General features: G+C 46.0%; 6 protein-coding genes, 1 long non-coding RNA gene and 1 pseudogene across 14 annotated transcripts; 3 read left to right on the top strand and 5 right to left on the bottom strand.

Annotated features, from left to right (window-relative positions):
- Positions 1-736: 736 nt before the first annotated feature.
- On the bottom strand, positions 737-10551 carry ARHGEF19 (Rho guanine nucleotide exchange factor 19). Its single transcript, XM_068538983.1, has 15 exons — positions 10122-10551; positions 9419-9700; positions 9136-9244; positions 8984-9060; positions 8403-8665; positions 7419-7579; positions 7159-7311; positions 6784-6913; positions 6564-6638; positions 6300-6389; positions 5963-6123; positions 3865-4023; positions 3466-3545; positions 1767-1871; positions 737-1347 (listed from the first exon to the last, which is right to left on the bottom strand). Exons 1-15 carry the CDS (start codon positions 10534-10536, stop codon positions 1190-1192), a joined length of 2418 nt encoding a protein of 805 aa, XP_068395084.1. The 5' UTR covers positions 10537-10551; the 3' UTR covers positions 737-1189.
- Positions 10552-28354: 17803 nt separating this feature from the next.
- On the bottom strand, positions 28355-36241 carry CPLANE2 (ciliogenesis and planar polarity effector complex subunit 2). 2 transcript variants are annotated; one of them, XM_068538981.1, is made up of 6 exons: positions 35316-36240; positions 34817-34939; positions 33334-33486; positions 32605-32729; positions 32167-32303; positions 28355-31927 (listed from the first exon to the last, which is right to left on the bottom strand). In XM_068538981.1, the coding sequence occupies exons 2-6, from the start codon at positions 34926-34928 to the stop codon at positions 31678-31680; spliced, it is 777 nt and encodes a 258-aa protein (XP_068395082.1). In that variant the 5' UTR covers positions 34929-34939; positions 35316-36240; the 3' UTR covers positions 28355-31677. The 2 variants fall into 2 exon arrangements, with proteins under 2 accessions (XP_068395082.1, XP_068395083.1); XM_068538982.1 differs by having other exon boundaries at positions 34817-36241.
- An 11653-nt stretch (positions 36242-47894) lies between these two features.
- FBXO42 (F-box protein 42) lies at positions 47895-135920 on the bottom strand. Of its 2 annotated transcripts, XM_068538984.1 has the most exons (11): positions 135684-135920; positions 125486-125565; positions 93540-93806; positions 90289-90405; positions 79895-80029; positions 56992-57145; positions 56098-56208; positions 54656-54752; positions 54118-54174; positions 53325-53441; positions 47895-52808 (listed from the first exon to the last, which is right to left on the bottom strand). In XM_068538984.1, exons 2-11 carry the CDS (start codon positions 125520-125522, stop codon positions 51693-51695), a joined length of 2208 nt encoding a protein of 735 aa, XP_068395085.1. In that variant the 5' UTR covers positions 125523-125565; positions 135684-135920; the 3' UTR covers positions 47895-51692. The 2 variants fall into 2 exon arrangements, with proteins under 2 accessions (XP_068395085.1, XP_068395086.1); XM_068538985.1 differs by lacking the exon at positions 125486-125565.
- Positions 135921-137212: 1292 nt separating this feature from the next.
- LOC137760849 (small ribosomal subunit protein eS1-like) lies at positions 137213-138326 on the top strand (annotated as a pseudogene).
- A 5799-nt stretch (positions 138327-144125) lies between these two features.
- On the bottom strand, positions 144126-151716 carry LOC137761894 (uncharacterized). Of its 2 annotated transcripts, none has more exons than XR_011073463.1 (2): positions 148949-151716; positions 144126-146918 (listed from the first exon to the last, which is right to left on the bottom strand). It is a non-coding gene; the product is annotated as an uncharacterized lncRNA (long non-coding RNA). The 2 variants fall into 2 exon arrangements; XR_011073462.1 differs by having other exon boundaries at positions 144126-146934.
- Positions 151717-152270: 554 nt separating this feature from the next.
- SZRD1 (SUZ RNA binding domain containing 1) lies at positions 152271-184067 on the top strand. Of its 5 annotated transcripts, XM_068538988.1 has the most exons (5): positions 152300-152343; positions 160876-160933; positions 172724-172773; positions 174521-174775; positions 176411-184067. In XM_068538988.1, exons 2-5 carry the CDS (start codon positions 160931-160933, stop codon positions 176511-176513), a joined length of 411 nt encoding a protein of 136 aa, XP_068395089.1. In that variant the 5' UTR covers positions 152300-152343; positions 160876-160930; the 3' UTR covers positions 176514-184067. The 5 variants fall into 5 exon arrangements, with proteins under 5 accessions (XP_068395087.1, XP_068395088.1, XP_068395090.1 ...); XM_068538986.1 differs by lacking the exon at positions 160876-160933 and having other exon boundaries at positions 152271-152343; XM_068538987.1 differs by lacking the exon at positions 160876-160933 and having other exon boundaries at positions 152271-152343; positions 174524-174775.
- SPATA21 (spermatogenesis associated 21) lies at positions 180325-219544 on the bottom strand. The gene is made up of 14 exons (XM_068537503.1): positions 219480-219544; positions 213184-213355; positions 211367-211518; positions 209553-209772; positions 205270-205565; positions 204836-204884; positions 202192-202658; positions 201365-201453; positions 198198-198335; positions 195913-195984; positions 195677-195794; positions 181892-182067; positions 180898-181075; positions 180325-180382 (listed from the first exon to the last, which is right to left on the bottom strand). Exons 2-14 carry the CDS (start codon positions 213310-213312, stop codon positions 180325-180327), a joined length of 2142 nt encoding a protein of 713 aa, XP_068393604.1. The 5' UTR covers positions 213313-213355; positions 219480-219544.
- A 2444-nt stretch (positions 219545-221988) lies between these two features.
- NECAP2 (NECAP endocytosis associated 2) lies at positions 221989-236130 on the top strand. Its single transcript, XM_068538992.1, has 8 exons — positions 221989-222109; positions 224689-224789; positions 227063-227167; positions 227253-227334; positions 228290-228398; positions 230617-230794; positions 233975-234059; positions 234874-236130. The coding sequence occupies exons 1-8, from the start codon at positions 222018-222020 to the stop codon at positions 234920-234922; spliced, it is 801 nt and encodes a 266-aa protein (XP_068395093.1). The 5' UTR covers positions 221989-222017; the 3' UTR covers positions 234923-236130.
- The last annotated feature ends 7215 nt before the right edge of the window (positions 236131-243345 follow it).

Here is a 243345-nt window from a genome sequence, read left to right on the forward strand (position 1 = left end):
GGCTCACGGGCTTCAGTAGTTGTGGCTCGCGGGCTCTAGAGTGCAGGCTCAGTAGTTGGGGCGCACGGGCTTAGCTGCTCCACGGCACGTGGGATCTTCCCGGACCAGGGCTCGAACCCATGTCCCCTGAATTGGCAGGCGGATTCTTAACCACTGCGCCACCAGGGAAGCCCCAACCACATGTATTCTTATAGGCGGGAGGCAGAGGGAGATTAGACAGACACACAAAGAAGGCAATGTGACCACGGAGGCAGAGATTAGAGTGATGCGGCCACAAGCCACAGAATGCTGGCAGCCACCAGAAGCTGGAAGAGGCCAGGAACAATTCTCCCCTAGAGCACATCTCCTCTACAAGACAGAGCACAGCCCCGCCAACACCTGGATTTTGGCTCAATGATACTGATTTCAGACTTCTGGTCAGAATTGCGATAGAATAAATTTCTGTTGTTTTAAGTCATCTAGTTTGTGATAATTTGTTAAAGAAGCTGTAAGAAAAAAATCCAAGAACTAATATATTCTCTTTAATATTTAAGACTATTTGAATCTGATATTTTGTTAATTGTGGCCAAAAGCAGTCTAACTGATATACAGCCCTTCTCTCACCCTCCTCTGGTTAAGAGGTGAACTCTACAGAAGGGCCAATCCCCAGTGGGAGGTAGCCAGAGACCCTCCTGATCTTTAGCTGGGGAAATAGGGCTGGGGTGGAGGCAGCACCAAAAGGCTCACAGACTCCAAGCAAAGGCATTATGGGACTTTATTTACAGACAGGTCACAGCAACCAGGGCCCACACAGGCTCAGGCCAGAAGACTCCAGATACATATACATGTACAGGTCCCAGCACCCATCAGCACCAGAGCCATTGCCAGCCAGGTCCCTGCCAGAGGGACCAAGAGTCAGGCAGTGTCAAGGGCAGGAAAGGGAGAGGGCCCCAGTCCTTGCCAGATATCAGAGGTCACAAGTTGTGGCCCCCAAGCCAGAGGAAGAAACTACCCTCGTCCCTGAATTGTGGACACTGAGGAACATGAGGACAGGGGAGACCCCCTCCTGTGTCCAGCCTGTACTCTCAATGCCAGGCCTCGGAACAGAAGTCCCAGCGACAGCAGCTTGGGGCATGGAGACACTGCAGGCCCCCTTCAGACCTGTCCAGGAGCCGGGCGTGGAGCAGGTGTCCCAGGCCATGGCTGCCCATCACACGGGGGGCTCCCCCAGTTTGCTGGTGGCACTTGTGATCCGCTTATTTTCCCGGAGGTTTCGGAGGCGGGCACTGAGGCTGCTGATCTCTTCCACGTAGGCCTGGGGCACCCACCCTTTCTCACCATCTGCCAGGCGGACTCCCTCCAGCCAGCCTAAGGGCACATAGGCCAGGAGTTGCATCAGTGGCATCAAAGGAACACCTGGGCTAGGTCTGCGAGGAAACACCTAGGCCCTGATACAAGCCTCGTCTGCAGCCCTGGGGCCGAGGTTACATGATCTCAGCATCCCCCAGATCCAGGAAGGAGCATGCCTCTAGCAGACTTGTAGATGAACTTCTGACCTGTTTTTCCTGACATCCTCTGAGAAGGGATTTCCCACTCTCCCTCACCAGTTACTCTTCTCAATCCTAGTCTTTGCAAGCAGGAAGTTCCTCCTCTTGTCTAACTTGATTCTTGCATGCTGTGGTTGATCAACACTTGCATAACCTTTATCCTGTGCAGTCTTAGCTATCTAGCTACTTCCTGCCCACCGAAGCCCCATCAGGGCAACCTTCCCAGGAGGCCCTTCTCACCATCACTGGTCTGGGTCCTCACTGCCAGGATGTCAGTCTTCTCCAAGGTCAGCTCGTCTGGCTGCAGTGCCTTGTATGTCCTCACACACTGAACCTGGGGGCGGTCTGAGAGCCCAAGGGAGAGTGAGGGAGTCCCCAGGGTAGGATGGGGCAGGGGGAGGCAGGGAGAGGCAGCAGGAGCAAATAAGGGGTGGGAGGGTAGCCTCTGCTGCTGCTTTTCCTCTGTCCACCCTGGCCACTCTTTTCTCTGACCCTAAACACAAGTTCTAGGTGAATCCAGTCTCTCCCGGCTTCAATACTGCTTCTGTGCCTGGGCTCTTATCTCCCCAGCTCAATTCCATACTTTGTTCCTGACTTCCTGGTCTAACTGCCCCCAGAAAGCCCCCACAAAACAGTAATGGTCCCTTTGTATGCCCCCTCATGCTACTCTGGTGCCCTCTCCAGTCTCTCCTTCTCAACTGAGATTCAAGCCACATCACTCCCCCATTTATAATCCTCCAGGGCTTCCCGCTCCTCTTGGAATAAAATCCAAAGTCCTCCCCACAGCCTACAAAGCTCTACACAGTCTGGTGTTGCCCCCCTTGCTAACCTCCTCACCTCCCTCATCTTCCCCTCTCTCCTTCGCTCATGAAGCTCAGCCATACTTGTCACCCTGCTGTCCCTCAAACACTCTAGGCTCCCTCCTGCCTCAGGGCCTTTGCACTGGCTGTTCCCCCTTCCAGGAATGATTTTCCCCAGATCTTTTCATGGCTGCCCCTCCCCATCCTTCAGGGGCCTTCCCTGACCACCTTTTTGGAGTGGGAAGTTTACCTTCCAACCCAAACAGGACCTCTAGCTCAAGTCAGAGAATCAGCTCCAGTCCAGGCCCTCAGCCCCTTCTACCACACTAGGTGGGCTGGGAGTATCGGGAAAACCACAGGCCTTGGGGCCAGACCAGCTTATTGGCTGTATGACCTTGCAGGTTACCTAACATTACTGGGCCTCAGTTTTCTCACATAGGAAAAATGAATCTACCTAATAGGATCGTCATGAGGATTAAATAAAATAAAGGCATATACAAAGCCCTAGCTCCCTGGCACATGGAAGGTACTGGGTGGAAATGAGTTCTCTACCTTCCCCTTCATTAGCTTAGCCTCAACACCCTCTCTCAGAAACCTTCCAAAGCTACCTGGTACCCACTATACCAAGATGCTCTCTGATTGGGCTGCACCCTAGCTTACCAGCCTCATTTCATACCCAGAGAAGCCTCTGGATCAACAGAGCAGGTCCCTCATCCTACCACCCCCACCCCCGTGCCCCAGCCACTCTGGTTTCCGTCCTCTTTGCAACTGATGCAAAGCTAGAGACAGACCTGGGTTCCAGTCTCAGCTCTGCCACTTAATAGCTGAACTTGGACAAGTCACTTTACCTTTCTGAATCTGTTTTCTAACTTGTAAAATGGGGACGAAATGGGAGGATGTAAAAGGCTATGTCATCTCCAGGGTGCTACCTGTGCACGTGGAGGTTGGTCTGTCCTATGTCAAGCCTACCCATCCTTCAAGCTTTCACAGAGCTGCCCCTGCCTGCCCCAGGCCAGTTGATCTCTCTTCGCACTAGCCCCACTGGCAACAGGACACCCAGGATTGGAGGAAAGGGGAGAGCAATGAGGTACCCAGCCCAGGGAATGTGGCTCTAGTGGGGGTAGGGGGCAGGCTGTTACCTTCCCCCTCGCTGATGACCTCCTTGTCCTCCTGGGGGCTAGAGGGGCACATGGCTGAGATCCACCGCTGCTTCTCACTTCTAGGGAGAGGGGGGCTGAGTTGTCACAACATGCAAAATGCAGTCTCCCAGGGCCAGGGTGGTGAAACCGGAGCTGGGAGAACTGGGTACGATGTCCAGACCTGGGACCCAGGATCAGGTCTTCTCTACCCCAGAGCCCACCCACGGCCCTGTTCCCAAGCCGGTGCCCCACCCAGCTCTGAGCGTAAGAACAGAACAGGTGCAGGACACCCTGGATGCCAGCTCTGCCCATGTCCAGCCTTATGCCACCATCCTGAAGCCAGAGATAAAGGCCTTGTGCCTGCCAGGGGGTCCTCTCCCCATACCCAAGCCCACTCACTCTGTCCGGGCCCTCAGTAGGAACTGGTGCTTCGTGTGCTGCCCATGGAGGAGTTGAAGGAGGAACACATGGCCAGGGATGCCCTGGAGCTTCAGGCTCAGGTCCTTCACCTGCAGCTCAGCCATCTTGGCGTGGACAAAGACGGCGAACTTCCCCAGCCTGCAGGACCAGAGGAGGCGAGGTCAGCCTGGCCCCCACCCTCAGGACGAGGCAAGTTCTGATTGGAAGAGAGGAGAAGGGGGTCACCTGTCCCTCTAGGACCCTCCTCAAGGAAACTTGGCTGCACAGGGCACCGCTTCCCTGGGAGCCAGCAAAGTCCCTAAAAGGAACGGGGGCTCCATTCGTGCTGGCTCACTGACAGAGGTGGAAGGTGATGGAGACCAGTCCCCCGGCCGCCAGGCACACTTTCCACTTCTCTCTGAACCTCTTCCTGGAGGCTCTGTTCCAAAGAACCAACTGGGCAGCTCCCCTGATGAGATCTATGGACTGTTTCGTGTCTGACTCTCTAACCGGTAGAGAAGCTGAACTTTGTTTCATTTGCCGCTGTATCCCAGCGCCCAACACTGCCAGGCCCACTGTTTGGGTCTGATAAACCCTTGTGGGAAGGATGGGTGGGTGGGTGGGTCAAGGATGGTCCATAAATTCCTTCATCTCAACCCACCTAAACAAAACCAGTATCTCCTACCCCAAACCAGGTCCCTTCACTGTTCCCCATTCCAGTGAAAGATGCCACCAAGTTGCCCAAAAGGAGACTCAGTCCTCATTCTCACCTCTTTCCTCCCTCTCTCCCGACACCCAACCGGCAGCTGTGTTCTATCTGTCTATCTCCATATTGTCCCCAGAATCCAGTTATCCCCAAGCTCATTACCACTTCTGGAGCATCTACTCTCATTTGGGCAGTTACAAGAGCTTCTGGTCTCTGCCCTTCCAGCCCATTCTCCAAATTGGCCAGGAGTAAATATCACTCCTCTGCTTAACTCCCCATGTTCCCTACTGCCTTCAGAAAGTCTAGCCTCTCTGCCATGACTTTCAACATCCCAACTTCCTTCTCCTGCCCTTCCCCTCTACAAATCCAGCCATACTAGGCTTCATTGTCTCTAAACATACTCTGCTCTTATACCCTTCTGTGACTTGGCTATATCCCCCCAAATTCCTCTACCTGAAAAACTCCTACTTATCCTTCAAAATCCAACTCAGATGTTCCTTCCTCTGTGAAACTTTACTGATTCTCACCCCACACCAGGGGATACTACAGTATACTACTCCCTTCCATCAAAACCCTGAACAGGTGGTTATCAGGATGTATTTTCACTGGTCTGAGAACTCCTACACACTTTGGAGGGCCCAGTACAGAACAGGGATTCAGTGACGCTTCATTGAGTGAATAAGTAAATCAGCAATGAACTCTTTTCATGGCATAAGATGTCCATCCTTTTCATGGCATAAGATGTCCCATCCAGCCTTAAGGCTTACTTCATTCCAGAAGTCTCTCCCTCATCCCAAACTTATAATAATCAAGGCTAATACTGAGTGAATGTTCATTGTGTACCAGGCACTCTGCTAAACTCTTCACATATTATTATCACATTGAATCTCCCTTCTATCTTACATATGGAAGACAGGATAGTACAATAGTTAAGAGCCTGGGATCTGGCATCAGACAGACCTGGCCTCCTCCTGGCTCCTGCACTTACTAGCTCCATGATCTTGAGAAAAACAAGGGAGACTACTTCTCAGGAAGATGATTAGAGGATTAAAGGGAACAATCCACATAGCATGCCTGGAACAGAATACACTGTCAGTAAATGTTGATTATTATCATTATGACTTAGGGGAGATTGGGACTCTAGGGTTGTGCTTTTAATCTCTGCTCCAATTAGCTTAAGCTCAGAGCAGCTTCAAAGTTCTTGGCACACAGTTCAGCCCTTGATTCTCAGGTCCAGAAGATGGACTTGCCCTAGCTCTGCCTTTCCTAGGGGAACCTCCAAGGCTCAGGGTGCCCTGGCAGCACAGCCTGTCAGATGGACTGATTGTGAGCCCATTGGTGGGGAAGAAGAGAGCTCCACTCTCATCTACACCCACCCCCGCCCCGACTCACTCCTTCCTCCGGGAGAGCAGCAGGCAGTCATTGAAGAGGTGCAGGTAGACCGCCTTGCTGGACAGCTTCAGCTTGGCAGGGGGTGCTGCGGGCAGTGGTGCCAGCTCCACCAGCTCCCCGTGCCGAACCAGCCAGCGGGCCTGAGAGATCAGCGGGAAGATCTGGGAGGATAGAGGAGGCAAGGGGGAGCACAGGTCAGGCCGGGGGCAGCAGGGCAGAGAGCACAGGGCAGGGGATGGGAGGGCTGGACAGTGATGAACTGGCTTGCAGCCCCCAGGGAAGGAGGAGACAGGGCTGCCCCTTCGCGTGCCCCATCCTATCAGCTGAGGTCATGCACCTTGCCCTCAAAGTGGATCTTCTTGCTCAGGTGGATGAGCTCCTCTGTCCTCTTCATGGACTGCACACTGGCATTGCACTCTTGCACCAGCTGGGGAGACCAGAGGTGGGTCACCTGCAGCGCCCCCTACCCCGGCTCCCAGAGCCCAGCCTCAGGCTGCCACCTGGGGACCAGAGACTCTGAAGGCTGGGGCTCCTTTAGAGGCACACAGGGATTCCGGGGAGGCCCCTGGAAGCCAGACATCCCCTGCCCTGCCGAGCTCACCTCCTTGAGTGCATTGAAGGCCTTGGTGGCCATGTCTTCGTCTTCTGAACCCTGTGCTGTCCGCTTCAGGATGTTCTGGAGGGTGGAGTCAGCTCCATGAGGCAGGCTGTGACCTCTCCCAGTGACCCTGCCCAGCCGTGGGTGCCGGGAAGGGGCTGTGGAGGGCACAGCAGCATCTCCCCCACCCAGCCCTCCCCACAGCCCGGTGCCCTCTAGGTACCTCCACCAGCATCTTGAGGCGGGTGATCCTCTGAAACGGCAGGATGAGGAAGGAGGTGAGGGGCAGACGCTGGCACACGGGAGACTCCTCCAGGCGAGCCAGGATGCTGGGGAACTTGGGGTTCTCCAGGCTGGAAAATGGGGAGAGGGGAGGGTCTGCGATCACAGGTGACCCTGAACTCCTGGATCCACGACTCCAGCCACCCCATTTGTCCTTGAGGTGCCTTCTCAGGTCTAGTCTTCTCCTGGCCACAGAGCCCTTTTCAGGTACCCCTCCCCTCCCAGGTCACCCTTCCTCACCCAGTCCTCTGAACCTACTGCTGCCTGAGACTCCCCTATCCTCCCCCACCTCCCCTTTCAGAGCCCCCAGCCCTACAGCAGGCGCTGGTAGGTGCGCTCCTGATAGGCCTGGTTGGTGACATAGGGCAGGTAGACGCGGCGGAAGGCCGGACAGTGATGCAACACAACATCGCACACGCTGAAGCGCAGGACATCGGCCTCCAACCGCTGCTCCAGGTCCTGTAGGAACCTGAAAGGTCAGAGAGGGGTCAGGGCCAGCACCAGGATGAGACCCCAGATATGGGAGCCCAGGCTCGGTCCCTGACTCCCGGCGAGGCCAGACCACCACTCCCTCACCTCTCGCTGGTGCTCTTGACCTCGGGCAGTTTGGAGAACAGCCACTGCTTGTCCTGCACCCCCAGACACTCACTCAGCTCGGCCGAGCCTAAGAAGTGGCCCACGGCCACCGACAGGCTGTGGATGTATGAGGCCTCGGACGTAATCAGCTCAAATTTGGCCTGAGTGAGGGCGGACGCACGGTTGAAAAGGCGGAACCAGCCCACGCTGAATGCTCTCGCTTCGCCCACCACGCACACCCCAAGCCCTGGACACCACCTCCTTGGACGTAGCTGCACTCCCCTGTCTCCTCCCCTTCTCTAGCCTCACCCCGGATCTGGCGCCAGATGGGGTTCGGAGATACGCCTCCTGCTTCGTGCGATTGTCCAAACCCTACTGCAGCCCTGGTTTGTGCCCCTAGCTCCGCCCATCCAGCCGGGCCCTAGTCTTCTGGTGGCCCTGCCCCTCCCTGGTGCGCCCTCCCATTAGCTCCGCCCTCCCGCCGACCCCGCCCCTGCTCTTCTTCTCGCCTGGTCCTGCGCGCACCTTGCGTTTTGCTCTCTGCATGGCTCCCCGCTCCCAGTCCCCGCTTTCAGTGATCTCTGTCATAAGGCCCAGCCTGATTCCGCCCTTCCTCTGGCCCTGCCCTATCCTAGGCCTCGCCCCGTTGACACCGCCCCTCCATCGAGCTTCCACACTCGCCTTTGGCTCCAGGGGTCCTGCGTCCTCGCTTGCATTCAGCCTCACCTTGTTGTGTTCTAGACTCATCTTCTCCATTGACAGCCCCTCTTTTGTGGCCCCTCTTTCCCCGCTGGATCCCATGCCCACCTACTGCAGTTTATAGTCCCGCTGGCCGGGTACCCCTGCGGCCCGGGTCGCCGCAGAGTCCGCGGACCACCTACTCCTGACCCCGCCCCTTATGTTTCCCCGGCCTCTTTGGGCCCCAGGACCGCCTCCCACGGCTGGCAGTCCCGCCGGCCCCGCCCGCCGGGTCCCGGCGCCCACCTCCTGCAGTTTACAGTCGCGCAGGCTCAGCGTAGCCAGGACGCCGCTGCCGCGCACGTCGGGGATGTCTTGCCACAGCGAGAAGGTGGAGCCTCGCGCCGAGCGCTGCGCCCGGAAGGAGCTGCTCGGGGAGAGGTTGGCGCGCGGCGGCCCGGGCCCCTCCTCCGCGCCCTCGGCCTCGTCCCCCGGGCCCTCCTCCTCGCGCTGCTGCCGCCGCAGTTCGCGGGCGCTGGCCACGTCGCTATATTCCTGGTAGAGGACCGCTGGGCGGGGAGAGGGGCGGGGGAGGGCCGTGGGGCGCCCGCCAGCCCTGCCCGGCTCTTCCCAGGCTCCCCCGAGGGCCCGCCTCACTTAACCAGCCTTTCCGATGGTTCGGATAGCGGGACTCAGTGAATTCATTAATTCACTCACTCATTCCGCAGACACTACTTGAGCACCAACTCCGTGCTAGCCCCTGTGCTGGATACTGAGAGTTCAATTCTCTCCCTCTCACAAGAGCCCTACCTCTCAACTCTCCAAACCCCAGTTTCCCAGTACACCAAAGCCCCCAGACCCTTCCTCGGTGACCCTCTCCCACGTACAGTTAAGGAGGAACCGTGACCGGCGACGCTCGCTGGCGCTCCTGGAACCCGGAGCCGGCTCTTCCTGCGCATCTAGCCTAGGAAAGGGAGTGTCAGGGCCCTTCTTCACCTGTACCCCGCCTCGGACCCAAGGCCGCGGTGGGAAGTGGTACCTGGGCTCGGGCCAGCTGCCATGGCCCCCGCTCAGGTCAACAAGAGCCGGCATCGCCATGGCGTCCACCCGCATCTCTACACTGCGCGACTCTCTTCCAGACGCTTTCCCTGGAGGGGGCAAGAGCTGAGGGAGGGTGGCCCCAAGAGTGGCGCTGGGCACCGGGGCACCACCACACTCCAGCTGACCAGGCCCCAGTCTCAGGTATCCAGTGAGCATGAGCTGTGCCCCACCCCGCGTCTGGCTCTTGGGCTGTTCTTAGGGCCCACGGGAGGAGGCTGTACCTTCCCGGGCAGCTCCAGGGCCTGACCCTGGGGTCAGTGCCCTGGCTGCTGAATTCCGTCCCAGGCGCAGGGAAGAGTGCAACCGGGTCATCAGCTCAGAGGCTGAGAAGCGCCTCCGCTCAGGCCCCTCGAGGCCCACTCGGGTGGGCCCAGGCAGCTCCAGCGGCCTAGGCTCCCCTGTGCTCGGGGCCTGTTCTGTCGCCTGGCTTGGCTCCAGGAAGACAGCATGGGCCTCAGGGCTGCCAAGGGCCTCTTCTTGCTGGTACACCCGCATCTTGCGCCCTGCAGGGGGGGTGGGGTGAGAGAGCATAGGCTGGCATCCACTGGGGTCTCTCCTCTCCTCCCTGCCACTGCTCTGTGGCCATGAGTATCAGGGGGACGTGCCTATGAGAAAGGCCAATGTTTTTGCCAGGATCTTTCCCCAGAGTAATGGGATCAACAAGAGGGGCAGAGAGAAAGCAAAGTGCCTGACTGCAGTCGGCAAAGGGTGGGCAAAGGACCGGGGAGCCCAGGCCAGCCACTCACTGTGTAACCTCAGACAAGTCACTTGCCTCCCCTGAGCCCCAGTTCCCTTATCACTAAAATCTATCACTTGTCCCACCTATTTGGGGAATTTGGGGGCTTACGGGTCCTAAAAGAGCCACCCAACCTCTTCCCCGTCCTCCCCACCAGGCCACCACCCCCCTCACCCTGAGTGACTCACAGGCTGACTTCTTCTCCGAGCCGTGGCTGGCCCGGCGCTGTGGCTGTAGGTGCTGGGGACTCCAGGGTCCCTCCAGAGCTGGGGACTGGGCACTAGGACAGTGTGGCCAGCTGCCAGCCCTGCTGGGCCGCATTCCCCCACTGGTAGAGATCTCGGTGTCTGGGCCTCCTGGGGATGGTGGCCATAGCAGCCCTTGGAGAGGAGCAGGGGTCCCCAGAGACCAGCGGCTGCCAGGTGCCTGCAGCTCCTCTGGAGCGACGGGGAAGAGATCCAGACACACAGGGCTTGGGGGCTGCAGGGTGGGCAACTCCACAAAGGACAGACTCTCCTGCTGGCACACAGCTACTGGGCGGTGGGCAGTGCCAGGTGGCCCAGCCAGATGGGACTGGAGGGTGGGAGGTGGCCCACAGTCCATTCCTCCTTTGCTCTGCCACCCACCTGGGCCTGCAGGGGAGAAGGCACCAGAGCGAGACACAGGACAGCAGGGCTGGCCAGTAAGCACCATGTCCTGGAGACCGGGACAAAGCCTTGTGTACACGCATCTGTACAAGCACACACACACCTTATTATACAGAAATAGCTAATGCTTACTTGGCACTTACTGAATGACAGGCCAAGTACTTTACACATCTTATTTCATTTAATCCTCACAACAACCCCGAGTTGATGCTATTATTAGCCCCTTTTTATAGGTGACGAAAGTGAGGCACAGAAGTTGTTATTTGGTAAATAATGGAGCCAGGATTCAAACCCAGGCAGTCTAGCTTCTGAGTCTGCGCTTTTAAGCACCTTGCACATTTCCTAACTCTCACTGACATGCAATCAGACATACAGGCACACATTGTCACACAAACCCATGTCTGCTCCATGCATATCCACACACATTTTCTTCCAAGTGTACACATTGACATACATACTTTCACAGATATACTCAGACATTTCTAATTCGCAGGCTCACACATTCACACACACTTTTTTATACAAGTACATATATTCACTCAGACTTTCACAAACACATGATGACCCATCAGATATTTGCATATCCACTCAGGTTTTCTCACAGTCCTGTTCCATTCACAGTCACACACCATGATGCAGATACAAACACACAGGCCCAGAAATCCTTGCTTTGGTGTTACCCAACCTCCCCTCCCGTGTCCAGATTGTAGCCTTTAGCGCTGAGTGGTGCCCACACCCATGCCAAGCTGGCTGGGAGGGTCACACACTGGCAGGCGGCCCACCACACAGATCAGACTGGGCCCTCCCAAGAGACGGGCAGGGAAGTGCCCCAGCCCCTCAGCTTGGGGTGAGGGAGGGGCTCTTCCCTACCCCAGCTCCCAGCCCCAGGATCGGGCCAGGCTGAATGGGTCCTCTCTGGGCAGGACGTCGTCCCGAGGGAGGCTGCCGGAGCCTCAGGACAGGTCTTCTGATCAAGGGGTCTGAGCCCCCCAGCCCTTGCCCCGTGGCCCTTTGCTGGCTGCCCTCCTGCAGCCCCTCACCTCTCCAGCCAAGGCCCACTGCTGATGTTGTTCGGCTGCTCCGGCAGGGGAAGCCCTCTCTCTGCCCAGCTGGCTGGGGGAGATCCCACCCAGACAAAGAGTTTGATTCATCAAACCCTGTGGTAAGGCAAGCGGGGAGGGAGGGAGGGAACAGGCAGCGGGCTGGGCGGGGGCCTACCCTAGCCTGGCCTCGCTGTGGGCAGGCTGGGCAGCGAGGACCCCCCCAGAGGCCCCTTCAGGCCAAAGGGGCAGTGCCCAGCCTCGCAGGGCCAGGAGACTCAGGAGACAGAGACTGAGAGACCGAGGGACTGAGACCTGGAAAACTGAGACCCTTTAGACAGCAACCCAGAAACCAAGACCCCAAAGCACTCAAAACCAGAAAACCACAGACGCTGAGACATTCAGGGACCCAGAGATGGAGACACAGAGACAGAGACACTGAAAATTTCAGACAGACCAGATATTCAGAGACAGATGTGAAGCCCGGAAAAACTCGGGGAGACAGATGGGCAAAATGTTTCATGCCCCGCAGGATTGCCAGTCTCATGGGGAAGCCAAAAATGAAAACAGTTACAATCCAGGTTGGCAAGAGCCAACCCAGAGAAACCGTCAGATTAGGGTGCTGGGCTCCGCTCAACCCGGGCATTCCAGGAAGGCATCCTGGAGGAAGTAAGAGTGAACTGTTCTGGCTGAAATACCCAAGGACCCAGTCCACAGAGATAGGGAGAAAGCCTCGGCATGAGAGAAACAGTGACAGTGTCAGTGACCCTGGGAGCGAGGGAAAGAGGGGAGGACCCAGTGGAGGACAGCTGGATCTGTGACTGGCTCCCACTCTCCGCAGTCCCTCAACCTGCTTCCCCCTGCTTTCTCATCCCCTGCCTGGAGTGCAGGTAGGGTGGCCGCTCCTGAGGAACAGTTACTCCTCCAGACCCTCCCCACAGGGAGCAAGTCTCTCCTTATCTGGTAAATGGGACAGTCATGCTTCAAAACGCTAATAGGAGAATTAAGAATAATGCAGGGGGACTTCCCTGGCAGTCCAGTGGTTAAGACTCCTTGCTCCCAATGCAGGGGCCACAGGTTCAATCCCTGGTCGGGGAACTAAGATCCTGCATGCCTCACGGCGCAGCAAAAAAAAAAAGAATAATGCATATCAAGCACCTATCACATAGTGGGAGCTTTGCAGTTGATAGTCATTCTTCTGAGTGTTATTAGTCTTTCTCCAGTCAGAGGGATGGCTTTGGCCATCACAGAGTTAGGGAAACTGAGGCAGTGAGGGTGAGACACACCCTATTTTGTAGGAGCATGTGGCAGGAGACACAGGGGACCACGGCCCACCAGACAGGTCTCTTTCTCTGCTGGAATCAGAAGTCCTTAACACAGAAGTCCCACTTGCTTTTGTGGGTACACATGTGCAAGAATACACACATGCCTCTGCTCCTTTGTAATCTGGGAGATTCTCTCCACTTGGGTTCTGGAAGCCCCTAGAGGGCAGGGAGGAACCCCCTGCCCTTGTCAGTTGCAGGGATAAATGAACAAAACGTGGAACCCTTGGGGCAGGAGCACCCTCAATTTAAAAAAAAAATTTTTTTTTTTTTGGCCATGCTACGCGACATGCGAGATCTTAGTTCCCTGACCAGGGATCGAACCTGTGCCCTCTGCCATGGAAGCGCAGAGTCCTAACCACTGGACCACCAGGGAATTCCAAGGAGCACCCCCTATTAAAGCCTCCGAGGAGAAGGCTGGGTAAATGGAGGGGGCGTGTAAGGCTTCCTCAGGGGACACAAGGCTGGAGGCAGGTCCCTAGGGAGGAAGTCAGGAGTGGGTCAGCCTCCACCTCCGTCCGGGCCAAGGGACAATGAGAATGACCCATCTAGCCAGGATGCCAGCCCTGTGGCCTTCCATGGATGTGGTCCACTCAGCCTCAATGCTGGGGACCAAGGAGGGGCAGAACTATATTCACAGTGTTTATAGCTTATCTCTGCTAGAAAAAAAAGAAAAAAAAAAAACACCTCAGGAAGAGACTGGCCCCAGGTAACAGAGGGACATTACCTGCCCAAGACATTGTCACAGGATACTCTAGTGCCCACTAAGCAAGGGTCATTCTGGAACCCACAGGGGAAAACCCCTGCCAACATTCAAGGCCCTGCGTTGACACTGGCCTTAGGCAAATCATAGCCTGTGCCTGGGCCTGAGTGTGCCCATCTGTAGAGTAGCCCCCAGGGGCCCCTCTCAGCCACCCCATCTAGGAAACTTTGGTCATCATGAGTATCTCTGCAGGCTGAGAAGGATGGGCAGGGCCAGAAAGGGTCCCATCCAGTGGGCACTGCTAATCACATGGACAATGGGCCCACTTGGCAAGGCTGGCAGGGAAGGCCCCTGGACACTACTATGGTCCGGAGAAAGCACCTCTGACCTCCTGTGCCCAGCTTTTCCCTTCCCCCTCCCTGGTGCCCCCTGCCCTGCTGCCCGAGGAGTAGGGCCCTGCCAGGGCCCCTCTTCTCCTTAAGGGACAAGGCCAAGTGGGAGGTCATGACTGGAAAGGGAATCCAGGCCAAGCGGGCTGTGGAGCCCCAAGAGGCCATAAGTGTGTGGGAGCCAGGATCAGAGGCCAGGCAGGCTGCACAAAGGACTCACTTGGGAAGACTGGCGGGAGGAGGATGGGGTTGCTGGCAGCCAGGTGGGGCCCTACCTCAGCCAGGGAGCTCCGTCCAGCCTCCAGCACGGTCCAGGGCTCCAGGACACCCTGGGAGCTCTGGGGTTGCAGCCGCGTCCTCAGGGGGCGATGTCAGCATGGCCCCTGAGCCAGGCAATGCAAGCTCCTGGGTATTGTGTGGGGCAGGGAGAAGGGGAGGCAAGGGCGGAGGGAACCTCGCGGGCGGGCAGGCGGCTGTCTCAACGTGCCTGCTCCCCAACCCCCTTTCCCAGAACCGGTTTGGCCAGTCTGAGGTACAAGAGGGGGGCTGGAACAATGGGAGTCCTATGCCCAGGAGAGGCTCTGAAGGACCCCAGACTGACATCCTAAAGATGGGGGAGGCACTGCTTTTCCTCCCAGGGGACAGACAGGTCACCCCTCTTCTGGAGCTTCCCAAATGTGAGATGTGCTCAGGGGGCTTCTTGGGGGCTGGGGAGCATCCTGGGAGTTTTGCAGAGAAACTCCCAAGCCTTGGTCTCCTCAGGGATCCTGAGAACTCTGCAGTGTGCTGATCCTCTCTGAGCCTGCTACAGCATCTATAAAGGGATCACTCATCTCTATGGTTGGGAGACGGAAATCGTGAAAGCCAGGGATGTGACACACCTGGAACCATCCTGGCCATCCTCCCAGCATCACAGCTCCTCACGAATGATCTATCCTCCCCTGCTACCTGTAATGACCCACCCTCCCCATCTCCAACAGCCTCGTCCACCAGGCTTCCCGGACTCTAGTCCACACTGAATGAGCCCTCAAAAAACCAATTCAATGTTCCGAATGGATAAAGAAGATGTGGCACATATATACAATGGAATATTACTCAGCCATAAAAAGAAACGAAATTGAGTTATTTGTAGTGAGGTAGATGGACTTAGAGTCTGTCATACAGAGTGAAGTAAGTCAGAAAGAGAAAAATAAATACCGTATGCTAACGCATATATATGGAATCTAAAAATAAAAAAGAGGTTCTGAAAAACCTAGGGGCAGGTCAGGAATAAAGACGCAGATGTAGAGAACGGACTTGAGGACACGGGGAGGGGGAAGGGTAAGCTGGGACGAAGTGAGAGAGTGGCATGGACATATATACACTACCAAATGTAAAATAGCTAGTGGGGGGCTTCCCTGGTGGCGCAGTGGTTGAGAATCTGCCTGCTAATGCAGGGGACACGGGTTCGAGCCCTGGTCTGGGAAGATCCCACATGCCGCGGAGCAACTAGGCCCGTGAGCCACAACTACTGATCCTGCGCGTCTGGAGCCTGTGCTCCGCAACAAGAGAGGCCGCGATAGTGAGAGGCCCGCGCACCGCGAAGAAGAGTGGCCCCCGCTTGCCGCAACTAGAGAAAGCCCTCGCACAGAAACGAAGACCCAACACAGCCAAAAATAAATAAATAAATTAATTAAAAAAAAAAAAAAAGCTAGTGGGAAGCAGCCGCATAGCACAGGGAGATCAGCTCTGTGCTTTGTGACCACCTAGAGGGGTGGGATAGGGAGGGTGGGAGAGAGACGCAAGAGGGAGGGGATAGGGGAATATATACATATAGATGTATATGTATATATGTATATATATGTATATATGTATATGTATATATATGTATAGATGTATACATATAGATGATTCACTTTGTGATACAGCAGAAACTAACACACCATTGTAAAGCAATTATACTCCAATAAAGATGTTAAAAAAAAAAAAATTCAGATAGCCCAGTGTTATGCAATCTTCGCATGCCTTTTTTTTTTTTTTTTTGGCCACGCAGTGAGGCTTGTGGAATCTTAGTTCCCCGACCAGCGATTGAACCCCGGCCATGGCAGTGAAAGCACCCGAGTCCTAATGGACCACAGGGAATCCCCTTCGCATGCCATTTATTTGAGCAATTGGTAATTGTCAGACACTTAATATGAAGATGTATACAAATACTAATACTCACGTTGCTAATAATTCTTATTGTACACTCACTGTGTGCCAGGCACAGTTCTGAGCACTTCACATAAATAATCATTTAATATCCACCACAAGCCTACAAGATAGATACTGTTACTGCTCCTACTTACCAGATGAGGACATGAGACTTGTACATGTTAAGTACATTATCCCATTTAAATCTCTCATCAGCTCTATGAAGTCCCTATCTTACAAATGATGAAATTGAACTTGCCCAAGGTCACACAGCAAATAAGTCAGAACTAATATTCAGACCAAGGTCTGTGACTCCACCACCAATCATCTGTGCCCTTAACTACTGCCCAGTACTGCCTCCCCAGGCTTTGGGGAGGATCTGGTGAAAAGTGTGTGAAAGTCCATTGGGAGTTGTCTCAGCTGACCTAACTGTAAACACTTTTATTATTATTGACACACTACAGGCCTTGATGAGCTTAAAGGGCAGGAGGTCCACGCCCAGACCCTAATGAGCTCTCCCTTACCAACCGCTGACCATTCAGTTCAGGGAGGTTAGGTCCCTTCACTCCTTCATATCCACTTCGCCCCCCAGAGCACAGTCACATAATGAGGAGACACTGCACAGAGTGGTTGGGGACCAGGTGTCCGTGGAGAGGTGGCACGCTGGGGCGCAGAGAGGTTTATTGTCGGCGTTGCACATAGAGCGGGACACTGGAAACATGAAGAGGGTGGCAATGCAGGACTAGGGGTCTTCACAGAACCCTAGCCCACTCATCCCAACTCCAGGGCCGACCTTGAGGCCGCTGGCCAAGGTACTGCCCAGACCCCTAGCTGGAAGCCGAGGACCCCAAAGGAGGGAGGATCCTGGGGGAACTAGGGTCTTGGAAGGGCAGTCTCTCCTCACTCGACCCTGCGTCCTGGGCTCTGGGGACAGCGCCCTTGCTGCAGTGGACGGAAAGCAAGGCTAGGTCAGGCTGAGCAGGAGGGCCCTCCAGAGCAGAAGCGACAGTGGTGGAAACAGTGTAAAAGAAGGGGCGTGGCGTGCGCGAAGCTGGATGAAGAGGGAGCCAGGCGAAAATTTGAGGGCAAGCGGACAATCCTCCCCCTGGGCGAGGCCAAACAAGAGGGCGGGGCAAGAAAGCTGAGCATAGGCCTGGGGGCAGGCAGAGAGGCGTGGTCAGAGGGGTGGGGCCAGGGTCCGTGGGCAGCGCTAACCGAAAGTAGCGCCTCCCTGTTGTCCTCCAGCGCCTGCTTGGCCAGGTAGCGCTCGCGCTTTATCTTGGTAGCCAGGGCGGCTGGCACGTCGGGCACGAGCCAGGCGATGAGGCCCAGGAAGAACACCACGTGCTGGGGAGAAGGAGGGGCCAAAGAGAAGGACTGCTTTAGCAATCTTAATCTGCCGAGCGTTTACTAAGTGCAAGGCACTATTCTGAGGGTTTCTGGGTATTCATTCAGTTAATCCTCACAACAACTCTAGGAGGTGAGTAAATTACTTCTCCTGTTTTACCTGTAAAGAAACCGAAGGATAAAGAGGTTGTCATTTGCCCAAAGACACAGAGGTATAATTCGAACCCCTTAACACTAGGGACCCTGTTAGAATCAGAGCTAGAGAAAAAGGATCTTGAGCAAAGCTGGAAGGAGCTCCAGGGCTTTTGCCAAGAGATAATAATATTAGTAGTCGTGACATTAATTCACTGAGCACCCACTATGCTGTGCAAGTACTTGCCACTGAATCTTCATAGCGACCCTATGAAGTAGATCCTATTCTGTAATATACCCCATTACAGCCAGTCAGCCGCACAGCCTGTACTTGGACCCGGGTCTGTCCGACGCACAGATGGCTGAGCCTACCTCGAAGGCGATGATGAAGCCCAGACGCACAGCCAGCAGCTTCCAGTAGAAGAGGGTGAGATTCCTCTGAGCGTCGCGAAAGCCCTGTCCCTGGGTTGAGGAGGGCACGGAGTCCCGCGAGGTTCTCGACTCCGCGACCGGCACTCCCACCCCTCCCCACCCTAGAGCCTGGCCCTGACAGGTTAGCAGTACCCTCATCCAGCTCTGCCCTCTAGCCCGCCCCCTAGACTCAGCTTCCAGCCCTCCCAGTTAGGCCCCGCCCCACCCCTCCCACAAGCTCACTGCCCCGCCTCCAGATTCAGCACCCCGCCCCCAGCCAGGCCCAGAGGGTCCGCAGGCTCAAGGCCCCGCCCCTCCCAAGCAGGCCCCGCCCCTCCCAAGCAGGCCCCGCCCCACCGCGCTCAGCCCCGGCCGGTGGTTCTCCCACCTGCAGGGCGTGTGGTTGCCCTAGTCAAGGTAAGCAGGGGGTGCGGGCGCCAGCATGAAGTTGACATAGCCACGCAGCTGGCTGTGGTGTTCTTACTGGTACAGGAGACGTGGGAGGAAGTCCGAGGTGAAGGCGATGAGGAAAGCCTGCAAGGGGGCTTCACAGGAAGGCCGTCCCGCCTTTCAGGGCCCAGTCTCCTAACTCATGCCGCCCAGGTCCAGTCCCACTCCCGCAGGCAGGAGCCTGTGCCCGAGGATTCTAGCCTTCTGCCCCTATTTCCCAATCTCTCACCCTGATTTCCAGCCTCAGCCCCCATTTCCCTATTCCCGAGCCTCCTCCCAGTCTCTGATCTTCATTTCCCCCTCTGACCCTGTATTTCCCTCCTTACCCCCCTCTCCTCACATTCACGATGACAGAAAGGTAGGCAATGGCTTCAAGCAGGACCAGCCAGATCCCAATGCCCTGGGTCCGCTCAGCCACCAGCCGCCAGTACTCTCACAGAACTTCTGGGTGTCTGGTCGGATCTCCACCCAGTTGCTGAGCAGAGCAAACAGGGGTGCCGGTGGGAAGGCTGCCACGAAGATGGTGATGAACCTAGACCACAGCACTGGAGTTGGGGAGTGTCGGGCCTGGGGTCACCTCCCCTGCTGGGCCAGGCCCCCAGGAACCCTGCTGGGCCACTGCTCACCCATCTCCAGGAATTCATCAAACTGGCCCTTGAACTCAATGAGCTCATAGTCCTGCTCCCAGCGCCGCTGCTCCTGCCTGATCTGGGTGTCCTGCCGCCCGGCCAGGTGTCTCTTCTGCCGCCAGGTCTTCAGCTTCCTGGGACCAGACAACGCCATGTCTATCCTCCCACTCCCTTAAAGATAGACACCATGATTATTCACACTTTACAGATGAGGAAATGGAGACTCAGAGACCTGGCCCAAGGCTCCCCAAGTTGTAAATGGTGCAACCAGAGCTCAAGTCCTGTTTGTTAGACTCCAGAGTCCAGGGCTCTTAAACTCTGGGCTTCCTACATGGCCATTCTCAGTCTCTGAAAGCCCTTCCCTGATCTAAAATGCTAATAGAAAGCCCTCCTCTTTCCTGTTCAGTCAATTGGGTATTTCTGGCCCAGGAAGAGGGAGTCATGCTGCTGGTGGGGGGAGGGGTGCTTCTTTTGGTGATTCTCCCTCCCATTCCTGCCAAATGACAATGGCAATTACACATTAACACCACCTCCTGGGAGTCTAGCCCTTGAGGACTCCTGACCCATCCTTGTTAAAAACTGGAAGCTCCTAGAGGGAAGGCCCAGCTCTGGTTCATTTCTGTGTCCCTAGCATCCAGTCCAGACTGCTCAGTGGAAAGGCTACCACAAAGATGGTGTTGAAGCCAAATGTCAGCAATGGGAGGTTGAGTGAATGAATGAATGCAGGTGTTAGAGTTTCACATTTACCCAATGATGCATTGGTATATTACAGTTGAGAAAATTGAAGCCCAGGGATTTCCTTGGTGGGGCAGCAGTTAAGACTCCATGCTCCCAATGCAGAGGGCCCAGGTTCAATCCCTGGTCAGGGAACTAGATCCCACATGCATGCCGCAACTAAGAGTTCACATGCTACAGCTAAGGAGCCCGCGAGCCACAACTAGGGAGCCTGCTTGCCACAACTAAGACCCAGCACAACCTAAATAAATAAATAAATAAATAAATAAGTATTAAAAAATAAATTGAAGTCCAGGGAAATCAAGGACCAACTTCAAGGTCAAGACCTTGGTAGAGACAAATCTAGAGGCTCAAGGATGCTGCCACTCTGCTGGCAAATCATTTGAGAGTCGACAGCCTTGGTGGGGGTTGGGGGGGGGGGGAGTCCTCACCTGCCTTTGAAGAATGCCACAAAGAAGGGAGAGGAGTAGATGGACTTCCCTGGCGGTCCAGTGGTTAAGACTCTGCACTCCCAGTGCAGGGGGCATGGGTTCTATCCCTGGTTGGGGAAGATCCCGCATGCTGTGTGGCATGGCCAAAAACAACAAAAAAAGAAAGGAGAGGAGTAGAAATTGACAAACTGGAGGATGAAGACTTTAAAAGTGAAGGCATCTTCATGGAGGGTCTGGGCTCTGTGCATCTCTGGGCAAAAGGCAGAGCTGGTCAGAGTTTTATTGAGTGTAAGGGGGCAGGCCCAGCCCATTGGGTCAACTCATATGCTTCTGTCCCCAATCCACCTTCCCCTAAGGCCGACCATGCCCCACTGGCCACCTTCATCTGAGGATGGCTGAGCAGGCTGGGGACACCAAGGTGGGAGCTGCAGGCTCTGAGATGCAGGGAGCCCTGCCTCAGGGCTCACAGTTCCCAAGTGATGCCAGGACACCCCTGCGATCCCCTGCTCTTACTCATCCCACCTGGTGAGCTGCTCAGCCAGTGAAGTATAGACCTGGCCCAGGAGGAGGATCAGTACCAGGTAGAGCACAGTGCTGCTGATGTTGGCAATGTTACCAGCCTAGGCAGAGTGATGGCCATCACCTTGAGCCCAGCCACGTGGAGAGGCAGAAGGAACTTGACGATGCCCCCGTTGTGCCCAGAGTCTGGAACAGTGGTCCTACCCTCCATTGCTCCAAGGGGCACTCACTTGGGTCATGAGCACAGAGTTGGCCGTGTGGAACATTGCAATGCTGATGATGCCACGGTAAATGATGACAGACACCAGGAAAATCATCACCACACAGAGCTGGGGGCCAGCAGGGAGAGCTGTCAGAGCTGGAAGGCAGGTCCACCAGGGCACCAGCCCACCCTGCAGGGCACAGTCCTTCCAGAGCAAGGGCCCAACGCCCCCTCACCATGATGAGGATGGCTGCAGAGCTGGTGAGTAGGCAGGGAAGACGGGTGCGGGGTGGGAAGTAGGGCTCCTTCAGGCCTGTCACTGGGTTCTGGGCCATGTGTGGGGCCAGGGCAGCAAACTCTGGATGTGGGCACTCCTATCAGAGGGGGCAACAGAAATGTGCATCCCAGGTCCCAAGGGTCTGGGTGTCATGACCCTGGGGTGGGGGAAGCCTCCTGCCTTTTCCTGTTTGCACAGGGAGCTCTGGAAATGCAGGAATGAGGTCTGATTCATTTTTGTTTCTGCAGGGCCTTTTTTCCCTAGGGCCTGGCTAAGAGCCTGTGGATGGATGGATGGATTGGCGGGTGAGTAGACAGAGAAGTAAACAACAAATGGATGCACATGTGGGAGAGGGCTAGATAGTCTGAAGGACAGGTGGCAGTAGGTGGACAGGTGGGTGGGCAAACTAGACAGGCAAATCTCTGTAAGTGAGTGCACAGATGTGTGGGTAGATGGGCAGATGGATGTATGGATGGATGGATGGCTAGGTGGAGGAGGACATGAGGGTGTGGTTGGATGGATGATGGACATGAGGATGGATGGGTAGATGGATGGATGGGTGGATGAGTAGATAATGTATTAGTTATTCAATAACTACTAACTGACCACATACACTCTGCAGTAGATACTGGATATGACATGATGAACAAACTGGACAAAATCTAAGTCCTAACAGAGTTTACAGTCTAGTTGGGGAGATGGACATTAGATAAATGAACACAAATATGTACTGGTGAATAACTCCTATGAAGGAAAACTGGTCTTCAGGGATGGTCACTCAGAGGAAATGACATTTTAGCTGGGACCTAAAAGATAAACAGGTGCTAAGTAAGGGGAAAATGAAGGGGAAGCATTGCAGGGGTTGGGGAGGAGACTGTCTGCAGAGGCAGGGCCACTCTTTGAGTCACATGAGTTGTATAATTCACTGCTCTAAGAGATGCCATTCACAATGACGTTGTTACTTCAGTTTTTCCTTCCTGCTTTTTCAGTCCTCCAGAACCTGTTTAACCAATCAATACCTTATAATAAATCCTCTCTGTTGAAATAACTAGTCTGGTTTCTATCTTCTTGTCAACCCTAACTGTTGGATGGATTACATTATGGATATTTGGACAGATGGATAGGTGGAGAGATAGATTTGTGATTCATAGATTCACCCATCAAATGTTTAATGAGCACTTTCTATATGCTAGGGGCTGTTCTGGGCCCTAGGGAGACAGCAACATCACACACAAGGTCTCTGGAGCTCACGTTCTAGCGGCAGAGGACAGACAAAAAACAATAAACAAGAAAATGTAGTGATAAATGCTGTGATGAGATTAAAACAGTGATAGGGAGCTTCTTTAGATTGGGTGATCAAGGAAGGCCTCTTTATTTTTATTTATTTATTTATTTTGGCCACCCCCTCTCAGCTTGTAGGATTTTAGTTCCCCGACCAGGGATTGAACCCAGGCCCTTGGCAGTGAGAGAGCGGAGTCCTAACCACTGGCCATCAGGGAATTCCCAAGAAAGTCCTCTTTAAAAGGGTGACATTTAAGTCAAGATATCAATGACAAAAAGTAGGCCATATAAAGTCTGGAAGAAGAAGATTCTAGCAGAGAACAGCCAGTGCCAAGGCTCTGGGGTGGAAATAACCCTGTCCTATTCAAGGAACAGCAAGGAACCAGTGGAGCTAGTGGAGGAGAACTAGGCAGAAGCCAGATCACACAGGGTTGTGGGCTGCTGTGAGGGGCTTGGATAGTTTTCCAAGTGCATATGAGAACCCACTAGAACGCTTTGAGTAGGATAATTCAGGATGTGATTTGTATCTTCAAAAGATTGCCCTGGCAGCTGGGAATGGGTTGAATGGGGGCAAACATAAGAGCAGAGAGATATATTGGGAGGCTACTGTGGGGGTTCAGGTAAGAGAGAATTGTGGTTTGGACTGGGGCTAGGGGGTGGGGAAAGTGAGGGTGGCAGTGGAGATGGAGAAAAGCAAACAGATTCAGGATCAATGATTAGATGTTTGGATGGACAGGTGGATGGCTAGATGGGTAGATGAGTGGAACGCTTCTCTCCTTCTTCCCTGTTTCAGGAAGAGTTTCTCTTTGAGCCTCTAAATGCCTCTAGTATTTAACCTCACCAAACCTTATATCATCCTGATGTCAGGGGAGGGTGGAAAAGTGACCCAGGAAAATTGTAGGGAAGAGCCAGATATGGATCCTGGGATGCTGGACTCCAGAGTCTGAGCTGTTCCCAGCATGCCTTATGGCCTCTGAGAACTGCGGGAAGCAGAGTTCTGGGCCTGGAGGGCTGAGCTGGGCGTCAACTCCTCTTCCTGGAAGTCACTGCAGTCCCAGTGGTGGGCCAAGGTGGTACTCTTGTGCTCCCAGTGCTCCAGGAAGGCCATGGCCCAGAAGGACAAGAAGATGCTAAAGAACACAGTTCCCAGATGGTCAAAGAGATAGCCCAGCTGCAAAGGAGGGAGAGAGGACACACTGCAGAGGGCACACTGCCTTCCCAGCAGCTAGGCCCAAGGTGCTGGGTCCCAAACACCTACCCATTCCCTTGCTCTCTTCCCTGGCTCACTTTGGCCATGGGGCAGATCTCGGAAATATTCCATGTGGCACAAGTATCTATTCCATGTGGCACAAATATTCCATGTGGCACAGAGTGAGCACATGAGGAAGGAACTCCTGCTCGCACAGATCTCCTCCCTATGAGCAAAGAGTACCCCATCCTGGGAGGGTCTATCCTCAACCAGCCAGCTGACCCAGCCCATGCAGCTCATCCCCCCAGCACTCCCAGTCACTCACGCTGGTACATTTGTGCCCATGGTAACTAGGCCAGAGGTAAAGACCAGGGTACCCATAAGAGCAGCAGTCAGCAGCCAGGCTGTATAGGTGACAGAATGCGGGGGGACAGAATGCTCATGAGCCCCCATCTCCGTACTCAACCCCAGCTCCCAGCCCTCACCCCCAACACCAGATGCACCAACCAGGCAAAGTAGATAGCTACCTTGTCCCCAAAGTCCTCCTGTATGTGGTGCAGGGGCTGGTACTTGTGCCAGCACCCTCAGCAGGCCCAGTATGAATAGAGCAATTGTCGAGGGTTGAGGTCTGCACCAGGCACCTGGTACCCGGGCAGATCACAGGGGCCCCAGGGAGAGGAAAGGCGGGAGGGCTGCAGAGAAGTCCCAGAATTTTCTCCTAATGCCCCTGCAGTGGAAGAAAGCTGGGTTTGTGTCATCTCTACCTCACGCAGTGGGAAGGCTGCAGTGTAGACTCCCTCGGTCAGCAGACGGGCCATGCCCATCTCTGCACGTTTCTGTTTCCCATAGATTGTTCGGGCCAGGATCTCTGCCACCTGCCAGAAAGAATTCTGGCATCAACTCCGCCCCTGTAAGGTCCCAGCTGGACCCTCCCCAGGCAGTTGTCTCATCACTTGGTGCCTCTGGGTGCTGGAGAAGTAGGAGTCATGGGAAGCCCTGCCCAGGAATCTGTGAGCAGAGCAGGGGTCAGAAGCTGAACCCTCTGCCGAATGCGAGACCTAACACGATAAGAGCGCAGTCTCTAGGCTGGGGACACAATGATAAAACGTGCCTGCTGGACTTCCCAGTGGCACAGTGCTTAAGAATCCACCTGCCAAATGCACAGGACACGGGTTGGATCCCTGGCCGGGGAAGATCCCACACGCCACGGAGCAACTAAGCCCGTGCGCCACAACTACTGAGCCTGCGCTCTAGAGCCCACAAGCCACATCTACTGAGCCCACGAGCCACAACTACTGAAGCCCGCGTGCCTAGAGCCCCTGCTCGGCAACAAGAGAAGCCACCGCAATGAGAAGCCCGCGCACCGCAACGAAGAGTAGCCCCCGCTGGCGGCAGCTAGAGAAAGCCCGCCTGCAGCAACGAAGACCCAACGTAGTCAAAAATAAATAAGTAAAATAAATAAATTTATTTTTTTTAAAAAAAGTGCCAGCTGCTAAAACCGGAAGGCCCTTCTCCCCACAAAGCTCAGCCTGGGCTGGGTGTTTTGCAGCCAGGTGAGCATCTGAGGGGCATTGAACGGGTGAGAAGCCGGGGAGAGGAGCCAGGGACGGGGAGCCGCTCGGGCACGGCCTGAACCCCAGGCTGCGGAAAGGACAAGCCTGAGACCTAAAGTGAGTTAAGCAGGAGTTGTCTCCTTGGCAAACCAAGGAGGAGCAACGGAGCCTCGATTTGGCTAAGCCTGCGGCTGGCGCCCCTCCCCTCTGCGGGAGGCCCCGCCCACCCGAGACCACTCGCCCGCTCACAAGTCCAGCTTGGAGCGGCGGAAAGTCCAGCTGCTTATTGGGCACGTGTTGCTGCAGAGATTGCAGCAGGCGAAGGCGCCGCAGTAGCTCCCCCCTCCGTCCGAGTCCGGGTTACATCGGGCCTGCGGGACCAGGGCAGGGTCACCGGTACCTGGGAAGACTCCGCCCCCGGGCTGACCTCGCCCCTGCCCATCCCTCCCACCTACAGCGGCACGCGCAGGCTCAGTTCCTCCGCCAGCAGCTCCCAGGGCGCACAGCTTGGCGAAGTACACGGCGAGGGCGCGGCGCTTGGCGAGACTGCACTCCTTGGGGGGCCGGGGTCTCCGGATGGACCAGACCCCGGAGCCCCTCCTCTCATGATCCCGCCTGGGAGTGAAAGATCCCGTTCCGCGCGCGCGGGCCCTTGGCCGCCTTCAAAAGCTCTTTGATTTGCGTTTCCTCGTTTGAAATTCAAACGAGGGGGGAACTAGCACCCTCATTTTACAAACGTGGAGATAGACGCTGAGTAGGCCGGCGTCATACAGTAGTGGCTGCTGGTTCCCATTTATTGAGCACCTCCAATGTGCAGGCCCTGGGCTGAGCGCTTTGCACACTGGCCAGTTTAATCATCACAGCCCCTCTATGGGGCTGACGCTACGGTAAAGCCCATTTTACAGATGAGGTGCTGACGTCGCTTGCGCAGGTCACAGGGCTCGTTAGGGGAGCCCGCGCTCGGCCTCGGGGATTGAGCCCGCGCAGCCCGTCCCCGCCGCGCTCACCTCCTCCAGGAGCACCCCGGCCGCGCGCAGGTTCCTCTGGAACTTATCGCGCCAGCTCCGCTGCAGGAGTCGCTGCCACCACGCCCGCCGCGGGGGTCGCAGCTTCTCCTCCCTCACGAGCAGGAAGTCTGTCCCATCGCGGAGGCAGAAGGGCAGTTGGGAACGGTCTGCCCCACCCTACCCCACTTCCACCCTGGGTGGGGAGTTGGGGGCTGGGTTTATCAGTCCCACTAAAGCCCAAATTAAAGGAAATAGTTCGTGGGACTTCCCTAGCGGTCAGTGGTTAAGACTCCGCGCTCCCAATGCAGGGGACCCGGGTTCGATACCGCATGCCGCAAATAAAGATCCCGCAGGAGGCAACGAAGGTCCGCGTGTCACAACTAAGACCCGGCACAGCCAAATAAATAAAAATTAAAAATAAAGGAAATAGTTCGCGCCACAGCAAGAGCGACTGGGCTTAGCTCAAAGGAGGAACTGCCCATTGCAAAAAAAGGACCAGACATGCCACGGGATTCCTCGCGGAGGTAAGACCTCTCTTTCCTCCCTGTAAGAGAGGGACTGTGGGTTGGCTACTCTGGCTGCCTGAGTGAAGCGGTGAAGTGGGGTTAAAGAGTCCTGTCTGGCCCCAGTCTCACCGATTTCGGTTTTCCAGTCGCGGAAAAAGTTGCCTCCGGAGTCTGGGACACAAATGCTGCCGCGGGACGCGCAGAGACGGTCGTCCTCTGGTCCTTGTCCTCGGCGCCATCGCCGTCCTGGGCGCAACAGGACCGGAGTGCCGGTGAGAGGACCCCGGCGAAGGTACAGGTGCCAGGAACTTCTCCACCCGCCCAGCTGGGCCGCCCCCTCCTTCCGCCCACTCGCCCGCCCGCCCACCTCTGGCTAAGTATAAAGTGCAACAATGGAGGCGCTGTCGGCGCGATCTGCGACCCTTCTCCCTCTTCTCCACTCGCTCTCAGCCCCAGAAACACCACCACTACCATAAATAACAACAGCGACAAAGACAGTAGCCAACATTTGCTGGGCCCTTAATTCAATGCCTGGCCCAGTACTAAATATTTTACACGCATTTACTTGTTACAACTCAAAAGAAATGAGTGGGTGCTCTTGTTATCTCCATTTTACAGATGACACAAAGGAATTAAAGTGAACAATCCAAGGTCACAGTTCTTCACCTTCCTTCTGGGCCATGGTCCCAAGCCTCAGTCGGTCCCCTTTGCTCCCAGGAAACACCCCTTCTTTCTAGAATAGAATTGAATACCAACTCTCCCCACTTCACCTCGCCCCCACTGGCCCAGCCTCTAGGTCTGAGGTCACAGGGAGGGAGGGGCCCCCCACCCCCTTACGCCCAGCTTGGGCCTCTGGGGATTTGCCTCCACACAGCTCTGACTTGTCTTGGGCCCTGAGCCCCATGCCACCCTCTGGGCACTGCTCCCCCAAGTCTGTTTCATGGCACGGGGTGGAGGCTGGGGGTGGTGTCATGTCTGGCACCAGGCTGCCCTGGGAGTAAGGAGATCCAGGGCAGCACCAGGGAGTCCCACCCCCATTCTGGACTCACCCAGGGCTCTGGAGGCCTGCGCAGCAGCCTTTGCAGATCTGGCTCCTGCATCCCCTTCCTCATCCTGGGAGCAGGCAACTTGCCTGGGGTTCTCCTTGTTGTCCACGAGGCCAGGCTTGGCTGGTGGCTGGCAGCAGGCAGGAGCTTCACTTACCAGCTCACTGTGGCCTGGGAAGGATGGAGGAAGGAGAGGAAGAGGAGAGGGAGGAGGGAGCGAGGCACCAGTACCGTATTTCCCCTCCTACAGGCAGCCCCAGGCTTCTGGTTGGAAAAGCAAGACCAGGTGGGATCGTGTGAGGGGCTGGACCCAGAAGACACCATTGGGGGATGAGGGGAAGGGACAGTCCAGGGGAGAGGGGCACGGAAGGCTAAGAGCATCAGGGCTGCTCCATGGCTCTGCAACCTTGGAGAAATGCCTGACCCTCTCTGGCCTCAGCCTCCCTATCTTAGTCCATTGGACTGCTACAACAAAAATCCACAAACCGGGTAGCTTATGAACAACAGAAATTTATTTCGCATGGCTCTGGAGGCTGGGAGTCCAAGATCAAGTCGTCACCACTGTCCAGTTCTGGAGAGGGCCCTCTTCCTTGTTCACAGCCAGCACTTTTTCTCTGTATCCTCAGATGGTGGAAGGGGCTAGGGAGCTCTGTGGGGTCTCTCTTATTAGAGCACTAATCCCATTCATGAGGGCTCTGTCCCCATGACCGAATCCGCTCCCAAAGGCCCCTAATACCATCACACTGCAGGCTAGGATTTCAGTGTACCCATCTGGGGGGGACACAACCATTCGGTCCATTAGCACTCTCCCTCTGTAGGAAAGGGGCTTGGGGAGGGAAGAAGAGGGGTCTGGGATGTCCTGACAAACAGCACCAGGGCTGGGCTGCAGCACATACACACCCCCACCCCTGGAGAAGCTAGTCCCTCCTCCCACCAGCTTCCCTCTAGAGCCCTGAAGTCTGTGGGCTCCAGGGCCCGGAGGAGCAAACATGGCTACCCTCTTCCCAAGGATCCCCTCTAAGTCAGGGCTCACCCCTGAACCAGCCTGGGGGCATAGTCACTACCCCTTCCCTCCAGGTAGCCCCAGGGCCCACAGAGGGAGCAGCAGGGTATTTGCCTTTGAGCTGTTGTGAGGCTTAACCTAATGGTGGAATTTCTGGCACCAAAATGGGGAGAAGCCAACTCCCCGACTTCCAGTGGCCTCCGGACACGCCACAGAATGGCCTCTGTCTCCCAGGCCCTGAGAGAGGAACTTTATCTGGAGTCTGGACCCTCTCCTGTGCAGGACCTACCACGTGATTGGTGGTGTCCAGTGGAAAACTATTGAAAAATTATTAAGGATTTCAAGATGGCAACAGCAGAGCATTAAGCCAGGTGTGGGCCCCCCAGTGCAGAGCCCTGTGGACTGCTCAGGTGCCAGGCCGACAAAGCCGGCCTGAGTCCGTGTGTGTGTGTGTGTGTGTGCACACACATTCTCTTCTCATTCACGCTCCGCGACCCTGCCCAGAGTCCACTCTGAGGGGACAGCCACCAGCTATTAGGAGAATTATGGCTCTGCAGCTCCCTCCTCCCTCGGGCTTCCAGTTCTCTGCACTTCAGTGGAGGCCTCTAAGGGGGTAGCCTACGAAATACTAAAGTGGCACTGGGCCTGGGCTCTGAGGGGCTGAGAAAGCAGCGCTGGGATGGCAGGTGGCCGGCTCCAAGTCTTAGCACCGTTGTGGTCCCCACTTTGTTCTTAGGGAGAAGGGAATTGTTTACCTCTTGGTTTGGGGTGAAAGTGGGTGAGGGGTCGATTCTCTGACTGGAGCAGTGCTAACCAGTGCCAACCAGTGTCCTGCTCTGCTGTAGGGAAGATCTAGGTTATTTCTCCAGAGCAACCTCTGGCTCTTGGCTGAGCTGGTGCCCAAGAAGGATGCTGAAGCTTTAAGGCCTGAGATAACTGGCTGGGATGTGGGGTAGCTGGTGCCCACAACACACACAGGTATCCATAGCTGGAAGGTCACATTCCAGCCCAGAGGCCACCTTTGCTGGGTCCTGCCTTGCTCTGCCTGGTGGGTAAGGTCTACTGGAGCTAAGAACAGAGGGAAATGGGCCAAAGCAGAGCTGAAGGCAGCAGTGGGACACTCTGTGGCCCGGGAGCAGGAGTCGGCCAGTGGGCTGTGCAGGCTGAGAGGCTTGGGTCCTGCCCAGCAACATTCCTCCTCTGGGACATGGGCTAAGCTCAGGTCTCAGCTCTGAACCTGAGTTGGGGGTAAGAAGGTGCTAAAATCAATGCTTTAGGCCCTGGAAAGGTTGACAAACCTACAGGCAATGAGTGCACAGGGTGGACAGACTGACAAACAGTGCCATGCAGGCCATCAGTAAGCGAAGGAGCGTAAGCCAGGGAGAGCACGCAGGAGTCTCCTGTGTGTGCCAGGACGGAGAAGCGGGGCAGCATTTTAGGGCAAGTACTGGTGTGTGTGGGCACATGATCATGCGCGTGAGTGTGAAGTGTTCAGAGCTGCTTTCTCGAGAGGGGGCTCTAAGGGTCAGCTGGCTGACCTGGGCATCCAGGGCCCTTCCAGCTGGGTCAGACTCAGGCTGGCTCTCTGCCCAGGGGTCCATCTATGGGGCTGGAGAGGGTGTCACCGGGGAGGGAAAGAAAGTATAAAGGCCGGCTTTATAAATAAATGTATAATTTATTATACATTTATTATACAAAGTATAAATGTGTCCCGCATTCACTAGTGTCTGGCTGATGGGGCAAGGGCACAAGGTCACTAACCTTCCTGCTCCTGTCCTTGCTGGCCTCCTGCCAGCTCACGCCCTGACCCCCCACCTGGCCCAGTCCCTGCCCAGTGATACTTTCTGGTTCCCCCAGGCTGGCAGGGCCCCTGTCCTAAGCATAGCTTGACAGTTTCCTGGTCAAAAAAAGGAATTCCAGAGTGAGGTGCATGCCTCCTGGACACACAGGTGGACTACATTTCCCAACTTCCCCCGCTGCTCTGTGTGACCATGTGACCAAGTGCTGGCCAATGGAATGTGGGCAGAAATGAGGCACACCGTCCTAGGCCAGGTCCGTAGAAACCTGCTGGGGGACCTTCCACCCGCACTCATCCCGTCTGCTGACTGGATGTTGATGCCCCAGGACAAACTGGGAAGAAACTCATTGAAGATGTCAGAGCCTGGGTCTCTGAATCAGTGTATAGAGCAAAGCCTCCACACCCACCTTCACCTCCACCTGAGGTGAGACACAGAAAGAAAGAAACTTTTCTTAAGTTAAGCCACTGAGAGTTCAGGGTTTACCTGGTACAGCAGATGGTGTTACCTCAGCTAACACGTACAGGCTCTGACTGAAGTCACTTGAGGTCCAGGGCCCAGCTGAGGCACCCCCTCTCCCCAATCACACTCCACGGTTGCTGCAGAAGGGGGAAGGGCAGGGGGAGACTGGGGAGATGCTTGAGCCCTCAGGCCTTGCGCATACAGTTCCTCAGTTTCCAGAAACCCAGACTCCTAGGGCAGAGGGAGGAGGCCAGAGGACAGCCAGACGCCCTCAGACGGCTGCCCTACCGAGCCTTGTGCCCCACCTCACTGCCAAGAATTCCACAAGGAAAGTGCTCTGGGGGCGGGAGCCTTCTCAGGCCACCATTCTCCCTGACTAGGACCCTCTGGCCAGTCCTCGGGATGAGATCAATATTCCTGTCCCAGCCTTGGGCCCTGGGTCCTGCTCTGGGTCACCTGAGGGTCGGGAGTGCCCACTCATCATGCCACCACCCCTCAGCTGGGGGGGTCCTCTGGGGGGTTGGGGAGCAGGCCAGCTGCCACCTGGTCCTGGTGCCACAACTGCTCTGCCAGGCCGTTGAGCACGTGGGCAATGTCGGCCAGCCCAGCCCGCCCATCCAGCGTGCGTCCATCTGCCAGCCGTCGCCCTGGCACACTCTTCACCCGCAGGAGGGGCAGCTCCCAGGCCTGCCGGAAGGCTGTGAGGTCACGCTCAGGCACGTCCGTGTGCATATACTGGTCAAATCTGGAGGAGGGTCAAGGAGCCTGTCCGGTCGCCTCTGCTTACCACCCCATCAAACCCAGCCTTCTCCCTCCTCCCTTGCCCCCCACACCCAGGGTCTGGGGGAGGCCCTGTTGCAGCCTTTAAGATAAAGCCCATGGGGCTGGACCCCATAGCTGGGCAGAGGCAGGCTGCCTGACACCCTTGCTCCGTGCCTTGCCAAGTGTGGCCTCTGACAGTCCTAGGGGCCACCCAAAGGATACTTGGAGCCGATGACCAGCCTGACCACACCAGGGGCCTCGCCTGCTACTCGGGCCAGCTGTCCAGGGAGGTCTTCAAAGGAGGCACGGTCAGTGAAGGAGAAGAGGAAGAGGAAAGCATCTGTTTTCTCCTGGCAAGCCTGGGGATAGAGAGGCTGATGAGAGGCTGATGCGAGGCTTGTAACCAGAACCTGTCGGCTGCAGGGCCCTGAGAAGTCTCAGCACCATCCCTCCTTTCACAGACTGGGAAACTGCGGCCCAGGGCAGGGAGTGGCTGGTCCCAGGGCAGAGCTCTCCCAGCCCGGGCAGCATCCTCAGTCCATTCATGCCCACTTCTGGCTCATGCAGACCAGGCAGGCCAGGCTCAGACGCCTGTGCTCAGAAGCCCACCTCAGGCAACCAGCCCCTCCTGGACCCACCCAGGCCCACCTTCCTGCTCACCGGCAGCATGTGATCAAACTTTTTGAGCGCAGACTCCCCGCAGTCCCAGAACTCAAAGCGGAACATGACAACACGGTCGCTGGCCTGCAGCTTGGCCGGCCAAAATACCACGGTGGTCTGGATGCCTGGGGAGGCCGGGGTCAGTCACTCAGCATGGGAGAGGTGGAGGTGGAGAGGAGTAGGGGGCCCAGAAGGAACAGGAAGAAGAGATATGTCCCTACCTTAATGGGTCCTCAGTCTGATGGGGAAGGCATAGTCCCTGACATGGGAGAACTCTCAGTCCTATGGGGGAAACTGCCCTGCTCCAGAGGAGCCTCCAGTCTACCAGGGAGAGGCAGCCCTAGCCCTAGCCATGACAAAGTAGTTTCCTTCTTGTGCACTGGGGAAGCCAAAGGTCCCAGAATACTCTCAGATATTGCAACATGATGGTCAATCAGCATCCAGTGGAAGGAAACAAGAAAGGAAGATCAGTGTTTTCTGAGCACCTACCTTGTGCCAGCTCAATGCTAGGCATGTTACCACCACTATCGCTAGTACCAACCCCACCACGACCCCAAGGGGTTGGTACTATCATCCCTTTTGGACAAAGGAGCCAATGTAGGTTCAGAGAGGTGAAGTGACTTTCCAAGGTTGCAGAGTAAACGGTAAGGCTGGTTACAAATCCTAGCTTATGTGGTCCAGGGCAAGTCTTTTCTCCACCCCAGGGAAGGCCTCCTAGGAGGGACTCACCAGTGGTCTCGTGGTGCACGACGGGCACCTCCAGGCCAGCCAGCTTGGCCACCAGCGCTGTCTTGCCCACACCACTCTTCCCAGACACAAAGATCTTGTAGCTGGCGGTGTCAATGGCCACAGGCGGGGGCAGCACTGGTCGCTCGAGCAGCCCTGGGGCAAGGAGGGATCCAGATGGGGTCAGGGAGTCAACATGCACTTGCCCCATCATACCTTGGGTGTACAACCTCATCTCTCAGAGCTTTTTCAGTGCCAACCAACCATCCCCTATACAGCACTCATGACAGAGGCCTGGGATACAAGCAGCATCCCCGGAGGAGAAGCTCTGCTGGGAACACCTTTGCTCTGTGAACTGGGCCAGTGCCTACTCCAAATAACACCATTTTTCAAAAAAAGTTTGATGCATGAGATGATTTTTATTATTTTATTTTATTTTTTGCCGCACCACGCGGCTTGCGGGATCTTAGATCCACCCCCCCGACCACGGATCACACCCAGGACCTGGCGGTGAAAGCACTGAGTCCTAACCACTGGACCACCAGGGAATTCCCTGATATGGTTTTTATTAATACTATCACATATCCTAGATTTCCCACAGGTAAAAGAAAGGTTTTTCCTAATTCTCTCCTCAGTGGAGAAATATCAGCAGAAGTATTCTTAATTAATATAAACTCCTTAGAATAAATACAGTGAGATATTTATGAATGTTTACTTATTTATTTATTTATTCTTTTTTTTTTTTTTTCGGTCCCACCGTGCAGCGTGTGGGATCTTAGTTCCCTGACCAGAGACTGAACCCAGGCCCACAGAAGTGAAAGCGCCGAGTCCTAACCACTGGATCGCCCTGAATGTTTTTAATTTAAAACTTGCAAAAAATAAAGTCTAAACTATGATCCATCTATAGGCGTAGGACCTCAAAGTCCTAAATTGTGGGTTGCCTGTCACTCTCTGGTCTTAAGCTTTCTGGTGTTTTGTCTCTCCTGGCCAGAGCTGGACTCCTGCAGCCGATGCCAGGCCCCTCTGCTGGCCTGTCAGCTGACCTTGCCTGGGTGAGTTAGCTTCATCCTGGGGAACATGAGTGTCTTATCCTGGAGACAGCAGGATATGGAAGAGGCTTGTCTCTACTCACTATGGGATCTTGGACAAGTCTGCAACGTGCTGTTGAGAAGGTTAAATTGGAGTCCATTGTATAAAGTGCCCAGCAGAGGGCCTGCCACCAGGTGAGGCCTCAATCAACAGCCTCTCTGGTGATAGTGGTTCCTGGCAGGGTTCTGGCTGTTTCCATGGCTCTGATGACAGAATTAACTCTAAGGAGGTTTGGGGGTGGGGACCCCAGGATAGGGCTTCTGGGGTCCCCAAGGTTGAGGAGTGCAGTGGAGCAGGCCCTCACTGCCCTGCTTCTCTGCTCCAGGCCCCCCACCACAGGGGACACTATTCTCCCCAGGGAGTGGCAGGTGACAGGCTGGGGGAGGGGGGCACTTACCAAACACCCGCCGTCGGTTCTTGCGCAGGATGCAGGCCAGGTACTCCTTGCCCTCGGCGCTCTCGTGCCAGTCTGGGACAATCACTGAGCCTGGGGCGGGTAGTCTGGCCATGGCTGGGCCACCTGACGGGGAGGGGAGATGGTAGAATGCTGAGAGTAGGGGATGGGAGAGGGTAACTGTTCCAAGCTGTACCTGTGAGGCCTCTTAACCTGCCTTCGGACTCTCCCCTGGAGCCCCAGCTCCCTCCTTGGAGGATGGAGCAATTATGGAGCCCCACCCTTCTCATTATTACGACTAACATTTTTGGAATCCAAGCTCCCTTTCAACATCCTGAGGGGTTACACACCCCCGTCCCCCTCTTATCACCCAGAAGGTGCAATTCCATAGTCCTTTCTCCTCCGTATTGCTCCCTGGGGGACAGCCCATTATTGCCCCAGAGGGCATTTACACAGTCCCTAGCTCCCTTGTCTCCTCCGGGGGGCGGGGAGTCACACAGACCTGCTTCTCCTCTGCCTCCTGGATCCTGACTCCCAGGCCCACCCAGCCCTCACCATCAGCAGTCCCCGCGGGCGAATGGGCCCGGGTGGAGACCGCCCCTTTAAAAGCCCGCCCAGCGCTCCCGCCCCCCAGCACGCGGGGTCAGCTTCCGCCCTGCTTGCGTCCGGCTTCGGCTCAAGCCGCCAGCCCAGGCGCCGGTGCTTGAGGCGCATGTGCGGAGGCTGTTGTCATGGAGACGCGGGGGGCGGGGTTGGGCTGCCGGGTTCCACGTAGGTTTGGTCTCTCCTATGTGTGCAGCCAGTCCGGCTCAGAGACACCCTGGACAGGGACTTGCCCTCTGGGCCATGGATCCTCTTCACATTGCTCAGTCCCAGCCCCAGTCTTTCCTCCAAAACTTGATCAAATCCCCCTTCTCCAGGAGCCTTCCCTGCCTCTTTGCTCCTCAGTTTCCTCTTCCATAAAGTGGAGGTAAAATACTATTACCTCCTAGGGTTCTTTACGACACTGCCTGGTCCATAGCAGTGCTCAATAAGTTTTCTTATTATTGTTGTTACTTATTCCTGCTCGGCAGGAACTCGATATGAATTAAACACCACTGGCTTCACAGATGGGGAAAAAGCTGCTGAGAGATGTCAACGAACTTGCTCAAGGTCTTAAAAATGAGTCAGAGGCTCTCCAGTCACTCATTGATTGATTGATTGATTGATGTCACTCATTCAACAAATAATAACTGAGCGCCTACTGTATGCCTGGACTGTTCCAGCTGCTGGGAATACAATGGCAACAAGAAGTCCCTGCCCTCCTGGAGCTGACATTTCAGCACTGAGGCCATGAGCCCTTCTCCACCGTTCCAACACTGGGCACCAGGCCTGTTACCCTGAAGATTTCCAACACTGGGCATCAGGCCTGTTACCCAGAAGACGGGTGCTCAGTAAATGCCCATTAGTTGGATAGGACGCAAAGTGGGTCATTACTGACAGGTTGTCTATTACACTGTCTTTTTTTTTTTGGCTGTGTTGGGTCTTCGTTGCTGCACGCAGGGTTTCTCTAGTTGCGGCAAGCAAGAGCTACTCTTCGTTGCAGTGTGCAGGCTTCTCAGTGCGGTGGCTTCTCTTGTTGCGGCTCTAGGCACGCGCGCTCAGTAGTTGTGGCTCGTGGGCTCTAGAGCGCAGGCTCTGTAGTTGTGGTGCACGGTGTCAGTTGCTCTGCGGCATGTGGGATCTTCCTGGACCAGGGCTCAAACCCATGTCCCCTGCATTGGCAGGCGGATTCTTAACCACTCTGCCACCAGGGAAGTCCTCTGTAAGTTTTGTTTTGTTTTGTTTTGTTTTAATTAATTACTTTATTTATTAATTTATTTTTGGCTGTGTTGGGTTTTCGTTTCTGTGCGAGGGCTTTCTCTAGTTGCGGCGAGTGGGGGCCCCTCTTCATCGTGGTGCGCGGGCCTCCTACTGTCGCGGCCTCTCCCGTTGCGGAGCATAGGCTCCAGACATGCAGGCTCAGTAGTTGTGGCTCACGGGCCCAGTTGCTCCGCGGCATGTGGGATCCTCCCAGACCAGGGCTCGAACCCGTGTCCCCTGCATTAGCAGGCGGATTCTCAACCACTGCGCCACCAGGGAAGCCCTCTATAAGTTTTTTATTGAAGGCCAACTAAGTGCCAGACAGTGGGGGCTTTACAGAGGTTAGCTTGTTTACTTCTATAAACAAATTTGTGGAGTAAATATTATCATCCTTCTTTTCTTTTACAGATGAGGAAACTCAGAGACAACGGGATTGTCTGAAGTCACGCCATACAGGTGGTCAGTGGGAAAACTAGGCTCAGAACCTAGGGTTCCTGGACTCTGAAGGATGTCTCTGTTCTGCCAGATTGGGTCTTGTGTTTTTAAAACTTTGACCCCAGCCACTAGGAGGGCCATTCCTAGTAAAGCTGAAAGCAGCCAGAGGGCCATGAACCCACAAATCATTGAGGTCCATTATGAGGCCCCAAGGGGATAGAGGGGACAGGGCACTTGCCCGCAACTTGCTTGCACTGCAGCTAGGCAGAAATACAACAAATTAATAACCATTCCTACAGGATTCTGCAGCTTGAAACCATTGCCTGTACTCCCAGGTCACTCCGTTCCCCTTCCTGCAGTTCCTAGCGCATCTGCCAGAGTTGGGGTTAATCACAGCTGTGTGGAGTTCTCACCGTGGACCCCGAGTGCCTCAGTCACAGGCCTCAGATCTGATTTATCTCTGGGTTTCCAGACTTCACATCCAGCCCTGTCCGGGCTTGGCTTGTGGAGGGCTTAGGTAGAGTGTGAGGAAAGGGAGCAACTCGACAGAGTGAGCTTACTAGTTAACCCGGAGGCCAGGTAAGATGTGAAGTCCTCTTGGGCACAGAGAAGGAGGCTGGTGGTCTGAGGAGCTAGTGGCCAGAGGGTTGGGGGAATCAGTCTTCACTGCCCTCAGGAGCTCATGGAGAAGACACTTCAGTGAACATCAGGAGCCTGTTCAAAACATGGATTCTCGGGCCCCGACCCCCAGAGATTCTGCTTCAGGGGGTCGGATGGGTCTGTGAGTCTGAACATTTAACAAGAGCACTGGGCAGTTCAGAAGCTGGGCTCTGCAACAGTCAGCTTGGGCACCACAGACGGGGTGGTGTAAACAACAGAAAGTGTCTTCTCACAGTTCTGGCAGCTGGAAGTCCAAAATCAAGGTGTCAGCAGGGTTGGTTTCTGGTGAAGAATTTCTTCCTGGTTTGCAGGCAGCTGCGGCCTCACAAGGCCTTTTCTCTGTTCATACACACCCTTGGTGTCTCCTCCTCTTTTCATAAGGACACCAGTAATATTGGGTTAAGGCCCCACACTTACGACCTCATTTAACCTTAATTACCTCCTTAAAGGCCCCACTTCCAAATAAGTCGCCTTGGGGGTTAAGGCTTTAACACGCGGTGGGGGTGACGCAGTTCAGTCTGAAACAAGGCCCAAAGACCTCACTGAACACGGTCACCACTGCTCGGGACAGGAAGCCAGTCGGGGGTTGCAGCCTGGGAGTGGGGTGGTTGGAATTGTGTTTCAGAAGGATGCTGTGAACATGGTCTAGTGAGTTCCTGTCTCCTGTGCCTCTTTGACCACTAAGTTGTGTGTCCCCATAAGGATCTCCTCTTTGGGTCTCAAGTGAAACGGGTGGGCCATCTATCTAAAGGCCCTTCTAGTGTAGAACCTTCTGATTAATCCACTCTTTTTTGTTTTTTTTTTAATAAATATTTATTTTATTTATTTATTTTTGGCTGTGCTGGGTCTTTGTTGCTGCACGTGGGCTTTCTCTAGTTGCAGTGAGCGGGGGCTACTCTTCGTTGCGGTGCGCGGGCTTCTCATTGTGGTGGCTTCTCTTGTTGCTGAGCACAGGCTCTAGGTGCGCGGGCCTCAGTAGCTGTGGCTCGCGGGCTCTAGAGCACAGACTCAGTAGTTGTGGCGCACGGGCTTAGTTGCTCCGCGGCATGTGGGATCTTCCCGGACCAGGGTTGAACCCGTGTCCCTTGCATTGACAGGTGGATTCTTAACCACTGCGCCACCAAGGAAGTCCAATCCACTCGTTTTTTCATGGTTTGGCCTTCTCCCCAGATTGAGCACCTCCTGGACAAGGCTCCACAAGACCTCGAGAGGAAGATCTGTCAAGGCAGGGATGCAGGTGGCCCAGGCGGGCAAACACACACAGAAACCTGAGGACCTGGAGGGCAGGGGTGGGGGCGGGTGGGACGCCCAGGGAGTGTTAAGTGGAGAAGGGACACCATCGGCTTCATGTTTCCATCTCTTGCTCGGATGCTATAGCTGCTTCCTTCAGGGCTTCCCTGATTGCCCTCGGGGACACCACACAGGCAGCAGAGTGATCTTTTTGCAACATAAATCCACTACTATCACACCCATGAGTAAGTCTTCCAGTAGTTTTCACTGCGCTCAGAATAAAATCCAGACTCCATGCCTTCCAGGCCTTCCGTGACTGGCCCCTGACCACCTCTCGCTTTCATTTCAACTGCCAACCTCTTCCCCTGGCCTACTGCACTCCAGAGACTCTGGCCTTTTCCTGTTCCCACTTAGGGCCTCTGCGTTGCATCCCACCCCCGGGAGCCCTCTGCACCACCCCAGTGCCTCACATGGATGACTGCTCCCTCGCTCAGGTCTCCTGCACAGAAGCCTTCCTCCTCTACACTCAAGGATATGCCCCCAGACCCCTGGCTCACTTTCACATCGTCCTTTCTTGATCCTGAAATTTTAAAACGTATTGTCTGTCTCCCTCACCTAGGACATAAGCTAGGATAGGTGCCTTGTCTTTTTGTTCTGTTATATCCCTGTATTAATTTCCTAGAGCTGCAGTAACAAAGTACCACAGACTGGGTGGCTTAAATAAAAGAAATGTATTTTCTCAGTTCTGGAGGTTAAATATCTGTGATCAAGGTGTTGGCAGGGTCAGTTCCTTGGCGCAGTGGTCCCCAACCATTCTGGCACCAGGGACCAGTTTCATGGAAGACAATTTTTCCACGGACGGTGGGAGGAGGGGATGGTTTCAGGATGATTCAAGCGCATTACATTTATTGTGCACTTTATTTCTATTATGTTGTAATATATAATGAAGTAATTATACAACTCACCATAATGCTGACAGAAGGTGGAGCTCAGGCGGAAATGCGAGCGATGGGGAGCGGCTGTAAATACAGATGAAGCTTCGCTCGCTCGCCCGCCGCTCACCTCCTGCTGTGCAGCCCGGTTCCTAACAGGCCACGGACCGGTCCCGGTCCGTGGCCTGGGGGTTGGGGACCCCTGCCTTGGAGGGCTGAGAGGGAAGGATCCATTCCAGGCCTCTCTCTTTGGCTTGTCGGTGACCATCTTCTCCCAGTGTCTTCACATCGCCCTCCCTCGTGTTAAGTCCCTGTCCAATTTCCTCTTCTTATAATGACACCAGTCCTACTGGTTTAGGGCCCACCCTTAATGATCTCATTTTACTTTCATCACCTCAGTAAAGACCTTATCTCCAGGACTTCTCTGGCAGCCCAGTGGTTAAGACTCTGCCGTTTTACTGCAGGGGGTGGGGGTTTGATCCCTGGTTGGGGGACTAAGATCCTGCATGCCGTGTGGCCAAAAGAAAAAGAACTTATTTCTAAATATCACATTCTGAGGTACTGGTGGTTAGAATTTCAACATATGGACTTTTTCTAGGGTGGGGGAGACATAATTCAGCCCATAATAATCCCTATTACTTAGAATATGTCTGAAATATAGTAAAAACTTAATAAAAATGTGTTGACTGATTGCCTGGCTATGGCTACAACATGAAGAATGGCTTGAAGGACCAGTTAGGAAGCAGGGCAAACATTCCAGGCACGAGTGGAGGAGGACATGTATTTGTCAAATATTTATGAGCACTCTGGGTGCCAGGCCAGACACTGGGAAGACAACAGTGAAAGAGATACAAGCCTTGCCCTTGTGTATTCCACATTCTGGCGGAGACTGGTAAGCAGGGCAGTAGGGTAGAGAGGATTCTAGTCGGCAGATTGAAAATGTCCAGATTACCTTTAAATACAGGATTTGGGGCTGGAGCTGCCAAATCATCCCCAGGGAGTTCTTTTTAGGCTGGGATGTGACAGGCTTGTGCTTGGTGGCAAGGCTGGTGTCCTTGACCTGGACAGCCTTGGGTCAATCGCCTGCTTAAAACCCTCTAACAGCCTCCCACTGCACCTGCTGTCCACACCCCTCCCTCACCATGGCCTCCAAGGCCCACCTGTGCACTCTGCCCCTACTCGACACTCCAGCCACACTGGCCTTGCTTCTCCTCCTTGAACTTGTCAAGTTCACACCAGCCTCAGGGCCTTTCTTCCCGTTGTTCTCTCTGCATGGAATTCTCTTCCCCCCATCTTCACATGGCTGCTGTTTCTTACATTCCCGTCTCAGCTGAAATGTCACCTCAGAAAGGACGCTCTGATGAGCCCAACCCCATCACATTCTGTCACATCCCATTTTTATTTTCTTCATAGTATTCATCTGGAATAATCTTGCTTAGTTGTTTACACATTTGTCTGTCCCTTCTCCTGACCCGCCACTGAAATGTAAATTCCACAGGGCAGGGGCAGGGCCTGGAAGTGCCCCTTACAGTGGGTACCATATATCTGCTTAATGCAGGAATCCACACTGGCCAGACACCTCCTCCTCCACCTCCAGATCCTGCTGGCCACCAGAGGCTGATGTTTCTCCCTCTCTGTTTCTAATCTCTCATCGCTGCCACTGTCTGGGTTCGGGCACCCATTCCTGGGCTCTGCCTCTCGTCCCCCATCTCCAATTCATTCTCCGGTTCTCTCCACTCCAGTCACACTGACCTCGAGGCTCTGGAGGGGCCAGTCACACCCGGGTCTCTGTGCCTTCGCACAGGCTGTTCCCTCTACTGGAAGACCCTTTTCTTTCCTTCCTCCAGCACTTGCCAGAATCCCTCTCATCCTTAGCCCTTGTGGATCCCAAGCACTTCATCTGACTCCTCTCCTTCTATTTGGAGCAAGTACAAGTTTTTACCTCCACCGATTCAGACATTTGAGAAATAGAGCTTTGTTTCCTCGGACTCAATTTAATCTGTCTCTGCTATGTAGACATTTTAATCCAGCAATCTCCTGGCAAACTTAAGTTCAGTGATTCCTCATTCCTCATACAGCTTAAACACTCAGTCTTCACAAGGCTGTTCCTTTTCATGCCCCCCTCCTCTGGCCCTGGGGCTCGTGTTCAGTGGGGTGGCGGGGAGGCACTTATCCAAGTGCCAGGGAAGCATGGTGGAGTGCGGGTGGGGTACACAGCCCTCAGACGTCATCCCTCCTGGGCCTTTCTGGGCCTCCTGCTCCAGAGAGAACTCTCCTCTGTACATTTGCCATGGCCTCATCCATGCTGGCGTCTGTCAGAGGTGTTCTCTCCTCCCACCGTAGATCCTTCCTGGTCATGAGCTTCTGTCCCTGCTACATCTGAGGGGATGACCTCTGGTCACTCTGCATTGTCCTCAGCCCTGAATACTGGCTCCTCTGGACATGCCAGACTCCCCACAGCTTCTCTCACCCTTCCTGGAGCACAGGGAGTCTGTCTTCCCAGTCTGAGGCCTGTAGGCCTGCATATTCTGCATTACTGACTGCCAGAGGCCAGGCCTGGGCCCCCCCGACCTGGGATCTCCCAGAAAGGCTCGGTCCTCATCTGCCCTCTGCCTCAGTTTAGCAGGGTGAGGCCAGGACAAGGAGAACAATTTCCTAGTTCTCTGGCTTCTTCTCAACTGTCCTGCCCCCTGCTGGCTGTGTTGGTTGTTCTACTGACTTCACCTTCTCATCTTTTAGTATGACATAACTGGACTGTCTTTTGGCCTCGGAAGCTCAGGATTTGTAGTCTTTGTTCAGCCAAGGTGACACTCCCTGGCGTGTGATGAGGTTGTGAACTCCTCCGGGGGCAGGCCTCTTTTTGATTTATCTGTGCCCAGTGCCTCAGGGGTCAGTCGACGTTCAGGGAACGTGTGCTGAGAATGAGTGATCCCCAGGGCAGTCCTGGGCCCTCCCGGCCTTGCCGATGAGTGGGCAGCAGCCCAGGTCCCAGGGCCCCAGAGCAGGAGCTTTCTTCTTCCTCCCAGGCTTCTGTCTGACAAGGCCTGGCCCTCAGCCCTCCTTCTCTTCCCTGCAGTGGGCAGGCAGACAGGCTCCCTGGTGGGGGCATGGCACACTCCGCCAGGCCTCTTAGGCATTTAAAACTTCAGCTCAGCTTTGTGCATACTGACAGGGTCCAGGCCCAGAGCCCAACCCCATGGGGAAAACGCTGGCTTTCCCACAGCTGGGGGCTGGAGCAGAGAGGGCAGGCCGGCCAGCTTCGGGATGGTGCTCAGAAGCGTGGCAGAGGCCAGAGAAGGGGTCCTCCCCAGGTTTTACCAAGAGAGGTGGAGGAGAAATGGGCAATTTTCTCCTCTAGCCCATTTAGTTTCCTTCTCAAGACTGCTTCTGATAGTGTCAAGGAGGACTTGAAGCCTTTCACAGGGTGCCCCCAGGTGGCCTTTTGAGGAATCACACCCATGCCATAGACTAGCAATTATTGCTGGTTCCAGCTAAACTGCTAACCTGTGAAGCCAGCAGCATCATAACCGTTTTAGCTGAGGCTCAGAGAAGTGGGATGACTTGCCCCAGCTCAATGAGACAGCAACAGCTTTTGAACCAAGGTCTTTCCTGGTCCAAAGTCTGTGCCTATGTCCCTGTCCTGCAGCCTCTCTGGGAAGTTCTAAGTCCACAGAACCACGTCTCAAGAATTAAAAGGGCATATAGAGGTCCCTTGGTCTCATTCTTGATCTGATGCATAAATCATCTCTGTCATCTCCTCCCATGCAATTTACCCGTCTCTGCCTGAATACTTCCATCAATAGTGAAATCATTACCTCATAAAGAATCCACAAGAATGCTGGACTGCTTTTGTCAATGGTATATTGTGGGGAGAAGGGGATAGTTAACGGCCATTGAGAGCAAAAGGCAGACTTTAGCTGGAGAGGTGAGAAGAAGAGGAAGAGCTTAAACACTCAGTCTCTCTTGGAAGTCTCCCTCAGTCTCTCTTGGCTCTTTCTGGAAGAGGTGAGAAGGGTAAACCCCAGTCACCTGTGGTGACACTACAAGCAGACCAGCCTGCAGGGTTTCGAGCTGATGCCTCCTGTACTACCCGGACCTGAGGATGCTCACAGCCTGGTCTTTCCCAGGTTCCCCGGATGAGGGTGATGTGAGGCAAAGTCTTGGGCTGAGGAGCTAGCTCAGGGTAGTAATAGCACGGGCAAGGCCTTTGTCTCCTTGTTGGAGTCAGTGATTCCTGCACTGCTTCCCCACAGGGGCCAGCTGGAGAAGAGCTGTAGAGATGCGGGAAGCAGACAGGACAGTGTGGCATTGCCCTTTCGCTGGCTGGGTGCTGTGATTCAGACCCAAATGTACACAGGCCTCTGGCCCTTTAGTACCCAGGCAAGTGGCCAGGGAGTACTGTGCTGGGACTGCACGGGAGGGCAGTGGCTGCCAACTCCTGCGAGGCCTGGGGTTGAGTCACGGCTCTTCTCTGCGCTGTGTTCTCCTTGACATTAAGGTTTCTCCTCAGATTGGCAAGTTCCCTCCTCTCTGCTCCACACATCCTCTGACGTGGGGTCAATCACACTGCTGTCTTCATGCTCTGACCCTTCCAGAGCGGGAGGCTGCTCATCAGTAGTTAGGAGCATGGCCCCTGGCACAGACGGACTGAGTTAGGAAGCTGTCAGGGAGCCTTACGGGACTGACCCATCCCGAAGGCTGGGCATGTGGGGTCTTCCCAGACCACCGATCACCACTGGCACCCTACCCACCGAACATCACCTCCTCTACAACATCCCATAGTTTGACTATCCAGGCAATGCTTGAATTCCTCCAGTGATGCCACACTGGTTCCACTCATTTACATAGAGCTCTGATGGTACAAAGTTCTTCCCAATGAGCCTTCTCTAGAGCTTCTACCTACTGGACCTCGTTTAGCCCAATAGAGCCATAAGGAGCAAGCCCAACCCTTCTGCAAGGGCAACTGTGGAAGCATCCAAAACAATCCTTCTATCCCTACCACCACCAAATCAGTAGCTGCCAGCACATGGGCCCTCCGTACCCAAGACCCTTCCTCACACCATGGTCTAGTTTGCTATATGCCTCAAAGTACAGTAAACAGAACAGAAAGCATCAGACCACATGTTGTTAGAAATGGAAAAGTTTCATCTTGCAGCTTGGGAAACACAACTGTGCAGACAGGATGAGACCCGCAGGCTTACAGCACCTGAGCCTGGGATAAGGTTAACATTCAGTATGCACTGAATGAAAAGAACATAACAGTGCTTGGCACAAACACCCAGGGGTATAAGAAACTGGCACATACTCAGTAAGTGGCTTCAGGGCTGTAGCCCCCCCCACACTCCTCCTAGGCTCCCACACGGGTGGGCAGACTCATGTCATCAGCCCCCAAATGATACTAAGTGTGCCTTTTTTTTTTTTTTTACCTACATGAAAACCTGTGTCCTTCTCTTCCTTTATCCTTTAAATGTAGGAGACACAGGAAATTGACCTAAATCTGATGGAATCTGACTTCTTTTGAATGTTTTTTAAAAAATATTAATTAATTTAGATATCTATTGCACAAGAAACACCTGTGGTTACCACAGAATATACATAAGCAAAACAAATACTAAAATTAGCTATAATTCTACCACTTAGAAATAAGTCTGAAGTGGGTCTCTTGCAGACAGCATATATATGGGTCTTGTTTTTGTATCCATTCAGCAATCCTGTGTCTTTTGGTTGGAGCATTTAATCCATTCACGTTTAAGGTAATTATCGATATGTATGTTCCTATGACCATTTTCTTAATTGTTTTGGGTTTGTTTTTGTAGGTCCTTTTCTTCTCTTGTGTTTCCCACTTAGAGAAGTTCCTTTAGCATTTGTTGTAGAGCTGGTTTGGTGGTGCTGAATTCTCTTAGCCTTTGCTTGTCTGTAAAGCTTTTGATTTCTCCATCAAATCTGAATGAGATCCTTGCCGGGTAGAGTAATCTTGGTTGTAGGTTCTTCCCTTTCATCACTAGTATATCATGCCACTCCCTTCTGGCTTGTAGAGTTTCTGCTGAGAAATCAGCTGTTAACCTTATGGGAGTTCCCTTGTATGTTATTTTTTGTTTTTCCCTTGCTGCTTTCAATACTTTTTCTTTGTCTTTAATTTTTGTCAATTTGATTACTATGTGTCTTGGCATGTTTCTCCTTGGGTTTATCCTGTATGGGACTTGCTGCGTTTCCTGGACTTGGGTGGCTATTTCCTTTCCCATGTTAGGGAAGTTTTCGACTATATATAATCTCTTCAAATATTTTCTCTCTCTTCTCCTTCTGGGATCCCTATAATGTGAATGTCATTGCATTTGTTTGTTTGTTTATTTATTTATGGCTGCGTTGGGTCTTCATTGTTGTGCGCAGGTTCTCATTGTGGTGGCTTCTGTTGTTGCGGAGCACGGGCTCTAGGCACGCGGGCTTCAGTAGCTGTGGCCCGAAGGCTCTAGGGCACAGGCTCAGTAGTTGTGGCGCACGGGCTTAGTTGCTCCGCGGCATGTGGGATCTTCCCGGACCAGGGATCGAACCCGTGTCTCCTGCATTGGCAGGCGGATTCTTAACCACTGTGCCACCAGGGAAGCCGTCGTTGCGTTTAATGTTGTCCCAGAGGTCTCTTAGGCTGTCTTAATTTTTTTTCATTCGTTTTTCTTTATTCTGTTCCACAGCAGTGAATTCCACCATTCTGTCTTCCAGGTCACTTATCCTTTCTTCTGCCTCAGTTATTCTGCTATTGATTCCTTCCAGTGTAGTTTTCATTTCAGTTATTGTATTGTTCATCTCTGTTTGTTTGTTCTTTAATTCTTCTAGGTCTTTGTTAAACATTTCTTGCATCTTCTCGCTCTTTGCCTCCATTGTTTTTCCGAGGTCCTGGATCATCTTATCATTATTCTGAATTCTTTTTCTGGAAGGTTGCCTATCTCCACTTCATTTAGTTGTCTTTCTGGGGTTTTATCTTGTTCCTTCATCTGGTACATAGCCCTCTGCCTTCTCATCTTGTCTATCTTTCTGTGAATGTGGTTTTTGTTCCACAGGCTGCAGGACTGTAGTTCTTCTTGCTTCTGCTCTCTGCCCTCTGGTGGATGAGGCTATCTAAGAGGCTTGATGGGAGGGACTCCTAAGTGTGCCTTTGAATCCAGGCAGAATCCTTCACGAGCTAGAGGCTGAATTCAACTGGCAAACCGAAGAATAAAGTCCAAAGGGAGACGAAACTACTGAGACCATTCTGACCTGATTGATGGCAGCAGCTGCTATGTACTGTTCTCGAGGCAAAAGCCTCAGAGGTTCTCATGGTGACATGTAAAAGACGACTCAGACAACTGTAGACATGCATAATCTTTAGTATGGCCATGCTCCTAACAATATACACACATTGCCCAGCACTTCATTCAAGATCACGTATATTCTTCAAGGGCTAATTATAAATAACAGCCACTATTTATTAAGCATTTATTATGTGCCAGGCACTGTGCTGGTGCTCTTCATATACAACTTTAATTAATCCTCATGATCCTATAAAATAGAAACTATATTTATAGATAGGAAACTTGTATCCAAGATTAAGTAGTAAATAGCGGAAGGCAGAATTAGCCACAGGCCTATAGGGCTCAGGCCTGTGTTCTGAACCCCCATTTGCTATGCTGTTTCAAGACCCGGAGGCCCTGTGTCCTCATCTTTGCTTAGGAGCCCAGTGATGGCGTAGATGTCATCCTGGTCCCTGGGCCGCTGCTCCAAGCTCATCACCTCTCTTGGGTCTCCAATGCAGGGTGGTACTGAGGCTCTGAAACACTGAGTCCTTCAAGCATGATGGAGAGAGCTGCTTTATTAAATGACGTCCTCAGGGACGGTCAACCCTCCTAGAGGAGGAGTATCTTTCCAACTACCTTGCTTCCAACTTCAATCTCCAATTGCTTTTTGTCACAGCTTGCTTTCTTTCCTTCATACTAATAAAACAGTTAAGACAATTCTATCCATTTTGTTTTATTTGTTAAACTGCTAAAAAGTCATTGGGGAAAACATAAACAAAAAATGAAATCGACAGAGATTTAAATATCAATGAAATCAAATCCACTTTTCATTCCTACACTGTTATGTGCCTAAAATGATCATCTCAGGGTAAGCCACCCAGGACCCCCGAGCTGTATGGGAAACATCACTCACAGCACCAGCTTCATCAGGGCACAACAGGTGTGCACTGACATGAACCCTGGTTGGTGGGAAGGGAGCAGAGCGAGGAGAGAGAGTACAGTGGAGCCAATGCCTAAGGGTTGCTTTCATTTGACAGTGAACATGGTGGAGGGAGCCACTTACTGGTGACCATGCAGAACATGCCTTCTGCAGTTCATGGGGAGGCTGCATGGGGTACAGGCTTTGAAGTTCGGCTTCCTTGCCCCTGCGTGTGTTCAGATCCTCCCCACTGACTTGTGTGCTGTTAAGAGACCACAGATAATGCAAAGCAGAGCACATCACCATACCAGGATCACTACAAGGACAAGGACAGACAGACAAACCAACCAGGAATGTCACTCTGAAGAAGCAAAGCAGAAGGAAATCCAGAAAAATAAAGTGAAAGGAAAAGGAAGCATCCCTTTGTTCTCCATCAGCTGGTGGCTTTCTGTCCTCCAAAGTCAAGACTTCAGTTGCTTTTCTTTCTTCTTCCTCTTCTTCTGTTTTAAAGAGTTTGGACACAGTTCCTAGGATAGTTCGTGGTTTCAGCTCTTGATAGAAAACTCAAACGTTAAAATGAAATCAATCTCTAGAGGGCTGGGAAGAGAGTAAGCCCAGTATCGCCTTACAACTAAAATTTAAGCTTGTTTTGATACCAAACGTGTGCTTCCAAATGTACGGTGGGTGGGTGGTGGTTTGTGGAACCCACCACCGAAGTGTAGCAGCAGGGCAGAAACATGAGCAAAAATACAGAACCCTCTCTGCTGCAGAGCCTGCAAAATGAGAAAACAGGAAGCTCTGTTCAAGAGGACGGGAAGAGACTAAAATTCTCACGACGTCAATGAGGTGGCCAGTGGAGTCAATGTGACATGGGGGCTCTCAAAGGCACACTTGCAGGAACGGAAGGGGGTTAAAGCTTCAAGTAGAAACAAAAATGTATTTTAAATACTTAAATATTGATAAATATTTACTTTACGTGCTCCCGAGGGTTTAAAAAAATATTTTGTCTCATCTTCCTCAGTGAATTTTAAGACAAAATTGGCATCATGTCAAAACCAGAGTTGTGGTTAAATCTGATCTGACTGAAGCATCCATGGCGCTGTGCAAATGGTCACCTCAGCTGAGACGCCTGAAGTTCCACTGCATGGGGCGGCTTCACAAGGGCCCGAGGAGACAATCACCTTGACTATGTTGAGTCACTCTCCCAAGATACACGACCACAATGCCCAGGAGCCGCCAGGGCCAACACCACCAGGTGCGGAAGAGGCAGATTTTTCTTAAAGAGCTGTAAACAGACCGTCTGGTTCCAAGTGGCGCGGGTAATACTGGGATGCCACGGAGTCCCGAGGAGCCAGGTTACTTTCTAAGAGAATCATCATCTCTGTTGCCTGCCTACTTGGGGAAAGTAGAAGGAATCAACAAGTTAACAGCGGGCTTAGGAAGGCCACAGGACAAAAGGAAAGATTACAAAGTTGAGATTCTGAACTTTCAGGCTTCCAAATACTTTATACTTAAGTAGGAACTGAGTTTGGAGGCACTGTCCATGCACAAATGCAATGTCATAAACAAGGTTCAGCAATAGCAATAATGCCAAAATTGCTGATCTTCTAGGCTAGCTCTCTCTTGTGAATAAGGACCCCCACATGATCAAACAGTCTTTGCCAAAGAAGGACTGGCAACAGGCCCAGAGCAGAGAGTCTGGAAAGCTAAGTGCTGAGCTCCGAGCAGTTGGACACCACAGTAAGTAGGCACATGGTAGTTTCCTCATCTAAGGGAGCACATAGAGCAGTTTCTGGAACACATACCCCTCCCCATGAGCTGGCCCTTTCCTGGGCTTGGCACCAGGGGCGCTTTCCCACCAAGACCACATTGTAGAGCTAATGGCTAGGGGAAAGGATTTAACATGACGTTAACAGGAGAAAACAGACTTATCAGACTGCTAAGAGCTGGCTGAGAGCCAGGACCCAGGGCCAGCTGTAGCAGGCTTGCGCTTGGGAAATGCTAACAAGAAAAAGGGGAGTGTGGGGATGAGAAATGCAGTGTTTTGAAATTTAAACCCTAAAGGCAAAATAAAAATCCTCTTTCTACTGATGAGAAATCACCAGAAAAATCCACACTTAAGTGGTGCCAATGTCTCCTATGTCCAGGCCATGGTTTAGAGACTGGTAACTTGTAATTTCCTGTGTCAACCAAAAAAAATGCTCTGGCTGGTTATACCTTATCTCAGAAATGACATGAAAGTAAAAACCCAAGCCTTGTCTGGGTGACAGGTAAACAAGACAATGACAAAGAAGGAGCTGCTCCCCAGGTCAGCCACGCATCAAAGAGGCCAAGCACATGATATTCAACCCAATCACCAGTCAACAGCCAGGCAGAAAAATGCATGTCACGAACAAGGGCAAAAATCATTTCTAGAAGGAACTGCTATTGGGATTCTCTCCCAAGATCAATTTCCACATTCTATAAACATGGATGGGTGTGTCCAATGTGCTTTGGAAATGAAAAGAAGCCCATAAGGTAAAACAGTATCTTTTGATGCTTCAAGGATTTCTCATGATACTGGCATCTCAGAATTCCCTACTGGTCCCCTAGTGACACCAGAAAAAGGATTCCAGAAATATTTCTAAGAGATTTCTCTGGGCACCCAAGCTTAATAAAGGAAAGTGCGAAAGGTTTTAGGGCTTAAAAAAACCCACATATTAAAGAAAAAGAGGGAGGGAGGGGTGGGGAGGGAAGGAGGAAGGGAGGAAGGAGGGAAGAAAAGCAGCCTATAAATAGAAAAGGCAGCCTCTGAGGATCAGGTTTTAAGGGAAAGAAAAAGAGAACAAATGTGGTTTTTGGCAACTGCAACGAAATATGATTGTCAGAAAATTCCACAATCAGACACCAGAATGTTTTCTGAAACATGGAGAGAGCAAAGACCAATGGACACTAGGTGTTTCTGCATAAACTTTGTTTCACGATGATCCCGGCACACAAACGTGGGAAAAAATCCCTTGTTGGGTAACTTTCCTCAGTCACAAAGAGCAGAATAGGGCCAGGCATAGGGCATTACTGCAAAAAGAAGTTTTCACAGGTCCTCTGCGGGCGGGGCAGGGCGGGGAGAAGAACTGTTTTCTACAGGTTACTTTTACCCTGCCAGCCCCTGAGGCATGGGAATCTGAAACCTCTAGTCGTGCGTCTTACATATGCCCTTTCTTTTCCTAACTCTAAGAAGGCCAAATAAGATTTACAGGTGGCTCTTCAGTTTCTTTAGGAAGGTTCTGGTATTAATCTATTCCCTAAATTCTTGGTCTAGTTATCAGCAAAGTAGAAAAAGGCAGCACAGCCTCTGCTAAAACACAGCAACAATTTTATCGGAACCAGGACGGAGATCTCTCCCTCTTTGTAAACAGAGTTGGCTATATAATATATATTTATATAATTCTTTTCTTAATGGAGATTTGATCCCAGCCCGGAGTGAGTGAGGTTGGGAATTGGGGTTTGGTTTATGAGAGTAATTTTGTCCTTTGTTTTCTCAATTCTCAGTCCAAAGGCTTGCACGCTGGAAAATTCCACATTAAAAGCCACCGGCAGGGAAAGGGCTCCAGAACAGATTATCTCTTCGCCCGCACGAAGTACAAGGCGTTTGTTTTTGGATAGTACTTCACATTCTGCTTCTTGTCCATGAGTCCCCCAAAGATGATGAGCTCACCCCGGCCTTGCACCACTGTATGCAGGCTGGTTTCGGGAGGCCCAACCACAGAACTGCTGTTAAATACTTTCCACTTGACTCGCCCCTTCTCCTTGGTGTCTTTAATGTCCAGCACGTACATCTGCATGGGCTTGCAGTTCATACTCTGGTACAAGGGTTTGCCAACGTTTAGGGACTGTGGAGGGTGGTGGCCCAGGCGCCGGGCAATGGGAGGTAAGGAATGTCCATCTCCTTGGGCAGGCCCTGGGCGGAGAACGGGCACCGTTTCTCCACTGCTCAGGTTCTGGCTCCCAGGGGAGCCTGGAGAAGACCCCAGTGGAGGACTTAGTGCTGCGGAGGCTGGGGCGCCTTTGGACGACATTGCTTTGATGGCTTCTAGGCTCCGACGCAGGGCACCTGGGGAAACGGCTCCTGCAAGGGCACTGGCCACGTGCGGCGGGGTATGCACACCATTTGTCTGTTCAGGAGGGTGTCTCAAACTTCCCCCAACTGTTCTGTTGTCCACACCATCCATATGACTGCTACTGGAAGCAGGTTTTGGATCCCAGTTCAGATCCATTGATCCTAATCTTAGATCTTTCTGATCTGGTAGTGACCCTCGTCGGGGGGCCAAAGAAAGTCCCATTTTTAGGTCATATCCTTCAGTGGTAGATGGAGTGCTAGGAGATACAGCCTGTACAGGGCTGTCCAAGGAAGAGCCGCCTACAGCTGCTGGTCCTGGAGATAAATTCCCACCATTGAGGATGGGAGAGCCATCTCCTCTGGCTGGGGAAAGGCTTCCTTCTCGGGAACTTGAGGGGGTCTGTCTTTGCGCTCTGGGCCTCAGTGTTCCCCAGCGGCCGTTAACACAGGGAGCTTCATCCATACTCCTTACCGGAGACTGAGAGCGGTATTCTCGAGGTTCGGGAACTAGGGCTGGAGGAGTGGCACTGATAGGTGATGGGCGAGAGTTCAAACTGGGGCTGAGTGGGGCTCGCCCACTAGGAGCCTGGCTGAAGACCACCACGCACTGCCCTACCTGGAAGACAAAAAACCTGTGCTCAGTTCTGATCATTCATTTAACCACCAAACATTTTATCATGAGCATCTGGGATGTGCCACGTGTTTTGTAGGTACCTGAGATGTAGAGATGAAAAGAATGCAGTCTGCCCTCTAGGCTAGATGTGGGGATAGACAATGGGAACAATTTGTTGCTACAGGGAGACATGTGCTACCATTTGAATTATCTCTACAGAATAGGGGTAGAGTGGAGGAAGGAATCAAGTATTTGTTTGGGGGACCCTGGGGCAAGTTTTAGAGACAAAGAGATGCTTAAAGCTGGGGCTTAAAGGATAAGTGGGGCCCGTGTTAAGTTTTTCCATCTAGTGGCTCATGTATGTGAGAAATACCCAAAAAGCTATGGTCAATGTCCACCTCTTTTGTGACATCAAGGGGTTTTCAATTTCCATACAAAGTTGCTTGGAAATCTGATGAGTTAATCTGGCTTTAGAATTTAGGACCTCTCCTTCTGCTGGCCTGTCAGTTCCCTACTTACTCGGCAAGCTGGATGGCACCACAGTTCTGGGGCCCCATGGTCTTCATTTTCTACCTTGAGTGGTTGCCAGGCCCAGGGACCTGAGTGCATGTGCAACAACCAAGCATCCTTGAACAGCTGTAAGAGAAGCACCAACAACAGGACTCAGGTGTGGTACATGTTACAAAACACATACACACACAGAGCTGGAATCTCAAAGTTGTGCTGTCTGTCATAGAGTGCGTGAATTCTTCAGAAAGAATAGCAAAATCTCTAGCCATTCCTTCATTCATATATTACCACTGGCCTGGCACATGAAATTGTACTTGTGACCCCATGAATCAATTTTAAGTGGTTTTGAATTTTGCCTGTGGTTTTATGTGTGTGTGTGTATCTGTGTGTGTGTACACTGATGGAAAGGGTAGATAATACATATCCAGAATGTCTGAATCTGCATTCTTAAATAAATTCCATGTGAACTCTGGCCATTATCCACCTGCTTTTCTGTCCCACCCCTCCTTGAAAAAATGACAGCAGCAAACCTTATAGCCCAAAGACTAAGTGGGAGTTAGGAAGACTTTAGATATGAATATTCAATAGACGAATGTCTCTGATGAAAAGCTTCCCCCTGCAAAAAGAGAGTGAAGAAAAAGGCCAGAAAATACAAAGGCTACATATCCAAAGTGGAAAAGGTATTTTCTAAATAAAAATGCTACAGAAATGGCCTTGTACACTTTTACAAGACGAGACAGGGGAAGCAAGTTTTGAATACTTAGCAGCATGTGCATGGGAACGCCATACCAGCAATACTCACAGCATTGGGACCGCCACACCCTCCAAGGATTAAAATAGTTGCATCATCTATGACAATCTGGGGAGAGGAAGAAATTTAAAATAAACCTACAAAGACACAGGCATCTGACCTCCTATACTTCAGTGGTAAATGAAAATAGTCTACTCAGCTCCCAAATGAGAGTATTCTATTTACCATAAGATCTCCATTACCCAAACCATGTCAATTCTGATCCTTGTAAACAAATTACTGATGATTCACCTGAATGGATTCTTTGTTGATCAAATATTATTAACACGAGAGTGCCAACCACATAAAGTGCAGCGTTCTCTTGAAAAATATAAAAGCAAAGTAAACGCTTTCAGGAGAGGCATAATATAAAGCCAACAAAAATAATTATAACCCATTAGAAGTTGAAAAATAAATACCAGCAAAAAAGAATGATAAATTCTCTTTGGCTTATGTATGTTGGCATCTTACCTGACTCCCTCCTCCCTCTCCTGTTCTAACTGAAAGATGCTACAGTGTTTGCTGAATAGTTATTTTAATTTCTGAGCACCTGAGATTGGCCACCTCGAGGATGAGGACTAGGGCCGGAGATGTTCGGCTTGGACCACGCCCACTGCTCGAGGTCAAGGACCCAGACATCGTTGCTCCTATAAGACAAGGACAAAAGAATGAAGCAGTTGGGAGCTCTCAGGGACCACAAGAACTGATATAAATGAAGTTACATTCATAAGGATGCCCCCCAAAAGTGCCATGCTCATAGTTAGCACTCAACTATATTTTTCTTCCCCTCCTTTCCCTGGAAAGGAGACCTTCAAACCTTTGCTCTTTCCATTGACCCATAAGGCCTCATTTGAGTCATGTCTGTAGCCAAACAATAATACCTAAAGTAAGAGTTAATTAATTGGTGATAGCAGGAAATAGATACTAGTCATGATATAGTCTTTCAAAGGCAAAACCCACAAGGAAGAGAAAAAAAGTATTCAAAAGGCAGTTCCATCATTGTCCAGGAGATAAAGATTTATTGACTTTGGCTACAAAAGGTAATTTCACCATGGCTAATGAAAGCTGCAGTTTTATCAAGGACAAATTGGCATCTCCAACCCTCAAGGGACCAGTATGGCAAGGACAGACTCCTAAGTGGCAGTCTCTATTTTACAGTCCCCTCTCTATGGTCAGTTATTCACACATAGGAACACAGGAGTAAGAGCTCCAATACCTAAAGCCCTAAACCCTCTCATCTGGAGGGTAGAGCTCACATTGTCTACTCCACACTGTTTTAAAATAAGAAGATGGAAGGTACCCTAAGGGGGAACAGGGTTGGATCTGGAATGGTTTTATTGCTGACGGCTCATCAACTTCCATTTCAAAGCACAGGGGAAATGACCACTACTGCTCCTAATGCCAAAGCAGATACCTAGTGATTCAGACAGACTGCTCTGGGTCTGGCCTGAGCTGGCCAGTTGTGGCCAGAGGTGGAGGACAGTGGGCAGGGAGAACCACCTCACAGAGGATGTCAGGCTTGACACAGTTTTCTTGCTCCTACCCATTCCCTCAATCCATCCTATTTGGAGAGTGAACCATTTCCACCTGTCCTGTCAATCTACCTCTCTCCTTCTCTAAAGCCCCAAGGGTTACGAGCTGGGCCATAAAGGAGAAAAGGAAAAGTACTCTGCTTCCTGGAGGGTGGCCTTCTGTAGGCACAGGTAGAAACAGACAAGGTGGAGGCCCCTTCAGAACTGGATCACTGAATTGAACCACATACCAAACAAAACAGAGATTCTACATAGCCCTGATTCTATGGAGCGAGTTTTTCAACTTATTGGTCTATGACTAGAATCAGAAAATGGAATACTAGGGCGTGAGATAATTATTTGGATTAATTAGAACCATGTTCAGGAATACTGACCCTGACTAGTTTACTTTTCTGACCTAGTTTACTTTTCCAGGAGTATTTACGTTCAGGTTGATAGCGAGCAAACCAAATATACTTACATTTGCCGGGATCCTAGGGAGCCACCAAAGACAATCATTTTATCGTCTATCACACAAGAAGAATGGCCAGCCATGGGAGGTGGGCCATGGGTTGTCACAATGCAGTTCCACCTAATATAAAAAGACAGGAGGAAGCCAAGAAGTCAGCCCCTCTGCTTCTGGTCTTATGTGTTTAAGGTGGAAAACAGTAAGCAGGCATCCATTTAAAATGACAATCCTATCACCTTCAGTAGAGAAACTGTCAGGATAATAAATGGAGGATGGCACAAGGTATTTGTGCCTTTTCTACGAATCTGCTAACGTTATGTACGCTTTCAACTTCTCAATGTGTATGGCTTGGAGGTAGAGTGATGAGAAAACAATGACAAGGGATTCCACTATGGTTCCTTAGCTGCTTCGGCCTAGTTTGCTGAAGGAACACCACCTGCTATTTCTTCCTAGAGGCCTGATCTGATCAGTAGAGGCTGCCAAGAGCCCTGTACTAAGTAGTCCATTACAAGGAACAGAGGTTACTGTCATTTAAAAAAGACAAGTTTGTAAAACAACTGGGAGTCAGTCTTGGGGACAAAGCAGGGAGTAAAGAATCATCTGGATCCACAGCACTCCTGGGGAATCAGTAGCCAAAGCTGAAGAGCTCTCTATTCTTCAACTGTCTCATTCATTTTTCTTGGAAGAGGAATAAATGTCTTCTACATTTTCTCTTTGGAATAAGTGTTCTTAACTTCAAGTTTTAATCTGTGCATATGTAAAAATTTTGTATTTCTGGGAAAAGAGTCCAAAGCTTTCATCAAATTCTCAAAGAGATTCCTGGACACACAAAAAAAGATAAGGAATCCAAACATTTTAAATCTTCTACTCCAGATTGAAAGGATGGATCTTATCTTTGTGGCTTACCAGTTTTTAGAGGGTGAGTAAGTATGTATTTCATCAAAGAACCTCTCTGGTTGGTGTAGGGGGTAAGGGCTTGGCCGTGTCCAACCACCAAACAGCACCAGCAGGTCCTTGTATACAACCAGAGTCGCGCCAGCTTTGGGGGAAGGATAGGACCCTGGGAGAAGTCAATAACAGCATGGTTAGGATTCAGGGCCTCACAAAAAGCCATAAGTAGGCTGTCTATAGATCACCTTTTCCTGGAAGAGTGGCAAAACAGGAACCAATACTACAAAGCATAAAGGAGAGGAGGAGACAAAACTGGGTTTGCAGGTCTGAGAGAAAACCATCACCAATTTATACGTCTTTTATAACTGAAGTAAAGAAACCTGAATTAGAGGAAAGTTACTTAGTCTCTCTCAGGCTTAGTTTGCTCACCTGAAATTAGGGATGAGACTATATATCTCATAAGGTTGTTTTGAGTATTAAACAGTATATTCAAAGCACCTAGCACAGTGCCGGGCACATAGCAGGTACTCAATAAATGTTGACTCTCCTGTCCGTCCCTTCAATAAGCTTAACAGAGATCACAAAGGAAAGCATGTAAAGGATCCGGGGAGGAGTATATATAGAGGCTAGATACAACTTAAAAATAACTGCTAACAAACATAGGTAAAAAAAAAAAAAAGGAGGCAGAATGCAGTTCTCATTTGTCCTATAAGTCAAATGTTAACATAGTGACCTTTGGGACCCTAGCTATGGGACTCACTAGCACAATGGAAGCAGACTTTCAAGGCTTGATATGAAAGCATTCCAATGAAACTGCAGCCAAGAGTGGCTACTAAGGCCCTCCAGGCTGGACCTCTGAGCTATGATGACCAAATTTCAAAACAATAGAAATCTGGCTTATGCTGGAAAACTTTACGGCTAACAAATGTCCCACAGGAGCATCATTTTTCAGAGCTTCTTGTCTTTGAAACAATAGCTATTTTCTCCCAATCCCTTACTCTACCTGCCACCTTTAGTTTGCTCAAGACCAAAGTAATTTGTCTCATCCAGTATTTACTAATACTGGTATATTAAAAATAATTTTTGTTGTTGTTAAAGCTATAGGATCTATTTTTCAAAGGAAATCTTAAGCAGAAAGAATCCCAGCAGTAGATTAACATGATAGCTGTTGAGGTGCTCCAATTTAAGTGGATAACTTGGCCTCCCCCTTCTGCAAGGGGTATGGGAACACAGTTTGAAAAGCCCTGCTCAGACTGCTTTAATGGTGTCGATTACACAGTCCTGAGGTTGAGAAGGTGGAGAAGAGGACTGTCTTCCCTGGGATGCAACTTAAGAGTAACAACATGAGGAAATTCCCTGGCAGTCTAGTGGTTAGGACTCTTGTGCTCTCATTGCTGAGGGCCTGGGTTTAACTCCTGGTCAGGGAACTAAGATCCCACAAGCCACGTGGTGTGGTAAAAAAAAAAAAAAAAAAAAAAAAAAAGAGTAACAACATGATTTACTAGGAAGGTACCAGCACTCAGAATATGCAGTGAGCATCAGATATTTTGAATACTTTTCTAATAGAACACACATCAATCCAGACCAGGATCTGACCACAGAAACAAGTCTTCTCTAGGAATGGTTCTTGCTGAGACACTAGGTGAAGTATTCCATGAGTCAGTTCTTGCTATCCTCATATCTCACAGGAATCACGACTAAGGGGGCTACTCATGATATGTTGTCTTTCATACAATCTCATGATTTCTGGTTAAAAACTTTTGCCCTCCTAGGAGGAAGCCTCCTAGTCCAACTAGAAAGCCTAACTAATACAACAGTCTAGTTAAAATGCTAGTGTTACCCCAAAATGATTTAATTTGTGAAATACCAAACAAAGCTTCAAGTTCTTGCCCCTACTCTGGAACTCCTAAGTACTGTGAAAAAGCTGGAAAAAGCTAATAAAATATGTAACAGACTTCAGCAGAGTAGTAGCTTAAAAACTTTCCAGACTAAAATTTGGATTTGAATTTGAGATACTGGAAATCCCAGCTTTTAAATTGAGTGTATAAAGTGAAGAAGCAGAGAATTCCCTGGTGGTCCAGTGGTTAGGATTCCGTGCTTTCACTGCCGAGGGCCCAGGTTCTATCCCTGGTCTGAGAACTAAGATCCCGCAAGCTGCGAGGCACACCCTCCCCCCACAAAAAAGTGAAGCAGCATACCAAGGTTCCCCCAATAAGCAAAACATGGAAACAAACAAAAATAGGATTTTTAACTTAAAATGAGCAGTTTGTATCAAAAAAGTTTAAGTGCATACGCTTTCAATCAGAAATTGCATTTCTAGGGATTAATCTAACAAGATAGCTGGGCAAATGAAAGAAGAAAAGATACAAGGATGCTTATTTGCAGTGTTTAAATAGATCATATAAAAGAGTGGTTGTGAAAATTAAATGACTTAAATCACATAATGCATTTAGGACAGTGCCTGGTACTGTTATTATCATTGCTAAAGCAAATTAATACGACGTTAATACCAGGTCAATTGGCCACAGACATCTGATAGTACTGTTTTCTACATGGCACAAAGTTTATGAGAACAGAACTGAACTGGTGGACATATTTAACTACTACAATATGATTAGAGTATTCCTGGCAGAGTAACTATTTAGCTCAAGAAAGTACAATAGAAATGAAACTGTAACTGATGCTACATGATATGAAAGGGAGGTCATCCCAAGTCCCAGAAAGGTAACTCAAATACACTGAATTATGATTTGGAAACAAAAACCAATGGTTAACATGATAAGACTAGTTAGGGTTTGCTCTTTCATGTGTACTATATATTTCCTATAATATCTTTTGAAATAAATTACCAATACTTTATGAGGCAAGGCAAACCAATGTTTACCACTGCTGGGTGTAAAGAGATTACAAATGTAGTATAAGAATACATACCTCTTAAGGGGAAAAACTAGTCATAGAATCAAAAAGAGTGTTTGTAAAACATAACAATATGTAAAATCAAACCCAAGTAAAGACTATACTTTAGACCTGCGTGCCCAACACAGTCACCATTTAGCCACACGTGCTAGTGACTACTGAACTGCAAAGTACAGATACACAACATTTCCATCATTACAGAGACAGTACTACTTTAGACAAAGGATTTTAACTTTATAAATTCTATGCCTATGTTTACAGGGTATGGGGAAGGTGGTAGGGATGGATGGGTGACCTGACTGACTTTTAAGAGAAATTACAATGACTGCTTCTTAAAACTATTACTGGGACTTCCCTGGTGGCGCAGTGGTTAAGAATTCGCCTGCCAATGCAGGGGACACGGGTTCGAGCCCTGGTCCGGGAGCTGCCACATGCCGCAGAGCAACTAAGCCCGTGCGCCACAACTACTGAGCCCATGTGCCACAACTACTGAAGCCCGCGTGCCACAACTACTGAAGCCCGTGCGCCTAGAGCCCGTGCTCTGCAACAAGAGAAGCCACTGCAATGAGAAGCCCATGCACCACAATGAAGAGTAGCCCCCACTCGCTGCAGCTAGAGAAAGCCTGCGTGCAGCAACGAAGACCCAATGCAGACAAAAATAAAATTAATTGATTAATAAAAAATAAAGTTAAAAGACTTAAAAAAAAGACCTATTACTACTGCTACTAATGATAATGACTAATATTTACTGAGCATTTATTATATGCTAAGCACATTTCTAAGTACTTTGCGTGTATTAAGTAATTTAATCCTTCCAAAACTCTAGTTTTACCTCCATTTTATGTTTGGTTTTTCTTTTTTTTTGGCCATACCACACAACATGTGGGATCTTAGTTCCCAGACCAGGGATCAAACCCGTGCCCCCTGCAGTGGAAGTGTGGAGTCTTAACCACTGGACCACCAGGGAAGTTCCTTTATTTCCATTTTACAGATGAGAATACCGAGGCATAGCTTATACTCATTCTCTAGATTGTTCTTCATGCACACAGATACATTCCTTCTGAGTAGTTACCACAAACAAGTCAGGCACCTCAAAAGGTCTGAGTGTTTCAAAGCTGAAAAAGTTCTTTCCTAAATCTTTTTTTTTTAAGTTCCTTTGTACTAAAAAAATTTTTTTTAATTGAAATATAGTTGATTTACAACCTAAATCTTAATTAATTAAAGCCACAGACCTAGAACAGACAGAGAGATAAGTAAATTGAACAGAAGGCCATTCTTAGGATCTCTTTTTCTCCACAAGGCTCTGGGTCACACTCTACCTCTAATATAGACAGGACCCTGTATTTGTTCTCCAGGCTCTCCAAAGAAAGATAAACTGGGACCAGTGACAACGATAAATCAATCCTTAAGGATTATCTTAAATAAGGGCTTTCCGAAATGACTTCTCAAATATCTTGACCTTTAAGAAAGCCAAAAAATTTCCCTCTACTTCTTATCCAAAGAAGTAGGAGAATCCCCTCATTCAAAATTTCCAAGGTCTGTTTTATGTCACATATGGAAGCTTCAATTTCAGCATCATACTATCTTGACAGCTATATAGAGTCATAGTGAAAAGTTAAATTGTGCTTCTCCACCTCAATTTATAAGGAAAGTGGGGGGAAAATTACCCTACAAGAACAATGAAGCAGGGGGGAGGGAGGGCACAGAATTCAACATACAACCTCTGTACAGTTGGTTCAGCGATAAGAGGTCAAAGATACTGGTGTGTCAAATTTTCTGTGACCCAATCATGCACGTAATGCTTACATTATTTGTTGCAAATTGGATACTTTAAAATTCTTGTTACTTGAAGAAATCAATATTGTAAAGCCTTTGCCAAGAGCCCCTAATTTTACCATTTTTAAAATTTACATATTTCCTATTTTGAAGTTGTTTAAAGCAAAAGGTCTTCAATTCCCCTCCCAATTATCTTAATGCAAGGTCCACAAATGAAATAATGAAATGAATTAAATTTATGGTGAGATCAGAGACTGCAGAGGTCAATGAATTTTGGCAATTTCTATATCTTAAAGAATAAACAGTCTATTTATCCAAGTTCTGGAAAGCAAACAATATCTTTACCAGAATTCTTAGAAAAACAAGAAAACTCATTTTCAAATTACATACCTTTATTTGCTGTTTTAAAGTTCCAAGAAAAGCAAGCTATTTAAAGAGTAGTATTTACAAACTTTATTAAAAAACAAACAAACAAAATGACCATACATTATTGGGCAAGGAAAGTAACTTTTATATGGACTATCCCTAGATAAAATATCAGGTCCTAAACTTTGAAGAACTGCACCTATGTGCTAGCAATTCATTCCATACAGTAGCTAGAATGATATCACATAGTTGTTTAACACACCCACCTATGACATTAGAGAGGGAATGAGTCACTGGAAATCTTGTACAGTATAGGGCAGTCTGACAACAGAAGACCTTCCACAGTTAAAAGGCCCATCATCATCATGGTGACAAATGATGAAATAAATACCTTTCCCTCAAGAAAACTTATAAATGAAGGTTTTCTACTCATTAGGACCTTTCTCAGCCTGCCTTCAAAATATGAGGTCACTGGGGCTCTAGACAGTCTAAATATCATTGTATCACAGAAGTGGAGTTAGAAAGGGTGTCACTCCCAAGTCGGTTCCCATCAAGCACCACAGGACCAAATATGCCCACGTCAAACTTGGACAGACATGTTACTTAAGCCCGTTCCTCCCAGAGCTGATGGTTATCCTCACAGGCTTCTTTCCCCAAACACCAAAGGCCTCTAATCACACAGCAGATATGATCGATGGAGCAAGTTTCAAAACAAGACACAAGCCAAAAAGGCATCTGTGGGAAACTGGATAATCAGATAGGCACCCTATACACAGAACTAACATTCCCTAAAATCGCTAACTGGCTCACATGTTTCCCAAGATTCCTATGAAATCAGAAGAAATTTTCACATATGAAAGACAGTGGTAGAATTACAAGGCATTCTCGTTTACTTTTGCAAAGACGATGGTAAAACAGTGAAGCGATGCCAAATTCTGGTTTGGTCTCTATGCCACTTTCCCACAACTGTAGTGTCTACTCACGTAGACCCTAGCACTACAAGAGAAGCGTGATTGTTTGATACAAGATAAAACAAGCACCCATTCTAATTGGGGGTGCCTGTATTTTATGCATGACTAAAAAGTTACTTTTACTTTTCCATACTGTGAGCATTATTTATTAATATTATTGGTTTACTATTCAGATGTCATAGTTACCATTCCCCTAGGGCTGTAGTTCTCAAACTTCAGTTGTATCAGAAGTAGCTGAAGGACTTGTTACAACACAGATTCCTGGGACCCATTTCTGAGTTTCCTATTTAGTAGGTATGGGGTAGGGTCCATGAAGTTGCATTTCTAACAAGTTTCCAGGTGATGCTGATGTTTGGGGACTAGACTTTGAGAACCATGTTGCAGAGAGTTAAATAATCCTTGGGTGAACCTGTTAGAAAATGCTCGAAGATGACATTAAAAGGGCATGTGGTCAGCCTTTTGACTTTTTCCCCAGTTTATATGATTTTCCTTAACACTGAATCTATCCAGACTTTTTCTGTGCATACACTCTCTTTATGACTATATGAACATGGGTCCAAAGTGGGTTTTCCCTGCCAAGTGCTTTGATTAAAGGGGTGCTGAAAGGAACTACCTTAACATTTTCAATACACAAATATTTCCTTGGTCATCCTCATCTACATGTTACTGAACCTACACTCTGCAAAATAAATAAATGGAAAAAAATTGTTCCACCTACTGCTTTCAGACAAGTCACTTTAAGACTTATTTACAGGGGGCTTCCCTGGTGGCGCAGTGGTTGAGAATCTGCCTGCCGATGCAGGGGACACGGGTTCGAGCCCTGGTCTGGGAAGATCCCACATGCCGCGGAGCAACTAGGCCCGTGAGCCACAACTACTGAGCCTGCGCGTCTTGAGCCCGTGCTCCGCAACAAGAGAGGCCGCGATAGTGAGAGGCCCGCGCACCGCGATGAAGAATGACCCCCGCTTGCCGCAACTGGAGAAAGCCCTCGCACAGAAACGAAGACCCAACACAGCCAAAAATAAATAAATAAATAAATAAACTAAAAAAAAAAAAAAAAAAAACCTTATTTACAGCAACACAAGTGACTTGCTAATAGTTCTCCATGACTCTGAAAACAGAAAGATCTAATACTAGGAATTAGGTACTTATAAGAGGTAAAGTTTGAAAACAAGAAAACTATGAGCATGAAAAATTTTACCATGGGAGACTCACTAGCATGCCAATTAATCCAGAAGAAAAGCACTGGACAAAAAAATCTCCACTTCGCTCATGGAATTACAGAATGCTTTGGTGTGTGATTTGCTTTTTTAAAAAGGGGGTCTAAATTGCTTCTTAACTGGAAGTCAAAAACTTTTCCCTGGATGCTTTCAAATAATTTTATTTTGTAGTAATGATGCCAAAGGGGACATTAAAGAATGAATAATGGGATTGAGGTTTCAGGTCATACTCTCCATCTCATATGAACAACTCTTCACACGCACTCACTTTCTCAGGGTAGGTCCAATGAAAAGCATTCACTCGCAGCTCCAAATGAGGTACACTTGTCCATCCCACACAAAACTGGCCTTGAGGGCAAAATAAGACCAGATAGACCAGATTAACCAACAACCCTACCTCACAGTTTCTCTTCTGTGGGTACTTTTCTGTGGTAGTGAGGAGCCTGAGTTGGTGTGCGTGTGGGGGGGAGGGAGTAGGGGGAGATGAATTTTGCTGATAGGACCCAAGCCGGGTCTTGGGAAGTGGACCAAGCCCTTGGTGTGACAGAGCTGTCATTATGGTAGTGTGTGAAGTGACTGACCTTGATAGCAAGAGTCGGAGGTCAAAAGGAATAATTTGGAGAGGTATTTCCCAGAACACCACATTAGCATCTGAAATCAGAAAACCTACAGGGCACAAGAAGATAGGCTGGCACTTATAACTTAGGAGGGAAGAGACCCTTTAAAGAAAAGCTACTGGAGTTATAATTTAACTGCTTACATCTCTAAACTGGTTTGATTTTATAGGTAATACTTTGTAATCAGAACAAGAAAAGCATGTTTCATGGTTTTATAATTTGAGGAAGGGGGAGACAAAAGGAAAACTGAGAAGAACACAATTCATGAGTATAAAGTCTGTCTTGGGCACTGTAAACACCTTGAAGACTAATAACTATCCAGAATGGTCTCCACAGTATGCAGCCAGGACCACAGAGGTTCTATCTGGAACAGATATCACTTTCTCTTCAGCTAATGAAAATGTTTCCAATTTAACTTCAATGTGGCCAATAATAATTATGTTGAGTCTCCTCAATTATTTACATGCCCAGGGAAGATACAAAACGATAATGCCTATTTTAAAGAACAAAGGTAGGAGATAAATATAAAGTTACTCTTTGGCAAAGTCACTACAGAACCCCTAAACTCCTGCTTTCCAAGACTTGATTCTAGCCAGCTGTGCTCTTTAATTCTAAAATAGGGACTTAAGTTAGTCACCAAGGACATGGTACTGGATGCAAAAGAACTAAGTTCTTCTAGACATGGCTTTCTTCAGGACCAGCACATTCCTTCCCATGCTGGGCTAAAGACCTTCCTAGGGGAGGGAGGGGTGAATGGAGAGGGACATCCTTTATCTAACCTCAATCTGAGCATTTAGTACACTGCTGAAATTATCCATTTAGAATCTCCCAATAAGATTATATTATTATATTATCCTAGAGAACAGGAACTATTTCTCATGAAAATGTTTGCAGAACTGAACCCATCCAAGGAAGCCGAATGGTTATGGATCCCTTGTGGGCTGGGATGAGACCTGGCTCCAGTTAATCACAACCTACCCTGGAGGTATCAGTGTGCCTTTCAGCAGGGGAAAGGCCAAACACTTCTTTAGGTGTTCCCCTCACAGTCCAATTTTTTTTTTTTTCCTTTTCCTATTTTTTTCCTCAGTTGCAACATGGTCAGAAAGTTACTGATTGATATCAAAACAACTCACTAATATTAGACAAAGCTTGTCTGGATCTCAGGCTTCAGGGCACACATTTTCATTATTACAATTATACCCATATCTTTAAAAACATCACTCCCTGGGTCATTTACAGAACATCCAAAACAAGAGGAACTTTTGTAATGGGCATGAGAAACTTTTAGATCCTGTATAACTATATAGGCCATAGGCATGAACAAAAAGAAATTCCCCGTTGGCACTGTTTTCACTTCTAAACAAACCCACATGAAAGACCACTTGATAAATAGGGCAGCACTTATCAGTTAAAAACTAACATGAAAACCAGTAACAGTTCCTTGTTACCATTTTAAGTAGTCTTTTGATTCAATTTCTGGGGAAGGAGATGAGGTCCAGAGTCTGAGTTTAATCTGGTTATTTGTTAATTGCAGTTCTCAGGGTGGGAGGACCACCCCCACCCCACCCCACACCCCCCCACACACCCCCCCCCCCCCCCGGGTGCCCTTTTAAGTGGCTCTGTTTAGAAGTGAAAACAATGTTGCTAGTCATAAAGTTTCTGGCCTGGTAACAAAACAGGAAAATCCTAGTCAGGCAGGAGAGAACTAAACTGAAATATGGTATAACCTTATTTATTCTCTTCCTTCGAGGACTAAAGTTTACCCAGATTTGTGCTATGCAAATTTCCCCACTCTTCTCTCCACCAGGAGGGAATGTGTACCCACCTTAGAAAAGCATGTATTCTGGAAAAATCCCAGGATCTGAACTTTATAAATAAACAGAAAGGATTCCTTCCTTTCCTAGGGGAACCCACTGGCTCTGCTCTCATTCACATCTCCCGAGACCACCACAGATCCAGGCTGTTCCAGGATTGCATAGGGCTAGAGGAGACAAGGAGAAATCACCAACTCATAAAGAAGATTAACCAGGAACGGGTCCATGAAGCAGGAAGGAGCTAACTCAACAAAGAATTAAAAGTAGTCACTTAAGTAACATCCTATGCCTTCCTCATAGCGATTAGTGCTATGGTATCTGGGCCCTGGGTGCCTTCCTACTATGAAAACAAAAAAATGGAGATGGAGATTCAAATATGTCAGTTATTTTAAGCAAAATCACATAATCTTAATAAAAACAACTAGTCTTAAAAATAAATTGTAACAAGGAATTCTGTGGCAGTCCAGTGGTTAGGACTTGGCGCTTTCACTGCCAGGGCCCGGGTTAGATCCCTGGCTGGGGAACTAGGATCCCGCAAGCCACACCGCGGGGCCAAAAAGAAAAAAAAGGTAAATTGTGAACAGAATCCTATTTCATTAGTTTACTACTCTTCTCCTCATAAATCATATTTCCTTTAAAAACCTATTCATCCATATAAGTCCTGGCTCTATATACATTTTATAACTTATTTAAACACCTCCATCTACTTTCTTGCACCACCAGTTATTTTCTTCTTAGTTCTTTATATTTTCTTCGTATTGATTTATTGTCTTATAGATCTTGCTGCTTGTTCACATCTATTCTGCAGTACTTAGAACAGCACTGGGCATAAATACTCAATAAATAAAGGCATGAAAATGAACAAACAAAGGAATGAATGCACTTTTCAAGCTTTGGGAACTTGAGGATAACTTATGATTATTCTCTAAACTCCTTAGCTAGGACTTCAGTATATGTATAAAGATGTATTGTATATAATCTGAACAAAAACTATGAAATGTAGGTATTACCGTGTCTACCTTATAGGTGAGGCAAATGAAATGTTAAACAACCTGTCTAAGGTCATCCAGTTACTAAGCAACCTTAGCCTGAAGAGATCAGATGCAAACCTGTGTGTGCTCGGCACAAAAACCATGCTCTTAATGGTACTACCACCAACTAGCCTTCCTCCCATCACTTTAGGTCATGAGGCCCTAATAATGAGTGTACCTTTAATTACTAGCTGAGTGGTCTTTTCTCTTCAAACCTCTAAAATACTTAGTTATATTATCATATCCTCCTACTTAGAGCAAGACTAAGTGAGGAGAGAACTCTCTGGGTGCTTAGTGTGTCTAGAATATTCTTTTATTTATTTATTTATTTTTGGCTGCATTGGGTCTTTGTTGCTGCGCGCAGGCTTTCTCTAGTTGAGGCGGGCGGGGGCTACTCTTCGTTGTGGTGCGCAGGCTTCTCATTGCGGTGGCTTCTCTTGTTGCGGAGCACGGGCTTTAGGCGCATGGGCTTCAGTAGTTGTGGTGCACGGGCTCAGCAGTTGTGGCTCGTGGGCTCTAGAGCTCAGGTTCAGTTGTTGTGGCACTCAGGCTTAGTTGCTCCGTGGCATGTGGGATCCTCCCGGACCAGGGCTCGAACCCGTGTCCCCTGCATTGGCAAGCGGGTTCTTAACCACTGCGCCGCCAGGGAAGCCCCCTAGAATATTCTTTAAAGTTGACAAGTAGGTCTTAAGTAAGAAATGAGTGCATATGTCCACAAACAAATTTATGTAAGAATGTTGACTGCAGCTATATTCAAAGTGGAAATAACCCAAGTATCCATCAACAGGAGAATAGGTTAAAAAAAAAGTGGTATATTCATGTTATGGAATACTCACAGCAATGAAGAGGAATAAACCACTGATAGATGCAACCACATGGATGAATCTTAAAAAAAAACCAAGATGAATCTCAAAAAAATCTCTTGGAAGTCAGAACAGTGGTTACCTCTGTGGGGAGTGGTACTGACAGGAAAGGGGCACAAGGGATCTTTCTGAAGTGATAGCAGTATTTTGTATCTTGATCTAGGTGATCATCACATGGCTGTATACATATGTAAAAAAGTCTTTGAGTTACACACTTAAGATTTGTTCATTTTCCTATATGTAAACTGTCTTAATAAATTTATTGTTAAGAAAGAAAAAATGGCTAATGCCAAAGCTAATGTTAAAGCATGTTACACTGTTGTCACATGGCATCACCCACTACTCTCACCAGTAAACAGAAATACCAGCAATCCATCGTCAGAATTAAAATTCATTACGTGAGGTCTTTAAGAACACATCCCTCATTTAATATCTAACCACTCTATAACTCATATATACATATAAATCAAAGAGCAACAAACATTTCAAGACTGGGCAATGAGATTTCAGAAAGCTTACTAAAATGGGAAGAGAAAGCAAGAAAGGAACAGAGTGTAAAAGCCAACAAACCACATATAAAATCCATAGCCCATAATCACTTTCAAGAGAACTATGGAAAAGAGAAAATAATCAGGGGTACTACTTGTTTGATAAGTAGAGTCAATTAAAGTATAGTTCAAGTGTTCATCTCCCAAAGAAGAGATGAGAGGTAGCTTCTGAGCTTTGAAAGGATAAAGTAGTTTTCCAGAATTCAGGCTGATATTTTTAAGTTAATAAATGACCAAACACAACTCTCACCCACCTGGGAAGAGCACCCTGTAGATTCTTTACAAAATCTCCTCAAGGTTAAGAGAGTTGGAAAACTTGAGAAACTGGCCTGATCCTGGACTGTAAACAGCCAAACAATGTGCACTGGGCACGAGTTGGTACACTGTACTGCTGAGTGTACTAGAAACCAACAGGGTCATTCATGGGGAAGGAGAAGTTAGAAATAACACAAGGACAATACCTTTTGTGTTCCCCCATACACGACTAGCTTTCTAAAATTTCATTCAGGACACAACATTAATAAATCATACAAAATGAAGTTTATTGTGGTCATAAAACATGACGTGCTCTTGCCCGGGGTGGGGTGTGGGGTAGGGAATTATGTGGATACCTGACAATAAACAGAAACACTAGATGGTCTGAGACTTTTACTGCACAAGGAATCCAAGAGCAACCAAAAATTGCTTGTCAAGATAGTAGGCAGACATGAACACATGTGTAGATATGAAAGCTCAGAATTCTAAGGAAAGTCACTGCTTATTCTCAATGACACTCAGAACTTCTATCTAAAGTAAGAAAAAAAAATTAGAAGGTTTTAAGAAAGGACAGGAAAGGCTCATGAGTTGGACCAAATGAATAAAGTTAAAGGATATAGAATTTCCAACATGGAAGAGATAAACTAAGGACAGATTTTAACACATTTTGGTAATCAATACATCTGGTAATCAAGAAAAGATCTGTAAGTAAGAACGAATTGGGACTTCTCCTTCACAAAGAAAATGTTAAAACACTGAGATCAATGATTTGTTTTTAAGACAGAGAAGAGAAGCTTGAAGTGTATTTGAAAGGCATGCGACAGTGTCCTCTTGCTACACAGTCTAATATTTACCAGTTGATAAGCATCCATTTCTCCCCCTTCTCCATAGACAGGTATTCTCAGAACACATTTACATATAGTGGTGATTTTTTTTTAAAAATGTATGAAGTGTTTAGATGCAAAACAACGTTAAAAAGCAGAATCTAATGCCTATAAGTACACTAATACATTTTATTCTAAAAAAATTCCACATCCAGATATTTCAATGTCAGCATTGACATTTGGGACCTAAGGCAAGGGAAGGACTGGGTGATCTTCTCCAGGACAGATTTTTCTGTCAGCTGTTTTGGTTATACCTGGTGCCAGGTATCAGTCCCAGACTCCCTTCTTTCCGGGCGATATTACCACAGGCTCAGGAAAGGGCAGTAGAAAACCTAAGAGTAAGCTTTTCCACTAGACACAGAACAGAAAGCTTCATCAATGGATCCAAGAACCCTATGAGTAGCATTTTTAAGGTATCATTTACACAGAAGAGAAACAGTGACACTCTGGGCAGTTATTTCTGGATAGTTCCAGCACTTTTCAGCTTCTGAGGATATTCTGGCCTTCCTATAAACATCTGATATGACCAATACTCTTTCTTTTTCCTGCCCCTGACTCCAAAAGTAGACTTTCTGCAGGATTACTCAGTGATTTTGTAAGATGTGATTTTTCTCTTCGGGAATGGTCCTAAGGAAACAAAATTATTTCCAACAGAGCTTCTGACTCTGGATAGCTGGAAGGATCTTGATTGGGTTAAGTCATAATAAAACAGAGATTCTGTCTTCAGCATCCTCCTGCTTCCCACCAAAAAATTTAAAAAGGCAAATCATGTTGATATTTTAAAATTCTCTAAGCTGCGAAAAGGTTTCTTTGCTGACATACCCTTTGCTCATCATTCTTTCCTGACTCTGATGATAGACGTAATGGCCAGATAGCTTAGTTATTCCCCCTCAAATTGAATGCCAAGGACCAAGGGGCAACTATAAATAAGGAAAAGAGAATCACAGGAAAATAAACAAACTTTAAAAAAGAATTTTAAAAGGAGGGGAAAAAAAAGAATAATTATTATAGTGGAGAAATCTAATAAACACTATCTCAGCCAGGTGATAAGGTTGACATCAACAGTGATAAATCATGTTGACAGTATGTACCCTTGATGGGATGTGATGAAAAGGGCACTATACCACTATGGTCTTCTTCCCCCAAATCCATAACTCTAGTCTAACCATACGAAAAACATCAGACAAACCACAACTGAATGACAGTCCACAAAATACCCCTAAAACTGTTAAGATCAACAAACAAGGAAGTCTGGGAAACTGTCATAGCCAAGAGGAACCTAAGGAGACATGAAGACTAAATGTAATGTGTCCTGGATGAGATCTTGGAACAGAAAAAGGACATCAGAATAAAAAAATAAGGAAACGTGAATAAAGTATGGACTTTAGTTAATAATAATGTATCGATATTGGTTCATTAATTGTCATAAATGTACTATTATGACTAGATGTTAACAACACGGAAAACTGGTTGTGGGAACTCTGTTCTATTCTAAAATTTAAAAGTCCATTTAAAAAGTAAAATTGATCATGTGAAACTAGCAAACTATAGAATAAAATAAAACTACTCACAGCATGTCATAGTAGAAAAAAACACAGACTTTAGAGACAAAATCTTGCGTTTCAATCACTGCTCCGTCACTTATTGGTGTGTGATCTTAGGTAAATTATTAGGTGATTCTCTGAGCTTCAGTTTCCTCACCTGCAAAATGGGGATAATAGTAGTGCCAACCTAGTTGGGTTGGTTTGAAAGTTAGGTAGTATGTATGAAGAGTCTGGGGCAACCAACACCCAAAACCTTTCTCCATAATCATTCCCTCAGAAAGTAGGCTATTCCTAACTAGGGTAACAGGTAGCTAGTTCTATAAAGAAGCAGCTAAGAGAGCATAGAGCGGCCATTCTTAACAACAGTTAGGGAGTCCAGTTTGGCACACACCCACCTAATAGACTGTGACAACAAAGTGAGGTCACAGTTTGCACAATAAGAAAGCAAGAAGATTTCGCAGCGATCCAGGGTTTCCAAATTTAGCTAGGTTTAGAATCAACCGGGACATTTTCTTTTTTAAAATGCAGATCCGCCACTCTATCCCCAATCCCTTGAGAACAGGTGAGTGACTGTTATGAGGCTGAGGAATCTATATTTTTAGTAAGTTTCCCAGGTGATTTGCTGTGTAGTTTTAGGAACAGTGGTCTTATCTTTTCCTCTTTATACAGTGAAGGAAATCGAGGCCCAGAAAATGCAGACGTGATTAACTTCAAAAGCAAGTAGCTCAGAAGTAGCAAGGCCAAGATTAGAACAGGCATCTAGTACGTGTATCTCGGACCTTGATATGTTTTTCTAAAACAAAGGGCCTGAACCACAACCCATCACTTGGAACTCCACACGTGACTAAAAGGGAAGAAACTGGAAAGGGGAAAAAAAAAAATCCTTGGGAAAGAAGATTCTATGGGGAGAATGTGGTAGGAAAATCAACTGTGCTCCAGGACTAGAGTTGACAGGCTAAGCTTTAAATCTTTACCTAACATTTATAGGCTCTCCCAAAATTTATAGACTCTCGTAACTTTGGAGAGTTGTAAAACTGAAATTTGTTCCCCTTTTGTAAATGGGTGTGAGCTAATGTTTAATAAGTTTTAAAAATCAGAACAACAGTCCAATATTAAATGTAAAAATTTCTACTTGAAAATTTCTACCTTGATTTAAAGTAACCAAAAAAGGCTGTGACTTATGACATTATATATTAAACAGATGCCAAAATTAGCCTCGGTTTGAATAAAGGGTATTTTAGAAAGAGTGGTTCAAACATTAGTCTTTTGAAGTACCTGTCCTAAGAACTGCTCATTTGTTTTGGGAAGTGAACACAGGCTGAGTCAAACAAAACTGACTAAGAGTGAAGGTGTTACCTTAGTACAATACCGGAAGTCGAAACATTCAACTTCCTAGAACTGCCTGGCAAAGACTACAATGAATATAACTGTACATTCATAATCACCAGCCAGGATTCCCAAGGGCTTCTGTTCTGTTCCAGTCTTAATTATTTTATCTGAGTGATGAAGCAATCAGTAGAGAACTTCCACCAGCTCCCACATCTACCCATCCACCAGCATCCGTAACCTGATATTCCTTCTTCTTCCTTTGGATAAAGGGTCAATGTTCCTATCCACAGTCAAGCCCTCCACCTGTATAGTAGATCCTGCCTTTGTCACTATTTGAAGACACTGTCCTAGCAACTAATTCTTCCTCTTGATCCAAATCAATTCCTCCCTCTAGAAGATCATTCCCATCAGCAAATAAACATGCTCTATCTGCCATCTTAAAAAAAAACAACAACAACTCTCAATTCTACATTCATCTCTACTTAGCACCTCACTTCCCTGCTCTCCTTTATAGTAACACTCTTTTAAAAAAATTAATGTATTGTTCATACTTACTATCTTCGACTCCTCTCTTTCCATTCTCTTAAAACCATTCCAAGTAGGCTTCATTCTTACCTCTCATTGAAAATACTCTTTATTAAATTCAAAGTCAGTTCTCAGTCATTATATGACTTGACCTCTTAGCTGCATATGACATGGTTGACTACTTCCTCCTCTTCTGGAAACACGTGCAAGTATGGTAGCTTCCAAGATGCCACATTCCCCTGGTTTTCTCATACCACCGCCCCCCCCCCCCCCCGCCAACCTTGCTCTTTTTCTAGTGTTTTGCCATTTCCCCCTCCTCCCTGATTTCCAAATGGTGGAGTCTCCCAGACTTAGCCTCTCTATCTTCACTTACTCCCTTGGTAATCTCATCCAGTCTTACGGCTTTAAATCCATCTACATGACTCCCATTTGGCTATCTAGACAAAAATCTCTAGCCTGCATTTCTCCCCTGAACTCCAGACACACACCTTTTTCTACCTGGATGTCCTAATGTGCATTTCAAACTTAACATGCTTCAAACTGAATCTCTCATCTCTCCTGCACTTTGCCAACCCTGGCTACCCACAGTCTTACTCATCTCAGTGAATGGCAACTCTATTCCTTCAAGTGCCCAGGCTAAAAATCTTTACAGCCATCCTTGACTCCTCCTTCTCTTTCACACTCCATATCCAAACCGTGGGCTCTATCCAATGCATCCAATTTTTATCTTTCTGCTAACACCCTAGTCCAAATCACCATCATTTCTTGCCTAGACTATTGCTACCATTTCTTAACTGATCTCCTCGCTTCTACACTTGCCATCTGACAGTCTTCTCAGCAACCTAAATCATCAGCCATTTCACTCAAAGAATATGACAAAGTCCACGAAGTCCTTATAACAGCCAGAAAGCCTTATATGTAGGACACCCTCTCCTCCATTATTTGTCCAACCTCTCCTATTACAGTCTCCTTTGTTCACTCTGTTCCAGCCACACAAGATTCTCATTATCCCTTGACTGTCCCAAGCACACTCCCACCTCTGAACCCTGGTTATTCTTTGGAATGTTATTATTCTTTGGAATGTATTATTCTTTGGAATGTTCTTTGCTTAGATATCCACATGGTTCACTTCTTGTACCCATCAGGTCTTTGTTCTGATGTCACCTTCTCCATGAGGTCTACCGTGATCCCCCTAGTTATAATCTCCCCTATTCCTCATCCCCTTTACTATGCTATAGTTTTGCTTCAATAGCATTAATCATCTTCTAATATATTATATTAGGTACTTGTCATTTTATTTTATTTTTAAAATCTATTTATTTTTATTTTTATTTATTTTTGGCTGCGTTGGGTCTTTGTTGCTGCACGCGGGCTTCCTCTAGTTTCGGCAAGCGGGGGCTACTCTTCTTTGTGGTGCAAGGGCTTCTCGTTGCAGTGGCTTCTCTTGTTGTGGAGCACGGGCTCTAGGCGTGCGGGCTTCAGTAGTTGGGGCACACGGGCTCCAGTAGTTGTGGCACACGGGCTCAGTAGTTGTGGCGCACGGGCTTAGCTGCTCTGCGGCATGTGGGATCCTCCTGGACCAGGGCACGAACCCGTGTCCCCTGCATTGGCAGGCGGATTCTTAACCACTGCGCCACCAGGGAAGCCCTGTACTTGTCATTTTAAATATGTCTTCCCTCATTTGAATTTAATCTCCAGTAGGATTTTTTGTCTGTTTTATTCAGTCATGTATCCCCAGCATCTAAAACAATACCAGGCACAGAGTAGGCAATCCATAAATATTTGCTGAATGAACAAATGAAGGATGAGAGAAGAATTAACTAAGCAAAAGGACTGTACTGTCATTTAAGGAAAGTCAAGCCCTCTATTTTAAATGCCAAACTCCCCATAACAACTAATTACTTGATACCACCACTTAAATATTTGAAGAGGTAAAAAAAAAAAAAAAACCTCTTCCAAATGTTTCTTCTCCATTTCAGCAAATGGCCCCACTACCTACCTAAGTGAACAAACCTGAAACATAAGTTAGCCTTGACTGACCCTCTCACCCTCCCATATCCAATCCATCAAGAAGTCCCATCATTTTCAACACAAAAATTCAGCTCAAATTCATTCACTTCTCTTTATCTCCACTGTTAGGACTCTAGTCCAAGCCATCACAGTCTCTCACCTGTACTATTCTGATAGCTTCCTACCTGTTCGCTCTGCTTTATTTTCTTGCCTTCTTTAATCCATTTCCTAAATAGCAGCAAAAGTGTTCCTTAAAATGTAAATAGGATCATAATATTCCTTTGCTTAAAATCTCAAAATCTCACAGACTGTGGTCTGTGAATGAGCTCCCGTCTATACCTCAACTCCATCTGTGCCACTCTACCCCTTGCTCATTATGCTACATCCACAAAGCTCTGTTTTCAGCTCCTCCAATATGTCCTCTTCTTTGTATATGCCATTATCACTTCCTTCCACTCTGCATCTTTCATATCTCAGCAAAAAAGGTCGTCTTCTGTTTAAAGTAGCTCTCCCCCTCTTATTCTGTATCTCATTCCTCACTTCCTTCATAACTGTTTTTTTTTCTTCCCCATTACAGTATAAGCTCCATGAGGGTAGGGGTCACCTACCCTCATGTAAAAGGGAGGAGGCGGTAACTCACATAACTCCAAAATGTCGGAGAAGTACTGTAGGTCTCTCTCAACTGTAAGAGCTGTCATTCCAGCACTCATCACCACCATACTCCCTCCAGATGTTCCCTCCTTCTATCATTTCAAAAGGAATGCAAGACAAGGTTTCATTGGCAAATCACATTAATTCCAACTGCTATGGACTGAATTCTGTCCTCCCAAAATTCATATGTTGAAGTCCTAATCTCAGTGTGATGGCATATGGAGACGGGAGCTTTGGGAGATAATTAGGCTTAGATACTCTTACAAAAAGAGGAAGAGGGCTTCCCTGGTGGCGCAGTGGTTGAGAATCTGCCTGCCAATGCAGGGGACATGGGTTTGAGCCCTGGTCTGGGAAGATCCCACATGCCGCGGAGCAGCTGGGCCCGTGAGCCACAATTGCTGAGCCTGCGCGTCTGGAGCCTGTGCTCCGCAGCAAGAGAGGCCGCGATAGTGAGAGGCCCGCGCACCGCGATGAAGAGTGGCCCTCGCTTGCCACAACTGAAGAAAGCCCTCGCACAGAAACTAAGACCCAACACAGCCATAAATAAATAAATAAATAAAAAGAAAAGAATTAAAATTAAAAAAAAAAAAAAAAAAGAGGAAGAGATACCAGAACTCACTCTCTGCCATGTAAGGACACAGCAAGCTCACTAGCTCTCTGAAAGCCAGGAATAGAGCCTTCACCAGCACCCTGATCTCAGACTCCTAGCCTCCAGAATTGTGAGAAATAAGTTTCTGTTGTTAAAGCCTCCCAGACTTTGGTATTTTGTTAATGCAGCCTGTGCTAAGACACCAACCAAAATGAGATGCTCCAGTCTCATCTGCAATAAAACCAAATACACATGTAAAAAGATACCTGATACAGTAGCATTCTTTATCACGATTCTGCTCCTAACCCAAACTGTTCCACTGTTTTTTGATGCTCTTTTCCAAAGAGCTACACTTTTGAAGACTGACCACTGTTAAAAACTATCACCCCAGATACCCATCACTTGCAAATACTCAAATGCTAGAAGACGTCACATCTGGTACCAAAGGGTGGGGGTAGCACCCTCCCCTCAGCTACCATCTAACTTACCCACCACCATGCACTAAAATGGGTGAGTCAGGCACACCAAGACATACCAACAACTGTGTTTTATTCAGAAAGACTCACTGATGTTTCCAGTTAGGAAGTAATTTTGGTTGCGACTCATGACAGCATATAGAAACATTTCCCCAGGCAATCTTCCCATGGGATTTCTGCCTAAATGAGAATCTCATAGGACTCTTTATTAAATTACTGTGTGTTTTTTTTTTTTTAAAGTAGACTTTCAAGAAGCTCAGTTTCCCCCCCCTCTAAAACTAGGCTCTAATTGTAGATTAGAGTGAAGCAGAAACTAGATTCTTTGAGACATTTTGTTAGAAAATTACTTTTAAACATTCAGGAGCTAATATGTTTTATAAAAGGGAACAGTCTAACATTTTTTTTTTTTTAATGGCGATTTTTTTCTTTACTGAGAAACTTAAGACTTGGGTAACATTGTATGTTTTAAAAATCAGATCCCGGGGACTTCCCTGGTGGTGCGGTGGTTAAGAATCCATCTTGCAGCGCAGGGGATGCTGTTTCGATCCCTGGTTGGGGAACTAAGATCCCACATGCGGCAGGCCTACTAAGCCCGTGCCGCAACTAGAGAGACCGTGCACTCTGGAGCCTGCGTCCCACAACTAGAGAGAAGCCTGCACGCCACAACTAGAGAGAAGCCTGTGCGCCACAACGAAGATACAATGAGAAGATCCCACGTGCTGCAACTAAGACCCGACCCAGCTAAAAATAATAATAATAATAATAATAAAAAAAATTCAGATCCGTTGGAGAATCTGAATTACAAAAAGTCAGTTACTTCTCTGATACTTCTACCTTGGGGATTTCAAAGCATTGCCTTTAAACTTAGTAGTTAACAACAACAAGAAGACATCCCAATGTCTATCTTATAGGGAGAAATAAGGAAAAATAAGCAAAGTAGATGCCAACAGGCTATGAAGGTCCAGAGCTCCACGTCTACGAGAAAGAGCAACACCCATGCCAAATTATCAAAGGCATAAAGCTTGGTTACAAAACAGAGGAAGGCAGTATTTGTATTTTGTGACTGGAACATCAAAGCTACTCTGAAATGGGGCCTGGACAACAAGTGCAATGGCAGTAGGATGTTTAAGCCAAAAAGACCCTCTGCATTTTAGAATCTGTGATTCTAAATTTTAACCAATATTGCATTAAGTACAATAAAGGACAAAGTGCTAGAAAAGGAAATGCTCCGAAGTACAAAATTCTGAAGGCTCTAAAATACTACTAATCTTCAAAAAATTTTAATGATTAACATCTCTTTATCTTTCCAATAGTTTAAAAGAATTTCATCTGTACAAAACCCAGCCCCACTTGTGACTATCCACTGTCAGTATGCTCCTCCCTCCTATATTTGCCTATTGCAGAGAAAAGAAACAGGAACTTACAGCTTTGGGGAAGCAAAATGTAGCTTCTTCTCATGAAATGATTTTAAGCCCCTGGCCTAGACATTCACAGTTGTCATTACAGAAATAAATGAAACATAAACCAGCTTTCCCGACCCATTTAAAAACAGAATCTTCTGCTCCTCCTCCATATTTCTCCCAGAAAGATATGGTAACTTGTTCATAGTTACATGGAGAACTGGTGATTTTGCCAGGAAATGAAACTCATGTCTCCTCACTCTTAGTCCAGTGACCTTTCTAATACACCATGTTGTCTTCCGTTTAGTAATCAAAGTAAATCAAGACCTAAATAAGTATGCAATCTGCCCAAGGGATACCCAAGCCTCCTTAGTCCCAGAGTGAATTCCAACCTTGAAAAGCCAATGAAGAATGTTTGGGAAGAGCTTGCCAACAAATCTAGCAGAATACTTTATACTCAGTGGACTTTATTTCTCCATCACACCAGCCCCTCCAATCTTATAACTGTGCCTTTTCAAACTGTCCCGCCTCGTGAGTGCAAAAACAATTTGTGTGTGTGTGTGTGTTTCTTCCCCAAGAAAGTTTAGGTCAAAAGAGAAAATAATCTAGTTTCTTTCTGCCAGAATTTTGGCATAGTGGGACTGTGCAGGAATGTACCTACTGTGGAATCTTCCCACACTCCTGAGTTGTTAAAAGTAACCAGCAGAGGCATGTTCCATACACACCCCAAATACCTGAGCTGGCAACAACAAGATATTCAGAGATCTTAGCCCTGGGACAATAGCTTCTGTCAGTCAACTACAGTTCTCACGACTGTGCTTCTGCTCTTACTTCAACTTCATACCAAAGAACATATCACACCTGTACAATTACTTCAGAAAACCACACAAATGAATTCACACAGTAGTACAGCAATTTTGGCAGGGTACCAATACTAATGATAAAGTATAATTAAAAAAAAATTCAAAGACCTTACACAAGCGTATTACTCTTAGCATTTACAAGCAGATTTGACAAAGGATCTGGGGCCCCAGTAATCTGTTCTTGAGACCAACACCTAAAGGATCAGGTAGAGTTTCCACACAAAGGGAGTTACCTGATAAGGAAGCAAAGATCAGCATTTTCTCTCTTACCTGAAGCCAAAGGTCGGATCCACTCTTTGCTATTTAGGTCAAGTCTCCAGAGGTCATTGAAGGCAGCATTGCAGCTGCTCTGGGTACAGCCTCCAAACACATACATAGACTGATTAGCATCATAATAGCACGCACCTAGAAAGAAAACAATAAATGAATAACTGATGTCTAATTCTGAAGCCACTCTAAACCTTAACTATAGCCCATATCTTTCAAAGATCAATTATTTCACACATTCCGCAGTTGTTCCCAGGTATCAACCTTTCTGTAACCAGCCTCCTGTCTTCAGGTTGATCAATATCACATTAACCTTTAAAATAAGGACCAGAGAAAAGCTACGGAAACGTTATGTTATTTCTGAGCACACTAAGCAAACTGACAATGATATCATTAAATAAGACAGTATAATTCTAGCAAGAGAACACAAGAATTCAGATTAAGGGTGTTCAATGAGTGAAATTTCAGCACAGCTGCATAATTAATCTAAATCTGCACCATTATCATCTAGGGCTAGGCGAAGATAGTCAGCGCTAACAGAAGTACTCTGTCCTCCCATTTCTCTCCACCCGTCCTCCTCTTATTGCTTTTGCTTTCAAATGAAACATGAGGCACAAAACAATAACAAGACTTTATATGAAAGAGAATGACAGAAAACAATTTTAAGAACCTGCTGTATGTATAAATAAATAAAATTTAAAATTTCAAAAGAAAAGAAAACAATTTTAATCAATGCCATAAAGTAACCACACATACAGAACCAATGTAGCTCGGCGATCTCAGAAGTAGTATGGTCCCCAAACAACTGAGAGAAAAAACATGAAGGTCATTAAGCTCCTAGGTGTGTATCCAAAAGCCACCAAGGCCGACTGGTTGGTGCTGAATAGAAAACCAATGCAGTAAGTAACAGTTAAAAAGCACCAAGGTCTCTAAGAAAAGCCTTTTTAATTAGGTGATTATATACACCTCACCAATGGGCACTATTCCGAAGAAAAGAGTCAATGACTGTGAGAGGGGCTGTTCCCCTAAAACCAGAAAGACCAGAGCCAGAGTCTAGACAAGAAACATGGAAGCTAAGCTCTGCCACCTTGCTTCTCATTGGAACGTTCATTCAGCCTCTGTCCTTTGCAAAAGATGACCATGCTCCTTCCAGTCCTGCATTTACCATCTTGTATTTCAGGAAAAGGGCTGAGCCAAACTTCATTCATTTCATGCATACCACTGGGAAAAACAGACCTCTCAATGTGAAACTAGGCGAAAACAGTTAAGCGTCACATAAAAGAAAGGGGAAAGGGAAAAGAAATTCAGAGATTCAACCCACTAGTGCATGGCTTCAGTGATCATCCAGTTTATCTGTAGGTCTTGTTCAGTTTAGCACACCACCGTTTCTAAGATCGCTTCTGAACTCTGGCACCACTTATTCAAGTTCAGAAAAAGGGAAACACCACTGCTATAATTACCTCTGTGATATATACTAGCTCTGGGAATAACCCTCCTTTTTTATTTTTTCTTAACTCAGCCCACTTGATAGGCCTTTAAGGACTCTCTACACTAGGAAAGCCAAGTCCAAAAATTGGATTTGTTAAGAGATAATAAAAGCAATGTGTTCAGTCACTTACACCCAGTAATCTCAGCCAGTGGAAGGAGTAAATCCAAAACATCTGGGACTTCCCTGGGGGCACAGTGGTTAAGAATCCGCCTGCCAATGCAGGGGACACGGGTTTGATCCCCGGTCCAGGAAGTTCCCACATGCGGCGGAGCAACTAAGCCCGTGCGCCACAACTACTGAGCCTGCGTTCTAGAGCCCCTGAGCCACAACTACTTAAATCGCGCGCCTAGAGCCCGTGCTCTGCAACAAGAGAAGCCACCGCCACCGTAATGAGAAGCCTGCACACCGCAATGAAGAGTAGTCACTGCTCGCCGCAACTAGAGAAAGCCGGCGCACAGCAACGAAGACCCAAAGCAGCCAAAAATAAATAAATAAATAAAGTTTATTTAAAAAAAAAAAAAATCTGATCTCTGACGCTGCGCAATAACAGAGGTACAGACTTTTCAAATTAACAAAGAAATTAAAGAAACTAGAGATGTGAAGAAATGATATACCATTTAATCATCAACAGGCTCACATCTGCAAAATACTTAATTACTCCCAGAACTCAAACATGCTACAATGGTATATGAAGGTTTAAATGATCTTACACTTTCCACTGACTTTCTTCCTTTTTTTTTTTTTTTTTGGCTGTGCCCTGAGGCTTGCGGGATCTTAGTTCCCTGACCAGGGATCGAACCCGGGCCCCCGCAGTGAAAGCACCAAGTCCTCACCACTGGACTGCCAGGTAATTCCCCCACCCCCCTTTTTTTTCCTACTGACTTTCTTTGCCTTTGAAAATAACTTCTAATCCATATCTAAATCAGTTTTTAAGTTAACATCCCAATAAGAAAGTCTATTAAGAAGTAAAATCCTGGGAATTCCCTGGCAGTCCAGTGGTTAGGACTCTGTGCTTTCACTGCCATGGCCCAAGTTCAATCACGCAAGCAGCGTGGCCCAAAGGAAAAAGAAGAAGAAAAAAAAAAAGAAGTAAAACCCTATGTAAGTCCACTGCTCATGTTTCAGGTTTGTTGAGAACTGCAAATAACAAAGGATCAAGTTAGATGACATTAAACAAACAAAAAGGATAATTACTGAAGCCACACTTTAATCTCCACTAAAGGAGGTGAGCTTCAGGAATCTTGGTCTTCTCATACATACCTTTTTGAACTAGCTACTCCAACAAACTGGGGCAATTTTGAATTGAACTGACTGGTGCCTGGCATAAAAAAACATTCTCTTCCACCTGATAATCCATAACCCCAGAACAGAAATTAGCAATGTCCGCTGGCTTCTGAAACCTTAACTGATGTTCATTACAACAATGTTTAATAAGACAAATCCATGATTTCATAACTAAAAGAGTCAGTAGCTCATTTATGTCCCACTATTCCTCAAAGATCAACTCTTGGCAGCTGCTTCCTTCGTGTAGCAAAAAAGCACAGCGCCTTTATTTTTCAAAGAGGTAGCAAACATTCTTCTTCTCTATTTGGACTGAAAACCTAGCCAGCAGCTGGGCCCCATGAGGTCCTTACCACGTGTATTTTAATCCTATACTAAAATAAGGCAATTGGCATTTTCCTGCTTCTCTTTGAGCAAACAAAGGTTTCTGGAAGAGGAAGGTACAGCCCAAACCCTATGCAAAGCTAATGGGACTGAAACGACAAGTTTCACACACTGTAGTTTCAATATCCAGCAGTCATTATCAACAAAGCTTGGAGAGGAAGGGAGTCAATTTAGGCAGCTATGTTTAGAACTCAGATATAATGGGAATGAGAAACAGCCATCAATAATACACTCAAATATTTTAAGCATCCTACTGAACTCTGTTTGCCTATTTTTATTTAAGATGCGTACATGTTGGTCTGGGTGGGGGTTGGGGACCCAAGTTCAATGAGCCTTTCAGAAAAAATTAAGAATTTAAGCAAACACCACTGCTCAAGTAAATACTTCCTTTTACCAAAGTTCTCCACCCAAACAGAACATTCTCCTTTCAGAACATCTAGACCACTGGAATGTGCTATACAAGTTACCGTTCGTAGTACGGTATGACTACTCTGCTAAGAAATAACATTGAGAATGTGATTATTCCAACCGCTAGATCTCTTCAAGCTCTCTGAAATGTGCTTGACTGCTCCACGAACAACTATTGCAAGTCACATACCTCAAGTTAAAATCTAATAATCCTGGGCTTCCCTGGTGGCGCAGTGGTTGAGAATCTGCCTGCCAATGCAGGGGACACGGGTTCGAGCCCTGGTCTGGGAAGATCCCACATGCCGCGGAGCAACTGGGCGCATGAGCCACAACTACTGAGCTTGCGCGTCTGGAGCCTGTGCTCCGCAACAACAGAGGCCACGATAGTCAGAGGCCCACACACCGTGATGAAGAGTGGCCCCTGCTCGCTGCAACTAGAGAAAGCCCTCGCACAGAAACGAAGACCCAACACAGCCACAAATAAAATAAATTAAAAAAAAAAAATCTAATCATCCCTACTCGAAGGTAAGTCAAATATGGACAATTACACCCACAACAAGCAAAGAGTTCCTCAGTGTTCTGAATATTTTCCTACTATATTATAATCCTCTGAAGTTCAAGGTCTTCCGGTTGTTTCATATTTTCCATGGTGCCTGGTAGTCACTAGGTTAATGTTCACTGAACTCTAATTTTTGCACTTTCAGAGGTTAAATTCTCTTGTTCCCTCACTTGTCTCCAGGGAAAGGTCCTGAGGCATTTATCCCATGCTTAGAGACTATGCTGTCATGTGTCTCACATCTACAAGCCAGGACATACTTGATAAGGCCTGTAATTACGTAACTATGGAATAAGAAAGGTTGGTTATCCAGTCTGGGCCTGCTGGCTATTGCAGGAGCAAGATTAGCAAGTGTATGGAATGACCTGACCATATTTGGAGCCTAAACACTAAAAGGTTTTTCAAAACATAATGCTGGGGATTCAACAGACCCCTATGTCGATCTGAAAGGGACATTCTACCTTAATCAAGGATTGCATGATTGGCCATGCACACACTCATCAAATAACCAGGAGAACTGGCTTCATTTTACTTTCCCTGCATTTTTTTGTCCCAGACTTTTACATAAGAAAGAAGCTCTATCGCTCGTATCTTTGTTACACAATTCCACAGAATAGATGTCAACTATGAACCTGGTGTTGTGAAAGGTGCACAGATGTCTAAGACATGGAGCCTGACTGTCCTCAAGTAGACAACAATCTTGTGGAGGAGACATCATCATCGTCCTATAATTTGGCAGGTTAAAATGTATTTTTACAAGTGTTTCCTCAATTAAATTTCCTAGCAACTCTGTGGCATAAAGAGAATTTATCATACGCATTTTACAGATGAGGAAATTGTGGATTAGAGGAGCCAAGGAATTTGCTTCCCTAGTCTAATGTTCTTCCTTTGCATGCAGCCTCTCTTACACAGATAATTATGGTAAAAGACAGATGGTAATAAACATTAAGAAGAAGGTATGAAGAGTGTATTAAAGGAGTATAAGCAGAAAAAGAGAAGAGCTTAATCTCCATGGTGGGGAATTTGAGAGTAGCGTGAAAGAAGGTGGCTTTTGGCTTTGTCTCCAAGATGGGTTTTAGAGGTCAGGACATTTTCAATCAATTAACATGGGGCGAACAAGTCTAGGGGCGAAAGAGGAATGGGAGGGGAAGGGAAAATGAAATCAGGGCATCCAAGCAAAGCCATGAGGTAGGGAAGTTTAAGACAAACAAGGAATCTCGTGTGGGTAGAGCCTGGCTGTGTAAGGATGCAGCAGTGAGTCAGGCTGAAAAGGTAGGCTTGGTGAATGCCAGGTGGGGTGGAAACTTCTACATGCGGTGCAAAAAGGCTCAGGCTTTTTGGCAGAGGAGTGACAAGGCTGGTTTTATGGTTCAGATTTGCAGTGTTTCCCAACAGGAGCTCCTGTCATTTTGAGAAAGTCAATTCTTTGCGTGCAGGATCATCCCATTCACCGCACATTTAGCAACCCAAGTAGGTCCTTGCCTACTAACTGCCTGTAGTACTTTCCAGTCAAGACAATAAACAATGGCCTTACACATTTCCAGATGCCCTAGGAGGTGGCATTGTCCCCAGTTTTGGAGATGGCTGCAAAGTGTCTAGACCAGGTTCAGATGAAGAGAGAAGAAAGGCAAAAAGATTGTTTAGAAAAGACTTAGGAGGACTTCCCTGGTGGTCCAGTGGTTAAAACTCCACGCTTCCACTGCAGGGGGCGCGGGTTCGATCCCTGGTTGGGGAACTAAGATCCCGCATGCCACAGCCAAAAAAAGAAAGAAAGAAAGAAAGAAAAGATTTAGGAAAGATGGAATGATTTAAGTCATAAGTGTGAGTAATGGTGGGGGGCTGGTAAAAGGAAAGATATGAGAGAGATTGCAGAGATAGAACAGAATCAACAAGATTTGACTTTTGTTGTTGAGGGAAAGAGAAGAATTGAGGATTAATCCAAGATTTCAAGCTTGTATAATTGAGAGAATGATAATGCCATTAACTAAATTAGAGAGAGGAGAAAATTGGGGGGAAACTACTGAATTCTACTTTTGGCTCACTAAATATGAAACATCTATGAATCTGTGGCAGTATGAGCAAAGAACTGGAAATGTGGATCTCAAGCTCAACATGAGTTAGGCACATGGAATAAAATAGAGCTAAAGGGAGAAATACAGAGATGGAAGTTGAAGGAGCTAAGGAAAAAGATTAAAGGAATGCCTTGTTTTCAAACTATTTTGAAAACTGCCCATTCCCTGTAATAATCCTCTTCAGTTTGCCAGTTAGATAGCATGTAGAGACTGATGGAAGAAAACAATAAAGAGACAGACCGACAGAGACAACGAAAGACAGTGAGACACCTCTTCTTGGATATCAAGTAAGGAAATGAAAATACCAAGTAAGGAAATGAAAAAAAAATTTAAGCCAAAACAAGTATCAAAACCCACCAGCCTCTGCGCTTCTGTGAGCTTACTCATAGAACTATTCCTTTCTATTTCCCCTTCAAAAAACTGCCTCTATTTTGTGGTAATACTTTTTCGAAAGCTAGTTAACTGAAAAATATTTTTTTCCCTCTCATCAGAAAGCCACATTGTTGCTATGATAATTATTCACCCCTATTTCCTATTCTAGTTTCAATTTTACCCTGATTTCATTTGATTTCCCTCATTTAGGGTTCTAAAACTACTTGTTTCCAAACACCATCCTAAAAAAAGTCCTGTCTTGGGACTTCCCTGGTGGTGCAGTGGTTAAGAATCCTCCTGCCAATGCAGGGGACGCGGGTTCAAGCCCTGGTCCGGGAAGATCCCACATGCCGCGGAGCAACTAAGCCCGTGTGCCACGACAACTGAGCCTGTACTCTAGAGCCCGCGAGCCACAACTACTGAGCCCACGTGCCACAACTACTGAAGCCCGCACGCCTAGAGCCCGTGCTCCGCAACAAGAGAAGCCACCGCAATGAGAAGCCTGCACACCTCAACGAAGAGTAGCCCCTGCTCGCCGCAACTAGAGAAAGCCCACGCGCAGAAACAAAGACCCAACACAGCCAAAAATAAATAAATAAATAAATATATTAAAAAAAAAAAAAAAAAAAAAGTCCTGTCTTTAGAAACCTCGTCTCTGCTTCTCATTCCAATCATCTGTAGGTAACTGAAGTTACCCCTCCCTCAACAATAAATACTGGACCTAATATGGATCCTCCTGTAATTTCATTAAATGTTCTCAGCAAGGACTCATGTATAGTTTATTGCAGTGAAGATCAAAGTGAGGTCTGTGGACTCCTGAAAACATTTGAGATTCTTTCAAAACTACTTTTATAATAATAATAATGAGTACTAGTAGTAGTAGTAGTTGTAGAAGTAGTAATTTACTGTTTTTTTCACTGTGTCGACATGTGCACTAACGGTGCCAAAGCAATGCTGGGGAAAACTGCTGCAGCCTGTGTATGACTCAAGGTAAGGGAACTCAACTACTCTAGTGACCACTGTGTTCTTCACTACCACACACTCACAGATTAAAACAAGTGAAGCCAGTTCTGACTTCACAGATCCCCCAAAGAGTCTCATAGATGCCTTCCTCCCCCAAAGTCCAGGAATCACACTTTGAGATCTACTGCTCCAGGGGATTTACAACAGCACAAAAATAGCTCCCTGAGAGAACTGAAATCACAGCAACTAGTTTGACCCATTCCTCTGATCTATTCAGATCCAATTCAAAGACAATGATGAGTTATTATTTACTGAACTCTCCTCTGGATATGAGAGTACAGCATATGGTCTGGGGTAGTCAACCACCAAGAGGCCTCGAAGGATCCTCACTTCCTGGTGTTACACCCTTGGTCAATCCCTGTGTGACTTATAGGATAGAACAGAAAAGATGGTATTCACTTCAGAGATTTAGGGTGTAAAAGATACCATGGCTGCTGTCTTAGTGTCTGTCTCTGTTTCTCTCTCAGATCACTCATTTTGTGGGAAGTCAGCTGGCAAGTTGTGAGCAGCTCTATGGAGAGGTCCATGTAGTAAGGAACTGAGTCTCCTATCAACAGTTACTGAGTGAGCTTGGAAGCAGATTCACCGGGCCCCAGTCAGGCCCTCAGGTGACTGTAGCCCCAGCTGACAGATTGAGGACAACCTCATGAGAGACCCTGAGCCCCAACCTCCCAGCTAAGCCACTCCCAAATTCTTGACCCTCAGGAACACTGTGAGATAATAAATGTTATTTTAAGCTGCTAAGTCTGCAGGTAATTTTTACGCAACATGGATAACCAATAACTCTCCTTCCCCTCAAGAGTTCAAAATATGGCTTAAAAAAAAAAAAAAAGACACAAACATACAAGTTAACAATGAAAGACAATGTGAGTTAAGTCCCAAATCAGTATTCCAGACATAAGCTCAGAACAGGAAAAATTTTTCTGTGGGCTAGAGAGTTGAGAAAAGGTTTCCCAAAGGAGCTAGAACGTCGACTGAGTTTTCAAGGAGAAGCAGGCTTCAGCTAAGTGGATGGGAATACTCTAGAGAGGAAGAATCAAGTACAGCAAAGTGACAACTTGAAAGAGGAGAGCTCTTGGGAAAAGTTGGGAGATGAAGTGGTAATTTAGAAATAAGTCAACTTAAAGAGGGTTTTAAATATAAGACTAAGTTTTTATCTTGTAGGCACTGGATAGACACTGAAGGTTTCTTTTTTTCTTTTTTTTAAATTATTTTTAGCTGCGTTGGGTCTTCGTTGCTGCGCGCAGCCTTTCTCTAGTTGCGGTGAGCGGGGGCTACTCTTCGTTACAGTGCGCGGGCTTCTCATTGCAGTGGCTCCTCCTGTTGCGGAGCATGGGCTGTGGGCGCGCGGGCTTCAGTAGTTGTGGCACACGGGCTCAGTAGCTGTGGCTCGCAGGCTCTACAGCACAGGCTCAGTATCTCTGGCGCACAGGCTTAGTTGCTCCACGGCATGTGGGATGTTCCCGGACCAGGGATCAAACCTGTGTTCCCTGCATTGCCAGGCGGATTCTTAACCACTGCACCACCAGGGAAGTCCTGAAGGTTTCTGAATACAGAAGTAATATAACTAAAGCAGCAATTCTGAGAACTTTCTAAGCAACTTCCCTCTCCTCTCAATGAACTTTCTTTATGTAAAACCATTAATAAATACAGCTTTTGTGGCCTAAGATAGATCACATCTCAGTCTCACTTTGATGGAGGGATATAAATCACTAATAGAATAAAATAGTATCGGGAATTCCCTGGCGGCCCTGTGGTTAGGACTCGGTGCTCTCACTGCCAGGGCCTGGGTTGAACCCCTGGTCGGGGAGCTAAGATCCTGCAAGGCATGGGGTGCAGCCAAAAAAAAAAAAAAAAAAAAAAGAATAAAATGGCACCTACAAAAATCAATTAAAATGGAGAGTTAATTCTAGAAAAAGTTGGGGTTTCCCTGGTGGCACAGTGGTTAAGAATCCGCCTGCCAATGCAGGGGACATGGGTTCAAGCCCTGGTCCAGAAGATCCCACATGCCGCGGAGCAACTAAGCCCGTGCACCACAACTACTGAGCCTGTACTCTAGAGCCCTCGAGCCACAACTACTGAGCCGACGTGCCACAGCTACTGAAGCCTCTGTGCCTAGAGCCCGTGCTCCGCAACAAGAGAAGCCCGCGCACCACAACGAAGAGTAGCCCCCGCTCACCACAACTAGAGAAAGCCCGCACACAGCAACGAAGACCCAATGTAGCCAAAACTAAATAAATAAAATAATTTTTTAAAAAAATCCTAAAAAAAAAAAATTCTAGAAGTCAAAAACTCTAAATTGTCTATTTGCCAAAACATTTTATTTATAATTTTACTACTTAAATTTGTATTTTATAATCAATATCCTTCATGTTCAAAATTTTTGTGTGACCCTAGTCAAATTCAGTGCTTGCTGAACATACACTATGTTAAGATAAAGAGTTATTGCAAAAATTAGTGCTAAGCTCTGGCTACTCCCTAAGCAGGATCCCAGAAAAACCCTCATGTATGCCTTTCCTTTGTTCTCCTCTTACATGATGTCAAATGTTTAAAAACCTAAGCATAACACCTTGACCTCTTTGGAGTAGAGATACTACAAAAATCCAATGAAAAAGCAGAATATAAAATTATATCACAGTGCCTACAATATATTTAGGCTCATGCTCTTCCCTAAGTCTGATTGTAAAATTAATATAAACCCTTATTTAACATTTTCTTCATTAAAAAGTCAGACAAAATATAAGCCTCCAAAGTAGCTTTTGGAAACACGACCACAGGCAGGATGGGATCTGCTTTCACAGTAAATACTTACTGTGTGAGAACCGCTGAGTGATTGGGGTTCCCGGATAAGGGTAAGTCCGACTCTCCCACTGAATGTTTCCTTCCTGGACAGCCTTTATGAAACCATGATAACACTGGTGCGCTACACCTAAAGACAAAAATAACAAATGCTTCAGCCTGGACTCTTCACTTGTAAATCAAATTATTAAAACTGCATCTATTAATTGTCTTATCACTTTTATGAGACATACGTTTCTTTGAGGAACTCCAAATTTCTTTGATTTTTTCATTCAAAGACAGAAAACAATCAGAATTTCAAAACTGGAAGATCGAATCCTTTCATTTTACCAAGGTTAAGTGACTCCCTCAAGGTTACAAAATCAGCTCACACTTAAAATCTGCTCCCCTTTACATCATATCATGAGGCAACACATCAAAATAATTGGTGCTATTTACTCCAAAGCAAAGGGGCTGGGAGATAATTTAGTTCTATGAGAAAAAGTGTGGTAAAACACTCTCCGGAATATAACAGCTGTTCAGTAAATATCTATGGTTAGACCATGGCAACCAAGTATTCTCCATCTTAAACAAGGAGTAATAATTAGCTGACAGTGGATTATGAAACGATGAATTTATAACTATGGAAAGCTGTTTTTTTAAAAAAAAATCAGAGTTTTTACTATAATGCTGGATACATGTCATTATATATATGTCCAAACTCACAGAATGTACACCCTATGTAAACTACAGACTTTGGGTGACAATGATGTATCAATGTATGATCATCAATTGTAAGAAATGTACCCCTCTGGTGAGGGATGTTGAAAGTAGGGGAGGCTGTGCATGTCTGGGGGCAGGGGTATACGGGAAATCTACGAACCTGCTCAATTTTGCTGTGAACTTAAAACCACTCTAAAAAAGGAAAGTCTATTTTTAAAAAAAGTGAGAGCTTTATACTTCTGGAACAATCTGCTTTCCCAACACATGAAATTACTTTCTTATTTCAAAGAGAAATATTTTGAATGAAGAGTACAACCAATTTTATATATATATATATATATATATATATATATATATGTAATTTAAAAAATAAATTTATTTATTTATTTTTGGCTGTGTTAGGTCTTCATTGTTACGTGCGGGCTTTCTCTAGTTGCGGTGAGCGGGGGCTACTCTTCGTTGCGGTGCAAGGGCTTCTCATTGTGGTGGCTTCTCTTGTTGCGGAGCACAGGCTCTAGGCACGTGGGCTTCAGTAGTTGTGGTACGTGGGCTCAGTAGTTGTGGCTCATGGGCTCTAGAGCGCAGGCTCAGTACTTGTGGTGCACGGACTTAGTTGCTCCGCGCCATGTGGGATCTTCCCGGACCAGGGCTCGAACCCGTGTCCCCTGCCATTGGCAGGCGGATTCTTAACCACTGCACCACCAGGGAAGCCCCAATTATTTGTATTTTGAAAGAGTGTATCATTCTTGAATTTATGCCACCTTAGTGGATCCTTAAGCAGGATCACAGAACATGTTTTCTAATGATGATCATTATCCCTTGGTTGAACTCACAGTTAAGAAATGGAATATTAAAAAGACACGGCCATTTTTTCGTTCTGAAGAACCTGGGGGCAGGAGAGGAATAAAGACGCATATGTAGAGAATGGACTTGAGGACACAGGGAATGGAAAGGGTAAGCTGGGACGAAGTGAGAGAGTGGCATGGACATATATACCCTACCAAATGTAAAATAGCTAGCTAGTGGGAAGCAGCCGCATAGCAAACGGAGATCAGCTCAGTGCTTTGTGACCACCTAGAGGGGTGGGACAGGGAGGGTGGGAGGGAGACACATGAAAAATACATACGTGTATGGGGATACATGTATATGTAGAGCTGATTCACTTTCTTATAAAGCAGAAACTAACACACCATTGTAAAGCAATTATACCCCAATAAAGATGTTTAAAAAAAGAAAAAAAAAAGACATGCCCATTTTTAATGTGTGACCATCATGCCAACTACGCACTGGTGAAGTAATGCAGATTTGCAAATGTTGACATGAGGTAAGGCAGTAATGAATAAACGACAGATACATAATGATTGAGGGGAAAAAAAGCTGTCTTGGCAGTGACTTCCCCCAGAAGATCTAAGACTGCAAGTACTAGGTTAAGGTTCTTCTCTCTTAAAGAAAGATCAAAATGGTAAGAATGCCAAATAAAACCTAAGAATAAATTCATATATTTGATTAGATCACCACCCCTCGTCTGTGATTCTCCACCTCTATTTTAGAGGTGAAACCATCTATTTCCACAGTGTAGGGAGCCAATCTCTCCTGAAGAGTCTATTAACTCTGCAAACAGAAGCAGGCTGTGCATACCAGTATTACCAGTTGTGAGCAGATGAGCACAGGGCCCAGCAAGCAGTTTCAACACAGCTGGTCCTTATTAGCCTTCTAGGTTGGACTTTGGACAAATGACAGGGACCCTAATCCTCAGAGAATCACTCTGATTTGAGGAAAAGATCTTAAGACTGATTCTGATCTAAAAGTTTTTCTCTCTCGTATCTCTGGCTGCCTTGTTCCCAACAGGAAAGAAAAAATTGATACGACCCTTGCTTTGATCAAAGATTATTCAACTGGCTCGGTCATCTTCATTCAAAAAATGGGCCCTTTCCACCTAAAATGGAATGAAACCAAATAACTGCTATTAATTAAAACTACAGTACAACTAGTAACCTCAACATTTAGCCAAAGTTGAAATCTTGATTAGAAAATGGAGGGAGGAAAAAAAGGAGAAACTCATGTAAAAAGTAAAAGACATACATAGGGCCTGTGCTGTTTAGAGATAAAATCAAGCAGTAAATGCTTTCATAATCCCACATCTGCCACAATTAGCTACTTTAAGCTATTCATAGTTCGCTATGAAGACTGTAAAAAGCAGTTATAATAGTCCTGACAATGGTAAGAGTTATATGAAGGTTAGCTATTACTGTCAATCCATATCCATCCCTACTCTACCTATTCAAGAACAATACAACTTACCAGATCAACTCCAAGAATATGCAGAAAAAGAATTCTCATTTTAAAACTGGAAATTGGATTAAATACTATGGTATTCAAGCTGTTCATAAAATTAGGTAGGATAAAGAGAAAAGAAAAATGTACAGTGCTAATCATCTAACACTAAATTTTAGAACCACAATAAATTTAAGGAAGAAAAGAGAAAATGAAATTGGGAGGTAAAAATAAATCATTCAAACAAATTTTAAATAAATAAATAAAACTTTCCACTTTCCACAGTACCTTTAATAAGTCGGTACCACTGTTTGCAGACAAGGGCTGCAGTTTTGTGTTCTTGGTATGGTGAAAGAAAGGACAGGATATACTCCAAAACCTCTTCTGGCAGTTCAGACATGGACCTATTATGTCTAGTCTCCTCAACCTCCAATACTGGGTGGGGCTCCTCATCTTGCTCCATTGTCCCTTCCAGCACAGCTTCTTCTTGGTCCACAGCCATGAAACTATCATCTTCACTGTCCGAGGAGCTGGCCATGACATTCCACTTGACAGCTACAGCGGGAAAGAAACAAACATCAGTATACACTGTCTGAAGTTCTGAAATAACTCAGGCAAGGCATCCAAGCTGTTCATGATTTCTTTTAGATGCTCAGTCTGAAATCTGTCCTTTAGCACTTTCCCACACCAGTGAGCCACCTTAATTTATCAAGTACAGCTCAAATACCAAGGCCATCCCAAATATCTAATAAATCCCTAAAGGCTTCTGATGGTATTTTTTCTCTCCACTGAAAACCAGAGTGACAGCCGAGTTCTGGTATAACCATAAAACCAAAAAACTTGTTCTCAACAACTCCTCTAACTCAAGGATCTGATTGGCAGACAGCAAAGGGAACAGCAACTAGCTTCCCTTGGCCAGTAATATGATTCAAGACCTCAGATTTAGAAGAAAACACTAACTGTGGGTCCTAAAAGAGTAAAAAGAACATTCTGAGGATATTGGAATAAGAAATGACAGGTTTTTTTAGCTTTTATACAAGGTAATTCACTTAAGAGGATAATAAATATTTCAATAACAGGCTTAACTAGCTATAATACCAAACACAAGGCAATATTTATACTAGAAAACATCATAACAGATCCAAGGAGTGAAAAACTGGAAATAATACAAATGCCCACCACCAAAAGAACAGGTAGATTGTGGTACATTCATACAACAGAATACTATACAGCAAGGAACCACAGATACATACATGGATAAATCTCTTAAACATAATACTGAGCAAAGAAGACAAAATAGTACATACTACATGACCATGCTTATATCAAGTTCAAAACTAGGCAAAATTAATTTATGTTGTTGCAAGTGAGGATAGTGGTTACCAAAGGTAATGACTGGGAGGCTCCTGGGGTAGTGGTAAAGCTTCCTGATTGGGTGATGGTTACACAGATGTGTTCAGTTTGTGAAAAATTCACCCAGGTGAACACTTAATGCACTTCTCTAAAGTTTACCAAAATAAGCCACCATAGGGCTTCCCTGGTGGCGTAGTGGTTGAGAATCTGCCTGCCAATGCGGGGGACGCGGGTTCGGGCCCTGGTCTGGGAGGATCCCACATGCCGCGGAGTAGCTGGGCCCGTGAGCCACAGCTACTGAGCCTGCGCGTCTGGAGTCCGTGCTCCGCAACAAGGGAGGCCGCAACAGCGAGAGGCCCGCCCACCGCGATGAGGAGTGGCCCCTGCTCGCCAAAACTGGAGAAAGCCCTCGCACAGAAACGAAGACCCAACACAGCCAAAAATAATAAATAAATAAATTTAAAAAAAAAAAACCACCATTAACAGTTACCTCTAGTGGAGGTTAATTAATTTTTTAAAAAATATTATGGGTATTTTTAAATGTCTTTGTGCTACCTGTATTCCTTGAATTTTCTAGGAAGAGCACAAGTTAAAACACACACAGAGGGACTTCCCTGGTGGCGCAGTGGTTAGGAATCCGCCTGCCAATGCAGGGGACATGGGTTCGAGCCCTGGTCTGGGAAGATCCCACATGCCGCGGAGCAACTAAGCCCGTGCACCACAGCTACTGAGCCTGCGCTCTAGAGCCCGTGAGCCACAACTACTGAGCCCGCGCCTAGAGCCCATGCTCTGCAACAAGAGAAGCCACCACAATGAGAAGCCCGCGCACCACAATGAAGAGTAGCCCCTGCTCACTGCAACTAGAGAAAGCCACACGCAGCAACAAAGACCCAGCACAGCCAAAAATAAATTAATTAATTTAAAATAAATTAAAAATAAATAAATAAAACATACACAGAGGCAGGCAATTCATTTATACTGCACCACTGATGTTTCATGCAAAGCCTGAGGTAAAAACAGTAAAATGAAGGAAATAGGGTGATTTATGTAAGAAGTGTGTCACAGGTTAGATTCTAGAGGAAGCAGATGCTAAAATAAAATTAGGAACGAAAAAGGTTTAATGGGGAGAACTCTTATGAGAAGAAAAGAATAGGATTTAGCACGAGGAGCCATCAGATCATGAGGCAGATCTGACAAAACCTGTACAACAGAGAGTTCGGGAGCAAGGACGGCCAGGTAGAGGACTCCAGTGTTGGGCAAGAAGGTGAGGCTCTTAGATCACTGCTCTGCTCACCACCACTGCCTGCCCTGAGAAGAGCATGATCTTGTTTCCAACGCTGTGGCAGACCCTGAAAGGACTAACAGCTTTCTTTTGCTACACTCCTTACAAACGGGCAGCAAGTCATTTCTTGAAGGGGCAGCTGAGTTCATTTTATAATTTTTTAATACATCTATTCCCTTGACCATACACACCTACCCTGACCATTCACTATGCCATCCACCTTACAAATTTCCAGCATTCCCTCCAGCACTAACGAGAAGGATAAGAAATAACAGGAAGAGAAGAGTGACCCTGAAATATACTTTGGGGCCTTGAGAAAGATCTGAAATGTTCCAAAAGGTGAGGGGGGGGGTGGTGCGAGGAGAGCAAAGAAACCTCCAACCTCATCTCTACCACTCCTGTAATTCACATACTAATTATGTACAACATCTTAAAAACTGGAAGAATGATCACATTAATAAAAACATGAGTCAAAACTCATGAAATTGCTCCCAACATAATTCATCTACAAAATTAGCTCATGATACTGCAATGTGTCCTAGCAAAGTGGCTGCTAGAATCTTGATGATGATGAACTGGTGCCTAATTAGAAGTAGGGGAGGGACGTCCCTGGTGGCACAGTGGTTAAGAACCCACCTGCCAATGCTGGGGACACAGGTTCGAGCCCTGGTCCGGGAAGATCCGACATGCCACGGAGCAACTAAGCCTGTGTGCCACAACTACTGAGCTTGTGCTCTAGACCCTGTGAGCCACAACTACTGAGCCCACGTGCCACAACTACTGAAGCTCACACGCTCTAGGGCCTGTGTGCCGCAACTACTGAGGCTGCGTGCTGCAACTACTGAAGCCTGTGTGCCTAGAGCCCATGCTCTGCAACAAGAGAAGCCATCGCAATGAGAAGCCCGTGCACCACAACGAAGAGTAGCCTCCACTCGCTGCAACTAAAGAAAGCCCACGTGCAGCAACGAAGACCCAATGCAGCCAAAAAAAAAAAGGTAGGGGAGTAGCCTAAATCCTCCTACTTGGGGGAGAGTGGTGGTGGCAGAGGGAGGGCAGCAGCAATTTCCTCCATTCCTCAAAAGTAGAGAAGTATTGTGATAGGTTCACTATAAATTGTGTTAAATAAAAAATCCTAGATAGTTAGCCACATCTGCCCTACTTTCAGTGAACTGTTTTTCCACATGCTTAACTTGCTAGAGGAAGGCCTTTCCATTTCTAGCCCTAACTCCTACCCTAAAGAGAACAGTTACATATCAAAATGACTATACTACCCAAGGCAATCTACAGATTCAATGCAATCCCTATCAAATTACCAATGGCATTTTTCACAGAACTAGAACAAAAAATCTTAAATTTTTTGAAACAAAAATTAGAGAAACAAAAATTAGAGAAACAAAAGACCCTGAATAACCAAAGCAATCCTGAGAAAGAAAAATGGAGCTGGAGGAATCAGGCTCCCTGACTTCAGACTATACCACAAAGCTACAGTCATCAAAACAGTATGGTGCTGGCACAAAAACAGAAATATAGATCAATGGAACAGGATAGAAAGCCCAGAAATAAACCCACATACCTATGGTCAATTAATCAACAACAAAAGAGGCAAGACTATACAATGGAGGAAAGACAGTCTCTTCAATAAATGGTGCTGGGAAAACTGGACAGCTATATGTAAAAAAGTGAAATTAGAACATTCTTTAACACCATACACAAAAATAAACTCAAAATGGATTAAAGACCTAAATATAAGAGGGAATACTATAAAACTCTTAGAGGAAAACACAGGCAGAACACTCTTTGACATAAATCGCAGCAATATCTTTTTTGAGCCATCTCCTAGAGTAATGGAAATAAAAACAAAAATAAACAAATGGGACCTAATTAAACTCAAAAGCTTTTGCACAGCAAAGGAAACCATAAACAAAACGAAAAGACAACCCACAGAATGGGAGAAAATATTCACAAACTATGCAACTGACAAGAGATTAGTCTCTCTCTAAAATTTACAAACAGCTTATGAGGCTCAATATCAAAAAAACAAACAACCCAATCAAAATAAGGGCAAAAGACCTAAATAGACATTTCTTCAAAGAAGACATACAGATGGCCAAGAGGCACATGAAAAGATGCTCAACATCTCTAATTATCAGAGAAATGCAAATCAAAACTACAATGAGATATCACTTCACACCAGTCAGAATGGCCATCATTAAGAAAAAAATTTATAGGGAATTCCCTGGTGGTCCAGTGGTTAAAACTCCATGCTTTCGCTGTCCAGGGCCCGGGTTCAATCTCTGGTCAGGGAACTAAGTTCCTGCAAGCTGCACGGCACAGCCAAACAAACAAATCTACAAATAATAAATGCTGAAGAGGGTGTGGAGAAAAGTGAACCCTCCTACACTGCTGGTGGGAATGTAAATTGGTACAGCCTATGGAGAACAGTATGCAGGTTCCTTAAAAAACTAAAAATAGAGCTACCATATGATCCAGCAACCCCACTCCTGGGCATATATCCAGAGAAAAACATGGTTCAAAAGGATACACGCACCCCCAGTGTTCACTGCAGCGCTGTTTACAATAGCCAAGACATGAAAACAACCTAAATGTCCATCGACAGATGAATGGATAAAGAAGATGTGGTAGACATATACAATGGAATATTACTCAGCCATTAAAAAGAATGAAATTATGCCATTTGCAGCAACATGGATGGACTTGGAGATTATCATACTAAGTGAAGTAAGTCAGACAGAGAAAGACAAATATCATATGATATCACTTGTATGCGGAATCTTAAAAATAATGATACAAATGAACTTATTTACAAAACAGAAACAGACTCACAGACTTAGAGAATGAATTTATGGTTATCGGGGGGAGGGGGGGAGGAGGGATAGATTGGGAGTTTGGGATTGACATGTACACACTGCTATATTTAAAACAGATAACCAACAAGGACCTACTGTCAGGGAACTCTGCTCAATATTCTGTAATAACCTAAACGGGAAAAGAATTTGAAAAAGAATAGACACATTTATATGTATAACTGAATCACTATGCTGTACACCTGAAACTAACACAACATTGTTAATCAAATATACTCCAATATAAAATTTCTAAAAGTCTTTTAAAAAAGAGTACAGTTACGTAAAACAGAAAACAATAATTAGAATTTTTCTTGCCCCTCTCCCACAAAAGTGTCTTTTTCCACTGGAAAAAATATCACTTCCCACAATCCTTCTTACTCTTTCCCCTGCAAGTTATCATTTTTCATCTCCCATTGACTATATTCCTTTATTTATTGACTTTCTCATATATTTAACCCTCACTCAGCTCTGAAATTCACCAAGGAAAAGAGTCCAAAGAGACAGATTCCTTGAGTTCGGCTGCATCTTTCACATTTGAATTAAATATAGCATGTGAAATACAACTGCTCCCTTACACATCTTGACAGACTGTGAGCTGAGGGTCTGCTTCTGAACAAACTGAACCAATGAAGGCTGCAAAAGGTTATTTATATTACTATTTTTTCCCAAGCAAAATACATCGGTTTGGCTCAATAAAACAACTTCTTACTCTCTTTCCAAACCTTCTCAAAGTACAATTAGCAAGCCTAAATAAAGGGACTCACACTTTTGTAATTCCAAGTTTTAAGCAATTCTCATTGTTCAACCATTTCACTGTCCATAAAAGCAGCAAACCTCATGCCCCCGAGGGCATGTTTGCTAACTTGGCTTTGAGCACAGATGCCAATGAGAACACACAGGTATGGGCTCAGATGCAAATCCTCTGTAATTACGTGCCCTGAACCAATTTGCACAGCCCTTCATTTTCATGTCCATGATTAGGTAATGAAATCATCACTCATACTCCCAGAGGATATAGAGACACTTTGAAACAGTTTTTCATTTTTTCATGTCAAAAGGTGTACACTGGCCTGAGAGTCTGCTGCCAGACTCCTGAGCCATACCCAATGACCCGTTGCTGGGTCAAGAGAGATGGTACTGAAGAGAAACCATTTATTTGGCCCAGCTGTATCTTTTCCTTTGAAAAACTACTACACTATATCCAACTAAATACAAACCAGTTTTTAAAACCCAAATATTTTGCCCTTCTGGAGTTTAAATTAAAGTTACGACTTTGAGACTGGGAGATCTGGCTACTGTTTCTAGGAATAATGATCTGTTACCCAGGCTAAGTCACACAGTTAAGACAGGAAAATCTCTGTATCCCTAAGTAATGAAAGTTCCCCACCTACTTCATAAAGATTCTGTAAAGACAGCAGATGGCAACAAACTCCTCTGAACTTATTGGAGGAAACAGATTAACTTGTGAAGGGTTAAAATCGATTCAAAGAAATTCAAGATGGGAATGAAACTACTTTGTTATCCATGTAACAATCACTGCCTAGTACAATATCTGACCAATTGTACCTTTGATTTCTACACAACTAGACATCTGACAATCCTCTTGGAGTAAACACATTTTCTTTTCTTAAGAAAATCAGAATACACTTCACTTACCTGAAAGGAAATTGAACATTTAAAATACAATCAAGCTTATTCTTCACAATTTCAAAAGGTTAAAAAATACAATTAAGGAAGAACCTTAATGATGATGGTAAAATAAAGCACTGAGACTTAACTAAAGAATGCGTAGCTGGATTGAATGGAAAGCACCCACAGTCATCCATCAGCATGAGGGCCTCTCAAGCTTCAGGGGCAAAGTAGCAACCCTGCACAGACATCATTATGAACTCATGAAGTTACCCACCCCAGCCACGCTAATGGGAGCTAAGCATTTTTTTAAAAAATATTTATTTATTTATTTGGTTGCGCTGGGTCTTAGTTGTGGCAGGCGGGCTCCTTAGTTGCAGCACATGGGCTCCTTAGTTGCGGCTCGCGGGCTCCTTAGTTGTGGCCCGTGAGCACATGAGCTCCTTAGCTGTGGCATGCAAGCTCTTAGTTATGGCATGCACATGGGATCTAGTTCTCTGACCAGGGATCGAACCCGGGCCCCCTGCATTAGGAGCATGGAGTCTTATCCACTGCGCCACCAGGGAAGTCCCGTGAGCTAAGTATTAAATACTATCCTTGAAAATATAAAATACTGTTGAATGAAGATTTACAGACCACAATATGATCCAATCGAATATGATAGTAAGTCTTCTTATTATTAATATACCACCATTATTATCATCATTGTACTAGGTCAAATGAAAAAGTTACAACAAGTGAAAAAATGGTAAAATATAAATTTCTACCTTACTTCATGTACTCAATAAACACCAATGGAACATTTGCTATATGTGAAAATACTGTGCTTAGATCTCATGGGAGTTATAAAAACAAGATATGCCACTATTTCCTCTCAAAGAGATTAACCCAGTAAGAGCCAAAGACACATAAAGAATGCCAGCACAGGACAGACTGTGGTACCAAACAAGAAGCTCTAGCAGTTCAGGGAAGGAAGAGACGGCTTCCAACTAGTATGAGAAGGAAGTAACACAGAAGCAAGCATTTTGGCTTTGAAGAATAGGTAGCATCCCAGAGAATGAAATGGGGGAAGGTGGAAAGATGAAAGATTTTCAAGTTACTGTCTCCTGTATGATATTCTTTGCCACTTACAGAATTACTTTTAGGACAAAAGGGCAAAAACTGGGCTTCCCTGGTGGCGCAGTGGTTAAGAATCCGCCTGCCAACTCAGGGTCACGGGTTCGAGTCCTGATCTGGGAAGATCCCATATGCCACGGAGCAACTAAGCCCATGCGCCACAACTACTGAGCCTGCGCTCTAGAGCCCGCGAGCCACAACTACTGAAGCCTGTGCGCCTAGAGCCCGTGCTCCGCAACAAGAGAAGCCACCGCAATGAGAAGCCTGTGCACTGCAACAAAGAGTAGCCTCTGCTCACTGCAACTAGAGAAAGCCCGTGCAGCAACGAAGATCCGATGCAGCCAAAAATAAAATAAATTTAAAAAGAATGATAAAAAAAGAAAATTTTTTTAAAAAGGGCAAAAACTGTTTTTTACTCGATGGGTATTTTACCACATGTACAAACTACTTAATATTTTATCTACATTAACAGAAGCTCATAATCTGGAGACTCCTTAGCTCCTGACAGTCAATGTTTTGATAAAAAAAAAGTCTAGAGGGCTTCCCTGGCGGTGCAGTGGTTGAGAGTCCGCCTGCCAATGCAGGGGACACGGGTTCGAGCCCTGGTCTGGGAAGATCCCACATGCCGCGGAGCAACTGGGCCCGTGAGCCACAACTACTGAGCCTGCGCGTCTGGAGCCTGTGCTCCACAACAAGAGAGGCCGCGATAGTGAGAGGCCCGCGCACCGCGATGAAGAGTGGCCCCCGCTTGCCACAACTAGAGAAAGCCCTCACACAGAAACGAAGACCCAACACAGCCAAAAATAAATAAATAAATAAGTTAAAAAAAAAAAAAAAGTCTAGAAATAGAATAATTTGGCATAACTACTGTTGCTATTAGCAAACTGTGAGCTATTTTGACAAGTAAATTCAGAGAGCTGTTTCTAGAAAGCATTCCAAATTTAATAACAGATATCAGCTGCAGTGAGGTTTCTTCTTTTTAAACGGTTAACTCATCTCTGTGTTATCCAAGTAAGAGTCCCTTTAATGAAACAGAAAATAAAATATTTCCCCAAACTACCCATCAGTATACTTTCTTATTCTTTGCAATGGCTGATGTTAAATGAAAGCATTTTACGACTGTTACAGAATAGTAGCAGAAATGTACAGTTCTCAGGGCCATTCCCCATATTCATATATAGCAGCAAAGGATTTTACTAAGTATAAATGGTTGAGAAAAATGTACTGGTTTCAATCATCAATGAAGATATTCTAGGTTCTGAAAATTCCATATGGAGAACCATATACTCTAGGTTCAGCAAAATGTTTCATGTGGTATAAAATGAAAAAAGTGTAACAAAACTTTAACACTAAAATTTATATTTCGTAAGAGCTTGAATTTTTAGATTTTAAGAGAAGACAATAATAATATACAAAGTATAGAGTAATTCTAATTGTAATAATTTAACTGTAGGACTTCCCTGGTGGCGCAGTGGTTAAGAATCCGCCTGCTAATGCAGGGGACACGGGTTCGAGCCCTGGTCCGGGAAGATCCCGTATGCCACGGAGCAACCAAGCCCGTGTGCCACAACTACTGAGCCTATGCTCTGGAGTCCGAGAGCCACAACTACTGAGCCGGCGTGCCACAACTACTGAAGCCCGAGCGCTTAGAGCCCATGCTCTGCAACAAGGAAAGCCACCTCAATGAGAAGCCCGCGCACCACAATGAAGAGTAGCCCCCGCTTGCTGCAACTAGAGAAAGCCCGCGCACAGCAACGAAGACCCAACGCAGCCAAAAATAAATAAATAGATTTATAAAAAATAATGATAAACAGAATACAGAGCCCAGAAAAAATAATAATGATAATAATTTAACTGTAACAGTGATTTTAAACAAAAGGCTTTCATTTGAAGTGTAGTACAAATCAGAGGAGAGTTAGAGAAAAGGTGCATTAAAAGGTGCAATTTTCTAGGCTTGGAAATTATTTTCCTCTTGAAAATAATTATTTAGGAAAGTAAGAAAATGCAAAAGAGGCAAATAACCATACTGTAACAGTAGTAAACTGTGTTAACTCAAAACTGACTGCACCAGGCTGCAGAAACGCTCAAAGCACACCTACCTCTCCCTCTGTGCTTCCACAATACTAAGTACCTGCCTTCATACTAGCAATTACTATACTGTTGTCTGTCTGCCTCCTCCTCTCCCCTTAGGGCACAAAAGAAAATAATTCTATTTCTTGCATCCATATACACACTCAGCAAAAGGCTGCTGAATAAATAAGCAAACAAAGCTTTATGAATTCATTTCAGAGTCAACAACAAAACCTAAATGTTCATTTCTAGATATTCTGATTGAAAAAACCAGAAACTTCGTATCAAAAATTTAAATGAAAAATAATAAAATCACAGATTTCAGATGGTTAAAGACAAATAAAACTAGAAGGTAACAATGGGGCATAAGGGACTTCCCTGGCAGCCCAGTGGTTAAGACTCCATGCTTCCACTGCAGGGGGCACGGGTTTGATCCCTGGTCAGGGAACTAAGATCCTGTAAGCTGCGTGGTGCAACCAAAAAATTTTTTTAAATTTTAAAAATTAAAAATAAATAAAATGTATAGTACTTAAGCAAATCATTACTATTTTTTAAAAATATTTATTTATTTATTTGGTTGCACTGGGTCTTAGTTGCGGCACATGGGCTTCTCAGTTGCAGCATGCGAACTCTTAGTTGTAGCACGCATGTGGGATCTAGTTCCCTGACCAGGAATGGAACCCGGGCCCCCTGCATTGGGAGCGCAGAGTCTTAACCACTGCGCCACCAGGGAAGTCCCAAGTCATTACTATTTTTAAGATGTTCTGATTTTTCTGCCATTATGTACCCTCATTCTGAAAACAAGGGAGGAGTATGCAAAACCACTGCATACCAGGATTCTCTTAGCCTTTTGGGGAAAGGTTCTATCACAATGGTTCCCAGACCTCTGAATTTCACAGACCAGCAAGTGTTTTTGAACTGAGATAGGGCCGACAACTTTTTATTTTCCCAAATAAGGCAGGAAAAAAACAAAAAAAAACTACCTACCCACACCCACAAATCCTACCATCTAATATCGTCATAGTTTCATAAAAGGACGTTTAAAAACGTGAACAAGTTGGAAGATCATAATCTCTGAATAAAGGCTTTTCCTTCCAAGAAAGGAAACCTTATAAACACACGCATGCACAAACCCTCAAGACAATATGAACCTGAACCAATATTTTTGGGACTACTATTTCACTACTATGTCAGGCTATTTCATTTTACTAGTTATTTACTTTGTGAAAAAAAATCCCATAATTTAAACAAGTTATACAGTCTGAAATTTTTTAAAGGCTAATTTAAATTAAAACTCCCAGCATGCTGGGAAACCATTTCCAAATGCTAGAAAAAGAGAGACAATGGTGGCTACTGGCAAGAATGCATGAAAGATGAATGTAACCTGATTTCTTTTAGAAATAGCTTAGCTGCTCTTTTGTCTCATTGGCTGGTGAATTTATAATGCTTTTTTACTCATGTGTTTTCCCCACTAAGTTCTTAAGGTCTGTATTTTTAACAAGACTTAACTGTAGCACCTTTTTTTCTTTTAAACTGCAATGGAATATATCAAATTTTATTACTGTTATTAGGGATATTACAGTCAAACCATAGAGCTTCAAAACTTCCCATAGAAGCTAAAGTTTAAAACATAAGATGCTATTTTATGACACATTAAAAAAAAAAAAGAAAAAAGAGAAAGGAAAAAAAGGAACAAGTCCAAACCTCATTCCAAAATGATCTAAGTTAGAAAACTCTTCAAAATCCAGAGGAAAGTCTATGAAATAATAAGGAAAATAAAAGTCTTCCCTGGGTTAAGGATGTTTAAAGCAATCATCACTTCATGGTTTCAGTTTTAAGAAGGGCTAACAACTTTCTAGTTCAGTCATCCACTGCAGATCTATTTCAATGGAAGGAAGAAATTTTTTTTTAAGTTTTATTTTATTATTATTATTGTTTTTGGCCATGCCGTGCAACTTGAAGGATCTTTGTTCCCTGACCAGGGATCAAATCCGTGGCCCCTGCAGTGGAAGTGCAGAGTCCTAACCACTGGACCGCCAGGGAATTCCCAGAAGGAATAGCTTTTTAAAAATCAAATTCATTTTACTTTGCATAATCAGCTCTGTATCATTAATATTTTCCCCAAAATTAAAAAAAAATAACAGCAATTGATTTTAAGTTTCTTTTAAATATATCAACGTATCTTATACAAGTATTTCTGCTATTGCACAGAACTTCTTGTATAGCTGATCCTTGAACAAGGCGGGAATTAGGGGTGTCTACCCTCCTCCACTCAGTTGAAATCTGCGTATAACTACTGGGTTGGCCAAAAAGTTCCTTCAGTTTTCAAGTAAAAATAAAAGACACATTTTTCATTTTCACCAAGAACTTTACTGAACAATGTATTCACCATTTTGTTCCACTACCTTCTGCCATTTTTCAGGCAACTTCATAATTCCATCTTCCCAAAACTTTTTATCTTTTTGAGCAAAGAACTGTTCCAGGTGTCTTTTACAGTCTTCCGGGGAATTGAAATTTTTCCCATTAAGAGAATTTTGTAAAGATTGAAATAAATGGAAATCTAAAGGTGCAATGTCTGGTGAATACAGTGGATGAATCAGAACTTCCCAGACAAGCTGTAACAGTTTTTGCCTGGTCATCAAAGAAACATGCAGTCTTGCATTATCCTGATGGAAGATAATGCATTTTCTGTTGACTAATTCCAGACGCTTTTCGACAACTGCTGCTTTTGGTTGGTCTAACTGGGAGCAGTACTTGTTGGAATTAATCATTTGTTTTCAGGAAAGAGCTCATAATAGAGGACTTCCTTCCAATCCCACCATATACACAGCATCACCTTCTTTGTTTTTTGGGTTTTTTTAAATAAATTTATTTATTTATTTTTGGCTGCATTGGGTCTTCGTTGCTGCGCGCAGGCTTTCTCTAGTTGCAGCAAGCGGGGGCTTCCCTTTGTTGCGGAGCATGGGCTCTAGGTGCATGGGCTTCAATAGTTGTGGCTCGTGGGCTCTAGAGTGCAGGCTCAGTAGTTGTGGTGCACGGGCCCAGTTGCTCCGCAGCATATGGGATCTTCCCAGACCAGGGCTCGAACTGTGTCCCCTGCATTGGCAGGTGGATTCTTAACCACTATGCCACCAGGGAAGTCCCAACATCACCTTCTTTGGATGAAGACCAGCCTTTGGTGTGGTTGATGGAAGTTCATTTCACTTGCCCCATGATCTCTTCTGTTCTACATTATTGTACAGTATCCACTTTTCATCGCCCGTCACAATTTGTTTTATAAACAGAACATTTTCGTTACGTTTAAGTAGAGAATCGCATGCGGAAATATGGTCAAGAAGGTTTTCTTCACCTAACTTATACGGAACCCAAACGTCAAAGCGATCAACATAACCAAGCTAGTGCAAATGATTTTCAACACTTGGTTTGGATATTTTGAGCATGTCAGTTATCTCCTGCGTGCTATAACGTTGATTGTTTTCAACTAACGTCTCGATTCGATCGCCATCAGCGTCAACTGGTCTACCCGACCGTGGAGCATCGTCCAGCGAGAAATCTCCAGCACGAAACCTCACAAACCACCTTTGACGCATCTGATCAGTCACAGCACCTTCTCCATACACTGCACAAATCTTTTTGTGAGTTTCAGTTGCGTTTTTACGTTTCTTGAGACAATAAAGCATAATATGTGCCGAAAATGTTGCTTTTTTTCTTCCGTCGTCAATATTCAAATGGCTACACAAAAATTCACCAATTTTGATGGTGTTTTTTTAAGTGCACGCTGATATGACAGCTGCCACGCTACAATCTAACAAAATTGTTTTGAATCAAGTTAAAGACAACTAAGTGCTACTGGAGCCATCTTACGGAAACGCCCAATGAACTTTTTGGCCAACCCAGTAACAGCCCTCCTTATATGCGGTTCCTCCATATCCACCCCCAGATGGTGTATTACTGTAGCATTTACTACTGGAAAAAGAAAATCCCTGTATAAGTGGTCCCGTGCAGTTCACACCTGTTGCTCAAGGGTCAACTATATAAGTATTTCCTTCTTCAGAAGAAGAAAAAGTTCATACAGAAGAAGGAAAATTTCAGTAATGTATTGGATTTGGTGGTATTGACTTGCCGTTTGACCCAGCAAGTTAATTTTCAGGTATCTTTCCAACACAAACATCTATACCTGTGCACAAGTGGAGGTTTGTTGCATCTTCTCTGTAATGACAAAAACTTGCAACTACCTAAAAGTCCATTAATAGGACTTCCCTGGTGGTCCAGTGGTTAAGATGTAGCTCTTCCACTGCAGGCGGCACGGGTTCAACCTCTGGTCGGGGAAGTTCTGCATGCTGCGCAGTGCGGCCAAAGAGGAAAATGAAAGTCCATGAATGGAAGAATGGCTATGTAAATTATGCTATATCTAAGCTACGGAATTTAAAGCACTAGTTTTTTAAAATGTGGGTATGCCAGAATATATTGGCATGAAGAGATCTCCAAAAACTGCAAAATAATATGATTAATACCACTTATGTTAAATAATAAATCAATGGCTGCCCATCAGAATCGTCTGAGAACTATTAAAATTCAGATTCTTAAGCCCATTCAAGCCAATCTAATCAAAATCTCTGGGGGGCTGGATCCCAGGCATTTTTATTTTTAAGGGAGCACCTGAACAACTCTTTCACAGCCAGTTCAACAACAACAACAAAGGAACAAATCAAAATTGTATATCCACATAGGTATCTATATCTATATATATATGCATAGAAAAATGATCTAGAAAGACACACGTCAAAGTTAGGAGCAGCACCTCTGAAGAGGGAAAGAAGGAGGCTTTGCCTTTTTAAAATTAACTTTTAACAGCCAAATACTGATATATCGTACAGACAAAACCATAGAGAGGTACAGCCACAGTGGGAAACAGTATGACAATTTCTCAAAAAAATCAGTCAGAATTACCATATGATCCAGCAACTTCACTCCTGGATATATACCCAAAAGAACTGAAAGCTGGGACTCAAACAGGTATATGTATACCCATGTTCATAGCAGCGCTGTTCACAACAGCAAAAAGGTAGAAACAACTCAAATGTCTATCAGTGGATAACAGATAAACAAAATGCAGTATACACACGTAACAGAATATTATTTAGCCTTAAACAGGAAGGAAATTCTGACACATGCTACAAGGAGAAGCCTGAAGACATTATGCTAAGTGAAACAAGCCAGACATGAAAGGATAAGTACTACATGATTCCGATTATGTGAGGTACCTAGAGTACTCAAGTTATACAGCAAAGTAGAATGGTGGTTGCCAGGGGAGCTAGAGGGTGGGGAGAACAGGGAATTATTGTTCAATGTGTATGGAGTTTCAGTCAGGGAAGATAAAAACATTCTGGGATGAATAACGGTGATGGTTGCACAATAATGTGAATGTACTCAATGCCACTTAACTGTACAGTTAAAAATGATTAAAATGGTAAACTTCATGTTATATAAATTTACCACAATTTTTAAAAACTGCATAGGACTTCCCTGGTGGTGCAGTGGTTAAGAATCCTCCTGCCAATGCAGGGGACACGGGTTCGAGCCCTAGTCAAGGAAGATTCCACATGCTGTGGAGCAACTAAGCCTGTGCGCCACAACTACTGAAGCCCGCACACCTAGATCCCGCGCTCTGCAACAAGAGAAGCCACTGCAATGAGAAGCCCCTGCAATGAGAAGCCCACGCACCGCCACGAAGAGTAGCCCCCACTCACCGCAACTAGAGAAAGCCCGCACGCAGCAACGAAGACCCAATATAGCCAAAAATAAATAAATAAAATAAATTTTTAAAAAATTTAAAAAAAAGAATTTTTAACAAACAAATATACATATATATTCCTAAGCAATACACTGCTTAGTTGTTAAACGTAGCTGCAGTTCATTTTCACTGCAGTGCAAAACCTTGTTGTATCAGTCATAATTTATCCTTGTTGAATGAAATCAGTTGTTTCCAATGTTTTGCTCTTATGAAATAATGAGCATTTTTTAGCTTCTCTAGAATAGTGGCTTTCAAATTTTGACAGCAACCACAATAAGAAAATACATTTCACCTCGCAAATCAGTCTACCCACACATACACAGATACATAGCTAGGAATAAGTTTCACAAAATAATACCCTTACAGTAAAGTACACTGATATTTTCTATTGTATTTACCAGTTAAGAAAATCGTTGGTCAAATGCCACTAAATTGTCTTCATTCTAATGGGCTGCAAGCCACAGGCTGAAAAACAACGCTCTAGAGTACATATTTAGGAGTGAAATTGCTGGGTGTAGGTTATACATCTTTACTAGATAATGTCAAACTGTCTTTCAAAGTGACTGTTCCAATTTACACTCCCACCTGCAGTGTATGCAGCAAGTGATTTTAATTTGACTTGATTTTAAAATCATAAAGGGGCTTTAAAAGTCTAGCAAATGCTGGGCTTCCCTGGTGGCGCAGTGGTTGAGACCCTGCCTGCGAATACAGGGGACACGGGTTCGAGCCCTGGTCTGGGAAGATCCCACGTGCCGCGGAGCAGCTGGGCCCGTGAGCCACAATTACTGAGCCTGCGCGTCTGGAGCCTGTGCTCCACGACAAGAGTGGCCGCGATAGTGAGAGGCCCACGCACCGGGATGAAGAGTGGCCCCCGCTTGCCACAACTAGAGAAAGCCCTGGCACAGAAACAAAGACCCAACACAGCCATAAATAAATAAATAAATAAATACTTTTAAAAAGTCTATCAAATGCTTTTGCTCAATTATTAAAGTATCATGTTTCCTGTTAGTCTATTGGTGAAATGTTATATTAATTGATTTTTAAAAAATATTTATTTATTTGGCTGTGTTGGATCTTAGTTGCGGCACGCGGGGCCTTAGTTGCAACATGTGGGATTAGCTGCAGCATGCAGGATCTAGTTCCCTGATCAGGGATTGGAACCCGGGCCCCCTGCATTGGGAGCGCAGAGTCTTAACCATAGGACCATCACTGGACCACCCTACTAATTGATTTTCTAATGTTAAAACAAGCTTGCATTCCTCAGATAAACTGAATTAGGCCACAGTTTATTATATGTTTTACAATGCTAGATTCATTCTGCTAATGTTTAGTTTAGGATTTTTGCATCTATGTTCATGAGAGACACAACATATAATTTCTTTCTTGTACTGTCTATTCCTGGTTTTGGAATCAAAATCATGCTAGTTTCATAAACTGATTTGGGGACAGTTCCTTTCCCCCCATTCTCTGGAAGAGTTTACATAAAACTGGAATTATCTGTTCCTAGAATATTTGGCAGAAATTGCTTGCAAATCTATATAGGCCTGGAGTTTTCTTTCTTTTAAAGAAAGTTTATTTATTTATTTATTTATTTATTTGGCTGCGTTGGGTCTTCGTTGCTGCACGCGGGCTTTCTCTAGTTGTGGCAAGTGGGGCTTTCTCTTCGTTGCAGTGCGCAGGTTTCTCATTGCGGTGGCTTCTCTTATTGCGGAGCACCGGCTCTAGGCGCGCAGGCTTCAGTAGTTGTGGCACGCGGGCTCAGTAGTTGTGACTTGTAGGCTCTAGAGCGCAGGCTCAGTAGTTGTGGCGCAGGGACTTAGTTGCTCCGCAGCATGTGGGATCTTCCCGGACCAGGGCTCAAACCCGTGTTCCCTGCATTGGCAGGTGGATTCTTTTTTTTTTTTCTTTTTTTAATTTTTGGCTGCATTGGGTCTTTGTTGCTGTGCGTGGGCTTTCTCTAGTTGTGGCGAGCAGGGGCTACTCTTCGTTGCCGTGCGCGGGCTTCTCATTGTGGTGGTTTCTCCTGTTGTGGTTGTGGCTCACAGGCTCTAGAGCGCAGGCTCAGTAGTTGTGGCCCACAGGCTTAGTTGCTCCGTGGCATGTGGGATCTTCCCGGACCAGGGCTCGAACCCATGTCCTCTGCATTGGCAGGCGGATTCTTAACCACTGCGCCACCAAGGAAGTCCCTGGAGTTTTCTTTGTGAGACTTTTCCGTCCACTGATTCCATTTCTTTTGTAATAGGACTACTTGAGTTAGTTTCACTAGCCAGAATCAACTATAGCTTTTATTACCATACAATTTAAACTTAAACTAGTGACAAAACATAGATGTGAGCTACACGGATGCCATCTAAGCAATGGGTAAATGCCCTTGAACAAGTTTTATCTGTTCTGAAAACTTTCAATTTATGATGAGCCAACTAACCTCTTCTAATCTCCAACAGACGTCACCAAAAAGTCTGTTCACTTACACAGCCCCCACGTCTATGACCTGCTTCTACTCCACTAGATTCCTTTCTTCCCCACTACATTGTACACTCCTTGAGATTAGAGACTAAGTCATATTCATCTTTGTACATCTAGCACATTAGTAGTTACCTTATCAATATAAATACTTTTTTAATGAATGAAGATCACAAGGTCCCTTACTGAAGAGCTTAATGTTAGTGACTCACTTCTGGGTTGCCAAGTGTACTCCTGAAGCGTTTAGTGTTGAAGAACTCATATCAGACCATTCTTTCACATGGCCCTCCTTGTGACCAAAAGCACATCTACTAAGACAGTTTGCCTTAGTTGGTAGTACGATATAAAATAGGTTTTTCTTCACTGATGAAGCTAACTGAAATAAAAATAAATCTTGAACTACTTGCTGCACCTGAACTCCTTGCTAACCAAATGAGTCAACTAAGTATAAAACTGTAAAATGAACAATAGGGATGACACTTTAAAATGATCAGGGGGAAAATGCCAGGATATTATTCTATGACAGATTACAAATAACTGCCATCATTCAATCATAGATTCTAAGATGCCTGGAATTTTTGAAGACATACTAATCCTTATGGAAATCTGCATGTTGCCAAGGGCCTAGCTGAAAAAACAAAAAACAAACAAATAAGCAAGCCCCCACTCCCTTACCCCAAACTGCCAATTTTTAATAGTGCTAAGTCCCAGAAGGAAAACATTAAAGGGAGGCCACAAAGAATGATAAGCATTAGAATCATAGCACTGGGACTACCCTGGTGGTCCAATAGTTAAGACTCCTCGCTTCTACTGCAGGGGACGCAGGTTCGATCCCTGGTCAGGGAACTAAGATCCCGCATGCCGCACAGTGGAGCCAAAAAAAAAACAAAAGAATCATAGCACTTTAGAAGTGGGACTTAAAAGTCATTTTGGCCAAACCATTTTTAAAAGCATTTTAAAATTCAAGTAAAACTTACTATCCCGATCCACATTTGTCAAAACCCACAGAACTTTACAGCACAGAGTCTTAATGTATGCAAATTTCTAAAAGACTTATTAGGAAGGAGTGAGACTATGACTAAAGAATCTAACTGTATTACAAATATATAAAACAGTCATGAGTGGATGAAAAGTCGCTGACTACATGAGTGGCATCTGTAACACTAAATGCAAAAGGAACTGCACGTAAGCACTAGACTCTGCTTGAACTCGTTTCCCACAGAAACACAGTTAATTCTAATATAGCTATATATGTATAATGAAGCTGAACAATTAGTAGATGAATGGTGGATGGCAGGAGCCAAGCTTCTCACTGTTGGAGTGGGAATTTACAGACAAGTGAGGGAAGGAGTGTAGAATGATCATACGATAATAGATCAGAGTACAGATACAATATAGTATAGATGATTACATATAGAAATATTTATAGGGCTTCCCTGGTGGCGCAGTGGTTGAGAATCTGCCTGCCAATGCAGGGGACACGGGTTCGAGCCCTGGTCTGGGAAGATCCCACATGCCGCGGAGCAACTGGGCCCGTGAGCCACAACTGCTGAGCCTGCGCGTCTGGAGCCTGTGCCCCGCAACGGGAGGGGCCGCGATAGAGAGAGGCCTGCGCACCGCGATGAAGAGTGGCCCCCGCTTGCCGCAACTAGAGAAAGCCCTCACACGAAACGAAGACCCAACACAGCCATAAATAAATAAATAAATAAATAAACCCAAAGTTTTAAAAAAATAAAAAATAAAAATAAAAAAAGAAATATTTATAGATTTATATATACACAGGGGTTAGTATATATACATATATATCCTTGCACTGTCAGCTGAGAGGGCCTAGAAGCAACAACACCCCCAGTAGCAATAAGTATATCTAGCACCCAGATCCTGATTTTTTTTTTTTTTGGGGGGGTGCTGCACTGGGTCTTCATTGCTGCGCGCAGGTTTTCTCTAGTTGCGGCGAGCAGGGGCTACTCTTCATTGCGGTGCGTGGGCTTCTTATTGTGGTTGCTTATCTTGTTGCAGAGCAGGGGCTCTAGGCGTGTGGGCTTCAGTAGTTGTGGCACATGGGCTCAGCAGTTGTGGCTCACGGGCTCTAGAGCGCAGGCTCAGTAGTTGTGGCACACGGGCTTAGTTGCTCCAAGGTGTGTGGGATCTTCCTGGACCAGGGCTTGAACCCGGGTCCCCTGCATTGGCAGGTGGGTTCTTACCTACTGCACCACCAGGGAAGTCCTCTGATCTTGATTTCTAATACCATTTTCCAATAAAAGGAACAATGGCTTCTTGGTGAAATGGCAGAACTAGGACTAGGACAAGAACTATACATGATGAGCCTGAATAATTCTGTAGTGCCAGAAAGCAAGGATGTGATTCAAAAACAAAACATTTATGGGATTATATCAAAAGAACATAAGAGACAAATGAAAGAACTCCTGATGGCCAAAGTTGAAACAATTTGAGCACAAAATAAATATCCATGAGTTCATACTAATATAAATGATTGAAAAAGGGGTGGAAAAAAATAAAGAAGAGGGGAGAGAAATCTCCCTTGCAAATTTCCAAATGATTCATGTAGATTCTCCCCCTTCCAGTAGGTGTGGCTTAATTTCCCTCATCTTCCTAATTTGTCTCCACCTAGGTAAAATTCTTATTAGCATACGATGTAGCTTGATACTAAGCTAGTTTTACAGTGGATAGAAAATAATTTTTCTTTTTTCTTTCTTCAGCTAAGACAACAAAAGAGATGATTTACTGTACATGTGTTATATTTAACCACACTGAGAACAGAACTAGTCCAGAATGTCACAGGTCCAGGACAAAGGACCAAAGGGGACTGATTTGGTATGAGCACGAAGGGTCTCTCAAATGTGGTGGAAGCAATCAGATGGCAATGGATGCTCTAGATCCACTGAGACAAGTTCTAGATGTTAGGCATGAAATCCAACAATTTGCACCAGTGTCCCTGGCCTCTGGTTTTCCTTGTTTCTGCTCCTGTGGCTTCCATGCTGCACAAGCTAGTGGTTTATCTGGACCTCTGCCTCATCTTTCTTCTTTTGTGCCTATTCACTTCTTCCTCCACTTGACTCTCAGAGCACTCAAGTTTCTAAGAAGATGGCACTAAGGCCGAGAGAGCTAGAAAATAATTTCAACCAGAAGAGTGCTGCATAAATTCATTCTTTATACCTTGGGCAAATAAAACTTTCATGTATATCTATGCCAGGAAATTCACAATGGGGAAATGAAGGTTAAAAATAAAGAAATGAAAACCAACCAGTACTTTCCATTACAAGGCATCAAGATAGCACCCAAGACCTCACTTCCAACCGTCATATGATTGACAATTTGTTTACCCCCCAAAGCGTTCCTTTACATTTGCACACCCAGAACTAGACTGCTAGTTTAAGTAGCTGACTTCAGAATTAAATAAGTAAATCACAAAACCCTTGCTTACAAACTATTCTTCCCTTTGCTGAAGTGAGCTATCAACATTTATTAATATATATTCAGTTTCTGTGCAAATAAAAACTCAAAATATAGATAGTAAAAGAGCTGTATGACAAAAGCATATCAATATTAAGGAGGCAAGGCCTCAATTGACCCCTTTGAGAGGATTTTCCAAAGCTCAATTTTGATCACATTATTAAGCAAACTCTTAAGATCTTCTATTCATTTCCTTCGGGAATAGTCCTGAAATGATAAAAACAAAATACTGATGAGGAACTCTTATTACCGTCTGTTAGGACTGAATGTTTGTGTCCCCCCTCAAATTCATATGCTAAAGTCCTAACCCTCAATGTAATGGTTATTTGGAGATGGAGCATTTGGGAGATAATTAGGGTTAGGTGAAGTCATGAGGGTAGGGCCATTATAATGGGATTAGTGCCCTTATAAGAAGAGACACCAGAGAGCTTGCTCACTCTTTCCCCAAAGTGGTCATGTGAGAGTACAAGAAGATGGCAGCTACCTACAAACGAAAAGAAGAAGCCTCAGAATGACAACTGCTTTGCCAGCACCTTGATCTTCGACTTGCCAGTCTTCAGAACTGTGAGAAATAAATTTCTGTTGTTTAAGCCAACTATCCTATGGTATTTTGTTATGGCAGCCTCAGCTAAGACACCTTCCCTCTAAAACACCCCATAATGAAAATGTCAACAGAAGTATGTAGGAAGTAATAAACTAACATTTTCAAGGACTTCGAGGGGGGACTGCCCTGGCAGTCCAGTGATTTAAGACTATGTGCTTCCACTGCAGGGGGCGTGGGTTCGATCCCTGGTGGGGGACCTAAGATCCCACACACCTCCCCGCAGCCAAAAAAAAAAAAAAAAAAAAAAGAAATCAGGCAAACCCATAAAAAAATAAATAAATAAAGGACTTAGGGGAAATACATAGTATCAGTTACTGGTTATATCTCCTCATTTTTAATATTTAGTCACTTCTGATGCAGCATATTTTTCCCTTAGAAAAGATCCACTGATTTGGGAATGCCTTTGCTTCCCCCCAAAAGTTACTGATAAGTTGATTGATTCTAGGATAATAAGCAGATATAGGGAGGGGGAGGGAAACAAATGATATCAAAATGTCACTGCCATCTTCAGTAAATTTAACCTCACATACCGAGAGCTCTGCTTATACTTAAAAATGATATTGCATTTATAGATTAAAACTTTAAAATTTCTCCAACATAGCAGGAAAGCAGATTGCTATTATTACTATTATTACTACTGAATGAAGGAAGATCAAATATATGTATTTCTCTCCAAAAAAAGAACATTTATGGAATAGATGAAAAGATTTCATGGAAGAAACTCTGATATAATGTCACCTGGACAGAAAGTAAATAGTCGTCCTCCTGAACCCTGGAAAATATATCTTATTTGGTTTAATTCTTCCTATCAGAAATATGAACATTTTAATAAAATGAATGAAATTACCAGGTAATATAAAATAAATATACCAGTCATTTTGAGCTACTTGTTCCTGAAATAACCTAAACTCTTTTCCCATCTCTGGTCTTTGCTCTTGCTGGCCACCCCTCTTCCTCAAATCCCTTCTCCTACTTGCCAGTATGGCAAATTCCTATTCATTATTTGAGTTCTTTCTTTTGGAGGGGATTCTCCCGTCCCCTCCAACCAGTTAAGTATGCTTCTGGCCTTCTATTCATTTTGTACAGTATCTTCATTATCTTAGAGTTGTATAAATATTTGTTGAGTTAGGTGGCCTATAAGACCTAAGCAACATTAGATAAATAATACAGATAGTTTCTACTTTTCACCACTTCACAAGTTACAACTCTGCTCATTAATAACTTGCCTAATTAAAACCCATATTTCACGTATTGCTGTTGCAGTTTCCAATAAAGACCAGACAAAGGCAAGAGCACAAAAGGCAATCAACATGCAACATGCACAGCCAGAATTTTGCTTTTAGGCAGACAATATGCTGTAAGATGTAAGATACAGCGTCCAGGAACAAGTGAAAATTGCCAATGCCAACTGCCCTTTTATATGTGTTGTATCATATTGTATTCAGATGGATACTGTGATGGCTGAAAATCTTTAATACCCTAATTCAAATTTAAGAGTCCACATTTAAAAGGGTGGAGTCAGGGAAACTAATTTCTATCTTTGACTTTCTTTAAATTTGCTATAATCTCAGGGAAGCTGATTCTGCATACTGTATCAATTGTCTAGTTTAAAAAAAAACAGGAAATGTCAAAATGCAGTATTTTGTACCATTTTTATAAAAATAAGTGAAGACTGTGCAAAATACAAATGTATTCAAAGAAAGCTTATAATATTAAATTCCAGGTAGAAAGAAATATGTGATGGTGAGATTTTGTCCTTGGAGCCAAAGGTCAAACTGAATGGTCTATCCTAAACAGCTGCCTTTAAATATTCTTCTTTAAAAAATTTCATAGAAATATAGTTGATTTACAATGTTCTGTTAGTTTCTAAATATTCTTTAAAAGAAGCCCATAAATAAGAACATACTATAAAACTAAATGCCCCTAATTTCACTGCTTCACATTTACTATGCCAGATCAGTTTACAAATTCTAAAATCAAACTGACACATTTATAGAATTCCCACCCACACAATAACATTACCATACAAAAGAAAGATAACACCTGGTTTGTGAGGAGTTATGTACTTCCCTGTTACTTCTTTTAAGCTGCAAACTATAATCAAAACTTCAGACAGGAGAAATGTTAAATGGAGAGTACATGAAGATGAACCAGACAAACAGGCATGCAGAAACATTCAACTTCTTTTATTCTTGTACAACGAAATTCTCTGGACGAAAGTAAACACCCATGAAATGGAGTTTCAGAAAGGAAAACAGTGATCTTGAGAAATTAACAAGAAGAAAATATTTGAAAAAATAAAATTACCTAATTGTATAACAAGTTGGTGCCATAACACCACTGAGAGAGAAATTAGTTCAAGTAGCTTTAAAAAGCAGTGTTTCCTACCAAATGTAAAATAGATAGCTAGTGGGAAGCAGCCGCATAGCACAGGGAGATCAGCTCGGTGCTTTGTGACCACCTAGAGAGGTGGGATAGGGAGGGTGGGAGGGAGGGAGATGCAAGAGGGAAGAGATATGGGAACATATGTATATGTATAACTGATTCACTTTGTTTTAAAGCAGAAACTAACACACCATTGTAAAGCAATTATACTTCAATAAAGATGTTAAAAACAAAAAAAGAGTATACAAAACAAACAAACAAAAAAAAAGCAGTGTTTCTTACTGCATATCTTTTGTGCGTTATATTTTAAGTACCAAAAAAAATCACAAAAAAAATAAAGCTGTATTCAGTAGTCTTACTTGTAGTAACAATAGTCATTATTTTTTTTTAAACTACTACAGGTGCAGTGTAAATCAAATAAATAATTATGTTTACTCCATTAAAAATCAAAAACAAAACAAAAACAAAAACCCAACATAAAAGAGATACAAGTATAAAATTAAAGAGATAAATAGGCGCTTTCCTGGTGGCGCAGTGGTTAAAAATCCGTCTGCCAATGCAGGGGACACTGGTTCGAGCCCTGATCTGGGAAGATCTCACATGCTGCGGAGCAACTAAGCCCGTGCGCCACAACTACTGAGCCTGCGCTCTGGAGCCCGCGAGCCACGACTACTGAAGCCCGCGCGCATAGAACCCGTGCTCCGCGACAAGAGAAACCACCACGATGAGAAGCCCGCGCACCGCAACAAAGAGTAGCCCCCGCTCGCCGCAACTAGAGAAAGCCCACATGCAGCAACAAAGACCCAACGCAGCCAAAAATAAATAAATAAAATAAAAAAAAAATTTTTTTAAATGTGAATACACTTAATGCCGCTGTACACTTAAAAACGGTTAAAATGGTTAATTTTATGTTATGTATATTTTACCACAATAAAAAAGAAGTATATTATGAGCTAGGCCAATTTAGATTGAAGGAAGACCATATTTTATTTTATTTTTTTATTTTTTTAAAATTAATTATTTATTTTTGGCTGCATTGGGTCTTCGTTGCTGCACGCAGGCTTTCTCCAGTTGTGGTGAGCCGGGGCTACTCTTAGTTGCAGCGTGCGGGCTTCTCATTGCGGTGGCTTCTCTTGTTGCTGAGCACGGGCTCTAGGTGTGCACACTTCAGTAGTTGTGGCTCGTGGGCTCTAGAGCACAGGCTCAGTAGTTGTGGCGCACAGGCTTTGTTGCTTCGCGGCATGTGGGCTCTTCCCCGACCAGGGATCGAACCCGTGTCCCCTACAATGGCAGGCGGATTCTTAACCACTGCGCCACCAGGGAAGTCCCGACAATATTTTATTTATAGGTAAAAACTAAGGACAAAAGTTCCAAGTGGGAATTTCTGCTGATAACAGCAGAAATCCAAAGCTGAAAGCACAGCTGACTGGCACACTAATGTAATTCTATCTCAATCAGTTATGGATCAAAAAATATAAAAAATGGCAAAGAGAAAAAGGAAACAAGATTACATTGTCATCACTCCCATGGACAAAATAAAAATAGCAAAACTTCAAATTCATTTTAAAGAAATTTCTGAAATTTTCCAACTTCATCTTAGCGCTACTTTGGTTCCTCAAATTCAGTTTACTTCTTGATGACTATATATGTTCCCCTTGATGTCTACTATCTCTCTGTCCCCTCATTTTGAGGTTCATTTCTCCTTTGATACCCCAAATGTTGAGGTGGACCCCAAAATTCCATTTTTGCCTTCTTTGCCCTTGCTACATTTTCTCCTTAGAGAATCACATGGTTTCAAATATGACTACTAAGAGAGTGACTTGCTAGACTGTGAGATCCTTGAGGTTACAGACTGATGTGTCCATGTTCTATGCCTGGTATAAGGCAAATTCAATGAAACATTTGTTCAGAAAGATGGATGGATGGACAGACAGATGGACAAATTAATCACTCCAAAATTCTAGGCCTGATATTCCTGAACTACCTATCTGCATCTTCTTATTTTCAATTGCCTTCTAGACAGCTGACACCAAACTCCTGTTGAACATTTTCCCGGCTACCTGCTTATCTTCCTTCCTTCCATTTACCTGACTCAAAACCTAGAAGTCTCCTTTCATTTTTCCTTTTCTCTTTCCTCTCATATCTAATTAGTTGACAGATTTCTCTCATATTATCCCTTCCTTCCAATTACCTCACTGCTTCTTTAAAGGCCAAAATCATCTCTTAACTAAACTACTGCAATGAAGAGAACTAGCTGGTTTTCCCATTGCTTACTCCTTCCTTCCCCAATCTATCCTTTATTTCGATTCAGGATTAATCTTCATGGTGCAAATCTAGATCATTGAGTCCTCAGTGCCAATTCTTTAATATTCAAGGTCTTGAACGTTGCAATTTTTTGTGTTTATTTTTTATTGTAGTAAAATACACATAAAACTTAACATTTTAATCATTTTAAAGTATACAGTTCAATGGCATTATCCATCTCCAGAACTTTTTCATCATCCCAAATGGAAACTCCATACCCATTAAATACTAACTCCCAGGCTTCCCTGGTGGCACAGTGGTTAAGAATCCACCTGCTAATGCAGGGGACACGGGTTCGAGCCCTGGTCCGGGAAGATCCCACATGCTGTGGAGCAACTAAGCCCGTGCGCCACAACTACTGAGCCTGAGCTCTAGAGCCCCCATGCCACAACTACTGAAGCCCACGCGCCTAAAGCCTGTGCTCCACAAGAGAAGCCACCACAATGAGAAGCCCGCGCACCGCAAGGAAGAGTAGCCCCCGCTCGAGGCAACTGGAGAAAGCCCACGCGCAGCAACGAGGACCCAATGCAGCCAAAAATAAGTAAAATCAAAAAAAAAAAAAAAGACCTTATTTCCAAATAAAGTCACATTAAAAAAAAAATACTAATTCCCCTCAGCTCCCGGTAACTACTATTCTACTTTCTGTCTCTATGAATTGGACTACTCTCTAGGTATCTCATTTAAGTGGAATCACAAAACATTTGTCCTTCTGTGTCTGGTTTACTTATTAACAGAACATCTTCTAACTTCACCCATATTGTAGTATGTGTCAGAATTTCATTCCTTTTGAAGGCTGAATAATATTTCATTGTATGTATATACCACATTTTATTCCATTCCATCCCTTCATCAATTGATGGACATTTGCTGTTTTCACCTTTTGGCTACTGTAAATATGTTACTATGAACACTGATATACAAATATGTTTCAGTTCTTGCTCTCAATTCTTTTGGATAGACACCTAGAAATGGAACTGCTAGATCATACGGTAACTCTTTTTTTTTTTTTTAATTTTTGGCTGCGTTGGGTCTTCGTTGCTGCGCGCAGGCTTTCTCTAGTTGTGGCGAGCGGGGGCTACTCTTTGTTGCAGTGCGTGGGCTTCTCATTCCAGTGGCTTCTCTTGTTGCGGAGCATGGGCTCTAGGCGCGCAGGCTTCAGTAGTTCTGGCTCGCGGGCTCTAGAGCGCAGGCTCAGTAGTTGTGGCGCACAGGCCCAGCTGCTCCGAGGCACGTGGGATCTTCCCAGACCAGCGTTCGAACCCGTGTCCCCTGCATTGGCAGGTGGATTCTTAACCACTGTGCCACCAGGGAAGTCCCTTGTTTAATTTTTTGAAGAACTGTCTTCCACAGCTGGTATATCATTTTAAAGTCAACACAATCTGGGTCTAACCTCTCTTTCTGTGTATCTCTCCCTACTGCAGTCTAGTCCTCTATCATTCAGCCAAACTGAATCTCAGCAGAGCCTCTTCTTTCCTACCTCTAAAATCCTTTGTCCTTGCTGCTCTCTGTTTGGGGAACAATTTCCTATGTGCAAATCTACCCATCCTTCGAGGCTAGCTCAAGCACCACCTACTGTGGAAAACATTCCCTGATTTCTCCAACTAGAAGGAATCTCTTTTTCTGAATTCCCTTTATATTTCCCTCTCACTTTCTACCATATATAATAATCAGGTACACATCTTTCTCAGCAAGTATGTCTAATTCATGTATATACTGCCTTCAGCAACTAGCAAGTAGTAGACAATGGGTAAATGAATAGAATGGATCAATGACAAAGGAATAAAGATAAATTTTAAGATAAAAATAATTCAAAATTTCCGATCAAGTTGAGGACTGTCAAGGAAAACTAAATCATACCTGTTAAAATCTTTTTTAAAGTGTTATCTATCAACATTTTAAATGCACAGGCCAGATGACTCGGACATTCTAGTTCTAGAAATATGTCTGAAGTAAACCTTGGCACAATTGCAAAGAAGGTGTTCTATGCAGCACTGTTTTAACAGCAAATTTAAAAAATAAATAGAAACAAGCCAAATGTCCATTCACAGGGGAGTAGACAAACATATTATGACACAGCCATAATCTTAAGTAGCTGTTAAAAGGAGATGGACAATACTCTACAACATATTACAAATTTAAAAAGCTATTTCTGCCTAAAAATGCAGAAGTGAATTTTTTTTGTATCCACAGAGAAAATTTCATTTCAAACTGTCAAAAGTAGTTATCTGTGGTAGTTTGTAAAAAAGGATTCACTTATGTGAATTGATTACAACAAGCATCTATTCTGTAATTTATAAAAATGTCTCCCAAATTTTCAGTAAATTCAACTTGGTTCTGATTTTTAAATGTAAAAATACATATTTAAAAGTAGAATAGGGACTTCCCTGGTGGTCCGGTGGTTAAGAATCCGCCTTCCAATGCAGGGGACGCGAGTTTGATCCCTGGTCAGGGAACTAAGATCCCACATGCTGCAGGGCAACTAAGCCTGCGTGCCACAACTACTGAGCCCACGCACCACAACTAGAGAGAAGCCCGCGTGCTGCAACAAACAGCCCACATGCCGCAACTCAGACCCAAAGCAGCCAAAAATAAATAAATAAATAAATATAAATAAAAGTAGACTATTCTACAGTGTAATTTTATTTTATTAAAATATTTACTTACCTATCTATCTATTTGGCTGCGCCAGGTCTTAGCTGCAGCACGTGGGATCTTCATTGCCACATGCCAGATCTTTAGTTGCAGCATGCAGGATCTAGTTCCCTGACCAGGGATCAAACCCGGGCTCCCTGCATTGGGAGCCCAGAGTCTTAGCCACTGGACCACCAGGGAAGTCCCCTCTACAGTCTAATTTTAAAACAAAAGACACCCAGGAGAGTGTATAATATTCCTGCCAAAAATAAATATAACAAAACTAGCAATTTTGTAATATTTAGAAACAAAGTGCACAGTGGTTTAGATATTACAGCTATGTATCTTTAAGTAGAGGAGAAAAAAACAAACTCTGTATAAATGGGTGTTTTCCAAAGAAAACTAAGCATCAAGGTTTTTTGTTTTTAACTGAGGTATAGTTGATGTACAATAGCATATAAGTTTTATATAAGTTTCAGGTATACAACATAGTGATTCACAATTTTTAAAGGTTATTATAAAATACTGGCTATATTCTCTGTGTTGTACAATATACCTTTGTAGCTTATATATTTTATACACAGTAGTATGTACTTCTTAATCCTCTACCCCTATCTTGACCCTCGCCCCTCCCCTCTCCCACTGGTAACCACTAGTTTGTTCTCTATATCTGAGTCTGTTTCTTTTTTGTTATATTCACTAGTTTGCTGTATTTTTTAGATTCCACATATAAGTGATATAATACAGTATTTGTCTTTCTCTGACTTATTTCACTAAGCATAATACCCTCCAAGTCCATCCATGTTGTCACAAATGGCAAAATTTCATTCGTTTTTATGGCTGAGCAGTATTACAGTGTGTGTGTGTGTGTGTGTGTGTACCATGTCTTCTTTACCCATTCATCCACTGATGAACACTTAGGTTGCTTTCATATCTTGGCTGTCATAAATAATGCTGCTATGAACATTGAGGTGCATATATCTTTTTGAATTAATGTTTCTGTTTTCTTTAAAAAAAAATCAAGGTTTAATACTACAGCTAAAATTATTCAAAACTTGCCAGAATTTTTTTGCGCTCTACTACTTTAAAAAGAAAATCTATACAATAAATGGATACATCTCTAATACTGACCAGAAGAAGACAACAAAAGAATACACGAAGTATGATTCCATTTATGTGAAGTTGACAAACAGGCAAAACTGAACTACTGTTTAGATACACACATAGTTGATAAAACTATCAAGAAAAGCAAGGGAATTATCATGAGACAAAACAGTAGTTACTTCTAAGACAGGAAATGGTTGTAATCAAAGAGGGGTACACTGGAAGTACCTCTGAGGCACTGGCAATATTCTATCACTTGACCTGGATGGCGGTTACACAGATGTTTGCTTATAATTATTCTTTACACTGCACATATTTTATGCACTCTTCTGAATTTCTCACAATATAAAAAAATCTACCTAAACCTAACTTTTAACAGTACTTAATAATAATACGTAAATACTTCTGCAGGTAAACTTTTATTCTGAACATGTGCTCACATATTTGACCTAAAATAGCTTTAGCTAATAGTGCACAGCAAAACCAACCTGCCGAAGGTAAAAAGAACAACGAAATCATTAGGAACTCAGACAAAAAGAAAATCTCTTAAGGTGCCAATGCGTCTCAAATTTTAATGTGGATCTCAAACTACCGATTCAGATTCAGTAGGCCTGGAGGGGGACCTGACATTCCGCACTCTAGCCCTGGTGATGCCAATGTTGCCAGTCCATGGACTCTGAGTACCATCTTCTTAAGAAATAATTAAAGTGCAGCTGGTGTCAAGACTAGCTGAGAGCAAAGGGAATCAACAGGTTTTAAAAGTTCGTGCCAAGTGCCTTATCTCGTTTAACCCTACCTCAATTCTATCAGGGACATATTATCAGTTATGTTTTACAGATGAAGATTATGAGGCCCAGATAAATTCATTTGCCCACAATTAGCCAGCTTTGTAAAAAGAAAAGGAACCAGAACTGGAACCCAATATGTTCTGAAGTCTCTAGGAAGGAATTCACTAAATGTGAGCAAATGAGAAGCATGGTGAAAACAGTGTTTCAGGAAGCAGAATTCAAAGCATTCTACAATTGCACGGTATTCCTATCAAATCTCTCAGCTTGCATATAGAACCAGCATCCTCACTGACACAAAAATATTCTGCAAAGAACATAATACATTTTGACAAGATGCTGTAAGAGAATGGAAATTTTCATTTCTACTTACATTTTTTTCTGGTGGTGGTCAGAGCAAAGGAATTCATGAAGGGTAAATAATGTCCTGACTACTCCCTATCCTCAGGAAACCTAAAGGACAATGGTATATGCACATGAAGTAAATCTTGTTTCACAAGCTTGCTTGATCATTAAAAAAAAAAAAAAAAAAAATCACCTAGTAGGTACACTTCCTAGAGACTGTTTCAGAAAACAGGGATGGGTCCAGGAACCTTAATTTTTTTAACAAGCACCTGAGCAGATTCAAGTTTAGAAAACCCTCAGTAGTACTTCTAAAACTTAACCTTATGTTCTCGTTTATAGTTTTCCTATGCCTTACATACTTTACTGAGCAATAGGTTTAAAATATGGCTAATAAAACTCTCAGAAAAATATAAAATATTATAGCAGGAGATCTTAGAGATTATGGAGCAATTTAACCCTTATTCTACAAATGAGGAAACTGAAGTCCGAAAATTTAGGTAACTTCCTTAAGGTCATGCATTTAGTGGCAAAACAGAACCTGTATCAGCTCAATGCTCTTTCTAACACACATACCAAAATCTATTTTAAAGTAGGGTTTGTTTTTTTTTTTTGGCCACGCCACATGGCTTGTGAGATCTTAGTTCCCAAACCAGGGATTGAACCCAGGCCCCCGGCAGTGAAAGTGCCGAGTCCTAACTACTGCACCGCAAGGGAATTTCCACCAAAATCTATTTTTAAAAGAGCAGCAGTAAAGCATTACTTACTGATTACCATCAAAAAGTTGACTAGTTGAACAAATCTGGCACATCCACACAATGAAGCTGCAAATATGATTAGGGATTACCTCTGTTCCAATAAGGCATAATCTCTAGGATATATTAAGTGAAAAGAAATGCTGAACAGTGTACATAATATGGCAATCTTTTGTGTAAGAAAGGATAAAAAAGAATATATGTAGATATTTGTGTATTTTTGCAAAAAGAAACACTGTAAGGATAAACCAGAAGCTAATAAAAATTAGGAAGAGGATGATCCAAGCACCAGTCATGTGGCATATCTTGGCAATTCCCCCTCTTGGTCCCAGATCTGAAAGTGGCAGCAGTGCTTGAGGTCGTGGGTGACCCCTCTCTCCATTTTCTTTAAAAGGTTTGGTAATACCATCTATCCCTTTTGTTCCCAACTCTTGAGGTAATAGTTTCGCCCTAGTTACTTTATTTATTTTTAAATATTTATTTATTTACTTGGTTGTGTCGGGTCTTAGTTGTGGCATGCAGGATCTTTGTTGCAGTGAGTGGAATCTTTAGTTGCAGCATGCAAACTCTTAGTTGTGGCATGCTTGTGGGATCTAGTTCCCTGACCAGGGATCGAACCTGGGCCCCCTGCATTGGGAGCGCGGAATCTTAGCCACTGGACCACCAGGGAAGTCCCAGTTTCACCCTAGTTATTAATCTCTAAGTCACCCTGCCCTACTCTTTTTTGCTCTCTCAGTCTTGCAACCTATATTAAGTCTCCTCTATTTGAAATATCTAGTATGTTTTCCATTTTCTTGACTGGATGTTGACAGAATGTTCTAAGGGTAAAAAGAATCACAAATAAATTTTAAATTTACCTCAGTAATTTTGTTAGTAACAACATGAATACTATATTTTTAAAAGTTACGTACGGGACTTCCCTGGTAGTCCAGTGATTAAGACTCCACGCTCCCAACGCACGGGGGCCGAGGTTCAGTGCCTCGTCAGGGAACTAGATCCCGCATGTTGCAACTAAGATCCCGTGCGCAGCAACTAAGATCCCGCGTGCTGCAACAAAGACCCGACACAGCCAAATAAATAAATAAATAAATATTTTTTAAAAATAAAAATAAAAATTATGTATACTGTAGTATAGAACAAATAAACGTGAACAGTACTAAAAAATAAGATTTTCAGTTTAAGGAAAGAGAGACAAATATAAAATCTAAAGAAAAGAACCCTGTAAAGATTCAAATTAAATTGGAAATATCAATATGAAGTTTTGATTTCTAAAAAACATATTTTCTCTCTCTGCCCATTGGAAGGACCTAGAAATAATGAAGACCCAGTAAGCAATGAGCATTCCTAGCACTCAGATCTTGGTTTCTAATGGCATTCTCTGTAAAAGTAACTAGGTCTTCCTAGAAAAATGACTGATTTCGGGTCAAGAACAGAGAGTACAAGGTGCACCTGGAAAATCTTGAGAGAGAAAACAACCCAAACACCAAAGGGCACACGGGGCACGTCAAAAGGACACACAATACTAGCCTGAAGACAGTCATACTGGTGAAAGTTCTGCGTTAAAGAGACTAATGGCTGTAACTAACTGTAAAATAATGAATAAATAAAAATTCATGTGCCTACAATGATACAGAAAATAGCAAAGAAACTCATTTGCTACCACTGATGCGACCAATTCTTCACCAAGAAAATTTACAATGAAAAGCAAAGAATTAAACAAAACACCCTGCCTTATTAGGAGAGACTTTTAGTAGTTGATTCTCAGTTGATTCTCATTTATTAGCCAGCTAATAAATGTGGAAGGAATACAACAATAACAATCATCCTTTTGCAACCTCCAGTGAAACAACTGATTCAGGCAAGGATCTCTGATGGACTTTAAAACCAACAGGTGAAAGATGGAATAGAGTAATTGTGTTGTATTAAATTGCTACCCACAGATTACTTGATCCATGTAAAGGGAAACCTTTACAATGGAAAGATCTAGGACTTGCACATTAACCAAGTGATCAAATTCAGCATCATTATAATGGCAAAAGCTGACATCAAGTGTGATACAATTTGAATACACAGTATCACAAAGGATTGTAAATTGTCAACTGTCTTAAAAGGTGATAAAGGAAGGAATTAATTGACACAAGGAAATAGTAAGACAAATCATGAATGTGGAAGAGTCTACCAGAGAACCAGACTGGTCTCTTCAAAAAGTCAGTGTCACTGAGCGAAAGAAAAAAGAAAAAAACAAAAACAAATGGGGGGAAGGGGAGGAGGCTATTTTAGATTATGAAGCAAAAACTAAACAACAGCCAAATGCAATTTGAGAATCCCAACTGGATCCTGGTTCGTACTTTAGACCTTTGCGCTAGCTGTTCCTTATGTCCCCAAAACTTAGCATTAAACATTCTGCCTTGTGTCTTTCAGCCTGAATATCACCTTCTCACTGAGGCCTTCTCTAAACCAATCTCAATTAGTCTTCCCTTTTAGCTAACTCTCTTTTATTTTCTTTGAAGTATTTATTACTGTCTGAAGTTTTGTTCATTCATTAACTGCTTTCTTCATTCTCGAATGTAAGATCCTGGAAATCAGAGCCCTTGCCTATTCTGTCCACTGTAACCCTAATATCTTGAACCATGCCTAGCACACAGCATTCAATAAATGTTTTTTGAATGAATGGACCAATGAACAAAAAGACAAGAAAGACTCAACAGACACTTAGGATCATGCAATACCTCAGAAAGCTCATGAAGAACATCAGCCCATAAGAATGAAATGCATACACTGAATGAATATTTGAGTGCCTAATATGTAAGTACTAAATGTGCATATAAGACACTAAAAATATTACATATGAATTATACTGCATGATATATCCCTTTTAAGTATTTGGCAGGAATTAATTAGCACAGTAATTTTCTTTTTGGATATTAACTTTAACCTAATTGTGCAAGGGCAACAGTGGTTAAGTGGTGGAGCATACAGGAGATACTCTACAGAGCTGGATAGAGTAGTTAATGAAAAAAAATGTCTCCTACCTAGGAAAATGAATATTCCAGTTATAAAAATGAACATGATATACATGAGAGGCAGTGAGACTAGTCTGGCTTGAACAGACTGCATGATGGGTGTCATGTAAAATAAGGCTGGAAAGGTACAATGAGGGCCAAATGGAGAGCTTCAAAGATAAGTAAGGCAGTAGGCAATAATGAGTTACCACAGTTTCCCGATCAGAGGGGAAACATTCAGATCGTAGTCCCTTAAGATTGGTCTGTTATAATACTGTCACTTCAATCTTAATCATTTCCAAAAATTACCAAGAAGAAAAACTCAAATAACAGCAAATACTTCCTATGCAGTGTTTACCATGTGTTAGACATTTAGCTAAATACTGCACATGTATGTCATGCAGTAGGAATTGTAACTCCCATTTTGAAGATGAGGGAGGCTGAGATCATACAACTAGTAAGTAGCAGAGCCCTGGCAACAAGACTAGTTAAGAACTATAGCAGTACTTCAGTCTGCCCTCAGCTCATAAAAGCCTGGTCTAGAGTCATGTCAGCAAGTGTAACAAGGAGCAGGGAAATCTAAGGGATACTGAGGAAGATAATACAGATCTACATGGCAGGATACAAAAGATTTTTTTTAAAAAAAAGAGTATTAACAAATGACTCCCAGTTTCATGGTCTCTCAGACCAGAATAAAAGTATTCTATCTACAGAAATGGGAATACTGAGAAGGGAACTTGGTTAGTAAAGGTTTTTATGTTAAGTGAGGTAAGAGGTGAAACAATGGACTCAGTTGTGAACACGTGGACAGCTGAGTTAGAGGATATGCTCTATAAAGTCCCTGGAAAACCAAGAGGCATAAAAGAAAGATCACATCTAGATGGATTTAAGAGACATAAGGGCAGTGGTATCAAATGAAGACATGAATAAGCCCAGTTCTCCAATCAAAGACAGAAAGGGAAGCACAGAGGAAACCAGAAAACATGTATTCCTGCTACAGGTATGTCTGCATACAGGACAAGTATGCCACTGGACTATGCTATGAGGAAGCTAGGAGACAAGTTCCCCTTGTCCTTGTTTCAATGTTCCATGAAACAATGTAATAATAATGTTTAAGATTTAAGTGTTTACTATATGCTAGGCAATGTGCTGAGAGGTTCACACGTATTCCCACATTTAATTGTCCCAAAACGTGGGCATCATCCTCATTTTATAGATGAAAAAACTGAGGCTTAGAGAACCTAAGGTCCATACCCAAGGAAAGTAGCAGAACTAGGGTAGGGGCCTGGGTCTACCTGGGGTCAAAGCCTATGATCTTAATTACTACATTGAAATAAATAATTATCAAGCCAGCCCACAGAGTATATGTAAACCATTAAGCTTCCTCTGTGTGTGTGTTTATACCTTGATATAAAAATTGCCATTTTAACCATTTTCAAATATGCAGTTCAGTGGCATCAAGTACATTCACATTGTTGTGCAACCATCACCACCATCCATCTTCAGAACTTTGATCCCAAACTAAACCTCCATATCCATTAAAAGGTAACTCCCCTTTCCCTCCTCTCCTCAGCCCCTGGCAACTACCATTCTACTTTCTCTATGAATTAGACTATTCTAGGTACCTCATACAAGTGTAATCATACAATATTTGTTCTTTTGTGGCTTATTTCACCTACCATAATGTGTTCAAGATTCATTACCATTAAGTTACTTATAAGTTAAATAAAATGTGAAATTCTAACGCACACATCATTATGCAGCTCTATGGGGAATTATATTCCAAAATTCCATTATGATTTATGAAACACACTTGGAAGAGAGAACTGCATTTACTGGAAAAAAAAAAAAAAAAGGTGGGGGGAGGTAAGGAAGACAGACAAATCAAAATTTGAAGGACCCACAGGAAAGTAAAACTTCAGATTCAGTAATAAGGAAGACAGCAGCTTGCTTGATTTTGACTAGACTGAAGGATCTATCTAAGTATCTCAAAACAAAAGCTAAGAAAGCAGTCCTGCAGAACAGACTGCAAACATAACACTGCTGGATCAACCAAGAAAAGACAAGACACTGTCGCTTTTTGGCAAAACACAGCAAGACAACTAGCAAAAAAGTTTTAAAAATAAATACTGAAACAGAAGGATAAATTCCATTTTCCCTTGATTTGCATCTGAAAAACCAGCAGATGGGAGAGGCAACATTTAGTAAAACTGTATTGATCAATTTATAATTAACATCAATCTTTCTCCAAACAATGCACCAAGAGGTTCATTCTGGAAAAAAATTTCTTGTTCTCTAGATAGTAACATGAATCAAACATTTAAGATGAGAATAATAAAGGAAACACAAATTTGGAAGAGTATGCCATACCAGTGGATTCCTTAAAATAGCTGAAATAAAAGTATCCTAAATGTTAAATATTATAAGGGAGTATTAGTAGCTAAAACTGGAACTTGTTTGCCTTTATAGAAATTAAATGAACTGGGACTTCCCTGGTGGTGCAGGGGTTAAGAATCCGTCTGACAATGCAGGGGACACGGGTTCAAGCCCTGGTCCGGGAAGATCCCACATGCCGTGGAGCAACTAAGCCCGAGTGCCACAACTACTGAGCCTGCCCTCTAGAGCCCACGAGCCACAACTACTGAGCCCCCGTGCCACAACTACTGAAGCCCGCGCGCCTAGAGCCTGTGCTCCGCAACAAAGAGAAGCCACTGCAATAAGAAGCCCGCACACCACAACGAAGAGTAGCCCCTGCTCACCGCAACTAGAGAAAGCCAGGGCGCAGCAACGAAGACCCAACGCAGCCAGGAAAAAAAAAAAAAAGAAAGAAATTAAATGAACTACCTGAAATCTATGTATTACTAGGAGACAAGAGAAAATATGTTACTATCTAAGCTAAGTTACTGTCCAGAGTAGTAAAATTTTACAAGTAACTATTGCTTTATATAATATCTGTACATTTATCAGATTTATATATATAAACAAGCATCAAAGTACCACAGGATACTTCCACCTTTGAAGCAAAACAGAACAGCAACACTAGAAAAAATTAAATAAAAAGCCTAGGAGAAAACTTTAGAAATTAAAAAGTAGAAACTTAATACAGGAAGAATCAGAATTCAAAGCAAATTTGCTTTCCAATACATGCCTGAGTAAGTAAGCACAAAATTAAGCTGTATAGGAGTACCACTAATTTTACAAGACATTTAGAAGAATGTCACAAGAAACAATTTTAAAAATAAGCGGTAGTGTTATGAGCTTCATACTGGGCAATTTTAAAATGACTTGTCTGTAGGTCATATCTTTCTACATGTGACAACAATATAGAAGAATGAACAAACACATCACCTTCACTTTCTTGTCAACCACTACCTTAAAGCACTCATATTCAGTTAAGATACAGATGGTATGTGTTCAATACTGCACCACTTACAGATTCTACTCAATCCAAAAATCCGTAAAATTTCTGCAATGTAGGTGACAACATGCTAAATTAATTATAAAATACCAAAACACTAAGGTGAGGAACTTGCATTGAACAGAAGTTTAATATCAGAGATGCTAAGCAGCCTCAATCTACATAAATAGATTCTATAAAATAGTTTAGTATACTTCTGGCTTAAACTGTCAGCTTCACCTCAAAAGGAGAAGGACCTTCTTGTTTTACTTATTACTGGGAGACAGGAGACAGTACTAATCACTTACAGCTGTCATTCTAAGGGACTGACAACTAAACATTTATTAACTGAATGTGATCAAATTCAAATCATACAGTACTTTTTGTGGCAGTTTACAAAACAAAAATAAAAGCATCACCACTCTAGAGCTGTCACCACTTAGTAATCGGAGATATTTTAAATTGCAGCTGCAATGTTTGTGTTTATTGCCTGTGCCTATGACTCACTCTCAAAAAGGTTCTCCCAAGACTCTGGTGGATTTTTGAGAATGCAGAAACCATAACTGGGGCATACTGTGTGGGAAGTGTCATGACAATGAATGAATAAAAGAGGAAAAGAACTCGTGACAGAAAATTTTTAAGTTTTTATAAAAAGCAGGTTGCTCACAAAAGGCATATTTTTCTTCAGAATAATAGGAAAGGTTGGGGAAAGCCATCCTGGCTCTGAGAAGCCTTCCTTGACTCCCTTGGTTGGATTCAGTGCATTTCTTACGCTACAATATATTTATCTAGTTTCTCAGTCTGGCTCCCCGACCAGACTGCAGGCAACTTGAGACCAAAAGCTGTCTTATCTTAGAATCATCAGTACCCGCTTCCCAAAATGTCCAGCACACAGAGGGCTCTCAATAGGTATTTTCATAAAACTGGTTATTGAATAATCAATCTTACATTCACCTTCTATTTTACAAAGCACTTTCACAAACATTACTCTTTTGCTTCACATTAACAATCTTGTGAAGTGGGAAGGGCATTATTTAAACAAATGGCTTCTAGTTTTCTATAGACTGACTAAAACAACCCTGAAATCACAAAGATAATCACATATTTGTTCATCTTTGAGATAACTTCTCCTTGGGACCTCAATATTCTTGAAAACCTAGAGGTTTTGCTAGCATTTTCACAATGGGTAGCAATTACACAGCTCTGAGTCCTACAGAAGGGTTTTAACTATATAAAGCAGTGTTACAGAAGGCTCTTCTAGAAATGAGACATTTAAGAAGCATCCTAAGCTATTTTTCCTGATCCTCTTTTTTTGTGACTCTGAGAAGGCAAGAAATTGCAAAAGGCAAAGTACTGGAGAGTGAATGATGTCATGGATGTCATGAAGTTGCATCAACAGCTGATGATGATTTAGCACAACAATGCAACACATTATGCCAAGAAGTATAATGTCAAACCACCAGGATGTTTTACTGCATTAATTTCATGACTCTTTATTAGCAAATTGAAATGCAGAGTGGCTCTCCAATTGTCTAAAATGGAGAAGTTGTTGGTTTAGGTTTATGGCCTTAGCAAAGGCACTAAGAAAATGTACAAATCTCCATGGAAAAGGCTTTAAGAAAAGAAAAAAATGGTCAAAAAATTAGCTACTATTAAACTAAACAGTTGTCATTTTAACAATTAAAAGCTTTTTGAAGTAGACAAAACACCCATGGGTCAATGTAGATAAAGTAATATATTCATACTAGGCTTGTCAAAAGCAAACAGTTACAGGATATAAAATGACAACATACAACAGAAAGGAAACCAGTCAGATTATACACATGAATACGCTCAAAATTAGGGATCTGAAACAGAGCACCACTATTCACTGTAAAAGCTATAGACTGAATCTTAAATGTTCAATTCTAAATGATGCTATTTCCTCTCAAATTTTCCTTGTCCCTTTAAATCCATGACGTCATCATTCTTAAGCACAAGCGAAACAAAAATTTAAGTTATAAAAGGTACTTGGTGTGTCCAAGCCAATGTTATCTCCTCAACAATTCCCCGTAGCACAACTGCAACTGAAGCCTTCATTCCTCAAGGAAGAGACCACAAGGCTTCAAACCGGCTTCCCCACTTGAAACAAACAAAATCAAAGTCTCCAAATTAGCATTTGAACAACAACAAAAGTTGTTCTCAAAAAGGGTAAGTATAGTACAATGTCCCTGCCAGCAAGCGAGAACTGGTAATGTGTCTGAATCTTCACGCTGAGCAAATAGGAATCCCACCACAGAAAAGTCCAAAGACTTTGGCAATTTAGAAATGAAGCTTTTATTTTCCTAATAAAATTCGGGAGATTAAGACAAAAGCAATTGGGTATTCCGAATCTTAACAATCCAAAGGTTTCAAAGGATCTAGAGGACTTCATTAGCCCCGAAGTTACTTTCCAGACACTATCAAGATCTTACGACTGTTTTTTTCTTCGTTTACAAATTGGTTCCCACCCTCCACGGTTCCCTTTGCACCAATTCTCACCAGAAGCCTTCCACGGTCACAACGTGGGCTGCTGTCTCAATCAAGGAGATCCGCAGTTCCTACTTCTCTGGGGGAACACTCAAAAAACTAAGGGGTAGGAAAGGCTGCTTGTGTTTCATTTTTTAAGCCAATTCCAAAATCTTCTTTTTGCAGCTTCAGAGATGCTGGCCCCTCGCCGCAGCCCCAATTTTGGAGGGCACCGAACTCCGGCTCCTCTCAAAAGGCGTTAAAGATTTGGGGGTGGGGTGGAAAATAATTTGACACCCCAGAGCCATCCTTACCCTGGTCACATACCTTTTCGTGGCTCCGGTGAGGGGACGAAAACCTCCGTGCTAGAGGGGAGAGGCCGGGTTCGCCCCCATCCCAAGAGCTGCCTGGAAAGGGATTCTCCTCCTCCCTGCCTAACCCGGGGAGGCCGAGAATGACTACAGCAAGGCCCCCAGGCCAGCCGGCACCGACCCCCGCGCGGGGTGCAGGGCCTGCGCCGGACCCGTGGCATAAAGGGCATAAGCCGCCAGCTCCCCGCCGCGGCCCCGGGAGAGGAAGAGGCCTCACCTGGTCCAGCCAGCGCCACGCTCTCGGGTACGCTCCGCTGGCGAAGAAGGTGAGGGAGCCGGGGATAGGACCTGAACAGAGGCGCTCCGCCCCAGGCCGCGCTTGCCGCACTCGGGATTCCTCACAGCTGGCGGGACACCGAGCCGCTCCGAGCCGCCATCTTCCTCCACTCTAACGCTGCAGCCACCTCCGCCGCCGTCACCGCCGCCGCCGCCGCCGCCGCCGCCGCCGCTCCTGCTGCTCTGGCCGGGAGAAGACCGCACGGAGCGCGCATGCGCCGGGGACCGGCACACAGGACACACGCGCGCGCGCACACGTCAGTGCGGCGGGCCCGCGGCAGGCGGCCTATGGGGGGCGCCATGTTGGGAAGGTACAAGCCGCGGCCCGCCGCCCCCAACCCCCACCCCTCTGGTCCCCGGGAGATTCTCCGAGGTTGGAACGCCGCCTGGGGGAGCCAAGCTGGAGTGAGGAAACATCGCGCTTCCGCGCCCGCTTTCTTCGGGTGCCTACAAACGGCATTAGAACTGCACTCACCCTTCTCTGCACTGCTAGGGACAACTGAGCAGTTTTCCCAACGGCTTGAGTCTATGATAGATGTTAGACCAGTAATTAATTCATTTGTACCCCGAGGGCCCGATGAGCACAAGCGCTCTTGATGTCAACTGAAGGAGAGAAACTCAGTGCCTTAGTTATGCAACCGAAGCCTCCCATAATTGTGTACCAACCATTGTGTGACTTGTTACTAGCTCCATGTTTCAGATGAGGAAACTGAGTCACGGGATATATCGGTTATCTTCCCAAAGCCACATTTCTGGGGAGTTGGGGTGGGAAGGTAGGATTTGAACTCAGGCGCATCTGGTTCCCAAGCTCTTGTACTTTCCAGCGTAACTATCTCTGGTTCCAGCAAAATCCCCCTTCCAAGGGAGCAACCTGGTGTGTAGGTGAGAACCTTCATGAATTACCTGCACAGCATGTGGTCTAAGGAAATGCCAGAGATACGGAGCCCAAGGGCTTCAGTCTTCATCCCTTGCACCTAAAAATGAAGCAACCTTGAGCTGCCAGCCCACCACCCTGGGATAAAGTGGACCTTCTGGGACATCTCTTAGGACATAGGGCTGGATCAGAACCCAGGTCTGCTCTCAAGTTGGGAAGGCAAGATGCTATCGAACAAACTTGGGTCAACCTCACACTAGAAAGCACTAGATCTGTGTTTCACAAACTTGAATAATGCAAAGACCCCTGGGTAAACACTCATGGAATCCCAGTATGAGAAACACTGATTTAAGAAACTCAAGTCTTTCAGTTAGGAAATATCACTGCAAAAGAGAAACTTGGCAATTATAAATATAAATAAATATTAAAATTGTATCATTAAAAATCCCAAGCTTAAAAATTGTCATAGAACTTGTGAACCCCCCCACCCCGACCCCCAAGTACCCTGTAGACTCAATGTTAGAAACACTGGACCAGCTTTTGAGCACTTCCTTTTAAAAATGCAGGTTCCACCTTTTGGCTGTCTGAGCAGTACCATGGATGTCAGCAAGAACAAGCACCTTATGAAAGGCAGCAAAAAGGGAACCAAGAAGAAAGTGGTTGATCTGTTTTCTAAGAAAGATTGGTATGATGTGAAAGCACCAGCTATGTTCAATATAAGAAATATTGGAAAAACACCAGTCATAAGAACTCTGGGGGGACTTCCCTGGCAGTCCAGTGGTTAAGACTTTGCCTTCCAATGCAGGGGGTGTGGGTTTGATCCCTGGTTGGGGAGCTAAGATCCCACATGCCTCATGGCCAAAAAAACAAAACATAAAACAGAAGCAATATTGTAACAAATTCAATAAAGAATTTAAAAATAGTCTGCATCAAAAAAATCTTAAAAAAAACCCAAAAAACAAAAAACAAAAAACCTCTGGGAACCAAATCCCATCTGATGGCCTCAGGGGTTGTTGTTTTTGAAGTGAGCCTTCCTGATCTGCAGAATGATGAAGTGGCATTAAAAAAATTCAAGCTGATTACTGAAGATGTTCAGGGCAAAAACTGCTTAATTTCCATGGCATGGATCACACCTGTGACGAAATGAGCTCCATGGTCAAAAAAACAGCAGACCGTGATTGAAACTCATGTTGATGTCAAGACTACCAATGGTTATTTGCTTGTCTATTCTCTCTTGGCTTTACTAAAAAAATGCAACAATCAGATTCAGAAGACCTCTTACGCGCAACACCAACGGGTCTGACAAATCCGGAAGATGGTGCAGACAAATGACTAGATAGAAATGGTCAATAAGTTGATTCCAGACAGCATTGGAAAAGACATGAGGCTCACCAGTCTAATTATCCACTCCATGATGTCTTTGTTAGAAAAGTAAAAATGCAGATATATATATATGTATAACAGAATCACTTTGCTGTACACCTGAAACTAACACAACATTGTAAATCAACTATATTTCAATTAAAAATTTTTTAATAAAAATAAATAAACAATAAAGTAAAAATGCTGAAGAAGTTCAAGTTTGAATTGGGAAAACTCATGGAGTTTCATGATGAAGGTAGTAGTTCTGGAAAAGCTACTGACGGTGAGATAGGTACTAAAGTTGAATGAGCCAACTGATATGAGTCATGAGTCCAAGAATCTGTTTAAAATTCAGACTCTTAACAGTGACAAAAAAAAAATCTTACTTGTATAAAAAAATGCAGGTTAAAAAAAAAAAATGCAGGTTGCAGGACTCACTTTAGACACTGACTCAGACTTCTTCTAAAGCTCCCCAGGGATTCTGATGTCCAGTTAGGTTTGGAACTGCTAGATTATGTTAGAACAGGTTCAAATACAGAAACCACTCCACCCTGAATCTCCTAGCTCAAAGACAGCAGGGATTTTTGTCCGTTTTGTTCAATGCTTTATCACATAATTATAGAGACTGGCACCCTGTAGGGACTCGCTAAATATTTGTTAAATGAATAAAAGAATGAATGAACTGGGAATTTGAAAACTAAGAGGGCATTCAGTCAAATATTTAGTAAGCACCTAATATGTGCCAAGCCATGTGATATGTACAGCAATATACTTTTAAATAAAACAACAAAGTCCCTGCCCTCATGGAGAGCCCAACAGTTTACTGGGAGAGACAGACAATAAACAAGTAAATAAGCCAATATAAAATTATCAATTGTGATAAGCACAAAAGTATTATTATTAAAGCAAAGACTTTAATAATAATCACAGTTGATGTATATTGTATACTCTTATTAAGTACCAAATACTGCTAAGTAAGTGCCATTGTTGAGCTTATTTTACAGATGATGAACCTGAAGCACCCAGGGATTAAGTGACTCAACTCATGGTCATGGGTAGGGTTTGAACCCAGGTGGTCTCACCTCAAAGCCTTTGCTATTGAACTCTACACAATGTTGCTTCTGACAAACAAGAGGACATAAGATTGAGGTCAGTTTATATATGGCCTGGAATATCAGGAAGAAAACTGGGTATTACCTCCTAGGTCATGGAGATTTGGGGGCAAGGAGGATATGCGATGAAATGGTGTTTTAGAACAATCTCTCTGCAGTGTGAACACACATTGGGACATGACTGGAGGTAAGGGGACAAGATATGAGGCTAGGATGAGAGGAGTGGCTATGATCTCTCTCATAAGTATCGTCCAGAGTCCATCGCAACAATCAATTACTGAAATTCATTTCTTATGTTCTTACTTATTTAGAATAAATAATATATGTACATAAAACAAAATTCAAAAGGTACAAAAGGATATATAATAAATTTTAAGTCCATCCTACCACTCCCCCAGCTACCTGGTAAACCTTGCCTCTCCACCAAAGTGACCACTGTTACAAGTCCCTTATATCTTTCCAGAGATGCATATACAAATACACATATAAATAAATACACATATAAATAAATAAGCCTACAAATAGCAGCAAACTATACACACTGCTCTGTATCTTGCTTTTTTTAAAACTTAACTGTAGTTCTTCAAGATCATTTAATGTCAGTTTATTTAGAACCATCTAAGTTAACAATTCATTCTATTCCTTTGCATGGCTGGACCATGTATTTTTAAAATGAATCCTCTAGTGATGGACATTTGTTTCCAGTCTTTTGTGATTATAAACAAAGCAGCAATTAATATCCTCATAATTTTATTTGCATATGAGCCAATGTATCTACAGGGAAATTTCCTAGAAATGCAATTGCTGGCTCAACAGGCATGTACATTTTAAATATTGGTAGGTTGCCATTTATTTCTTAACTGTCTACATAGCCCCAGCTTGGAAATCAGATGGAAAGTTTTCTCACTATGGGCTTTGCTCTTATATTCCTATCACATACCAGAGTGTTTCACATGATAGATCAAAGGTACCTGCAGTTCTGAGTGCAAATCACTAAGCCCCAAACATGAATGGTATAACAAACATATTTCTCAAGAAAGAGAAGCTCATGCTTTAGGGTCTCTGTCAGTGCCTGTTTATGCCACTGCCTCAACTTTTGGGGCTCTCCCGCTGGAGGAAGAAACTTCCACCACTTCCTCAATTTTAGACCTTACTTGGTTCCATCCCCTCATTTTACAGATGAGGAAGGGACTTGCCCAGGAGGCCTATGTGATTAACTAGGGCTGGCGTCTTGATTATCCATTTGGTGGAAGAAAAGCTATTTCCTTTGCAGCAACCTCAAACGAGCTCCAAGATCTCTATCTTTCTGGTCTCTTAGTAGATTCAGTCTTTTTTTTTTTTTTTTAATAAATTTATTTATTTTATTTATTTATTTTTGGCTGTGTTGGGTCTTCGCTGCTGCGCGCGGGCTTTTCTCTAGTTGCGGCAAGCAGGGGCTACTCTTTGTTGCGGCGTGCGGGCTTCTCACTGCGGTGGCTTCTCTTGTTGCGGAGCACAGGCTCTAGGCGCGTGGGCTTCATAAGTTGTGGCACACGGGCTCAGTAGTTGTGGCTCCCGGCTCTAGAGCGCAGGCTCAGTAGTTGTGGCGCACGGGCTTAGTTGTTCCGCGGCATGTGGGATCTTCCCAGACCACAGCTTGAACCCGTGTCCCCTACGTTGGCAGGCAGATTCGCAACCACTGCGCCACCAGGGAAGCCCTAGATTCAGTCTTAAGAATGCCCAACTTGGGACTTCCCTGGTGGTGAAGTGGTTAAGAATCCACCTGCCAATGCAGGGGACACAGGTTCAACCCCTGGTCCAGGAAGATCCCACATGCCATGGAGCACCTAAGCCCGTGTGCCACGACTACTGAGCCTGTGCTCTAGAGCCCACGAGCCACAACTACTGAGCCCGCGAGCCACAACTACTGAGCCCGCGTGCCACAGCTACTGAAGCCCACGTGCCTAGAACCCGTGCTCCACACCAAGAGAAGCCACTATGGTGAGAAGCCCGCTCATCACAACGAAGAGTAGACCCCGCTTGCCATAGCTAGAGAAAGCCCGCAAGCAGCAACGAAGACCCAACGCAGCCAAAAATAAATTAATTAATTAATTTAAAAAAGATAATTGGAGAATATTAGAAACAATTTTAAAAAATGCCCAACAAATTCCTTTGTTAAGTAAGGCTCATTGCCAAATGCAACACAATTGTAAGAAACTGTCTCCCTCTGCTGGTAACATACTGCAAATACAAAGCCTAAAACGACTTCATGACTTGCAATTAGGAAAAACTAGACGTAGGTGATGACTGATTGATGGTCTCATCCACCTTGCTGCTGCCAAGGCTCAGTTAGGATAATTTACTTAAAAGAATGAGTTCACAGGAGTATGTATTCAAAGTAAATATAGTTCCAGAGAGTGAACAAGACATAATCTTTTTTTAAAATTAATTTATTTAGTCTATTTATTTTTGGCTGCATTGGGTCTTTGTTGCTGCGTGCGGGCTTTCTCTAGTTGTGGCAAGAGGGGGCAGTGCAACGGGCTTCTCATTGCAGTGGCTTCTCTTGTTGCAGAGCACGGGCTCTAGGCACGCGGGCTTTAGTAGTTGTAGCATGCAGCCTCAGTAGTTGTGGCTCATGGGCTCTGGAGCACTGGCTCAATAGTTGTGGCGCATGGGCTTAGTTGGTCTGTGGCATGTGGGATCTTCCCAGACCAGGGCTCGAACCTGTGTCCCCTGCACTGGCAGGCGGATTCTTAACCGCTGTGCCACCAGGGAAGCCCAAGACAAAATCTTTCATCTTTGAAGTTGGTCAGGCTGTTAACGGTATTAGTGATATTTTAGAAGAGAGTATTTGAGCTGCTAGTGGAATAGCCATGTGAAGTGCCAATAAGAAGCCTAGCTATATGAATCGGAAATACCAGGTCAATTCAGGGCTGTAAATCAACTTTGAGAGTTACCAACAGTGGGTGGCTTACACCATGAGCATCTAGGTAAAAACAGTGGACTGAGGACAGACCCAGAGATGACCGATATTCCAGAGACAGGAAGTCATGAAACCAGAAAATTAGTAAGCATGTTACTTTAAATAAAGACTAGTAAGAGTTAATACATGACTGCAATTTATAATAATCATTAGGAATACAAATGGCAACATTTCTCAACAGGAAATTGTCACTTTAGAAAGATTAATGGTGGGGCTTCCATGGTGGCACAGTGGTTGAGAGTCTGCCTGCCAATGCGGGGGACACGGGTTCGGGCCCTGGTCTGGGAGGATCCCACATGCCGCGGAGCGGCTGGGCCCGTGAGACACAACTACTGAGCCTGCGCGTCTGGAGCCTGTGCTCCGCAACAGGAGAGGCTGCGATAGTGAGGGGCCCGCACACCGCGATGAAGAGTGGCCCCCACTTGCCGCAACTGGAGAAGGCCCTCGCACAGAAACAAAGACCCAACACAGCCATAAAAATAAATAAATAAATAAATAAATAAATAACCAAACAAACAAAAAAAAAAAAAAAAAAAAAAAAAAGATTAATGGTGGACTTCCCTGGTGGCGCAGTGCTTAAGAATCTGCCTACCAATGCAGGGGACACAGGTTCGAGCCCTGGTCCGGGAAGATCCCACGTGCCGCGGAGCAACTAAGCCCCTGCGCCACAACTACTGAGCCTGCACTCTAGAGCACATGCACCACAACTATTGAAGCCCACATGCCTAGAACCCATGCTCCGCAACATGAGAAGCCACTGCAATGAGAAGCCCGCGCACCACAATGAAGAGTAGCCCCTGCTCGTCGCAACCAGAGAGAGCCTACATGCAGCAATGAAGACCTAACGCAGCCAAAAATAAATAAATAAATTTATTTAAAAAAAAGAAAGATTAATGGCATGCTAAAAACACAAGAAGAAACCCATTCAAAAAACCCATTCTAAGTCAGATAACTTGATTATAGCAGCCAAATGCAACACTACTGAATGATATGGTTTTAATACTGAGAGGCCTACAGGAACATGTCAGTGAGAATAAAAACACAAGGTGTTTGGTTTTCCTCCTGCTTTTGTGTTTGGGGAAAAAAGGATAACTAGAGAAGTGAGAATTATGTCTTCTTAAGGCAGGCAAGACACCTCCATAATGATAATAGGTCATCTTTAGAACTCTTACTATGGGTTAAGCATTTTCCTAAGCTTTTTAGCATAGTAACTCATTTCATCCTTACAATCTACCTTTTTTAAAGTATTTGTTTATTTATTTATTTATGGCTGTGTTGGGTCTTCGTTTCTGTGCGAGGGCTTTCTCTAGTTGTGGCAAGCAGGGGCCACTCTTCATCGCGGTGAGCGGGCCTCTCACTGTCGCGGCCTCTCTTGTTGTGGAGCACAGGCTCTAGAAGCGCAGGCTCAGTAATTGTGGCTCACGGGCCCAGCTGCTCTGCGGCACGTGGGATCTTCCCAGACCAGGGCTCGAACCCGTGTCCCCTGCATTGGCAGGCAGATTCTCAACCACTGTGCCACCAGGGAAGCCCCCTTACAATCTACCTTTGAAGAAGCTATTATTATTATCTTTTTTTACACTTGGGGAAACTGAAACTGAGGCACAGAAATCCTAAGCAACTTCCATAAGATCACACAGCATGTTAAATTTGGAAGTGTCCAAAGTTAACTTTAAAGTCCAGGGTCTCCAATTCTATACTGTAGAAAAAAAAAAAAAAAAAGAACACTGTTTAGGAAGACACATAAAGTAAGTTTCGAAGGTAATGTTAATGTACGTATCTGTCATTAAAGACTCAGGAGAACTTCAGCAGTTCTGGTCATCCAGCTCAGGTGCAATTTCATCAACTAATCTTGATAAAACAACTAATGTTTTCACCTCAAGCTAGAGGATATAAACTAGTGTTAATAGATGCTTGGAATACTGCTCTATGAGTAGGAAATACTGTAATCATTTTCACTCTACCAGATAGAAATAATAAAATGTTTTATGCACCAGCGGATATTTTTTCATCCTTTTGTTACCAAGCAAGGGCTCACTGTCTAACACACATAGAAGCGAATACTATGGCACCAACTTTTGAGAAAAGAAAGCATTTTATTGTGAGTTAACCGACAGGAGGCAGGGCTCAAATCTGTCTCCCTGTCCAGTGTTCAGGGCAAAATGTAAGAAGTTAGGGGAATTTCAAACTTGGCACAAGCTTATTGGCTAGTGTTGACGGTCAGAAGCTGATTGGAATCAAGCTATTTGGGCAGCTGGAAGCTGGATTTTTCTTATTGAAGAACTTCTTGCTTGGTAAAGGGCTCCAGTGGCAACATGTCTATTGTTTGAGTTCTGTAGACTGAAGATTCTTGGTTCTGGGGTCATCCTGGAGACATGGGTTCTTGTCTTGCACATGGGAGTGCTGTCTCTGTAAAATAACTCAAGGTTTGATTAGTCAACAACCTATTTAAGGAGACAAAACCAGGGTAAGCAGGTCAATGTTTTATGTGCTGTTTTAGTCCCCCCCTTTTACTTTGTACATTCCTCAATCTTAAGGGAAATAGGGCGACGACCGCTCTAGCTGCTTCCTGCTGAGAAGGGGCATAGATTTTTATAAGAGGAATAAAATTGTTTTTGCACTTGATTGTAAATATTCATGAGTCCCACTTTGAACGCTTAAGTCTTTGGCAATCAACATGTGAGTGGGGGAGGCCTTTTTAAATATATGAGATAGACAATAAGTAAAAAATTTGGTGAGTAAAAAGATTAACCCCATGATACACAGAACTATGATTCCTAATTTTAACAGTCCTCCAAAAACAGACCTTATTCTTTGGGAACCAGTGAAAACATGTTATTTTTAACATTCTTAGTGATTGAATTTGGATTTATATCGGCCTGGTCCAGACTTCTGGGCGGAGCTGTCTACTTTCGAGATGTCCTCATCTTCTTTTCCTGACCAGGTAGAGACTTAGCTGTCCTGTTTCTATTTGAAAAGTAACTTAAGTTCAGTTAAGGGTTCACAAGTGTAATTAGGAGCTGAGAAATCAGCAGTGGGTTTCCAGGCCCCCTTGGTGTTAGGAAGGTTGGGTCCTCCTACTTCCTCCTGTCCATGGAGAGCGTGCCCTGTTTGGGAATTGTAAAGGGGACAAGGGGGGTGCTGGTTAGAAATGGGTACTATTTTTACTCTGGAGGGGTGTATCCAAGGTTTAACTCCTTTTAGCTCTACTGAAGAATGTGTAACCAGAAGGACTTCATAGGCTCCAATCCACTTGGGTTGCAGTTGATCCTCAGGGCAGTAATTTTTACAAGTTTGAGGAGGACCCAATTCCCTGGGCTTATGCAGTGCACAGGAATGTCTGCGGGAAATGTTAATTGGCTGGAGGCATATTTATATACAGAAAATAAGATAGCACCAAGAGACTGTACACATTTTATAGTATTTAATTCTTTTACAATGAGATCACTTTCAAGACAGCAATAATACTTAGTCTTAAGGAAGGGTCTCCCATTAACGTTTCATAAGGGCTCAAGTGGCACTTGCTTCTAGGGGCTACTCTTACCCTCAGCAGGACAACTGTTAAGACATCATCTCAAGTGAAGCTGGTTTCTTGACATACTTCGGTGATTGTCTCTTTCAAGGTGTGATTCATCATTTCAGTCATGAGGGCTCCATGAAGCATGTAACTTCTATTGTAGTTTGAGGGCCCCAGATACCCCTTGAGTTACCTTGGCTATGAAAGCTCCTCCACTGTCACTTTGAATTGAAAGAGGCAACCCAAAATGAGGGCTAATTTCTTTTAGTAAGGCCTTTTTACCTAGGAAGCTTTCTCTCTCCAGCACAGAAAAGCTTTGACCCATCCTGTGAAGGTGTCCACAAATACCAGCAAATATCTATAATGTCCCATGGCTCTTGGCATAACAGTAAAGTCTATTTGCCAGGCATCTCTTGGTTCTGTCCCTCGGGTTTGCACCTCTTTGAATATTGGAGGTGGCCCGGCTTTAGGATTGTTTCTGGTGCAAATCAGGCAATTTTGTATTACCTTTTGGATGGTCCTTTGCATTTATGGACTAACAATAAACTTTTGTAGCCAATGATAGGTTGCATCCCTCCCTTGATGTAGATGAGTAATAATTCTTTCCATTAAATGTTGGGGCATAAGCACTAATCCCTGTTCATTATACATCCAGCCTTCCTTGTTTGTTTGGTACTGATCACCATCTACGTCTCAAGAGTCAGCGTGAAATCCCCATTCATCATCTCTCTCTAGATCCATTTCTGAATACTGAGGCTTAAACAGGGACAGGTCCACACTTTGAATGAGTGCTAGGGTGTTTGGCTCTGGTCGCCTGTTTTGCTGCGTGTTCAGCCAAATTATTTCCTTTAGCTATACAGCTATCAGTCTTTTGGTGCGGGCAATGTACTATGGCTACTTCTTCCAGCATTAAAACAGAGTTTAATAAGGCCAGTATCTCCTCTGCATGTTTAATTTTTTTCTTGCCTGATGTTAGTTGACCTCTCTTTTTCCACATGGCCCCATGTGCATGCATGACAGAGAAGGCATACTTAGAAGCAGTATAAATGGTTACCTTTTTCTTAGCTCCAAGATGCAGGGCTCTCCTGAGGGCTACGAGCTCTGCCTTCTGGACAGACATACCTGGAGGGAGGGCTTCTGCTTCTAGGACCTCCTGATGAGTTGCTATTGCATATCCAGCTTTTCGGAGTCCACAATCCATGAAGCTGTTCCCAACTGCAAACATTTCCATATCTGGATTCTCTAAAGGCTGATCAGTCAGGTCAGGTCTTCTAGAATACTCTTCTTCAATTTTTCGTATACAATCATGAACAGGTTCTTCTGTTTTCGTGTACAATCATGAACAGGGTCTTCTGGGGAGCAGAGTGGCTGGGTTTAAAGCAGATACTTCTTTTAATGTTACTTTTGGGTTGTCAAATAGTATGGCCTGGTATTTGCCCAGCCTCCCCAAAGTAAGCCAATATCGGCCCTTTTGTTCAAGTAAAAGTTGCACACGATGTGGGGTGTGCACAGTGGTAGGCCAACCCAGGGTAAATTTTTCAGCTTCTTGTAAAAGGTCACAGGTTGCAGCCATAGCCCGGAGGCAAACTGGCCATCCTCGAGTTACAACATCCAATTGTTTGGAAAAGTAAGCCACTGGCCTTCTGGCAGTATTTAAATTTTGAGTTAGCACTCCAAGACTCATGCTCTGTCTTTCATGCACAAAAAGATCAAATAACTTTCTAATGTCTGGGAGACCAAGTGCTGGGGCTATTGAAATTTTCTCCTTGATGGTACGGAATGACTCATGGCATTTCGCAGTCCAGCTTAATGGCTCATTGGCATTTCTTTTGAGAGCCTCATATAGAGGTTTGACTATAAGTCCGAAGTTAGGAATCCAAATACGACAAAACCCAGCCATTCCTAAGAATCTTCTCAATTGCTTTCTGGTGGTGGGTACATCCACTCCAGCTAATGCTTCCCTTCGAACTGGCAGCAAGTTTCTTTCTCCTTTTGATAATTCAATTCCTAGATATTTTACAGCTGGTTGAGAAATTTGTGCCTTTCCCTTGGAGATTTTATATCCCCGGTCTGCCAAAAAGTTTAAACTGAGGATTGTATTTTGGTCTGAAGCTTCCTTAGTTATACTAGCGATTAGTATATCACCCACATACTGGAGTAAGATTCCTTCATTTAATTGGAGATCCTTTAAGTCCTTGGCTAAGGCCTCCACAAAGATGGTGGGGGCATTTTTAAATCCTTGTGGAAGTACAGTCCAGCAATACTGCTGTTTTATATTAGTCTCTGGATCATTCCACTCAAAGGCAAACAGTTCCTGGGACTCAGGACTTAGGGGTATGCAATAAAAGGCATCTTTTAAGTTCAGAACTGTAAACCAGCAAAAGTCTCCAGATAAAGTTGTAAGCAAAGTATAAGGATCTGGCATCACTGAATGTACATCCTCTACAATTTGGTGGATAGCTCTCAAATCCTGTACAAAACGATAATCTCGGGTCTTTCCTGGTGGCGCAGTGGTTGAGAATCTGCCTGCTAATGCAGGGGACACGGGTTCGAGCCCTGGTCTGGGAAGATCCCACATGCCGTGGAGCAACTAGGCCCGTGAGCCACAACTACTGAGCCTGCACGTCTGGAGCCTGTGCTCCACAACAAAAGAGGCCACAATAGTGAGAGGCCCGCTCACCGCGATGAAGAGTGGCCCCTGCTTGCCGCAACTAGAGAAAGCCCTAGCACAGAAACGAAGACCCAACATAGCAATCAATCAATCAATCAATCTTTAAAAAAAAAAATAAAAAGATAATCTCCAGTCCCAGGTTTTTGTTTTTTTTTTTTTTTAAACATTAGCTTTTTTTTTTTTTTTTTAACTTTGGGTTTATTTATTTATTTATGGCTGTGTTGGGTCTTCGTTTCTGTGCGGGGGCTTTCTCTAGTTGCGGCAAGCGGGGGCCACTCTTCATCACGGTGCGCGGGCCTTTCATTATCGCGGCCTCTCTTGTTGCGGAGCACAGGCTCCAGACGCGCAGGCTCAGTAATTGTGGCTCACGGGCCTAGTTGCTCCGCGGCATGTGGGATCTTCCCAGACCAGGGCTCGAACCCGTTTCCCCTGCATTGGCAGGCAGATTCTCAACCACTGCGCCACCAGGGAAGCCCATAGTCCCAGGTTTTTGTACTGGCAGGATGGGAGTGTTATATGGGGATTGACAAGGTCAGATTAATTGGCATTTAAGAAAAGTGTTTATCAGAGGCTTTATACCTTCCTTTGCATGCCTCTTTAAAGGGACTGCTTTAACTTTGGAGCCTGGGCACCTGGATGGAGTTTTACTACAACTGGGTCAGCCGTCTTGGCTCTTCCTGGTGTCCCATCAGCCCAAACTTCTGCTCTTACCTTTTGAAGAATTTCTTCAGGGACATCTGGTTGAAGCTTGTCTCCCAATTGTAATGGCGCAGCTTGGAGGGCACAGTCTTGACCTGGGAGTACTTTGGTGTCTACTTTTTCTGCTGAGAAACCCACTTGGTCATTTAAATTTGTTAGTACCTCTTGCCCTGATGAGGGACTATGACATCCAGGCACATACACAAAGCTGTACTTTACATGTGTTTTCTCTACATGACATTTAAGCCGTTGTAGAAAAGGTTTCTGAGAGACTTCCCCAGATACACCAGTAATGGATGTTATCTTGGGGGAGAGGGGGCCCTGTCTGTTTTTGGGACACTCCCTTTTCCAGTGCCCTTCCTGTTTACAAAAGGCACACTGTTGTGGCCCAACAGATGGATGGCCTTTCCGGCTGGGTTTTGGAGGTCTTACCCGTGGTCGTTTGTTCTCTCCTGCAGACGTCCTGCTGGGTCTTGACTGGTTACAGCTGAGCAGAGCAACCTGCCTCACGATGCATTGCTCCTGCTTTCCCCAAGTTTCGTATCGGCCTTTGAACACTTCAAAAGCAATCTGGACCAACTGAGACGTTGGTGTTCATGATCCCCCTTCCAGTCGTTGTAGTTTTTTTCTTATATCTGGGGCACTCTGACTGATACAGTTTAAATTGACCAGTCCCATGTTATCTGGGTGTTCTGGATCAATATCAGTATATTTTCGGAAAGCCTCATAAAGCCTTTCAAGGAAGGTGAATGGGCCCTCCTCGGGCCCTTGCTGTACATTCTGGACCCTCTTGAAGCTGTTTGCCCCTTTTTGCAGTCCAGTTATTAAACAATCTTTATAATGATTCAGCCTTGCTTGATCCCCTGGGTCACTGGGATCCCATTCTGGTTCAGTTCCAGGGATGGCCTGCTTCGCTGGAGTTCTGATTGGATTATTTGGTTTTAATTCAAGAAGCCTTTTGGCTTCCTGGAACACCTTCTCTAATATCATGCTGCATTCCTCCGGACTGAGTAGGATACTCATGAGGGTCTCTATGTCAGCCCAGTTAGGATGAAAAACAGCAAAAATATATGTAAAGAGATTCTCCATATTCCTAGGATCATCTTGATAAGATGGCATTTTAGCTTTATAATTAAGTAAATCTATGACTGATAAACGATGATGCGTGATTCCAAGTGCTCTGGATTGGCCTTGGTCATCCAAGCCTGCTGGGACCTGCCTTAATGGAAATTGTCCCGCCTACGGTAGAGTGTTCCCTGGGCCAAACTGAATACCCTGGAGGGTACAGGCAGGGGAGACCATTCCTTTGTGACCATCTGCTAAGGGCGAGTACAGAGCCGGACCAGCAGCCCTAGGAGGATTGGTAAAAGCCTTGGTACTGCCTGCAGGAAGATCCCCTTCAGGATTCGCGGGAACCACAAGAGGGGCTGAGCGAGGGGCTATCGAAGGAAGTGCCGACTGTCGGGCTACTGCAAAAGGTGCAGACGGAGGGACTAGATCGTCATTAGACTTTGACTCAGGTAAAACAGGCTTTTTGTGAGGTTCTTCCCTCTGACCCATCATTTTATCAATAAATGCCTTATGCATATTCCTCCTCTTATATAAAGACATAAATGAGTCTACATATGGGATTTCGTCCCATTTTTTTCTCTCTCTTACAAAACGAGTCTAATTGTATAATAGCATTATAGTTCAAAGACCCATTTGGGGGCCATTTTTCCCCTGACTCCAGTAGCTATTTGGGCCAGGCAGTGTTACAAAAGAAAATCATTTTCTTCTTTTTCATAGGCTTAGAGGTAAACATTGACCAACCTCAAAGAACACTTTTCAAGGGAGTGCTATCTGGTACGCTGTTATCATTCCCCATTTTGGAAGGGTTTTTTCCTCAGGATGACCACAGCAAAATGACATAAAACAGATTCAATAAAGTTTTTCTGTGGTCATCCAATAGTTAACCCTATTAGCCAATTCCTAACAAATAAAACAGTCAGACATAGACAAAGAAATCCAAAGGCCTGGGATTCTAACAGGATCTTTTGAGTACCTCGGTGGCTATAACGTTTTTTTTGGCCACGCTGTGCGGCTTGTGGGATCTTAATTCCCCGACCACGGATTGAACTTTTCATACTGTCTCCCTTAGAGTGGGACTCTAAACCACAATCCTGATTAGACAATTATTGTCTAATAATTGTTATTAGACAATTTAGGCACAAGCGCGTTTTAATGAGGTTACTCACCCAAAAGATCCAGGAGCTGTTTCTTTCCCCAAAAGTGAAAGTAGCGCGGAGGAGCTTGGTGCGCAGCTGCGGCGGGAAGCAGGAACCCAACAGCCGAGCCTCTAGACAAATCGGGTCTAGGTGGCCACTCAGGGTCGGTGACGAGGGCCTACACCCAGCCGGGGGCTACAATGCCTCAGCCAGGCGATCACAGGACCTTAGTTCGTTTGCGATCGCCAGGAATTCTCACCGAGCAAGGGCTCACTGCCTGGCGCGCATAGAAGCCAATACTATGGCACCAGCTTTTCAGAAAAGAAAAAGCTTTATTGCAAGGTCGACCGGCAAGGAGACAGGAGGCAGGGCTCAAATCTGTCTCCCCCAGCCAGGGTTTGGGGCAAAATTTAAGGGGTTAGGGAAATTTCAAACTTGGCACAAGCTGATTGGCTTGTTTTCAAAGCAGTCCATATATGGTAAACAAGGTACTATGGCAGATGGAAGCCGGATTTTCCTTACTGAAGGACTTATTGCTTCAGCTGGTTAAGGGGTCCGATGGCAACATTTCTATTGTTTGAGTTCCCCAGACTGAAGATTCTTGGTTCCGGGGTCATCCTGGAAACGTGGGTTCCGACCTTGCACATGCGCAGTAATGTCTCTATAAAAAACCCTCAAGATTTGATTAACCAATAACCTATTTAAGGAGTCAAAACCAGTTTAAGCTGGTCAATGTCTTATCTCCTGTTCCACTTTGTTGAGGTATAAAAATGTTTTCAGAGTTTTGAAAAAGCATAATCTGCAGTTTATGAAAACTACGACTTAAAAAAAAGTAATTGTTTGCCCTTAGAAAAGATGGTTCCAGGGACTCCCACTGAGAGAGAGAGAGAGAGAGAGAAAGAGGGCGGGGGAGGGGGAGAGAGAAAAATCACGTTGCCCTTAAGAAAAATGGCAACTTTCTGATTTCTCTGCCCTCTCCCAAGATGGCTTCCTGGATGCTCTTGGGCCTTGGACTGGAGCCTCTTCCGGGCTTGGCAGGGGGCGGGGTTCATTGAGCAAAGCCTTGCGTGCTGGCGCCCGCGACGGAGACGCGCCTCAGGGCGCAGGCGCGGAGAGGGGGTGGGGGGAGGAGGGAAAGCGGCGAGTAAGATGGAAGATGAGGAGGTCGCTGAGAGCTGGGAGGAGGCGGCAGACAGCGGGGTAAGGAGGAGCCGCCGCCCCGGGGCTGGGCCGGGCGGGACCTGGCGTGAGGGAAGCCTCCGGGGAGCGGGTCTGGGGATGGTTCTCCCCGAGGAAGGGCCCCGCACGCCGGGCCGGGGGCGAAGGAGAGGCCCCCGGCCCCTGAGCGCCGTGAAGGCCTCTTAAAGGGGCCGCGTTCCATTTCTCCCTCAAGCTTTGCCCGGTGCGCCTCCTTCCACTCACCACCCCCTTAGCGACGTGCGCGTCGCCCGGGGCGCCACACCCGCCCCCCAGGGCCTGTTTTCCAGGCGCCCGCTAACCCTCCCCAGGCTCCTTTGATCCTTTCCCAGTCGGTCCTCCCCCCGCCCAAAGCACCATTTTAAAGTTCATGTGCTTTGAAGAGGAGCGACACACCATGTGGGGAGGGGGTGCGCGGACCTGGGGCGGCAAGCCCGGCTCCGCAGAAGAGCAGGAGGAGGAAATTGAGTCATTTCTGGACCCCTCAACTCTGCTAAAATCCCCCACTGCTTTGCGCCATACGCCACGATGGGCGAGTCTGGGGTTTTTTTCCTCTTTCAATTTTACTCTGAGAGCCCGCGGCAGGCTCGTCTCCCGGGGACACCGCCGTAACGACCGAAAGCCCAGCGGGCAGCCTTTCTCCCCGAGGCCCACCCAACGATCTGAGCACCGGGGAAGGGTCTTGAAGTGTGATCGCCGGGGTCGAGGGGGGAGGGGTGCGATATGTAAAGTAGCCGCATTCCTGGAGGAGGAGGGGGAAAATGGACCGTTCGACTTTGCTTTTTGGAGTTTTGTTTACCTCCACAAGCTATATATAGGAAATTAGTTTTTCCTAAACCGAGTAGCCAGTTCTATTAGGTTCGTGTTTAATTTGGTCTTTTCAGAGTATGTGGTTCTATGATGACCCTTGTGAAGGTGGGGAGATGTCTTTTTGTCCTCCCCCGTGTTCGTGTCTGTTCAGTGCTGGCTCGAGTGACATCCACCGTGAAGGTTTGTGTCGGAAGTAGGGCGTGGAGAGCCGAGTGTACCGGGGTAGAACAACAGGACCTGGGTTTTTTTTCCCCCAAGCGCCTTTAAGGGTGCTTGTCAACGCTTGAAGAGGCCGAGAAACGGATCCTCTCCCTTAATATTTCCTTGATGTTGAAACTTTGGCGTTGAAGTTTTTCCCGGTGGTGGTTCCGCGCCTCTCTCAAGGTCTTTGTTTCCCACTTAGCATAATTGAGGATTTGAAGAATTAATTCGTTCAGAAGGTATTCGGTACAGCTCTTATGTGCCGACCATCTTTCTTGGATTTTGACTTGAGTAAGGAGAGCAATCGGAAGATTTTATAGGGAGCAACAGGTGTCAGCTAGGTATTTATTTATTCAACAGACATTTTGGAGTGTCTGCTCTGTGCTAGACAGCGTGCTTAGCAGTGACTTTGTGCCAGAGAATTTACAATCTCCGGTAGGGGCGTTTATTGCCTACCACGAATGTGAGTGAATCATTCAGAACCCCTCATGCTGCTTCCTGCAAAAAAGCTTGGCCTACAGTTTGAATATGACTCAAATGATAAGTTTCTTGAGAATCTTGTCCTTTCTTTTTTTTTCTTCACATGTTTCAAAGGGACATGAGTTTCTCATGTTAAGGAATAAGAAAATAAACAAAAATGAAGGTAGGGTTCAGAAATTGAGGATTGCTTTAGTTTTTCAGAACTGTTAAGCTGCTTAGAGATCAGCTAGCCCACTCCTGCATTTTATAGCTGAATAAACACCAGAGATGTAAGATTTAACTTAGATCATTCTGGTGCTCGTCCAGTATTCTTTGTACTGTACTTTACTAAAACCCTTTATAAGTGCCAGGTACAGAAATAGAACCCAAACCTTGTTTCATTGACATCATGAGCAGTACTGCCAAAATGCAAGTTCCCTTATATAGCTTTTATTTAATTGAAATAACCCGTAGAGGTATTACCTTCCTTTAGTAAATAAGGAAACTGAGGCTTAGGGAGTAACCTCTCTTGCTCAGGGGCACACAGATAGTAATTGGGAAGCTGGGATTTGACCTGACTCCAAAGCTGGATTCTTTCTCTAGCATTTTGCTGTCTCCCACCTGGGGACCTATGGAAAATCTGGGAGTTGGGCATTAACTTTCATTTTTCATGTTTGTTTTGGGCTTATATTTGAAGGTTCTCTTGAATTTGATTCCCTTTGCAAATTTCACAAAGGGTCTTGTAAATGTGCACTTTAGAAGGAGGGGATGAAGCATAGTGTCTGTATCGCTGGGAAACCAACTAACTATACAGCGTCTTTCAGACGTACCCGGTTGCATATGTAAAAGTCTTAGCTTCAGGTTACCCTGTCTTTCAGCTGATATATGGTAATGAGTGTTAAATTACACATACACAACCCCTTGCAAAAAAATGAAACACCGGGATGGCAAGACTAGCAAATGGGGTTGACTAATTCTAAAAGTGAGCATTTAAACTTTATATAATTTAGAGGCAGTTCTAATCCTTGAAAGTAGAGGCTTTTGGTGATCCCTGTCCTCCAACACCACAAAAGAATTTTGCCATCATGCTAGAATTTTTTTCTTATTTGTCAGTACATGTGAGGTCATTGTTTCCTTTGTATTTTCAGAACACTCAATATCAAGTTCTATTGTGTCCTTCAGGGGAAGACTGACTTTGAGAAACACCTCAGATATTCTGTAAATACACTGCTTTTTGCTTTTAGTTAATATGGTGAACACTTATCTGATATAAAATTGTCCCTTTACCTGTTCTGCCAAGGAGTTACATCCTCAAAAAAAGGACAATTCAAAAAATGTAACTTACATTCCATTGAGGAAATGCTTCTTTAAAAATATGCTGCCTTTGGGAGAAATGAAAATGTAGAATTGAGTTAATGTTGATTCAAACTCTAAATTGTGTCCTTGTCTTAAGCACATCTCAAGGGACAAATAGCGTACAGTATTTTGTAATCCTCACTCCCCCCGAAATCAGATCAGCAGTTTGCTCAAGTTGAAAAGGCGAAAAGGGCTCAGGTGCCCAGGGCACAGCAAAGTAAGGTGTTTGCAGCAGAGTAAGGATCTTATTGCAAGGTGCCAAGCAAGGAAGTGGGAGATAAGTCTCAGATCCACTCCAACTTGGTCTTTTAGTTAAGAGTTGGTTTTTTGTTTTGTTTTGTTTCTGTTTTTGTTGGTTTTTTGTTTTTGGGGGGTTTTTGGCTGAGCCGCACGGCTTGTGGGATCTTAGTTCCCTGACCAGGGATTGAACCCGGGCTCTCAGCTTGAGAGCATGGAGCCCTAACCACCCTAACCACTGGACCGCCAGGGAATTCCCTAGTTAGGAGTTTTTAAAGGGGAAAGAGAGGGGAAGCTGGTGGTTAATCATGCTCTTGTGACTTTTTCTTTTTTTTTAAGATTATTTTCCAATCAGTTACACAAGAACTACTTTATAGCTACTTTATTTATTTATTTATTTATTTATTTATTTATTTATTTATTTATAGCTGTGTTGGGTCTTCGTTTTGTGCGAGGGCTTTCTCTAGTTGCGGCAAGCTTGGGCCACTCTTCATCTCGGTGCTCGGGCCTCTCACTATCGCAGCCCCTCCCGTTGCGGGGCACAGGCTCCAGACGCGCAGGCTCAGCAGTTGTAGCTCACGGGCCCAGTTGCTCCGCGGCATGTGTGATCTTCCCAGACCAGGGTTCGAACCCGTGTCCCCTGCATTAGCAGGCAGATTCTCAACCACTGCGCCACCAGGGAAGCCCTTGTGACATTTCTTAATCATAGTTCCAGGAGCCAGGCTGTCTGTGGTCTATGTGCCTCCTGCCCGGTGGTCTGTGACCTGGTGGTCTGGATGTGGAGCCTGCAAAGGTCATCTTGTTCTGAAAACAACTTAGACTTGTGCATCAGTGATGTTATCAGAGGTTACAGTCTTCAGATATCTGGTACTGGTTAATTATTACTGTGCAAGCATGGGGTAGAATTTAGAGGAGGAAAAAGAAAAGGGAGAAGGGAAAAAGTTTAAAATCAAAGCTTTCTTAAAAGCTGGTTAATGGACTCAGGTTCAAATTTCTGATAGTTTGAAGCTTTATATTCACTTGTTGTTTAGACACACAAAAAAGATATGACCTAGTCCATCTTGTCGGTAATGAGCTAACCCAGTCCTAGGGGAAGACAGATGGTACATAAATGGAATTGGACTGGTATTTATTATAAAGCGTTGGCAACCTTTCTAATTTCCTTGCATTTCAAAAGTTGCGTTTTATTCTTTTTCGCAAGGGCAAGTCATGTAGGTAATTGGAAAGAAATGCATCTTGCGTAAGTTAAAGGATACTGGTCTTCTGGATTAAGAATTTAAATTATGTTTACTTTCTACCCTCATTGAGCTAGTCATCTAAACGTTAGCCCTTCAGCAGTACTGCATGGTATATAAGTCTCTAGTAAGGTGTCAGTAAACATGGAATACCTGCTGTATTCCAGGTACTAGGCACAGCACAGTCCAGTGGAGGAGACAAGTGAGGCAGCACTTTCTTTGGCACAGACAGGGTACCGTGGCTGGGATCAGAGACAGTCTTGTAGAGAAGGTGATAAGATTTGAAGGACCAGTTGAATTAAGCAGTAGTAGGTTTGGGAGGGGCAGGTAGAATGTAGGACAAATGCACACATAGGCAAGGAGGCAGTGAGAGAAGAGAATGTAGCTTTGGGAGAGCTACAAGTATTTCCTTCTGGCTGGAGGGGGTAGGGTGTTGGCAGGACTGAGTGGAAAGAGATGAGGCCTGAGAGGTATGCGGAGAGGTATGCAGGGGCCAGATCAGGAAGAGCCTCCTTGTACTTGCTTCTGGGGAGCTTGGACTTTGTCCTGAAAGCAGAAAAGAGCTTTGGAGGCTTTTTTTTTTTTTTTTTTTTTAGCAGAGTAGTGACATAGTTTTTAATTTAAGAATTAAGAGCTTTGATTTGCTTATCTTTCTTTAGAGAAGAGGCCATTCTCCCTGAAGTGTGGCTGCCACCTCACTTTGGGGTCTTCAGTGCTACCTGTAATTGCTGTCATCACAGAAGGTGTACAGTGGCTGTGGATAGTGGGCAAATACTAGCTATTTTGGGGCTACCTGGTGCTGATTTCCTTATGTCTGTCCTTACAGTAAAGAAGGCATTTAAGATTTGTGGTATCAGCACAAATCTAGGTGTACCATGCCCAAAGGAACCATTTCTAAGCTATTTCTGGTCCTTTTGGAAAGATTGAGTTCTAGGCACTGATGTCTTCAGAAGGGACTTTCTATAAAGCAGTTAGTTTAGACATGATTGTGCTGAGCAGTCTGTCCCTGGGACTCTGGAGAAAGCTTTTCACTTGTAACTGCTCAGCTCTTTTCTTTGAGGCTGCATGGGGGTCTTGTTCCCAGCATGCTCTGGGTATACAAGAGAACTGCCATGGTGCTGTGGGTTGGAATTCGGAAAGTTGCTTTTCCTTCTACAACAGGACAGAATTGTGTGTCTTTCTAAAGCTTTTGGTAAAATCCTCCAAGAGAAAAGGCACTGTTGTCTAGATCTGGTGACTCAAAAGTATTCTTGGGGCCAGCCCTTTCTTTCCAGTTTCCCCCTTTACACTGTAGTGGGCCTCCCACAGTTAATGTCAGTTTCTGGCTGTATCAGTTAGCTAGCCTTCACAAGGTGGAGTGGGTTCTTTCCTGCACACTTTCCACGGAAATAGAAATTTTTTCCTGTCACGACAACTACTGACTTGTTGGTTTCCTAGGAGAAGATTGAGTTTAGCTACTTTTATCTGTGGCCAAAATGCAGAATGAAATGGGTTTTTTTTTTAAGTGGTAGTTATAGAGATTTCTCTTCCCAAGGGTTTTTTAAACTATGCTAGCCTCCGCCAAGCATCCTTCTCCTTAATATCCAGCTCAGCTCTATGCAAGATAAAGGTTAAAACCAGCCACCACAGAAATTAGCAACAAATCCTAACATCGGTCTGTGTGTACATAAAGAGTCTTATCCCTGAGGGTAAGAGATTTTAAAATGTCCCTCACAGTAAGTTATCCACTCCCCACACGCAAAACTCTTTTCCTTATAAAATGAACACAGGAAATAGTCATTCCTTTCTAAAAGGAATAATAAATATGTACAGATAAAATTGCATTCTTTGGAACTTCCCTGGCGGTCCAGTGGTTGACTCCATGCTTCCAACACAGAGGATGTGGGTTTGATCCCTGGTCGAGGAACTATGATCCTGCGTGCCGTGTGGCGTGGCCAAAAAAAAGATTAAAAAAAAAAGTTGCATTCTTCAGGGGTGTGATCCTTAGATGAGATTGTACAGGACAGTTATGACTCGTGTCTGGAAAGATCAGGACTGTCGTTACTCTTCATAGACGTTGAGAGCCAAATTACCAGCCCTCATGCTCTGGCCTTCTTGGCTTATTAAAAGCATTTGCAACCCTTCAGCTGTCAGTTCTGTTTCTGCTACCTAGTTGCACATCTCGGTGGTGAATAAATACTGCCTATAAACCTGTGAACTCCCAGATCCCACTGGCCTATCTGAAAGGGCTTCTTAGACAGCATCTTGAGGGCTTGTTACTGGGCAAGTGGAGTGCCTTTTTACGTTCATTATCCCATTCTGTTTCAGTGACCTAGTGAAGTGTAGGTACTATTATTCCTAGTGTCCAGGAGAGGAAATCACATGGTCGGTCTCAGCCGAGGCTTTTGGCATCCTGAGCCTACACTTAGGGATCTTTTTGGACAGTTTGTTTACCTTTGCTTCTTGGCAGATATTTAACTAGTTAAGTGCTTTAGGGTGCTTAGTTGCTAGTTCCTTTGAAGTATTGTATTTGTTTTGCCTGGGATTGACCTCCTGCTTCTGTAACCTGGATGACGAGCTAATAAATTTTGTGTATCTGAGAAACTTGAACTCCGTGCTCAAGAGCCAGAAGGACAATGCTGCTGTTAGCTGTTAATACTAAGAACAGTGACTGCAAGTGATATGCTGGTTGAAATCTTTATGTAATCTTTTTTTTTTTTTTCTGGCCTACTACGCAGCTTGCAGGATCTTAGTTCCTGAACCACGGATTGAACCCGGGCCCTTGGCAGTGAAAGTGCAATGTCCTAACCACTGGACCGCCAGGGAATTCCCTGAAATCTTGATTATAAATGGGAAATAACTTTTTAACATCTAGCCAAGCGGAGAGAGAGAACGTAAATAATTTTTGCTCAGATCTCTTGAGAAGATTGAACATCTCTGCTTAATTTTTTTTTTTTTTTTTTTAGCTACTCTATTTATTTATTTATTTATTTATTTATTTTTAGCTGTGTTGGGTCTTCGTTTCGTGCGAGGGCTTTCTCTAGTTGCGGCAAGCGGGGGCCACCCTTCATCGTGGTGCGGGGGCCACTCTTCATCGCGGTGCGCGGGCCTCTCACTATCACGGCCCCTCCCGCTGCAGGGCACAGGCTCCAGACGCGCAGGCTCAGCAGTTGTGGCTCACGGGCCCAGTTGCTCCGCGGCACGTGGGATCCTCCCAGACCAGGGCTCGAACCCGTGTCCCCTGAATTAGCAGGCAGACTCTCAACCACTGCGCCACCAGGGAAGCCCTCTGCTTAATTTTTGCTCAGATCTCTTGAGAAGATTGAACAGCTCTGCTATCTTAGGATCCCTTTATCTGTACTTCACACTGCCAGCCCTCGGGTATTCGACCTATATACACTTTTTGGGGTGCACATTGTTTTTTAAATATTGAATCTGAATGCCTTTACCTGGGTCTTGATTCCTCTCAGTCTCCTCTCTTCCATAGTCCCCACCGCATATTACTTACCTACATATTGTGTTACCTGTTGTGTTTTGTCCTGCCTGCTTTATTGATTGACTTGGCCCTGGAGGCATTGTTTGCTGCCCCTCCTGGGTGTGTGATTCTAACTAGCCTTTGGTGAAGGCGCCCTTGGGTGTTTGAATAAAACCTGGTGTTGGGGGGTGGTAATAGTGACTTTGCTCTGTCCCCCAGTCTGTATGCCTAATGTTTCCTTTGGGAGAGGAGACTTGCTGTCTTCATTCTAAAAGGCAGCAAGAAAGAATAGGTTGCCTCTGCCAGTCAATGATGCACTTCCACTCTCCATGGCAGGAGAAGTCAGAAGTCTAGGCTAAGGGTTCAAGTGCCATGTCTGAGTTTTGGGCAAGTCACTACCTACTGTCAACGAAAAAATTAATCAATAGTCAGTCTAAGAAAGAAATGGAAAATTTTACTCTAGCCAACCTGATGATTATAACCCGGAGACAGTCTCTCAGAGAGCTCTGAGAACAGTTCTGAAGAGGTAAAGGGAGAGGCCAGTAGATGTGTGATTTTGGCGAAGGGGTGCGTGTGTTTCAACCACACATCTTGGTAGAAGGTTACTGCTGTTCACGAGAAACAGGTAATCTTAGTTAATGGTTTTAGTGCTTTCTAAGTATGGGAAGATGTGAGAAACTGGGTCCATAAAATTTTCTCCTGAAAATATCTGAGGGCCATTTCTGCCAGTTTTCCCAGAGCACAAAATACCTCATCCTGATCTTCACCCTGAATTCTTTTCAGGTGTATTGTAGGTCAGTGACTGCAGTGGCTAATGGCTTGATTCTTGCAGAACTGGATGGTAGGTAACATTCTTTATTGTATAATCCCTTCCCTTTCGGTCTTCATTTCAACCAAGGTTTGGGAGGCATTTCCTGACCAATTTGCCCCATGGCGCTAGGAATGCTCATTCCCAGGTCAGGTGAGGATTTTGTTGATAGGCCACTTAATGTGCTATTATTCGAGTAGGCCCTGTTAACAGTAACCAAAAGCTCCTCGACCACCTGACTTACTAGCCTGTTATGGTCCAGGAAATGGTTCCCTCTTGTTGCTTCTTCCTATATCTAGGGTTAGACTATTACAGTCATTGATCTTACAGAACTGTATATCTGGTCAGTTGTTTCAAGTGACCTAGTCATCATTAATTTTGTTGGAGGCTCAGTCATACATTTGGTAGTGCAAAAAATTATAATCTTGTAAAACAGGTAGAATACAAGTAATAGAGCTAGTAATGTTAATAAGGTCATAAGTAAGTATTTAAGCTGAGAACTTGCATTAGGTGCAGCCCAGTATCTCCCCAGGTTGTTCGACCAGTCTGTTCTGCACCAATCACTGTGTTTAAGGAAACTGATATATTGGCATTGTACATAAAGTTCACCGAAGATGTCTGCATGTACAAGGCAAGTGGTAGGTCATTCTGACTCCTTACAGGATTGAGAAAGGAATGTTATCTACTAAGGAGGGGTGTAGCCCACACCAGAAGAAAAGTGGATCTTTACGGTTGAGCAGGTATTTCTGCAGTTGGGAATGTGTGGTTAATGCATAATACAGGTGCACAATGCACACTAGAAGGGGAGGGAGGAGGCCCAAATGGGCAGAGGAATCTTTTGTGTTTAAATTTTTCCTGTTTTGTCTTAAAATAATTTTTATTTCATCACTACCTTTCAGCTTCGTTTTTCTCATTTGTAAAATTAGATTAATAAAATCTGCCTTGCCTGGTGATGAGAGTTAAATAAAGCATTGAGTAAATAAAGCATCATTCAAAGACAATGCTGGAGCAGAGCGTGTTGTTGCTCTGAGTGTGAGGGCTGCTCTCCAGCCATTGACAGTGTGGCCTCTGTCCCATTAGGGTGCAACAGGACTGGCTGAGGGGTCCCTTTCTTGGTGCCCCAGAGGACTAATATGTATATTGTTTACTCTAAGAGGTGTATTGCTTAATGTTGTATGAAAAGGGAAAGGAGAAAGCAATAATAAACATGGAGAAAGGGGACCCCCATTAGACTCTGCTTCCTGTTTTATTCCAGGGGTTGGGCTCACCACCGCTACTCCCACCCCTGCCTGTTCCACTCCTTTAAGGTAAGGGACTGTGTGGATTCCCTCCCCCATGGAGACCCTCTGAAGAGGCACTGGAAGCAGAATAATACATTGTCTCAAGATGGCAAGTTACAGAGTTTCTGAGGGATACATCTAAATTGCTAGGCCTGGGGCTTCCCTGGTGGCGCAGTGGTTGAGAATCTGCCTGCCAGTGCAGGGGACACGGGTTCGAGCCCTGGTCTGGGAGGATCCCACATGCCGCGGAGCAGCTGGGCCCGTGAGCCACAGTTACTGAGCCTGCGCGTCTGGAGCCTGTGCCCCGCAACAAGAGAGGCCGCGACAGTGAGAGGCCCGCGCACTGCGATGAAAAGTGGCCCCCACTTGCTGCAACTGGAGAGAGGCCTCGCACAGAAACGAAGACCCAGCACAGCCATAAATAAATAAATAAATAAATAAGTATAAATTGCTAGGCCTGTTCTGGAAATTTGTTCCTTTGGGGCACTTCTTAGATTTAAGATCTGGACTTTGGAATTGAGCTCTGCTGTAGTCCTTCCTCAGGCACTGTGGGCTTGCACTCACCTGGCTTGGGGTGCGCAGGCAGGCAGGTTGGTGATCCCTGTCAGTCTTTATTCTGCTTCTTAGTTCCTGCGGCCACACACCAGCCACACTCCTGAACCTTTTTGCTTCCTCCTCTTGAGGTTTAGGGTTCAGTTCGCTCACTTACTAGTTGAGTAACCTTAGGCAAGTCAGTTAACCTCTGAGCATGCAGCAGGGGTGCTGTACATCGCTTGAGTTGTGGTGAGGATTAGGGTGGTGAAGGAAGGACCTGGTGCCTTCCTTACACATACCTGTGGCAAGTGTTTGGAGAGTGCGCTCCCACCACCACTACTGTGAAGTGCTTAAGGCAGCCTTAGATTTTATTTGAAACATGGAGAGTGTCACTGCCTTTGGATCCAGATAGACCCACTTCATATTCTGGCTCCACCCCATAGTAGCTGTGGAACCATGGTCAGGTTACATAACCGCCTCTGAATTGGTTTGTAAATCATTTGTAAAATGGGGATATATCGCTAAAATCTTGTTTCATAGGATTGTTCCTTGATTTATGTGTTGGGTACTGTTTTAGGCACCCCGGACAACTGCAGTGAATGAAGTTTCTACTCTCATAAAGCTTACTTTCTAGTGCAGAAAGATGACAGTAAATAGTAAATAATATTTTATACACACACACAATGAAGAAAAATAAAACAAATAAAGGAGCATAGAAAGTGACTGGTAGGAGTACCTTTTTTGTTTTTTATTATTTATTTATTTTTTTAATTTTTTTTAATTTGGCTGCGCTGTGCGGCTTGCGGGATCTTAGTTCCCAAACCAGGGATTGAAACCGGACCCTCGGCAGTGAAAGCGTGGAGTCCTAACCACTGGACCACCAGGGAATTCCCCAGGAGTACCTTTTCTTAAAAACGGTCAGAGAAGGCCTCTCAAATAAAGATAGGCTGAGAGAGCAAGCCATGTAGAAGCTGCAGAAGTACATTGCAGGCAGAGGGAACGCAAGTGCAAAGGCTCTAAGGCTAAATTGTGCCTGTTTTATCTAGTAGGAATGGGTGAAAGAGAAAGTGGCAAGAGATGAGGTCAGAGGTAGCAGGGAGCCAGATCCAGTAGAGACTAGGAGGCCATGGTGGAGATCGCCTTGAAATAGGAAGCCATGTGAGGGTGTTATTTAAAAACCAAGTTAACTTCTGTTTAAAACAGAAGTTAACTTGGTTTTTAAAAAGGTAGTTTTGGCTGCTGTGTGTAAAGTAAACTGCAGGGGCAAGAATGGAAGCACAGAGACTAATTAGGATACTATTACAAATGACCATTCAGGGGCTGTTGGTAATTTGGACCAGGGTGGTCACAGAAGCAGAAGTGTTGAGAAAATTCAGGGTACATTTTGAAAGTAGAACCAACGAGATTTGCTGATGTGGGTGTGAAGGAGGCATCGAGATGAGTGCAGAGTCTTTGGCCTGATCCCTAGAAGACTGGAATTGCTGAAACGGGGTGGGTAAAGGGACTGTGGGAGGAGCAGGTTTGGGTGATTGGGTAAAATCAAGAGTTGGGTTTTGGACACAAAAGGTTGAGGTACCTTTTGAAATCCAAGTGGGAATGTCAAGTTGACAGTTGTGTATCAATGGTTTTAAAGCTGTGGAACTAGATGAGATCAGTTAATAAGCCAGCTTGGATACAGAAGGGCAAACTCTCCAACCTCAAGGGATCAGGAGAGGAAAAGGAACCTATCTTGTTATAGGAGAAATCAAATATGGAATGTGAGAGGGAACTACCAGGAGAGTAGTGTCTGGAGGCTGAATAAAGAAAATGCTTTATGCATTCTAAATATAAAAGCTTACTTCAATTAATGGACTTCCCTGGTGGCACAGTGGTTAAGAATCCGCCTGCCAATGCAGGGGAAACGGGTTCGAGCCCTGGTCCGGGAAGATCCCACATGCCGCGGAGCAACTAAGCCCGTGTGCCACAACGATTGGCTCTAGAGCCCGTGAGCCACAACTAGTGAGTCCACGTGCTGCAACTACTGAAGCCCGTGTGACTAGAGCCCGTGCTCCACAACAAGAGAAGCCACTGCAATGAGAAGCCCGCGCACTGCAACGAAGAGTAGCCCCCTCTCGCCGCAACCAGAGAAAACCCGCGTGCAGCAACGAAGACCCAACGCAGCCATAAATAAATAAATAAATAAATAAGCAAGCAAGCTTACTTCAATTTAAAAAAAAAAATGCTTTAAGGAAGGAGCATTGAGCAGTGCTGAATGCTGCTGAGAGGTTGGGTGAAGATTTGGAATTTACCAGTGATTTTGGCCAATGACTGCATGTCTTTGGCAACTTCGACAAGAACAGTTTCAGTGGGACAGTGGGGCTTAGAGAGCTGGATTGAAGTGAGGTGGTGAATGTTACCCAGAGCAGGGCCTGAGCCAAACATTGGGCGCTGGATGAGTGCTAGTTGCTGTTATGCCAACATGACAAATAGGATCCACCAAAGTAGGTCTTGCACATCAATACACACCATGCCTCTTGGGTCCTTAAGGCACTTAGTCAGTAGTTGCCAACAGATGAAATGTACAACAGAGGCACATCTTATTCTAAGGTTAGATCTAAAGCAGTGTTGTCCAACAGAAGTATCATGCAAGCCACATAGGTAATGTAAAATTTTCTAGAAGCCACATTTGAAAAGTATAAAGAAAGAAGTGAGGTTAATTTTAATATTTTTAATTTAATCCAATATACAAAGTAGTATCATGTCAACAGATAAATATTGAAAATATATTAATGAGCTATTTTACACTCTTTTTTTTGTACTAAGTCTGGGAAGTCTGCTGTGTATTTGGCACTTAAAGCACGTCTCAGTTTGGATTGGCCACATGTCAAGTGCTTACCAGCCACACGTGGCGGTCACCACTGCACTGAGTGGTATAGCTGGATCTAGTGCAGAAGAGAGTGTGCCCAAAGGATTCCCTCTTCCTGGGCAGGCGCAGAGAGGTCCAGAAAGCTGTAGCGAACTTGGAAAAGAAAGCAGGAACTGGTTGTTCCTTATGAGCAAATATGAATTGTTTGGTCTTTACAGTGTACCACCCCAAAGCCCTTTGTGGTTTTCTGGTGTGCCTAAGTTCTTCCAGTTCATATCTTGCTGGCCCTAGGAGTTACAACTAATTTTATGCAGTAGCTTTTTGAGTAGTGTTGATACCAAATATGTTTTGTTTTTTTGTTTTTCTGGGTTTTTTTTTTTTGGCTGCTTTGGGTCTTCGTTGCTGCACGTGGGCTTTCTCTAGTTGTGGCGAGCGGGGGCTATTCTTCGTTGCGGTGCGCGGGCTTCTCATTGCAGTGGCTTCTCTTGTTGCGGAGCACAGGCTCTAGGCACACGGGCTTCAGTAGTTGTGGCACGTGGGCTCAGTAGTTGTGGCTTGAGGGCTCTACAGCACAGGCTCAGTAGTTGTGGCTCATGGACTTAGTTGCTCCGCAGCATGTGGGATCTTCCTGGACCAGGGCTTGAACCCATGTACCCTACATTGGCAGGTGGGTTCTTAACCACTGTGCCACCAGGGAAGTCCCCAAATAATAAGAACCATTGCTGACTGCAGCTAAAGTAATCTCAGATGGTTTTCCAAACCTAGATTTTTTAAAAGAGAGATGGATCCATTATCAAATACCTTTCTAGATTTGAATATCTCCATTTAAGAAGTATCTTATTTGGGGTTCCTTTTTTCTTTCCCTCTATTCATGTTTTCATTCTTTCTCCCCAACTTTTTTATGCCCCTTCTCTTCTCCTTAAAACTCTAGTCCTTTAAGTTTCTGCAGCTTTCCCTCACTTCTCATGGCAGGCTCGTCCCCCCTTCATTTCTCTTTTCAAAACACTGCTGATACAACCAACATGGCAACTGTGGTTTATCTGTCTTCTCCCACCTGGCTAGGCTCTCCTCATCAGCGGGGATTGCCTTACTCATCTCTGGGTTTCCAGCTTCTAGCACATCTCCTACTTTATAGTAGGTTTTCCATAAATGCTCGTCTCCAGCTTTTTTTATCACAGTAAAGCAAAAGGAAAATGGCCTTGAGATACATTAACAAAGCGTAGACTTCCTTAGGTAGGGAGGGAGCTTTAGAACTATATCCTGTGCCCTACAGTGGCCCACGTAATTAAAGTGGAATGTTTTCCTTGCTTTGGGAGTAACAGAGGAAGGAGGAATGTTTTGTGGGAAATGGAACCTTCAAACAGACTAACCTGCATCTGTATTAAAAAGGCAGCTGATGGCCTAGCTGTACCCCCACAGGTCTTCTTTGTCTCTCAACTTCTGATTTCTGCCTTTTGCTTTTTCTGAATTACCCGATCATGTTTGCTCAGGAGTTGAGTTGATTTTTTGAACTTGACAGTGATCCTGAAGCATCACTGTAAAATCAAACCTGGGGTGGTATGACTTTGGGTGCTTTCCTCCCTGTTGTTAGTCGGGGGAGGTAGAATAAGCAGAAGCATTGGAGATGGCCAGCCCCACTGGGGCAGGACAGTGTCACTGCCATGCCACTGATGTAGAGAAACAAGGCAGGGATGAAGCACAGAGTTACACAAGTCGACATGAAGGTTGTTTGGAAAAGTCTCTATGGATTGCACGTCTGGACTTGAAATGACCAGTGGTGCACTTTAAAAGTTACAGAGACCTTTTTATCCTGTTTTAGACCAGATTTTGCTGGTTGTCCCCATGAATTCTTTTTGCTTTATTCCTGAATGAAATTGAGGTCCTCATGGAAGGAGCCAGAATTCCATCCTTGTGTGTGGTATGGAGACACCGGTGCCATTCTGGGGAGACTGCTCTCCAGGAGGCCCTGACACAGGCAGTCTTTTAGCCAGGGGAATGGGCGCTGATATCCTGCCCCAAACTTAAAAGAGATTAGGCCCCGCTTGGGCACTTCCTGCTATGGTTGGAGTTCGGGAGCCAGAACGTACTTGGAAGGTGGTCTCACCATCTACTCCTTGACAGCGTCTTCTCTTTGCTGTTCATCAGGACCTGTCAGGCTCTGGTTCTGAGAGAAACACTTGTACTTTCAGGACTCCTATCTCTTCAGATCCCCCCAGTGGTCTGCTTGTAGATACGTGCTCCCCAATTTGGGACAGCTGGACGAGACCAGATGAGCCTGTGGGACATAGTGGTTCACAGGGAGCCCAAGACCAGTCATTATTCCTTGAATCTGAGAGGAAAATCAGAAAAGATCCTCTTCTGAAATGGAAACTGACAAAGAGAGACAAACTGTCCCGGAAAAGTCACTTAAATAGTAACTGTTGCTGATAAAAAGATGTTATTTCCTAACTCAGAGCCAAGATGTCTTAGACCTCCATTCAGTACAAGATTACTTGGATTCTTTGGAGTTGTGTTGGCTGCATTGGTGACCAGAGGATCTGGGTTATCAGAGAGAGGGATGGTGTGGTGGAGCAGGACACGGTGCGGTGGGGGCCCTGGGGAGCTGGTGGCAGGAGGTCAGGCTCCGGAAAGGACAAGACACCTCCCCCCGCCCCCCAGTGTAACAGATCAGGATTTGGGTTTGTTCACTCTCTCCTGCGAGTGTGGCTAGTATGAATCAGCGTCACCATCCCTAGGTGAGCTGATAAAGTCTGTCTTTTGAGACAGTAAGCTGTAATGGTGCTGTACTTGCTGTACTTTGCACCAAGGCCCAGAATAACCTGTTTCTCTCTTCTGCCTTTTTTTCCTCACCTCTTACCTTCTCACTTTTCTTTTTTCCTTTCTCATCCGCCTCTTAGTGTTACAGGAGTGAGGCTCTCGCTGTAGTCTGCCTGCCCTTGCACATACATCCTGGTCCTCTTTGTTGCCTCTGCTCCTTTTGAAGGTTGTGGCTGGGTCACGGCTTAGGCTGTTTGAGGCGTCTCCTCCCCTCCCATGCTTCCATTCCCAGCTCTCTGCTGGAGGTTCACGTGAGCATAACCATTACAAGACTAAGGGCCTCGGCAGCCAGTGAAGCTGTGCTGCTTCCCTGGGTGAGCTGAATTTGCAGATGTTGATGTCTAGTGTCGCTCACCCGGTGGCTGTGGCTGTGGCTGTGGCCTCCCCTCTGCCTCCCATGAGGACCAGCCCAATCCAGAACCACCTTGCTCCCCACTGTGGCTCTTCATGACCTCCTGCCCCCATGCTTGCTTTCTTTATGGTTTCGCTTGTTCTCTCAGACCAAGAAGCATGTACCTCATTTTTGTAGAGGGTAGTTCCACAGGAGAAGTGATACCTGTGCTTGGTCACAAGAGATCTTTTGTTTAGGATTTTGACCCAAAGAGAGGAGGCCACCCCACTTAGCAGAGAACATCATCTTCTGGAGTCTCTTCACTGCTACTTGACAAAAAATAAAGAGCTTTTCTGGAAGGAGAAGCCATAGGAAATCAAACTTTCTTAGCACCTCCCCTCTGATTGCTTATGCCCTAAAACTTGCCTTGTGCCCCGGTGACACTTCCTCACTCAGAGCTGAGTTATGAAGTGATGAGCTTATGGGTTTCTTTCACTAACACAGAAGTCCTTGGTCCTCTAACACAGGAGCCTTGACCTTGGGCCGGGCCTCTGTGCATCCTTTTAAAAACAGAAGGTGCCCTTAGATAACTAGACTCTTCGTTGGGGCCCACACCTAGATGCTTCCTCACACATTCTGAGGCCTGTTTAATTCCTTTGGGCTATTGCATCTCTGGAGGAGACAAGCATTCTCCTTGTAGTGCACCCTGTAGGAAAGTTTCCACTTGGTCCAGCTCTTCAGAGCATGAGTCTGAGAGCAGATTGATTGCAAAGCCTTGTCCAAGGAGAGAATGGACTGACTCATGATACCTGGACAGACTCCATAGTGAGATGCAGTGCCCTCTCCAGCTGCTGGCAGAGCACCCCTCTCCTGCTTGGACGGCTCTGAGCGTGCTGGTGTACAGCTGGCCATCTGGAGATGGCCAGGATCCGCGCTCCGCCAGAGAGCTGTTGGGTTTATATCTTGTCCTCTCATCTGATGGAAGAATTCCTCAACTCTGATACACCATCCTGTCTGACGCGATGGAGATTCATGGGAGTATTAGTTATTGGAGTGCCAGGGAGCAGTGTAGGATTCAGGGGCTATATGGAAGAGGGGATCAATATCTAATGGCTTTAGCAGCATTTCCAAGGGTTTGAGCACTCGTGGGGGTGTGGCAGCACGGGACAGGGCCTCCAGAGGCCGTAGTTCTAGGGCTGCCTCCATGATGTGCTACCTTGTGACCTTGGCTAAGTTCCTTAACCTCCCTGAGCAACTTGCCCTCATCTGACAGAGAGGGATACAAGCTACTTTGTTTATCAAACACGGTTGGTATGCCAGAAAATGAGTGTTTGGGAGTGTATTGACAGCCATTAAGCATTATAGTCCATATGCCCTCTTGAAGGGCTTCCTTCCACCCAAGCTGTATTTGCTAGGCTTGGGCAGATTCCCCGTCTTCCCTAAGACCCTAGAGAAAGAAGGAAGCGGTTTGCCTTCCTGAGAGGAAACCCGGATGGGACCTCTCAAATTCAGCCACTGTAATGTGTATTTTTCCACAGTGTTTTAAAAAATCAGCTAACGTATTAGGCCCATTTGCCTCTTATGTCTTATTTGGCCCTTACGGAGGTATGAAAGCCAGAGCTCATGTAATGACGTTTAAAAATTTAGAGTTTTCCTATAAAAATCTCCTAAAATAGCAGCTCTGGCCCTGTCATCCAGGGCTTGGCTGCCTGTCTGTAGGGGGAACGAGTGTTCTTTGGTACCTCATAGCCCCCTCACCTCCTCACTGTGCTCCCTGCATATGGAGTTTGGTTCCTTGCCCGCCTGTGGAAGCATTTGATTTTGACCCTGTTTGAAGACACCTAAATCCCACAGATGTGAAACCTTGCACTTATGATGGAGAAACTTGAATAGGAAGTCTCATCTTCAGATTGGAGCAAAATGATAGTGTGGAATTTTAAAACTGCAAGTTATTTGTGAAAAGCCCGTAAAAGGTAGTGGGCATTAGACTAATGTGAAACATAGTATTTCCTCAGGCAGTAACACTGTTATTAATACAAAAATTTAGAAGAATTACATTACTGACTGTGCTGTGGGCGTAGATTCTCTTTGAGTGCATGTCTGTCTGTTCACAGAAAACATCTAAGTCATTCTCTTACCCTCCGTGCACCATTTCTATTCAGTCATTAAACAGCCATTGGGTGCCAACTTGTGTTCCATGCTTGAGTGAGAGGTTTTTGTTCTTGTGGCTTCCTACCCCCTCCCTAGAGTTGATGGTGCCCTCAGAATACAGTTTGTTGTGCTTGCCTAAATATACTTTGGGTCTTTCATAAAAACAAAAAATTTTAAACACAACTCAGCATCAATCATAATGAGTGTCAGTGTCAGACTCGATTTAAATTCAGCTTCATATGGTTAGGCTAGCTTCATCTTGCTTACAGGAAACAAAAATAAGGACATGGAGAGACAAGAAGTAAGAGAGGAAAACATATTCCAGGGGATACTAACCAAAAAAAAAAAGAAAACTGGCATAGCTTTATTAATGTGAAATAATAGAGTTTAAGGCAAAGAAAATGACTTCACAATGATAAACTTTAATGTATTAGAAGGAATAATTCTTGATTCTTTCTGTAGTCCATAGGTCAAACCAATCAGTAAGAATGTAGAAGATTTGAATAATATGGTTAACCAGCTTGAACTGCACAGGAAATACAGAGCATTTGTGAAAACTAGCTACACGCTGGGCTCTGAGATGGAACTCAGCAAATTTCAAAAACTTTTTACTAAGGTAGTCATTCTTAACATTTTGCAAGTAACAGACTCCTTTGAAAATCCCATCCGGGTTTCTCAGCCTTGTCACTGTTGACATTTGGGGCTAGATAATTCTTTGCTGTGGGGCTATTCTGTGCATTGTAGGATTTTAGTGGCATCCCTGGACTCAACCCACTAGCTGCCAGTAGCAGCTCCCCTCCAGTAATGACAACTAAAAATGTCTCCAGACGTTGCCACACGTACTGCTGGGCAAAGTCACCCCTGGTTGAGAACCACTGTTAATAGATCTACTCTCCAGAGAAATACATAATTTTGCATAATCCAGTAGCTGGGTGGTCTTGCCCTTGCTGGTTGGTGGAACGTTTTTTAAGAAAAAGCAGTGGGACAGCCAAGGAGCCTGGAGGTTTGGGCTGTGCTCTGCGCACAGCTTCCCTGTCCCGTGCATGGAGGCTCGTACACTAGGCTGTGGAGGAGTTCCTGGTGCTGAGGGCCTGAGGACTCTGACTTCCATTCACTTCCACAGATGTTAGCCTTCTGTTTTGTTTTAGGCCTTTTGCTAGGTGTGCTACTCACAGAGTTCAAGTCCATACGAGTAAGAAAAATAGATCATAAAATATGTGACACATATGATCATGAAGGAATGTAAAAGGGAGAGCTTATGTCTGAGGAGCAGGTGATTAACTGTATGGGATCAAAGAAGACTTCAGAAAGAAGAGGTGGACATTCAAGCTGGGTTTTGCAGGATAAATGGGAGTTTGCAAGGGGGCGGAGATTGCAGGCAGGCGGATCAGCACGCTGGGTTCTGGGGGTTGCCACAGTTCGGTTTTGCTGTGGTGTAGCACAGGAACAGGGAATGTGTGGGCGAGGCATGCTTAGGAGCTTGGACTGGATCCGGCAAGCAGTTGAAGTGTTTTAAGTGGGGAAGTGACACAGTCAGACTTAATGTTTGGAAAGTTGATACAGGTGGCTCTGTGAAGGACTGATTGGTGACCAGGAGACTAGTTGGAGGCCATGCAAAGAACCCAGCTGAATGATGAGGTCTAGAACTCTCACCGCAGCCACGGGGATGGAGGGAGATGAACCTGCAGGGAGTCAGGGCCCCAAATCCCAGAGTCTCATAAAGGGAGGGCTGCATCCCTTACTTCAAAGGACACAGTAATGTCCCTGGTCAGAAAGGACACTGCCCTTAGCTCTGAAAATAAAGACGTAAGTTTTTATTTGAGAGAGATTTTTTTCCACTTTTTATATACATTTTTTTCCTCTAGGAAATAGACAGACGGTTGGAAAAAAAACTGAAGATCACACAAAAGGAGAGGTAAGGCTGCTGTCTGGTCTGAGGGCTCATGCTCTCTGCCGTGAGAGCTGGGCAGTCAGTGGTGTTCTCCAGCTGGCCGTTAGATACCGGCAGGTCAGGCTCCTGGGCAGCGAACTCTTCCCTTAGGGACACGGTGGCTGCGGCTTTGGCAGTGAGGCTGGAGTGTTGAACCTGCCTCTTGCCTTAGTGGGCACCCTGTGTGAGGTGGGGGGTGACAAGTCAGAAGGCTTGGGCTTGAGGCCTGACTCTGAGGTTTGGAGCAAGTTGTTTCCCTTTTTGGACATCACTTTCTCTCTCTGTGACACGAGGAGGTTGGACAGAAGATTTCCCTGGGCCCTCCGTGACTTGGTGGCTTGGGGCATTACGAGGGTATCCTGGAAGAAAAGATTCTTGGGAATTCTTCAAGACCTTTAAGGATAGCTTTTTTCCCCCACCCAGGCAGCAGAGGAAGTGGGTTTCCGAAGCAGGTGAAAGTTGACTTCAGCAGTCTGTCTTTGCCCTGGTAACCTGTCAGCTTCCCGCAGGGACAGGCGGCAGGGAGGAGGAGGAGGGGAGGGCCTCTCTGGACTTGCCTGATGGGCTGCACAGCCGTCCCCAGGGAACTGGGGGTGCCCTGCCCGTCCGCTGACTTTCCTGGCTCCCTGCCTCTGTGATCCGAGTGCTGGCTCCTTATGTGTCTGCTTATCTCAGCAACTACACTAGCGCCTGGTTGCAGCCCCCTGGCCATGCTGTCCTGTCCCACCCAAGACCTGTTCCAGCTCCCGTGGCAGCAGCCCTCCAGTACCTACTCCTCCTGACAACCACGGCTCTGAAAACAGGCCCCTGAGCGCTGTTTGGTTTTGAAGAGAAGCTAGTTGACTGCTCTGGGGAGGGTCTTTGTGGCTGTTGAGGGGTGGCCGTTCCTGCCTGGATCCCTTGTTCTCCTGTGGCTTTTGTTTCTTTCCCTTCCTGTGTCGTTTTCCTCCTCCCCTTGTGGACACATTGCCCGATGTGCACATCTACCAGCCTTGGACGGTGCTTTTCCTTTGAGCACTGCCAAGCACTGTTTCCAGGGTCGTCCTTGACCCCAGCCCCGCCGCGTCCAGCAGACCGGAGAGCCCTGGTGAGGGAGGGGTCTCTGCTCAGAAGCTCTTCTGAAGAGACCATCCAGTGTCTGGAGTAGCTTGTCTCTGGGAGGCACAGGACACTCACCAGAGGCTGAGGCAGTTTGGTAAATCCTGTCTTGATGCCAGGCAGGGACAGCGGAGCTGGCTCCTTTGAGTGTTCGGTCTGAGCGCATGTTGTGGGACCTTGACTGGGAGTGAACACTTTGCTGATCCCCAAGCTAAGGGGCTCCCACCGCACCGGCCTGTTACACGCGGGTCTGTGTAGGGAAGCTGGGGTTTTAACTGAGGCCATTGGATTCTGGACAAGAAGTGTTTTGCCACAGGGGCCCGACAGTGGTTGATGTGACTTTGACGAACACGGGGATAGAAGTCCCAGAATGAGGTGGTGTTCCTGCCCCCCTTGCCTGGGGTTCGGTCTGAGGAGCAGACCTGTGGGCTGCGTGAGCTTAATAGGCAAGGTTGCTCTTTTGAGAAACCCTTCTTGAAGAGTGAGAATTTTGATGTCTGGTCAGAGGCCAGAGAATAACGAATAGAATTCGGAGGGGGAGGGAGAGAAAAGTGGTGAGGGGTGGGTGTGGGACATGGATGGGGCCTCTGTAGTCAAGGGTAGGACTTGTGAAGCTGTGTTTGCTCTTTGTCAGCAGGAAATCCAAATCTCCTCCCAAAGTGCCCATTGTGATTCAGGACGATAGCCTTCCCACGGGGCCCCCTCCACAGATTCGCATCCTCAAGAGGCCCACCAGCAACGGTGTGGTCAGCAGCCCCAACTCCACCAGCAGGCCAGCCCTTCCCGTCAAGTCCCTAGCGCAGCGGGAGGCAGAGTACGCGGAGGCCCGGAAGCGGATCCTGGGCAGCGCCAGCCCCGAGGAGGAGCAAGAGAAACCCATCCTCGACCGGTGAGTGTAGCTGGCAGGGGTGACCTGCCAGCCAGACCTGACCACTCCATCAGGCCACCTTGAGGAGGAGGAGGAGAGTGGCCTGGCTGCCTGCAGAGTAGTGAGAAGCAGGCAGAATCAGGGCTGGAACCATCGTGGCTGCAGCTGCCCACCCCGGCTGGTAGGGGTGGTTTGTTGTCTGCACTGGCTCGGGGACTGCTCTGAAAGCTTTGCTGGCATGCTGCCTCTACAGGCACCAGGGGGCAGTGTGGCATACAGGGTAAAGGCATGGACTTTGAGTCAAAATCAGCCAGTTTGAGCCCATCTCTGCCACTTAACTTCTTTTTTTTTTCTTTAATATAAATTTATTTATTTATTTATTCATTTATTGGCTGCGTTGGGTCTTCGTTGCCGCGTGCGGGCTTTCTCTAGTTGTGGTGAGTGGGGGCCACTCTTAATTGCAGTGTGCGGGCTTCTCATTTCAGCGGCTTCTCTTTGTTGCGGAGCACGGACTCTAGGCATGTGGGCTTCAGTAGTTGTGGCACGCGGGCTCAGTAGTTGTGGCTCGAGGGCTCTAGAGCGCAGGCTCAGTAGTTGTGGTGCACAGGCTTAGTTGCTCCGCGGCATGTGGGATCTTCCCAGACCAGGGCTCGAACCTGTGTCCCCTGCATTGACAGGTGGATTCTTAACCACTGCGCCACAGAGGGAAAGTCCCTCTCTGCCACTTAACTTCTGCTTAACTTAGACCTACTTAACCCCTCTGTGCCCTTGTAGCCTAGTCTGAAAAATGGGATAATGATCGTACCTGCCTCGTCCATTTGTTGTGCAATTAAATAAGTGGGTTCTGAATGTTATCTTTTGGGTCTTACAGTGGCCCACTGTGATGTTTCTGTGAATTTTCTAAATTCTTTTTTATTCCTGGCATTTTTTATCTTTGCAGTCCTAGAGGTTGTATTATGTAAGTTTGTCATCTCCTGGTAAAGCAGTATTTGTTGAAACAGCCTCTTTCTAACTTTGAGAATCCTCCTTGGAGGATTCTCAGCCTCGGTATATTCTGGGACTTGAAGTGCTAATCTGTACCTTATTTCTACGCCTTCATTATTTTGATGGACTTCTGTTATCTCTCCTGTAAGCCTTCGTTTGGCAAAGTAGAAAAAGTCCATTTTCTTTTAGTTTTCCATAGTAATATGAGTCAACCATTAATCCCATGATTTGGAGAGAAGCAGGAGAGCAGCAGTGGCGGGTGCCAGGTCACTCTGATGAGCTCTTGGTTAGAGGTCTTTACCTTGGCCCGACCTCTGGGGAGTCTGTGCCATGGAGTTCTGTGGAAGATGTGCTATCCACGGTCACTGCCTCTGTACAGGATGGGCCCTTGAGCACTTCCTCTGCCTCCGGGTGAATGATGGCGAACCAGCCTGTGGGGAAGAGTGCTGCAGGCACTAGAGGTGAACATGGACCGTCCACCCCACCTGCTCTCAGGGGCTTCCCAGCTTGGAGCTGCACTGAGTCTGCTTGCCAAAGAAGCAGGCTCAGAGAGCCAGAGTTGGCTAATAGCCACTGTGACTTCTGCCGCAGGTGCAGAATTGGTTGATTTTAAGATTTGCGGGCCTCCTTTATACCCTTTTTCAGGCCTCACTCTGATCTTCTTCCCTTCAGGCCAACCAGGATCTCCCAACCCGAAGACAGCAGGCAGCCTAACAATGTGATCAGACAGCCTTTGGGTCCTGATGGGTCACAAGGCTTCAAACAGCGCAGATAAACGTGGGCAGGGAAGGATGCCGCCGCCACCGCCGTCACCACCTCCTGGGTCGTCCGCTGCGGGTCGCACTGCCGTGGCAGACAGCTGGACTTGAGCAGAGGGAACGACCTGACTTACTTGCACTGTGATCCCCTTTGCTCCGCCCACTGTGACCTTGAACCCCATGCACTGTGACCTCCCTTCCCCCCCCTTCCCACTGTGATTGGCACGTCTACAAGGGCTGTCCCAAGTCAAGGGAAAGGGAAAGGGTGGGGGTTAGAGGAGGGTTGGGGGGACCCACCAAGGACTCAGAGTAGAGTCAGACAGTGCCGCTTGGCCGCTTGGGGTGAAGCCAGTGCCAGCAATAACAGTTTATCATGCTCATTAATTTGGGATTTCAAACCACAAATGAGAACTCCCATCCACCCACCCTCAAGTGCATGTCTTCATCACTTAAAAGCAAGTTCCATTTTGAAAATATCCTTTCTTTTTTTTTTTTTTTTTCTCTTTCCTTCCTATTTTTGTTTGTTTATACAAATATTTGATTTGCAAAAAAAAGTACATGGGAGGGGTTTTAGCAGTTTAATGAATTTTTAATTGAGAAAGGGTAGTTTGGTAGTCTACTTAAAAATGTTTCTGGGCAATCCACTAGAAACATTAACCAATAGGATTTTGGTGAGCTTAGCTTCTGTATTCCTACTGCCGCCGAGAAAAGGGGCAGGGCTCTGCAGCCCAGGACAGATGAGCACCCCATGCCTATACCTCCCTCCCCCCAGCTAAGTCCCAGAGCATCTGGGCCCTACCTGGAGACTGGGCTAGCTCTGTAGGCTCAGAGAGCCTGGGGAGGGTGCCAACCCCTCACCTTTAGTATTTTGGGAGATAGGGAAAGTGAACAGACTTTCCCTTCCAAAACCCCTCAGGGTGGTTCCCTACCAGCTGGGCTTACTACTTCTAGAAGAGGGCAGGGAGTGAGGCTGCACTCCCGGGCTTTAGGAGTGAGGCTGCGAGCCTTGCTCAGTATTTTGCTGTCAGCACAAGGAAAGCCAGGAGAGAGTCTGACTCCAGGACTCTGAGCCTCCTGCAGAGTGTGGTCAGAAGGTAGGTGGGTCTTCCCACTCCAGCAAGGCTTAGAACTCTCAAGGGTCTGTGGAGTGCCATCTCTGTTGATGGCATCAGCTCAGTAACTCTACCCGGTACATTTCCCTTGTGAAATCACTGCCTTGGGAGCAGACCATTCTGAATAACATTTGGGGAAAGACAAGCTGTGTGTTGTAAAGATTGGTAATGACAGACTGGTTCCCCATAGGCCTAGGTTACCCTCGACCCCTTTTTCCAGAGCAAGGGCCTGGAATGAAGGCAGTTTCCCCTCTGCCTTTGGAGCCTGGAGATTTGCGTTGGCTCTTTGAGGTGGAAGAGGCTTAGGGGGCCCAGCCCAGAGCAGCTGTGTGTGTACACTCTGGCCCCTCTCAGGCTTTCCGATCTCTTCCGTTGCACTTCGCCTTATGTCCCTCAGCCAGCCAGACGGCCTCCTTGCTCAGCAGATGAGTTTTGGAGTGGTTGGTGTGACATTTGTGATTAGGGCAGCTCGCGGTGGCCAAGGTGGCAAGCTAGGTCTTGCAGGCTCACTCCGCCTTTGGTTTGCTGGCTCTCAGCCTTGCCCTGTGGGGATGTCAGCCGGGCCCAGCAAGCCTTGGCCCACTACATCTTCCCATCAGGAGGAAAGGTCAGCTGTCGGTTAAGTCAGTAATTAGTCCATAGCACAGGCTTATAACTGTGTGAAGCCAGGATATTGTCCGTGAGCAGAGCTGGAACAAAGCTTCAGTCAGTAAGAACCCGCAGAACGTTGAATGGTGCCCACATGCTGTTCTGAGGGGAAATGACCTCCAGGAGTGGGCAAGGGAGAAGGTTGCTGCTGTCTTTACAGTTCCACTGCCCTGACCAAGTTTCCGCATTCTAAACGGATAGTGTCCGTCCCTCATGTAATAGTGGTTTCTGGCCCAAGATGAGACTCTCCTTTTCAGCTGGAGAAGGTACAGAGGTGGGCCAGGTGGGAAGGCCAGAGTGCTGATTGCTCAGCCGTCGGGACCACCTGTTCTTGCTCCCCTCCTCTAGTGGGATCCAAGGGGAGGCTGGCTGATGGGTGTCTGTGGATCGAGGATGTAGTGGGGACTGATGCTCCCACCTCCCTCCGGCCAAAGATGGGGCTCTGCCCGCTGTGTGCCTGCCACCACCCATCAGCGGTCATGTCCTGGCTTCCCAGATGGAGATGTGACAGGCAAAATTTTAAAGAGAAAGAAATGAAAACAGGAAACTATTGTGTTGGGGGGAGGTGGGAGGGGAGATGAGAGAACGGTTTGGATTTTGTGTGTGTGTTTGTGGGTGTTTTGGGTTTTTTTTGTGGGGGGGGTAGTTGTCTGTAACTTTCCTTAAGTGCTTTTTTTTTTTTTTTTTTTTTTTTTTTAAGTTTTTAAAAGTAAGCTGCAGGCTTTGGCTTGGAAAACCCCAGGGGAGTGGGGGGCAGAAACCTGAGGCTGCTGCCCCTTTATCTGCCTTCATGGTACTGTCCCCTTCCCCCAGCTCCTCCCTGACTCTGTGAGCCAGGCCTCAGACCTTCCAGCTAACCGCTTCCCATGAGCCACTACTCTGATGTCAGCCTATAACCAAAGGAGCTGGGGGTCTGGGCCTGGTGACCAACCCTTCTCCGCCCACTCAATCAGGGTGCTCCCCACCTGCAGGCAGGAGGCAACACCCTATCTGCTACCATCAGCCCCTTCCAGAGCCCACTGCCTCACCCCGCCCTGTCTAGCCCAGCCATACCCTGCTCTGCCCCATCTGGGGATGCTCTGCTCAGGGATGGGCCGGCAGGGCTGCCCCAGCCTCCCTGGTAGGCAGAGACTCTGGAAACCTCTGGGGTCCTGTTTTCGGCCATGTGATCCCAGGGGTGCATATGGGCCCCTTGGGTATCTGAACAGAAGGGCATGGGAGGGAGGGCCGCACCCCTGCAGTCCTGCTCTGCTGGTCTAGCGGGTAGCTGCCCACCCTACCCCACCCCGCACCGCGGGCTCCTGAGTCGGCAGATTAAGCATTTTATAAATTGTATTTTAAATACATGTTTTAAACTTGTCAGAACCTTGTCCTCATTTCAGTTTCTGGCCTCCTAACCTCTTGCTCTGGCTGCTTGTTTAACCACTGGGAAGCTATCTCTGCTCAGTCCTAGGGAGGGGCTCTCTCTTTGAGTAATAGGACTGGGGTGGTGTATGGATTGGGGCCACAGACCCACATGCTTAGGCTCCAAGGGAAGGGCACCCCTGGGTCCTGGCACTCTGTTGGTGAGAGTATGGCTGAGGCCCCTCCCGCCCTTCCACAGGGTCTGTCTGTTTTAGGGGCCAGGGTCTTTCCCAGGTACTTCCCTTATGTTCACCATTCCCTTCAAGCAAGTGGGAAAGAATTCCTGCCCTTATGGGGCTCCTAGTCCAAGGCGTGGAGACACCCATCTGAGGACAGTCCCAGTTCTGTGCTTTGAGAGTGCACAGGAGGTCAAGACTTTGAACCCAGGGCCACCTCTAGCAGGACTCCTGACCCTCGGCAGGGTTTTGAGGCGAGTCTTGCTTCAGAGGCGCTGAAGCCTGAGGGAGGCTGAGGCCCTCCGCTCTGAGAGCCGAGTGGAAGGGAGAAAGCCTGGGGCCTTCCCTGGCACCAGGCACAGGGGCTGAGGTTCTTGTTGTTTATTGGCTTACCAGGCCACAAAAGCAAAATCCAGCAGCAGTCCCTGCCTGATGACCCGTCCGTCTGCAGGCCCTGAACAGCTGCCCAGAGTCAGGATTCCGCAGGGTCAGTGGGTTCGAGCCGGCACAGAACTGAGCCACTTTCGGCTGTCAGAGCTGGGTTCCCTAGGGAGAGAGGTGGAAGAGAAGGGTGGGAGGAAGTGAGCCACCCCATGTGCCCAAGGGGAGAGGAGTCCTTCCCAGGGAGGTGATGGGGCCAGCAGTCGGGCTCAGAGGCCTGATTCCAAGTCCAGTGTTCTTTTATCCCAGGATGCCTGGAAGAGGACTGCTGCAGGGGAAGCTTCCCTCCACCCAGCTGCTAAGCCTGTTTCCTACTACTCCTAACATGGAATCAGACTCGGGCAAAGGACTTAAACCCCCTGCATGAGAAAGGCAGGTAGTGCTACCGAGTCCCGGGCACAGAAAGGCGTAAGTACCCTGACTTAGGAACAGTCTACCTGGTACACAGACTCTCAAAGGTTAGTTTCTTCCCCCTTCCATCCTTTCCCTTTTTCCTCCCTGGAACAACAGTCTCTGAGGCATCTCTTGGAAGGATGGATTCCCCTTGGGTTAGGCCAGGGACTTCATAAGGAAGGAGGTGGATGGGCCTGGGCTGGGGTCCCTGCCCTCTGGGTACCCACCTGCTTCTTTGAGATCCAGTCTGGAAGAAGAGGCTACGGGTGTCAGGGCCCAGGCTGGTGGGGGTACACAGCTCCAGCACATAGTGGCTGCCTTGCTTCCGGCGGACCGTATTCTTGTCCAGCCGTGGGCAGAGCGGGATGCAAGGCACCTGGGCATAGGGGCTTTGCAGGTTGGCAGCTGGCAAAGGTGGAAGAGGCAGGAGAGGGGAATGTTTCAGAGCACGTCCAGCCCTGGGAGGCACGCAGACCCATGTGAAATCCCAGCTTTGCCACATAACGACCTGAGTGGGTTTGGGCAAGTCACTTAACCTCTCTGAGCTTCTGCATAAGCTAGAGCTGATGGTGGTATCCACCTCAGAGTTGATGATGAGGATTAAAGGGATAATATAGGCAAAGCACTCAGCTAAATGCTGAGAACAGTGTAAGGGTTAATACCTGCTTAAAAAGGAGCACATGTCTTTGGGATGAGTCCTGGCAGAGTCTGATAGGCACACTCTAAAGACTCTGGAAAGCTTCTAGCCCATCACTTGGCACACAGTAGAAGTCTACTATTATGGGGAGGCAACCTTGCCCAGAGAAAAGGGCACAGGTTTTGGAGTCAGACCTGGGTATAAACTCCCCTTTCTGACACATGCTAGCTGTGGGGCCTTGGGCAAGTTGCTTAAACTTCAGCTTTCTCATCGTGAATACGTGGGGTAAATACGTGATTATGAGGATTAAATTCTAGCACGTCTGCAAAGGGCTTAGCACAGTGAGTGACCCCAGAGGGTGCTCAATAAATGATGAGGTGGGATTGCTAAGCACTCTTCCTTCTCAGTCCAGGCTCTTGGGACCAACCTGTGCTCAGGGCTAAGGCTCAGGGGAAAGAGTGTGCGAAAGGCTGGAGATGGGTGGTGATTATCAGCCAGCTGGCTGATGGCACACAGTTAAGCCCAAAGTGGGAAACCATGTCTCAGCTCCTGGGCCTGGCTGTGTGGGCACCCAGGGCCCTCACCATAGTTCTGCTGCTTCAGCTGGCTCAGGATCCTGAGGGCTCTTCGTTCTGGGACTTCCAAGGTGTCTGCCTGCTGCGGGTTGTAGGGAAGCTTCTTCCGGGACCGCAGCCGGCCAATGGCCGGTTCCATCTCTTGGGCCTTACAGGTGCCTTCCTTCAGCTTCTTCTGGTAATAGCTGGGGAGGCAGTGCCACCCAGCTCAGCCTGGCCGTGTTTAATTCACCCTCCTCCTCCCTTACTCTTCCTGAGCCCCTGTTCTGTCTGGCCAGCTCAAGAGCAGGGCCACAAGAGATCTGGGTTTTAGTCTTGGCTAAACCATTAACTTCCTGTGACTGTGGGCGAGTCACTGCCCTGCTCTGGGCCTCAGTCACCCCTATGTGAAGTGGGGGGAAATGGTTATCTCTGCCGGTCACTGGAAGTCACTTGACTTCTCTAAGCAGATCAGTCAACGTTTTTATAAGGTTAAAAACAAAGATTAAATAACAAGACCCATTAAGCATTCAGCAAATTGACTCAAGGAAAGAGCATGGTAAATGTTGCCCATGATTTCTGTCACTGGTATTTTTACTTAGATGTGCAAGTGCTTTGTAAGCCAGCTGTGCAGTTAACTTCTCCTCATCTTCCAGATTGCAGCTTAAGGGCCATCTCTTCCAGAAAGTCCTCTCTCCTCCAATAGACGAGTTAGGCTCCCACTATAGGCCCCCTGACAACTTGTACTTAACCCTATCACAGCCCACTTAATATTCTTAACTCATCACTACTTGCCTTTTCCCCACTAGACTGCAGCACCATTCATTCATTCATTCAAATATTTATTGAGTGTTTACTGTATGCTGGCCACTCACCTAAATGCTTGGGAAAGAGCAGTGCAGGAGATATTCATATAAGGTCCTTGTGTCATCTCTCAGCCCCACCTCTTACTCCAGCCACTGTCACAGCAACCACTTCTACGTGGGCCTCAACCAGCTCTGCACAGGGACAACCTGGCACAGTCTCACCTCAGGTCTTACCTCCTGCTGCTTGCTCCAGAGCCTCTCTGACACATATGCGCCCCAGAAGTGCAGGGGAGTTAAACACCTGTGTGGGGCACCCTTGACAAAGGAACCAGCAGCTGAGGTATACAGGCTCCTCTCTCTTCCCCTGACGGTTCTGAGCCACCATTCATAGTCTCCTCAGAAGAGCCTGGGGATGGTTGACTCAGTAGTACATCATTGTACTGGCTTATCCTCCTTCTGTGTTCATGTCCCTTCCCTCACTTCTGCTCCCTGGTATCACTTTCTAAATCAACTACCTAGGCACATATCTAGTAGGAGAGTCAGACCATGAACAAGTAAATAAATTATGGTACCATGTGAGGAGTGATGGGTGTTCTGAGAGAAAGTAAAAGCTGAGTAGGAGGTAGTGATGAGCTATTTTGTCCACAGTAGTCAGTGAAAGTCTCGAGGTGGTGGCATTTGAGCAAAATGAGGGGAGGAAGCAAGCTAAGTGGATATTGGGAAGAAGCCTCTTTCAGGCAGAGGGAATGGCTTGCGAAAAGGCCAGGAGGTGCGAAAGAGCTTGGTGAGCTCTAGGAACAGAGGGGCTAGAGCTTGTGTGTGAGGGAGAAGGGGGTAGAAATGGGCAGCAAGATGGGAGGGCCAGACTACCTGGGACTTTGTAGGCAGTGATGAAGGGTAGGCATGCTACTCAGAGTGTCAGGAAGCCCTTAGGGCTTAAGTGGAGGGCTCTGCTAGGGCCTCTGCCTATCCCTGAAGCCTGGAATTTTGGGTTTTAATGAGCTTCACACAGAGAAAATAGAAAATGAATACCAGAGCCCTCAAATGGAGATTGGCTCTAGACCCCTGTGTAAAATTAGAACCTGAAAAGGCAACATCCTAAGTAAAAAGATGGATTAGAAAATAACTTCACCCCACAGGTGCCAACAGGACATGAGCAGAGTGTGTGTAACTTTCTCGGTCACAATTTTAAAGGAAATTGCTTGCTCTCTACTTCCTCTCCTTCCCCTTCTTGTGGGCTTGAATTTAGATGTGTTGCTGGTAAATTGGCTTAGGATTGACCTAGGGAATGGTGGAAGAATAAGTGGGAAAGAAACTGGGTGCTTGAGCAACCTTGCCTTCCTGCCTGCTTCCTCCAAGCCATCAATATGAGAGAAATAAACTATATTGTTTTAACTATAGTACATTGGGGTCTATTCCTTAATGAATACACTAATCTAGAATTCTATACCTAGCTAAACTATTCAGTAAGTGTGATGGTAGAATCAAACACTTTTGTAGACATACAAAATCTCAAAACTCTTGCCTTCCATGCATCCTTTCTCAAGAAGGTACTGGAGGGCATGTTCTTCCAAAATGAGGGCATAAACCAAAAAAGAAAAGGAAGATATACATACAGAAAATAAGAGATCTAACACAGGAGAAAGACAAAAGTTAAAGAAAGATGGTGAAGGGAGATCCCACAATGGCAGTGCAACTGCCATAGAGGACAACCAGTTTAGATTGGATCACTATAGCTTAAAAGACAGAAATTTCAAGGGCTGGCATTCCCATACCTGTCGCTGAATTACTGCCTTTCTAACCCCAAAAAGCTACTGGTGAAACATGCTCCCATTTTTTTTTTTTTTTTTAAAAGCAAATCAAACCAAGAAAGAGTAAGCAAACCAAGAAAAAGTAAGACATGTGATCCAGTAGACAGAATTCCAGAGGAAAGGAAGAAAGAATTCCTAGGATGACAACAAACTCCCAAGGTGACGGCCCTGTAGCATGCCTAAGAAGAAATTAATCCAAAAATGAGAAGAATGGAATTACTTAGAAAATGTCTCCAAGGAAAACAAAGCTCTAGGAAGGTACAAGAATTGTCAATGAATACAAAGAAAAAAAAAAATCAAGGCAATTGTCAACTTTTAGGAAATAAAAAAAAACAAGAAATGAAATCATTATATAAAAAATGCTCAGCTATGAATTATTGTGTAGCCATAATATTAGAAACCCCAAACATTTAGTAAAATTGATAATATATTTGAATGGGGAAGGAGGAGCTGAGGGGATAGTTGTATCAGACAGCTAAATTCTTAACCATAACAAGAAGTCAGTAGATACAAGTCTAAAAATCATTAACCAAAATATTGTAGTACATCCATATTATGTAGAAGTAACTGCCAAAAATACCCAAGAAGAAAGAGAAAGCCTGGAGAGGGTGTGGAGAAAAGGGAACCCTCCTACGTTATTGGTGGGAACGTAAATTGGTGCAGCCACTATGAAAGACAGTATGGAGGTTCTTTTAAAAACTAAAAATAGAGTTACCATATGAACTAGCAATCCCACTCCTGGGCATATATCTGGAAAAGATGAAAGTTCTAATTTAAAAAGATACATGCACTCCAATGTTCATAGCAGAACTATTTACAATAGCCAAGACATGGAAGCAACCCAAATGTCCATCAACAGAGGACTGGATAAAGATGATAAAATATAAAATGGAATTAAAAAAGAATGAAATAATGCCTTTTGCAGCAACATGGGTGGACCTAGAGATAATCATACCAAGTGAAGTAAGTCAGAGAAAAGACAAATATCATATGATATCACCTATATGTAGAATATTAAAAAATGATATAAATGAACTTATTTACAAAACAGAAATAAACTCACATAGAACACAAACTAATTGGTACCAAAGGGGTAAGGGGGGGTGATAAATTAGGAGTTTGGGTTAAAATATACACACTACTATATAGAAAACAGATAAAGAACAAGGACCTACTGTATAGCACAGGGAAATATATTCAATATCTTGTAATAACCTATAGTGGAAAAGAATCTGAAAAAGAATATATGTATATATGTAACTGAATCACTTTGCTATACACCTGAAACATTGTAAATCAACTATACTTCAATTAAAACAAAACAAACAAAAAAACCTCCCCACAAAGAAAACAAGGTCCAAGCGGCTTCACTGTAAGTTCTATCAAACCTTTAGAGGAGACTGAATACCAAGATTTCATGAACTCTTTCAGGATATGAGAACACGTAACTCATTTTATGATGCCAGCATTATACTAACAGGAACGCTAGATATCACCCAAAAGGTACGTTAACGACCAATATCTCCTTTGAACATAGGTGCCAAAATTCTTAACAAAATAGCAGGTTGAATCCAATAATATATTAAACGGGTAATACATTACAACTAAGTGGAGTTTTTCCAAAGAATACATTTTACATTGAAAAATCAGTTTTATCTACTATATTAACAGAATGTAAGAGAAAAACCTTGTAATCGTCTCAAGATGCAGAAAAAGCATTTGACAAAATTCAACTCCCATTCATAATAAAAACTCACAGCAAACTAGAAATAGAAAGGAACTTCCTCAACATGATAAAAGTATCTACAAAAATCCTATAGCTAAAATCAAGCTTAATGGCGAAAGATTGATTGCTTCCCCTATGATCAGGAACAAGGCAAAAATGTTTGCTGTCATCACTTTTGTTTTACTTAAGGTCTTAGCTGGTGTAATAAAACAAGAAAAAGGGGGCTTCCCTGGTGGCGCAGTGGTTGAGAATCTGCCTGCCAATGCAGGGGACACGGGTTCGAGCCCTGGTCTGGGAAGATCCCACATGCCGCGGAGCAACTAGGCCTGTGAGCCACAATTACTGAGCCTGCGCGTCTGGAGCCTGTGCTCCACAACAAGAGAGGCCGAGATAGTGAGAGGCCCGCGTACCGCGATGAACAGTAGCCCCCACTTGCCGCAACTAGAGAAAGCCCTCACACAGAAACGAAGACCAAACACAGCCATAAATAAATAAATAAATAAAAATTTTTTAAAAATAGCCTTTATAATGAGAATTTGGTTAAAGAAGGGGTTTCAGCAGCTTTGGCTGTAAAAAAAATAAAAAAGAAAAAGGAATAAATGCTAATGGATTGGAAAGGAAGAAGTAAAGCTTTTTTCACAGATGACATCATTGTGTGTGTAAAAATCTTAAGAAATCTATTATAGAAAGCTACCAGCACTAATAAGTGAGTTTAGCAAGGTCATAGGATACAAGATCAATATACAACAATAAGCTATACTTCTATAATACCAGCAATGAGCAATTGGAAAATGGAAACATCTACAACAGTATAAAATATGAAATACTTATGGATATTTATATATATATATTTTAAAGCTTCTTAACCATGAACTCTCATGCTTTGCAGAGGTCTTAACTCTCAGCACCTTATCACTACTCATGGATATATTCAACAAAACATGTAAAAGATCTACATCTTGAAAACTACAAAATCCTGCTGAAATTAGAGACTTAAATAAGTGAAGAGTTATACCATGTTCATGGACTGAAAGACTTGTTATTATTAAGATGTCATTTCTCCCAAAATGAACATGTAGATTCAATGCAATCCCAGCAAAATACCAGCAGGCTCTTTTATAGAGATTGACAAACTGATTCTAAAATTTATATAGAAATGCAAAGGACCTAGAATAGAACAGGATCTAGAACTCTTTGAAAAAGAACAACTTGGAGGACTTACTCTACCTGATTTGAATACTTACTATAAAGCTGCAGTAATCAAGACCTATGTGGTATTTGCAGAAATATAGACACAGGAAGAGAATAAAGAATCCAGAGGTAAACCCAAGTGTATATGGTCAATTAATTTGGGGGGGGTACCTTCTATTTATAGTGTATTTTTTTTTCTTAACTAAGTTTTTTTTTGATAGACTTTTTTAGATTCACAGACAATTGAGTAGAAGGTACAGAGAGTTCCCATATACCCGCTGCCCTTCCCCCCCACACACCCACAGACTCCCCCATGATCAACATCTCCCACCAGAGTGGTACATTTGTTACAACTGATGAACTTACACTGACATATCATTATTACCATAAGGCCATAGTTTACCTTAGGGTTCGCTCATAGTGTTGTACATTGTATGAGTTGTGACAAATGTGAAACGACATGTATCTACCATTATGGTAATACAGAATAGTTCCATTGCTCTAAAAATCTGTGCTCCACTTCCCTCCCTCTCCCCTCACTCCAGTAAGCACTGATCTTTTTACTGTCTCCATTGTTTTGTCTTTTCCAGAATGTCACATAGTTGGAACTGTAAAGTATGTAGCCTTTTGAGATCAGTTTTTTTCACGTAGCAATATGCATTTAAGTTTCCTCTGTCTTTTCATGGTTTGATGGCCCTTATTAGTGCTGAATATTCCACTATATAGGTGTAGCACAGTTAATTTTGTTTGGACTAAGTTTTCAATTCATTTGGGTAAATACCAAGGAGCACAATTGCTGGATCATATTGTAAGAGTTTGTTTAGTTTTGTAAGAAACCACCAAACTGGAACTTCCCTGATGGTACAGTGGTTAAGAATCCGCCTGCCAGTGCAGGGGACACGGGTTCGATCCCTGGTCCGGGAAGATCCCACATGCCGCAGAGCAGCTAAGCCTGTGCCCCACAACTACTGAGCCTATGCTCTAGAGCCCGCATGCCACAGCTACTGAAACCCACGCACCTAGAGCCCAAGCTCCACAACAAGAGAAGCCACCACAATGAGAAGCCCGCACACCGCAACTAGAGAAAGCCCATGTGCAGCAACGAAGTCCCAACGACGAAGACCCAATGCAGACAAAAATTAATTAATTAATTAATTAATTAAAAAAAAAAACCCACCAAACTGTCTTCCAAAGTGGCTGTACCATTTTGCATTCCCACCAGAAATGAAACGAGTTCCTTTTTTTAAATAGATTTTATTTATTTATTTATTTTTGCTGCGTTGGGTCTTGCATGTTTACGTATGCATATATATATATATATAAAATATGTATGTAATGTTTTTCTACTCCAGATGGTATTGATAAAAATTAACTTGTAAGAGAGCTGTATTTAATTGGCTTAAAGAAAGGGAAAAAAAGCTTATATAAATTAAGACTAGTTAAACAAGCATATGTTATCTCTACCAGATGTTTAACATTATAATGCTATGAATTCAACCTAAGAACAAAATGTACAATTAAAGTGCATTGTTTGATGTATGTCAACCATGACAGTAAATTAAAAGTAAAAAAGAATGGAGAGAGCCATATGTTTAACTTTCTAGGTTCTTTGTCTCTGTGATTTCTTTTTTTCTTTTTTAATTTTTATTTCTTTTTGTATTTTGTCCGCGCTGTGCAGCTTGTGGGATGGTTCCTGGACCAGGAATCGAACCCAAGCCTCCACAGTGAAAGCGCCAAATCCTAACCGCTAGGCCACCAGGGAACTCTTTGTGATTTCTGATACTTTACTGATTTGTCCACAAAGAAACTAATATATATATATATATATATATATATATATATATATATATATACACATACACATACATATATACATACACACACACACTAATATATATATATACACACACTATTATATATATTAGTATGTGTATAGATCTGAATCACTTTGCTGTACACCTGAAACTAACACAACATTGTAAATCAACTACACTTCAATAACAAAAACAGTTTTACAAGCAAATTAGTCTTCCTCTGATTATCCGATAAAAATGGAACTGATTGTGGAGAGAAAAATTCTATGTTTCAATAAAAACTATAACACACCTTTGTAGGTTGTTGAACAGTTCACTTACTTTGAGCTTTTTGTCCTCTTTATAAACTGGCTCCTGCCACTTTGTGTATTCACAAAGTGAATCAACGTTTCTAGTAATCAACATTTCTAGTAATCAACATTTCTAGTTTCCCCCCACCCTCCTGACCTGGCATCACTGAAAACTAGAACCGCCCTTTTCTCAATGCCCTGCAAGCTAAAGCGACTTAATGTAAACTTCAAAAAGAAAAAATCACTGCAACAGATCATGTATAACAACCCTGTATGCCTGCTGCTGCTGTTAGTTCACTGGAACACCCAATGCCATCACCAAAGACATTCAAAGAGCAAGCTAGAAAATTCATCAGAGAGCCACCAGATAGCCTCACTCCACCATCTTTTTTTGGCCACTGTGCGGCATGCAGGATCCGAGTTCCCCAACCAGGGATCGAACACGTGCCCCCTGCAGTGGAAGCGCAGAGTTTCAACCACTGGACCGCCAGGGAAGTCCCTCAATCCACCATCTAAAGATGCTTTGAACCTGACATGTAAGAATCTCACAATTAACTGCCCTCTGGCCTCAAAAACTGAGTTTACAATTTATTCTAACCATTAACCTCTGTTTCTCTTTTGTTTCCAAAGAAATGCCCCTCATTAAATGCTTGCTAGCAGCTCACCATATAAAGGCCTAAGTTAGGTGGGTGCCCTACTCCCGCCTATACCATCGCCTCCTAAAATGAGCTCCGACTGTCACTGAACTGACCTGTTCTCAGGACTAAGCGATGGATCCAGGCAAATACAGGATCATGTGCTTAGATTTGTTCTTTTCTGCTTGTTCCGATCTATGTTTTCCTCCCCCTTTCACAGATCTCTTTGCAACTTCTAACCCGACTTTTTCTCCACGGCCACCAACTCAGCTTTTAATAGATGAAACTTCTAGGGAAGTGCCAGATGGAGGAAATGAAGGCGTTTAGGACATGCCACCCCAATATGTGCCACTTCGGCATGTTGGTTATTTTGAGTTAAAGGCACTTGAAAAACAGTAGATGCAAGAAGGGTCCACTGACTTTTTCTTTCTAAAAGCAGGAGACAAAATTCCCAGGTGAAAGCTGCCCTCCCTGAACCAGGAGGAAGAAACATTCTTATCACAAGGGAGGAAGAGGGAATTTCGCGGTGGTCCAGTGGTTAGGACTCCGCGCTTTCACTGCTGCGGGCCAGTGTATACGTGTGGTGTGGCCAAAGAAAAAAACAAAAGAAGAGTCCAGGCCAAGAGAACTCTACAAACAGACATGGTTAAAATAACTCTTATCTTCCTCATTCTGCATATATATATATATATATATTTTTTTTTTTTTTTTTTTTTTTGGCTGCGCTGGGTCTTCGTTGCTGCGTGCGGGCTTTCTCTAGTTGCAGTGAGCGGGGGCTATGCCTCGTTGCGGTGCGCGGGCTTCTTATTGCGGTGGCTTCTCTTGTTGCATAGCACAGGCCCTGGGTGCGCGGGCTTCAGTAGTTGTGGCACACAGGCTCAGTAGTTGTGGCTCGTGGGCTCTAGAGCACAGGTTCAGTAGTTGTGCCACACGGGCTTACTTGCTACGCGGCATGTGGGATCTTCCTGGACCAGGGCTCGAAACCATGTCCCCTGCATTGGCAGGCGGAATCTTAACCACTGCGTCACCAGGGAAGCCCCTGCCCATATATTTTAGTTACTTTTCTACAGTTGCTGCTCTTTTTTTAACCTTGTATGCAAGCCCCTTGGCCTTGTCAGTTCTTTGGGTCTTCATTATTCTTGTCAGGGCTCCCATGTGCGTGTAAGTTAAACTTGTATGCTTTTCTCCTGTTAGTCTGTCTTACATAAGTCCCAGCTGGAAGCTCTAAGAGGGTAAAGGAAAATTTTACCTCCCCTACACACTAAATGTCATTTTTTACTTGAAAAAAGGACAAACTATGGTTATGCAGCCTTGTGTATTTTGGCGGATATTTTCTTGAAAATGGATGAATTTAGCCCATCCTTTCAAGGAAAACAACTGACAGCATTTGTTACCTATGACAAAATTAAAGCTTTCAAGTAAAAAATTAGAATTTGGGAAAACAAATCCATTATCATGGGACTTCCCTGGTGGTCCAGTGGTTAAGACTCCGAGCTCCGCATGTAGGGGTCCCGGGTTTGATACCTGGTCAGGGAACTCAGATCCCCACATACTGCAACTAAGCCCAAGTGCTCTAGAGCCCACACACTGCAACTAGAGAGCCCGTGCACCGCCACGAAGAGCCTGAGTGCCCACGTGCCACAATGAAGACCCAGTGCAGCCAAAATAATATAAATAATAAATAAAAATAAAATTTAAAAAAATCCATTATAATAAGCATGCATCATATGCATGTTCATACACAGAATAGTTTATAACAGTCAAATGAGTGAACTGTAGCCTCACACAACACTTCTAATATTTAAAAAAAAATTTTTTTAAAGCAAGGATGACTTTATTTTATTTATTTATTTATTTTTGGCCGTGCCACGTGGCTTGTGGAATCTTAGTTCCTCAACCAAGGATCCAACTTGGGCCCCAGCTGTGAGAGTGCCAAGTCCTAACCACTGGACCATCAGGGAATTCCATAAAGACTTTTCTGACATTAGGGGTGATATTAATACTTATACGTATAATATATAGAATAACTACAATGAAATGTGTCAACATTTAGAAGATACGCAATATGTTCTAAATGAACAATGCATGTTACAAAAGCCATTCATGGGAAAAGATCCATTTAAACTACAAAACAGACCAATAGATTTTTATTTAAAAGAGTACGAGGGTACTTCCCTGGCAGTGCAGTGGATAGGACTCTGCTCCCAATGTAGGGGACCTGGGTTCGATCCCTGGTCAGGGAACTAGATCCCACATGCATGCTGCAACTAAGAGTTCTCCTGCCACAACTAAGGAGCCCTGGAGCTGCAACTGAGGAGCCTGCTGGCCGCAACTAAGACCCCACGCAACCAAATAAATAAATAAATATTTTTTTAAAAAAAGAGTACAACGAACAGTTCACAGATATGGCTTCAGATTCCATATTGCAACCAACTTTTAAGACACTACTGCTCGTCAAGTTTGGTGTACTATCAAAGAAAAATACCTCCATGATATGTGGGATATTAAGTGAAAAGGCTATTAAAATACTTTTTCCAATTACATATTTGTGTGAGGCCGGATTTCTTCATATACTTCAACCAAAACGACAGATTGCAACAGATTGAATGCAGAAGCATATAGGAAAATCCAGCCAACTTCTTTTGTTCCAGACACTGAAGATATTCTCAATATTGTAAAGCAATGCCATTCTTCTCATTAACTTTCTTGTTTGTTTGTTTTGGAAAATATTGTTATTTTTTCATTTAAAATTAACATTAACATGTAATGGGATTATCTTTGTTAAATAAATTAATAGATATTTTTTAGATCTCTCAGTTTTAAGTTCATATATAGAAAATATTGACTGTTTCCTAGACCAAAAAGTTTTAAAACTGCTGCTCTGGAGAAACTCTTGCCCAGGTATCCTGGAGACATATACAAAATATTAACACTGTTTCTACCATGGCTGGAAACTGAACATAGACCTAATGTCCATCTGCAGAACAAATACATATATTGTGATGTAGTCATACCGGATAATAGTATGTAGCAGTGAAAATGATAAGTGATCTACAGCTATGCATAAGAACATGGATGAGTCACAAATACATAACACTGAGAAGAAAAAGCAAGTAACAGAGGACTTATGAGTCCACTCCGATAGAGGTAAAAAATATGGAAAGCTAAACAATAAAGTATTCAGGAATACAAACAAGTGTGAGTCAAAATTTAAAAGTGCCACTGCAGGGCTTTCCTGGTGGCACAGTGGTTAAGAATCCGCCTGCCAATGCAGGGGACACGGGTTCGAGCCCTGGTCCGGGAAGATCCCACGTGCCGCGGAGCAACTAAGCCCATGTGCCACAACTACTGAGCCTGTGCTCTAGGGCCCGTGTGCCACAACTACTGAGGCCACGTGCCACAGCTACTGAAGCCCATGTGCCTAGAGCCCGTGCTCCGCAACAAGAGAAGCCACTGCAATGAGTAGCCCGCACACCGCAACGAAGAGTAGCTCCCGTTCACCACAACTAGAGAAAGCCCGCGCGCAGCAACAAAGACCCAACGCAGCCAAAATAAATAAATAAATAAATATGTAAATAAAATTTATTTTAAAAAAAAAAGTGCCACTGCATATCCACCAGACTGACTGAAACTAGCAAGACTGACAGTATGGATTTGCACAAGATGTGGAGCAACTGGAACTCTGGTACATTGTTGATGTGAGTGTAAAATGGTAGAATCACTTAGATAAAAAAGTCTGGCGGTTTCTTGTAAGTAAAATACACCTATCCTATGACCCAGCAATTCCATTTCTGGGTATTTACCCAAGTAACAAAATATATGTCCACACAAAGACTTGTACAAAAATGTTAATGGCAGCTTTACTCATTATAACCCAAAACTGAAAACAGCTCAGAAATCTACCCATGAAAGGATGGATGAATGAACTGTGGTATATTCATCCAATGGGATACAATAATAAGAAGGAGTGAACCGTTGCTGCCCACAGCAACATGGATGAATCTCAAAAGCATTATGCTGAGTGAAAGAAGCTAGACACTAATGACATATACGGTTTGTTTCCATTTATATGAAGTTGTCAGACAGGCAAAACCAATCTGTAATGGAAAAAAAAAATTAGAAGAGTGATTGCCTCTGGGCGGGGGGGCGGTTCAGGGACCAACTGGGAAGGGTCATGAGGGCACTTTCTGGAATGATGGTAAAGTTCTGTATATCTTGAGAGGGGTTCAGGTTGCTGGGGTGTGGGCATGTGTTGAGACCCATTCAATGATACACTTAAGATCTGTGCATTTCACTGAATGTACATTATACCTCACAATATGCGGGGGGGGGGGAACTCTATACAAATATTGATCATTAGCTAATGCCAGGTATGCTGAAGTATTTAGAGGGAAATAACTATCATTTACTTTGAAATGAATAAAAAAATAATACAGATCGATGAACAGATAGAGGGATAGAAGCATGGCAAAAGAAGTATGGTAAAATGGCAACAGTAGAATCTAGGTGGTGGGTATATAAATGTTCACTGTAAAGTTCTTTTAACTTTGCCATATGTATGAAATTTTCAATAAACGATAAGGGAAGAAATAAGCAGTGAAATTTTAAAACAAAAAGCAAAGGAATAAGGGTTGGTTCTTGTTAGGGAGAAAGTACTTTGTGATTGGGGTAGGGCACACAAGGGCTTCAAGATTACTGGAATTATCTATTTTTAAACTGGAGAAATTGATAGCTGGGAATTTGTTTTATTGCTTTTAAAATTATACATTTGTCGTCTTCAGAGTTATATATGTTTAGTGATTTATAGATGCCGGGAGGAAGAAAGATCTCTTGTCTTTGGGGTTTGCTAAGTTGGTATTAGTGGAACAGCCTGCAGTCATTCTCCCTCCTCCAGCCCCTGCCGAAAAAGCCTGGTCTGTTGCAGGAAAAAATGATCCAACTTTCTGAGCGATAGGGACAAGCTTCTGTGTGCTGCAAGCGAGACCAGGTGGGCCATTCTGCCTTGACCCTCTGCTTCTAGCCCTCGAATGTTCATGTTGTTTTTGTACACAGCCGTCTCTTCCTTAGGTGAACCACTAACCACCCACTAGCCCACTCTGGCAACACGGGGAGGCTTCCACCTCGTGTTCTCTAGCCCTAGACAGGCCCTATCACATTCCCTTTCTGGGACTGCTGTATGAGTACTGCAAGAAGGTATTCCTCTTGCTGCTGAGGTTGCAAAACAAGGAGGGTATGAGTAGAGTAGAGGCTGCCGGTTGCCATCCTTCCCACTGTGGGAAGAGCCTCGCTGAGCTTGAAGCTAATACAGAGATGAGCAGGAGAGATAAAGCCTGAATGGTATCATCTGGTCTCCTAGATCCAGCCATTCCTGAGGCCCTGAGAAGTGATGCGAGCCAGTACATTCCCCTGTTGTGTAAGCCAGTTTTATGTGGGTTTCACTGGCAACTGAGAGTCCTAATTATCGAAAGTCCTCAGCTGCCAAAACGCTAGGTGCCATTTCTGTGTCCGCAACCCTCCACTCCCAACAGCCAGTCCTACTCACCTGGTGATCTCCTCTAAGGCTGCCTCAGGTAAGGCCAGCATCTCCACCAGCAGGGACAGGATCTCAAAGAGCAGAGTGCGGGGGTTTGGGGGAGCCGTGTCCGTCAGGGCCTTCTCTTCTGGGGACGTGGGATGGTGGCTGCCGTTACCACTTAACAGCCCTGGATGCCTAACGGCCCCAGCAGCCACCTGGCCCCTCCCCCCAGCTCTGAGTGCCCTGGGCTCACCCCTGCTCACCCACAGAGCAGAAGAAGCGCTTGGTGTCTGTCATCACAGCCAAGAAGTCTTTGAAGTTCACGTGGCCGTCTCCTGTGGAGGCCAGAAGAATACAGGGTGGCCAGGGGCCTTTCAGAGCAGGCTCGGGCATTGCGACCCAGGCACGGTTATTAGCATTTACTCATTGGGTTTGATTATAAAAGTAACGCATATTCAATGCAGAGAGCGTGGTGCACCCAGGAAAGTAGAAGGTGAAAATTAAAATCTCCTGGGTTAGAAGCTCCCAGAAGTTCCTGGAAGCAGCAGACTGGGTTCATGTCATAGGTGTACCACTTACTATCTTTGTGACCTTGGCAAAGTCTCTTAACCCCACTAAGCCCTAGTTTTCTCATCTATAGGGTGAGGATGACCATAACACCTTTCTCATGGGAGAGAAATTGAGGCAACGTGCTCAGAATAGGGCCATGCATATAATATACGCTCATTAAATGTCAGCAACTCTTATTACAGTGTGCTAGTCTCTGCATGAGAACATATTTGTACCTACAATTTTCCCACTTCGGCCTTCAAAGCCCTGCTAGACCTGCCTGTTACCTGTCTCCAGCCTCACCTGGTACCAAACTCCTTAACGCTAACCTGCTCTCCCACCAGGGGCCACATTCTTCCCTGTTGCGGGCCTTTGCGCGTGCTGCTTCCTCTTCCTAGAATTCTCTCCACCACCCTCCAACTCTTTTTGTTTGTTTGTTTTTTGTTTGTTTGTTGTGGCCGTGCAGGATCTTAGTTCCCCAACCAGGGATTGAACCCGGGCCCCGGCAGTGAAAACGCAGAGTCGAAAACGCGGAGTCCTAACCACTGGACTGCCAAGGAATTCCCTCCAATTCATTCACTTAATGCTCCCCCTTGACCATCACTTCCTTAGGGAAGTCAGACCAGTGCAGGTCAGACCCCCTGTTGGACACTCTCATAGAACCCTAGTACTTGAACCACACACTCATAAGATCTGGGATTTAACTGAAGCTCTGAGAGACAGGAACTGGCTGTTTTGTTCTGCACTGTGTCTTCAGGGCTTAAGACAGAGAGGTGCTTGGCAAATGTTCTCTGAACTACTTGACAAATTAATGAGTGGTCTCTAATTCTTAAAGCCACCCTTGCGGGGGGTGGGGGGGCACCTAATACTCTTATCCCCATGTCACAGATGAGGCCTGAGGCATAGACAAAAGTAGGCTGTTGCCTGGGGTCATGTAGGGGCCGAGCTGAGGTGAATTCTTAGCTTGTGCCTGAGGATTCGAGCTCAGGCAGTGACGGAGGAAGCAGAGCTGACACTCAGAGGTCAGGAACCCAGGCCCCCTACAGCTCCGCTGTGTTCCCTGCATCTAGCCAACCAAACCACATGTGATGCTTCTCACCCTGTGCCCTATTCCCTTTGTCCAGGTTATTTCTGCCACCAGCAATGCCCTTCTTCCTTCCTCTCTCCCTGCCTAACTCCTGCTTCATCTTTCACAATTTGGCTCAGGCATCACCTCCTCCAGGAAGCCTTCCTTCCTGATCCCTTCCTCCAAGCCACCTTAAGCGCTGCTTCCTTTGGCAACTCTTCCTTCTGTGTCATTGACTGTGTGAGCACCTCGAGGGCAGGTCTCATAGGTCTTACACATGTCTTTATTCCCAGTGCCCAGCACAGGAATGGACACACAGTAGGCAGTTAATAAATATTTAGTGAATGAATAATACCAGCAGTTAATGTCTCCCGGATGCATGCTGTGCACCAAGCGTTGTGCTCCATGCTTTGCCTAGATTATCTCATTTAATTATTTTAGCAGCCCAGTGAGATGGGTATTGCTGTAAGCCCCGTTTTACAGGTGGGGAAACTGAGACTTGGTGAACTTCAGTGATTTGTCCAAGGTCATACAGCTGGTAAAATGAGTGACCAAGCCATGGAGGAATGTCCGATGAAGCACATGTAAAGCTCCGGAAGGAGTGATCTCAGAGATCACCTACATCTTAGGTCAGGAAATAAGTCTTGGTCATCTCTGGGTCCCCAGAACCTGACACTGAGTAGGTACTCAGGGAGCCCTAACTTTGGGGCCAGGACCAGCTACATCATTTGTGGGGCCCAGTTCAAAATGAAAATGCAGAATAGGGCCCCTCTTTCAAAAATTATCAAGAATTTCTAGACTGTAACAGCAGCAGAGCATTAAACCAAAGTCAGGACCTTGTAAGCGCAGAGCCCTGTGTGACTGCACAGGTCTCATGCTGCCCATGAACCTGACCCTGCCTGGGGTTCAGGATGAAACCTCCCCCCAACTCACCATCGATGTCAGCACTGCTCAGGGCATCCTCCACCTGGGCCGGCGTCAGGGAGATGCCCACGAGGAGCAGGATGTTCTCCAGGCTCTGTGCATCCACCTCGCCATGACCACTGAAGATCTCAAAGTAGCTGCGGAAGGCTGGGGTGGGCAGTGGGGTTATGTTTCTACCATCCATCCCATCCGCTCCAACCAGCCCCTGTCCAGCCTTCTCTATCACCATGGCTGGGTGGAGGGACAAACTTAACTAAGAGTGAAAGCGGAGGGGTGTGGGCCCATTGACTCACCTCACTCTCTAGTACAAGGTCAGACCAAGGGCTCAGCTGGTGTGGCAAAAGCTAAGCTAGTTAGCCGCCTTCACCTTGCATCAGAACATGCCCACTTTAGGGCACCCTTGCTGTGTGCCAGGCACTGTGCTAAGCTCTTTATAGCCATGTTCTCATTTAATTCTTACAACAGCCTGGTATGAGTAGAATGCTTATTCCCTTGTAAAGATGGGGAAACTGAGGCTCAGAGGTTAGAGGACCAGATAGATCTTTCTGACTCTGAGTCTGTGCCTTGGCTTTGGGGCTCTGCAGTTACTTATCTGGATACACATAGCCTCTAAGACAGCTTCATTTGTCTGGACCAGAGCAGAGGACCAGGAACAATGCTGAGAAAGTCCCAGAACAGCACCAATTGATAGAAAAGTCGTGTCCTGGTCATAACATGTGTGGTGTCTGGTTTCACAGCCCACAGCAAAATCCAGGTTAGAATCAACAGACCTAGTGATAAGACGGGCTCTGCCATTTACTAAGAAGCTGGGTTGCTGTTACGAGCTAAATTGTGCCCGCTGCCTAAACTCATATGTTGAAACCCTAATACCACCCCACCCCCATATCTTAGAATGTGATGATGTTTGGAGATAGGACCTTTAAAGAGGTGATTAAGTTAAAATGAGGCCATTGGGGTGGCCCCTAGTCCAACCTAACTGGTGTCCTTAAGAGAAGAGGAAACTTGGGCACACAAGAGACACCAGGGATGTGTGTGCACAGAGGAAAGACCATGTGAGGATACAAGGAGAAGGCAGACGTCTGCAAGCCAAGGAGAGAGGCCTCAGAAGAAACCAAACATACCAACACCCTGATCTTGGACTTCTAGCCTCCAGAACTATGAGAAAATAAATTTTAAGCCACTCATTTTGTGGTACTTCATTATGGCAGCCTGAGCAAGCTAATATAGTTGCCATGGGCAAATCACTGTACTTCTCTGAGCCTCAATTTTCTTATCTGTAAGATGGACAGAACAACAGTACACCCTCCCAGAGAGGTTGTATTAATTCATTGCTTGGCACATCGTAGACTCAGTAAGTCTCTGATGAACAGAACTGAAATGCAGGGAAGAGGTAGGGCTGGGATTAGGGTTGGACTAAGTGGTGAGCTGCCACAGGCAGGCACACTGAAAAAGGAAAACTGAACAGCTCTCAAAGGTGGTAAGATCATCCCAAATGCAGGGTGGTTTGGACCATCAGAGCAGGTAGCCAGCTCTTTCCTCACCAGACAGGGCTGAGTCTTGGGGACAATGCTGAGTCTCTAAGCCAAAGTGGCACATTGTCCATGAACTCAGCTCAAGAAGATGGGGCAGTGGGCGCGGGACCTAGAAAAGCCCCTCCAAAAATGACTAGAGACTTTTAATGCTAAAAGGAGTGAACTTCAAGGATGGGGTCCTAGGGAGCCAGAGAGCGCATTCAGGGAAGGCAGAAGAAGGGGCCGCTCTGGCCCTTCCTGGGGCCCAGACTTTGGGGAAGAGCGGAGGGTGGAAGGAGGGCACACACCTCCTCATCCAGGGCCAGAGCCAGGTGTGGCTGGGTTGACAGTGGATGTGGATGGCTGATTAGGCCACCTCCAGAGCCCAGAGGAAGTGGCAATCACTCCTCCTCAAAGCGCAGGTAAGTGGAATCACAGGGCCCAACCCCAAGGACGATGGGGAGCAAAGGGCACAGTGCCTCGCCCAGGGTGGATGTTCAGAACTTTTAAATTTTTTGGTGGAGGTGGCATGTGGTGGAAAATGGGGACCTGTGTGTAACTGAGCAGGACCCTATGGGGTCTTCCTGGGACAGACCCCCCGCCACCTCCCATGTCCTCTGCCTGCCTCTTCTTGTTTGTAGAAAAACTTTAGCCTCCTAGGCCTTCCCCGAGTTCCAAAGAATGGATTTAATCAGGGAAGTGAGAAAATGCAGAAAGAAAGGAAAACAGTCAAACATGACAAAATAATAATAGTTCAGACATTAAACAAAGTTAAACAAAATAATAATAGTTCAGACATTAAACAAAGTCAAGGACATTTAGTTCCTCCTCAAGGGCTATAGATAATATTCTGAGCCATGTCCTTTGAGCTGTTTTGCAGATACTGAAACCCCTACCAAGTGGAAGAAGTTAACTGTATGCTGACCAAGAGCACGTAGACCCCAGGCTGGTTGGAACCAGGTTGATAATGTCAACTCTCAATTACCTCACCACCAACCAATCAGAAGAATGTCCGTGAGCTGATCAGGCACCCCACAACCCTCTCTCTCACCCTCTCTTTAAACACTTTTCCCTGAAAGCCATCAGGGAGTTTGGGCCTTTTAAGCGCTGGCTGCCTGGACTCCTTGCTTGGAGCCTGCAATAAATGCTGCCCTTTCCTTCACCACAACCCGGTGTCAGTAGACTGACTTTACTGCGCGTGGGCAAGCAGACCCCAGTTTGGTTCAGTAACATGTCCAGGGCGGGTGGTCTTGTTAAATGGTGAGGGATGGTCTAGGACAGGTGGAGGCTCTGGAGCCCTGCGTCCCATCCAGGTGGCCTCTGCAGAGGACCAATAGCGTGGGCTTGGGTTGGGGTAGGCACAAACGTCTCCAAAAACGAAAGAGCTTTGCAGGGCTTGCTCCATTCATTCAGACAGGTGGCTCTGGAACAGGGAAGAGAACTGGACCCCAAGTGAGAGGACCCAGCAGGATTCTGGCTCCCCGACCCAGTGGTGTGTGAGAGTTTGGGTCAGCCTCCTACCCCACTAGCCAAGTGCAGGGCTGGGGTGGGTACCAGGGCAGCAGCATGATCAGCAACCCCATCTCCCACCCCGGGCTTATAAACCCAAGGACTGAGCGTTCTGCCTGCCCCGCAAGGGGCTCCCCTGGCCAGGCCCGCCCTCACCTTCCTCTTGCTTCAGTGTGAGGTGCTCTTCCGACCTCTCCTCCCAGGTCTGACGCACCTTCAGGAGGCAGTGTTCTTCCAGCTCCTGCCTGCAGAGGACAGAGCCCGGGCAAAGGGCACACATCTGGCCACCCACCCCGGCCCTGCACCAAAAGCTAGGGACGGGTGAGGGGGAGCCGGGGCAGAGGGGGTCATGGGAGGAACCCTGGGGGAGGCTTTAAGAGGTCAGGAGAGTCTACGAGTGACCCAGAGGAGGAGCAAGGCAGAGGTATGGGGAGTCTAAAGGGGGTTAGAAAGAAAAAGGGGGTTGGCAATGAAAAAGGGGCCTAGGGGCTTCCCCGGTGGCACAGTGGTTGAGAATCTGCCTGCCAACGCAGGGGACACGGGTTCGAGCCCTGGTCTGGGAAGATCCCACATGCCGCGGAGCAACTAGGCCTGTGAGCCACAATTACTGAGCCTGCGCGTCTGGAGCCTGTGCTCCGCAACAAGAGAGGCCGCGATAGTGAGAGGCCCGCGCACCGCGATGAAGAGTGGCCCCCGCTTGCCGCAACTGGAGAGAGCCCTCGCACAGAAACGAAGACCCAACACGGCCATAAATAAATAAATAAATAAATAAATTTTTTTTTAAAAAAAGAAAAAGGGGCCTAGATATGAAAGATCAAGAGCTGGGAAAGACAGAGAGGAGACAGAAGTGAGGGGAAATGGAGGGGGGACACATGGGAGGGAACAGACAGGTGCAGTGACAGGGACAAGAATCTGGAAGAGAGTAGCCAGGGGCCCTGGGACCAGGCCCTGATCCCAGACACCCTTTCTGGGATGGCTCCTACCGTGCCTTGGGGTAATTCAGGCTCCTCTCCCCGCTGTGGTGCAAAAGTTCTGTCCTTCTCCAGCCCAGGTCTGATGCAGGGACCGGCAGGACCGTGACGGGCACTGAAGCTGGGGCTCCCATGGGGGCAGGAAGTGGCCCAGGGGCTGGCGGTCGGGCCCAGCATGGGGCCATGGCAGGAGCCGAGGCAGGGGTCTGAGGCAGGGTCAGAGGCAGGATTGGGGCTGAGTTGCCAACCGGGGCAGAGACGAGCACGGGGGCCAGGGTCCTGGGGGACTTCCGGTTTGGCAGCGCGCGGGCCTTGGTGACCCTCCAACGTGTGGCCTCCTCCTCTTCCACCTCCAACAAGCACTTCATGAAGCCCGGCCGGGGGCTGCCAAGGTTCTGGGCCCCCGTGGCCCCCGCAGGCTCCTGAGGCTGCTTCTGAGTATGGTCCATCTCCCTCCTCTCTCCGATGTCCCTCGCCTCCTGGGAACAGGACCGGGGAGGGGATTTGGGAGGCCTCCGGCCAGCCAGATTGTCCCACAAAACTTCTCCCAGCCACCCACTCTGCAGCGGATCCTCACCCTGCCCCTCCCTCTCTGGGCCCCTGGGGATGCCCACCTCTCTCCTGCAACCTACTAGGCTCCCACCCCATGTCCTCCCCCACCCCTGACCTGGGCTCTGCCCCCTCCTGGCTGTCTGAGCTGTGGTCTTGAGTGAGTTACTCCCCGTCTCACCACTTGTTTATTTGCTTCACTGCAATCAACACAATTTGCAATGGCCCTGTCCGTGCCTGTTGTTTGCCTGTCTGACCAGAAGTAAGTTTCCGGAGGGCAGGACCTCGTCTGCCTCTTTTATCCATATTGACCCAGCAGCCAGCTTGTGGTAGGCACTCGATAAATTCCCACTCGTTCATTCAGCAAATGCAGCACCTCCTGCATCCGTCCCTTTAGAGGGATGAGCTGTCCCCTGCCCACCTCCAACCAGGCCACACACCACGCAGGGTCCAGCCCAGCCCTTTCTCTCGTTCAAAGATGTAGCTCTCACCACACACCCGCTCTTCCTAAAGTATCAGCACTACCCTCTCCACCAGATAACTCCCGTCAGCATGGAAACATGCTGTATTATCTTCCTTCTTTAAAAGAAAAAACTCTCCCGACAGTACAAAGCCTTCCAACTACCATCCCAGGTCTCTGCTCTTCCTTTAGAGCAAAATTCCTTGAAAGATTTGGCTGTACTCCATCTCCACTTTCCTCCTATCTCCAGTCCGGCTTCTGCCACCACGCCCCAACCAGACTCTTGCAAGGCGGTGGTCAGATCTCTGCCCTCCTCAGAGCCTACCACTGAGCGGTGATAGACCCAGATGACCACTCCATCCCTCTGGAAATGCCTTCTTCTCCAGACTCCCACTCAATCACCGGCTGGCTCCCTCCCTGAGTATTCGTCAGCCTCCTTTGCTGGCTATTCCTTGCTCTTGCTCCATTTCTTTTTTTTTTTTTTTAAATGTATTTATTTATTTATTTATTTTTGGCCGCGTTGGGTCTTTGTTGCTGCACGTGGGCTTTGTCTAGTTGCGGCGAGCGGGGGCTACTCTTCGTTGCCATGCACAGCCTTCTCATTGCAGTGGCTTCTCTTATTGCGGAGCACAGGCTCTAGGCGCACAGGCTTCAGTAGTTGTGGCACAGGGGCTTCAGTAGTTGTGGCTCGTGGGCTTAGTTGCTCTGCAGCATGTGGGATCTTCCCGGACCAGGGCTTGAACCCGTGTCCCCTGCATTGGCAGGCAGATTCTTAACCACTGCGCCACCAGGGAAGTCCCTCCATTTCTAAATGTGGTAGAGACCCAGTGATTTGTCCTCAGATGCCTTCCTGCTCTATATTCACTCTCCTAGATGTTACCCCATTTTTTTCACGTTTACATCTCCCATCCTGACTTCTCTGTCCTTCCTAACTCCAGACGTCCTCCTGGCATTTCTTTTTGGGTGTCTAGAACATGACTAAAGCAGAACCTTAGGTTCTTCCTGTCTGCTCCTTCCCCAGTGTCACCACCTTGGTTAATGACACCACTTGTTGCTCAGGCCCCAAACCTAAAGCCTCTTTTTTTAAATTGAAGTATAGTTGATTTACAATATTATATTAGTTTCAAGTGTACAACATAGTGGTTCAATATTTTTGTAGATTATACTCCCTAAAGGCTCTTTTGATTCCTCTTTTTCCAACCTACCTTTCCACCAGGCAGACGATGACTGTATATTCACAGGTTGCCCAGTCAAATCAAAGAACCAGGAAGTGGCTGGGAGGGGGATGGGAGCCTCCCAGGTGTTCAGGGAAGCTTTGGGTTGTGTGCTGTGACTGAGAGCAAATGGGTGGAAGAAATCCGTGCTGATGTGGAAAAAGCCATGACCTGGGGTGAATCCAAGGACTCCAGAGTGTAAGAGCATCCTTGACACCCACCCAAGATGCACACACATGGGTACACACATGCACATGTGCAAACACACACATACACGCATGCACATACATGTGCACACTCATGCAAACACACAGGCACACGCTCACACCTTCCCCAGTTTGACTCCAAATACTGTCCCATTTCTGCCTCTGCCCCCTTCATCCTCCTGACCCCCACCCCACCCTGTCCCCGTCCCCGCTGTGGGTCTACTTACAGGTGGAGGAATAGGCCCCAGTGCTGCCTGGATCTCCACAGCCTTGTCCCTAAACAAGGGAGGAACTCCCAGGTGAGGGAGGGGCTCGGCTCAAGGCTTGCCCCTTGCACACTCCTTCTCTCAGCCCCCAGGACACTCAGGTCCACCACCCCAGCTTAGTTCCCCTGGCCTTCTAATCCCAGGCGGGCTCCTCATACCCTCACATCCCCTGTGGGGACGTGGCTCTTGAAGAATAGGCCCATGGAACAAAGAATTCTGGTATTAGAGCTACTATACAGATGGGGAAATGGAGGCCCAGCAGGGCATGACTTGACCAAGTTCTACATCATGTCAGGAGCTGTCAGGACTAGAATTCACCTCCCCTGTAGCTTAGCAGAAGAGCAGTCTTGTTGGGGTCAGGGAGCGGGGTGGGGGGCCATCAGAGGATGCCTTACCTTTCTTTGGGTGTGTTAGGTCTTGGCATAGATGGTGGGGAAGAGTGGGCCGTCTTTTCCTCCAGAGTTGCCGTGGGCATTAGGGACATTGCTTCCTGGGAACTGTCCTCATGTCCCCCTGAGCCAGGCTCTGGCAGAGCCCCCTGTGGCCTGATGGGTGGGGTGTCCACTTCCTTGGGGGGCTTGTCCCCCAGTTGCTGTCCACGGCTGTCCAAGGCGCAACAAGGCTCTGTTGGCTGCACTATGTCTGACTCATTGGCGGCCAGGTGACCTGGGAGGGGCTGACACTCTGGGTCCTGCCAAGGACAAGGACATCAAGATGGGGAGCCCCATCCTGGCTCTCAGGTGACCCTCAACACTCACCCAGAGACCAGCTGTCAAACCCTTACTCAAGCAAGCACTGCAAGCATTATCTTACTGAGTTCTCCCAGCACCCCTAGAAGGTTGCCCACTTTCCCTCATTTTGAGGGATGAGGACACTGAGGCCCAGAGGAGGCAGAGCCTGCCCAAAGTCATAATCCAGGCTTCTCTGTGCAGGTAGAATGGGAACCTGGAGAAAGTGAGATGATCCTCTTTAAATGGGATTTCCCAAGGGATGTTTCAAAGAACAAGAGTCCTTCACGGCACTCCCTACAAAGGGGACTTTTACACTAACTGATTTCAAGACCTTAGTAAGTTGCTATAATCAAGACAGTGTGGTGTTGGAATAAGGATAGACAAATAGATGAATGAAAAAAAGTAGAGAGATAGACTCACACATATGTGGTCAAGTGATTTTCGACAAAGGTGCACACTCAGCAGAGAAAGGATAGTCTTCAACAAATGGTGCCGGGATGGTTGGACAGCCATATGCAAAAAAATGAACCTCAACCCACCACTCAGACCATATGCAAAAAATTAACTCAAGGTGGATCATAAACCTAAATGTTAAACCTAAAACAATAAAACTTCTCAAAGAAAACATAGGAGAAAATCCTATGTGACTTCAGGTTGAGTAAAGATTTCTAAGAAATAATACCAAAAGCACAGCCATAAAGAAAAAGCTGATCAATTAGACTTCATCAAAATTAAGAACTTCTGTTCTTTGAAAGTCACTGTTAAGGACTTCCCTGGTGGCGCAGTGTTTAAGAATCCGCCTGCCAATGCAGGGCACACGGGTTCTAGCCCCGGCCTGGGAAGATCCCACATGCCGCAGAGCAACTAAGCCCGTGCGCCGCAACTACTGAGCCTGCGCTCTAGAGCCCACGAGCCACAACAACTGAAGCCCGTGTGCCACAACTACTGAAGCCCGCGCACCTAGAGCCTGTGCTCCACAACAAGAGAAGCCGCTGCACTAAGAAGCCCATGCACCGCAACGAAGAGTAGCCCCCGCTCACTGCAACTAGAGAAAGCCCGTGCGCAGCAACGAAGACCCAAGGCAGCCAAAAATAAATAAATAAATAAATACATTTATTTAAAAAAAGAAAGTCACTGTTAAGAGAATGGAAAAGACAGCTCCCAGACTGGGAGAAAACATTTACAAATTAACATATATTATAAAGGACTTGTATTCAGAATATATAAGAACTCTCAAAACTCAAGAATAAAAAAACAACCCAGTTTTGTAAAAAAAGGTCAGAAAGTGAAATGACAATCCATAGAATGGAAGAAAAAATTTGTAAATCGTAGATCTGATAACGGTCTCGTATCCAGAATATATAAAGCGCTCTTACAACTCAACAATAAATTGACTAATTCAATTAAAATGATGGGCAAAGTATTTGAATAGACATTTCTCCAAAGATATACAAATGGCCCATAAGCGCATGAAAAGATGCTTGACATGATTAGTCATTAGGAAAATGAAAATAAAGACCACAGTGAGATTCAACTATACACCTATTAGAATGCTTAGAATTAAAAACTGACCATACCAAGTTTCCGGGAGGATGTGGAACAAGTGGAATTCTCATACATTGCTGACGGGAATGTAAAATGGTACAACCATCTTAGAGAAAAGTTTGGCAGTTTCTTAATAAGTTAAACATACAAATACCATACGGTCCATTCTACTCCTAGGTATTTATTTGCCCAAGAGAAATGAAAGTACATGTACATATAGACATGAATGTTTCTACAAGTCTTATTTGTAGTAGTCAAAAAGTTGAAACAGGGCTTCCCTGGTGGCGCAGTGGTTAAGAATCCGCCTGCCAATGCAGGGGACACGGGTTCGAGCCCTGGTCTGGGAGGACCCCACATGCCACGGAGCAACTAAGCCCATGCGCCACAACTACGGAGCCTGCGCTCTAGAGCCTGTGAGTCACAACTACTGAGCCCACGTGCCACAACTACTGAAGCCTGCGTACCTAGAGCCCGTGCTCTGCAACAAGAGAAGCCACCGCAATGAGAAGCCCGCGTACCACAACGAAGAGTAGCCCCCGTTCACCGCAACTAGAGAAAGCCCGCGTGCAGCAACGAAGACCCGACACAGCCAAAAAATAAAAATAAATAAATAAATTTATTAAAAAAAAAAAAAAAGTTGAAACAAACCAAACGTCCATCAATAGATGAAAGAATGAAGAAACTGGTTTTTGTTTATTTCCACTGTACAGCAAAGTGATTCAGTTATACATATATAAACATTCCTTTTCATATTCTTTTCCTATATGGTTTATCACAAGATACTGAATATAGTTCCCTGTGCTATACAGTAGGACAAGAAATTGTGACATATCCATACAATGGAATATTACTCAGCAATAAAAAGAATAAAGCATTCATCCACACAATAGCATAGCTGGCTCTCAAAATAATCATGATAATTTAAAGGAGCCAGACTAAAAGAGTGGATACTGTATGCTTCTATTTATGGAAAATTTTGGGAAATACAAACAAATTTATAGCGACAGAATGCAGATCACTGGTTGCCTGAGGCTGGGGGTGAATGGGAAGAGAGATGACAAAGGGGCACAGAAAATTTGGGGGGGTGACAGATGTGTTTGTTTTCTTGATTGTGGTGACGGTTTCGTGGGTATACACATGTGTCCAAAACATCAAATTGTACACTTGAAGTATGCGCAAGTGTATGTCAATTATACCTCACTGAAGCTGTTTTTTTTTAAAAAAAAAAAACTTAAATCTTAAAATAAAAATAAATTAAAAGATATTTTACAGTCAAATAAGTTTGGAAAAGGCACCATACTCTAACGACATCTTGCAGGGTCCCATAGTGCTCAGCAGCTAAGAAACAGATGCTAGAATATCCTAGCATTAAAAAAAAAAAAAAAAATTGAGCTTTGTTTTTGTTGTTTTATAGTGAAAACTTTTATATTGAGAATTGGCCAGCTGGACTCAGTATAGATGATCCCAATTTTGTTGGCAACATCTAAAGCATCATAGTCAGGAGCCAGTCAAACATATGCCTTCCTCTCTCCATCAGGCCTGATCAGGGTGTGGACCTTAGCCACGTCAATGTCATGGAGCTTTTTCACAGCCTGTTTAAACCGGTTCTTGTTGGCCTTGACATCTGCAATGAACACCAGTGTGTTGTCGTCTTCTATTTTCTTTTCTTTTGTTTTCTTTTTATTTATTTATTTTTGGCTGCGTTGGGTCTTCGTTGCTGTGCGCAGGCTTTCTCTACTTGTGGTGAGCAGGGGCTACTCTTCGTTGCGGTGTGCGGGCTTTTCATTGCAGTGGCTTCTCTTGTAGCAGAGCTCAGGCTCTAGGCACGTGGGCTTCAGTAGTTGTGGCGCACAGGCTTAGTAGCTCCAAGGCATGTGGGACCAGGGCTCGAACCCGTGTCCTCTGCACTGGCAGGCGGATTCTTAACCACTCCGCCACTCCGACAAGGAAAGCAAGTCCCTTGTCGTCTTCTATTTTCTTCATGTCTGCCTCGGTGGTGAGGGGAACTTGATGGCGGCACAGTGGTCAAGCTTGTTTCTCCTAGGGGGCTCTTCTGAGGATATTTGGGCTGCCTCCTGAGCCGCAGTGTTTTGGGTCATCGGAAGGTGAGTGACGTCCGGATCTTCTTTTGTGTGTGTGTGTGGCTATGGACGCCTTTCCACACTGCTTTCTTGGCCTTCAAAGCCTTTGCTTTGGCTTTGGCTTCGGGAGGGGCAGGGGCTTCCTTCTTTGCCTTCGGCGCCATCTTCGTGAAAAGCTGTCTGAGCTTTGTTAAACCCAGCATGTCCCGATTTTAATTTTACACAGAACGCCCCCATCTCCTCCAACAATTCCCTGCTCCCTCACCTCCCCTGTGGGTCAGTCATTCCATACCCTCCTGCCCAGGTCTCCATGGACATTACCTGGCAGCTCTTGGGGAACTGACCCTCCATGGTCCCTAGGTTCTGCTGGCTCCCCTGTTGGTCCTCGGTCTCCTTCCATGAGCTCTGCTGCTGCAGCCTTTCCTGTGCTGCAGGGACCCTGGAGGGCAGCACCTCCAGCTCACTTCCTGGCGTGGCCTGATCCTGGCCTGCTTGCAGCTCCCCTGGTCCTTCCTGGGGGGCCAAAGATGACTGCTTCATCCTGGGGAGAACAGACAAAGGGACACCTCAGCTCCCAAACTGGGGCAGAGTTTTACATTCTTATATTTCTTCATAGTTCCCAGAGCACCTGCACAGGGCTCGGCACACCATAGGTGCATACTTAATGCCTAGGAGAAAGAATAAAGGACTGACGTGAATTCCCCCAATCACAGACACTTTGATGTCAATGTTTAAGAGAGTTAGGATTTAATATTTTTATTATTACTTATTGCTTTTTAGAAAAAAAAAAAGAAAAATCAGGGAGAACTGAGATTCAGAGAGGTCGGAAGACTTGAGCCTCGGGTCATTAAACTGAAGTTGACAGGTCCGGATTTGAATCTGCACCTATCTGATCTCACTTTAATATTCTGGAGTATTTCCTGCAGGCTTCTTCCTAAGGATATACATACATATTTTTAATGGGGATTAATTTAAATACCATCTTCAATAATTACATAATTTTACCTAGTTATATTGTGAATACAATTTTGCAATCTTTTTTCAATTAACAGTATAATCTAAATTTTTCCCATGCCAAAAATCTTTCATAACCATGCTTTTTAATGAAAGTATAAAATTCTCTCTCTCTCTTTTTTTTTTACTTTTTGGCCGCACTGTGTGGCATGTGGGATCTTAGTTCCCTGACCAGGGATTGAACCTGCACCCCCTGCAGTGGAAGCGTGGAGTCTTAACCGCTGGACCGCCAGGGAAGTCCCCTAAAATTCTCTATTTTATAGATAATCGTAATTTACTTAACCATCCCCCTATTGTGAGCATTTAGTGCACACTGGCATTTCCAATTTCTTAGCATTTAAAATAATGTGGAAATCTTTGTGCATAAAACTTTGCCTGAATATGCACTTATTTCCTAGATATTTCTAGAAATAGATGAGGGTAAAGACAGTTTTAAAGCAGTTTAAACAAATTGCCAAGTTGTGTAAGCAGATGTGTGGAAATAGTTTCTATTTCCGCCAGCACGGTGCGCAGCGCCTGTCTCAGGGGTGCTGACACCTGGCTTTGATTGATTCCCCTAACTTATCGTGTAGAAGAGATTATTTAGAGGTTTTTGGTTATAATCAAATTTAAATGATAAGCTGACCAGTCTCCCAAGTCTTTCACTTTGCCTCTCTCTGGCTCTCTCTCCATTTTCTCTTTTTAAAAAGAATATATTCTCACTGTAGACAAGCTTAAAGATATATACAATATTTAGAAAGTAATAACAATAATTCCACATAAATGTGTGTTTCTGTGTCTCTCAGCCTCTCTTTTGTTCATTCTTCTATGAATTCAGTGAATACGTATTCATTGCGCATCTACTACAGGCAGAGTCCCCGGCATGAGGGATGTGAGGTTAAACAAGACATAAATGCCTCTTGAACAAGACACATCACAGAAGTTTGTGGTCTAGTGGGGGAGCTCAGACAAAAGGTCAACATGAGTAATTATTTAGTGTGATTCGCGCTATGAAAGAGAAGTACAGGGGCTGTGACTTGGTGGATCCACCTTAGCCTGGAAGCTGCCCCTCCCCCCCCCCCACCAGGTGAGTCACAGGGGATTCTCTCCTGGAGCTGCTCTCTGGGAAGCCCCCGGCTCACCTTGGCCCCGCCGGAGGCATCTGCTCCTGGGTGCTGAGCTCCAGAGACCCCTCCTCTGCTGCCTCTCTGTGTCTGGGCCCGTCCTCTGGCCCTCCTGGTGCTGATGAGGGCTGCTTCCCACTGTCTATCCCTTCAGCATCTGGAAACACAACCTAGAACAAAGATGCCCATGGCACTGGCTCAAGCGTTGGCCCATTCTGGAGGGATTCTCCCACTCTCTGGCATCATCCTGGCCTCAGGGACGGGGAGATCCCGTGCCTAACTGGGGAAGACATTGGAGAGAGGCAAGGAGGAGACAAAGGGCAGGGGGAGAGAGGCTCGGTCAGCACCGATGGCAACAGCGCGAACCTGGAGTCCAGAGCAGTACCTGGGCCGAGGAGATGCCACTGAGGACAACTAGACAGAGTGCCCTGGGGGACTTCAAGACCCTCACAAGTTCCGAGAGAGGCTTCCACAATTTCCGCTGCTTCAGAGCTCAGGCTCTGGAGCTGGGTTTTGATGCCCATCACTCCCTAGTTGGGTGACCTTTAGTCAGTGACTTAGAGGCAGCTCCAAGCCTCGCCTGAGTCAGCAAACCCCAGGCAACCTGGCTCAATCGGTTGATAAAACAAGATTGCACTGTGAGCCAACACTAAGGGCATCTACCACGGGGCAGGGCCAGTGTCAGGTGCCTCCAGGGACTTAACCCAGTTAATCCTCGACATGACACACATGAGCCCATGAGGCTCAAAGGGCTGCAGTGACATGCCCAAGGTCATACAGCTGGTTAAGTGGTGGCACTGAGACCCCATGACTATGTGCATTGAAAAAATAAATGGGCAGGTAAAGGAAGCCCTGAATGTTTACCCCAGCCTCCTTCCAAGACCCCCATTTCAGGCCCTCTCCGGGGGCCTAGGAGAAGCCATGATTTATAACAGAGGCTACACTGAGAGGGTGATACTTAATCCAAGGGAATGTTGACTTTTTTTATGGTGACATTTTTGGCTCTGGGGACACAGAAAGGAAGATCTTCTCTGTGCTCTTCAATTCATGCCACTTGGCACTTAAAAAAAAATTTTTTTTTTTTTTTTGATGGAAATAGGCCAAGAAGAGCAATGAGAGCTTAGGTTGCAGGCTAGGGGATGAGGAGGGTCATGGATGGAAGCTTTGAGCAGCTGTCAGGGGAATAAAGGATATAAGGGACAGGGAGGCTAAAGGCCATGGAAGTAAGTAGGCAACTCTTGTTTTGCTCACCCAGCCAGCATCTCTTTTGGTAACAAAGCCAACATTCTTTTATGGGAAAATTCCTGTCTCCATTCGGCCCATGCGGCTCAGCGGAGCCAGCTGAGTACCACCTCTGGTTCCATTATACCAAGAGATCCAGGCCACTCTGCCCTGCCATGGTGACTGGTTCAGGGATAAACATATGGCTACAACCTGGGCCAATGACACTGATACCAGAGACTTTCTTCAACTATTGCAAAGAGGCTCTCCTCCTGTTGGGAATGCTAAGCCAGAGGATGTAAGATGGGAAGATTTAAGCCTGGAGTGGCCAGGGCAATTCTTGCCGTTTTGCAGAGAGAGCCTGCCTGGGAATGCCACAGAGGAAGGCAGAGCCAAGAGACACTCATTTAGCACCTTGATCCAGCCATACCTGAAGTCTACAGGTAGATTTGTCAGTTATGCAGGCTGATGTGTTCTCATTCCTGCCTAATCCAGTTTGAACTGAGTTTTGTGCCACTTGTAATAGAGGCTTAATTAAAGCAGTTGGGGAGGGAAGGAAACCTGGGCAGGGGAAAGGAAAGGTGGCTGCTGGGAGTAGAGATGCACGTCCCTACCTGTCTGACTTCTGATATGGTGGGCTCAACACCAGCCCTCTTGCTGGCAGTCCTCAGGCCAGGACTTGGCTGGGCCTCTGGAGCCTTGATCCTACACTCCACGTACATCTGGGTGTTTCTGTTGTCCATTGTGCCAGGGCCAACGAGGGTACCAAGTGAGGAGCATCAAATGCTGTGTTCCCAGAAAAGAAATCCAATCAAAGTTCCACCAAGCCCATTACCTAACTGCCTGTTCAGCAGCCCACGTGGAGTCTGTCATGCAGAGAGCCTGGCTCAGGGGAAGAGGCAGGGCCAGGCCTGGCACAGGAGAGGCATGCAGCAAGACCAGAGAGCTAGCCACATGCTTTACCCACATATTTTCCCCAATTCTCACAATGACTCTGGGGAAAAGGAGGCTCTGGGAGACAAAGTGACTTGCCCGAGGTCCAACACCAAATAGGTCACAGAGCAGGAATCAAACCATGGCCTACTGGGTCCCAAAACCCAGGCACTTTTCCCTACAGCAGCATTTCCTAACAGGTGTTCTTGGGGATATTGGTCCCATGAGGTACACCACAAAAAAAAGGGTTCTGAGGCCAAATGTGTCTGGAAAGTGCTGAGTTAAAATGAAATAGGCTCGGGCTTCCCTGGTGGCGCAGTGGTTGAGAGTCTGCCTGTCGATGCAGGGGACACGGGTTCGAGCCCTGGTCTGGGAGGATCCCGCGTGCCGCGGAGCGGCTGGGCCCGTGAGCCACAATTGCTGGGCCTGCGCGTCTGGAGCCTGTGCTCCGCAGCGGGAGAGGCCGCGATGGTGAGAGGCCCGCGCACCGTGATGAAGAGTGGCCCCCGCTTGCCACAGCTGGAGAGGGCCCTCGCACAGAAACGAGGACCCAACACAGCCATAAAAAAAATAAAAAATAAATTAATTAATTAAAAAAAAAAATGAAATAGGCTCTTTCCTGCAAGATTTCTCAGAGCCCTTAATATCCTAAGGTGAATTTTAAAGAGAGCTCAAGAGGGAATTCCCTGGCGGTCCAGTGGTTAGGACTCTGCGATTCCACTGCAGGGGGCACGGGTTCAATCCCTGGTCGGGGAAGTAAGATCCTGCATGCTGCACAGCGCAGCCAAAAACAAAACAAAACAAAAATAAAGAGAGCCCAAGAGTGTCACGGCTGCTGCTGCTATAGAGGAAAATCCCGTTCTTCTTGGAGCTAAGGAGTAGGAGTGGGGAACGTCTGTCTTGGGGGCCCTAAAGTCGCCAATGGCAATAGGTAGTTCACCAAAGCACCCCAACCCCCGCCCTGGACACATCCCTTTCTAAAGCCTTTCTTAGGGTCTCTACTTTTTTTTTCATATATATAAATTTATTTATTTTATTTATTTATTTTTGGCCGTGTTGGGTCTTCGCTGCTGCGCGCAGGCTTTGTCTAGTTGCGGTGAGCGGGGGCTACTCTTCGTTGCGGTGCGCGGGCTTCTCATTGTGGTTGCTTGTCTTTTTGCAGAGCAGGGGCTCTAGGCGCGCGGGCTTCAGTAGTTGCAGCACGCGGGCTCAGTAGTTGTGGCTCACGGGCTCTAGAGCACAGGCTCAGTAGTTGTGGTGCACGGGCTTAGTTGCTCTGCGGCATGTGGGATCTTCCCGGACCAGGGATCGAACCCGTGTCCCCTGCATTGGCAGGCGGATTCTCAACCACTGAGCCACCAGGGAAGCCCTAGGGTCTCTGCTTTTGCTTCTCCTATCCAACCTCCTATTTGGCTGTACTGCCATACCCTACACAAACATTCTGTTTTAATCTGGGCAGACTCCTGCGATCCTAACCCTGCAGATTCCCCAGCCTCTCTGCTCGTTTCCCACTTCTCTCTCTTTCTCCAGCACCTCCCACCCCATCCTTCAAGCTCCCACCTCTTCTCCAAGCTTCCAACCACCTTAGCCCTCTCTCTGGCCTCTGAATTCCTTTAAGGCAACACCAACACCCTTTCTACGGAGACGCCATGGACCTCTCTTCACTGTTAACTGGTTTCTAAGGGTAAATCCTACCCCCTCAGTGAGACCTTGAGGATCTTGATGTTGCTCTTCCACTTTAAATCATGACAGGCCGGCCACCATCCACGGAGGAACCTTCTATTTGCTGGGCACGTTTGCCAACGGTATTCTAACCACTCTGTCCTTGAGGTCAGTGGGTTCAGCCCTGTTTTAAAGATACAGAAACTGAGGCTCAGGGTAGCCCAGAGTCTTGTCCAATACCACACAGCAAATCTGCAGAGGAACCGGCTTCAAACCCAGGCCTGTGTGACTCCCAAGATTGCTTATCTCACCATATTATCTTGCCTCCAAAGAAGCTTAATTCATTCCCTCACTCACCCATGCAATCACCAATTGTTTAACAGACACGTGACATCAGGCCTTGGGGATACACTGGGGGTCTGGTGGCTCTCACAGTTTACCAGGGGCACAGGGGAGGTGCCCTTAACAGCTGCTGACCCGAATCCCCTCTCCCTTCTCCTTTCCTCCCAACCTTGCCTACCCTCCAGTCCTACCCCCTGGGCCTGTATCCCCACAATGCAAACAAGCCTCCGCTCCCAGGTGACCCCCACTCCAGGTGCAGCTCCAGGCTCCCAAAGGACCTAGGCTCTCACCTGGCACAGAGAGGTCAGCGCTGTGACCGAGCCCCTCTCTCTTTCCTTGGAGTTCCTCCCTTCTCTCCCATTAGGGCTCCCTAAACCTTCTCCTTTCCTCTGAGCCTTCCTGCCCCAGGGGTAGATGACCCATCTGGGGGAAATCTGCCCCCCTCCCAGACCCCTCAAACACGCCCCCCATTGTCTCCGCCTCAGAAAGCGCAGTCTCAACCTCAGAATTCTCAGACCCCAGTATTCCACAAGCTGGAGTTTTAAGGGGGCAGAGGCTCCAGAGGGGATCCAGCCCCCTCTCCATCCCCATCTGGAGCTTACAACCTCTGTGAGAATCTAGATGAGAAGAGGAAGCCCCAACCCTAGCAGAAAGGCATGGGATCTGAGGATAGAATTGAGGTGGGTGGGTGGCCAATAGAGACTCTGTCCCCCTTTCAGGGCACTTTCTTCCTCACAACTTCATTGAGATTTAATTCACGTATTGTACCACTCATCCACTTAAAGTGTACAATTCAATGGCTTTTATTATATTCACAGAATTGGACAATCCTCACTCCAATTTTAGAATATTTTCATCACCCCCAAAAGAAGCCCCATACCCCTTAGCCATCACCTCAGTCCTCCCACCCTAGCTGTAGGCAACCACTAATCTTTCTGTCCCTATAGACTTGCCTATTCTGGACATTTCATTTAAATGGAATCATACAATATGTGGTCCTTGGTGACTGGCTTTCACTTAGCAGATGTTTTCAAGGTTCATCTGTGTTGTAGCTTGTATCAGCCCTTCATTCTTTTTATGGCCAATATACTACATTTTTTTTTTTTTTTTTTTTTGGCCGCACCGTGCACCTGGCGGGGTCTCGGTTCCCCAACCAGGGATTAAACCTGAGCCATGGCAGTGAAAGCTCAGAATCCTAACCACTAGGCCACCAGGGAATTCCCCATTTTGTACATCCATTCGTCAGTTGATAAACATTTGGGTTGTTTCCACTTTTTTGGATTATGAATAATGCTGTTATGAACGTTTGTGTACAAATTTTTGTGTGAAGATATATTTTCATTTCTCTTGGGTGTAGGAATGGAATTGCTGGGTTATATGGTAACCCTGTGTTTAGTCCCCTGAGTAATTGCCATACTGTTTTCTGAAGTGGCTGCATCATTTTACATTCCCACCAGCAATGTATGAGGGTTCCAATTTTTCCACATCCTCACCAACACTTACTATGTCTTTTTTTTTTTTTATTATTCTAGTCATTCTAGTGGGTGTGGGTATAAAGTGGTATCTCATTGTGGTTTTGATTTACATTTCCCTGATGGCTAATGATGCTGGGCATCTTTTCATGTGCTTATTGGCTATTTGTGTATATTCTTTGGAAAAATGTCTATTCAGGTTCATTGTCCATTTATAAATTGTGTCATTTGTCTTTTTATTATTGAATGGTAAGAACTCTTTGTATATTCTAGATGCAAGTCTCTTTTCAGATATGTAATTTGCAAAATTTTTCTCACATTATGTGAATTGTACTTTCACTTTTTTGTCCTTTGAAGCACAAAGCTTTTAATTTTGTTAAAGTCCCATTTATCTATTTTTCTCTTTTGTTGCTTGCGCTTTTAGTGTCATATCTAAGAATCTATTAGATTCTTTTTATTATAACATAAATCCAAGGTCATAAAGATTTTTCTCTATGTTTTCTTCTAAGAGTTGTATAGTTTTAGCTCATACATTTAGGTCTATAGCCATTTTGAATGAATTTTTGTACATGGTGTGAGATAGGGGTCCAACTTCATTCTTTTGCATGTGGAATGTGGATATCTCATTCCAGCACCATTTGTTGAAAAGACAATTCTTTCTCAATCAAATTGTCTTGGCACACTTATGGAAAGTCAAGTGGCTGTAAATGTAAGGGTTTATTCTCAATTCTAGTCCATTGATCTATGGTCTATCCTTGTACCAGTACTATACTGTCTTGATTACTGTCCCTTTGTAGTAAGTATTGAAATTGGGACGTGTGAATCTCCCAACTTTTTTCTTTTTCAAGATTGTTTTGTTATCGAGTGCCCTTTTATAAGTGGTTTCCCCATCTGAGAAATGGGGGAATTTTGCTTAGAAATATCTATGATGGCAGGAAAATACAGCAGGGAAAGATGATAAGTGACCTATCATATATATTTCACGAAGCCACCCAGGAAACTGCTCATCTCAAACCCCCACCTTGGCCCTGGACCTACCAGAAAGCACCGGGATGAATCACAGCGAGATTTTGCACCGCTGTCGCCTCCTGCCACGTGAGATGGGCTCTGTCTGAGCCTATACTCTGCCTGTTGGGTTGAATTGAATTCGTTCGGCAAACAATGTCTTTAACCTGCGAGTAGCCAGTAGGCCCAATTATTCTCGGCAGCAGAGCCTTAGAAATGCATTTCAGGCATGTTTAGCCACGTGGCTGGGATTTGAGGATAAGGCAAGGGACCGTCTGACCTCCTGAAGCTAGAGGACAGTGTGGTCTCCCTGGGCTGGTCACTGTTTCAGTGGCTCCACTACACAATGAGGATAACAATCCTTGCTCCGCCTACCTCACAGGGATTATTGTGTCAAGGTAACCTCTTCCAGAGAGCCTTCCCTGACTGCCCCCAGGCTGAGTGGGGTCTCTCTTCTCTTCGCTCCCACACCCCCCTATGAGTTTCTTCTATCATAGCACTTTTCACTCCACATTTCTCTCTGTCTCCTCCTCTCTGTAGCTCCATGAAGGCAGGAGCTGGGTGAGCCTCATCTCTGTGGTCCCATCACCCAGCACCTGGCCTATAGTCGATGTTCAATGCCCATCTTTGTTAGACTGAACTGAACGGGAAGTGCTCTGAACACACTGTAAAACCTGGCTGCCCCCTGGCACAGAGTGAGCATTCCCTTCCAGATTCATGACAGGAAGGTGTCCTACCAGGGGCAGCTTCATGGGGAGGCCCAAAACAGTCACCGTGGGCTTCCCTGGTGACACAGTGGTTGAGAATCCGCCTGCCAAGACAGGGGACACAGATTTGAGCCCTGGTCTGGGAAGATCCCACATGCCATGGAGCAACTAAGCCCGTGCATCACAACTACTGAGCCTGCGCCCTGGAGCCCGCGAGCCACAACTACTGAGCCCACATGCCACAACTACTGAAGCCCACGCACCTAGAGCCGGTGCTCCGCAACAAGAGAAGCCATGGCAATGAGAAGCCCGCACACCGGGCTTCTGCAACGAAGAGCAGCCCCCGCTCGCCACAACTAGAGAAAGCCCGTGCGCAGCAACGAAGACCCAATGCTGCCATAAATAAATAAATAAATAAATTAATTAATTAATTAATTTAAAAAAAAACAGTCACCGTGGGCCACTTTCACACTGCTTGGCTTCCAGAGAGGAAGTGATGGAACTTGGTGCTGATGGTGGATGCTATCCCAAAGTTTAGCTCTTAAGAGCTGGTCCTAGATGCTCTCCCAGCTGAAAGTTTCTCCAACTCAAAGGGTCCAGGTGCTTTACTCCTGGGATACCCTATTTTCCCCTGCTGTTGTGCAGCACATACTGATGCAAAGACAGTGTGAAAGAGGAAACACGGTGCCTCATCCCCAAATTGCCCCTTGGCTTTGGGATGTAAGCAAATGAACACACACACACACACACACACACACTCATTTACCCATTCATTCACTGAGCACTTACTCTGTACCAGACCCTGTGCTGCTGAATACAGGGGTTCACAAAGGCAGGGACAGGGTCCTGCATCCAAGAAGCCTGCAGTCTAGGCACTTCCCTGGCGGTCCAGTGGTTGAGACTTCGCCTTTCAATGCAGGGGGTGTAGGTTCGATCCCTGGTCGGGGAGCTAGGATCCCACATGCCTCGTGGCCAAAAGACCAAGACATAAAACAGAAGCAATGTTGTAACAAGTTCAATAAAGACTTTTAAAATGGTCCACATAAAATTTTTAAAAAACCTTTAAAAAAAAAAGAAGAAGCTTGCAGTCTAGTGGGAGAGCAGACATGTAAACAGAATGATGAGAATGTGAGGGGACAAGATTGTCAGTGTGAGAGTGTGCCCTCCCCTCCCATCTCAACATCTCTCCCCTCCAGCTTCTAAGGGGACTTCTGTCTCTGCCACTCCAGGACTTTAGGAAAATGAGATAGGAACAAAGAACTAGGAGGAAGAAAGCTCACTTCTCAATTTCTTCTTTGCTGTGCAGAATCAGGGTAATGAGCAAAGTTGAAATTAGAAGTTAAATCAATTCACGTAAAGAGAGGTTAACTTCATATCCACTGGGATGGCTATTATCAAAGGAAATGGCATATAAGTATTGGCAAGGATGTGGAAAACTGGGACTCTTGATGGTGGAAATGGAAAATGCAGCTGCTGTGGAAAACAGTTTGGTAGTTCGTCAAAAAGCTACACAGAGAATTACCATATGGGCCAGCAAGTCCACTTCTAGATATATACTCAAGAGAATTGAAAACAAGGACTTAACCGGTATCATTCACCAATAATTCACAGCAGCGTTATTCACAATAGCCAAAAGGTGGAAACAACCCAAATGTCCATCAGCAGATGAATGGATAAACAAAATGTGGTGTATCCATTGTTGACCTGAAATAAATAGACCGCCAGAATTTCTCCAGCAAAGATGGGTTTACATGAGATCAGCAGAGAATTGCAACTCAGAGTCTGCAACAATGGCCCACCATATTCAAGTTCTCTCAGGGCAAGGGAAGCAGAACTCTTTTATAGAGGGGGAAAGGAAGTTGGGAAAAAGAAGGATACAGTAAACAAAGAGTTCATGGCTTTTCATTGGCTGAATTCTTGCCAGGAAAGAAGAGGAGTCTTTCTTCTTCCTGTTGGGCTCTGTTATCATCCCAAGGTGTAAGAGCTCCCCATTCTGGTCTCTTATTTAATTGCGGTTTCTGTTTATTAATTTTTTTACACCATACAATGGAATATCATTTAGCCATTAAAAGGAATGAAATTCTGATACAGGCTATGACATGGATGAACCTTGAAAACATTATACTAAGTGAAATAAGCAGACACAGAGACAAATTCTGTATGATTCCACTTACATGAGGTATCTGGAATAGGTAAATTCATATACAGAAAGTAGAATAGGGATTACCAGGGGTGGGGGGTGGGTAGCAGGAAATGGGGTGTTATTGCTTAATGGGTATAGGGTCTGGGATGATGAAAAGTTCTAGAAATAGATAGTGGTGAATGTAGTTCATGTCACTGAATTGTACACTTAAAATGGTTAAAATGGTAAAGTTTATGTGATGTATATTTTACCACAATAATTTTTTTTTAAGAGGGTAGATCAATCCTATAATAAAGAGCTTATGAAGAGTGAGTGAAAGGAGAGAGAGAGAGGAGAGGGAAGAAGGAGGTGGAGAAAGTTTGGGAGCATTCAGTGAATTAGTGAATTTGGGATCAGCTGTGCCCCACAGAGGACCTGGCACATTGTAAGCACTTAATTAAATATTTGTATAATGAATGAGAGAATGGTAGAGGAGGAGAAGAGATTTTGAGAATTTGACTCTGGTTAGACATTTTTAACTCCTATAAGATTCTGTGAGAAATCCAAGTTAAGACTGGGATACTTTTAAAATTATTTATGTTATTACTAAACTTTGCTTCTTTGAATACAACCTTTTGCTGAGTCTAGGCAACAGGGGCCCTGGACCCACAATGGGTAAGGATAAGGGTGGCAGGGTAAGGACATCGCATTTAGCTAGTGGGACAGGTAAGGATTTCTCTAGGAGGAAAAGCCTCAGTCGCGTCTTACGAGTCAGGAGATGGCAGGACATTCAGGAAAAGCGGAGGGAAGCGGAGGCTGGAGGAGAGAGAGGCGTCAGGCTGAGCTAAGTAGCTACAGCTTTGAATCTCAGCCAACTGGACACCAGGTGTAAGTGTTGAGGCGATGGGGATGACCCACAACCAGACAATGGATTGCAGTGGGATCTGTATTAAATAAAGTTTTCTTTGCGGCCCGCGAGACCTTGTGGAAGAGAAAGCCCCCAGACAACCCCAGTCCGCATCAAATTGGCTCCTGGGTCCGTCCGCCGCATGTCTTGAGCCAGAGCCTCCAGCAGAGGGCGCGTGGGCGATGAGCGGCTGAGGCCCGCGAGATGCCGCTCTAGCCTGACATGGGTCATAGAGTCGCGCGGCTTCCGCCCCGCGTCGGGGAAGGAGCCGGAAGTCTGGCGGGCTCCGGACGTCGAGATGGAGGAAGGCGAGTACGAGTCTGTTCTGTGTGTCAAGCCAGAGGTCCACGTCTACCGCATCCCGCCGCGGGCCACCAACCGTGGTTACAGGTGACCACCCGCCGCCGGGCCAGGCTAGCCACCACCTAACCCCTTTCCTGTCGCCCCCGACACGCCCACTGTGGGAGCTGAGGACGGCCCCGCCAGTTGACGGGCGAGGGGCAGGGAGCGGGGGGAGGTAATGCTGCGGTTTCTTCCAGTTCGAGGCCAGAGCAGGGAGGGGGACCCAGACTTTTCGCCTTTCTCAGTCTGACGCATGGGGCTCCCGGCAGCGGGGAAGGCGTGAAAGCCGAATCTAGCGCCGAGCGGGCTGCCGGGGACCCAGGTGGGCTGCCAGGGACCCTAAACGTGGTCAGGAGTGGTGGTGTCACAGACCTGTATTTTTCAGAGCGAACCGATGGCCTTGAAGGGATCCTTGAAAAGCCTTCGGGAAAGGCACTCTGTCACTGGCAGAAATCCCCGAGGTGCAGAAAGGGAGCCCAGAATCGGTCAAAAGAACCCGCCCCGGGGAGTTTTAAGCTGATGTTGAAAGGCCAGGGACGCCTCCCTGCCCAGCTTCCTTGGCACGAACTGCAGTCCTTATCACAGCCTGTGGCAGTTGGGAAGCATCCATCCGTACTTCGCTGGTGAAATGTTCACCTGAGAGGAATAAATACCCGTGTTTGTAAACGTAGAGTGTGTAGAAGGGAACACAGGAAACTACCCCACCAGAGGAAAATGGGGGTTGGAAGGAGACTTCCTTTGACTTGATATCTCCTTGTACTGTTTGCATTTTGTCATCATGTATCAAAGAAGAAAAATATTAAAAGAAAATAAGATGTACCTGACACAGACAACCTGGCCTATGGCTATTTGTGCCACCGGGGGTGGGGTGGGGGGGCTCTTGAAAGCCATGTTTATCCAAGTTAGTTGGAAATACAGGATTGGCCTGCGCCACAAGAATGGTGGAGTGTCCACATACCGGGCCTCTTGTTACTTTCCAATTGTGTTAATGTGGGCTTATAGCTGATTTTCTTTTCTTTTCTTTTTTTTAAATTCATTAGTTAATTTTTGGCTGCGTTGGGTCTTCGTTGCTGCACGCGGGCTTTCTCTAGTTGTGGCGAGCGGACCTCTGATTGCAGTGACTTCTCTTGTTGCGGAGCACAGGCTCTAGGCATGCGGGCTTCAGTAGTTGTGGCACGTGGGCTTGGTAGTTGTCACTTGCAGGCTCAGTAGTTGTGGCTCACAGGCTCTAGAGCACAGGCTCAGTAGTTGTGGCGCACGGGCTTAGTTGCTCTGCGGCATGTGGGATCTTCCCGGACCAGGGCTCGAACCCGTGTCCCTTGCCTTGGCAGGCGGGTTCTCAACCACTGTGCCACCAGGGAAGCCCTTATAGCTGATTCTCTAGTGAAAAAATATTTTATTGAACACCTACTACATCCATGACATAATTTTAAAATAATATGAAAGCAACAATAGTAATAATAACAAAAAACATTCTGCTTTCTATCGTCAAACTGGAGATGGGCCATCAAACCAGAGGTGATCATCTGCCCCCATCCCCTTCAGTAGGATGAGTTTGGTCCCTCTTGGTCCCAAGAGATCGAGGTTACCAAGTGTTAGGGCTTGCTAGGTTGGCATAGAGGAAACTGCCAACCCCTGCACTTCAGCCTCAGAACTCTGCTTATCTTGAGTCTAAGGCCTCCTCCCGGGATAAGAGGAACTGAAACTGAGTCAGCTGACTTGTGAATCGAGAGTCTGCATTTGTGTGGCCTTCAAAACAATCTGCGTCCACAGTTAATGGTGTCTCTCCAAGTCCTGGCATATGCTAAGGGACTTCCAAGAAAAGCCTCTTGGAAACACCCAAGGTTTTTGCTTTTGGGGGGTTTTACTGAGCTGCTTCTTAGAACTAAAATATGAAGTTAATACTTTAAAAGAGCCAAAAGAGGCCATTGTGATAGGTCTGTGGTTTCCTGGGTTTATTTCTTCTTAGGATACCTTTGAGAATATATTTCTTGAATGCACATTCACTTATCCCACATGTCCTGTTGCTCTCCTTTTCTCTTCTACTGATGATTGCTCCCCTCTCTCCTTTTCCTTCAAGGTGGTCTCAGCGGTCCCAAATGATTGCTCTGACCACTGCAGCCTAGCAGTGTCATAAACAAACCATGGGCCCTGGTAGCTGCTTTCTCTACAGAAAGAAAACTGGAATCCTACTTCAGAGACAGTCTCTATAATCTGGAACTGGGGTTGGCCAACTACGACCCACTGTGTTTTTGTTTGGCTCATAAGCTAAGAATGGTTTTTACATTTTTAAGTGATTGGGGAAAATTTGAAAGAATATTCCGTAATGTGAAAATTATATGAAATTCAGATTGTCCATAAAGTTTCACTGAAATACAGCCATGCTCAGTAGAAAATATTTGGTTAAAATAATTAAAGCACCCACATGCTCATGCACCATGACTACTTTCCCTCTGCAGCAGCAGAGTGAGTAGTTGGGACAGAGATCGTATGGCTCTTCTCTCAAAAGGTTTGCCAACCCTTGGTCTGGAGCAGGCAGCCCACATGCCCTTCCCATTCCCACCCCCAGCATTGGAGTAGTGGAGCAGGAACCTCTGGCAGAGGCGCAATGGTTTTTGTCCCTTTAGGGCTGCGGAATGGCAGCTGGACCAGCCATCATGGAGTGGCCGGCTGCGGATCACTGCAAAAGGGCAGGTGGCCTACATCAAGCTGGAGGACAGGACCTCAGGTAAAGGCAAGGGAGGTCTGCGTGGTACCATACCTCCCACTTTGTGAAGGGACGGGCGGCCCGGGCCTGGCCAAGCCACTCAGGGATCGTGGGACCCTGTCCTGGAAATCAAAGGCCCGGGTATACTTACAAGCCGCTTCCATTCCCCCAGCCTTTATTTTAAAAGGAAGTATTTCCTGTCAAGCACCTGTTCTTTTGGGCGTCCTTAAGAAAATACTAATTTTGGAGCCCAGGGAGAGAAGACCTGCAGGTTGGTCCCAAGTAGGAAGCTTCGGAGCTTGCCTGGAAGATAAGCCAAGTGAAGACGCATAGCCCTCTGCTGCTGAGCTCAGGTTCTTAATCAGGAATTCTGCTTATCGACCAAATGGTAACCTCCCAGACTGACCACACCCATTAACTGAAAGAACTGGAAACTGTCCTTTTCAGCTCTTTCTGTGGTGAGAGTACAAGCCAAGCTGGGCTGTGCTGGGGTCAGCTGGCAGTTGTCACCTTTGGTGAAATCTCTCTGGAAGTCCTACACCACCGGGGCCTCTGGGTGAGCTGTGGAGGGCAGCGTGGCCTGGAATAGTGCCAGCCCCCGCACCCAGAGCCGGAATCGGGCTCAGTCAGATGCCCCGGCATTCGGTCATTTATTTTTTCTAACATGTAGAGATTTTCCTTGTGGGGCAAATAAAATGCAAAGATTCATAGGCAAAACTGGCTGCCTCTTCTCAGATCTGCATCGCTTTTGTCTGAACTATGGGACCTTGGGCAAGCCACGTGACCTTTGGCACCTTGGCCTCCTTTTTGGTGAAATGGGGATCACATTAGCTCCTACTTCACAAGGTTGTTGGAAATACGAAGTGAGCACATATTTATCCGAATGCTTTGTGAACTGCAAGGTGACCCAAAGCATTGATTTGTTTTGAGCATGACTGAGCATTGGTGGCAGAGGAGTTTGAAGGGACAGCTGCTGTGGCTAGGCCAGAGAACTCTGGCTGTCAGAGTTGCTGGGATGTCCCAGGTGGTGTCACAAGGGAATGGCAACACCTGTTCTCTAGGGGCCTTGGGAACTGACTTTAAGGTACACACCTGGTGTACCAGCCACTGCTCAAAGCTGAGCCTCACCTGCAGGACCCACCCCAGGATGCTCTTAGCTCGAGGTCATGCCCACTGGGTCGTGTTCGTCTCTCACTTTCCAATCACTCCAGGCCGGAGTGTCTCAGCCTCAGCACTAGTGACATTTGGGGCCAGCTGAGTGTTGTGGTCTAAGTCACATTTAAGATATTTAGCACCATCCCTGGCCTCTACCTACTAGATGCCAGTAGCACCCCCTAAGTTGTGGCAAACAAAAATGTCACCACATATTGCCAGATGTCCCTTGGTGGAAGGGAGGGACAAATCAGCCATGGTGGAGAACCACTGCTCTAGGCTGAAGGCATCCAGGTGAATCCCAGTCCCCAGGTACCAAACTAGAGAGGGCAGAGAAACTAACAAGAAGCTACAAACTCAGCCCACCAATTTGGATTCAGTTCAGCCTTAATTGCACAGTCACCTCTGAACCATAGGATTCAGTAGAAACTATTGGTTAAATACTTAAAACATCAACTGAGATCAGCACACGCAAAAAATGATGCCAGTCGTAAATGTTCACAGAAGGTGTGTGCTGCACTGCACCCTGGAGAGCCGTAGTTAATAAGGGGATGCATTTCACAAGAGCTCCTTTTAAAAGCAATTGCTCTTTTGGCCTGAGATTAGTTTAAATCCACTGGCTTCAGATTCTTCTGTGAGTGCAAAAACCCTCCCCCCTTTCCACCGGGTTCACCTGCTCCTCTAAAGGCCTGCCTCAGGCATCAGGGTTTTTTTTGAAGGTGTGATCTACCTGAGCCAGGGCCCTGGGGGTGCGGGCCATGGATGTGAATGGCGGAGGCAGGTGGAATGAGTGGCCAGCAGCTCCAGCCCATCGTTCTCATGTAGAAATGGAGGCCCAGCGTTGCTAGAGCTTTTGATTTTAAGAGAAGCCAGACATGTGGATTATTTTACAAGTAATCTGATTTTGAAGTGTTTGGCAGTTAAATTGAAAATGCTGAAACTGTGAGCTGGATCTGACCTGTAAGCCACCTCTGACTTAAACCTCTCCTTGGTTATATTCCTCTGTTTTCCCTTCGGCCAAAGTGGATTTGACTTGAAACCCAGAGTCAGGTTTGCCCATCTGCCTCTCAGGAAAAGGCCCCAGTCATGTGATAGAAATAGTCTGGGGGGTGTTCAAGGCTCACCCTCCCTTATGCTTTCAGGGGAGCTCTTTGCTCAGGCCCCGGTGGATCAGTTTCCAGGCACAGCTGTGGAGAGCGTGATGGATTCCAGCAGGTACTTCGTTATCCGCATCGAAGATGGAAACGGTACGCATGGGACTTGGAGCTTCCTCCTCTGAGAAGGGTTTTCTCTGCCTCTGGGAAGTGGGATTGATCGTTTGTTGTCCCCCAGGGCGACGGGCGTTTATTGGAATTGGCTTCGGGGACCGAGGTGATGCCTTTGACTTCAATGTTGCCTTGCAGGACCATTTCAAGTGAGTGGTTCCAGGAGACACATACTCATGCCTCCTCCCTCTTTCCCCCGACAGAATGGTCTCCCAGGTTAGGATACCCAGGTGGTTGTGTGTGGTATGTCTGCCAGCAGAGCCTCAGGAAAACTCACTTCTCCTTCGGGGCAGGTCACCTTCTCTGCGCCCTGCCAGTCCTCATCTCTGCTTTGAAGTCATTTCCTTTACCCGAGGCGCATCTCTGCCACCCCAGTCAGCTGGCCCAGCCTTTGAGGTGTCACATCTCTTCCCTCATCAGGCCCCTGAGCGGCCAGAGTCCTTGTCAGGCTCCTTTGGCCTTTCTGGGCCTGTCCCTCCATGCTGTGATAAGCGATGCTCGGATTCCCAGGCCACTCAGCACACACCCTCGTGGTCCTGTCTGAAGCTAAATGGGCAGGAAAGACTTCTCCCCTGCCATCTGCAGGCCTCCACCTCTGGCTGCAGGGAGTGTGCAGCTGCTCTCGTGGGCCCCTCTAGCTCCTCTGCTCCGGGTGGCTGCTAAGAGGGGTGCTGTATGGAGGGTAGGAGACCTTTTTTGTTGCTTTCAGTACTTTCTGGGCACTTGTCCTGTCTCAACCATCTACTTTTTAAGCCCCTGGGAGGTGTGTGGAGAACTTGTCTTAGTCTTCATACCACATGCTGAGGACTAAAGACCAGTGTTAGGACTCTCTACGTAAGTGACCTCATGATTTTCATAGCAGTCTTTAAGGCACAGAGAGTTGTCATCCCATTTTGCTGATGAGGAAACTGACGTGCATGCAGCTGCTTATGCGTCAGAACTAGGATTTAAATTCACACCTAACTCCCAAGCTGCTCTCAGTTTCTACCCCGCTGCTGCAGTAAAAGCCTCGTCCTGGACTGGTGGCAGGTATGAATGAAGTGAGTGCATGAATGCAGGGCAGCTCGCCTCTTCCTCACCTTTTCCTTCCTGTTCTCTCCCCAGGTGGGTGAAACAGCAGTGTGAATTTGCAAAACAAGCCGAGAACCCAGATCAAGGTCCCAAATTGGACCTAAGCTTCAAGGAGGGCCAGACCATCAAGCTCAACATTGCAGTGAGTCCCACCCTCACTTGGCTGTCACGGCCACCACACCAAGCCCAGTACAGAGCCCATCACTCTTTTCTCACAGTTCAGCACATGTTTATTGAGCAGCTGCCCGGTGCCAGGTACTGTGCTGGGGGCAAACGGAAGGGCTCTGCTGTCATAGAGCTCAGAGTTGAGCTGAGATGGGGGGAGTCTGGGTGTGATTACAACATGGCGGGATGGTTCTACGACCTAGGGATGGATGTCTTCAGTGCCATGAGCTCCTAGAGGAGGAGCGTGCAGTCCAGAGTTAGGGGGAACCAAGGAAGGCTTCCTGGCAGAAGCGACCTGTAAGCAAGGGAAGAGGGGTCAAAGGGTGGTTCAAGCAGAGGGAACGGCATGTGCCACGCCTCTGCTTTGAGGAACATCAGTCACTTGCTGCCAGAGCTGGTGTTTCTGTCCTGGCTTTTGGGGGCCGGGGTGGGGTGTGGGGTCAGTGTGCTCATCCCAAGCTGTGTCTTGGTCTGAGCCTTGAGGAATAGAAGATTTGGCAGCACTCTGGGCGGGAAAGCCTCAAGGGTGGGCACTGGGAGTCATGGGCAGCTTCTGTTGGTGGTGGTGTCCTGGCTCCCTGTGTCTTGTCCTGAGCTGCCCTACATCTGACTTTCCCCCGTTAGCTCCTGTTGAGAAGAGGGAAAGGTCAAGCTGGGCTGGACAGCCAAGACTTGGCCTTTACCTGGCTATGGGGGTGGAGATGAGTGATTCGGGGGAACCAAGGACCCCCTGGATTTGTTTTCTGAAGAAAGTCTGTAACCCTAAAATAACGCTCTTCCTCTTTACTTACTATCTCTTTCTCCTCTTTTCTGCTTCATGCTGGTCATGGTTTGGGACCCTTGAAGTTGGCCAGCTGGCCCTTAAGAGAAAATCCAGGTCATGTCCAGTGAACTGTTGGGGATGTGAATCTCTATCTTGCTGGGAGGAAACTAACATTTAATGAGCATCAGCTGTGTGCCAGGTAGTGTTTTTAGGTACTTCTCATGCGAATTAAACATCCTCCCCTTTTATAGGTGGGGAAATTGAGGTTTAGAGAGCTTGAGGGTCTTGCCCAGGGTCGTAGAGCTAGAAATAACTGGCACAGCTGGCCTCAGGCCCAGGTCTTTGAGGGCTTTTGCCTTCAGGCTGTGGTCTCAGCACATGATTAAGCTGCTGCTCTCCTGACAGGTGGGAACCACGTCGTCTTCACCTTTGAGCTGCTCTGGTTTCTGGTTCACCTGGGTGTTCAGGTTTTTGTTTTTCTTTTTTAAATGTTTTGTCGAAGTATAATATGCGTACAGAAAAGTGCACACATTATAAATGTAGAACTCAGTGAATTTTTAAAAACCAGGTTTACTCCTACAAACTAGCCCCCAGACCAAGAAGTGGACGATTATCAGCACTCTGGAAGCCCCTCTCCTGCTCTCTCCCACAGGATGGAGTGGCCACTGTGCTGACTTTGAACACCCTAGGTTTTGTTTTCAGTGTTTTCTTAATTGACTCATACACTTCATACCCTTTTGTGTATGACTCCTTTCCTTTACTCAGTGTAGTATTTGTGAGAGCATCCATATTGTTTTGTGTAGTTGCTTTATTCTCGTTGTGGCATGCTCCGTTATGAGAATGTATCCCAGTATCTACCCATTTAACTGATGGTGGACATTTAGGTAGTTTCCAGTTTGGGGCTATTGCAAGTAGTGCTGCTGTGAATGTTCAAATGTGTGTCTCTTGGTGCACATATGTATGCATTTCTGTTGGGTCCATGTAGGAGTGGAATGGCAGGGGCATCAGTTCATACGTTCAGCTTTAAAGATCCTTTCAGTTTTTCAACGTGTTTTTCTCTGTTTACACTTCCACCAGCAGAATATGAGTGTTCTGGTTGCTCCATACCCTTGTCAGTGCTTGATATGCTACGTCTTAGCCGTCCTGGTGGGTGTGTGATGGTATATCATTGTAGTTTGATTTGCATTTCCCTGATGATTAATGAAGTCGGGTGCTGAGTTTTTAAATTAAAAGCATTTGTGATAGCTTTAGAATTGTGATGCATTGAATACACCCCATAACAATGGAAGTGCTGGATGGATGGCTCTTGACCATCTTTTGGTGATACAGACGTTTGGGGCCCAGGGGTCACCTTGGGCCTCCTCTTGAAATTTTCTGATCGCAGAGGCACTCCAGCAGAACTGACTGATTCGCATTCCTCCCCTCTCTTTAGAACATGAAGAAGAAGGAAGGAGCAGCTGGGACTCCCCGAGCCCGGCCCGCCAGCACAGGAGGACTGAGCCTGCTTCCCCCTCCCCCAGGGGGGAAAACCTCCACCCTGATCCCTCCCCCTGGGGAGCAGTTGTCTGTGGGGGCGTCCATCGTCCAGCCAGCAGTTGCTGCCAGTTCAGGTCAGTGCTCGAGGGTGACTATTCTTGGTGCTAAACCTGCACCCTTGGGTTCTTCTTCCTCTCTGGCAGTTGGGGCCCCATGGCTTTCCCTCCTTCGCTCACAGTTGTCACACTTAGTACCCGTGTGTGACAAACTGGAAGGTGGGTGCCACAAAGCTGGTCCTGTCCACACTGGGTAAGGGCTTCCTCTCTTCCCACCACTTACCCCTTCAGGGCGTCTGTCCCCCCTGATGGGCAGGGGCTACAACTCATTTGTTGCTGTGAAATCATCAACATGTGGGTTCCTGGTTCTCAGAGGCTGCTCATTGAGTGAGTGAGTAAGTGATGGAGACATGGTCTCTGCTCACAGGGAGCTCAGTATAATAGGAGAGAGGAGTCATGGGCACAGAGACCAGACGTATGGGGACCAGACTAACTACCAGCCAGCATGATCTGGGGAGGCTTCATGGAAGAGGTGGCATTGAACTGGACCTTGAAGGAAGAAGATTGGGGCAGGGGACACTTGCCATTCCAGACAGAAGAAGAGCATGAATAAGGCTTAGACTTTTAATTTTTAAACACTGGGTGTGTTTAGGGAGATGAAGGCAGCATAAGTATTCCAAAGTGAGTGCTGGGAAATAAAATTGGAGATTTAGTTTGAAGCAAGCTCCTCAGTGAGGCTGTTGGGTGCTGGAAAGCTGAGAGGCAGCTCCCCCAGCAGGCTGCACTGGTGCTTGTTCCAGGGTGTAGGGAGTGCCTTTTGGAGACACTGGGATTCCAGAAGTTAGTGCCTAGTGCCAGCCTCTGGCAGTGCTGGGATGCCAGCCCAGTCCTTCAACGTCCCCACCCTGCCTGCCCAGCCCGGCTTGATGCTCCTGGCCTTCCCCAGGCTGGGTGACTGTCACCAGCCCACTTTCTCCACACAGCTCTCACCAGCATCTTGGGGGAATGGGGGCCAGGATCCAGACAAGAAGCCTGCCTTCTTTCCCTTTTAAGGGTCATGGACATTGGCTCCCCTATCTGGAGGTCAGGATTCAAACCTCAGCCCTGTGGGGAATATCTTAATCTAGGAGAGTGGCAGGAGTAGCAGTCAGGGAGCACCCCTGCCTGGACCCTAGGAGTTATTCTCAGAGTGAGGTCAGAGGACCACTTGCCTTGGCATCACCAGGGACAGGGGCAGGACTCTGCATACTTAACATTATTTGTGTGCTCACTAAGGTCTGAGAGCCACTGTCTTAGGCCATCCCTCCGTTGCTGGTGCATTTTTAATGGCCAGTATGGAGTTCCTGCTATGTGCCAGGTAGTGTTTGAGGCCCTTTTGATACTACAGGTACAGCCCAAGTCCCTGCTCTCAAGGCCTTATGTTTTAACGTGTGAGACAGGCAGTTGGCATGTTTACAAACAAAATGGTGTCAGGTAATGAGAGTTGTGAATAGCTAACATTTTTTGAGCACTTACTCTATGTTCCAAAATCAGACTGGCTGAGTTCAAATTCAGAAAATTGCCTACTACTTTGTTCCTCAGTTTTCTTATCTGTAGGATGGGGGTAGTAATGATCCCTACGGTACAGGTTTCTTGTGCGGATCAGATGAGCCAATCCACGTACAGCACTCAGAACAATGCCTGGAACGTTGTAAGCACTCACTGAATGTTAGCTCTCATTTTAGTGATGTTGTCATCATTATCATCACTGCTTGCTGGGCCTGTTCTCAGCCTTCCACGTATATTAACTTATTTAATCCTCAGACCAGTCAGTCTTATGAAGTAGTCACTGTTACTGTCTATTTTAGAGATAAGGAAACTGAGACTTAAGTAACCTGCATAAAGTCAAACAGCTGGTCCTGGCCTGTCTTCCTCCAGTGACTGTGATGAGGTTCAAATGAGATAATGTCCGTTGAGCACTTGGTGAACTGCAGAACTAAACTGTGGAGGGGGCCCTAGTTTTATCTGGTTTCCCAGCCCAGAGCACATTAGACATAGCAAAAAAAAAAAAAAAAAAATTTTTTTTTTTTTTTTTTGCCACACCACGCGGCATGCAGGATCTTAGTTCCCTGACGAGGATCGAACCTGCGCGCCCTGCAGTGGAAGCGTGGAGTCTTAACCACTGGACCGCCAGGGAAGTCCCTAGACATAGCAAATTGGTGGGAAGGCGGAGGGTGGCAGGCACAGGGCCTTCAGAAAAGACAGCTGGCAGCACTGGGGGAGGTGCCAGAAAGACAGAAAAGCAGGCACTGCTGCCCCATCATGCCACCCACCCCAGTGAAGAGATACACACAGCTGTATAACTAAAAATGGTAGAACTCTAGGCATTCTAAGCAGTAGATATGGAAAGACTGATAATGCTATCTATAGCTTCCAGAACAGCCCAGGGATTAAAAAAAAAAAAGCTGAAAGGAATAAATTAAACTTTATCATTCTTATGAAAAGTAGGTAAATTAGAAAAGAAATTAAGCGAGGTAAACAGAAAATACAAAGTAAAATGGTAGAAACTAGTTCACATATTCAGTAAAAAGTATAAACTGGCAATATAACAAGAGAAATTGAGGGATCAAGTATAATAGTGGGAGAGGTCCAAAGGCCAAAAGCCTACAGTGCAGCCCTCAGCTCCCCAAAATACTGCACACACACACACTTGTTTAAAAAAAAAAAAGAGATACACACAGATGCCCACTTCTTTGTTACTTCTGGAAGGCTCTCCCCAGCCCCTAACCAGTTTGGCTCCCAGGACTTGGTACTTGTCTGGCACAGAATTGTCTCAGCTTGTTGATGCAGACTCTGGACTGAGGACTTTATATGAAGACGACCTTGTGGTTTTGGTGGGCATTCTCCATCCAAGAGGTCAGGGCAGGAGACAGTAAATTTTAAACAGATTTCCAACGTAAACGGTTGAAACGAGGTCAGCCTCAGGTACGGGTGATGGCGTGTGACTCGCCCTTGCTGGTACCCCTCCCCTCCACCGGGTATGTGGCCTTCTGCTCTGTCTCCAGGAGCCCCTCAAGGGCTTGTAAGAAGACAGTGGAAATGTGGCTGCTTGTAGGTGTTTTGTTGCCCCAAAGCACGTCTCTCTGTGTGTGTCTTTCTCAGCCACCTGGAATCTTGAGTCTGATTTCGGGGTCACTGAGACAACCAGGCGGGGAGGTCTCTGACTCCTCTGTCTCCTTCTCTTCTCTCCCTTCCCTTCGGACTTGGGGACATCAATAGGAGGTGCCACTGTGTCCTGGCCGCAGCCCAAGCCTGCCGCTACTCCCACCGCCGACATCTGGGGAGACTTTACCAAATCCACAGGGTGAGGAGGGTCACGTTCTCTGTGGGGGACTGGGGCCAAGGCTGTTTCTCTCAAAAACCTGGGAGCAACAGCTCTGATTCAGACATTTTCTGGCCAGCCAGAGGACAGAGCCCCAGAGTGCCCACTTTGGGAGGCTTATTTCTCTCCGGGAAGGCTTTTTGCTGGTGTCCACTGCTGGGTGGCCTGGAGCCACCTTCTGCAACTCTTTCTGGTCTTTAAACCACCTCACCAAGTGCTTTGGCTTGTCACCAGTACCTCCCTCTTCCCCTCCTCCCCTGCAGCTACCCTAGGATACTGGGCTGAGAGTTAACCTGGGTTCTGGCCTTGGCCCATTGTCATGGGACCTCTGAGGCAGGGTCTCTTGCCTTTTCTGCTTCCTTAAAATTTCAAGCCTTTACTTGGCGTCAGGGTGAAGAGATGCTAAATACTAGTCACACAGTTGTTTATGTGGACAAGCTCTAGGACAGGAGTCAGCACGCATTTTCTATAAAGGACCAGGACGCAAATAGTTTAGACTATGCAGACCACGTGGTCTCTGTTCCAGCTACTCAGCACTGTTCTTGTAGCTCAAAAGCAGCCACCGACAGTATGTAAATGAATGAGCATGGCTCTGTACCAATGAAACTTTACCTACTAAAACAGGCAGAGGACTAGATTTGGTCTAGTCCTGGGCTGTGGTTTGCTGACCCCTGTTCTAGAATATTCGGGGACTGGCCTTTTGGAGCTCCTTCTGCCCAGAAAGAAGTCACATTTTATCTGCTTTGTATTTTCAGATATCTGAAATCTCCCACCCCTCCCCATCTAACCTTTCCAGGTCGACCTCCAGCCAGACTCAGCCAGGCACAGGCTGGGTCCAGTTCTGACCTGAGCGCAACTCTTTTTCCTCATACAACTTCTGGAAAGGAGCTGCCTCGTCTGGGCGGAAGGAAGGAGGATGAAGCACTCCCTGGCCAGCCTCTGTTTGGAGCGTGACTCTCTCCTCTCCTCTTCCTTGCCTGGACTCTCCTGACAGACTGGGCGTGTTAGGCAGTAAATTGGCACCATGTCACACTGTTTCCTGGGATTCGAGTGTGCAGCCAGAACACAGGAGAAGAGTTCCAGGATCTCTATCCCTGTCTGTCCTCTTGACATGAGAGAGACTCTGAGACTTCTTCCATCACGAAGACTCGTATTAAACACAAGCCCCTGAAGCAAAAGAAGGGGTCGAGTGTGCTGCCTGGATTCAGATCAGCCCTTCTCGGGGGGTTACAGGTGTCACGTGATCACTGTCTGGAGGGGGGCTTTCCTCACTCCCATTGGCTGTAGCCATTCCAGTCAGGTGCCTTAAGAGGAGGGATTTCTTCCTGATTTCTAGCAGGTTATAGGCTGCAGCTTGAACAGATAATCAGGAGGGAAATCAAGAGTATTAACCAGACTTTAAGATTTTTTTGATACTTGCTTTGCTGACATGCTGATCTGCACTAACTCATTGTCTTTGCAAAAGGCTTGCTCCTGTAGTCTGCGCCCGCAGGGGCCTCTGAAAGCATTCCTCACTGTCAGTCGCAGGAGCTGCTCCGAGCCCCAGGAAGCAGTGTTCATCTCGGCTATGGGGCCTGGTTTCCGTGTTTGCCAGGCCGGGCAGGCGCTGGAAACCAGGTGTGACGGTGTTTGGGCTGGAAAGTGGCAGCTGTTCTCACGTAGGTGGGGCTTTGGCCTTCCCGTTCGCTGGCAGCTCTCTGGGCTCACAGTGCAGTTCCTGGCGGACTTGGGTTTTCTCCTGGGTGGTTTCTGAAGTGCCTTGTCTGCAGACAACCTCTTACTTTGTTTTCTCCTTCAGGGACTGTACATGACAGACAGAAGGAGTTCTGAAGCAACTGGAAGTCTAGGGTTGCCTGGTTTATAAGAAATAATTTTATAAGAAATAATTTTATCTGAGCACACCTCTAAAATTGCTTTTATCGACATACGTTACCTCTTAATTGAAAGATTTCCTTTTTGAAGGGTCAAGATGATGAACTGAAAAAAAGCGTTGGCCTCTTTGTGGGACCAGATTTCTAAGATAAAAAATAAATATTTCTACTCTGTCAGTGTACGTCAAAGATGGAAGTGTTTTTGGCGGCATGGCTGCCAAACCCTCCAGGATGCCTCAGCCACCTCTCGCCACTGAGCGTTTGTCCAGACTTAAAAGTCTGGGGCCACGGCGACAGATTGGCCACAGTAGGGGAATTTGGCCCTGTTGCCCTAAGGCAACCAGCAATTTCCCTTCTGCATAGAAGAGACAGTCTTTCTGCCATTCTGGGACATTCTGGGCTCCTTGCCTTCTAATGTGGGAGGAGAGTCCTGCCTCCCACCAAGACTTCCCCATAGAAGCATCTTCCTAAATAGTAAGGGTGTCCGGGCACACAGAGGCCAAAAAATAAGATAAAGGCCTCGGTGCTTGTCATGTCTGTGGGTTCTGTAAGAAAGATGCATTTTTGCTGTTGGTTATAGAAATGGCCGCTCTGGCTAATAAACTGTGTAAGGGAGGACAAAGAAAATTGGAATTGAGGATCCTCATGTCCTTTGAATAAGGAAAAGGAAATTGCAACAGGGGATTCTCAGGAGTAGTAAACTTCTTTGTGTCTGCTTCCCGTTACTCCCCATCTTCTTTATAAGTGCTTAGAGGCTAGAAAAGAGGAAGCTTAGAGTTAGAGGAGACCCTTAACCAGAAGCATATACCATTGAAGGTAAGCCCTTGGGTCCTGCAGACAGACCTGGGCTTTGATCTAGGTTGTCTACTGGTAAATGTGTGACCACGGGCTCCTTAAGCCAAATGTCACTCAGATGAGGCATATAAAGCACTAGCAGGTGCCCATCCTATAATTTGACCTTAATCACCTTGATGTAGAATCAGGTAACACATCCAGAACCATTACTCATAATGGTGCTGATAAGGCAGCTGATGAAGAAACAGCCGTCAAAAGATCTAACCTGGGGCTTCCCTGGTGGCGCAGTGGTTGAGAATCTGCCTGCCAATGCAGGGGACACGGGTTCGAGCCCTGGTCTGGGAAGATCCCACATGCCGCGGAGCAACTAGACCCATGAGCCACAACTAGGCCCATGAGCCACAACTACTGAGCCTGCGCATCTGGAGCCTGTGCTCCGCAACAAGAGAGGCCACGATAGTGAGAGGCCCGCGCATCGCGATGAAGAGTGGCCCCCGCTTGCCGCAACTAGAGAAAGCCCTCGCACAGAAATGAAGACCCAACACAGCCAAAAATAATAAATAAATAAAAATTTTAAAAAAAAACTAACCTGAAAAGCACTTTGAGGGGTCTCTGGGGGGCAGGGAATAGTCTGGTGCTCTCCATCACCAACTGGAATCCCAGCTATGGGACCTGGGTCCCCAGGAAAACTCCCAGTACCAAACCAGGCATCTCTTCACTTAACACCCTTGACTGGAGCTTCCAAATTGGTGGGGTGTGGGTAAGAGATGGGTGTTGGGTTTGGGGATTTTGAGACCTGAGCTGCTCTCTCTATAGCAGGAGAGGAGGACTTGGACATACTGAGGTGGCAGGCAGACTACAAGATGTTTCCATGATTAAATGACATAACATTGCAACATCTGTCTTGCTGGCTTTAAAGAAACCAGCTGCCATGTATGAGTTGCCCTAATCCGAGGGTCACAGTGTCAAGGTGGCAAAAGTAGCCTCTGCCGACAGCCAACAAAAAGCTGAAGCTCTGCACGGAACCGGATGCTGCCAAAACCACCTGAGCTGGGAAGCAGAGCCTTCCTCAGTTGATCCTCAGGTGAGCCCCGCCTGTCAACACTGTGAGTGCAGCCTTACAGAGGACCCAGCCAAGCTGGGCCCAGACTCCTAACCCCTGGAAACTGAGTAAGTAAATGTGTTTCAAGCTGCCAAGATGGTGGTAATATCATTAGGCAGCAATAGATAACTAATACAAGAGGTGAGTGAAGGGCATTGGAGATGGGAATCAGTGTGAGAGAAGAGTCTGGACAGGGACCTCCCTGGTTGCGCAGTGGTTAAGAATCCGCCTGCCAGTGCAGGGGACACGGGTTCGAGCCCTGGTCCGGGAAGATCCAACATGCGATGGAGCAACTAAGCCCCTGCACCACAGCTACTGAGCCCGAGCACCACAGCTACTGAAGCCCGAGCGCCTAGAGCCCGTGCTCCGCAACAAGAGAAGCCACTGCAATGAGAAGCCCGCGCACCGCAACGAAGAGTAGCCCCCACTCGCCGCAACTAGAGAAAGCCCGGGAACAGCAACGAAGACACAATGCAGCCAAAAATTAAAAAAAAAAAAAAGTGGACAGATTTAATGGCTGTATGGCCTTGGGAGGTCACTTAACCTGCTCCTTGGGGGCCTCACTTTCCCTGTATGTGGACGGCAGCTATTGCTTATGTACTGCTTACTCTGCGCAAGGCACTGTTCTATGCACTTAACATAAAATTCATTTCAGGCGGTCCAGTGGTTAAGACTCCTCGTCCCCACCACAGGTGGCACGGGTTCGATCCCTGGTCAGAGAACTAAGATCCTGCATGCCGTGCGGCCAAAATAAATAAATAAATAAATTTTTAAAGATTCATTTCATTGTCACAACAGCCCTATGAGATAGGTACTCATCCCTGTTTTACAAGTGATGAGACTGAAGCACAGTGAAATTATGTAATTTGCCCAAAGTCACATAGCTGCTAAGTGGCAGAGCTGGGGTTGGAACCCAGGCAGCCTGGCTCTAGCATCCATGCTTTTAATCAGGTTGATCTTGAGTAGTGCTGCTGACAGGGCTGCCTAATACATGGAAGTTGCCATTCCCTCCATGTGGATTAAGAAAGCCCTAATATGGCAGGTATTCAATGACAGGCCAAGCGGTGGGGCTTTATTCCATAGGTAATTGGAAACCACTGAAATGCATCATAGACACACAGTAGGTGCTCAATATCTGTTGATTTCTCTGAGCAAGGAATGACAGGAAGATACCATCCTCTGTGGGCAGAGTAGACCTGATTATGGGTGTGTAATGCAATAAGAAAACAGAAAAACACAATATTAAGAAGCAAATGTAATATTATCATAGCAAAAGACTGGAAATAGCCTACATGTCTATATTAGTTATCTATTGCTGGGTAACAATCACCCCAAAACTTAGCTGAACACATTTCTTGTCTGACACCTGGACTGCAGCCTGTGAGGGGTGTGGAGACAGAGTACCCAGCTAAGCTGCACCTGGATTTCCCACCCACAGAAACTGAGACAATAAATGTGTTAAGATGCTAAGTATTGGGGGTAAGGTGTAGACGTGCTCTCTTTTGCATAAAATGGGAAGGGGGAAATACACTTTATGTGCATAAAATATCTGGAAAGATATATAGGAAACAGCACCCCACAGGTTGCCTGCAGGGAGAGACTGGGTGACTAGGAGACAGGGATGGGAGGGATACTTACTTTTACTTTATAACGTTCTGTACTATTTGAATTTGAACCATGTAAATGTACCATCTTTTCGACAAAAGAAAATCTATGTTGAAGAGGTCGTCTGTCATCCTAACACCCAAAGATAGCACGGTTAACGTTTTAGTGTCTTCTCATGTTTTTCCTATTATATCTATATACAAGAAATATTTTTCGGGAATGCCCTGGTGGTCCAGTGGTTAGGACTCGGCACTTTCACTGCTGTGGCCCAGGATCAATCCCTGGTCAGGGAACTAAGATCCCGCCAAAAAAAAAAAAAAATTATTTTACAAACACAGGCTAATTCTGTCCTACTGTTCTGAAACTTTTCACTTAATATAACAATTTCTGGACTTCCCTGGTGGCGCAGTGGTTAAGAATCTGCCTGCCAATGCAGGGGACACGGGTTCAAGCCCTGGTCCGGGAAGATCCCACATGCCAGGGAGCAACTAAGCCCGTGCGCCACAAATACTGAGCCTGCGCTCTGGAGCCCACAAGCCACAACTACTGAGCCCGTGTGCCACAACTACTGAAGCCCGTGCACCTAGAGCCCATGCTCCACAACAAGAGAAGCCACTGCAGTGAGAAGCCTGAGCACCGCAACAAAGAGTAGCCCCCGCTCGCCGCAACTAGAGAAAGCCAGCAAGCAGCCATGAAGACCCAACACAGCCAAATAAATAAATACATACATACATACATACATAAAATTAAATATATATGTATATAACAATTTCTCCAGTTGCTGAACGTTTTTTGTAACATTTGGAATGACTTCATAGTATTCCATTAAATGAACAATTTACATTGCGGGACATTTTGGTCTTTCTAATTTTTTGCTATTAAAGCCAGGCATTAAAAGGCATTGCAAATTAGCCTTAAGATATCTGGCAAATCCAGTTAACCAGAACATCTGTCCTCTAAGCCTCCCGGGTAATGTGGTTTTGCTGATGGTGGGCAGAGTCCAACCCAGCCTAGCACCCGGGTTCGGCAGGCACTTGGCCCCAGCAACCTGGGGTTGTTAAGTCCCAGTCACTTGTTTCCCAGTTACCTGAGTTGCAGATTTAGGACCCTCCACAGTGAGCAGGTGAGCACCCAACACAACTCCCTTCTGGTGGCTGGACCTTGGGGCCCTGGGCTGGGCACCACCTGGTTATGGAGCAGTGACTAGTGGGCAGCAGCCCTGGGGATTCAAATGCCTATAGGCCAGGCTGAGCTGAGCAGAGTCACTGAGTCAGCACAGCAGGGGAGCTCAAGGCCTCTGGAGGAGGGTTGGTGTAAGTATGTGCCTCCCTGCAGCAGGATCCTGGGGCCCCCGGGGGTAGGGTCAAGGAGAGAGGAACTGTGTTTGCTGTCCCTCCCAAAATCTCACATTAAGCAGCATGGTGTAGAGGAAAGAGCATGGGTTTGGGGACTTCCCTGGTGGTGCAGTGGTTAAGAATCTGCCTGCCAGTGCAGGGGACACGGGTTTCGAGCCCTGGTCCGGGAAGATCCCACATGCCACGGAGCAGCTAAGGCCGTGCACCACAACTACTGAGCCTGTGCTCTAGAGCCCGTGAGCCACAACTACTGAGCTTGCGAGCCACAACTACTTAGCCCATGAGCCACAACTACTGAAGCCCGTGTGCCTAGAGCCCGTGCTCTGCAACAAGAGAAGCCACCACAACGAGAAGCCCGTGCACCGCAACGAAGAGTAGTCCCCGCTCGCCACAACTAGAGAAAGCCCGTGCGCAGCAACAATAGCCAAAAATAAATAAATAAAATAAATAAATTTTTAAAAAAAAGTTTTTTAAAAAACCCCCAAAAAGCCCAGGCTCCTCTTTGACAAAGATAAAACTCCCACTTATCCCCTCTGACTGATGGGGAAACCATTGGCTGTAGGCCTGCTGCTTTTCTTTCTGGATATTTACTTTTTTTCAAATGTAAAATCATAAAATTAAATATGCTTTTATAGACAAAACCCCCCTCCCTAAGCCCTAGAGATTCAGACCTGCATCCCCCTTTTGAGATGGATCCAATGCCTTCAAGAATGCAGGGAATGGACTTCCCTGGTGGCGCAGTGGTTAAGAATCGCCTGCCAATGCAGGGGACACAGGTTCGAGCCCTGGTCCAGGAAGATCCCACAGGCCGCGGAGCAACTAAGCCAGTGTGCCACAACTGCTGAGCCTGCGCTCTAGAGCCCGCAAGACACAACTATTGACGCCCGCACGCCTAGAGCCTGTGCTCCACAACAAGAGAGGCCACTGCAATGAGAAGCCCGTGCACTGCAACAAAGAGTGGCCCCCGCTCACTGCAACTAGAGAAAGCCCACGCGCAGCAACTAAGACCCAATGCAGCCAATAAATAAATAAATAAATTTATAAGAAAAAAAAGAATGCAGGGAAGTTGAGGCCAGGTGAGAGGATGGACATCTAACCTATTGTTAGAATAGACAGGACACATCTGTTTAGTTTCAAAAGCATGGTTTTCTCTATGGTCTCATCCCCATCCCATGTGGAGAAGGCACCTGAGCTTGTGAGAAGGAATGGGCAGCTCCACCATTTTACCGATGAACAAACTGAGGCCAGAGTGCCTCAACCAAGGTTGCAGGACAATCAGGAAAATAAAGACATTCTTCCTACAGGTCAAGTCATTGAGGTCTCACATGGCTTGGGCTCTGAAACAGGGCAGGCATGCCCCCTCAGTCTGGTTGGGCGACGGGTCAAGGCCAGAGCTTAGGAGTTTAAGGCCTTTTTTTTTTTTTTTAACATTTTTATTGGAGTATAATTGCTTTACAATGTTGTATTAGTTTCTGCTGTACAACAAAGTGAATCAGCTGTATGTATACATATATCCCCTTACGCCCTCCCTCTTGCGTCTCCCTCCCATCCTCCATATCCTACCCCTCTAGGTAGTCACAAAGCACCCAGCTGATCTCCCTATGCTGTGCGGCTGCTTCCCACTAGCTATCTATTTTACATTTGGTAGTGTATATATGTCATTGCTACTCTCACTTTATCCCAGGTTACCCTTCCCCTCCCCGTGTCCTCAAGTCCATTCTCTACATCTATGTCTTTATTCCTGTCTTGCCCCTAGGTTCATCAGAACCATTTTTTTTTGAGTCTATATATATGTGTTAGCATACAGTATTTGTTTTTCTCTTTCTGACTTGCTTCACTCTGTATGACAGACTCTAGGTCCATCCACCTCACTACAGATAACTCAATTTTGTTTCTTTTTATGGCTGAGTAATATTCCATTGTATGTATGTGCCACATCTTCTTTATCCATTCATCTGTCGATGGACACTTAGGTTGCTTCCATGTCCTGGCTATTGTAAATAGTGCTGCAATGAACATTGTGGTACATGTCTCTTTTTGAATTATGGTTTTCTCAGGGTATATGCCCAGTAGTGGGATTTCTGGGTCATATGGTAATTCTATTTTTAGTTTTTTAAGGAACCTCCATACTGTTCTCCATAGTGGCTGTATTAATTTACATTCCCACCAACAGTGCAAGAAGGTTCCCTTTTCTCCACACCCTCTCCAGTGTTTATTGTTTGTAGATTTTTTGATGATGGCCACTCTGACCAATATGAGGTGATACCTCATTGTGGTTTTGATGTGCATTTCTCTCATGATTAGTGATGTTGAGCATCCTTTCATGTGTTTGTTGGCAATCCATATATCTTCTTTGGAGAAATGTCTATTAAGGTCTTCCACCCATTTTTGGATTGGGTTGTTTGTTTCTTTGACATTGAGCTGCATGAGTTGCTTGTATATTTTAGAGATTAATCCTTTGTCAGTTGCTTCATTTGCAAATATTTTCTCCCATTCTGAGGGTTGTCTTTTCGTCTTGTTTATGGTTTCCTTTGCTGTGC

The sequence above is a fragment of the Eschrichtius robustus genome, chromosome 3 (genome assembly GCF_028021215.1).
Source record: "Eschrichtius robustus isolate mEscRob2 chromosome 3, mEscRob2.pri, whole genome shotgun sequence".
In the NCBI taxonomy this organism is placed as follows: domain Eukaryota; kingdom Metazoa; phylum Chordata; class Mammalia; order Artiodactyla; family Eschrichtiidae; genus Eschrichtius; species Eschrichtius robustus.

Bases quoted from the DNA above. Each gene is read 5' to 3' on its own strand.
- NECAP2 (XM_068538992.1), top strand. From the start codon at position 222,018: ATGGAGGAAGGCGAGTACGAGTCTGTTCTGTGTGTCAAGCCAGAGGTC. The intron at 227,168-227,252 runs GTACGCATGGGA...GTTGTCCCCCAG, and splicing joins CCGCATCGAAGATGGAAACG to GGCGACGGGCGTTTATTGGA. The intron at 227,335-228,289 runs GTGAGTGGTTCC...TTCTCTCCCCAG, and splicing joins GCCTTGCAGGACCATTTCAA to GTGGGTGAAACAGCAGTGTG.
- ARHGEF19 (XM_068538983.1), bottom strand. From the start codon at position 10,536: ATGGACTGTGGGCCACCTCCCACCCTCCAGTCCCATCTGGCTGGGCCA. The intron at 6,639-6,783 runs GTACCTAGAGGG...TCCACCCTCCAG, and splicing joins GCCTCAAGATGCTGGTGGAG to AACATCCTGAAGCGGACAGC. The intron at 6,390-6,563 runs GTGAGCTCGGCA...TGGTCTCCCCAG, and splicing joins CCTTCAATGCACTCAAGGAG to CTGGTGCAAGAGTGCAATGC.
- CPLANE2 (XM_068538982.1), bottom strand. From the start codon at position 34,928: ATGGCCAGACTACCCGCCCCAGGCTCAGTGATTGTCCCAGACTGGCAC. The intron at 32,730-33,333 runs GTGAGTCCCTCC...CGGCCTCCCCAG, and splicing joins CGTGCACCACGAGACCACTG to GCATCCAGACCACCGTGGTA. The intron at 31,928-32,166 runs GTATCCTTTGGG...ACCCTCCTCCAG, and splicing joins AGGCTGGTCATCGGCTCCAA to ATTTGACCAGTATATGCACA.
- FBXO42 (XM_068538984.1), bottom strand. From the start codon at position 125,522: ATGAATTCCTTTGCTCTGACCACCACCAGAAAAAAAT. The intron at 80,030-90,288 runs GTAAGTATTTAC...TTTTCTTTCTAG, and splicing joins CACTCAGCGGTTCTCACACA to GTGCGTGCTATTATGATGCT. The intron at 52,809-53,324 runs GTAAGTAGGGAA...TTTGTCTTCCAG, and splicing joins GGTGCCATCCAGCTTGCCGA to GTAGGGCAGTGCGTGGTGGT.
- SPATA21 (XM_068537503.1), bottom strand. From the start codon at position 213,312: ATGGACAACAGAAACACCCAGATGTACGTGGAGTGTAGGATCAAGGCT. The intron at 209,773-211,366 runs GTGAGCCGGGGG...TGTTCTCCCCAG, and splicing joins ATGCCTCCGGCGGGGCCAAG to GATGAAGCAGTCATCTTTGG. The intron at 205,566-209,552 runs GTAATGTCCATG...TGTCCTTGGCAG, and splicing joins AGTTCCCCAAGAGCTGCCAG to GACCCAGAGTGTCAGCCCCT.
- SZRD1 (XM_068538986.1), top strand. From the start codon at position 152,293: ATGGAAGATGAGGAGGTCGCTGAGAGCTGGGAGGAGGCGGCAGACAGC. The intron at 152,344-172,723 runs GTAAGGAGGAGC...TTTTTCCTCTAG, and splicing joins AGGAGGCGGCAGACAGCGGG to GAAATAGACAGACGGTTGGA. The intron at 174,776-176,410 runs GTGAGTGTAGCT...TCTTCCCTTCAG, and splicing joins GAGAAACCCATCCTCGACCG to GCCAACCAGGATCTCCCAAC.